We start from the raw sequence: 204,398 nt of genomic DNA on the forward strand, positions 1-204,398 counted from the left end.
ACAAAATCTGGTTATAATTACAAATTCCACTTAAATGAATTTGAATATTGTTTTATTTAACATGCAAGGTTGCACTGACTGCTTCATCTGACTTATTTTATGAGAGCGTGCACAGAGCCTGAAGAAGAAAGCCTGGGTTAACAGAGCAAGTTAATAACCACCTTCATGGTACACATCATCTCTGAGTACGGCTTTAAGGTTTGTCAAGCCAAATCAGGCAAAGAGAGCCTGGCTCTGTTGAACTGGCTTCATGGTACAGCCCTCAGGTGTTGACAGTGAGGTTAAGACAAGGTCAGATCTGTCAGCCTTTCACTGTCAAAGTTGGTTTTCAGTTTATACACAGGGCCATGTTTTAATTATTTGTGTTTGCCAGACAGACTCAACAGACAAAATGAAGAAAACTTTCACTGATCAAACTTTTTCTAAAAATGTATTGATTTATTAGTCTATTTTCAGCAGCAGCAGTTGCTGTTGTGAAAGAAACTCAAGAAACTAGTGGTGGACACCAGTGTTGGAGAAAGGCAGGTTCCTGGGCGATGCAGGTGAGTAAGTGGGCAGGAAAGGTGCGTTTATATGAAGTTATCACATCTGTGTGGCGATGCCCTGAAGAATTTTTGAAGGGCGTTTGAGTTGCGGCCATCTTCCTTCTTTTTTTCCTTCCTCTCTCTCTTCACTTCTTGCCTAGACTCTGCCCACTTCACTTCCTGTTCTGTTTCTGCAGTCTCCTTCTCCGCATTCCTGCCACCTGAAATTAACAGCATATAAAAGGTTAAGTCTGGAGTCCAGTTGTGCACCTGCACACCTCTGAACAGGAAAGAGTCAACAGGCTTCATTTGTATCATTTTGTCATGTTGTAACAGAGCACATGTTGGCCTGGTGCCACATCACAAAGTTAGACTAGTAGGGTGGAATGCCAGCTGACTTTCTTACCTCTCTGTAGGAGATGATGCTCCTGCTGATTGATTACTGTGACCTTGTCTTTCCAAGATTTGCGCCATGCAATTTGGACTCTTTTAAAGAGAACAAAAGTTCCCCAGTCCTCCTGGATCTCTCTCTCCCTCCACTCTTTTTCAATCCTGTCCTTCCTCTGTCTTTTTCTCTCTTTCCTCTCCTCCTTCCACACTCTTTTTATCTCCTTCTTCACCATCTTTAGCCTCTTTTTCTCCTCCTTCCTTTGTCTTTTTTTCTCCTGCTTGTCCATCTTCTCTCTCTCTTTCGCCTCCTCCCTCTGTCTTTTCCTCTTCATTTCCAACCTCTTCAAATGCTCTTTATCAGGCCCCCTTTCCCGTCTTTCTCTCTCCTCCTTCATCTGTCGTTCCATTCTTTCTCTCCTCAATTCATCTAATCTTGCCATCTCCCCCCACAGCTCATCTCTCGCCTTTGTCATCCTCTCCATCCTCTCCATCCTCTCTTTCTCCTCCTGCTCCTCTTGTTTTCTCTCCTCCTGCTCCTCTCGTTTTCTCTCCCTCCAGTTCCACAGCCAAACCAAGAAATCATAATCGATCCACTGGCTGGTGGAGTCTGCAGAAGACAAAGGGCACTCACACCTTTGTCGCTGCTGCCTCTGGGTGGTAGATGGCTCGTTGTGGTTGGGAGACGAGGGCTTGTTATATTCACAAGACGACGGACTCTCACCCCGTCGTTTGTGTTCCCTCCAGATAGTGAGAGGGTTGAAGTCTCCAGAAGATGAAGGGCTCTCACCCCTTCGTTCCTGCTGCCTCTGGGTGGTAGAAGGCTTTTTGTGGTCAGGAAACGAAGGGCTCTCACCCTTGCTTCCCTGCTGCCTCTGGGTGGTGGAGGACTTGTTATATTCACAAGACGAAGGACTCTCAACCCGTTGTTTGTGTTCCCTCCAGATGGTGAGGGGGTTGAAGTCTCCACGACTGAAGTCTCCAGAAGATGAAGGGCTCTCACCCTGTTGTCCCTGCTGCCTCTGGGTGGTGGATGACTTGTTGTTGTCAGAAGACGAAGGACTCTCACCCCTTCGTCCCTGCTGCCTCTGGGTGGTGGAGGACTTCTTGTTGTCAGAAGGTGACGGACTCTCACCCCTTTGTCCCTGCTGCCTCTGGGTGGTGGAGGACTTCTTGTTGTCAGAAGGTGATGGACTCTCACCCCTTCGTCCCTGCTGCCTCTGGGTAGTGGAGGACTGGCTGTCTTCAGAAGACGACGGACTCTCACCCCTTCGTCCCTGCTGCCTCTGGGTGGTGGAGGACTTCTTGTTGTCAGAAGGTGATGGACTCTCACCCCTTCGTCCCTGCTGCCTCTGGGTGGTGGATGACTTTTTGTTGTCAGAAGACGAAGGGCTCTCACCCCTTCGTCCCTGCTGCCTCTGGGTGGCGGAGAACTTATTATATTCGCAAGACGAAGGGCTCTCACCCCCTCGTTCTTGCTCCCTCCTGACGTTGAGAGGGTTGACGTCTCCACGAGATGAAGGTCTCTCACCTCTTCGTCCCTGCTTCCTCCAGGTCTCAGAAGCCTTGTTGTCACCAGACGAAGGGCTCTGACCCCTTGGTCCGTGCTCCTTCATGGCAGACGGTTTGGTGCCTCCATGAGACGAGGGTCTCTCACCCCCTCGTTCGTGCTCCCTCCAGATGGTGGGAGGGTTGAAGTCTTCAGAAGACGAAGGTCTCTCACCCCTTGGTTTATATGTATCTCCTGAAGACCGAGGTCTTGAAAAAATGGATCGTAGTATTCTCTCAATGATCATTTCTCACACTGACGTTGGAAAACTGCAGACACAAACACACACAACAATTATTTCACTTACGATCAGATTTTTTCAAGCAGCACAACGAGCAAATTCTCAACTGACTTTCTAACTCCACTAAATCTGAAGATAAGACTTAAAAACTAAAACTTTATTTATCCTGAGGGGAATTGTTTAACTGAACTAAAATTGAAATCGAGAAATATTTCTCAGGTCATTACACTGTGCCATAAGAAAAACAAGTAAAGGTTCATTTCTAAAAGCAGGTCTACCAAAACTATGATTACACTAAAATCTCACACTGAAAAGACTAAATACAGTACTGTTGTTTAAAATTAAAATCAAGTATTTCAGATGCATAACTGTAACTGACACGTTACACATCTAAAATCATTACATCCATTAACACAGTATTGTTGCAACTAATGCAGTTAATTCAACAAACGATACTGGACTCTAAAAAATGTGGTTACAGTAATATAATAATGATTATAACAGTAATATTGATAATATAGGTGTTACTACTTTGAAAATCAAAACAGAACATGAATGTCAGTGCTACAATGAAATAATTGTTTTCCACAAGAAGTTCAAGAAAAACTTTTTCTGTAACATGACAAAAAAACATTTTGTGATCCACATAGGGATAACAAAGGGAGGAGTCATTTTTAGTAAAATACCTATTAAATAATCTTGATTTTTCAGTTGACAAATTGAAATTGTGTTTCAAAAGACAACGTGCATTTTTATCTCCTGACTACAGCACATGTTACTGTGCTGATGTTCTGATTGTAACTAATGAAAACAACAATTTACTTAACAGAAAAATGTGTAGAAAGTAAATGTACTCATCTCCCATCACAACTGAACATAAAAAAAATCAAATGACAAACAGTTTTTTCTGGTAAAAAGTGTGTCTTACCTCTCCAAGGGTTTGTGCAGGAATGAGCTTGGAGCTCTGTGCCCACATGTATTTACAAACTTTAACGTGTTCCATGTTGCCCCAGAGACAGAACATAAGATCAGTGTTCTAGTTCCACTCTCAGTTACTGTTTTCATTTGAATTCCGAACAGTGGGCAAGTGTAACTAAGTATATTTTCTGAAGTACTGTACTTTAGTACAAATATGAGGTGTTGAGTATTTCCATTTTATGTTACTGTATTCCAATCCAGTGCACTTCTCAGAAATGAACCACATTCAGTGTGATGCATTTTCATGGCTTAAACTCCACAACAGTTTGTAAAGTAGTAAGATAAATGCATTAAATGGACCTGCACTTGTATAGTGCTTTTCTAGTCTAGTCAAAGCGCTTTTTATGCTACGAGTCACAGTCACCCATTCACACACACATTCGTACACTGGTGGCCGAGGCTACCATACAAGGTGTCACTGGCTACCCAGTTTTTAACACTTACACACACCAATGGAACAGCTATCAGGAGCAATTTGGGGTTCAGTATCGAGCCAGGGATCAAAGTGCTGATCTACCGATTAGTGGACAACCCACTCTAACTCCTGAGCCACAGTCGCCTGGATAAAAATCTGTAATATTAAATAGGTGACATGACAACAAAACACACTCAAAGCTGCAGAGCAAGTATTTGGTGCTTGGGCAGTGACTTGCAGTGTCAGAAACCAAGAAAAAAGGTGTCTTTCAACGTCAGCATGATACGTGGCCGGTTGCCGTTATAGTTTGATGGTGCCCAGCGGCGTCAGGGGGAAACTCAGTGGGACAAGTACAAAAGTTAAGGTTGTGTTACTGATACAGCAGCAAACATAACAAAAGCAATACAAATTTTGCAGTGGACCCACCACCCATGTCTTGCGCACACAATAAACCTGATGGTTAAAGATAGGCTGAGGGAAACCAACTGTGGACAAGGTGAAGGCTATTGTAGAGTTTTTCCACAAAAGCACGGTTGCTACAGAGAAGCTGAAGTCCACGCAACGCCAGATGGGGATGCCAGAGCTAAAGCCCAAACAGGTGTGCTACAAGGTGGAACTCAACATTTTATATGTTGAAACGTATCCTGGAGTCAAAAGATGGCATCATCTCCACCCTGGCTATCATCAACGCTCTTGATGATACTCTAAGTCAAGAGGAATGGGAGACAGTGAAAGAGGTCTGCTGGAGGTACTGGAGGTGAGGCTTCAGTCTACCCAGCCCTGGTTAAGGTAATGGCAGGAAGACTCTGCATCGTCGCCACATTGGTCCCCTCATAGAGTCTTCTCAAAAACAGGACAAATAATCACAGAGAAGAGAAATCCCATCAGCCCATCCAAGCTGGGGCATCTCTTTTTTTCTGAATGCCAACCTGCACTAAAGACTTTTATCGAAAGTGTCATAATGTTAAGACTTTGGCCTTTATTTATTTGATTTGTTTACTGTGGTTGCTGTGGTTTTGTGTTTAGTTGTTCATTTAAAGGTTTGATCAAAATGTTAAACAACAGTAAATGTGTATTTTTTTTTGTAAATGAAAAATTGCTCACCAACACACAAACCATTCATAATTGCTAAATTAGATTAAAATATAAGTCTCCGAGTGATACTTAATGAAGAGCCGTTTCGGAGCCGTAACAGCCGGCTCTTCTAAGGGAGCCGAGCCAAAAGAGCTTTGAAAAGACCCAGGGCATCATGGGAAACGCCTGGCTCTCACCTGGTCTAACAGCTAATTGGTTTAGATGTTGACTCAATAATATGACCTTTTAGATAAACTTTTCAATTTTGTTGAATTTCAGAAATTTTAATTTCATTTGTCTGATTTGAAGTTTTATTCTGTTCACAGAAAACATGTTATGTGACTGATGGTGAAGTTCAGTTGTTAGAGACTAAATACATTCATCATAAACTACACGTAGTCTATTGTATATTAACAACGGACTGTTTTAATTATTGAAGTGGCCTATTTAGCATCACAGAGACTTGTGGTCAGTGGGATGTGAGGATTCTTAAAATAACATCTGTACAGATGTGAAGCCCTGACTGTATCTGGCTGATCTTTAATGAAAGCTGTTGTCTTGTGTTTTTTCCTCTGATAATATGAACATTATAGTCAGACAGAATTTATTTAGCCTCTGTAGTTCGAGGGACAGGTCAAACTGATATGTTGTTGATTTACATGAGAGTTCATGTCGAATGGAGGTTGAACCATGGACACAAGTTACACATCGCCTGTAAAGCATTTTAATAAATCAATCTATCAAAATTAAAACAACTGGAGAGTGAGAACAAACTGATATGTGAGTCTGATAATATTTTTGATACATTTTTTTTCTTTATTGAACATTTTAAATGCACAAAACAGCAAGGTATGCAATAACAAGCAGCACAACTGATGAGAGTACAGAAAGAATATATCAAGTACTTCAGGGACAGTCATATACATTAAATAACAGTAAATCAGTAAAAAAGATGATTGAGGGAAAGAGAAAATAAATAGATAATACATAAATAAATCAAGGATAGAGTGCAAATAAAAAAATAAAACAAAAGTTCATCCAGGGGTTTCAGGGAAAAACTTTTCGTAATGACTCAGTAAGGTATTGCTTTTTTTTTTTTGTTATTTACCAAACTAAGAGATTTAAGCAGAGGGCTGAGTTCCAAGAGAAAAGGAGCGACCTCAGGTAGTGATTTGGCAAATTTTTGTTTGTGGATAAAAAAGTTCAACAGGTGTTCAAGAGCGTTATCTTCTGGATTAACATAGTAGCAAATAACATCTCTAAGAGTAAGAGAGTAGGTGGAGTCGGCAGCATCAAAAAGATGAGATTTAACCTCACTCCAAAACTTTTTAGATATATCGCAATAAAAAAACATATGTGAAATTGTTTCTGTATTATGATTACAAAAAGTACAGGAGTCATCAACGTTTATAAACTTAGCAATAACACTACTAACGGTATATATTATGCAAGAATTTAAAATGTATTTCTTTAGCCTTGTTCGATATGCAATATTTATGGGGTAAAAGCCAAGCTCTTCTCCAATTTATGTCCTCTATTTGAGACCTCCAATAAAACTTGCCTCTAGACACAACTCCATTCTTTCTTTGAAAACACTGGCGAATATGTTTATTATCACACTTTCTATCTGTTAGTTCAATTCCACCCAGCATCAGTACAGGCTGACTTGTTTTGTATTCACTGTAACTCAAGTGGTTTTTTATAAGTTGAATTACCGGTAAGCCTTTTGGGATAGCACGTGTTACAGAGATAAATTCTCTGGAGGGAACAGGAAAACTGTGTACAGACATAAACGTTCTTAAGACAGCATATTACCAGCATTATCAAAAGGATTGAGGATATGGATGATATCTCTTTGACACCATTTAGGGAAGAATAAGGATTTGTTTCTTGTACGAGTATTGCTGTTATTCCAGAGAAAAGTTTGATGGGATGAGACAGCTTCCATGCTAGAAGGGCTTGTTGATGAAATGTTGACAGTGTGATTGGTAATCTATTAGGTAAGAAGTTACATTTCAAAAGAAAAGAGACCTCCAATTTTATTAAAGATGTGGTTTGGGATGAAAAACCAGACAGAGTCAGGGTTTTTGAGACACCTTCTCAACCAAGGTATTGGCAGTGTCAAAATAATACTTGTGATAAATTGACATCTGCTCAGACCGGATGTGAATGTTTCTGCGACTTCCGGTACAGACTTAAGGATGCTGAAAACTGTCGGGAAACTGTTGTCACCGCCCCCTGCTGCAGCCGGCGTAGTTCATCTTCAACGAGCCATTTGATACAGTCTTGTCGACCTGTGGCTGACATATACTGTCTCTGAAAAGTCCACGGTTCACCTGCCAAGCCAATGTTTGAGCATAGAGTGGCGCAGCACATCCCACAGCCGTGTTATGGTTCACCAGACGTTTAGCTAAAGGCTACTGCCAGAGCATCTTCTCGTTCATTATCTATGTTAGGAGAAGGCCACCACAGCCGGACACGTCCTCACCACCATGGCCGTTTCAGTCGAAGAGGTGTCTTCGTCCGTTGTTCGGGAATATCTGAGTCGAAAGGTAAAGTATTCAACGCTATGTGGTTAACGGGCTGCGAACCGTTACCGGAGCTAGCTAACGTTAGCTAGCGCTAGCTCCTTTAGCTCATTCAGGTGATGTAAAGAAATCTGTGAATCGTCAGATTTTGTACCACAAACAAAAGTTCCTGCTGTCCCAACCGAGACGTTATGACCCCGTGTATAATGTTAGTATTCAGGAGGGGTGACAGCCACATGCTACTATCAATGATAAGTGATTTAACGTTAAACATGACTTTGTGAAAAACCTGCAGTGTCAGTGTTCTTTGATAGCAGACGTTATTACCGCTGTGTTAATGCGCAGGGACTCAAGAGGACGATTGCGTGTATGGATGAGGAGCATCCACGCACAGAGGCCAGCATCAACAACAGGTCACACCTGAGACAGGTTCTCAACATGGAGGGTCTCTATAGAAAGAATAAAGTAAGTCTTGCAGCTGGAGGTTGGCTTCTGTGCAAGTGGATGATGTAAAAAAAAAAAAAAAAAAGTCTGGTGCTGACTTCTGTGTCATCGCAGGCTGTGAGCTCCCCCCTGAAAACATTGCTGGAGATAATTGTAAAGTATCACATCGAGGGATTTAAGAATGACAAGATCACCTGCAGTGAAAGTGATGCCGTGTGGTCTGCTCGAACTGTCAGCTCGATTGCTAATTCTGCTGCGGCAACACCAGCAGTGATGAGTGATGTGAAAGCAGAGGTTGACACAACAGCTTTTGTTGTCAGCAAACACAACAAATTAAGGTATTTCACACGTGTTGTTTTTGATTTCATGACTTTGTGCTGCCTTGAATTTGTGAAATTATGGGATTTCTCTCTTCTGCAGGTCTGCAGTAGGAGAAGTCAGCCCTTCTCAGCCTATATATACATCATTATTGCCTGAGACAGACAGACTGTCTAGTCAAAATCAAACCGGTTTCTGGGCCCATGACTTGGAAGATGAAAAAGGCCAGACACTGATGGCTTCCCTCCAAGACAAGGAAAGCTTCATGAAAAGAGAACCAGAAAAAAAGACTTCCATCACTGAGAGCACCCAAAGGAGCAGAACTAATCGAATTAGACGTGGCATGATGGCTGGACCAATAGCCAGCACACCTCAGGTACTGGATGCAGTTCTTAAAAACAAATTGATCTCATATTCATCATATTACTCATATTCATCTCACCCTTTTCCGACACTGATTTTTTTCGTGGTAGGAATCAAACAAAAAAAGGCAGTATCGGAAGGTGGAAGTGTGCCAGCCACTGCTCAGAAAAGAAGAAGAAAGCAGGCAGTTTGAGGATGGACTTTTAACAACTGCCGTTCATCAAAAAAGCTCAGAAAGCAGCCAAACTGAAATCGGCCCAGCTGACTGCGTACGAAGGCAACAGGAGTTGTGGAGTGCACCAGACAGAAAGCAGAGGGAAAACAGCTTTGAAAAAGTGAAACAAGACACACAGATGACAACAAAGTAATTAGCTTTAAGCTGTGTTAGTGTGTGTGTGATAACTTCAGAGTGTTATACTGTTGACATCATTTTTGCTACCAAGTTTTGTTCATAAGTTTATGCACATTGTGTCTGTTTCTCAGATTAAAGTCTTTGATCAGGCCAAATGTGGCTGACTTGGATGTGTCTGAAATGGTTTTAGGTCAGTGCTCTGTGACCTCATCTATTGACTTTTTTGATTTGTTGCCTTGTATCTGTCAAAGCTGATGGTGTGTTAATTGATTTTCAGATGATATCGATGATGATGATCTGCGAGAATTCTCCAAAGTGTCCTTTCAAAGAACTGCTGAAGAGCACCGCTATGCAGGCCGTCCCATGGACCAACACGCTGCCATGGTTAGTGATTTACACCAGTGTTTCTGTAAATATGCTGGGGACAGTTTCTGCAGGTGTCTTTGATTTTCTGTTATTGTCTCTTCTCCAGGAACTGAAAGCAGTTCTTCTTGGTTCCAGCCTAAATTGTTTCAGCGTTGAGTGGAGGAATCAGGGTTTCACATTTTCAGAAACGCACGACCTGAGATACGGAATTGTGCAGAGAAAGGTTGTCTTAACTGAGCCATGCTGCTAATATTTAATAATCCAGAAAGCTGATTTTTATGTTGAATATTTGTTGGTGGTATTATGCTCTCTGTGTGCTTATTTTAAAGGGTGGTCCTTGTGGAGTTCTGGCATCAATCCAAGCCTTTGTTCTAAAGAAACTCCTGTTTGAAAACACTGAAACCAGTAATACAAGCCTTCAGTACGTTACCCTTCAATTCAGAGCTCTGACCCATAATGTTAACCTCTGTGTACGCCTCTGTAATCACTTGGATGCTTTTTACAGTCATTAATTCACATCAAGGCGTACTTTGTAGCCACTGTTAAGTATTGAACTCCGCATTTGGTATTAACTGTATTATTACTCCACACGACCTGCTTATCACTCAAATGCCACTTTGTTCTCAGAAGGTTAAGACCTTCCAACACCACGAGAAGAAAGTGTTTTGTTTTAGCAGCGGCTGAAGTACTGTGGAGGGCCGGCGAAGAAAAAAAAGCCATAATTGCAATGTAAGATCGTACTTTTATCCACTTAATCCTCTGCACCCAGACCAATACACAGAGCCTCATTACTGGTATTTAACCAGGTTGAATGCATGTGAATATCTGGCTTGTAGAGGGTCAGGGTGGGCTCACATCACCTCTAGAAGCCTAAAGTTCAATTCCCTTCAGACCCATTGATCTTAGAATTGACTGATAACGCTTCCATTTCAGGTGCAGCATTGATTAAAACAGTTTTTTTTAACTCTGTTTTTTTAACAGAAATTCAGGAAGAAATCATTTCACTCCAACTGGACACTACAAATCTGAAGGAGTGCTTGAAAAGGTGCAAAGACGTAGCTGCATACATGCTGCTCGCTTGTGGGTAGTACAGTAACACCTAAATTGACCAAATGAAACTACATCAGACACTGAGATTAATTTGTGGGATATTACTATGCCTAAAATGTTATTGAAGGAGATTTGTCGCCATATTTGGATTTGCAATAACGTATTTGAACATTGTACATCTCTTTATTTTGTGAATTCATTTAATAATAGTTTAATATATAGTGTAGCTGTGTTAATACTATCAATATGCCAAATAAACTTTTTACAAAAAAAACTCCTGAGGAGGTTTTATAACCATGTTATGTTTTAGATAACTTGTTTCACCGTGAATAACCTCAAGGACACACAGTTGCTTCTGGAGCAGCATATTGATCAGGTGAGAAACTCAGTATTGACTTCCTCAGTTTAATTTTGCTGGTCAGATGTACCTAAGATTGCCAACCTTTTGCTTTATTCTCTATTTTTCCACAGTTTGAGACTGGGCTGTTAGGATGCATACTGCTCACCATATCTGCTGTTCTCTCTCGATCCATTGAAAAGTAAGCTGTGCCTTGTGTAGCTCTATGACTGAACAAAATATGCAGCAAGCATACATAATCACTATGAAACATCACCCTTATTGTGCTTCTCTTTATTCTTTCCTCAGAGTAAGAGACGATATGGACGTGCCCACCACCACGCTCATCGGAGCCCATGGCTACTGCACTCAGGTTTGACATTAAACTAAAAACTGCAGACTAAAAGCTGAATTATTGTTGTATATGTAGTTGTTTAGAGCCTACGCAAGTGGCTCCAAAGTGCGAGTTGGCTGCAGGGTTTCTATACTACTAGGTAAAGTTTCTGTGGATTGCTGCAAAGTTTGATTGCTTTAACACCTAAACACACAAAAATCATGGCTTAATAGCAACAATATTAAACTAAAGTGCAAATTTAGGTTCTTCTATAATTCAAAGGGTTCACAGACAAAACGTTTGTCTTTTGTTAGACATGTTTTCCCCACAAGTTTCTTTACATTAGAGCATGTTATACAACAAAGGGGTCTCAGTGCAAGACACAAAACAAGACAGCATGTTTCTGCTGTATACACAAAATATATTCTGGTTACTGAAATTGCTGTTTTTTTTTTGGTATCTGTGTTCTCAGGAGCTGGTCAACCTGTTGCTCTGCGGCAGAGCAGTTTCTAACGTCTTTGACAATGACGTGGAGTTGGACTCAGGCAATGGCAACATTACTCTGCTCAAGGGAGTCAAAGGCCACTGTGATGTCGGACTGCTGTCCTTATTCGAACACTATAACATCTGCAAGGTGAGTGGGTGGCCGAGTCGCTGGTCACCTCTCCACTGAGAAATCAGAAAGTAGTCAGATTCAGTTGGAAACACAACACCTCGGGGGTGTGGGAGGTCACATCTGTGCTGCTGATGTGGCCATAATCACAGCAAAAAATGTTCCTTTGACTGTTACGGGATATATATCATAGTTAACACATACACTGCCTGAAAATGTTCAAAGTACGTCACACACAGGAGAACAGGATAACTAAAAAAAATGGGAAGTACCAGGCTCTCTGGTTATCAAGCTGTAGCATAGTAACAAATTATATTGCCTTGGTTATGTGAAATGTGATTAATAGGTCAATAAGAACATCGTGGACATATGGATGTGATTTGTTGAGGAACATAGTGTGATGACACTGATGGAAGATAATGGCTCCCAAGAAACTGTGATTAATAGCAGATTTTGCCCAGGCATTTCTAATTATGTAGCCTTTGAGGTTTCATTCAATTGGAATTGAGTCAATGGCCCAAATTTCAATTGAAGACCACAGTAAATCTTGCACTTACTCAAAGAAAACAGGTACTTGGCTGCATCTACCAGAACATGATGTAGAAAGGAAGTAGAGCCATGAACTTTAAACAAACTCTAATGATTGACCAGAAAAGAAATGCAAAATACCTTTCACATTTTCATGTTTTGCTGCACATAATTAACAAATACAGTAAATACCAATACATGTAAAAAACGTGTCCTACAAAAATCTTGTTACTTTTACACCCTGGAGACTTTGAGGTGTGCCAAGAGGCATAAACAAATACCACGACTTAGTTTTGGTTTTACATCTCTCCATCACTGGTAGCAGCAGGTTTTTGACAGCTCAAAATTGGTTTGCAAGGCCTTTTTAGCACCTTTTGATATGTTTAAAATAAGAAAATTGATGATGGCTGCAATCCATTTAGCTGCTGAGGTTACGGGGTTCTGGTCATTAATAGATTACTTTGCTCTGTCGTGTTTTACTTTCTTCTTTCTAAGGTAGGAGCTTACCTGAAGACTCCACGTTACCCCATTTGGGTGGTGTGCAGTGAAAGCCACTTCAGTGTGCTGTTTGGCCTGCAGAGGGAGCTGTTGACCAATCAGGACAAAGGCCTGGAGTTTGACCTCTACTATTATGACGGACTGGCCAATCAACAGGAGGAGATCCGCCTCACTGTCTGTATGTAACATCACTTGTTCTCAGTGTAGATGTCCTTTATGTTCTGGTTGTTATGTGTCTTATCATCCTCTCTCCTGCAGTGAATGGCCACTCAGAGATATGATGCATCAGGGCGTAATCTCTGATTAAGATGATGTAATCTCATCTAAATGATCTTGGTCCTTCTTGTGTTGATGCTTGAGTAGTTTTTAGTTATTTAGCTGCCTAATTGTGTGTTATAACTGAAAATGCTTATTGAGCTTTTGTTTTTTTTTTAAGCTGTTGGCAGATCGGCCCTGAGCTGCCAAGATGCTGACACTGATCTCATTCCTCCACTGGAGCACTGTATCCGAACCAGGTAAGGATCTATTGGCATTCAAACACACAGATGCACACCTACATGCACAGTAATGTCTGTCAACTCCTGACAACAACTATAAAAAGCTTTTCTTAAGATGTGCTGGTGTTCATAATTCGCTTTAAGTTGAGAAGGATCATGCTGTGTGTTCCTGTGTTGCTCTAAATGCCTTGAACTGTTTGTTTCAGGTGGAAAGACGCATCTGTCAACTGGAATGACACAGAGCCTATTCTCTGACTGATCACATGCACTGATGCTATTTTAACTCTGGAGCATTAAAAGACACCTAACATTTTGAGCATCAGTACAGATATTTTAATGTGTTATATGAAGTCTTATTCACATTATATTCTGTTTCATATTCCGCCATATATCTTAGCAGCACCATTCTTCCTCCTCATAGTGAGACACAGTGTTGCTCTGCCATTAGTTTTCATGATGTTATATCAAAATGTGTGTGTGCAGCTGAAAGGGTCTGGGCCCAAACTTGGATATATCATATCAGCCATAAAGTGTCATGCTGTTGCCTACAAAATGATATTTAAGAGAATGCAATTATTTTTAAAGTGTTAAGCAATATGCATAAAGTAACTTAAAATGTGCAGGTTTGGAGAGGAACTCGTACTTTTGTTGCTGGTGAAATGTAAATTAATGCAAGATGCAGTTGACCACAGTGGCCTTTTATCCTGTACCTGTAATTTTTCCATAAAATATGACAAATTGTTGTCCATATTTTACATGAAATCATTATTTATTTCCTGGTTATTTGAAATGAAATGAAAGTGATATTTTCATGAAGGAAGTTGCAGAAAAAAAATCTTAATTTTACATCATGTCTTAACTGATTTTTGTTTGTTACTGACTGTTTTAATTTGTATCACAGTTTGGTTTTTGAAATGGCCTAAAATCAAATTGCCTTTTTTTATGTGCACACCTTAAGTTAGTCCATCTGTTAGGTTGTAACATTATTTGAATTGCTTTGATAATAAGTCTGATGTGTTGTCAGGAGATTAGATTAAATAAATAAATATAGACGTGTGTGAGTGTTTGTCAGAGAGAGGAGTGCTTATAATTAAAATTGCCTTGATGAATTTTCACATGACAGACGTCGTGGAACAGAGAATAAAATCATTCAATACCTCAGCTGTCTCCACTTGGTGGTTGTTTCGTGTTCATTTTTATGTTCCCTTTTTTATGAGCTGCCTCTGTCAACCAGATACTACAAAAACACTGTTGCGTAACTTCAGTAAAATTACACTGAATATTGTTGAGAAAAGATCATGAAGTCCTCCACAAAAGAACACGTTCTGCCAAGTGTTTTCACTTTGCCAAAACTGAAATTGGATCTATTTAAAAGAAAAACAAATCCTCAATAAATGTTATTTATCTTCTTACTATGCTGGCATTACACACAATATGATGCATGATAGCAAATATGTTTTTAAAAGATGTTTAACTGTCTGTCAAATGTAAATGAAGTGTCAGTATTATCTGTTAATATATAAAGGATGAATTATTTAATGATGAAAACAGACTGTTGTATATATGATTGAAACATCACTGCTCAGTGCTACAGATGCCATTTGCTTTCACTTAAAAAAAGCACCTTTGTGCTTTTGAGACATTTATTTTTAACTCATTTGATAAATGAACATTTCTGTTGCCTTGTTCTTACACATTTTTCCAAATAAAGAAAACAAACATGAAGCTAATTGTGAATTAACTCTGAAATATGTCACATGCCAGGGTGAAAACATTAATTCATCTGAAAGATGCCTCACAGTTAATTGATGCTCTTAGTCGTTACGCCATGGCAGGCGTCAGAGCACACACAGTGTGTGGCATGCAGAGGGGGCGGCAGGAAGACCTGTGCCAACGCCTCCAGCACATGGGATCAAAGACGACGCAGCTGGCACACTGACAGAGCTGCAGCAACTTACTTCTTTGTGCAACATGGACCAGGGTCTACATAATATCTTGACATATAATATGTTGGGTCATCATGTATCCAAACTACTCGACAATAACACGCAACGAGACAATAGAAGCTGCTTTCTTTATTAAATCTGTCAAAGTCAATCGCATCCATGAAAGTTCCATTTTCGCGCGATGGAAATTCTGGCGAAGAGCTCAACGTGGCGATGACAAATCATCTTTCAACTGTCAAATTCCTAATGGAGGCTGTACTATCTGAACGTACATTATTGGTGACTCATGTAGGGATTTATGCACGCACAAAAGACATAGGAAGAGCATGAATTAATCATGAGACATGGAGCAAATCAATGAGCCCTCTACAACAATTTCACAGCCATCAAGGCTACTGCAATCACTTTGAATAAGGTGGCTTGCTGAGACGAGGCCCTGGGGTCCAAGAAATTGGATTAAAGTGTTTACTTTTGCCACAAAATTCTTCAGCGGATGGGGGGAGTTTGACATACGTCATAAGGAGCCATGTTTAGATTTTGGGTTATATACTAGTCTTAATCTTCCCTGAATAGTTTGCGTGTGAAATGTTTCTGTAAGTGCCAAAGGGCTTGTCAAATTACAAATGTGCGTATGATTGCATAATCAATTAAAGCAAGGAATCAGGACAATCCATTCACTTAGTGAGCTGTTTTTTTTAACTTAAAAAGATCCCAAGTCTCCTGCAAGACTGATGTTACTGTCAGTCCAAATCACAGCACCCTCACACAGAAACGGGGATAAAAAGCAAATCTGTAACTTGTTGTCTGTTTCAAAGAACAGAGCAGCTGGAGGTGATGAGCTCTTAGTTAAGACATCAAGGGGTTCTTCTCTCTGCTGCTGAGCTTTGGTGCATCCGGCCGCAGTCTGACAGGAAACAAATGGCCCGGCTTTGGTCTCTATTTACTATTTACTGCACCAGCTTTTCTCAGAGGCATCAGAGGAGGGATTTGGTGCTTGTGTGTAATTGTGTTAGAGCCCTCCCACATGCTGTCCCCAGTGCATCTTCTGTCTCCTCTCCTAATCTATGCTGTTTGTCTCTAGATAAGTGATATCCTCCTCAGATTAGGATCCGGTGTCCCTGCCCTGCCCAGCTGGAGGGAAAGGGATCCCCAGTGCATCCCTGTGGGGTGCAAGACGTATTTTTAGCCTCCTAATCCTTTTATAGCTCGAGCAGAAAACATAACCTGTTTCCATTAATTGTCCGAGGTGATCACGATACAATATGCCAGAGAGGAAGTGCTTGTTTTTGCAGGTTTGATCATATTCAGGAACTTGATGGATGGATGAAGATAGACTCTTCTGTTCCTGAGGAAGCTGTGATTTGTGGCCCTTTTATGGCCCTTCAGCACAAGGCCACCTCATATCGAGTTGGAAACGCTCCATGCATTGAGAGCTGCAGATCTAAAGCAAACATGTTTGTCAATGCAGTTTCAGGTCACAACCTTTTGAACCGGCTGCTTTCCTGAATTACTTTTTAATGGACTCACAACAAGCCAAGCATTGAATAATGCACGATTCAATGTAACAAATTGTTCCTGCTGAGTCTCTAGAGACGTGCTGGCGTGAGAACTGAGCTGTTGTAATCTTTGGCTTAGCGGATGTTTCCTTCAGAACCTAGTCTATCAGCGTGGCTCAATATTTATTTCACTACCCTAAAAACAATCACTGTAACTATTCCCCCGGCACATATCTCCACACAAGATGATACAACATGACAAGAAGAAGAATGTTGGATCCTGTTTATTTTGTCAGGACTTTATAGCACTCGGTGACGGCAAGGGTAGGTAATTTAAACTCCCTGCAAAAATACACAATGATCAAGCAGAGTTATGTTAAATGGCAGCTCTGATGCCTTTATCTACAATTGCGGAAACGACACATTTGTTTGTTTTAATCCCATACGTAGCGTTTGCTGACACTTTGCTTGTCTGGCACCGAGACAACTTGGACATTATGTTGCCACATATCAGATCTCAGGGAGTTAACACAAACATGCAACAACTGAGCTGGGGGTCTATTATGTCAGGCACACTTAATAAATTGGGTTGTGGTGATCTGGAACAGGCTGCCTTGAAATAGTTACACATCCCAAGCTGGATTTGTTAACCGCACAAGCAACTCTTTCGCCAAGTCTCTGAAGGATGCTCTCAAGTGGGAAGTAAAAGTTGGATTAGTCACTGTCATTGAAATAAAGCGACAAAATTCAATCTACCAATGTGTACAATGCCTTGCACATGTGATTACTAAAGGAGTTCCTTAAGCTTTTGCTGGTCTTATCCTAAGTCCTGTATATGTGGTCCTATTGAGGTTGAATTGCTCAACATCCTGTGGAGCCCAAGAGTCCAGGATGTCTGACAGCTATGACTTAGTGCCAGAACTTTTGCAACAAACTCCTGCAGAGAGGAGCAATGGAAACACCTGCTGAGGAGCAGGAGACGGAGAAGGCTGCATTTGTAAGTTACTGAAAAATAAAAGAGAAATATTACTCCCACTGCAGCCATTCGTAATGAAGTCAACCGTTTTAACACATTTAAACAACACTAAGCAGAGGACAAGACTGTAGGAGAGTCATGGGTCGTCATCAAAAGACCACACACACACCTACTCTGAGTCCTCTTCACATTTTCCCTCACTCCCCTCGTCTCCAATAATAGCAGAATATGCTGTGCTTCAATATTCTTTATTGTTCAACACTGCAGTGCATAATCACCACCGTCGTCATTCCATATGTTCTCATTGTCAGCAATCACTCAAGTGCCAAATAAAATGTAATGAAGACAACGAAGGAGCATGACAAATCTTTCAGAGCAGTTTCAGAACATGGTTTCAGCGTGACAGCGGAAAAGGAGTCATATACAAGGAACAAAAAGAAAAGCTTCCTCTCCATCAGATATGACTTGTATAACCAAAATCATCAGATTTTTAATGGTTGTGAAATTATTATATACACACCCTTTCAATAAATAGGTGTATTTAATATTAAATTAATGTTTCCTTACAAATACATGGTACATCAAAATAAAAAGCACATCCATTCAAAAACCAACAATGTTCCATCAGCATTTCAATAATGACAACAAGAACAACAAAAATAGAAACACTATAAACACAACAATGTTCATATGACTGCTGTGGATTTGAAGGCACTTCCTTGGCAACACATTGATCCCTCTTCTGTCATTTTGGGGCCTGAAATGAAATGAGCAGACGTAGAGTTAAACATCTTTAGTTTCTGATGCTTTAAAGCTGCATTTTAATAAAAAAGTCTTCTGTCCAGTATTGGCAAAGACACATCTTGACTTTTCAGCCTTTCTCAGAAAGTCGTGTTGTCAGCTTCTTAAGAGGGTCATTACTGGCCCGCTATTACTGGCATTCCTCGATGTTATCTCTAAGCTCATTCAGAAATTATCAGGATGACTAAATAATGAAATAATGAATCACTTAATTTGCCTTCAAAAGCCTAGTGATTGTGATATACATTTGTCAGATTTCTCAGAACGGTGCAGACAGGATCTCATTATCTGATTCACTTGAGAAACTGAATACCCGAGAATGTGTCAGCCTCCTCAGTTTTTATAATCACCAGAAGTCCTATACCACGAAAAACTCAAATTAACTGAAATGACCACTTGTGTGGATGAACTCTCTCGCAGCAATCACTCAGCAGATAGACCTAATTGCTTTCACTGAGAGCACATGCTTTTACCCCTGTTGGATTTAGGACTAGACAACAGTGAATGCATCAGACCTGCTGTCATCAAAGGTCACCTTCACAAAGACATGACTATGACTACGTCCAGAATTACAGCGCTGACGATCGTCTGAGTCCTACCTTTGTCTTGAGAGTTGCTATGTTTAGGTTTAGTGTATTAAATGTCAGCGTTAAGCATGAACATGTGTCTCTGGAAGTAACAAATGATTCATAAGAAATCCACACTGATCTGTTCCTGTTCATCTAGTTCTATATTTTTTTAGTTTGCCCTCAGATTGTGCATTAGGTTTGTTTTAAATCCACCTACAGATATGTGTAATGTTTATAAAAAGCTGTTGACCAAAAGATGGCATGGCTTTATTAGTGGCTTCTCACTTAAAAATATTCCAAATGCAGCAGCTCTGGAAAACACATTCACAGTTGAGACATAATGGCGATTTTTTTTTTCAGCCCAGTCACCAGAATAAAATGTTGGCATATCTGCAAACCACAGGTATGTTACTCTTGTACACTTCATATGTATCATATCAACATTTCTGAAGTGATGATGCTCAGACTGCATGTGAGTTGAGATTCTCATCAGGAGGTGGAGGGGATGGTGGAGGGTGTGAGACCGAGGCGAGATGGCCGCCAAGCAGCCGACAGCAGCAGACCACTGAAACCAATGAAAGGGGGAATTTTGCGACAGGAGTTTGGGCAAATTCCAGCCGTGTTTGTGGCAACAAAATTAGGTATTTTTTGACAACAGGTTGGGACAATTCCAGCTGTATTTGTAGCAACAAAACACACGTTCCACTGGTAGGAAGCCCCAGGGCAGACCCAGAACATGCTGGAGGGATTACATATCTTGTCTGGCCTGGGAACGCCCTGGGGTCCCCCAGGACGAGCTGAAAAGCGTTGCTGAGGAGAGCAACGTCTGGAATGCTTTGCTCGGCCTGCTGCCCCTGCGCCCCAGCTTCAGATAAGCAGTTGAAAATGGATGGATGGATGGATGGATGGATGGATGGATGGATCATTTCCAGCCATGTTTGTAGCAACAAAAAGTGGGTATCTTTTAATGACAATATATGTGTCAAAATTAGTTTTGGACATTTATGGTTGATGTTGGTAGCAGGTATTTTTACTGAGAGTTTGGGACATTTACAACCACTGCTGGTAGTGACAAAAGCTGGTATTTCTTAATGACAGTGTGGGGCATTTCCAGCCGTGTACGTAGCAACAAAAGCAGGTATTTTTTAACGTGAGTTTAGGACATTTCCGAACGTTGTTTTTAGCGACAAAAGTGGGTATTTCTTAATGAGACTTTAGGACATTTACAACCACTGTTGTTAGTGATAAAAGCAGGTATTTTTTAAAGACAGTGTAGGCCATTTCCAGCTGTGTTTGTAGCAACAAAAGTGGGTATATTTTCATGTGAGTTTCGGACATTTATGGATGTTGTTTGTACTGACAAAGCAGATATTTTTAATGAGAGTTTTGGACATTTACAAATGTTGATTTTAGTGACAAAAGTGGGTATTTTACAACGAGAGTTTTGGACATTCACAACCATTGTTGGTAGTGACAATACCAGGCATTTTTTAATGACAGTGTGGGCCATTTCCAGACATGATTGTAGTGACACAAGTAGGAATTTTTTAATGAGAGTTTGGGATATTTAAAACCACTGTTGGTCGTGACAAACGCAGGGTTTTTTGACAAGAGTTTGGGACATGTTTGTTGCAACCAAACCAGCCAAATCATGATGTTTTCTTCATCCTAACCAGGTGGTGATTGTGACTAAAACAAATCACACTAAATGAAGACTTAATTTAAAAAAGAAGTAACTCAGCCCTCTTGTGTTTGGTGTATCTGCTTGTTTGCTATTAATCGGATGTTTCCTGCCATCATATGCACCAAGTAATAAGGACTGACAGCTCTGTGCATGGGGCATGTGACTTTGAATGAGTTCATAAAACAAATAACATGTTAACCAAAAGAAATTGGTTTTAACATATTCGCTACATATGAAATGTATATACATCTGTGGTTTCCAGAAACAGTCAGTGCCAGCATTTATTCTGGTCATTGGGTTGATTTTATTTAAAAAAGCTGGAACAGTGGTTGCAAGACAACAATGGACCTTTCACAAATTATTAAATATTTATGTACTCGCAATATTTATATAAATAAACTATCAAGCATCTTGCATCTTTTTATTCGTGACTATCTGACTTCACATCTGGCCTTTTTTGTGGGTGGGTGGGGACGCTAAACATTCTCTGGTTCTCCATCCTGGGGACTTTCTGTTTTTCTCTGACTGTTATCATCACAAACAACAAATAAACCATAATCCACCCGTAATCAAAATAACCATTAGCTACAGCCCTATATGGTAACCATGGTTGCATTTTCAGGTACAGTAAGAGAGCAGATGACCATCACCAGTCACCACACAAACTACATTTCTCTCATGTTTTGTTTTGTTTTTTTTTTCAGAGGAACAGGATCAGCAGTTTGTAACTGAGCATACCAAGCATACAGTATTATACTACACATGTCATATAAATAATCCACAAATACATGAATTTTTGTGAGGGACTACTTCTTTCCCAGTTCATGCAGGGGGCACTGGATGTAGAATTTCTTTCCACATCAAATGCTCATTTCCCACCAAGATAAATGAAATGTTGTCATATTAGGTTTTGGGAATCATGAGTTAGGAGAAATGAATGCGTGTAATCTGTGTTTTTCCATCTCTCACTCTACATGTAATTTGTGTGTAACTTCAGAGAACTAGCATTAACCTTGAATAAAGGTTAAATTAAGATTGAATACATGACAGCCTCTTCCTGACAGTCAAGTGTTTCAGCATGTCCAACAGCAAGAAAATCTATATTCTTAAAGCATTCAAATGTTGAACAGATGCACTACAGACATGTTTCTGATTATGTCAACATCAGTTATTTTCAGCTGTACATCACAATACATTCTTTCACGTCTTGCTGCGAGACAATGATTTAAAAGTATACAAACAAAATTTAAATTTCAGCTTGACACATCAGAGGATGTTGCCAAGGAATCAGAGTGAACTCAACCCCACCCAAGAAGAGAAAAACACTTTTACTCACATGCAACATCTATGACTGCATGCACAGTGGACTCATTGCTAATCGTGTTAGCAATCTTGCACATCTTTTGTAATCTGAAAAAGAGAAGTGAGAAAAATATGTTAAAATCATCCCACCCTTGCAATTAAAGACCCAAAAGATTGCCTTTCTAAAAAACTGCATTCTTAAAAACTGACTTGAAACTTCTAAAGTTTCAAATTCGGCTATTTGTAATACATGTCAAGTCCTTTTAAATCTAATGTTTAGAGACAATGCAAAAGTCCCACAGTGTGTACTAAATAGTACTAAATACATAATACTGTCAATGACAGTGAGAGAGAAACAAATATGAATGACATCAGAGGTGATTCAGTATGCAATTAAAGTTGCAATCTTCCTTTAGCAGAGCAGAGCGCATGTTCTCTAATAGCATCATCAGTAACATTAGCATAAGAAATGAACCATCCATCCATCCAACAATACTCTGCGTCACCACAATCCAACACATGAATCCTAATTGTGACCACCATGTCTGCCTGTCTGGCTAAAACTAAACTTCCTATATCACAAGATCAACTGCTTTAACTCTCTTGATGCTTATTAGACTGCATCACAGATGGAAATTTCACTGTGTCCACAATAAAGCCAAGTCAAGCTAAACAGATCTGTGACATGAGAGCATTGTCTGCAATCCTTCGCCAATGTCTGCTTGATGCTATCCCCTTAATTTCCCAGATGTAAACATCCCAGAGAGAAGGATTGCTTCAACGGGTTACGAACTGTGGTTACAGCTCTGGGTGCTTCTACTTCAGCAGTTCTCAACTTGGGGTTGGGGACCTTCCACGGGGTCACAGGGTAAATCTAAGAGGTTGCAGGCTGAAAAAAGAATCTGCTACAGAAAATATGCTTATTTTTCTTAATGTTGCTTTTTATTTATTCATAATGAAATACTGAAGAGTTTTGCATTTTTATGATTCTAAAAACTATTTAGACTAAACAATTTGAGAAGGGATCCAAGGATTACTTTTTGGATTTACTGTTTGCACACCCAAGGGCATAGCTATATTTTTGAAAAATTGTGGGGATATAAGGGCTCAGATAAAAATAAAAATCCAATGGGGGGATGAGGTCAGAGTAGATAATTATGGCTGGTCAGGTAAAATATCATGCATCAAAACTTGGATGAATTGGATGAATTTTAAGATGATTATTTCCCGTGAAAATTGCATCAGGGAATAGTTTTTCTATTTGTTTATCTGTGCATCTTGGAAGAGGGAGCCCTCCTCAGTTGCTCTTCTTGCGGGTTTTGACCACTTTTTCCCCGTTAAATGCTTTCTTTCTTTTTCCTTATCTGCTGTAGGGGTCCAACCCGTTTTTTTTCAAAGTTGTCAAATACTCCTGCTCTGTCAGTGATTTCAGCGTCACACACGTGTCGCCAAAAGCCACCGCTCGTGGTGGGCTTTAGTTCACAATGCAGCTGGACAGCACCTGTTGTGGCCCTATGACACCGGAAGGCATCAGGCTGACATGCTGCCGGTGATGACGTTAAATAAGGAGCTGGAAAGTCCCTATAGGGAGGATGGGAGGCAGGTGGATGGGTCCAACAAACCCCAGACTTTCACCTGGGAGTCCGGTGTGAATGAATGTAGAGCCAAACCATTATGTTTTTTCTAAATCTAACCATGTGCTTTTGGTAATGTGCCGGTGTTGGTAGCGGGCGTCCTGTAACATTAACAGCAGATGCATAATGATACCTAGCGTGTAATATGTAGATGCAAAAGGCCACTGACAACACCGTGATAGATGCCAACTTGGGATGAGACTGTGTTGGAGGAGGGTCCAAAATTGAAATTGAAATTGAAATTGAATTGAAATTATTACTGGAACAGCCCTTTCAGGCATGCTTTGTGATTGGGCTACAGTGATCTTTGACTTGACCTGACTGATCTGAAAAGCACTTTGGGTTGCCTTTGGGTATGAAATGTGCTATATAAATACATTTGCCTTGCTTTGATTTTTATACAATTTTCAGTCTGTATTATGAATTTTTAACAATCATACATACATTTTTTGTTTTAGTTTTCTTCTCCCTGCCGCTTAACCATTGTTCTGTCCTCTCTTTGGTTGTTTGAACTGCATACTTCTCTAAGGGCCTGGTCACACATGCCCATGTTCATGAATGCAGGCCAGTGACCACCATCTGCTGTGGCAATATTGGTGCTGAATGTCGGCAGTGCCAGGTGTGAAGCACATGGAAAGGTAGCTTGCTAACTAATGTAGCTGGCTGGCTAATAAACACCATGAAATATGATGTTATTGGTACATTCATTTCATTTTCTTACATTCCATGTTTGCCTCCTGACTCACTGCCAGCCAGGTAGCATCTCTCATGTGGGGCAACGTGTACTTTTCATGGCCAATATCATACATTCTCTGGTGATAAGACATTTAGTTGAGGCTAGGCAATGTGAAGATCCAAGTTTGCTTTGTCACGGGAAGCAAATGTTTTTTTTGGCCTGTTGCTTACATTGAATAGAAGTAAACAGGAGGCAGATATTTGCCAATGTTAATTTCATGCATGAGTGACTGTGTCCTGCAGCAAGACCAGGCTGCCTAGCAGAGAGTGAAGGCTCTGGGAATACAGCTTGTGTTCAGGTGTTCATGGCGCCCTTATCCTGTAAGGTTTTTGTAAGTTTTGGTAAGGGTTCCAACCAGGGCCCTTCTGTGCAAATGTTCTGTGTCAGCGTGGGTTTTCTGCGAGTTCTCCAGCTTCCTCCCACAGTCCAAAGACATGCAGGTTAATTGGTGACTCTAAATTGTCTGTAGGTGTGAATGTGAGCTTGAATGGTTGTCTGTCTCTATGTGTCAGCCCTGTGATAGTCTGGTGACCTGTCCAGAGTGTACCCCACCTGCAGCAGTTTTGGATAGTAGATGGAAGAATGAATCTTAAATAGTAATCTAAACTTTTAAATAACATTTTCATTTAGTTAAAAGACACTGCTCTATATGTGCATTATTTTGTCACAGATCCACATCCATTAGGACCTGGGGTGTCAAACTCATTTTAGTTCATAGGCCACAAACAGCCCACTTTGATCTCAAGAGGGCCGGACCAGTAAAACCATTGCATAATAACCTGTAAATAACAAAGCCTTCAAATTTTCCTTCTCTTTTAGTCTAACAAAGTAATGCTACATGTAGCTTACATTCTGAAAATGTTCACAATTAATGAACAATCCATTAACAAAACAAATGACGAACAGCCTGAGATGAAGGCTGAAGGATGAATGAAAAATAAGTGCAGTTTCATTAACATGTCTGTTTTTCAGCTAACTCACCCCCAGAGTATGGCTTTGGTGCTGATGCTATTTTCTTAACAATAAGGTAGCTATAGCTTTTACAGCTGCAATGCTGATATCCTGGCTAAAAAACTAAAACCTGACTTATGTTTCCTCAAACCTGCTGACAATTAATTTATCTTCTCTGTCCTTAGTTGTCTTTGCAAGATGTTGCCCTTTCTGCCATGACAGTGGTGCTGAATAAAATATTCTTTGAGCACTGAAAGCATTCTAAGCACACTGGCAACCTATTTACCTCTGTAAAGAAATAGGAACTGGTTCATTTGGACAAATAGGAATAGCAATGCATTTAATTGAAAAAGTGGGATCAATAACTTCTCTGTTATTTTAGTATTTAGCAAAGTCACTGAGTGGGCCAGACTGGACTCTTTGGCAGGCGAGTTCTGGCCCACTGGCCCTATGTTTGACACTCCTGATTCAGACAAATTTATTACATGAAATTTTCAGCTTATCAAATCCTGCAAAGCATTTCACCAGGTGGTCAAAGCCACTAGAAGCCCAACACATTTTAGCATAGAACATTATTTGCAAATAAAAAAATACATTTTTTAGGATTATGTGGTATGCTGAAGAATCTAAACTTGATATTTACCTATACCCTTAAAAATTCATGACTAAATATGTGACAATCAAGGTCAACACATTCTCACTCGGACTTCGTCACATATTGACGTTTGGTCATGGACTTTCCTTGTCCACATATGACATGCAAGGTACCCTGGGTGCGTTGGTTTTTGACGTTCTGGGATGCTGTGTCAAGTTCTGCCTGTTACATGCATTGTCTTCTTTCAAAATACACTTCAGTTTTCACAGGAAATTTAAAGTTTAAATACAGTCTCTTTCAAAATAAATGCACTCGGTAGGTACAACACAGCAAACACACGTAGTTGGGTTTAGGCAACAAAACACGTGGTTAGGTTTAGGACAAAAGAACAGGGTTTGGCTTTGGAATCTTACGGGACGTGAACACCGCTCTCTTGGATGAAAGTCAGCATTTCCTGGATTTATCCGCCACCCCTCCCGTCCGCTCCAGTCGGACTTTTGCCGCCTTAACTTTCATCCTTGTCCTGCTGCGTTTCCCCCTGACGCTGCCAGGAGCCATTAAACTATAACGGCAACTGGACACATATCATACCGACATTAAAGGACGCCTTCTTCCGTTGGTTTCTGACGCCACAAGTCACTGCCCAAACAGCAAAATTCGATGACTCCAGCGTGACACTGGGCTCTCAAAGTTAATGTTTTATAAAAAACTAACTTATAATTTAGTATTTTAGCACTCAGCTAACCTCCTTTATCAGGACTGTGTGAATGTTTCATTAAACAACCCACTAACTGACTTTCGATTCAGATATTGCTAAATCCTGATTGCTGCACGGAAGCACGTGAGGTCAACTTTTTAAGCCCCGCCCACTTAAAAACCAGTAAGAAGAACACAAAAAAGAAGCTGAGAAACCCCAGATCAATTAAAATAATCCAACTCAAGCAAAATATTTTTTTCATGTGGGAACAGATTATTTAGCTGAATGAAAAAAAAAAGTTTTTTTGCCCTTTAAAGCATCATGATGACACTAAATGGCACAACAGACCTTGAGCACATTATGAGAAGAGCAACAGAGAGGAAAAAGGTATACATACATGCTGGTCTTGAGCAATCCCTTGTGTTGTGATAAAGTCTATGAAAGTGTGTTCTGCACTCCGACGAGAACTTGACTGGTCCTGCTTAATAGAAAAGGTCTTATCAGACATAGTGAAAGAGACTGCAAAGGGCTTTATTATATGTTATATCATATCTACTCTGCTAGTACAGTATAATCATGCCTAGTGATTTTGTGACTAATCACCAAAAAAACAGACAGATCACAAAGTGAAAGTGAACAGTGCACTATCACAGACGTGGTTAAGGAGTCAGGGTTCAACTGGACTTAGCGAACAGAGGACTTGAGTCTTCAATTATAATCACCTCGTAGAGTTTCGGCACTGACATGTAAACTTCAAGATTTTCACACCAATAATGAAGTCTACTCACAGGCCCTGAGACAAATAATCAGCTTAACCTTGCACTGCCTTCAACTTAATTCTGTCGGCTTTAGACCATGTGCTGTTTCTCTGCACTACTGCCCTGCAGCTAAGCCAGGCAACCCTCCTCTGAACCACAGGAGTGCCAGTGTTCATTACGCCTCCGAGACTTAAGCATACTGTATGTTGGCTTACAGGAATGATTTTCTCAAAGAGGGCAGAACTGAGAATTACCACTCAAAGGTTGCATAAGAAAAGTGCCAACTATGCTCTAAGAGGCGTTTGCCAGATAAAAACATTTTGCAATGTTTGGAAAGGGCATTAGGAAAACGCAGTCAAGGCTGAAATGTTGCACACACAATGTTGTCTTTGACTGTGATTTTCTTACCTGTGAAATGCTGAATGAATTTGCCTTTCATGTTTACATCTCTAGGAACAATTTCTGGAAAAGAAAACCACTGTTAGCACGTCAATCAACACTCATTTTTCAACCACTGAGAACTTGGCAAATGCTACACAATAACCATGATGAATATGTACAGTCATTGTCAGAGTTACCCTCTCCTGCATATATCACTGTGCCACAGGGAATTTCTCAACATCACCACTTTAAGGTCAACATATAGATCAGTTCAATATGTGGCCGCAGCATTATCATTCATGATAATATCCTTCAAATAATTTTACAGCACTCTAAAAGAACATTATTCATTGTGCATACTGTTCATCATTAAGTGCAGCATAAGTAGTATGATGGATATATACCTTTACATTATGTCACTGTTATTATCTGGTGTCACTGAAGGCATTTCATAAGGTCTAGATGGGGTAAGAGCATCCTCCCCTCCCACCCCCCGACCATTCTACTATGTGCATGCAGGCAACACACGGAGGTGTCTGATAACACACTGGCCACACTAACAGGCTAAAGAGATTATTGTATGGGAGTTAAATGCTCATCAGAGTAAGTCCATGCAAGTAGTTGCTGGGCTAACATTACATTAGCCCCCAGACTCAGGAACATGTAATGCTGCAACTGCAAGTGACTGCAGAACGAGGATGAAAGATAACACTTAAACCGATGTGAAACCAAGCATAAGAAGTCATTTTAAATACATTTAAACTGCAGATTTAGCAAACCAAATGAAAAGGATAGACATACTATATATTTTATTTTTCTAAAAAGTGGCACGGCCATGTAAAGAGCCAACTCAAGAGTGAAAATGGTGACCTGAATTACACAAAGCCAGCTAATTAATAAATGCATGTCAACAAGCACAAAACACAAAAGTCTAAAGCTGCCAATCTAAAGCTGATTTCTTGTGCCACATATACCAAAAGGGAAACTAGAACAGATAACACCAGTCCTTACATCATGTCTGTCTTATCATAGCCGTCATTCTGATGTCACAGCCATGGCTTCTGAGTAACACGCTACAGGGTGAACACATTGGTGGGTTTACAAATGTTTCTTCTTCCTCCCTTTTGTGTTCAAAACATCTATCCTTGCGTGACCATGGGTCTCTCGGTAGTGTCACACGCACCAGTTGCTAATATGCAGCTTTTAATATCCTCAAAAGATAAATTCCATCTAGTCAGTGGTCTGAGAGAGGTACTTTTCCAATTGCATAAGCTGGGGCTGAGACATTGAGCTTCAAGATGCCAGTGTAACATCTCTGAGACAAGATCTAATAGACAGCGATGGAGGAGAGAATCTGACACTGCAGATAATCAACACATCCTGTTCACTTGGCTCTTACTAAACTCTCATTGCACGTATTGGTGAGGCACGATCCTAAACCAGAACCTCAGATGATGTGGCATGTGTGTTGCAGCAACAATAACACTTTGCATAAAAGGATTTTCTGGATGCCTTTTCTGTTTTGCAGTCTGATTTGGGAAAACCTCCTGACTTGGATCCCAGATAACAGAACACTTTATTTAAGCCAATAAAGGCAGAGCTGCACCGAGCTCGTTCTTACTCGTCAGGGAGCTCAGATATGGCTCATTTATATGATAAATGATGAACATGGTCAATTTGTCTAGGTAATATCTAGAAGTGCAAATCAAGAATGTGGCCTGGACTGTTCTTAACTCTCCTTGTACAGTCTCATTCCATAACTTCAGTCAAAAGGAGTAACACTGACTTTGATAGAGTGCTGTAAATTACATGAGTGTGACTCAACATCAGCCAGTCTTGCGTCTCTGCTCTGCCTGAGTAGGGATGCTCGCTATTGGAGCTACTTTCTGAGACGTCACAGTGAGTTTGTGTGTGTGCGTGCAGGGTGGTCATCATCATTCATGTTTAAGATTCCACAGTGAATCACACTGAATGAATCATTCACAAGTTTGCCGTGACGATGCTCCTCCTACATGAGTTCCTAGTACCTATCCGTGCATCTGTCCGTCAGTCAATCACAGTTTGAATGAGGGAGCGATTTGTCCAAGACGAGCTGGAAAGGTGTCTCTTACAAATGAGAACACCACGTCTGTAAATGTGACATAGACCTTTTTCCTACACAGATTAAGCATGCCTTAATTACATGCATTATATATATATATGTATATATATATATACATATATATTAATTTTTTCCCCTTTAGTTTATTTAATAGCAGGCAAACCTTATTTTTTCCCCCGTATATCTTGAATTAACTAGCAAACACTGAGTTCCATTCATCCAAACTAAATCAGGCTCATAAATAAGGTGTACAGCACAGACCAGACCAATGACAGCTGTCTCCCACGGTAAAATGGGGATTATGCTTTCATCATCAGGACCTAAAAATAAATCTTATCAGCTTACCTATGAGTCTACTGTTATCCAGCCTAGGAACATAGAAAGGCTTTTCACGGGAGGAGAACTTCACGTCTTGGGCTGAGGTGAAGAGTCCACTGCTACAGCGCCTGGACACGGCTTTGTCCCGCTGCTGGCTGTCTCTGATAACCTGTAAGATTAGATCCAACAGGGTCCTTCTTTCTTTCTGCTTGACGTCCTTGCTGTCCATACACTGGCCCGAGGTGATGAGCAGAAAGAAGATAGTCAACAGTATGTGCCATTTCCTCTCCACCTGCATGACTTCACTGTCTGAAAACATAAGCAAATAAGTTTGGTTACATGTTTTTTTTTTACGTGTTTTATTCCAACATCCAAAAAAAGACAGCTGTACACTTTGCATCACACTTAACCCCAAGTATGCTTGCCATTTAAGATCCTTTACACTCCCAAAATTACTCTAAAAAAATCATGTCAGAGGTAACATGCATAGCCTCTAAAACTAGATCTGATCACCAGAAATAGTCTGGTGCAACCCACTTTACGCAGCAGTCGCATTTCGTCCAGTTTAATACAAGAGTGAAACAAATATAGTCAGTGAAACTTTAGACTTACTAGTTTAGGAGTAAAAGATGTTTATGTCCTGCAGAGTGGACACAGTTGTCTTACGCAAATTCTTCCAGGCGTTGTCTGTGGTCCAGATAGAGGAGCGAGAGTACAGCCGGCAGATTGTGCTCACCACCGTCTTTCTTGAAATAATGCGTCCCTATTTATACGAGGAGCCACCTTCTTGAAGGTAATACAATCGATTTCGTGTGGGTGGTAAAGCAATGTTGACATCTTTGGTGCAATTTCTTCCAGTGGCATTCGCTCACTTTGGCGTGCGCCCCTCCTTTACGCACCAAAACATCCCCGGTTGTAAGTTTACAGGACTATTCAGCTCCAAATAAAAATTATCCTCTCCAGACAGAGTAATGGTCTAACATCTAAAAAAGAGCCCCGCTGAAATTTCCATTGAAAAAAATAAGCGACAAAGACCGTAGCGCGGCGGCGCGCAGGAAAGTAGTTTTCCAAACGGACCAACTTGTTGGATGTTGGATGCAGAGAAGAGAAGAATCTGTGGGCCTGTAAGCTTCTAGCTGACCTGTCAGCGTGTCGGTGTTTTTGTTCACCGATGCCCAAGTCTTGTGACCGCCTAAGCGCTGCAGAGAATGCGCCTCCAGGAGCAGCCATCCGGCAGGTTTCACCCTTTGAACAGAAATCTGTGTTTGTGAAAATGCTTTTAAAAATTTGAAAATTCAAGGATGTGTTTAAAAATGCATTTGAAACGGAATCTAGAAAATTAAAGGACTGTTGGCTCAGTTTGAGTCATAAGTCTCCCCCATTAAAAACAATCAATCAGTGGCTCCAGCATAATGTAATTGAATCCAATGAGAAATAAATTCATGGTTCATGTTTTCTTTTGTAGTGGGGATTTATTACTGCTTCCTTTATCTATCTGCAGAGATGTGTTTTAGCACAGGCAGCTATTAAACGCATTTACACTTTATATGCAACCCATTACATTATTAGACGAAAAACTCATCTTTACCGGCAGACTTTGAACTGTCCATGAATCCAAAGGAAGAACGTCACCTAGTGGTTTCTCACTTGTTGCGCAAAGAGTTGATAGTTCAAAGAAGCTGGTCAGCCTATTTCTTATTTAAAAAAAGGTAAGTAGGAAAAACCGCAAAGGCAAATTATTATTATTATTATTTTATTAATTGTATTCTAAGTTCAATTTAGCATGGACATCACAACATATTCCCTCCAAAAAGGTACCTGAACGTTACTATTACAATGGAGCCAGTTCAGAGATTACAGTGAGTCCACAGCTGATAAAGGTAATGTTTCTGTGTATTCAATGAAAGGCTGCCAAATCTTTATACAGGTATGATATCTCTTTTTGGGGACACAGAGGCACGCAAATCATCATTACTGAGGTCTACTTTGATATAGGGGGGTAAAGTTCCTGGAAACAGCAAGAGCTATATTGATAAATTTCCTGGAGCTTTGATTTAGTTTCAAATTTGTGACATTTCTAAGGAGGAAAAAGTCCTGGGTGTAATGAAAGTCGTATGTCCATAATTTTAGGGAGTGTGTCACACAAATCATACAAAAATTTAACTTTCATGCAGTGCCATGTGCAGTGGAGCATCATGCCCTCTGCAATGCCACATCTGAAACAGATATTTGAAATTATAGAGTGTGACTTTTGAAGGGTTAGGTAACGTTGATGGTTGATGATATTAGTATTATTATTATTCAAATCAAATTTACTATATAGCACGTTTAAAAACAACCAGAGTTGACCAAATTGCTGTTCAACTTAAAAAAAAAAGTAAAATAACATAACATGGTACCAGGAAAACGTAGGAGAAACAATATAACAAACCCCAAAACATGCACAATTGTTGTTATTATTATTATTATTATTATTATTATTATTACTAGAATTATTATTATGATCATTATTATTAATAGTATTTCAGTTAAGTATACTTATTACATACCGGTTGTCCCATCATCAGTGACCGCCCCGGTTTTTCCTACAAAATAAAATTAAAGAAAAAAGAAAAAGAAGCGCAGGTGAGTTACTTCCGGTATGACTGTTACCATGGTAACGGGTCAACCACTGTGTGTAACTTGGGAAAGCTGACCTCATGTTTGCACCATAGCTAACGTTAGTGTCGTTTTACTCTCTGTAAGTAGTTTAGTTATGAGATAAGAAGCAGTGAAGTCATATTTTTCTCTCTCTGGAGGCAGACATGTCGCAAAGGTAAACTTCCCAGCAGCCACCGCGGTCATTCCTGTAGAGTCAGCGGCTACTGTAGTTTAACTTTAGCTAGTCGAGCTTAACTTAAGCTAACGTTAGCTAGCTGGCTTCAATGCTAACGACCCTAGCAGTGTTTAGTTGAGCAAAGTTGTACTGGCATGCTGTGTACAAAACGTAAAAAGTAACACATTCAAAATGGCTGCCCAATTTGTGACTTATAGTACATTTAAAATTAATAACGTTACCTTTCTAACTACTTACAGTTTTGACACTTAACCGTGCAATTTGGAAATGTTAAATTAGCCTAACCTAAGCTAAGCATCTAGCAGCACGACAAGCAATACATGTTATGAATAGAATAAGGTAGCAGTATTAAAAAGTATTTTTTTCCCACACCTCTTTCATGGTAGGAGAGTTGCTGCAGGTGTTAAATGGCAACAAACATATGTACACACAATAGTACACTAGAAAAAGGATTTAGTATGTCCTAATTATAGTGTGTCAACTGCAGTATGCCAAATATACCAGGATGTTTGACTACATCCGGTCCGATTTTGCAGTGGGCAAGCAAAGATACTGTCTTTGGTGCAAGCAAGCTATTCTGACCCACAGTCCTCTGCACAGTCACACCCACTGAGCTGCAAACAGATGACAGCTGACAGCTGTCAGAAGTCCAAATGATTAATGACAACGCAGTAAAGTAACTGATGACCAGTCAAATAGTAATAATAGGAATATTAATTGATTAAGTAAACAAAATAATCATAAATATTACAAACAATAGGACATAACTGTGAACATTACAGCAGAGAACTGCAGATGTCATTTCACTGTTGCATATATAATATGTGAGAATCTACAGTCTGTGTGGTTATAACCTTTAGATGAAACTACACACATTGCAAAGTAACAACAGCAGAGCTCTCTTTGTTGATCTCCATCCCTGCAGTAAGTGGCATTTGTTTATTTCCAAGGCAACCGAAATAAAAGCAAGAGGGTCAAAGTTCAGGGTGTAATGTTATGAGAAGGAAACATGTCCTGATTGTGTGCATACTGCATGCAACAGTACGGACCTTTTAAGGGCAGCTGCGGAACAAACTAAAAGTAAAAAGTATGCAATATGGAACACACCCATAGACTCTTGGGGTGATGTTTGACTCTTGATGTTAGCAAATGAGACTTCTGCTGGCTAAATAATAGAACACTTCACTGACTGCTGAGCAGTCTGGCCATTTTTTTTTTTTTTTTGCTGACGTCGTTGCCCTTTACATTCCCAGCTTTGTTACCCTCAGCATTTGTAATTTATAAAACAAAATTGCAAATACCACAGGAGGAACAAAAATCACATATTCAATCTTGTCTCTTTCTTATGTTTGGTTACTGTTCTATGACCAAGGTATGGCCTGCATAAATTATGATGTTCTTCTTCTTAATTCCAGGACATACAACCAGCTGTGGGCAGATGCTCAATTAGAGCTGAGCCGTCTTCTAATTGAGGAACTACCTGCTGAGCCCCCTCGCCCAGAAAAGGACAGAGTTGTGTTCTTCCAGCGTCTGGCCATGCTCTATGTGCGCTACATTCAAATCTTCAGACAGCTTGAGAAGGTCTATGATCAGTCGGTTCACCCTCAGAAGAGACGAGTAATTCGGGCGACTCTTGATAGCGTGATAGGGAGGGTGTTGGAGCTGAAGAATGAAATGGTGGAAAAAGAGTTTTCAGAGTACCACTACATGGATGATGTCCTTCATGATTTGAAGCTGACACCTGTGAGTTTCATTTAAAAGTATAAGTATAAGTATAATGTAATGGGATTGCTGAAATTCCCTGAACAAAATTATACTGACCTATTCACAGAAGGTGTTGGCTACATTCTTAAGTGATGACAGCCATTTTTTCTTCTCACTCTAGGCAGACCTTGAGATCCCTATCCCACGCTATTTCATAAGTGATCGCAGCAAAGAACTCCAAGAACGACAGACGATGCTGACAGATATCATGAAAATGATGGAGGTTACTGAAAGTCCACAAGTGAGTTTAAAAGTAGCCAAATCTTAGTTATCACCTGTACTTATAGGACTTGATCATATTTGGCTTTATTTGTTTGTTTAAATTTGTTACATACAAAAAACTCACCAGAATGAAAGTTTAACACATGTGGCCTATAACTGTGAAACAAAAATGATACTTTTAATTAATTACTAGTTAAATTTAATGACAAATATGAAAGTGTTTCAATTATTTGGCCCCACAGCCTCTAATTACCAAGGACATGAGTCAAGAGGAGGCCATTAAGATCATTCAAATGGCAGAGAGGGCCCGCCAAGGACGCCTGAGGGCCACGTTGAAAGAAGAGAGCAGAAATATGAACAGGATGTATGCTACCAAGGACCCTGGAGCAGCTGCCATTGAGCTGGCCGTCGTCTGCATTCAGAAGGTCCTCTGTTATCAACATAAACCCACATGCCTTTTTCTCTGCCTTTTGTCTTTGGCTTGCATCATCTTGCATGCTGAAAGATTTGAATGGATAAATGTGATTTGCAGGTGTGGAGGGGCTACGTACAGAGGAAGAGGACAAAGATTGCTCGGAATGACGAAATGATTTTTCTAGGAATGGTGAGTAAAATGGATCGTTAGTTTTGGTTATTGCTTAAAACTAAATAAAAAAATATATTTTTATAAAGCCACCAGTGCTCATAATGAATCTAGTCTGAAAGCTGAATGATATGTGTACTTTAAAGGGACAGTTTGGGTTTTGAAATGGGGCTCTATGAGATACTTATCTAGTCAGTGTATTACATACAGTGATCAAGGCTGGCACGCTCTCTGTTTGCATCCCAGAAACTCAGCAATGCTTTGCTGTGGATTAGGGTTAGCAGCTAAAGGTATTTTAGCCACTTAAAGAAAGGTCTACCTAAAAAAAAAAAAAATCAATATCATGCTAAACGGATGCTATATTAAAGTATTTTCACTGCTTTACTTTGCCATCAGTCAGCCCTTTCCTTTTGCGCTTCATTGTCTCAACCATATAATTTCTGTATTCCTACGCGTAAGTGTAGCTGTGCTGCTCACTGTGTTACGCCACAGGTCAGCTTTTTGGTCAGACCTTTAGCAGTTTATTGAAAAGACAACGAATACAAGATAATAAAAAAATGGAGTGATTGTTACAGTGGTGCGGCTTCTGCAGTGATGTGGGCGCTGTGCTGGACCGTCATAGTGAAGAGGGAAAGGCAAAGCGTCCGATTTACTGGTCCATATATGTCCCAACCCTCACCTATGGTCATGAGCTTTTGGTAGCCACCAAAAGAATGAGATCGCTGATACAAGCAACCGAATCGAGTTTCCTCAGTGGGATGGCTGGGCTCAGCCTTAGAGATAGGGTGAGGAGCTCAGACATCCGGAGGGAGCTCGGAGTAGAGCCGCTGCTCCTTTGTGTCGAAAGGGGTCACTTGAGGTGGTTTGGGCATCTGATCAGGTTGCCTCCTGGGCACCTCCTGTTTGAGGCATTCCAGGCACGTCCCACTGGTAGGAGGCCACGGGGCAGACCCAGAACACGCTGGAGGGATTACATATCTCATCTGGCCTGGGAACGCCTTGGGGTCCCCCAGGAGGAGCTGGAAAGTGTTGCTGCGGAGAGGTACGTCTGGGGTGCTTTGCTTGACCTGTTGCCCCCGCGACCCGGCCCTGGATAAGCGGATGAAAATGGATGGATGGATATTACAGTGATGATGAAACGCCGTTCACCATAAAGACAAAAGGATAACTTTGTGCACCATAGTACAGAGATGAAGGGGAAGACTGAATGGTCTGAAAAAGAGAGAGAGAGGGGTTAAAGTCTGTGGAAACCGGAGCCCCAGAGCGAGCAGAAGCTAACTATGAGTTGTAAATGCATGCTCATGGACCCAGAGAGCTGCTGCTGTCATGTGTCAGACTTGGTTACAACACAACTACAGGATCTCTCTGAATCAGAGGATGCCAGCACTTCACCCTTTATTGGTTATTTGGTAAGTCGATTTATTTATTTGTAGGTGTTAAGCGTAACTTTACCTGATGGGAGAGTACAGCAGTGTTCTTCAGCATGTGTCTCTGTGTTTATTTAGCAGTGGTTTTACATAATCCTCTTGAGAAATGTTCACTGCAAACACGGAGTTGTCTCAGTCTTGCAGGTGGAGTGTTGATGTCTATATTCAGTGAAACTACTCACAGCTGTTTTCAATTCTTTGTGTGAGCAGCTGAGTAACAGACAAGCACGCACCATCCTTGAAATCTTTAGAAAAGTGAAGTTTACAAAGCACCGTTGGCATTTTTGCGTAGGAATATGGCACACAGGGAGCATGCTGACTACCGTCTACTGTATGTAATACATTGATTTTAGATAGTATCTCAGACTTATCCCTTCAAGACCCTACATCATCCTTTAACCTATTTGAGATGAAGTTAAATCTGGTGTTATTTAGATTTTAGAATTGTTGAAAAGGAGCATATCATATCATCAAAGTTGTATTGCATTCTTTTTCCTGTTTTCAGTATGAATTAATATACCACTTTGTTTAAGTCATTTTTTTCCTTTCAACTTTTGACTAACAAAATACAGTAATTTCCTCTTCCGCTAGCAGGTTTTTAATGCATGAAGTATGTGTGGTCATCTTAATGTTAGATCATGGATCCGAAATACCAGGTGCCATGTCCTGCAGAAATCACGGCCCAGGCCAATGAAGCTTGCACACGCATTAAACAGGAGGAGCACGACAAAGACTATCAGAAGTCTGTAGTGGCTGTCACAAACCAGCTACGAGATGTAGAGGGTTCTGACATGAGCAACACCATGAAAACCCAAATCCGACAGTGGTTCATTGAATGCCGGTAAGGTGGCGCAGACGGGCTTGTTATGATGTTTTGTTGTCTCAGGTGAGCATTTCCACGTTAAATAAATCAAGTAGTGGTGTTCTCACTTTTTTACCCTTATGTTTGTCTTTTTTAATAGTAATGCTACAGGATCGTTTCCAGACTACCCAGATGAAGAGGACGGAGGCTCGGCCTTCATTTTTGCTGAAAAGAACCCTCAGCAGGTGAAATACGCCCTGAGTCAAAAGTAGAATATATTGCATATTTTATACAGTAGGTTGCAGAAGGAGAATGATGTTTGGTGTGCACATTTTTTTCAGTTAATGGAGGAAATGGCTGCAAAGGAAGAGGAGGAAGCCAACAACAAATCAAAAGGGAAGGAAGAGAAGAAGGAAAAGGGGAAAAAGGACAAGGGCAAGGGTGATGAGGAAGTAAGGGCTAAATTGATTTTTTACTGATTAATATTCAGTAAATTCTGGTGATAAGTGGGATTTCACTTATTCAGACCAATCCATGTTAACTGTTCCGCTCAGCGAAAAATGCTGCACATCCAGTGAATCAATGTAACTTTATTCTGAACCACAGGAGGAGGAGGCAGGGCTGAAGATGCTGCCATCGGCTTTTCTGTCAGACTTGGAAGTGCAAAACAAAAACTTCGCAGGTATGTTTAAATTTAAAAGAGGTCAGGATGATGTTGTAGATATTAGCCTATAATTATTTAAGTGTTGTCCCTTAAATAAATAAAAGTCAAGGCTTGTAACATCTTGAAATGCTAATAAAAGGGATTCCACATTCAGTTCAAAGCTAGGTTCGGTTTCAGAGTATGTTGTTTAGATACAGTAGGAACCTATAAAATGGGAATGGGTATGCAACACGCCATTAAGATTTTCCTGTCTTTTGGCCAATCGCCACCTGTCACTGTATGGCAATGTATAAGTTACTCATTCACATGAACAAAGCCTGAACTGATGTTTGTCATCCTCAGATTTTTGGCAAAACCGCGATGAATCCAGAAACTTCAACCAGAGACACGAGGTGGAGCTGATCAAGGAGGAAAAGAGGAAAGTCATTGAGGCAGAGATTCGACTACAGGTGATGCTGACTACAGAGAACAAAGCATTTTACAACACGTTAGGAATTTAACACCAAAACTGTAAAGAAATTTTGCGCCGTTGCTGTTTAACAGTTCAGTGTCTCAGTCACCGGTGTTTAAAACCAATAACAGCAGCACCTGTAGTTACGCTCCTTGCTTTGTTCTGCTTTTATCAGGTAGATGAGCAGATGAGACAAGAGCTGGCTGAATTGAAGCTCACTGTGGATAAAGACAAGGGTGGTAAAACTAAAGGAAATGCCAAGGTAATGAGTGAAAGAAAAATCCACACATTGTATATATGTGGGAGGTTTGGTCACAGTTTACATTGGCTTGAGCTGCACCCTGACGATTTGTATTTTCTCCACAGAAAAAGAAAGGATCAAAGAGTGGGAAGAAGAAAAAGAAGGAGAAAGATTTGACATCTGATAGGTGAGGTTACATATACGATGTACGATTTACATCACAGAATTATGTCAATAGTCAATACAATTGCTGGAGAAAACGATTGCATTGCTTTTTTTCCATGTCTACTAGAACTCTTGAGTCTCTGTGTCAGGAGCTGGTGGAGCAGGGCTTGTTGAAGCAGGCAAATGAAGTTAGGCTGCAGGATTTCCTGGGTAAGACTTTGTATATTATTTGTGTAAACTGGTGTGCCGTTTTTTAAATCTCTATTTGTGCTGTCATAATCATAATTGTATGTGAGCTTTAAATCTGATCACAATCCACGTATTGACACAATACAGAACTCTCACAATTGAGCAGTTTGTAACATTGACGGTAACTGGAAACCTTTGAGTGGTAATGTGCTGCCCTCTTCTGGTTTGTGATTGCCAAAACACTATGCTCACAATGAACAGTTTCTAAGTGGCACATTAATCTGTGTTGTACATACATTTTTAAGTCCTTTTTTTGTTTTTCCAATGATTCACAGCACAGTTTAATAACTGTTGGCTTGATACTGGTTCCTAGGTGACTACAGCTACCTCGGGACAACACTGAGGCAAAACGACATTGAGCCCATGCCATCATTGTCAGATGTGCGGCAGGTCTTATCTCTGTATGCAGTTTTACCATTAGGTATGACAGTTATTTGATTCATACTTTAAATAAATACAACTGAAAACGTTATTTCTGGTTTTAATATGAGATATGTGTGGTTGCAGGCTCTCAGGTGGTGCATGAGAAGGCTCCTCTGATAAAGGCCATCCTGCTGGCAGGGCCGGCAGGTGTAGGCAAGAAGATGTTGGTCCATGCAATCTGCCATGAGACGGGTGCCAACCTGTTTGATCTGTCTCCCCTGACCACAGCAGGAAAGTACCCAGGCAAGAGTGGCCTCGCCATGATGCTCCACATGGTATTTAAGGTAAAACACTGGTGTTTATAAGAATCCAGTGCCACTGTCAGTTATGTTTGTAATGGTAGCTGTTATACGACAGTTATTTTAATAACTGCTGTCAAACCATGTGAGCAAGTTTCTTCTTTGAAGTCAAACACCTCACCTACAAAACTGGAGCATAAACATAACAAGACCTACATAATATGTAATGCTTAATCTCATTAGAGATCTTATGCCTAAGCACTGAAGGTCAAATACCCCCAAAAATGCAAGCAGTGAATATTCTCCTGCTCTGGTATGTGTGGTATATGGGGCAGTATGTTGTCATGTCGTAACACTATTAGTTATGTTTAATATTTCATGGTGAATCTTTTGGAGCATGAAGAATTTTATGGAGGTGCCCTTTGCAGGTATTTACGTTTCAGCTCGGCCAGAAAGTAAGTATGCAGTTTTTACTTTCGCGTAGGTTGCAAGATTGCTGCAACCTTCGGTAATATGGATTGAAGACGCAGAAAAAATGTTCTACAAAAAAGTTCCCAAGGAAGAAAAAGAGGTATTTCTGAGCAGGATATAAGTTGAACAGCATTATCATGTTTTTAAATGTTTGAGTTAATGATTTGCACCATTTTGGTCACAGTTAGATCCCAAACGCTTGAAGAAAGACCTGCCCAAGTCTCTCAAGTTGATCAAAGGGGAGGATCGTGTTCTGATAATAGGAACAACTAAAGACCCACTAAGTGCCGACATCAAGTCACTGTGTAAAATGTACAGCAAAATCATCCTCATCCCAAGACCTGACTACGGCTCAAGATACAGTAAGACTACCAGTAGACACATTGGGGAACAATTTTGTTTTGTTTGTGGGTCTGAAAAATGACTTTTGACTCTGTTTGCATCCAGTTTTGTGGAAGCAACTGATCAACAAGCAGGGAGGTGATGTAACTAGGGCATTGGACCTCAGCTCTCTTGCAAAGATTTCTGATGGCTACACACCAGGTCACCTGGTCAGGGTCGTCCAGAGTGTTGTCACCAAGCGTCGCATCCTACTGCAGGCAAACAGACCACTGACTGCTGCTGAGTTTGTTGCTCCATTAGCCAAGATTGACCCCATCTTTCAGGAAGAAGAAGAGGCCCTTAAAGTACAGTGCATATGTCATTTAGTTTTCACTGCATTTTCGTGATTTTAACTGCATCTTAATGTTGTATATCCATTTTAATAACCTGACCATGTTTGTTTGATTTGATTTTGTGTTTTTCTTTCTTGTGTATTACCAGAACTGGTATGCAAAGACCCCCCTGGGAAAGAAGAGAATTAAAGCTGCCACAGGAAAAGATGAAGAAGTGGCACCGGTTAAAGGCAAAAGTGCGAAGGAAAAAAAGAAAAAATAAGCCTGTCGTCATGTTTTTATCACAACTGAATGTAGACATTTATTGAAGCGTGAATGTGAGTTGCCGCCTGATAACAAAATAAATAAAATTAAAAGCAGTCATTTTGTTGGTTTTTAATCAGGGCTGCTGGGTACATATTTGAGGGTGCAACATAAATGGTAAGCAGTGCATTGCTTCAAATAGGACTCCGTACAGTCCTATAAGGAAAGGTGCTAACTCCTGTCTTGTGACAATCATATTGAGCGTTATTCTGAGGAGGGCATGATGATCATTTTGTTCAAAAATAACATAAATAGTCACTCTATTTCTGCTCCTAGCGATAATCAAATTTCCACAGAGTGCTCCATTTCCATGTTTGCATTATGTTTACTTTATAATACCTAATTTTGCATGTGATTATATATAAATAACCTACCACAGGCACTTACATGCTGCCAAACAAAGTGAATGCTCTGTAGGAAGAGGATCTGAAAAACAAGCGCAGATTCGCAAAAGCACTGTGATAACGTACGCACATACATTGCCGTATTGCCCCTTCCTGCCAGTTGGCATGAACAGTTAATTAGCTGTCCTTTGGCTCATGGACTGTCTTTCCACAAAATCTTGCACAAGTATGTGAATCCATTTGGAAGTTATGTGCCTTTCTGCAATAGGCCACTCCCACTGCCATGCCCCCTTTAAGCCAATACAATAGGCATGAACGCCAACACACACCTACACACACACTTGGTTGCAGCCAAAAAAACTCAGTGGTCTCGAGTGGTCAGACTCCTATGGCTGTCCGACCCAAGGCCATGCCATAATCAGACATACCAATACTGTTAGTTGGATTTTCTTCAGTCAAGGGCATTTAATGTCTAATGGCTATGGTTGCATGGCTGTGATACATGACTTTGAATACTACATTTGGCATGTGACTGACAGAAATAACACAGAACGAACATCATAGCATTACACACGTCTGTAGCATGTAGCCTGGGCTCATGATCACATGACTACACGTTTGTGATTGAATATATGTGTCCAACATTTCTTTATTCCTCTATTATGACTGCAGTCAGGTGTAGAGAGTCTGGACCAGAGGAAATGTGACACACAGGAGGAGGGAGGGGGGTTTCCAAACAGGGATCCAGAGGCTTAGGTGGGGTGTTCAGCTGTTTTGTCGAGTTCTAAATTCACTCAACACATCCTCATATTGCCTTGGTTCCTTAAACATTGCTCTATTTTTAGACCATGTGCACCATCAATGGGATGCTACACACAAGAAGGCCCACGCTGGAAGATGTCAAGTCTATCTACCAGCCGTCCTCACTGTGGTTGGACATGATTTGGAGCCTTTTCTTAGATCAGTTTGAGTCCAGCTTGATCAAAAAGCCATAAAATGCCCCAAATTTCTACACTAAAATCGAATAAAACACGTTCTGCTTGGGATAAATAAGCGAAAATCCTTCAAGTGCGCTAAATAGACTCTTTATCCTTTCCCACTCAAATGTCAGAGAGAGCTGTTAAAAGCTTTGTGATGAAGGGGCTCCTGCAGATCTGTAAAATGAGACTGCTTTGCCTCTGCGAGCCATCGTTCACCCTCACAGTGACGACAAGTTGTTTTTTGTGCCCCGAGAGATTATCCTGTCGAGTTTCACTGGACTTAGGAGTGCTCAGTGGCACATGGGGCTGTCTGTCAAACTGAGGTGCACACAATGCTGGGTAGTGCTGGCTTTGTTCTGTCTGGATGAGGGAACCCCACAAACTTAAACCTTGTTGTTGTAATGCAAACAAACAATCCAACATATGTTGGAGTTGGAGAAGCTAGAGGAATTAACATCAGCATTGCATCGCTGCTGTGTTACTTTGAAGGTTGTCTGTTTTTTAGTATAGAGAGCTCTGCAATCAGCCACCCTATCACTTATTCTGATGTCAGAGAATGACCTCACATGGGAATGCCAATCAAGTGTGATTTTAATTTAATCCTTTGTGACCTTTCACTTGCAGCAGTGGGGGAAACTCCCTGTGGAGATCTATGGACTTTGATCTGTCTAACCTAAAGTTAAGGACACTGACAGATGTGGGTCAGTATAGTGAAGGGCACGTGATTAACCCACATCAGCCTTATAATGCACAGAATGCTCTACTTCTGTCTCGGACTAGTTGTTTTGATGCAAGGGATCTTAAATCTCTGTTCGAGCAACCTCATAGTGAATTTGATTATGTGTAAAATAACACGTTCATGGGCAGACAGTACACATCATGTATCACTTACATCCTCATGCTACATGAATTTAACCAAACTTCTACTTACTGAGCTGCTTTCAAGTCAGTTGCACAAAGCTCGTCTCTCACTCATTCATGCACACCAGAAAACCATCAAACACACTAAGCCCATTGTATACATTTCAATTGTTTGTGATAGTTCCATTGATGCTGGACATGAGTTGCCTCACACCATTAAAGCCAAAGCTATCCCTACCCTCATACTGACAGAAGGCTATTTTGGAGGTTAGTATGTGGGGAGAGATATGTCAGCTGTTCAGCACTACGCTCCATCAAAGCAAGAAAAAAAAAAAGAAAGCGCTATAGGCCGTCTGCTTTGGGGACAGGGACGCAGCTTGCAAACCTGGGCATGCTTTCCTTTGGCTAAATGTTTGTTGTTAATCTTAAAGGCTTTGTGTGACACAAGACAAGACTCAGAAAGGTCTGTTGCCATGGTGGATGTTTTTTCCAGCTCTTTTTTTCAGGTGAAGGGGTAGTTTTTTGTCATCCGTGCAACAAGAGGCCATGGACGGATTTATTCTTTCTAGAAAGCGCCTCAACTGAAGGTGGGTGCATCGCTGCAGAAGATCTGATGATCTTTTTCTAGTCCTTATTTCTTTGTTTACTTTGATAGAACCAAAGGAAAATCACTATTATATGTGGTGTCAATGGAAGGTTAGTTAGATCATATGCAGCACAGTTGCAGTCAGATATGTACGTTTCATGAGAGGTCAAAGTATTTTACTCTCTTTACATTAGCTCTTTTAACTTTGCTGAACTCATTTCGAAGATGTTTTTTATTTTGTATGATATTTATTCATCTTTATTGCTATGTTGGAAAAGATTTTAGTGGATATAGTAACTGATCAGGCCTCTAGAGGTAATCTAGATAATGGCTGGCAGATTCAGTGTCGCTGTGTGACGCATTATGAAATGTAATTATAGCTGATGAGAAACAGTGATCCTCCTCTTAGAGAGCCTCATAATGATAGTAGGAGGAGCCAGCCTTCGAAAAGTGTGTCACGATCTACATATCATATCAATCAGTTTGGTGATTGACGGGTCTCATTTGGCTTCTCGTTTGTTTTTTTAAAGCTTCCCCTTCTCCTCAGTTCAGTGCATGCAGCCTGATGGAGGTGGCATCACAGCTGAGTCTATATTGGTGGTGCTGAGCTCAGCCGAGTGAGGTGACAGAGATTACTCTGCTCCTTATTACTGAGGAGGACTGGCATGCCATCGCAGGGTTCGAACATATCAGAGTGATGCCATGTGTGTCCATTTTAATAGGTCAATGTTTCCATGTTAGAGGTGATGGTCTATATCATTATTAGCCTGAGAGGAATTTGTTTGCCATGTGAAATGAAGTCTTGTCCAAAACAAAGAGGGCATACAGTGCAACAGGTTATTGACAAACCAAGATGCTGAATGGCAGTAAGTGTGAATGAGATGGTGGAATATAATATTCTTTAAAACAACATTAAAACTGATGGTAAGTTATCTTCTGTGCCAGACTGTTAACTGATATGTGCATTTCTGTTGTAGTTGTAGCCCTTTTGTGATACCTCTGGCAAAAAGCAAGATTCCAAAATCACGCTGAGAGAAGAGCAGAAGACATGGGCGACAACATACCTGGAGGAATAGTAGCTGCTGCAAGTAAGTCCTCTCCTCACACAAAGTTGTACAGTTGTTCAGTGTGATAGCAAATGATGTTTTGAATCTCTAATGCTGCGTGTGTTTGTCTGCCAGAGAACCGTCTGCAGGTGGTGAAGGGTTTGGAGGATGTGCAGGTGTCTGAGTGTGAGAGCTGCTCCTTTGACGTAACCTTGAATCTGGCCTATATTGAGGGCGTGTGGACCAGAGATGGGCTGCGGCTCAAGTCCAAGCCCACCTGTCGCATCAGCACTCATGGGAAGAAACACTCCCTCATACTGAGCAGGGTGGCTTTGGGAGACGCAGGCCTGTTTTCTTTTCAGGCCCCCGGCATTCAGACGACAGCCAGACTCACTGTCACAGGTAAGGTGGTTAAACAGACGGTGCTATTTCCGTGGACACAGATTGTGTCCAAGTGACCAAGACAACAGTTGGGTCAAATGCAGGTCAAAGCCACGTGGCAACCTCTGGGGCTGAAAAATGAAACCAATGTGCGAGTGCCTAAAACTGCAGTTCCTTAAATGGCCACTTGAGACGGGCTCCAAAAGCAAGTCATTTCCGATAGACACCAATGGTAAAATGCCCAAATTTAAAAATATTTCAAATATGGTTTTGTCTTACTGCATAGTCTACATGCATCTATCAGAAAAAAAATGCCTAAATGTTGTTTAAGCCATGTTAATAGCGGAGTTCTAGAGATGGATTTGTCCAGTCCAGACTGATATAACTCAACAACTGATGGATGGATTGTCATGAAATCCTTCACAGACTTTCAGGGTTCTTCGAGGATGAATCCTTGTGACTTTTGTGATCCCCTGACTTTCCCTCTAGTCCCACCAGCATGTTAACATACTGGTTTGTATTGAAATATCTCAACTGTTGGCTGTGAATTTTGGTGCAAACATTCACAGTCCAGAGAGGATAAATTGTGATTACTTTGATTCTCTGACATTTCACCTCATCATCAATTCAACATTTCAGTTTGTCCAATGCATTAACTAAATCAACCTGCAAAACTAATGACATTCCCATAAGCCTCAGCTGTACTTTGTTAATGCTAAAATGCAAATGTTAGCATGCTAACGTGCTAAACTAAGATGGTGAACATGCTAACCATCAACAAGTTAGCATTGTCACTGTAAGCGTGTTAGCATGCTGATGTTAGCATTTAACTCAAAACACTGCTATGCCTCTCTAAGCACAGTCTCACAGAGCCACTAGCATGGCTATAGGCTTGTTTGAACCCTTTTTAACTTTTGATAGTTTTAAACAGCTACATCAGGGCCTCATCACCTTTATGAATGAAGAAACAACACTCACACTTCTTTTGTCTTGTGAAAAAGTTCTGTTAGGTTGCTTTAACTGAGTTTGCAGTCATGGTTTGGTTATCATCTGCCAGCTAGGGACATCCACATAGTGACAGAGCTGGAGGATGTTGACACGGTGGAGCGCCAACCTGTAAACTTCGTCTGTGAGGTCAACCAAGTGGATTTGGAGGGTCGGTGGTACAGAGATGACAGCCGAATTCGACCTGGGGACAACATCAAGATCAGACACCAGGGTGAGACACAAATGGCATTGGTTTCACAGAGACAAAAGCCTAAGCAGTAAAAATACTCCCAGTGTTTGCTTCAGAGTATACTTAACTTTGCTTAAGCTGTGTTTGAGTGGTCATAGTGGTTGCACTGGTTTCTAGGTGTGAAGATATAAAACCAAAAATATGAACCTGGTTAAATACAGCACATAAATATGATAAAACTTTTTGTTTTGATCTGATTGCAGGTAAAACTCACACCCTGTGCTTCAAGTCAGTCAGGCCAGAGCACGCTGGAGAGATCAGATTCACTGCAGAGCGTGTCTCATCTTATGCAACTCTCACAGTAAAAGGTGAGCCAACAGACTGTTGATGTTACAGTCTATAGAAACATGGATATATGAAGAGAAATTATTTAGCTGCTTAAGTTTTTTGAGCCTGTTTCTCCCTTCCTCAGAGCTCCCAGTCCAAATAGTGCGTCCTCTGAGGGTCAAAATAGCCATGTATCGCCACCGGGGTCTGCTGGAGTGCCAGGTGTCTCGACCTAATGCTCAGGTCACGTGGTACAAGAACAGGAAGGAGCTCGTGCCCAATAAGAAGTACCAGATGATCAGCCAAGATGTCTACAGGCAGCTGACCATCGATGACATCTGCTCCTCAGATGAGGACACCTATACCTGTGATGCAGGAGATGACAACACCTCCTGTCAGCTTTTGGTGGAGGGTGAGATGCCTGCTGTCATAATAATCACATTAGTCACAATGTAAAGTTCATGGCCTACAGTATGTTCTGCATTCATGTATCCCCACAAAATACTTGCCCATGTGCACACATCAAGAGCGTTTTTATTATGTTATGAGTCAGGAGTTGTGTCAGTGGTGGTAATGTGTATTATGGCTGTACATGCAGAGCAGGCTATCAGCATAGTGCGGGGGATGAGCTCAGTGGAGGTGACGGAGCCAGAGCCAGCGCTGTTTCAAGTGGAGACCAGCCTGAAATCAGGGAGGCCCCCCCGCTGGACCCTGAACGGTGAGGTGCTGGAGCCTTGCGCAGCAGTGAACATCGACAGGCAGGGCACCCTCCACAGCCTCTGCTTCACCTACACAGAAAGCTCCATGTCTGGCCCCGTGCTCTTTGTGGCTGGGAAGAGTCGTTCCACTGCTCAGCTTACTGTCAGAGGTGAGCTGGCTGAACCTTGTCTGATTGTGGAAGAGAGGTTGTGGATAAAGCAATTTAAAGTTGAAATAAGTTTGTTCTATGCCTTATGTATGCCATATGTACATTTTATATCCTTTATATGATCCTGAAAAGGATTAAGTGGGTTAAGTGAATGAATATATTATATATAGGAGTGTCTCATGAAGAAGGATTACATTTCTCCCTCTTAGAGCGGCCTCTTCAAGTTGCCCACCACTTGGAAAATGCAGAGGCGAAGGAGAACAGCTCTGTGACTCTGAGCTGTGCGTTTGTGCCCTCGCCCAGGGTGGTGAGGTGGTTTAAAGGTCGTACGGCTCTGAAGACCAACAACAAGTACAGCATGAAGAGAGAAGGGAAACGAGCACAGCTGACCATTCATGGTTTGTCAGCCATGGATGCAGGACAGTATCGCTGCATGGCCGGGGGTGCACAGAGCACAGCACATGTTAAGGTAGAAGGTAAGTTAAACACAGTTCGGTTTTCTTTATTTCAGTTCAGTTGATGCTTTGTCATAATCTATTTCCCCTTTTTATTATAGTGCGGACGCTGAAGTTGGTAAAACACTTAGAGCCAGTGGAAATTGAGGAGGATAGCATTGCCAGGTTCACATGTGAGCTCAACTACGTGGTTGCCAATGTGGAGTGGCTTCTCAACAATGTTCGCCTCTATTGCAATGCCATCAACAGGATCCAGCACATGGGCACTATGCACAGCCTCACAATTAAGAATCCGCGACCACAGGAGAGCAGGGTCACCTTCAAAGCCGGCCTTCTCTCTGAGACAACCATCTTAAAAGTCAAAGGTCAGCTAACTGAAGTGTATAATCAATAGCTTTTTTCGAAAACTTGCATTTCTATGTGTTAATTTCTGAGGAACATGCACACTTAAGATTGATAATCTTGGCTCCAGAGCATCCAGCAGTGTTCCTGAGGTCTCTGGAGGATGTAGTGGGAGAAGAGCAAGGGGAGGTCTGCCTGCAGTGTGAGATTTCCAAAGAGAAAGTGACCCCTGTTTGGAGGAAGGATGGCGAGATCCTGACCACTGATGATAAACATGAGTTACTCCAGTCTGGGAAGTCCATGGCACTGATCATCCATTCCCTGAGCAAAGATGATGCTGGACACTACACCTGTGACCTGGGCACCAGCCAGACCAAGGCTAAAGTTACTGTGCATGGTGAGTAGTAGTAATTGGAGAAGCTCGACACTCTGAAGATCAAGTGTTGTGCTCACATTAAGCTGTCTGCCATTTGACAAGAGTGCCACCAAATGATTGATAGAATGACAGAAGGAGCCTCAAATAACATTTGGCTTCATTCACCATCCATTCTTAAGAGGAAACGTCTTCTTAAAGGTGTACTAAGCAGTAATCAGTCACTGTTTGTAAACGGGCTCACCATTGAAAGTCAAAGCCAGATTTACTCTCGTTTGTTGTTTCACCTCCCTATATTTGCATTTTTTACCATGCTATGTCTTTGATGCCTGCTGCTTACAGTGCGCCACCTCATCATTATCTTTTTATAAAGCACCAACCTCAATTGTGCACTGTCGATACATGCTCATAAACATCCCGAACACAGTCGCGCACCCTTCTTTGTTCTTTGAACGAGTAATAGCATCTTATGCATTTTTTTTTGTTAATTTATATCCATTACTGTCCTGACTCACTAGATATGACAGCTCATTAGGCGTTCACGTCCTGCAGATGTACCTTCACTTCAAAACTACTGAAGTATTTCTATGTTTAGAGTCTGGTGCTTCACCCTTTTTAGACTTTCATTTGGGCAGTCTTGACTTAATCCTCCCAACATTTCTTTTCAGTTTCTGTGTGTGCACAGGGCCTGCAGTCTCATGCCCTTTTTATGTGGATTGGCAGAGGCTTAACCTATGGCAACTAGGATCAAGTGATATGCTCTTTCAATTTACAAGGACAAGGGGACTCATTATTTTAAGAGCACGGGTGCCGACAATTCTGCAGTTTAAGAATAGGCCATGAATCTGATGGATTTTTGTCTTCTCAATATCAAATGTAAGAAAAACTTAGGAAGATATAAGTGAATGAGACCCTTTTTTCTTAAAACAGACACTAAAGCAATCATGAAACAGGAATATAGAGACTTAAAAAATTCAGGTCAAGCTCTTTTCAAAGTATTAGTGGTGTTCCTCAGGGCTCTGTCTTTGGTCACCTTTTATTTATCATCTACTCTCTACCTCTTGGCCATATCTTTTGGAAATGTGGCATTCAGTTCCGTTGCTACATGGATGACCAAAGATGTTACATGTCTTTCTGTGGTGTTGCAGTTTCTTTCTATTTATCTGTAGAGATATGTTTTCTGTAATTAGGCTGTTCTGTTGCTATATTTGTCTACAGACTTACGCATCACTATTGTTCATCGTATAAAGATAACATCAGTCCAAGAAGGCGAATGCTGCACTTTTGATTGTCAACTCTCTCACGATCTCGATGACGAGCCTTCCTGGACCATCAATGGCCAGCTGGTTGTCACCAATAGCCGTATCCAGGTTATCAACAATGGCCGCCACTATAAGATGACCATTAGAGATGCTTTACTGACTGATGCTGGAGATGTGGTCTTCACAATTAAAGACCTAAGCTGTAGGACCATGCTCTTTGTTAAAGGTGAGTACCTGGTTGTCTCAGATAAATTGATCAGCTCTGTCTTGTTTGTGTACGTAGCAATACCTGTGTTTTACTTTGAACTACCATTTAGTAGATGCATTTATACAAATAATCCTGAATGAGTGAATGCATTTCCCCTCCATTAGAGAAGCCGGTGCACATCTTCAGGGAGCTGCTGAACACTAAGGTGGTGCCAGGTGAAGACGCAGAGCTGAGCTGTGAGATCACCAAACCAGAGGTCCTGATCCGTTGGCTGAAAAATGGCCGTTTGATCAGGCCAAGCCCCAAGTATGTGATGAGTGTAGAGAAGAACCTGGCGCGACTGGTGATCAAGAATTCCACCATCAGAGACTCTGGAGAGTACTGCTGTGAGGCCGATGGCATTGCCTCACGTGCCAAGCTGGAGATCAGAGGTAGGTGTGGGCTTTCAAAATAAATGTTAGTTGATGACTATTAACAATATAATGTCTTTACTGTAATGTTGCACAATGCTACTCTGTGCTATGTCCTGTTTTGCAATTTGGATCTGTGACTGGAAAAGTGTGAAGCTTGACCCTAAACTTAAAAAACCTAAAAATATCCTAAACTTCATTGTTCCTTTCAGAGCTCCAGCACACATTTGCGAGGGAGTTAAGGGACACGCGGGCAGAGGAAAAGGGTAAAGTGACCCTGGAGTGTGAGACCAGGCGGCCAGCCAAGCGAGTGACCTGGCTGAAGGGCATGGTGGAGCTGAGGTCCGGTAGGAAGTATGTCATCAGGCAGAAGGGTGTGGTGCTATCCCTGACCATCACCTGTCTGGACAAGTCGGACACAGATATTTACATTTGTGATGTAGGTACCATGCAGAGCCGGGCACAGCTGACGGTGCAGGGTGAGATCATAGTGAACATGTGCTTCTTGTACCTACTGTATATGATGTTCACAGGATTTTTGACTTTCCAACTTCTCCATGTTTCTCTCAGGTCAGAGAGTTTTGATCCTGGATGAATTAGAGGATGTCGAGTGTCTAGAGGGCGACACGGTCACATTCAGGTGTCGAATTTGTCCCAGTGACTACACTGGGGTAAAATGGTATCTGGACGAGACTCTGTTGTACACCAATGAGCTCAATGAGATCCAGATGGTGCCCGGAGGCTACCACACCCTCACATTTAGACAGCTCGCCCGCAAAGACACTGGCACTATCTCATTTTCAGCGGGGGACAAAAGATCGTACGCCTCACTGTTGGTTAGAGGTGAGGCTCTAATCTGCTGGAGAGTTTTACTGTGTACTTTCCTGTCACATTTCTTAATTTGGCTTCATCTCCTCGTGTTACCAGAGAGGCGTCCTACCATAATTAAAGCACTGGAAGACTGCGAGGCTATTGAAGGGGGTGGTTTGGTTTTGTCTTGCGTGGCCTCCAAGCCATGTCACATCCTGTGGTACAAAGATGGCTGCCTGATGTGGAACTCCTCGAGGTATTTTGCCAGTCGTTCCGGCTGTGAGGCCCGGCTGACGATTCGGGAGGTCAGCAACAACGATGCTGGAGTGTATGAGTGCAGTGCTGGATCTGTTACCACGAGGGCCGTTGTGACTGTCAGAGGTATGAACAGCATTTTGTATCGACCTGTTGTTGCAGGACTGCTATTGCTCACTATTGCCCAACATTAAATGCCAGAGGGATGTGGCATATTTTATCAGATTTTAAATGATTTTATTGGATTATTTTTCCTCTCTGTTGTCTTTTTAAGCCATCCCAGCAGAGTTCATCCAGGTTCTTAAGTCCTTGGAGGCCAAAGAGGGGGAGACCGTCACCCTGACCTGTGAATACTCTCTGCCTGGGGTCCAGTGCCACTGGAAGAGAGGTTTCGAGAGTATCAGGCCTGGAGACAGATACCTGATTAAACAGAGGAAGACGATCAATTCTCTGACCATCAAAGCTCTGAAGCCTCTTGACTCAGGAGAATATACCTGCCAGTGCAGAGATCACCACACTACAGCAAGCCTCAAAGTACACGGTATGTATATAGCTAACTTTGCCAAAAACCTACACAGTCAAATCAGACTTCTTTGTGATTTATTCTCAGATTTGCTGCCTTTCACCATTTTCACCTTGCTTCTAACTGAATTCAGTAAAAACGTCACCTCTTGTTTTCCAGCTATTCCCATAACATTTATACAGAAGTTAAAGAATATGCAAGCAGAGGAGGGAAGCAATGTCCTACTGCGCTGTGAGCTGTCCAAACCTGGAATTCCAGCTGAATGGAGGAAGGAACACGAGCTGTTGAAGAATGGAGTGAAATACCAGATAAGGAAAAGAGAGACCACTCTGGAGCTTCTGATCTGGAAGCCTGTTCCAGAGGACAGTGGGGTCTACAGCTGTGCCTGTGCTGATCAGATAACATCTGCCACTATCAAAATCACTGGTAAGACATGATTTACAAATAGGCTAATGGGTTTTAGTGATAGGTTTTAATTGATTTTGACAAACAATGCTCATTATCAACAATTATTTATCTCAATCTACAATCACCCATGACTCCTCAGCTCTCCCAGTCACCTTCAAGCAGAAGCTGAGGAATGTGCTCATTGAGGAAGGCAGCACTGCGGCTCTACGCTGCGAGCTGTCGAAGCCTGGGTACAGTGTGGAGTGGAGGAAGAGCGGGGATGAACTCATCAGGAATGGAGAGAAATATCACATACGACAAAGAGACGGGCTGATTGAACTGAGGATCCTTGATGTTACACCTGAGGACAGCGACATCTACACATGCATCTGTGGAGACATAGAGACCACTGCAACTCTGACTGTTAATGGTATTTATTTATTATTTAGTTGCGACTAGCAGCTCCATTGCTCACTCTGACTGGTTGGTTGTTCACTCTCCAAAACTTTCCCCACCCTTTTGCGGCCACAGTTTTCACACTTATAGCCTGAAATTTGGCATAGAGGTCAAGTGTGTGTGTGTGGGTGAAGGTGTGCATTTGTGCTCATGCCAATTGGCTAAAGGCAGTGTGGCAATGGAGGATGCGTATACATACGTGGCCGCAGATATTCAAATTCATTCTTGTTTCCCAGTATGTTTAATGACTTTTTTTTTATTGTAACATCACATTAAAAACACACAGTGACAGTTTGAGACCAGATATCTGTATATATTACACAGTGTTCATTAAATTTGGGTGGTTATTCTTTTTTTGATGACCTAACTTTATCTTTGCCTCTCAGCTCTTCCCATCACCTTCAAACAAAAGCTGAAGAACGTCCAAGTGGAGGAAGGACACAACATCACACTGTACTGTGAGATCTCTAAAGCGGGTGTCCCTGTGGAGTGGAGGCTTGGAGGAGATCTGCTGGAGAATGGAGAGAAATACCAGATTAAGCAAAGGGCCTCAGCCCTGGAGTTGATCATCAGAGATGCTGAACCAGACGACAGCGGGGTCTACACCTGTGTATGTAGAGAGCAGAAGACAAAGGCCACTGTTAAAGTTATCGGTATGTTCGGTGTGTGAGATGAGTGCACTGAAGCGTAGTCTCTTTTCCCATGTTTAGAAGTTTCATGAGCTCCCTGTAAAGTGGTTCTTCAATGATCTTACCTGTGTTCTGCTTCACATGTGTTAAACAGCATCTGTGTTTGGTTCAACAGCTGTTCCCACCACATTTAAAGTTAGCCTGAAGGGCCAGGAGGCTGAAGAAGGGAAGAGTGTGACTTTACGCTGTGAGCTGTCAAAGAAGGGAGTCCAGGTGCAGTGGCAGAGAGACGCTCAGGTGCTGTCTGAGTTTACGTACCGAGGGAAGTATCTGATCAAACTAGAAGGAAAGACAGCTGAGATGACCATTGTCAACGTCCAACCTGAGGATGCTGGGAGGTACAGCTGCATCACAGGAGATGAGAAAACCACAGCCGAAGTTAAAGTGAAACGTAAGTTTGAAGCCATCAAAAACCAATGAGAACACACATCATAACTGCTTCCCACATTAGCCACGGTATATTTATAATGATTATATGGTTATAACTCTATCATTTTGATCATAATATCTAAAAGGCTGTTATTATCGGTGTCACCCTTGGAAAGTCCAATTATATCTCTCACTTAAATTGTGCACTTGTGACTTAGTGATACGTAACTACAGCTTCCATTAGAATTTCAAATGTTTATATAGATTTGTAGATTGTATGTAAACAAACTGTTAGATTTCTCTTATGGCTTTGAGGAGAGGAAGAACAGACAAACAGAGGTGCCTGCTCCTTGTATTGCAACAAAAAAGTAAATGGAAATGGCAGGTTGCAAATCAATGCAATCACTGAACACTGTTTTTTTAAATATACCCACAACAGCACTTCCTGTGACATTCAAACGAGAGATCCAGCGCATGGTGGTGAAGGAAGGGGACAGTGGCGTTTTCAGCTGCGAGCTCTCCAAACCTGGAGCTCCTGTGGAGTGGAGGAAAGGCAGGACGATCCTGAAGCCTGGAAACAAATACGAGATGAAGCTGGAGGGACCTTTCGCTAAACTTGTCATCAATGACGTGGAGGAGAGTGATGGTGGCAAATATACCTGCAAGACCAAAGACAGCCAATCAACTGCTGAGCTCATTGTCCAAGGTAGGAGAAATTCAACTCCCCCACATATGTTGGATTTAATGCTTTGTGAATCACATTTCTTTCTCTTTTTTGAATTTTCCCACTGTATTCAACAGAATCACCTAAGCGCAGACGTCAAAGAGGTCAGCTCCAATATAGTACAGTGAAAACAAAGTAGACCTAGTGGCCATTAGCACTGTGTGAGCTCCATTATGTAGCTTCACTGAAGCTCAATGGAGCGATTATTGTTTCATATGTCACATTATAGTCTAAATGTCACAGTACTTGGTGTGTACTGTACATTACTTCTCATCACATCACTCCTACAACGTAACTTCCATGTAATATTATGTTCCTTGTCCTACCAAAGACAAGGAAGTGTTTTATTGAATCCAGTGAATTCAGCAGACATCTGCATGATCAGATAATTATTACCATGTTTTCTCTTTAGCTTTCTTTGATCCAAAAGACATTAACTTGGTAGTATTTATGTCTTCATTCTTCATCCATCTTTATTTGACCCTCTGTGATCAGTAATTCTAAGTGCACTATACACCTTTTCCTACTTTTATCCATATTATTTGCTTTTCAGTTTTATGTAAGATTTCTTGTGTAAGATTTGACTCTGATTGACAGATTTGCCAGCAAGTTTCAAGATGCCACTAGTTAACCAGGAGGCAACGGAGGGCAACAGTGTGGTTCTGCGCTGTGAGCTCAACAAACCTGCCCCTTCAGTTGAGTGGAGGAGAGGATCAGAGCTGCTGAAAAATGGAGACAAATACCAGATGAGGAAGAAGGACCTGCAGGTGGAGATGAAGATTACGGAGCTCAGTCTGGACGACACTGGAGATTATACCTGTATATGTGGAGAACACAGTACACAAGCTAGGATCACTGTGAATGGTAATAACTGCATACAGTACGATGAGTTGCACTGTTTATTTTAGTGCATGAATACACATATTAAAAGGTAAACTATAGACATGATAAATACAACTGAATCCACCAGTAAAGAGTAAACAACACAAGAATACATGCAAAACTGACAAAGTTGAAATATACATTGTGAAGTTATTGAAGTGGATTTCTATGTCGCAACTTGTTGTGTATGAGTATACATGCCCAAATTCATTGCATAAAGTTTTTGGGTCTGAGTTTGTGTTTTGTGCTGTCTCTTGTGTATTATTTGTTTAGTTTTATGTATTTTAAAGGCCCACTTGGGGACAGGCATTGCAAATTAGCTTGTGTGTTGCATCGTTTTATGCTACATACCTGTCTCTACTTAATAAAAAAAACAAAACTCCTCAATATGAAAATCATTTTGACATTTCTCCTGTGGTCTCCTCTAGAGCGGCCCATCAAATTCCTTCAAGAACTGAAGAATATTCAGGTCCAAGAAGGCAACGGAGTGACACTCTGCTGTGAGCTCTCCAAACCTGACACTCCAGTGCAGTGGAAGAAGGGAGACAAAGTGTTGACCAACGGAGAGAAATACCAGATGAAGCAGAGCGGCTCCAAGGTGGAGCTCCTCATCAGGAAAAGCCAGCCTGAGGACAGTGGCTCATACAGCTGTGTTTGTGAGGACGTAAAAACTACTGCCACCATCATCATCACTGGTGAGAGCAAGTACACATTATGTAAAAGAAAACATGATCGTGCTTTGGTATCTTGCTCGTCTTACACAGTATTTTGCGTTCACTCCTCAGGGATCCCAATAACTTTCAAGCAAAAGTTGAGGAACCAGGAAGCTGTGGAGGAAGGCAACGTGACGCTGCGCTGTGAGCTTTCTAAAGCAGGAGTCCCAGTGGAGTGGAGGAAAGATGCTCAACTTCTGATGGAGGGAGAAAAATATCAGATGAAGCAAGAAGGCAGGACAGCTGAGATGCTGATCAGAAATTTAACTCTTAAAGATTTGGGGGAGTACAGCTGTTTTGTTGGCACTGTTGTGACTTCCGCTGACATCAAAGTAAGAGGTACGTTTCACAACAGCTGTTACATAGAAAAACAGACCTAGTATTTCTGACAAAGTCAATTTGCAAGATGTATTCAGAAATCTAACAAGAAACAATACAGAATTGTTTCAAAACATGAGAGTGAACTATTTCCGCTTGGTTGTTTTTTTTGTCAGCACTTCCTGTTACATTTAAACAAGAGCTGGAGAAATTGGAGGTGAAGGAAGGGGACAGTGGAGTTTTCTCCTGCGAGCTCTCCAAACCTGGAGCTCCAGTGGACTGGAGGAAAGGAAGAGTCATCCTCAAACCTGGATACAAATATGAGATGAAACAGGAGGGACGTTTCACTAAACTGATCATCAACAACGTGGAGGAGAGTGATGCTGGGAAATACACCTGCAAGACGAATGACACCCAGTCAACTGCGGAGCTCATCGTCAAAGGTAAAGTAGAAATCCTATACTGAAAACATGACATCTGAGCCTTTGTATGATGATGTTATTTGATTTAATTGAAATTGAAAGCACTTATTAAAATAGGATGAAGAAAAACTATATAATCATAGTTCTTCTCCTTGCAGCTCCTCCCATCACTTTCAAGACAAAGTTAAGGAACCAGCAGGTGGAGGAGGAGAACAGCGTGACGTTGAACTGCGAGCTGTCTAAACCCGGCCTCCCTGTGGAGTGGAGGAAAGGACAAGAGCTGCTGAAGAGCAATTTCAAATACCAGATTAAAAATCGAAACAGCAGCATGGAGCTCACCATCAAGAACGCACAGCTGGAGGACAGCGGACTGTACAGCTGTATCTATGGTGACACCAAGACAACAGCCAACATCACCATTACACGTAAGGGAAGACTGTAGATGCAGGCATGCTTGTTTGTTTTTTCATTCAGTGCACAAATTAAAAAAGTGTTTTCCTTGTAAAAAGAAATGCAACCATAGACACACATGAACACAACATTACCTTGCTTTTTCCACAGCTATCCCCCTCACCTTTAAAATGGGTCTGAAGAACCAGGAGGCCCCTGAGGGAGGCAACGTGTCCCTTCGCTGCGAGCTGTCCAGGGCCGGGGTGCCTGTGCAGTGGTGGAGGGGGGAGGACCAGATCTATCAGGGGGGACGGTATCAGATGACGCTGAAGGGGAAAACAGCTGAGATGAACATAAGAAACATCCAGCCTGAGGATGTCGGGGAGTACAGCTGCATCGTGGGAGAGCAGAAGACGACGGCTGAGGTCAACGTCAGAGGTATTTGACACGCTGCCATTTTGAGTTTCTTACACTGAATTCTCAATTTAAAACTTATTATGATCCATATGTTGCTTCTGCAGCTCTGTGTTCTTTGGTAACATTGATATTTCACTGGATTTCTGTTGCTTTGACAAGAATGCAAATGAAGCCAAAGATAATTACGTTAGTATTTATTATTTTAAATGTGAGCCACCTTTTGTAACATCCTGTCTCCCCCTTTTTTTTTTATACCAGCGGCAGCATCTGTGTTCTTTGAGAAGGAACTGGAAAGCCAAGCGGTGATGGAGGGCAAATCTGTGCTGCTGTCCTGTGAAGTCTCCAGTGCTAATGTCCCTGTCACCTGGAAGAAGGACAACACTGTGATTGAAGAAGGAGGGCGATGCATTTTAAAGAAGAAAGGACCAACACACAGCCTGGAGATCAAGAAACTGCATCTGGAGGATGCTGGAGAGTACTGCTGTATCACCAGGGGCAAGAAGACCACGGCCAAGCTGATCGTGAGGGGTAGGTGGTGACTATAATAGACTTTCACACCTTATTTGATCTAGTTTTATTTGATTGATACTCTTTTACAGTACAAGGAATGTGGCATGAATAAAGCCAACTGGCTGCTCTCATCTAAGTTGTTGTAAATATTTTCCATTCCATCTCTAAAAAGCCAGCTGTATATAGCTTCCTCTTCCTCCACAGAGCGCGTGCGGATCGTTACAGAGCTGCAGGGTATAACGGTGACAGCGGGTGAGGACGCGGTGTTTGTGTGTGAGCTGAGCCACGCAGACGTGAGTGAGGGTGTCTGGTGGCTTGGCTCCAGCCCTCTGCAGAAGAATGAGATGAACCAGATGATGTGCCACGGTCGCGAACAGCGGCTGGTCCTCACTATGACAACACCTGAGGAGACCGGCATCGTGGCATTTGTGATTGGGGAGGAGAGGACCTCTGCACGTCTGCTAGTTGTTCCTAAGGCCAGAGGTGAGCAGAGAATAAGGGAGAGAGGGTGTAATTTCTAAAAAGATAGTGTCATTTCAGTAAAATGATTTCCTCTGACATTTTAAAGTGACACTTCATTTCAAATTCTAGTTTTATTTGAGGAGAAGCCTAAAGACGTTGTGATCATGGAAGGAGAGACAGCCACTCTGTCCTGCACAATCTCTGATTTTACCTCCCTGGTTACCTGGAGGCGTAACCACATCCCCCTCCGAAATGGTGATAAATATGAGATACGTAAGGAGGGAAAAGTCAACCTATTGCTAATACATGATGTGGATCCCTTGGATACTGGCACATACTGCTGTGATACAGGAGACGTGCAGAGCAGTGCCAAACTTACTGTAACAGGTAAAAATGGAAATAATGTAGCTTTAAGATAGCTGATTGATGTTACACACTTGGAATCAGAACTGTTATGTCTGAATAATACATTATTATGCCAAATGTCTCTTTCTTTCCTAATTTCCCAGAGCTCCCTCCATTCTTCCAAGAAGAACTGCAAAGCGTGGAAGTTGAGGAGGGAGGTTCAGCTGCTCTGTACTGTGAGCTGTCTAAACTTGGAGTGCCAATTCAATGGAAGAAGAAAGGGCTGCCACTAAGAGCCAGCCGAAAGTACGAGATCAGGCAAGATGGCTGTCTCCTCCAGCTGCACATCAAGGATCTCAAACTTGAGGACAGCGGCAGCTACTTGTGTCAAGCAGGGAGTGCAGAGACCACTGCTACTGTGACAGTGAAAGGTGTGTGAAATTGGCAGTGAACAATTATTCTGCGTTTGCTCTGCTTGCATTTAACCACACAACAAATGGGATGTACTGCAAATTTTACTACATCAGAATATTCTCTGATACAGAAAAGTCATGTATTTGTTGGTTGAGTTACTATGCTGTGATTATGTACAAAGCAATTCCCACAAAAATATTTTCAAGTGCAACTTAATCTCTACTACTACTTTATTGTCAGTGCTGAATGTTTCTAGTAAACCTCTGGCTTTGAAATGCAACTACTGCATGTACTATTATGCTAAACTAACATGCTAAAGTAGATGTATAATTGTATCCTTCCCAACAACTTCCCATCAGAGCTCCCACCATTCTTCAAGAAAGAGTTACGAAGTGTGGAGGCTGAAGAGGGAGGTACAGCCTCTCTGTGCTGTGAGCTGTCTAAAGCTGGAGTGTCAGTGCAATGGAAGAAGAACAGACTACCTCTCAAAGCCAGCAGAAAGTACGAGATAAAACAAGATGGCTGCCTCCTGCAGCTCCACATCAACGAGCTCAAACCTGAAGACAGGGGGAGCTACACATGTCAAGCAGGAAGTGCGGAGGCCACTGCAACTGTGTCAGTGAAAGGTGTGTATGGCAATGAAATTGTCAGTGTTAGCAATATCTAAATCATAGAAACTTTTTTTTTGTGATGATCAAACCTTCCTGAAAATCTGTATGATTTAATATGATATGAGGCAAACACCACTGATCTATCATGTCAGTAGTTGAATTTTACTTAATTGGTCTCTTACTCTCCTGTCTCCCCCCCCAGAGCTCCCACCATTTTTCAAAGAAGAACTGCAAAGCGTGAAGGTTAATGAAGGAGGTACAGCCTCCCTGTGTTGTGAGGTGTCTAAGCCTGGAGTGTCAGTGCAATGGAAGAAGAACAAGCTGCCACTTAGAGCCAGTAGGAAGTATGAGATGAAGCAAGATGGCTGCCTCCTCCAGCTGCACATCAAGGAGCTCCAACCTGAGGACAGTGGCAGCTACACATGTCAAGCAGGATGTGTAGAGACCACTGCTACTGTGACAGTGAAAGGTGTGTGCCATTGAAAATCTGCGTGCTAAATTTTACAGTATCAGCAAGCTCCAAGTCATGGAAAACTGTAATTACTGATTATTGTCTGAACTTGCTGAAACTCAATATTTTCCAGTGGAGCAAACAATCGTCTATCAAAAAAATAAAACATATTGTCTACATCCTGTTTAGCCTTAATTTGATAATGTCTTAAATGCCTTCTTAAAAAACATCCCACTGTGTTTCTCCCCACACATCCTACATTTCACAGAAGTCCCACCATTTTTCAAAGAAGAATTGCAGAATGTTAAGGTGGAGGAGGGAGCAACAACCTCCCTTTGCTGTGAGCTGTCTAAGCCTGGAGTGTCAGTACAATGGAAGAAGAACAGGCTGCCACTCAGAGCGAGCAGCAAGTATGAGATGAAACAAGATGGCTGCCTTCTCCAGCTGCACATCAAGGATCTCAAACCTGAGGATAGCGGCTGCTACTCGTGTCAGGCAGGAAGTGCAGAGACCACCGCTACTGTGACAGTGAAAGGTGTGTGCGTTTGTATAATTCTGACTTTCTTAGAACAGTCTCAGAATTGCATGCATTTTATTGTGCAATGCTTTCCTGCGTTTTTGTGTTCCATCTTGTAGTCATTATGTTATACTACATTATATGTTAAACCCACCCACTTAGCAAATAGCTTTTCTAAAATAACACAGGGAGGTTTCAACCACTGTTTCCATCACAAAATAAATGAGGAATTCTGTTTTGTTTTCATGCCTATTTTCCCAGAGCTTCCTCCATTCTTCAAGGAAGACTTGGAAAGTCTGGAGGTTGATGAGGGAGGTACAGCCACCCTTTGCTGTGAGCTGTCTAAGCCTGGACTGTCAGTTCAATGGAATAAGAACAAGCTGCCACTGAGAGCTAACAGGAAGTACATCATGAAGCAAGATGGCTGCCTCCTCCAGCTGCACATCAAGGATCTCAAACCAGAGGACAGCGGCATCTACTCGTGTGAAGCAGGAAGTGCGGAGACCACTGCTACAGTGACAGTGAAAGGTGTGTGCATTTGGCAGTCAACAATTTAGTGTTGCTCTGCATGCATTTAACCACACAACAAAATTCAATGTACTGTCTTGAATTTGTCTTAAGTTGCTGAAATGAGTACTGTCGAGATGCTGTTATTTCAGTTCCACCATCTGCATTATAAGTTGGTCAAAAAGTCTTGATGATGCCTGCATTACCCAATGCAATTCTCCTTTTTGTTAGGCTTCTGCAGTCTTCAGTTCCACTTAAGATGTGCAATTATGTTTTTCCGATCAACTTTTTGCAGAACTCGTACCATTCTTCAAGGAAGACTTAATAAGTGTGGAAGCTGAGGAGGGAGGTTCAGCCTCTCTGTGCTGTGAGCTGTCTAAGCCTGGACTGTCAGTTCAATGGAGTAAGAACAAACTGCCACTGAGAGCTAACAGGAAGTACATCATGAAGCAAGATGGCTGCCTCCTCCAGCTGCACATCAAGGAGCTCAAACCAGAGGACAGTGGCTGCTACTCGTGTGAAGCAGGAAGAGCAGAGACCACTGCAACTGTGACAGTGAAAGGTGTGTGCATGTGTCAGTCAGCAATTCACTTTTTTGTTCTGCATGCATTTAACCACATGACCAAAGATGCATATTTATGTTTATAATTCATAACCATTTTTTCAGAGCTTGCACCATTCTTCAAGGAAGACTTAGTAAGTGTGGAGGCTGAGGAGGGAGGCTCAGCCTCTCTGTGTTGTGAGCTGTCTAAAGCTGGAGTGTTCGTGCAATGGAGTAAGAACAAGCTGCCACTGAGAGCTAACAGGAAGTATGAGATGAAACAAGATGGCTGCCTCCTCCAGCTGCACATCAAGGATCTCAAACCTGAGGACAGCGGCAGCTACTCGTGTCAGGCAGGAAGTGCAGAGACCACTGCAGCTGTGACAGTGAAAGGTGTGTGCATGTGTCAGTCAGCAATTCACTTTTTTGTTCTGCATGCATTTAACCACATAACAAAAGATGCATATTTATGTTTTTATAATCCATATCCATTTTTTCAGAGCTTGCACCATTCTTCAAGGAGGACTTAGTAAGTGTGGAGGCTGAGGAGGGAGGTTCAGCCTCTTTGTGCTGTGAGGTGTCTAAAGCTGGAGTGTCAGTGCAATGGAGTAAGAACAAGCTACCACTGAGAGCTAACAGAAAGTATGAGATGAAACAAGATGGCTGCCTCCTCCAGCTGCACATCAAGGAGCTCAAACCTGAGGACAGCGGCAGCTACTCGTGTCAGGCAGGAAGTGCAGAGACCACTGCAGCTGTGACAGTGAAAGGTGTGTGCTTTTGACAGTGAGCAATTGTTCAGCTTTCATTTAACCACCCAACGAAATTCAACATACAAATGTTACCTTATTGAAATACTCTTAGTCGTAAAAAAGTAGCTTGATGGATCGCCTGAAGTTTCTAGAATGTTGATATCATTGTAATTCCACCAGCTACATTGTAAATTGGTTGAAAAGACTTGATGATGCTTGGTTCAGCTGATAGGTTTTATCCCATTTGTCAGGTCTCAGCATTCCTAGTTCCACTTAAGATGTATGGACTAATTATGTTTTCCTCAATCCATACCCATTTTTGCAGAGCTTGCACCATTCTTCAAGGAGGACTTAGTAAGTATGGAGGCTGAGGAGGGAGGTACAGCCTCTCTGTGCTGTGAGCTGTCTAAGCCTGGAGTGTCAGTGCAATGGAAGAAAAACAGGCTGCCACTTAGAGCCAGCAGCAAGTACGAGATAAAACAAGATGGCTGCCTCTTCCAGCTGCACATCAAGGATCTCCAGCCTGAGGACAGTGGCAGCTACACATGTCAAGCAAGATGTGTAGAGACCACTGCTACTGTGACAGTGAAAGGTGTGTAATTAGCAGTAAGAGAAGCTCAGGGTTAGCAATGCATTTATTCAACGACACACAAAAATCTGAAGTACTGATTGTCTAAATGTTCTGGTTTGTACTTAGTGCTATTATTTCACTCCCATCCATTAACATTTACATTTTTAGCAAGTTTGCTGACAAGTCCTTATTGTATGTGTCTTCAAAGACAATTTGGTCCCCTCCTGTTTAGGTTTCGAATGTTTTCCCCATTAGAGTTAAGTTTTTGTAATTCTAGCCTATCTTCTCAGAGCTCCCACCATATTTCATGGAAGACTTACAAAGTGTGGAGGCTGAGGAGGGAGCAACAACCTCCCTATGCTGTCAGCTGTCGAAGCCTGGAGTGTCAGTGCAATGGAAGAAGAACAGGCTGCCACTGAGAGCTAACAGGAAATATGAGATGAAACAAGATGGCTGCCTCCTCCAGCTGCACATCAAGGATCTCAAACCTGAGGACAGTGGCAGCTATTCGTGTCAAGCAGGAAGTGCAGAGACCACTGCAACTGTGACAGTGAAAGGTGTGTGTAATTCACAGTAAAAACCAATTCAGTGTGAACAATGCATGCATTTAACCTCACACCAAAATCTGAAGTACTGATGTATCATCGAAGACCATTTGTTCCCCTGCTGTTTAGATTTCGAGTATTTTCCCATTATACTAAAGTTTTTCCAATCCTTACCTTTTTTTTCAGAGCTCCCACCATTCTTCAAGGAAGGCTTACAAAGTGTGGAGGCTCAGGAGGGAGATACAGCCTCTCTGTGCTGTGAGCTGTCTAAGCCTGGAGTGTCAGTGCAATGGAAGAAGAACAAGCTGCCACTGAGAGCTAACAGGAAGTATGAGATTAAGCAAGATGGCTGCCTCCTCCAGCTGCACATAAAGGAGCTCAAACCTGAGGACAGCGGCAGCTACACATGTCAAGCAGGACGTATAGAGACCACGACAACTGTGGCAGTGAAAGGTGTGTATCTTTGCCAGTTTGCATATCAGCATACTTGCAAGCCACAGACAAATAATGTAACTGTCGGTTTGATACTGTTTTGTGATTGTCTGAACTGTCAGAGACCCTATAGCTATTCCCACCCTGCTACTGTGTCAGTGCATGTAGGTAGTCTAGATAAAAAACATTACATTTATTTACCAGTTGGGTCCATGTTGAGAATGTCTCTAGCACCATTTTCCCATTATACTAAAGTTTTTCCAATCCTTACCTTTTTTTTCAGAGCTCCCACCATTCTTCAAGAAAGACCTACTAAGTGTGGAGGCTGAGGAGGGAGCTACAGCCTCTCTGTGCTGTGAGCTTTCTAAAGCTGGAGTGTCAGTGCAATGGAAGAAGAACAAGCTGCCCCTGAGAGCTAACAGGAAGTATGAGATGAAGCAAGATGGCTGCCTCCTCCAGCTGCACATCAAGGATCTCAAACCTGAGGACAGTGGCAGCTACACATGTCATGCAGGAAGTGCAGAGACCACTGCAGCTGTGACAGTGAAAGGTGTGTATCTTTGTCAATTCGCATAGCAAAACAGTAGTTTCGTATGGTTGTCTAAAACTTGTAGGACTGTACATATTCTGTTGCTCATATTGCAAACCCACCTACATTAGAACTTGGCAGAAATATCTTGATATTGCCTCTATTAAAATACAGTATTTTCCTCTACTGACCTTCAATGTTATGCAGTTACACTGAAGATGTGTGATTTTTCCAATCTGCACCTGTTTCCAGAGCTTCCAGCATTCTTCAAGGAGGACTTAGAAAGTGTGGAGGTGAAAGAGGGAGGTACAGCCTCTCTGTGCTGTGAGCTGTCTAAGCCTGGATTGTCAGTGCAATGGAAGAAGAACGGGATTCCACTAAAAGCAGGCAACAAGTACGAGATAAAGCAGGGTGGCTGCCTGCTTCAGCTGTACATCAAGGATCTCAAAGTGGAGGACAGCGGCAGCTACACATGTCAGGCAGGAAGTGCAGAGACCACTGCTACTGTGACAGTGAAAGGTGTGTGCATCTCTACGTACTTGACAACTTTACATGAGCAAGATACATTTATTCATGTTTCTGTCAACCTCCACATCAAATAAATCAGTTGTCACAAAATATTTTTAATTCCCTTGTCTAGCACTAGAACCAGCTCCACCAAAGGCAGAGCCTCCCACAATTCTGCCTCGGGCAAAGGGCCCCGTCTCCAAACCAACTCCTGCGCCAGAAAGCCAGAAGCCTGGACTCCCAGAAGCCAAACCTGTTCCTCCAGAGCCCAAAAAGAGAGCTCACAGGAAAGCATCAATTGCAAGTTTAGAAAAAGATGTGGAGCCAATGTTTGACCTAAAACAGGGCATCCAACCTGCGAGATCTATGGAGAAAGACCTTGATGTTGCACAGAACATAATACAACTGGAAAGGCATGTGGAGAAAGATAATGAGTTGAACAAGAAAGTTGACAAGACAGTGAGACCACTGGAGAAAGATAATAGGGTTGACAGGGAGGTGGAAGAGCCAGCAAGACCTTTGGAAACAGAGAAAGATGTTCTCATGGAGAGGAGACAACCAGGAAGGAATACAGAGAAATTAGTCCAGGTTGACCATAATGCAAGTGAAACAGACAAAGTTGTTGGAGACACTGTGTTTGAACAAAAGAAAAGGAAGGATGAAGTTGAACAGAGATTAAAACAAGCAGTGAAACCTTCAGAGAGAACAAGTGAAGTTGAGAGGAATGAAAGCCATCCAGAAAAAGTCCAGTGGGAGAAGAGTGAGGATGAAAAACCGTCTGTGAAACCATTAGAAAAGTTTATCGGGAGTAAAACAATAAATGACCAAGAAGAGAAGTTTATAGTAAAGGAAGGCAAAGTAGAGGAAGAAGAACCTTTTAAACCACCAGTAAGATCTAAAGGAAAAGTAACAGGGACAAAGGAACCACCTCAGTATGTTCCAAAGAAAACTGAGGAGATCATTGTCCAAACAGTAAAGCCTACTGTAAATGAATTTGAAGAAGACAACAGACAGAGAGACCATGTGAAACAGCAGGTGTCCATGGAGGCAGAGAATGAGATAAAGCCACTGAAACCAGTCACCTCTGTAAATAAACTGGACAAACAACCTTTAGAAAAAGAGGCTGAATTTGCCCCTCCAAAACCACCTGCGAGGGTGAAAAGTAGAGCAAAGGGAGGAATGGAAAGGCAGTCATCAAGGGACACAGAGACAGATCAAGATGATCAACAGGTGACAAGAGTTGTGGTGAAAACAAAGGAGGATCAGCCAGTTAAACCGTCAATAACTTCTTTGGTAAAAGAGGTTGAAGAGAAGCCAAGGTCCGAGAGGAAACAATCAGTAACAACAGATTCTGAGACTGCTGAGAAAATAAGGCAACCTGTGAAAGCTGCAGAGAAGGATGCAATCGCCAAACAGCCGATCAAGCAACCAGTCAAACCCATGAGAAAAGAACCTGAAGTGGACCAGGAAATAAAACTGGCAGTCGAGCCAATGATAAGAGAAGAAGCACAAACAGTAAAGATGGCGGAAGACATTCCTCTCCTCTACATTTCTGAAGATGAAACTTTCTCAGAAGCTTTGACTGAGATACCACTGAACCACAACGATGTGCAGCCCCCTGGCTTTTTTGTGGAGGAGTCAACCCAACCTGCTGCTCTTCCTTCAGTTAATGTATCCCAGAAGGCACAACCACCAAATGAAGCTGCACCGGAGATTGATATTGACCTTGAAGATGAACCACAATTGCAAGAGGCTGCCATCAAGATCCAAGCTGCCTTCAAAGGCTACAAAACCCGCAAAGGCATGCGACCCGTCTTCAAAGAGGTGTTTAAGAACCAGAGTGCAGATCTTCATGGTACAATAACACTAGTGTGTGTTGTAGAAGGAAAACCCAGCTCAGTGCGCTGGCTGAAAAACGGCCAACAAATCACAAATGACTATCGATGCCGTATCGAGACTACAGAGAATGGCGTGTGCACACTGGTGATCAAAAACCTGACCACCAGTGACAGTGGAATCTATACCTGCGAGGTGGTGAATAAGTTTGGTGTTACCTCCTACAATGGAAACATAACAGTAGTACAGCCTCAGAAGCCTGCTCCAGTGGTCCAGAAGCCTATACACCCACCGCTTGCTGCCATTACTCCTCTGCAACTCGCCCCACAAAAGCCTGAGGAAGAAACACAGACCCAGGATCTGCCTCAGACTCAAACCCAGACACCTCCTTCAGCTGCAGATGCTGAGAACTACGTAGAAAATGTGAGTGTCTCTCTATGGGAGGCCTACAACCTGACGGAGCAGGACGCTCAGGCGAGGCTGCAAGAGAGGAGAGGGTCTTCACTCATTGCTGCCAGCTCCAGTGAGTCACACATTTATTCTCTCACTTCAGTCACAGCAAATATGGATTTAGTCGGCCATGTTTTTACAGTATGATTTTCTGCTGCCAACAGTGTCGAGTCCCTCGGATTATGAAACAGCTCCTGACATAATGGAACCTGTTGAGACTGGTCCAACTGTACCAAGGTGAGAGGGATTAGATTAGAGATCAGTTTTGTTATTTGAATTTTATTGCTAATCTTTTATATATTGTGCTCAAAAAGATAAACAAATCATTTCTGAATACTGTTACAGGGTAGAGACAAAAGCAGTGGACCAAGTTCCTCCAGAAGTTGAAGAACAACCTCCAGAGCCAACTAAGACACTACTGAAGGTCAAAGGTCAGGACTGTTGATCTCTTTCATTGCTGTTTTTAGTCATTTATCACCTCTCCACTAAGTTACCCATCAGGTATATTATAGGTATCTTTCTAATTTATAGCAGCTCATGAAGGTAGAATGAGGACACCATCTCCCAAGCACCACCGCGCTCACACACCCTTAACGAGTACCGTCTCTGGATCAGAGTCAGAGGGAGAGGAGGATAGACGAGAGGTACTTTTTCCTATTTTCTGCTGCTTTAGTAGCAACAATCCGAAAAAGTGCTTGTATCCATTTGACTGTTAAGCCTTAAATTATGTAATATATTTGCTATTTTCCACCTCAGACATTTGAAATGTATGTGGCTCGAGCTGATTGCAGTCCGGACAGCGGAAACAAGGACAGTTTTGTTCTGAAGGAGGGCCAGTTCGTAGAGGTCCTGGACTCGGTTCATCCTGACAAATGGCTGGTGAGGACCAAACCCACCAAAACCAACCCTGCTCGACAGGGATGGGTGTGTCCAGCCTATTTTGAGAAGAAGAGGAAGGTAGGGTGCATAGATCCAGATGTTAACTTCAATACTGTGTAAAAATGTTATATTCTGAAACATTAATCATTTACTGTACGATGGCAATAGTAGCAAGGAGTAAAGAGTAATGAAAAGGCTTTTAATAACTGTTTTCTGAACAGGAGACCTTCCCTCAACTGAGAGCACCTCAAGAGGATCTTGATGGCATTGGGTCCACGGGAGAAGAATACAGGAGAGCTCTGAGGTAATTATATGCTGACAGGTTAAATAAACTGGAATACATGTATTTGGATAATTATATTTATTGTAAAATTGTATGTATGTTTATTTGGTTTGGATGTTTTATGCACTTATTCCTGCAGTCTCTTTATAACTTGACTTTTGTGATGAAGGAGAATGAAATACTGCATTAACTTCCCTTTATCTTTAGCCAACTGATCCAAGGCATGATTGATGGAGAGGAGGAGTTTGTAAAGGAGATGAAGATGTTCACCTCTCACCAGCTGAATTATTTGGAGTCTAGCCGCCACGTCCCCATCAACATCCTCAACCAGAAGGAGATCATTTTCAGGAATATCAAGGACATTGTGTCGCTGCATGAGAGGTAATACATGCACAAGGGATGCATTGTACATTAAAAAAGTTCATTTAAATGTGTTTAGACAACATGTAAATGAATAATATGCAAGTATGACACCATGTTACCGAAAACATTACCTGTATGTGTCCATGCTCAGTCAGCAGAGGCTTCTCCTGTTCACCTTTTGTGCCTTTTCTTAATTTAGTTCTAAAAGAGTGTCCCATGTCCCTTTGCACTGTGTCCTTTTTGTCAAACTGGATCAGATGTTCACATTATTTTATGCATTCTCAGGTTGATCCTTCCCGGGCTGAAAGAGTGTGCAACAGACGACGATGTGGCTATGCATCTGATCAAGCACACTGAGGACTTTGAGAAGTATCTTCACTACTTGGTGGGACAAGCACAAGCAGAGGCCTGTGTCACTGACAAGGCTGTCCAGCAGTATTTCAAAGTATTCACAAAATCTGTTTGTATTTAAATATAAACATTTAACATGAACATTGTGGAAACTAATGTGACACTCATCTACACTGCTTTTTTGTTCATGGCTTTTCAGGAGTTACTAGAGTCTGGTAAATCTGATGCTCCTGCCATGGATGTCCTTACTTTCCTTCAGCGCCCAGTGGAGAGAATTCAAACCTACCAGGCTTTACTGAAGGTCAGCACATATTTTTATTTTGACAAATATGCGTGTGAAAAATTGATCAATACTGTCAGTGTGACTGTGGTAATGAAATACATACAACACCAAGCACTCAAGCTTGTTCTGCTGTTGCACAAATTGTAGCCTGTCCTTGAAAGGTGTGACTGAAAGTGAAATCAAAACGTTTTTGGCAGGAGTTCATCAAGAACAAAGCCAAAAGTGGACAGAGCTGCTGTCTTTTGGAGGATGCCTTCTCCATGGTGTCCTGTCTACCCTGGAGGTCTGACAATCTGCACCAGGTGTCCCTCATCGAGAATTATCCAGCTCCTCTGATTGCCCTGGGCGAACCCGTGCGACAGGTAACTACAGATAACTGACTGTCTTTAAACCATTAACCTGAGGTTACTGGGAGATTTTAGCAAAAAGGAATATAGCTAGTGGCAGTTTTTGGCTGTTAGTAAAAGCTGACTGAGTTGAGTTATAACAGTGAGTCTTACTATAACAGACTGTCACTTCTATGACTAAGTTGCAGCACCAATTAAACTGATAACATTGTCCCTCAACACCCAAATTACTTGAGGAGTCATGAGTCCTAAATGTGCACTCTGATAAAAAAAGACTTTATGATCCTCCCTTCCCATCTTCCCTTCAGGGAGTCTTCACAGTTTGGGAGGAATCGCCAGAAATTAAAACGGCCTCTAGAGGGCATCAGAGACAAGTCTTTCTCTTCAAGGAATGTATCGTACTGTGTAAACTGAAAAGAGACACCAATATGAACAGTGACACCTTCAGCTTCAAGAACAAAATGAAGGTAAGCTCCATCCTTCTTCTTTCTTACGGTCGGTGAAGCAACACCTAAAAGAAACTGTTTAACACCACAGTAGGCCACATGTGATGAAAATTTCATTCTCACTTTTCAATCCACCTAGCTGATGGATGTGGAAATAAAGGAGACTCTGGGTGGAGATGAGAAGTCTTGGGGGTTGTGGCATGAGCACAGGGGCTCAGTACGGAGGTACACACTGCAGGGACGCTCCACCCTGGTGAAACTGTCCTGGCTCAAGGATCTGAAGGAGCTACAGCAACGTTTTAGCCTGCCCACCAACAGTAAGTGTTTCTTTGGGAAGGGAAGTGAATTCCAGGTAATGTTTGATAAGACTGTCAAATCTATACTGTCTATTTTCTATCTATACTATCTAAACTCTTCTGCTGTCGTGTCAGGTCAACTAAAGGTTTAGTCTCTCATCTCTTGTCCTGTGTTTTTCTCCCAGTTGTTCAGGGTCAAACCTTTTTTATGGAATTGACAAGGCATAGCATTTTCATTAAGTGCTTGGTGAGTGATTTCTGTATTCCTGTTTGTGTCTATCAAAAGGCCCACCGGTGTTTGCGTCACTGTTGTGTGACTGCACAGCAAAGATTGGACAGACGATCAAACTGACCTGCAAGGTCACAGGATCACCAAAACCAACGATCAGCTGGCTCAAAGGTCAGAAACGCTACTACTCACTGTATTGTTTTTCACACTTTGAATACATGCATCATGTGTTTTGGTTACAATGATGGCTTCATAATGAAAATCTGATGTCCACTTCTTAGATGGCCTTCCTTTAGAAGACGATCCTCGTCACATCATCACAGAGGACCGGTCAGGCACCTGCTGTCTCATCCTAGACAGCCTCACTGCAGAGGACTCTGGACAGTATGCTTGTTACGCTACCAGCTGTATGGGCAGTGCTGGTACTCTGGCCAAGGTTGTGGTGCACGGTGAGTCTTTGAGTGCATCTCAACCAATTGAGTGTTGTGATACACCAGAGCAGTGTCTGTATTTTATGGTGAACGTTGTTTATTAATGCACTATTACAGAAACACAGGACATCTATACTGTTAAAAATACTTAATTATATTAGTACCATGACCGTCACTGAAATTACTTTTAATGTATTTCTTCTTCTCTCCAGCTTCACCCAGATTTGTGAGTCGGCTGGAGAGTGCCTGTCTGATAGAAGGCGAGGATATACAGTTCACCTGCTCCACACTTACTGCTCCTTTACCACGTATCAGGTATGGAGACGCAGAGCAAAGTACATGCAGTAGGTGCTACATATGTTGACGCGTTGGTCACTGTGTGAGTTGGGTTTACAGGTGGTTGAAAGATGGCAGAGAGCTGACTGACCAGCAGAAATACCTAATCCAAAATGATGCTCGGAGTGGCATCTTGTGTCTGACGGTCACCAGGGCAACAGAGGCAGATATTGGACAGTATGAGTGTGAGGTATAAAACCCATATCCATAAAGTCTAGAGTGTATGAATAAAGTATCATTGATTTTAGAGATCTCCCATTAAGATGTCAAATGTTTTGTTATATTTAGCTTTGGAATGAGTTTGGCTGCGTCAAGTGTAAGGCCGGGCTGTGCCCTGCTTACGTGCCACCAATCGAGGACGACCAACCGCAGGACTTACCTCCTAAAGGTAGGACAGCCAGAGCTACTGAAGGTAAATATCCTCCACACAGGGTAGAAACCCATGACAGGGTTTTCATGTGGATGCTCCAAATCTTTGCCAGTTCAGCCGTGTTTGAGAGAGCAATGAAGCACATGCCATTGTCCAGTTTTACTTCAGTTCACCTCACATCTGATCCTGTCATCCTCTCCTCACTTTCCAACAAACTGCAACAATTTCCACTTTCAACCACTACCATTCATCCATTCTATCCAGTGGATGCCATTTTGAGATTGTACTCACATTTTACTTTTTTCATTTCACACACACTCACATCATATGTAGTTCCAACTACCATACCAGCTGTCACTTGATCTCCAGGGGCTATGGCACGGACTGCATTGTTTATATTGTGGCATTCATGAGCTAAAAGCACCCCTATGCCATTTTTTTTCCATTTATCATTTTTCCATTTCACGTATTGCCATTTGAGTAAAGTGATTACTGGGTTACGTAAGGGCAGCATGTGATAACTAATTGATACAATTGTAAGTTCACTCTGCCTGTATCTCAGCTAAATGCAATTATCAGTGGCTAACCCAAACCACCACCATGACCAAGTTAAACCCATACCTACACATAACCATCTCTGACCTGATACCTATGCATTACCAATTTTAACCTTTTCTCTTTGGTCTTAAAGATGTTTCACCGCTCACTTCATCTGTGCCAAGCACTTTTACTTAAAAGGTGTGAAGGCTAATGTCACAGTCATGAAAAAAAACCTCATGCTTCATACCTAACAACTACATCAAATAACCTTCTACTGCCATAACCCTGCAGGATCAGGTGGCTACCATTCAACATAAACACCATACTGTACTTCTCAGCATCCTCACCCATGAAAAGACATCAATACATTTATTGTATGGAATGTTTTTGTGTTTTCCATCATGTTTTCACTTTCCACAGAGGGCATGGATTAGGACAGACTAGATCAGTACAATCAGGAGAGATGGGTAAATGTAGTAAATATAGTTGTTCAAGACAGATTAGAATTATGGGATGATGATTCGACAGAAAGACTTTGGTGCTTATACTTGACAGAGAAATTTTTTAAGTGAAAGTGCAGACGCTGGTGGTGGCTGTGGCTGCTGACTCTGCCGAGGCTGATGAAGCTAATGAAACTGTAAAGACTAGGCTGTGATGAGAAGATGGAGGATGCACACAACAGCAGCATGAATGTACTTAAGGCAGAGAGAAAACCATATTTTAAAAGACAGCAGCAAGATGATAGGCTGACGGTGAAGGTGTGTCGCTGTGCTGTTGCTTAAATGTGATCAGCTGAGCAAGCAATTGTGAGTGAGCATGCCTACAAGGAGTGAATGGCAGATGATATGAGAAACAAATTACAGGTCTAAGCATGCAAAAGTATAATCGTCCTGATTGAACTTTTACTAGAGCTTCATTTTTCGATAACAAGTACCACTATTGCTTTCCGATATTATGTAGAAATTTGTGTTAGCAAGTATTTATTTACCTCTGTTACAGTCATCAAAAATCAAAGTAGTATAATACAGTAAAATGGGATTCAGCCAACTTCAATAGAGTTATTAGATGTTGATGAAAATTCAGTTTGTTATACTGTAAGTTTGACTTACAATATTCTTTACATGGACTATAAAGTGATATTTTTCTGGATTTTTGTCACCACTTCATGTTTTCCCTTCCATTGTCAGTAACCTACATGTTTTTCCATCCTCCCTCTACTATTCCCAAAGAAGGACCTTCCTCACATGGACCGTTCCATGTAAGTCATCATTGTCATGATAACAAATAACCACTCAACATTCCCCTTTCTCCTCTTGCCAACGCATGCCCAGCTAACTCTTCACTCCTACGAACACAAGATGGTCATGTGCTGGGCAGGTGTTCCCTTTACCTCCATGCAGGAGTGGGCTCATGCTCATGTCCTGTTGAAGTGTTGGGTTAGTGGGGTTAAACCCTCACATACTGAGGTAAGAAATGCATAAATACTGTTCCTGGTGCGTAAGGTAATGTACTCTCACTTCTTTTTCCAATGATTCAGTATACATAAAGTACAGTCAAGAAAAAAATATAATTCCTTCAAATATATTTGAAGAATTATTGTAAGTGTTTTATGTTTAAATTCCTACTGAGTGGTATTTTGGTTTTCATAGATGCAGACTCAGAGGGCTGGTCCACTGCCTTTGTGAAGAAATGGCTACAGACTGATTTCAGCCCCACCTCTATTGCTAAGATGCTCTTCCCCCCTGAACACCCTGAACAGTAAGTTTAGTGACACCATTGTTGTTGTATTAACCCTCCCCTCCATCCTTTGAATTAAACAGGCATCAGCCTCAACCTCATATACTTTGTCTATGTTAGGTTGATTTAATAATTAGTTAGAACGGGGTGGTAAAAGAGTAAAAATGTAACATGTAGAATCCATAAAATGTTTCTGTCTCACACAGGTCCTATGGGTGAAACTCTTCTCTAGTCACAAGCACGCATTTGTCCATTGAAATTTGTGTAAAAGTAGCCGGCCAATCAGGACATACCTACCGGAATATTTGTGGGTCCCTTTAGTGAGCTCCACCCGCTGTACCCATAGAGTCCAGTAGATGGCTGATGATATTGTAACCCTAGTAATATTAGCACAGGCAGAGCCCTCTACCTAGGGGCTCTATCGCTCCTACACCTCTTGCTGAAGAGGTTGCGGGATTCCATCGTCATTATTCTGCTCCTATACGATGGGCTCTGCACATATTCGAATAGGCACATCCTGATTGGCCGGCTACATTTATGTAAATTTGAGTAGGCAAATGCATACTCGTGAATGGAGGAAAGTATTACCCATAGAGTCCAGTTGAGGGCTCAGCTGGTGTAAATAGAACTAGGGTTACAACACTGTAACCTCCCTTTGGTGAAGAGATAATTCTTTCCCCTGAACTTACCAGTAATATTTAGTACTGACCTTTCCATTCATCTTGCCTTTGTCTCCAGAGCTGTAGTGGGTGGTACTGAAGAAGCCGTTCCTGTCTCGACATCCATGGAGCAGGTGGCACAGCAGCCTCCGTGCTACCCAGAGGAAGAGGAGGAGATCTACATCTCAGAGCAAATGCAGGAAATTACAGATGGTATTATTGTCTCTTTAACATAAGAGTTTGACTTCTGTCAAACTTTGTGTGATTACTAACTTATCTTATCTCCTGTGCAGCTCCTCCATCCATCCAGGTACCTGCTGAGGACCTGTGTGTAGAGCCCGGCCAACGAGCTACATTTACCGCCATCATCACAGGACGACCTGCTCCCAACATACAGTGGTATAAGGTAGGAGCGCTGTAGACCAGAGGTTTTACCTAAAGGGTTGGTTGCATTAAAATCTTTGGGTTTTGAGTTGAGTTGTAACATGTTTTAGGGGAAAACTATATTTCTGCCATATAAGTTACCTTTATTTTTACTGTCTTTGTGGATCTATGTTTAACCAGGTAAACATACCGAAATTAATATTGTCACTCACTGCCCCCTCTGAGAATGGAGCATAAAAGATTTTGGGGGTTAAACCTCCACCCTTGATAGGTCACAGAGGTCACAGGATAGCATTACATTGTTTGAAGGGGTCACAAGATGAAAGTTTGACCAGAATTTGAAGACCTGGTAGCTTTCCCTATTAAAACTCTACTCGCTCTGTGATTGGAGGATGGAGAGGAGCTTGCAGCCAATGAGAATGTGGAGATTGCGCAGCATGGTGCCCGCTGTTCACTGACAATAGTGTGCCCAGAGGGTGAGGACAGCGGCATATACACCTGCTTAGCCTACAGTGACTCTGGCCATGACTCATGCCACGCTGAGCTGACAGTGGAGGAAGGTAAGACAGCAACACCGCTGTCGTGCATCATTATTATAGTTCAGTACAGTTCAGCAGTGTAGCTTCGATGTAAAGATTGTTGGTGGTGGATCTGTTTTATTTATGTTTTGTTTTCTACACAGGTCCTCTGGAGTGTCAGGAGAGAGAGGTGGAGCTGGGGAAGAGAAGGAAGTTATTCTCTGTCTATGATGTCCATGAGGAAATTGGAAGGTGAAACTGTACTTTATATTGTAGTATCCAGCTGGCCCATGAGCCCTGTTAAAATCGAATATGACCCCATCATCTCTCTGTGCTTCAGGGGAACCTTCGGGGTGGTGAAGCGTGTAATCCACAGACGAACAGGTGAAGTGTTTGCCGCCAAGTTTCTGCCTCTGCGGAGCAGCACTCGGACCAGGGCCTTCCAGGAGAGGGACCTGCTGTCCCGTCTGGCTCACCCCAGAGTAGCTTGTTTGCTGGACTTTTTTTGTACCAGACGCACTCTGGTGCTGATCACAGAGATGTATCCTTGCTGTTAAATGCTGCAGTATAATCACTCTTTATTCCACACAGTGGGTTGTTGAGTTTGAGTTCTTTAACACTTTTTCTAGCTGCTGTTGTCATGGACTTCTGGACCATTTATTACTGAAAGGATCCGTCCCAGAGAGAGAGGTACAAGCTTGCATTTCTCCGTGACAAAATTATTTTTATCTTGTAAATATTATGAACGGCTGTTGACTAATATTCTACATTTTATTTCAGGTTCAGTCATACATCCAGCAGATCCTTGAAGGAGTCGGTCACATTCACTGCATGAACATTCTGCATCTGGACATTAAAGTGAGATTTTCAGTCCAGTCAATACTGCATTGTTGACTGTCTTTTTTTATTTGCAGTTCCTAACTGCGTTTTTATTTATACTCCCTTCAGCCTGATAATATCCTGATGGTGTATCCACCCAGAGATGAGATCAAGATCTGTGACTTTGGCTTCTGCCAAGAAATAGACACATCTAGACACCAGTATAGCATGTTCGGTACACCAGAGTTTATTGCCCCTGAAATCGTTCACCAAGAACCAGTCACTGTGGCCACTGATATTTGGTGAGTTTAACTACTAATTTTGGTAACTGAGACTTGCATCAGAAGGAATTTACAGATGTTTTTTGTGTGTTTTTTTTATTATGTGTAATGTAATGTCCAGATCTGTCCCTCTAGTGTTACAAGGAGATTTAAATGAAAGCGAAAAATGACTGTGTACAAAAACTTAACATTAATATCTCTTATTCTCTCTGCTAGGTCTGTAGGTGTTATAGCCTATTTATGGTATGTATGACTGAACTTTTAATATTATTCCCAAACTCTCAAACAGTTTATCAATAAGCTGAGAATATCATCTGAGTTTCTGTTGATTATTTACATCATGGTTTATCTTTCTCTTGACAGTCTCATGTGTCGATGCCCTTTTGTGGGCGAGACGGACCGTGCTACACTGCTGAGGGTGGGAGAGGGGACCCTGAACTGGGATGCCCCTGATGTGATGCGCAGGAGCCCTGAGGCCCAGAACTTTCTCCACATGCTCCTGCAGCCAGATCCAGAGTAGGGAACTTGTTTTATTATTGCTCACACCGCCACATCAATCCAGTCTCTCAGAGTCATTGAGGTTATTTTCCAAACTTTGTTTAAATGAAACAAAGTCCCATTTAATGGGACAAATCAGCATAAAGAGACATCTTTGCCACAGTGATATCCTACTCCTACTACTGCTACTACTACTACTATTATCCTATGAATTTGCACCCCACAAATGATGTTACATCCTTAAGTTACAGAGGTTATTTAGGCAATAAAAGTTACTGTGGTTAGGTTTAGGAAAAGAAACACAATGAGGACTTACCTTAAAATGACTCCCAAGTTGACATGGGTCCAAACATGTGACTCCAGGAAAAGTCCCGGGCGAAAGTCTATTTTTTTGTGACCCATCCACTACTCCAAACTGCCTCTTTACAGGGCCTCAGGACTGCTTTCTTGTTTACTGCCACCAGCGCTTTAATCATGTGATTGCAGCCTTTCTAAATATATAAAAAACTTGTGAAAACAGCTAGGTGGTTTCATGGTGCAACATAACACATGTCTGACCACTACCAATTTACCTTTACCCCTCTAGGAAACGACCATCTGCCTTTGAGTGCTTGAGCCATGAATGGCTCCAGGTGAGAGGAAATACAGCACAATAAGTGTTTAAATCAAATATACTACTGTAACTTAAGAACACAACTTACCACCCAAATCTTTGTCTCCGTGTTCACAGGATGAACATGCAGGAGAAGATACTGATGAAATCAACACAAAGACTTTGAAAATGTTCATCTCGAAAAGGAAATGGCAGGTGAGTTACTTGTCTTCATTTAAACCACAACCGTTAGAGAAAAACTGAAGCTCTTACTGATTTCTTGTGATGCTGACAGTTTTGATGTTTAATATGATTACATATCAAAATCTGTCTTCACCAGTATCTTTCCCATCTCTTCCCAGCGCTCTTTGACCTGCATTGGGTCAGTCCTCACATTGAGGCATATCCCTGAGCTGCTGGACGCTCCTCTCAGAGAGACCGCAGTGACAGTGCCCCGCGAGCCTCAGGAACACAGCAGCACCTCTCCGAGCAGTGGCTCCTCGTCTGAGTATGACGAAGCTGACTCTTGGGACTTTTTCCAGCACTACAGCCCGACTGAGGAGGAGGAGGAGGAAACCGAGGAGGACTATGATCCTTTAATGGAGAGAGCGCAAATCCCTGACTCTTTCGCCAAACTCCACCTGGATGCAGAGGAGGAGGAGGAAGTAACATTAGGGGAGGAAGAGGATGGGGAGATGGTAGGAAGAAGGAGTGTACTAGAGCGGAGTGTGAGCAGGCAGTCAGTTGCGTCATCGGATGTGTCGTCCCAACAGACTCCTCAGAGGGAGCGAAGGTTCAGCAAGGACAGTAATCAATCTCTCTACCTGTCTGATGGGGACGAGGGTTCAGGGAGTGATGGAGGTCGTATTCCTCGTGGCAGCGTCATCCGAAGCACTTTCTACAGCACCTCCCATCAGCTTTCACCCATGTCTGCCAGACACATGACATTACGGGACAAATTCCAGGCCAAAAAGCAGGAGAGAGGCCGCAAACCACTCCGCAGAAGCTTTTCAGGACGTCTCAATGAGCCACTTATTGAATATGTGGAGGATGAGACGGAGACAAATCGTGGCCAGAGACGAGTATCTGTCCAGCCCACGATGCAGAAGTCCTGCTCCTTTGACAGTGGTGTTAGCCTCGCCCACACCAATGCCCCCCCTCACAGGAGGAGCAGGTCTCTTGATGAGTATTCTAGACGATCTCCCAGCTCACCCGAGCGCACAAAGTCAGGGGAAGAAGAAGGCTCTCAAAGTCTGAAGGAAGATTTCACAGACGATGAAGTGGCTGGAAGAAACTTGTTGGCTATCCCGAGCCCTCGGCGACCCACAAGAAGAGGAGGTTCCGTCTCTCCAACACTGCCGAGTGGATCTTCTGCTCCCACAAACGTCCTTGCTGGAGACAGAATGAGCCCCAGGCTGGATCAGGAGCAGGCAGCAGGTGACACCTTTGCTGGCTCCCAGGGGTCCCTGGCTGAGTCGTCTATTTTGGAGCATGAGGGTTCTGAGTCGTCAAGTCGACCTGGCTCCTACGAGGAGCTGAGTCATGGCCATCTCAGAGGGAGATACAGATCAGGAGAGAGTGAAGGGTATGATGATCAGGGAGAGCCTCTGATTTCAAAATCCCCATGTTCATTCCAAGAAGTCAAACCCAGAAGCTCATTTCCCCAAGCACCGCCGCGTAACCGCACCCGCTCCAACCCCAACCTGTCCACCAACAGCAGAGGTCAGCTGGGGACCCCACTAACAGCGAGCCCCTGTCCCAGCCTCTCCTCTCTGCAAGCTCCAGAGAGGCCTCCCAGAGCCAAGGACAAGAAAGGCGGTGGTGGCCTCCAGAGGCACGCATCAGCTCCAGCCCTCGAAGCTCGGCCACCCACAGGAAGGTCGCCCAAGCTGGGACTGCTGAGGATCTTCCGCAGGCAGTCCTGGACCGGCCACTCGTACTCCCAGCTGGACGAGGCAGAGTTAGGACCCACACTGGGGGAGATCATGAAGCCAGATACTCCCACCATGTCTCTGAGGAAGAAAATGAGAGCTTCAGCCTCCAGCCTGACCAAGCTGTTCTCAAAGTCTTTTAGTAAGGAGGACGTGAGTAAAGGAGGTGAGCTATTACAAATTACACTAATTTTTATTCTGTCAAGCAGCAGATTTGAGTGTCATTTAATCCAAGCTAATGCTTTTTTCCTTTTGGTGTTGTGTGTCTTTTATAACAGGGCCAATAGTAAAGGGAGCACCTCCCATCCCACCTGAAAGGCATCGCAGCAGTGGTCTAGAGAGCCCAAAAAAGAGGACGTCCAAACTGTTGCCTTCACTTAAGATACCTGCGTTCAGAAAGTCAAAAGGTAGTAAATACGCTACAGGGATCAGGAATACTCAACTTGCTTTGTCCCAGGGCCACTTTTGCAAAATGGCTGGAGGCCAGGGCCAGTTAATAAACAAACACTAATAATTAATATATACATAATTAGCCTGGACCTCTGTTGGTAGTCTGGGGGATTCTTCCCTGGCCATTTTTAGAAAATGGTCAGCCTGCCCCCCAGCACCTTGTCACTGGCTGTGTATGTTTGTTCTACTCCATGTATTTCCAGATCTGCTAGTTCGTCCCAACAAGGCTGAAGTTTTCCAGTTAGATGGAGGTGGAGTCCTACTGGTTTGGAAACCAGTCCAGTCCAGTGACCCTGTCACTTATTGTGTGCAGTATTGTACAGATGGTGAGTTCACAGAGGTGATACAGGAGCACAGGCATTCAATTGGAGCTTTCTTTGTGTTAAAAAGAAACCAAATTAGTTGTTTATGTTTGTCAAATTTGATTGTCCCTAATACTGAAACATAAAATGTAATCTATTTGGCCACATGGACAAAATGTAGACACAGTCTGATAGAACTCAAAATAGTGCATCGCCGATATTACTCCAAAGACAGATTAGATAAGATTTTCCCTGATATTATTCATATCCTGACAAATGTATTTAAATATAAACACACTTTTTCTTTTGCATCTTGCCAACTTACACTGACAACTCTTCAGTAAGTCTTTATTCAGTATTTATCTACTTTCAAACTGACCTTGACAATCATTTTATTTTCTACCGTGCAACATCACTAATATCACTGTTGCTTTAATCTACTGCCAGAGCGTTATAATGTGCAGAGGTTGTGGATTTCACAGTAAAACCCATGTGCCTCCTGTGCCTCCTCAGGTGGGGAGTGGACGGTCCTGTCAGAGGAGGTGACTGACAGCAGCTATGTGGTGAAGGACTTACCCAGAGGAGCTTCTTACGTGTTCAGGATCGGCAGCATCACTAAGACAGGAGCAGGACCTTTCAGTGATGCTTCAGCACCTGTTGCTATGGCTACTCAGCCTGAGGGTGAGAGAAATACTCGCAAACTCAATGCTGCATGTTTGCTGTTGTACATGTGTGATCTGATTTGTTTATTTTTCCACATTTTACAGTTTGTTTTTAATCTGAGGCCATTGTTTGCACATGTAGCAGGGATTTATCTCACTGGTTTGGTGTTTCAGTGTTTAACCTGTATTTACTCTGTTGTACAGAGACTCACATTCCTCTGATCCAGACTGAGTCACTGGGGTCAAAGGTCACTGGGTCAGAACAACAGACAGCTCATAAGAACTTCAGTTTCCTCTCTGAGATCAACAGGTGGGATTTTTGAGTAGAAGCTGCAATTTTTGAGCAAAACTATCTTGTAAAATGTAACTGTTTTGAATTTACTGTAGTATCTACTTTTGTTTGTTTGATTGCACACAGTGTTTGTTTAGGTTTTATTTTGAAATATAGGTGTGACTTTTCAAGTTTCTTGATTTTGATATTTCTGAAATAAACCTCATATTTTGTGCTGATATTAAATATTTTTAATTTTTGTCCTTTTATATGTATATTAAAAAAATCAAGTATTTTCCAACAGACTTAAATTGTTGAGGTTCGGATTAGAGTCTTTAAGGAAGACAAACACTTCTGTGGCATGTAGACCTTCATCCAGTATTTACCTGCTTATTCAGTGTCACAGGGGACTGGAACCAGCTCCAGGATGCATTAGTAAAAGCATAGTCTCATCATGTTCCTCCCACTTTCTCTTTCACAGCCTTGCTCTGTACCTTTTTTGTGTTGTTCTCTCTCAGGGGTCGTTTCAGCGTAATTACCCTGTGCAGGGATGTTGAGACCAGCCAGGTGTTTGCTGCCAAGATCACCCCTTACCAGGCAGAGCAGAGACAGTTGGTGCTGAGGGAATACCAGCTGCTGAAGAGGCTTCATCACACTCACCTGGTGCAGCTGCACGCTGCCTTTTTCACCCCCCGCTACCTGGTGTTGGTGGAGGAGCTCTGTCCCGGCAAGGAGCTGCTCCACAGTCTGGCAATGAGGTAAAGGAAGGCTTGAGAAATGTGAGCCAAATTATGAATGACCACAACAAGAAGAGGTCCCTGAGCATACTGTCATGGATATGCACAAAAGAAAATAGGCTGACGAGTTGAGTTTGCAAGTTTAGTTAAGCTGCAGACAGACCGATACACACACACAAGCACACATAATACTACATGGATGTTCCCCTCCAGGGCCTCTGTAAAAAAATCTGCTGCTCATTACCTTCTCCAGGGAGGTAATATAAATATAAATGCTATAAATATCTTCCCGTTTTCCATCAGACTATGTCAACGTGGTTATTTTGTGCAACCATTTGAGACAGTCCCTCACATACTGTAAATCTTCAGAAACCTGTTCTATTGTGTTCTCGCCCTTTCAGGGATCTGTACGCAGAGAGTCATGTTGGCGAGCTGCTGGTTCAGATTCTGAGCGCAGTTGACTACCTCCACAGCCGTCGAGTCATCCACCTGGACCTGAAGTCTGACAACATGCTGGTGGATGACTGTAACCACCTGAAGATAGTTGACTTGGGCTCGGCTCTGTCCTACACACCCGGTCAGCCTCTCATCGTTGAGCACATCCACGGCCTGTCGGAGAGCAAAGGTACCGATGTATTGCCAGTTTGATTTCAAAAGGCAAACTACAGCGTGAAAGATTTTGATGCTCGCATTGTTGTAGATTCTTCTAGTGTACTAAACCTTTGACTGTCATGGCCTCCAACAGACCGCCGCAGCAAAGGTACAAACTCTTTAAGGGAGGACGGATTGATGGATGGAAATAACTCAGCCTAACTTCATCCACCTCAGCTGATCCTAGCTACCATAGCCTAACAAACCCAAGTCCATTTTCTATCTTTTTTTAATCCATTTTTTTTCTGGTTTGAATCATTTTCTTGATTCAGAAAATGAAGCATGTGAGTGAATTTGGCACTGCCAGTAACAGCACAACTCTTTACGAACAATATCCTGTTTCTGTCTGTTTGTCAGTTTATATTGTCCTTCCTAAAGCTCCGGAAATCCTGGAAGGTCAAGGTGTCGGGCCTGAAACGGACATCTGGGCTATTGGAGTTCTGTCCTTTATCATGTAAGTATGGAGATACAGGTGGATACAGCGTTCCCAAATGGTTATATTGTTGATGCAGCTGCTGGAAATACAATCTTAACGACCAACGACACAGGAAACACTGCATTTTATTTTCCACAGTTACTTCTGGATTCTGTTAATCCACCATCCGCCATTTCTGCCACTGGGGTAGTAACCAGAAAGAACTTCCCATGATACTTTTTGTTAACTGGGCGTAAGCTACCAATAGCTACGGGGAAGCAGAAGCGCTATCCTCCTCCTCTTTGGGTCACGTAGTGGTTGATGCAGTTCCTTTGCGCTGTAAATTAAGCCCTCATTTTCCTGAAAGATCGTACCCTGTCGCAGACAGAATTGCATATTGAAAGCCAGGCTTATGGGAGATCAATCCAAACACAGGCAGTGTGATTGCTCTACTGCCATTTGTTATATACTGGCACTTAGTCCAGACGAAAGGAGGGAGAATACACAAAAAGACGATGGTCAAACATAAGGGAGGAAACACTTGTTTGTTTGATTTAAATCTTACTACTTTACAATTAAGATTATATATTTGTGATTTAATAAATGTGGCTCCCACTTCTGCACTGCCACTACCTTTTAGCTGCAGGCCTTGGATTTTGAATAACTGCAACTGTCTGACTCTTCTGTCGCTCTGAGATGCAGAATTATGAACTAATTTAATAATAAACACTGGTTGTGTTTTTGTGATTCTTTACTAGGTTGAGTGCCGACAGCCCGTTCCATGCAGAGCACAGCTGGGAGCAGGACAAAAACATCAAGAAAGGGAAGATCCAGTTTGGACGCTGTTACCCTGGTCTGTCAGAGGGAGCCTTGAACTTCATGAAGAGCAGCCTGAATAACAAATCCTGGTGCGTGTCTCTCTAAATGTAGATAGTAAATGGACTGCACTTGTATAGCACCTTTCTAGTCTTCCAATCACTCAAAGCACTATTTACAGTAATTCACATTCACCCACAGCCACTGGGAATAATTTGGTGTTCAGTATCTTGCCCAAGGATATTTTGGCATGTGGACTGGAGGAGCCAGGGATCAATCCACAGATCTTCCGATTAGCGGATGACCCACTCTACCTCTGAGCCACAGCTGCCCTGTAGTTTGCAATGAAGAGACTTGTCGTGTGAAATATTGTATGAGTGAATTTGTGTGTATTCTAATATGATAACAACACTCCGCAGGGGAAGACCCACTGCAGCCGAGTGTCTCCAGAACCCATGGCTGCGTGCCCATCGTGCCCCACACAAAGCCCGGCACTCCAAAGTGTGTTTCTCTACAGACAAGCTCAAAGATTACCTCAAACAGAAGGAGGAGAAACGAGACCAGGTCAGCACCAAGCTTCAGGGTCCCTTCTTCCAGTAAGGCAACACTGTGGCGTTTCTTTCACCGCTAGCTTTTCCTACAAGCTCTACAATCAGCTCTGGCTCTTTTCTGTTTTTTCTGGTTCCTTTGATTTTAAAAATGTGATGCGTCTTAATGAGTTTTCAAAGTGTTTCAAAGTGTATTTATCTATTAGCTTGTATATGTGAGTGTTCTGCATTTTTAAGGTTTAGTCTCTTTAGTGTGTGAGTTGTAAAATGTTGATTTTATGACATGCTCCTCAGTATCAGACAGATGCATGTGTTTGGCCTTAAAGTAAAACCAGTGTTTTGTGCTACTCTTCTTCATACAGACAGCAGATATTTTCCTGAGTGATATATTTTATTTAAAAATGTACACATGTTGCCTTAAAGTTATAATGTACAAATGGAAAATCAGTTAGATTTATATGTGTTATTGAATGCTTCATGATACTTAAATGTTGGGATAGCCACCTATCCGAATGAGCTGATGAATGAAAGAATAATTAAATGGCACAAACATGGTCAGTCATCATCCTCACATTCTTTATTCAGTCTCATTTGTACACAAACACACAAGCATACATGCAGATGTTTTACATATAATATATGCAGTGATTTTATCTCAGATGCACAAACTTCCTTTGTAATAAATAATATGCAGCATGTAATTATTTAAATAACATAATACTAGTTGTAATAGTCATACACTTAACTATGAGTAGATTTATTCCTACTGTATAAGAATTCAACAGAACAAATAAATGAAAGTATAACTACAATATTTTAACGGTGAGGTACTGGCTGTACTGACTGATGTGTACGTCACACTCATGGGTTGGCCAATGCCAAAGTTTGGTTTACAAAGTGAGCACTGTAGCATTGAATTTGGCAGTTGTACCTGCCAGCTGGCAGAGATGTGTGGGTTAGATGTTCACACCTAGATATCAACCACTGATTTTACTAAATCTAACACAACCCCCGGTCTCTCTCCGTCAACACAAACAGCCTTCACTTCAGAGTCCCTCTTTTCCTTCTGAGCATCAGCGAGCATCAAACTGTCCTTAAAGCAAACCTCCGACCATTTAACGTAGAGGCTAAAACAAAACTTCTCTCCAGATGAAAGTTTATTTTGAGTTGTGTTCGTAGTGTGTGCAGCAGAAAGACTGTTTGCTTCTTATGATTTGGCCTCCTGGATTTTTTGGATTTCCTGTTTAAAGACAGATGAGGGATACTCTTATTTTCTGTGAACTGAATGGTCTTATGCAACATCTGCAGACACTGGTAGCAACATATTTGTTAAATAAATAAGAATAAGGCTATTTAATGGTTTTACTCACAACATTTAGGATGTCTTTCAGCTCCTCGTAAGCCCTCTCTAAGTCATCATTGATGATAACAACATCAAACACTCCAGGCTCTTTACCTAGAAGAAGAGAATGGCGTCAGCTGCAAGAGTCGTCATCATTTCAGCTTCATGTCATGTAGAACTTCTGAGAAACTTACTGAGCTCCATGTCAATGCGTGCTGCCTCCAAGCGTTTCTGTAAACTCTCCTCTGTTTCTGTCTGTCTGTCCCTCAGACGTTTCTCCTGAGAAAGACGAGACACGAGAAATGACACGTTATCTTTGACCATAGTGGCGCTCCATGAAGTAATGAAACAGCTGTCATGTCTGACCAATTTGCCCCCCAACACCGAAAGAAAAAAATCAAACTAAATTTAATAAGGGGATCAATGCTTAAAAATTTATACAAAATAAATAAATAAATGTAAAAAAACAAAATAAAATAAAATAGAATAAAATAAATAAATTAAAATGAATTAAAACAAAATGAAATGATAAAATATAATAAAATAAAATTAGCATGTTTGTCACTCTTTCACATCCTACCTTTTACAGGCAATATATTACATTAATGCAAAAATATTAAGTTGGACATCTACCAGGATCTCCATGGAGGGAGGCTGGATGGAGACGTAGATGGGGTTTAGGTCAGTCTCTTTAATCCTCTTCACCCCCTGGATGTCCACATCTAGGATGCAGATTAGGTTCTTGGCCAGCACGTCTTCTATGGCAGCTTTACTAGAGAATTAAAGCATTGTTACATCATTAAATCATATAAAACAGGAGATTTTTTAAACATCCAGGACTATACATCTAAACATGGGCCGGCGGGACAATGTCCCACCAGGTATTATATAGAGTGTAATTGTGTGCTTCTCACACGACGTGACTAAGGTAAGAGGATAACTGCATTGATCCAAGCTGCTCAGACTCGTACCGTGGCGAGTGTGTGTTATCTTCAGAATAAGAGGAAGAGATTAAACGTGACACACGAGGTGCTGAGCTGCAGCGTTGCTCTTTTTGACCTGAGGGGGGTTAAAGCTCCACCATCTGCCACCGGGCTATTATATATCCTCTTGATCCCTGCGGCCGAGCCTGAGGGTCTCCTATATAAGACAGCAGTCTTAGTTTCTATTGAATTAAGTTTAACCACTATCAGTTACAGTGATAGTTAATTGTATTTTCACTCATATATGCTTCAGATTTTCATCCTGTGGGTGGAAAAGCTTCTGAAGCTGCATTTTAGACCACAAAAACCATGTAGATGAAGCTTCTTTTATTACAGGTGAGCAGTTTGCTAAGACATTTCTCCTTAAATGACTATTGAAACTGGGATGCCTTTGGACAAAAAGTAGAGATGTCAGCTATTATGCATCTAAATCAGACATTTTTTAAAGATCACTCTTGATTATGTGGTGAGAAATATTTACCTTGTTCCATACATGTTGCCGGAAAACTCAGCGTTCTCGATGAACTCTCCGTTGTCGATTGCCTCCTGCATGGCCTCTTTCGTCGTGAAGTGGTAGTCTGTAAGATGCAACATTAATAATGAATCTAGGTTTGCCATGAAAACTTGCACAGTGGAAAGAAACGACTGAAGAGAAGTGATGCAAATCAAATGAAACAGTTTTTAGTGGGGGATGAGTCCAGTTTCATCACAATGAACAGTGAACATCACAGCAATCACAGGCAGAACAGAAAATCCAGGCACAAAGGCTCAACTTGTTTACAGTTTATCTGATAGTGTATGTCTGTATGCTAACTCTGAGACTGTGTGTGTGTAGTACACAGTTGTTATCAAAGTTAAAAGCTTGCAGTGATAACAAATGTTATATTTCTATTAGTATAGAGAATATAGAGCACATTACATTGTCCATACCAGATCCATATGCCTAAATCTTCACAACATCAAAACCTTTGGGGATCTAAAACAGCAGAGTTTTAGAAATAAACACGTCACTACCTCTACCACTGATGGACACTGCAATGGCACACAGTCATTAGCATGAGAACAACAAGGAGTCTGCTCAGACTAAAGAAGAGGAAGTGGCAGTGCTGTAAACAAATGGATAGTAAGCCTGAAAACAAGGCAGAGTTACTTTTAAACTGTACTCGGGAGAGAAAAAATACGTGAGATATTTTTATGCAAGATCAAAACCTCAGTTGGGCCCAAAGTGAGCACTGACGTGGTCTGGACTTCAACAATTCAGTGTCCATTAATGTCAGTACTGATAAAAACATCAACAGCATCTTACAAAAAAGTATGTTTCAGGAGTTTTAGCACATTAAAGGGACATGTCAGCAGTGTTTGAATCGCTCAGATGGACCCTGTATATCCCCAAATAAATTCCCCTAATGAATCTTGCTCCTGTGATGCTAATGTATGGTTGCAAATCATCAGTGCTCCATCAGCCACAGAGGGAAATGGGACACATAACCTCACAGGACTGGAGATGGGAATCACTACTGAGGCGTCACAGGGGGCTATTTTCAAAAAGCTTTTTACTCCAAAGTGTAAACTGTCTGATCCTGATTCCTTAGATCATGAAACGTTTTTCATTTCTCTTTCTTTTTTTTATTTGTCACAAATCAAATGACAGCGTGCCAGAATGATGAAAGTAACCCCTCTGCCTTAACAAACTGTGATCAGAAATCACACCGAGGTCACCTTTATCTGTGGTTTCTGATTCGTTTGGACACGAAAATGAGGATGACTTTTCTAAGTCTTCAGAGGAGAAGACGTCTGCTACGGGCAGTAAAGTAGCCCCCAGAAGCATGGGGAGCTTGTTCAGGCCTATGGAGAAAGCAAAGAAGGCACAGAAAGAGGTTTATCCCTTTCAAAAAAGAACACTAAACAGGGGGGACAAAACTAATCGTGCAGTTCACTTTGGGAGTAAGAAGTGTTGTGGGTGTTACTTTAGATCGGGCAAGTGGAGGAGGTGGGGAAACATGGTGAAGAAACAAAAACAAAGAGGTGTAAAATATACTTTTATCACAGCTCCAGCTCCACCTTCAGGGAAGGAGTCAAAGGGTACAGATGACTCCGGGGGGGGGGGGGGCATTTAAAGGTTTATGACTGACTTTATATCACTGACAATAGGAATTATTTATATTTACAGGATACCCTTTCCACAGTAACAGCAGGGGTCAGATGTGCAGAACAGATGTGCTGCTAATGTAAAGACGTACAGCGAACTGCAGTCTGACTAGCAAAGTCAAAATGCACCACCAAAAATCCAGGGCTCAAAAAACAGGGTACAGAAAACAAAAAGAGCGGAGAGGCGATGGCCAAAAGAAGCGTGATAAAGCACCAGGTATGGCAGGTGAAGCTGAACGCGGCAAAGTAAAGCTAGAGTGAAGATACTGGCATCATATGAAACTAGACAACCTAAGGCATACATATGTACCAACCATGTCATACTATCTTATCTGGAAGGAGATAAATAATGCTACAAAACTAGGCTAAATTTTGGCGAGGTTTTTGCATACTGCCCATGTTGGTAAGGATGGTGGTGGCTCTGGAGTGGATTAAGGGTGATGCTTTTGTCTCCCTATCCTAATGGCTGGGCTCCTGTATGGTGAATCACATCACTACAGTGTGAAGGTGCTACAAACATCAACCCCACTTGTTACACTTGTGCAGATACTATAAAGTGTCACAAACATGTCTGTTTTGAGCCAGCACTACTGTACCTTTTCCATCTTCCTCTCCCGGTCGAGGGTTTCTCGTTGTGTCTGTGAGAAGAGGATTTCATCATTAAAAACCCACCCAGATAAAAAGGTAACGGATCATCAGTGATGTTGCTTGTAAAGTAACATTGCTGCAAGAAAAGATTTACTGATAACACACAACATCTATTGGCCGGTGCCGAATTAGACCAACAAGTCGAGACAGTGTGACTCCTGTCCCACTTCCTCCTCAGACAGGATATCTCAGTGGAAGCCAACAGCCAAGTTGGCACACAAACGTACGTGACACGCTGAATCCGAAGACGCCCTCGTGATCCTTCATCAGCCTCTTCATTAGAGTGCTCTTCCCTGCTCCGGAGGGGCCGCTCAGCACCAGGGGCCTGGGTCCTGACATTGTTCTGGGGCAGACGGGGAAAGACGAGCAGAGAAGGAGCTCAGGTTTGTGCAGAAAGCAGATTAAAAACTGTTAACGAATTGTTTTATTCAGAAGATAGTTCAATGAATTTTGATCTTTTGAAAGTATTTTAAAATCCTCTTCCACCTGAACATTACTACTGCAGCACTTGTAAAGCTCACTAACTCTCCTGTCGACTGGCTGAAGGTGCAGTAAGGATAATCCTTTGATCCAAGCTTCTCTCCACCACTATGCTCTCAGAAAGAACACGCACACTGAAGGTTAAAAGCAGACCTTTGCTCCGACGTTATTGTGGCTTTAGTCTCCGATCATAATTAAGCCACACTTAGGAAATTCCTATTTCCTTAATTGAAATATTCCAACACGTCCACGTCCTAATTGCTGACTTGTTAGACAGCCGCAGGCCCCGAGGTTAATGTTAAGAGTGCCTGTTAATGAAGTCATGGCAGGTCAGTCAGCAGGATTAATTGGATCTGGGCCAGGCGGCACAAAGGGTGCAGGACAGGTGACCCATTTACCTGCTGCGCTGAGAGAGGCTGATATTTCAGGCACACTGCTGAATCAATTCATTTAGACTTCCCATTAAGACAATTACTTAATAATACAGTCAGTTTTTCACAGTGGAAAAACATCCAACCTCTTCCTTCAACATTTTAGGGATAATTCACTTCACCTTCAGTTTTAGATAAGAACAGCTAATCCCAAACCAAGGAGCCAAACAACTATTTTAGCCTTTGAAAAGTGTCACCAACAATGCAGGATTTCCTCTGTCACATTTTCTCCACACAAATTCAGAGCATTTAAAATGTCTAAGCAGCAAACAGCCACTGTACAAGCATATATTATGGATGCAGCATGACAAGCTGTGGGTTTAGCTGTACAGTGCAATACAGTTATAATGCAGCTCTCCATTTAATTGAGGTTTACACCTGAACTGTTTATTGTGTAGTTCAAAAGTTGCACCTTACCTTTCCTCACACCGCTTGTCTCTTCTAAACGTCCAGTAGCAGATGATTCCTCAGCCAGGCTTCTTAATGGACTACAATCAGTTTGTGTGTTTGATTCACTGAAGCAGCTCACTGTCACTCTGAATTACCACCACCTCCCTTCAACTCACTGACCAATCACATGTGTGCACACTGGCTTGTTTTTATCCACACCGTCCATACAGGTCACATAAACACCGTGTGGGTGAGGTAGAAGGTTTCATAAACAAATGATCACTGCAGCAGAGGCTTTATGTAAATGTGTGAATTTGTTTCTGTTGTGTATCTGGAGACTTGATGCTTTGCAACAGATATGAGGTTGTGGCTTTGAAGGGGAAAGCCAGGTTGAAGTTAGGGAGGTAAATACACTGTAATTATTCGCAGTACTTTCTTTCTTTCTTCCCACAAAGTTGCTCTGCGAGAAGCTTTTTTTTTTTAACCTTCATTTATCCAGGATACTTTTCTGAATGCCTTGTTCACACTCAGAAGGTTACACATATTCATACATGTAAGTGCCCAGTGCAATCACAGTCTATTAAAGGAATACTTCACTGACAAAATGACCATTTGAATATCAGTTACTCACCCTGTGTTAATATGTGAAGAAAACTTTCTCACATGCTTCAACTGTGAATCCAAAAATGAGGAGAACATTCCTGATGAATTAAAGGGGGCCGCGTTTAACAACAGCAGAATTATATGAAAACGCCCCTTTACAAACTGCACACACAATTTTTGCAGTATAATCCAGGTCTCATTAATCCATTCATATGCTAAATACTTCCAAAACACATGCATTTTTGCTCAAACTAATATTTAAAACACTTTGGCATACATGTAGCACACCTGGGCAAGCGCATTGAAGAGAGTCCAAACAAACATGCTTGCCCAGGCATGCTACATGTATGCTCTATGAAATTTAAAAGCTACAACTGTACACGGGACAAGTTAAAAAGAACAAGTGACATCATTACATCACCAATAAATAAGAATAAATAATATGGAAATGTTTTAAATGGTAATATTTTAGCAAAAATACTCATTTCGGAAGTAGTGAGCATATGACTGTATAAATGAGATTGGGTTGTACCACATGAGTTTATAAATGTGTTTGATATGGTTTCACTGATGTTAAATGCGAATGGTTTCAACTGCAGTTCATCAAGGATTTTCTCTGGTTATGGATTCTTTGTTAACCATAGAGGCAACGTTTTCTTCACCAATTCAGCTTATCATGGGGTGAGGTATTGATATACAATCATTTTGTGAGTGAAGTATTCCTTTAAGCAGCTCTACAGGAGCATGCTGGAGTTCAGACTGGTGGGAAAGAGGGAAACATACGCTCTGCTTTTTCACTTTTCCTACTAGAATGGAATTATGTTTTGAAAACTGGCAAAAAATTCAACCATGTAGAAAAACTCCTGCTCAAGACCTACAACAGGCAAACTGTTAGTCTGATGTAGGTCTTGTTACCGAAACACTGCAGCATTAAAATCTTTATTTTTGCAAGTTAGTGTGCAGGAGCTTTTCTACAAGTTTTTACACCTGTTTGGAAATAGAGGTGCGAAGTATTCCTTTGTTCTGATAAAATTCAACCATAGACTTTTAAACAGCTGACTGCAGATGGACTTTAAATTGCATCATCCTGCTATTAGCTGTAATGAATTGAGGGTTGTTTTCCTTCTCTGTGATTGAACCTAGTGTCACTATAGTCCACTGTCCCTCACGCAGTAAAAGCTCAGAATAGCAGGGTTTAGCTTCCCTCGACTCTACGTGAGCTGCCATGGGCTCTGTGGGACTAATCCTGCACCGACCCACTTCTTAAAGGGCGAGTTCGCCACATAAGAGACACCAGAACAGGGCTGCTGTCAGGCCTGAACAACACGACATGCTTCCACACCAAAACCCACACATTCAACAGGTGAATACTGATGTCACCACCCACGGATAAAATTGTGTAACTTTTTTAGACACACGTTTTATTGTAGTAACATTGATAAAATTAAATTCAATGACCCTTTACAAAGAAACGTCATGACAAAGACAAAATGAGCCTGAATGTGATGAGATTACTGTGAATGTTTCCAACCTACAGGAGCTAAACAAATAATAAATGATCTAAGCAAAGACAAACTCTGTACAGTAGATACAGTCGGGCTGTTCTGCTAGTCAACATCATATACACACACACACACACACACACACACACACACCAGTCCAAACATACACAAAACTATGTACATGTGCTTCGCATGTGATTTAACTATTTTTTTTCTCCCTCGTAAAACAGAACAAAGAATTACAAAATTGATAAATATTGTCCCAAAGCATTTTTCTTCTCTTAGTATTTCAGTGCCTGAGCTCTCAGTTGGTTTTGGATGCTTCTTCCGGTCTGGTCGATGTTGCAGCAGGAACATGGATATTGTACAGGGCTGTGAAGGAAGGTCAAAGGTCACACTTGCTGTCCTGCAAATTGTCAGGGGTTAGAGGACACACTGATAAACAGGTAGGATCAGGAAGGTGTGAGGAGGAAGAGGAGGAGGAGGGTGGGAGTCTATGACAGGCCAGCTGCCCACAAGTCCACCCCTGATTGGTTAAAACAGAAGAAGCCCCCTTCTTCTCATTTTGTGAGTGGCTGCGTCACAGGTAGACCCGCCTCAGGTCTCCAGGTGAGGTGATGGTGTTGCACTGAGGACACAACTTCTTTGCTCCCTAAAGAAAAGAGAAAAAAAGTAAGACAAAAGTCAGACTATAATAATCTGATCATTTTACTTAATTTTCACATAAAAATCTGATGGGTTTTTTTTGTTTTTTTTACCAGCGTTCGAAGCCAACACTCCTCACAGTGAACATGCCAGCACTGGATAGAGGTGAGAGGGGTTGTGTACGTGTCCTGCAGAGACAAAACACAGGGGATGATTCCTAACATGTAGTACCTAAAGCTGCCACTAGATGTCCATGTGAAACTATAAGAGCATTAAATGACGCTCCATGTTAAATCAACTTACATTGACGCTCCTTTTAACAACATGAAGGTCCAGCTGGGGTGTTAAGTGATTTTTATTTCATTATTAAACTATAGTGTTTCCGTTTTATTTCATGTTAAAATACATATTGTTTTAGCGATTCTCCCCAGAAGCATAGATTAAGAACATATAACACATTGTGAACATTTGACACAATTTAAGACATTTCCAGCAAAAAGTGATGCAGAAAAAGCAAAAATTGATGCATAAAGATTCACCAGAATGCAGGAAACTGAGTGTTTGATGCTCAAAATGTCCCGTGGGAGGACCCTAACCCACAGTTTTACGTGTTCCCCCAAATGTTGAAACAAAACCTTCGCCATTGTCCATGAGTTCAAATCCAAATAAGCAAAGTCTATCATGCGAAAACTGTATCGATTTTCCTTCTTCTAAACAAAAGTATGAAATTAGCAACATTAGTGAATTCACAAGTACAGGAATCTGATCAGTGGTTGACCTGAACTTTGATTATATGATAATAATAATAATAATAATAATAATAATAATAATAATAATAATAATAATAATAAAATTGATTTGATATTGCACCTTTCACAGAAATGAAATTCACAAAGTGCTTCATAAAATACAATCGAGCAATCAAACAATAAAACATGCAATCCATAAAATCAAATAAAACAAAGCATCAAAAATAAAGTAAAACATAGAGCAAATACAGGCTACTAAGGCCTCACACAGAAACATACCAGGGAAACAAGATCTGGACAATTTAGGGTGGGACAAAAACCATTTTGAAAAGATGGGTCTTTGTTTTTTAAAGATTTCTAAAGAGACCGCAGACTGTAAACCTAGCCACGACTTTAAAGTTAATGTTAAGTTATATAAAGTTAGAGAGCTCATAGTTCAATAACTACAATCTAGATTTAGTTGTATAAAATAGATCTGTGACTAATAATTATTTTCATTTTAGATTAATATTGTTAAGAATATTTTTGTTCGGTCAACAGCCCAAAACCATGATATAAAACAGACACAAGCAGCAAACGCTCACATTTTAGAATCAATATGTGACTTGAATGTTTAATTGAACATTGAAATATTCCTGATTTATTTTTTTGTATGTGAACTGTTTGATTGACTGACTAATCATTACGGCCCTAGAGTGAAAAAGTGTAGAAAATATAAAATAAGTGACACTAAATCTATATTAATACAATACAGAATTGATTAAACAGTAAAATGTCCTGTCAACTAATCACACTGACAGTCTGCAAGGTAATTTAAGTGTGACGTCAAACCTGATTAACCTGGGATTTTCAAATATTACTTTAAGATTTACGCAATTTTAAAAAGCAAAAAAGACAAATACAAATCTGTCACAATAGATCAAAATATCATCACCACGTTTATATTCCTTTGAAAAAGCATGACTGATATCATTGACTTATTGGTCCCTGCAGGGGCATCAACACTTTCTGCATTACTGCGCTGTTCTCTCTATTTTGTGTGTCTGCTCTGTCGGTTTAATTTGCCTTCGTACTCACCATGCAGATGAGGCATTTAAATCTGTCTCCTTTAGACAACTGTTTCTCCAAATCCCGTATCCGAGCTTTAAGTGCATCCAGAGTTGTCAGCGTGGAATCCTCTGAGAGCCTGCACACACACACACATACATGCACACACACGGACGGACGGTAACAGGAGGGGAGATGGGAGGGTGCATGAGTTAGGCAGACACTGGAGAGTCATTTATAAATCGAAGACAGATTAAATTATTCGCTGGCCAACATGGACACTGAGCATGAAATTTAGCAGCAATCACATTGCCTGCATTCGCTGTCTCATTTATCATAGGCAGAGGGGTGTGTGTGTGTGTGTGTAAGGAGGGGGTGGGGGGGTTGAGGTGTCAGGGTCCTCACAGAAATAGACGTGTACACACACACACACACACACACACACAATTACAGGACAGACTATATGTGCAAACACACTGTACGGCGAGGCAGACAGGCTGCAACGCATTAAGTGTGATGAAATGTGTGTACACACATGTGCGTCGCCTGCTGTGACCTTGATTGATGATATCATCACATTGATATAGTATTGTGTATCAGGCTGGCGGGAGCAGGGGCAGGAAGTCTGAACTGATACGACACAAAGAGCCCGTCCGCCAAAATACACTTTACAGTATGGGACGGTTTCACTTCCTCAGCTCTGATTGGCTCATTCACACCTGATGTTACAGCTGGGACTCACTACCTGCCTCACTCCCAGCAGTATCAGCCAGGAATTTTTTTGATCGATTTCAGTTCTGGAGCACAAACTGTGTGAGTTTACACAAAATAAAAACTTCTATCAATTGCTATATATTGTAAGCTTTGAGTGACAAACTTACGTCTCTATCTCAGAGTTCTTGCAGGTTTTGGGGAGACCAGCTATGCTGCCGTCCACCTTCTCTCCACTGCTGGTGGATGGACTCCCTGAGTGAACAGACACACACACATAAAGCATGTAAAAAAATAAGACAAGCATCTACTTTGCATTGTGTTCTTCATTTTTGCCTTATTTAATCAATTCATTCATTCAGATATTTTTTTAACTCACCATCATTTGACCATTTGGAAAACTCTAAGCTTAACCTGGAGTCTGGCAACGAACTGCTGCTGCTGAAAAAAAAAAAAAAAAAGAACAGACATTTAAGGCAGCTGGTAACAACGCTTTTCCATACTGGCTGAAACTGTCACTGTATTCTCACAGCACTATATGAGACAGATAATCTGCGGGGGAAAAATCATATTCCTGTCCCTACTATATTGCCTTGTATCCTTTCTAATGGCCTTACTGCATGAGAATGAGAACAACCAATCAGAGTCGAGGAGTCTCTGACGCAGCTGTCAGTCATGTCAGTCACTAAACTGTCAAACTCAGCAGCACTGATCAAATATGAATCAAGATTCTGTTACTACATTGCCTTTATCTCACCTCAAATGTTTTCAACAACTGGAAATACAGTTATACTTGGCACTGATGGCTCCACTCTTAAGATGCTCCCTGGATCAGATAAACAGCATGCTAAACCAATACAGGGAGCATGTTGCAGAACCCCCCCCCCCTCTGCTAACACAGATTGATATCTATCTGAACATCCACTGTGAATGAGACCCCGTCAGGTGCCATACATACTTGATTGTTGTCTCCTTGGAGCTTTCTCCTGAGCAGGGGATTACATCTGTCTCTGTGTATCTGAGAGCACAGGTCAGGAAACACAGAACAACACAAGGATAACAACAGCTAACCTGTGAGATGCTGAAACAGTAAAGGAGTTTGAAAGGAAACCGAAACATAGACTTTATTTTTGAATCCACAATCTATTACTTTGTCACACTGTCTCCAAGTTGAAGCCATCTCTTTTAGTTCACTCAATGGATTCTTCTCACTCCACTATGAGCTTATATGCACAGAAACATTAAGTGTTGCTGCTGTGTTAAAGGATACTGCGCTCTGCCGTACTCCAGAGTATCATCTCCATCCACATCCAGGTCTGCGTCGCTGTCTCGACACTCCTTAGAAGTCGTGCTCACCAGCACTGCACCTGAGAAGACATTGTCACAACAACAATCAAAATTAATTTTGATTACAGTAACTGTGGGATAGAGTTGTTTGTAAAAGCAGAAAATACAGCGACAGAGTGAGCTGTACTTATTTCTAAGGACACATTAGGGTGAATTTTGACATTACAAAATGTTACATTGCCCGTCTGCTTGTTTCTGTCAGTCAGCGTGTAACTAGTCTGCAGGTCAGAGCTTCTTCTCGGGTAAAGGAAACCGTTACTTTTAAGCTAACCTCGGAGGCATCCGGCTCCTCTGTAATCTGGACTGAAAAGTTCAGTGGTTTTTCAACTGTCACTCAGTCACATTATTCACCCTCCACTGAGCGAGATCACACACATGGGTACCACAATGGCACGCACACACACACTTAAGACACACACGGACGTACGCTTACCTTTAAACCCTCCGACTATAGACGTCATCTGCATCCTTCTCCTCTCGTTCCACTCGTCCTGCAACGGCACCAAGTCTGCTGAACCCTCCTGAAACACACATGAACATACACAATGTCACTGTCTCGGTGAATGTGTCCGTATGCCTCCTGTAGCCTCCAGCTACGTATCTGCTTCTGTGTTTTCATAGCTGTGAACCAACGCCGGCGGTGTTTTCACATGGATACACAGTGAGCTGACAGTGATCCTGATGCTACGTGAACAAAAGCAGTCAGCAGTGTCACGGGGTCTCGACCACTGACATTCTCTCAACTCTACACGTTATATACATATATACTCTTCTCTGATTACAGTATAAATGTCAAGGAAACAAATATTTTCATCTGTCCTCTAGGAGAACAATGTAAAGCACACACCTGTCCGTCTTCTGGTTTCCTCCTCTTCAGCTTTCCGATCCTGACTGGGAACAGACAGAAGACAGAGATGAGATGATGATGATGATGATGATACCAATACTTTAAAGCAGGCTGCAGTGACTTCAGTCGACCCCTTTATGATTCTCAAACTTCACACAAACTTATTATTGTTTTATTCCTGACTGTAGACTGAAGAAGGGACCTGTTCCCTGGAGATTTTCTTGACATGTGGTCTGTGTCTTAAAATCCAAATATTTTCCATGTGATAGAGAGATGTGTAGTCCTCCCACAAACAGAAAACATTAGGGAGGTCAGAAACAGGAAGTAGTTTGTGAAGGAAGTCACACAGAAGAAAGTAACAGACTGTTGTATTTTTTTGTTTTGGCAGAAGGTTGTCTGACTTTTTTGGGGAAATCGGGAGAGACAATAATAACCCTAGGTGTAATGTTAAGTTTTTTACTTCCTAAAATGGAACCTGTTTATGTGATGAACATGAAAATGGTAGAAAAACATAATCTTCATGTTATTGTATGCTATAGTGTGATCTTCTGCTCAGAGTTAGAGATAATTTCTTTACTTTTAAGTTTCTAAATTTTCACAATATGACAATATACAACAGGGATTCCCAACGAGGGGTATTTCTGCAGTTGCTGGAAGGTATGTAAAAGACCGTGGAGTGGCTTTGCTAATTCAAAAAAAATAGAAATTTGTTTAAAAACCAATATATACTGGACTTTCGGATGAAAATAAACCTAATATATTGATAAAGTAAAATGGTTGAAATGTCCAGCTTCTAACAATATAACTGGAGCAGTCAATGGGAACTGTCAGGTTCCCCTGTGTAAATCCTCATTTGGACAGCTTTTTCTGTCCGTGTAATTAACATGGAATTCTTTATCTACAGAACTCAAACTGGATCCTGATTTCGATGACTTTAAACTCAAACTGAAACAGTTTTTGAAGAGGAATCAGTCATGCAGTCATGAATAATTTGGTGCTTAGTATTCTATGGTGCTAATTGTGTATCGCAGTTTGTGTCTTGTATTGTCCCATCTGTATTTTTATTGTTGTTTGTACCTTGCACTGTTACTTGTGTTCTTGTTGCTGAGTCTTTTCTATCTTAAGGCCCTGCTAGGGACAGGCATTGCAAATTAATGTAGCTTAGGCTATAAATGCTGTGGTGTGTGTCATTTATGTATGCTACATACTTGTCCCCATACAAATAAACATTAAATAAACCTGACAAAAGCTTTTGAAAAACAGAAAGTTAACACTTAACATTGATTATTGTGTCTTGTATGAGGAGAATATTGTTACAGTATGAAGTTTGACATGATTTTAGATGGTGTACTTGAGCTTATCTGATAGCAACAACATTCAAAAATACCAGCTTCTCTTGTTATTTGAGAAAAAAAAAAAAAAAAAAGTATATGTGGATCAGCCTGAAACACAATCACATGAGGTGACCACATTCCCACACAGACGCTGCAGTAAAACTAAGAGCCAGAAACTGCAGATATGAGCTTCATATAAACAACAACTGCCATTTTTTTTCAGCAGTGGATCCAAATTGTTCTTCCCATCCCCACCCTGTCACCCCCCCCCTCCTTCTCTGATATAAAAGTTAACATGGCAGAACACCAACTGCACCTCCTCTCCCACTGTGACCTGACTGACTGCAGATTGCATAAGGGGACATTAAGTTTTAGGGCCCTCTAATTCCCGCTGGATGACAGTGGCCCCCCGAGGTGGTGTGTGAGGGGCGGGGGACACAGACAGAGCTGGTGGCCGTGACCCGGGTGCCGCCATCGCAGCGAACATAATGAGGGTTAAAGAGACGGTCATAGATGAGGAAGAGCTCATCAAACAGAGAGAGGGAAAGCGAGAGAGAGGTTGATTAATCAACAGAGGAGCCCCCTCCTCGTCCTCCTCCTCCTCTTCGTCCTGCCTTCCTCTTTTTCCTCCCTGACATGTATTTAGAAGCTCATTATGCTGTGCTGTTATAAGGCCCAATAAAGGCTAACAGACCTCGACAGCACTGGCAGTTTGAAGAGTCAGCTAAGAGCCGGAGAATCTCAGCATTAATAATAACAGTAGTAAGATGTCTGTAGTGTCAGCCGCAGCTGTGAGGACACTCTGTGTGTCTACATGTCTGTATCAGTGCAGAGGATCCATTAGATTACTTTAGAGATGGTTGGAAAGAAAATAAACAGTTGAATTGTTGTCTTAATATTGTTTATTTATCCTTTTATGCTAGTATTAATCTTCTTTTGTAACACTTTGTTGTAAGTAATGGCTTTATTAATGACATTTAGATCATGATGGTGCTGATGTTCATCCCCTTTAACTTGAATGTTCTTTAGATCATCACTAAATAGATTAAGGTATCTAAAAGTCTGTACGAGCAAGTGTCATTGGACAGTGATAAATAATAAATTATCTTTTAATCACTGATAAAACCTTAACTTATAACATAATCCCTTTATTAAAGAGCTGTATCCTCTCTATAAATCAATAGACTTGAGGCAAACCTCAGCAGCTGCTCACTGTGGTGAAACGTGATGGTGACAAAAGGTGCTTCTCGGTGTGTCTTACCAGCTTGTGTGCAGTCTAGGTGGGCTCCTGCGCTGTGGGGGCGTAATGGGGCAGATTTGACGTAGCACCTGCACCAGCAGAGGTCATCGACTGTTAACATATCAAGAGGTCAAAGTTGAAAGGTTAATAGCTCCTCTGCTCGTGTGGGCGCTAGGCCAGTGTGAGATGGTGTGGGAAAAAGGGTGATATCTGAGCGGCGGGTGAGGGGTGAGGAGGTGGGAGGTGGGGGTGGGAGGGGGGTGTTGGACGAAACACATAACTGGTCGCATCAGTGTGAACAAAAGAAACTAGAATGGCTTTTTTTTTCTTTTTCTTTTTTTTTTTCAAGATTTATAGCCAGACACCTGACAGAGTCTACTGCTCGGAGCTTTCTCTTAATGACAAACTGAGTCAGCAGCAATGAAACACAACATTCAGTCAGCTCTGCGTGCGTCAACGTACCATTTAGTCTTGTGTGTCTGTTGGCCCGCACACGGAGAAACGTCTGCAACAAACAGAAAGAACGGCATCAGAAGGGTTTAATATTTTATCAAAATCTTTCATTCACATTTCTACTGGAATAAAAAAACAGCAGCACAGCAGATGGCAGTAAAATATTAACACACTGCATGTCTTCATATCTTTTGATTGTCGTGGTTAACACTTGTTACCATGGTCACCTTTATTACAGAGCAATGATGGCAAATTTAGCGGCTTTAAAAAGTGTTTTACTGACAACCTCCACCGACAGTTTCTTCATACACTTTTCCTCTTCAACTTCATTTTATATGTTTGTACTATATTTACTGATGTACTGATTTTTTTCTGATTTATTTGACCAGATTTAAAACATACATGACAGACTGATCACAATGACAGACTCCAAATAAGAAATTTTACATTTTTGAGGAATAAAATACACTTCAAACTTTAGGACTTCTCTCCAGTGTGGTCATCTAATGCAATACAAGATGGAAAGCATTAAACCAGAATGACATTAAACTTAAGAAACACAAACAGACAATACAATTTCAGGCATTTATATACCTACAAAGAATTTGAAAACCATTTTTTGAGATCTAATATCAATCTTCTCTGAACTGGGGTTTAGTGTAAGTGAGATATGCAGCTTATTCCTTTAACATGTCTGTATATAAAAAGTATTTTTCCCAAAACATGTTTTAAATCTCTTGGGAATAACATTTCTTGAGGCCTTTGCACACTGAGACCATTTTATTCGGATACATTTTTTAAACTGTTCATCCAAAAAAAAAAAATGTTACACATAGAAACCTTGCACACTAAGTCTGATGCATCTTTTTGTTCTATGCATTGCAAAAATTTGCAAGACAAGACAAATTGAAGACAAATTTCCTTCCTTGATTATTTATCTGTCACTGCTCTCTCTTCCTGTGTCTTGTATTTGTTACCAACTGTCCTCCGTCTCCACACTCTCTCTTTCTGTCTGTGTGTGGTCCATACACTCCTCCTCATCATCATCATCATCCACCTGAATATTACCATCTGACCTGTTGAACGTGAGCTATCTGAGTTATGAAAGGATACTGTGCTCCTCTGTCTTGTCACTGATGTGTCCCACCACCACATTCTCCTCACTGATTCTTAGTCAAACGTCTCTAAAGGCTTCGACGGATGTGAAAAACGCAGAAAATTGAACCTGTTCTGCAAAATGTAATGACAACGAGGACAAAAGTTTAGGACTCAGTGTGCAAATGTGACTGACACAACATGAGGTTGTATTTATTTTTAGATGTGCAACAATTTCAGCAGAAAAAAACTGACCTAGTGTGCAAAGGCCTTTAGATGGTCTGGTGTGTGTTAGAGGCTCATATTTTACTAGATTAAAATATTTGCATAATTTGCATAATATTTGTGCACAATCTTGTGGGAAATACAAATCTTAAATTTCCCTTTTATCCATGGGGAGAAGGTTTAATTTTTTTTTTTTTTTTTACAAAAAACTGGACTGAGATGTGTGCCGGGTTGACAACTTTAAAACAACTCTCATTAGCTTATTGCGTGCAGTCTGTAATTTGTTTTAAGAGATTGTGAGGAGCTACTCTATCAAAAGATACCAAACGGTAGCATAAGTGTCACAACTCCAATGCTCCAGGTGACGTTTTTAAGGTCAGTCTATCCAACGATTTGGTTTTTGCTTTGTTTGTAATTTTGTTGAGCGCTTTTAAAGCCATGTCTTCCGGTGGTAAAAAGTGATCCAGAACGCACCCCAGGTAATTTACAAAGGCTTTTGAAGAAATTGATGTTGGCCCAATCTTTACCATAAAATCAGATTAAACTCTCAATTTAATTTGTGATCCAAAGAGGAAAGCCTCCTTGTTTATTACGAGAAGAAAAAGTTTGTCATCCAAGAGCAGCTTTGAAACCCTTTGGAGCCTTTGTGCTTAAGGTATTTTCCACAATGACCTGCTGTTGTTGGATACTTGTGTTTTTAAGTATATAAATAAAAATAACTTGAATCCTGATGAACTTATTACTTTTAAGGGGTGTGTTGTATGTTGAGTACAGCATTTGATCAACCCTTAGACCATAAAACTGCTGAGTCACTGGCACCACAACAGACCATGGTTTTATGATGTTGCTAACTACAAGTTGTCCAGTGCTCTAATAGCGCACTAATACAAAGTGTCAGTACACAGAAGTGTAGATTCACTCAGTAATTACCTGCAGTATGAACCTGAAAAAGAAATGACTGTATTTTAATCCAAGTTTACAGTTTAACAAATGCACTGCTGTTCTGGGGCCGGTTACACAAAACACCTTTAGTTAAATTTTCCTTCAGTTTGGAGTTGAGGCTTTCTTTACATAAATTTGGTTGCACAAAACACTCTTATGTCTTCTATATAAGTCCTTAAAATTTTTACATAAGCATCTAAGGTTTTCTCCTTATCTTAGTCCCATACTTAAGGAATTTATATTAATCATCTTCTGTGGCGATCAGCAGTGATGTGGTGGTTCACTTTTACAGTTTGGCTTTAGCTTCTAACTATCTTTGTCTTTTTAACCTGTTGTTGCTGCTGAGTCAGTTTGACATCCTGGATATATCCTTCAAACACAGACTGTAGACCCCTCTGTCTGCTTCTCTCTGGAATCACTGTTTCATTTCTCCAAAAATATGATAATATTTCTTCAGGGAGTGCAGTTAGTTACAGTGTGGGCTCCATGCTTACTCCACCAGCTTGTTGGACCATCACAAAGGGGCGGGGCTTAGCGAAATTGATCTAAATGTAAACTGTAGAATTTAACTGCTCTTACTTCTTTTTCAATGCAGCAAATGCCTTAATGTTTTTCTTTAACTAAGGAACCTTTTTAAGGGATGCTTCCCAATACTGTCCCTCAGCCTTGAGTGTCATACTTAAGGAGAAAATGTAAGGTGTTTTGTGCTCTTAAATTTTGTCTCTAAGGTAAAAAAAGTGCATTAATCCATTTTAAGTCTACATCCGAGCCCCAGTGGAAACGCACACGTTTACCGTATCATGTTACTCAGTAAATCATATTCTTCTTATAGTATTCTCCTTAATTTCACCTGGTATCGGTCAGAGTGGGCGTCCTCTGATGTTCTAGGCGGTGAGGTGGGAGAGCCTCCTTCGCGCTTGATATGAAGCGAGAGTGAGAGAGACTGGACAGAAAAAGAAGAAAGAACAGAAAGTCAAATAAATAATTCAAGCTAGGTGTTGTCTTTAGACTCATGAGGATATTAACTATTTACCTTCGGCGTCCTTATGAGGTGGTTGTGCTGCACTGGAGTGACACTGTGGAGAAAAGAGGCAAACGATGCAGAATCCTGTACGTTAAACAAGCTCGGAAACAGTAGCCACACACACACAAATCAACTACACCGTGTCCCTATAAAATACACAAACACAATATTGTCTTTTAAATGTCATCCCGTAAATACCCTCTGCTTTTATCTTGTCTGAATTTGTGTCTCAGTCTGTGTGTAACCTCATTTTACTCTTCCTCACTTTGTGTCTATCACACGGATACTGTACACACACACACACACACACACACACACACAGTGTCCCCGCGGGCCAAGTTCAATTTGAAACCATTACTGTCCACGGAGCGGTCGTTAAGCAGATTTGGAGTGTAATGTCTTTATTGGAGGAATCATTCTTCTGTTCTAAGCAGCAGGTAATGTGTGTGTGTGTGTCTGTGTGTGTGTGTGCACCTTTGGTCCCCGTGTGTATGTTTTAGACTGTGAGTGTATGTAGGGCTCAAAGCAGCCATTAGCAGGACATTATCCACCCACTGTGTGATTGGTCGCCTCGAGGCCGTAGGCTGTAATATGAAATATGTAGGGAACAATGAGGCAGCTTGTAAACACTGCACGCAGGTGACAGAGGAGACGGGAGATACCACCTGAGGAAACAAAGCGGGGGAGAAGGGGGCGTCCCTCTAGCTACTAAAATCTGTCAACGTTAATTATCACCTGAAAGCTGAATGGAATAGAAATTCTGGGAGGAAAATGACAAATGGATAAGTGGAGGAAGTGGAACGCTGGAGGAAAATGGTTTGAGGGAGGAAGCGAAGACGTGATTCTCAACAAAGCTGTGAGGAGATATCTGGATGAAACCACTTGATGGTGTTAAATAAAAACAGTAAAAGAAGATTTACTTAGTTATAATGTCAAAGAAGTGAAATCAGATCTTGATACCTGATTTGTATCTGGGCAAGTTTGGTCAGCTCCTGCTCCATGTGCTCCTGCAGCTCCCCTGGTCGCAGGATCGCCTGGCAGACTGGACACACCGGGGCCTGAGCGTCATAGAGACCCTTCACTTTGCCTGGATAATAAGGAGAGTAAGAGGATTAAAAGAGGTGTTCACAGGCAAAATGTAGTGTGATTTTTCCACATTGGCTAAGTCTTTGAGGCCGTGAAAAGATGATCTGCACTACAGAGAATGAACTGTGGTGATGACATGGAGAGTTTTCTTTTATAGTAGGCTTTCATTCAGAGCCCATTATAACAGGCGTGATTGTTTCGCTTTCAACATATTGTGCTCTGCCTTGACTTTGGGTAATTCATGAAAAATGTGCATCAATGTCTTTTTTGTTTAAGTGACAAATGGGAACAATTTTTGAAGCTGGTCTAGTATTGAAAACGCTGCAGCTAGCAGTGGTGGAACAGGCTGGAATGTAACTACTCGGGGCATCTTTGCACCATCAGTCTATGTCCGCTAACGTGCTTGTTTTTGCCACTGTTTTTGCCCTGAAATTGCAGTTGCCAAACCCACCCGAGGAAGCAGGAAAAGGAAACAGTAATTTAGGCGCGTAGAGGGCCAGCATGTTTTCACATTAAACTTGGAGAATTGAGGGTTTATTTCAACCAAACTAGCGTTGGTGATTGTCGTAACAATTTCAAATCGAGATGGTTTTGGTGAGCTTTATCTTGTAACTGTACTGTTTTGAGAGCTAAAGTGAAAGTGAAAGCCAACCTCAGATTCACTTTTGTTTGGCGTTTCTTCTTGCTATTTTTGCTGGGTTTTTTTTTTTTTTTTACGCTGTTTCTTGGATGCCTGCTGCTTACGGTCTGGCACCTGGTCACTACCTTTTTATAAAGCCCTGACCTCACCTGAGTGCTGCTGTGGTACAGAAAATAAGAAAATACACGCAGAGCATGGGTGCAGATCCCGGGGGGACGGGGGGGACATGTCCCCCCCAAATTCTGAAAAACACAAATTGTCCCCCCCAATTCTAAATAGCTTAAAAGATTGAAATTGAACAAATGTATACAGTAGTCCTATATACTGGGAGAAAGGGAAGCTGATGAGGAGAAATCGGAATCCGTGAGAGGCAAGAGATGAGAACGTGAGTGGACATAACATGCCTGAGACCCTGAAACCAGAAGTAGCATTAACTAACAGCGAAGCAGTGAAAAGGAGGGTGATGGCTGGTTCCGTGTACTACTGGCTGTTTAAGAGAAATAAACAGTAAAGGTAAGCATATGATTCTCTTTGTAGTGCTTTTTGAATGACTTGGTGATGGTGATGAGCCTCTATGAAATCGTGAAATATGCTGGCAATCTCAAGCGCTCTGTGGGCATGATTTGCACGCGTGCAATTAAAAAAAAATCACAACTAATTGTGTCCCCCCCACACTTGTCATCAGATCTGCACCCATGACGCAGAGGGTGCATTTCCCCCCTTCTTTTTTTAGGAAAATCCTTAAGATGATAAAATTGCTGTTTATTTAAATGGAGTCTGGTGGGTTTGTCTACGGCAACTTCAGGGTTGTTTCTGGTAAAATAAAAAAGATCATACTCTTTAAGAAAAAGGTTTATCTCTGTAGGGATCCTTTCTATAAGTCTAAGACACTTGAAATAATAATCTGAACAGCAAAAACAAGACCTTTTAGTGGACACAAAGTAACGGTGCACAAAAGCCTCGACTGGTTATACTGTAGCCTGTTTCGTTGTTGTTGACTGCAGCGCTCTCGTTCATTACTAGAGCAATTTAAAAAACTGTTGTTCCCATTAGTCACAAAACAGGGTTCAAATACATTTACATTAAATCAAAAAACAAATTTAAGTACTTTTTTTATTCAATTGTGACTATTTTTCCTTTAATAGTGAGAAGTCAATATTTGACAAAAGCCTCAAGCTGGACTCAAACTGGGGATGTTGCCACTGGACCACCATGACACCTCCGCTCATTAAACTCATAGTTAGCGTAGAGTTTCTGTAGATGAAAACAGCCTTTACTATGTGTGTTTGTGTTTGTGTGTTCAGTAGACCTATCTGTACTATTGACAGACAGTGGCAATGAGAGTAAAATAAGGTTACACACACACATAAACACACAGGCGCACTGCTATGGCCCCCTGCTGTCAGTGTGTTGACATCATAGGCTGTCAATAGGAACATTACCCAGGAGGGCCACTCGGCCCATTGGGCCCCACTGATGGATTACTGCCATAAGCAGCCAGCTGGGAGCCTGAGGAGCTCTACTATATCAAGATTTTACCTAGAAGATGAGGTGATTTACTCCTGAAAGCCATCAATCACACACAGAGAGCTAGTAGGCAAGATGCACCTAATTTCCCATCTCTGCACAGTCAAGGGAAAACAAATGACAGCGCTGGCAATCACAATTTAACACTTTTAAATACAGAACATAACAAACAGATTAATATTTGTGACAGCTCTCCCTTAATGTGCAGCAGGCTGGACTGAACTTCCTCGAGGACCCTATTATCCAAACACCGGACTAACTTTTCCCCAGCTTCACTCCAAATGACCAGCGACGTGACAAGCTCAGACGCCGATGTCTGTCGGCAAGTGCCGTCCCCTGACATCAGTTGAGCTATGAGCCCCCATAATGAGGAACCAAATAGGACAAAATGGGCTCTAAATAAAACATGGGGTGGAAAATAGAAAGCGGAGTCAGGTGTCCTTGGGAGAGTGACAGCTCTCCTGGTTTCACCCCCCTCTCTCACACTCTCTCTCTCTCGCCTTTTTTGCATCCCCTCGCGGAAGCCTAAATGACTTTTCCCGACACGCATCGAACGTTCCCGGGCTTTCTGCGCTCTGCCGCCCGGAACATGCAGGCATCAGTAAACAATGAAATCTCTTGGCTGAAATTGAATTTATAACCACATTACCTGCACAGATAACGTCTCTGAATGGCGCCGCGATAAGAGCAATGGGATTTGATTTTCAGGTGTTTTATTGGTCCACTTTTTGGATAAGCCCCCCTCCTCCGACTATAGCCGCCCCCCCACCCTTCACCTCTGCTCCACACAAACATCAGATTTAATGGTGTGGCAGCGGGCATGTTTGGATGTATGGATGAGTGTGTGTGTGTGTATGTGTGTGTGTGTACATGCTTTTGCTGAAGCCTGACTCGGTGCTTGTGCTGCACTCTCATAAGTGACAGTTGTTGGTTCATGACCACCTTTTTTACACGTCTCCATCCCCCCACTGCCCTCCGCCCCCGCCCACATAAACCCTGTCAGTATCAGTCAGCCTCAGCCCCTCTTCAGCCTGGGGGGTCTCAGACACACAACAGGGGGCTGTAAAACCTGCCTGTGGGGCTTGTTAACTGTTCCCTCACTACGGCAACTGGCTCGGATGGATTGGCGCTCTCTCGTCGGGCTGTGTTGAGTTTGACTGGCTCATCTCCTAATGGATTCACTGTCTCTGTGTCTCTGATTGTTTCCTTTTTCTGTCTTTGTGTCTCGCCAGTTCAGGACCTCCTTTCCTGGATGTCTAGCCTTTGTCCAGCTGCCGTTTTGCTCTCTTCACTTGCTGTTCCCACTTGGGAGCATGCTGCTTTGGCTATATTCAAGTCTTGTTCCGATGAAACAAAATGAGAGAGGCATAATTCCATTTTTACATGTATTTTGCGGTTGTGGATTATCATGGAAAATGAATACATTTACACAGCATATTTTCAGAGAGGAATCACAAAGATGAGCATACCCAAACACGCCTAAACAACCTCTCATCTCCCCATGGATTTGAAGAGAACACACCTCTAGGGCAAATAACCCATCAGAGCGTCACGATATGTCTCTGCCCCGTCCCCATTATCAAGAGCATCATGAGATAGTAAAGTTCATGTTTGAAAGAAAACAAGATATCCCCATCCTCCTCAACCCCCTTTGCATGATTGATGGTCAAATCCACTTTCCGTTGCTCTGCATCAAGATGTGGACTGTGACTGTCCCACGCTCGGCGCTGGCCACTGCAACAGAGAGATCAGAATCCCGCTGACAAATCCTTAAAGCATCGAGTCCCCCTGAGGGCCTGGGTAATAGCCGATGCCAGCGCCCATATGACGGCTGCCAGTTCTGCTGATGCAGACGGAGCGGAGATGCCTAACGTGACCTTTAGTGAATGCCACATCACATCAGGCCTGGATGTCACCCGCTGACATTATGCTGGGGCATGAAAAGGCTGTTCTGCAGGGGAGACATGGTGACGAACGTCCCCCCGGTGACAAACCTGTGGACGTGGTCTAATTCTGATTGACGCGAGGAGGATCGGACGGCTTTGAATGGCAGGGGACGTACGTGCGAGCATCCAGGGGAGGATGTGGAGGATGTGGAGACTGCTTAGCGTTGGCTGGGTCTGTTTTTCTCTGTGTTCGCTGGCGATAAAGTGCTGAGACAACTCACTCCAACTGGCATCATTATCCCAATCATCAAACAATTCTCTAAGCACATCAGAAATCCCTCTATAAAGTCATAACAAGCACAGACTCTATATAACCAGTAGGCATGTAGAGATTGGCGGGGGGAGTGAAGTTAACGCTTGGCGGCTAACACTGCAGTGGTGGGTTGTGTAGGCAGGTCCTTGGCACACTTTCAGAGGAGATGGAGGGCTATAAAAGCCATTGGCTCCTGCCACACCTGTACCCCACCCTATCCCGCGGCCTGCTTCCTATTTAAAAGCATCACATGCAGGATATTAGTCAGGGTTTTTTGCCGTCTGTGAGGTAGAACTAACCTCTGAAGCAGAGGGGGGAGAGGGGAAAGTATGCAGGCCGCCGTTTGTTTTTTATTGGGGAAATAATGGCCTATTGAGAGGTTGGGTATTTAATGAGCAACATAATAGGCCCTGTAGTAACACATCTGCTATGAGCAGAGTCATTTCCTCAGCTTTCAAAGGCTGCTGCTCCAGCCTTTGAAACAGCAAGTTCAGTTGCCTTTGACTTAGTATGTCTAGATATCTGCTTTTTATTAATTGCAGAATTGCTACACCGGTAATACACAACATACAATACTGCCGCTCTGCTTCATGTTCAATCCTAACCACATTCAGCGGCCGATGGAGACACACTCCCTCTCCTGGCTTGACCTCAAATCTCTCACTGTCCAATCTAATTCCAGCATCCTTCAAAAATATCCCTCCTACTCTGCAATCAATTGTGTTTAATGTATTAAAGACACTCACCACAACCACCACAACCTTTGGCCCTTGCACAAATCAATGCCTCGTTAGACCACTAATGATCATTCATTGACTAATAAGATCTGTATCAACCTCTTGTAGAACATTGATTGGCCTTTGGCCTCTGTAGTGCTCTGTGCATTACGTGGACAGCGGCAGACGGCAGCTGTAAGTCCTGGGGAGTCAGATGATGAAAAAGCTCCTGGTGGGAATGGACAGGAATCCTAAACCTCAAATAGACCCATTCTGAAGCACCTCAGGCCAAAGCCCTTTTCCTCTGCCCTACAGATCAATGGACATAACCTCTCTGACCACAGGTCAATCAGCGCACAAACCCTCCCAATTTCTCTCCGTCCCCCTTTTGTTCTTCCTCTCTCTCATCTTCTCCATTAGTCACTACAATTGTTCCATCAGGTGCAGGCGTGGCTCAGCATGTATGTGTCCAATCATCTTGTTGATGGAGAGTGGACTGGGTAGCTGTGTGACTGTGTCCCTGTGACCATATTTCCCTTCTCAGGACCTGAGGGCAAAGATCGAACCCTGCCTCCGCCTCGCTCCAACCAATCAATCTGGCCCTCATTGAGATGCATGGCTCAATGATCTTTAATAGTGACTTACAGATTGGAGAGAGGGAGTGGAAGTCAGGGGGGAAAGTTAGGACTGTCCTTGGGTATTTGCGGTGATATGAGGCTACTTAGGAGCCACCTCATGGGAAAATATCTGCAGGTCTAAATGCTGTTCAAGTTCTTTTTCTGTTTCTTTTGCAACATTAATGAACACAAGAGGTCTTCACAGGACTACTTAGTCAACCCAAGATCTGAGTTGGATGGGGTCCACATTATATTTAGTGTAACTGGGTTTGGTAGGGTTTCACTTTATTGTTGTACGTTGCATAGGTCTGTTTTAATATGTCTACTACTTGAGTGGATCCAAGAAAAATTGCTAGCAGCAGAGTTGAAACAGTCGGTGTGGACTTTGGAAAAATGAGAAAAACGGCCGATGTGAGGACGAAGACAAGGAGGTTAATATCTTTTTCTGCAAATAATCGACAAAGATAACAAACAAGCTATTGGTCTCTCACTGCGTGGGTTTGTGCAGACCTTGTCTGGGCATCTTGGATCAGGTGCAATTATCCTCGTCTCTTTTTTGGATTGGTTCTGACTGTCTTCGGGCTTCTTTGGGATTGGGTCTCTATTGAATAAATTGATTGTAGGTACATTTTACACATTCTTTTTTAGTATCAGGTGCAAAATCATGGGCTCTACCTACCTTACCCCTACCTGGTGAGCCCGCTCTCACTCCAAAGTCGCCGAAATCCGACGCTTGGGCAGTGACTTGCAGCATCAGAATCCAACAAAATAAGGAGTCCTTTAACATCAGCAAAGTACACAGCCGGTTGCTGTTATAGTTTAACGGCACCCAATGGCATCGAGGGAAATGCGGTGGGACAAGGCAAAAGTTAAGGTGGTGAAAAACTGGATGGGTCCAACAAACGCCGACTTTCACCCGAGAGAGTAGTGTTCACGTCCCTTAAGATTCTAAAGCCAAACCCCGTTCTTTTTCCTTAAACCTAACCACGTGCTTCTGTTACCTAAAGCCAACCATGTTTGTATGTTTTTGAAGGAAAAAAATGTAAATTTGCGTTGTTGTACTGACATAGTGCGGTTATTTTGAAAGAGACTGTATTGAAATGGTACATATCCTATGAAAATGGAAAGTGTATTTCGAAAGAAGACAATGCATGTAACAGGCATAACTTGACATGGTGTCCCAGAATGTCAACAACCAACGTACCCAGGGTACCTTGCATGTCGTATGTGGACATGGAAAGTCCATGACCAAAATGTCAATATGTGACGGTTGGAGTGAGAATGTGTTGACCTGGTTTGAGTCCCACCAGGAACCTTTGTCTTTCCCCTTCCCTCTCCTCTAATTTACACTGTCATCTATCTACTGTCAGCAGTTATGATCCTCCAAAAGTTGAGATGTAATTGAGCTCATACGCTGGGTAGCAAATGCCAAATCCAGACATCCGTTTGCTGACTGCTTTCTGTCAAAGTCAGTGCAGTCGTGTTGGATCAAGAAGCCGCTGACAGCGGACAGCAATAGAGCTGTTCACCGGTGGCCTGTCACTCACTCTGATGCCATCAACCTGCACTCGCTAGACAGACGGAAATATACAGACATCCAGCTCTGTCACACTGTATCATACTGTCAGGACTTGAACCTCTCTCAACACACTCCAGGCAATCAATTGCCATAAACGGTTTAAATTTAACTAGAGAACATTTTTACCAACAGGGAGATTTCTTTTTGGGTGCTCCTCTGTTACATTTTACATTTTCATCCAGTTTTAGGGAGTGTGCAGTCTTTATGGGTTTAAAAATACCTATCACACTTTGTTAACACTTTGTAAACACGTTTAAACCAAATAGTGGTGATCAAGCTGAAGAAAAAAAAAAGGGTGCTCCTGTCAGCTCCTGAAGAGTTGACATTTTGCAGATAATGGCAGCATCAACGCCCTGCTTGTTAGCATTTTTAACAGCAATGAAACCAACTGGAACAAAAAAACTGCAACGTTTCTTGGCTCTTCAATGAGTGGTTTCCTCTGGGAGTAAGTAACTCATGAACACGTGTAAACCTGCTGTGAGGTTTTTACATTTTATGTACCAGCGTGATTTTCTTTTTTTTTTTTGGTATGTGCATGTGGGTGAAGCAAACAAGTTCAAATCTTTACATTACTCCTGTCGCAATCGTCTCAACCACTCTTTGTGTGCGTGCGTGAGAGAGAGAGAGAGAGAGAGAGAGAGAGGTAGACATCAAGAAGCTAACAGACAGATCACAATCCCTCATTAGAGGCTAATTAGATTGGCTCCAAAAATACAGATCACTATTACCCAGACCACTGATTAATACACATTAATACTCTCTCTCGCTCTTATTATTCCATCGTCTCCTCATCACTTCTCTCTCATTTTCTTTTCCCCTCTCGCTCTTTCTCTCAATTAGTGGTTAATAAGGAGAAAATGAGAGGATTGCTCTGTTGCTTGCATCGAGTACTCAACTTTTCTAAACAGACAAACAGTGTGTCACTGTGTGTTGAACTCACTGAAGAGTTTAATTATACCAGGACTCATCAGCGGCGCTACAACAACAACTGTACACACTATAAAAGTGAGCTCTCACTATATATGTGATCAGTTGGGACCGTTTTCCTACAGCAGTGTCCAAAAAAAGAGCGCTCTATTGTAGCATGCTGTTTAACTGCCTCTCCATCAGTAAGTGATTTTCTATATTTCCCAAAATGCCTTGAAAGTAACGCCTCCAGAGGTCACGCCTGAGCTTTTTGCATCAAGTAGGCGACTGTAGTGCCAACTCTGACACATTCAGCGTTATAGGCACATGCACCACAGGGCTCTGTCGCACACTCTTAAACTCCCTAAACAAACAGCATGCCACAGTTTTGGCAATTTTAAAACAACGAGCTTAAACAGGAGAAAAGTTAGTGCTTTGAACACATGCACTTACAGTCAATGCTTTTTTTTTTTTTTTTACCAAGGAAAAATAGTGGATTTACTGCGTTCTTACTGCTGCTATCAGGTGCATGAGCCACATACTGAAAATTCAGATGAGGTTCCCAGATGTGGCGAGTGGTTTAATGCACGGTTATTCATATAGTTACAGCATGTAACAAAAAAGATTTGAACATGAGTTCATTCATTATGACTCCAGCTGAGTGCGCTGTGAAAATAAAGGAGTAGAAAGAAAAGAAGACTTAAAAGAAACAGAGAGGAATGACGAATTTTACTACAGCACCAGAACCACCTTCAGTAAAGCAGGTTTGCTCTACAGGAAAATCTTAAAGCAAAAATTCAGTCCCCGTTGCTTCTCTCAGACTGACTCAGTCTTTAACAAAGAGCTCTTAGATAACTGGTCAAGAGCAAGCAATTTAGTTGCTGAACTTTTCTTTTGATTTGTTTTGTCAGGCAGTACACTCTTTACTGGGTTCACCATGTTCTAAGTTCTACTGACTGTTCTACTGTTCTTCTTTATTTCATGGAAAACTAACTGCACTAACACAGCAACAACAAAAATACACATTACAAAAACAAAGAAAGTGAAAGAGAAGAGAATGAAGGAAAGACAGAGAGCAGAGATGAGAAACCAGCAGAAGAAGAGCAGACAGCACAGTGAGGGAGCAACCCTGACTAAAAACAGCAAATACCAAATTGGGAAACTATTGTTTGTGCTGTTTTGATTCTGATGAATTGACAACAAAATTAGCGTTTTACTGTTTGAGATTATTTAAAGGTTTAAAGTGTGTAAGACTTAACGGCATCTAGAGCCCCTTTCCCACTGGACAAAATACCCACTAACATCTGGCTTTTGTATTTAATGGAAAAAATTACAAATGACTCTGTAGTAGTCACAGACATTTATTGGCTCCAGCTTCGATTGGCTTTAATCAGCTGTGATGGGAATACAACAACCAAGCGAAAGCTCTAATTTTAGCCCATTTGCTGGTGTGATGCAAAGATGGTCTGCCACAAAATACTATCTATCTCTATCCAAGCAGTGCTCAAACCATCCAAAATTTAGTTGCCATCAAGTTTGAGAGAGACTTAATTACTAAGAGGTATAAAAAAGAAGAAACCACTGCAACATTTTCACTGGCCTCCATGCTGCGTTCTACAGCTTACTATCCTGTTTCCAGCTTGTTCATGATGTTGAATGTGACACAACAGAAAAAAAATTACAAAAACACAAAGGCAAACTCATCTGCACACATGCGCTAATTTTGGTGGAAAACGGGTATTGCGGTAAGGTCGTAGATTTCAACTAACTTCTCCTGGGTGCCAAGGGTGTGGGAGAACTATGGTGGCTGACACAAAAGCACAGATGGCCCTATCTAGAGCCAGTGTCCATTTTTTGTCCATTCTGGGCTACTGTAGAAAAAAAATGGCAGACTCTGTGGAAGAGGACCCACTCCGTATGTATACATAAATGGCTCATTCCAAGGTAACAAAAACACAACGATTCCAACCCGGTCTCACTCCAAAGTTGTCGAAATCTGGCGCTTTGGCAGTGACTTGCGGCATCACACACTGACGAGAAAAGCTGTCTTTTAACATCGGCATAACACGCGGACTGTTGCCATTATAGTTTAACGGTGCTTGGCGGCGTCAGGGGGAACTGTGGCAGGACAACATCCTACACGGTAAAAGTCCAAAAAGGGTGAATGGATCCAACAAACACCAACTTTCACCCGGGGGAGCGGTGTTCATGTCCTGTAGGATTCTAAAGCCAAACCCTGTTCTTATTTTCCGAAGTCCAACATCTTGCGTTAGTTGTTGGAGGAAAAAAAAAACATTAATTTGCATTGTTATTGACGTAATGCTTTTATTTTGAAAGAGACAGTATGTAAACTGTAAATTTCCTGGGAAAATGAAAGTGTATTTTGAAAGAAGACAATGCATGCAACACACTCAGGGTACTTTTCACGTTGTATCTGGACGTTGAAGGTCCTTGACCAAATGTTGAAACGTGACAACGATGGAGTGAGAATGTGTTGACAATTCTTTGTTTAAGGTGATTATACACTAATGAAAACATAGTTATCATATCCCATTTCTGCCTCTAAATCATACATAATAAAACTATTAAAGTTTTCATTTCATTTGAGCAGTGCTCTTCAGTGTTTTACCAGTACGCTATAAGAATAAGAAACACACCACCACATGGCAGAAAAAGCAATGGCCTGTACATCAGTCGCTGCTTTTGTATAGTTAACATGTTTTGAACTCCATTCTATTTTTCAGCTGGTAATCTGGGGCAGCTGACACACTGTCCTGCTTTACCAAAGAACACACCCATCTGTTTTCCCCTCACACACCTGTCCCACATACACTTTGAGCAGCGCAGGTGAGCAGCGGAAGTTGTAGCCATTAGGGGCACACTAATACTCTTTGAACAAAATCAAAATGGTTGTGATACCCAAAAAAAAAAGCCCCGCATTGGCCCTCAATCACAGTGTCAGTAGGCCTCCAGTCAGAACTTTTCTGACACCACCCCACAGCGCCCCTCCCTGCAGCCTCATCAGCGGGCATCATCACAGATAAGCCATCTGCTCCCACCTCTGCTCCAGATAACATCTGATACTGTCAGAAACAGTGTTGACTGCTGCTGGTACGAAAGGACCACAAACACCTGGCACTCTGTGAGACACCTGTGTTTTGGTTAGTCACACTTCCTAAAGGATGTTATTGTGTCTGCCTGGATGAGCAAACAAGTACAGCAGATGACGATGGTTTTATCTTCAAATGGTGGAAAGATAGAGGTGATTGAGCTGCTTATCTCCAGTAACCAACACACAAAGACAAAGAAGAATCAGGGGCATTTAAGGGACTGAGCTTTGAGGATTGCTAAAGGTTAATAAAAATTGGAGGAAAGCACTTCTGTTAATGTAAATTATTCTCGTTATTCTCACAGATGTTCTCATTTGTCCGATTTACAGCATAAGGGCAACGTTAAACTGTATGATTCTTGTGGCTGCCGAAATTTTCTGTCATTTTCTGACAACTTCAGTAAACTAACTGCAAGAACTCATTTGTAAACTCTCTGTCATGTGATCCAGCGTGCAGTGTGACCAGCCCTGAGAGATGACATCAATATGTAGCATGAAATCACGGACATTAAATAAAACCAAATACAACACCAAGCCCAAACCTAAGCCTCCAAAAATGACATTAGAGTGGAACTAACTTGTGCCATCAACCAAAAAATTCCCATTATAAATTTAACAAAAATGTTTGCTGCAGGGCTGTCGTGTTGGACAAGAGAAAATGTGTCCCCTACATGTGATGAAGTACTTGAAATATTTGCATGGTTTGAGCATTACACTGCAAACAAAGGTGGGCAGTAAATAATGCTGTTACACTTGTTTTCCTTTGAGGATAAAGGGCACGGCGTCCCTGCATGCTGTGTGTGGTATCCCAGCACCAGGCTGACTCGACTCGACCCTGACGCCTTGTTAGGAGAAAGACAGACTGAGCTTTAATACAACATTTTAAGTGGACGGACGACCCTCCACATCAGACTGGAAATTACTGCTGCTGATAGTTTTATTGTGTGTGTGTGTGTGTGTGGTGTGTGTAGACAAACAGTGAAGTGCCACTAAGAGTGTGAATATGCACACACTGTAACAGCTCGTGTGTGAGAAAGAGGCTAGAAATGTGTGTATGTGCTCATGTATATATCATTTACACACCGCCTGTGTAGCCCCGGTGAGCGCAGCGCAGTGTGAGCCCTCGTCGATACGCCCCTCCGATCTCCCCCTGTCAGCAAACACAGGAGAACAAAGACGCCTGTGGCAGCGCCAGCGGGTATAGATCTTCTCCCCTGTGTTCTCGCTCAGCGGGGTCACACAGGAGCTGCTCACAGTTCAATCTCCTCTACTTGACTGATCAGGAGCTGTGAGCCGCTGCTAATGAGACTGGACCCTCTCCAGTCTCCGGCACCATGAACTGGCCCACCCAGAGTAAAACCACTGAGTCCAGGAGTTCACTCACACACAAGCAGCTACATCCAACTGTGATTCCACGTAAAACGAATTAAAGCAATTATTGGTTATAAGCATTGTAGTCAAAGCTTACTTAGTAGAGAGACACCTACTAAGTGTGTGTGATACAGGTTATACACTAAATATGTGTCTCAGAGGGAAGAGAGCTTGTAGGAATTTATTTTCAATATTAAAACAGTCATATTGACATGAAGAGCTTCTATGGATCACCATGACCCTTAAAGTGATACAATACAAACACATATATTTGACTAAAATTGCTTTTTTTAAGGCGGTAATATGAGTAATATTTTACAATAAGTACAATATACTTTATAGGTCATTAAAGAATCCTTTAAAACTCACATTATGATAAATAAATTTCAGTCGTATTTCTAATTATTTTTCTTGTGCATATTTAGATTCATAATTAAGAATCGGCATTAGCATCAGTTCAAGTCAAAGGCTTCAACACGACACCCAGTGCAGCATTTTGTGTCCTACAGGTTTTGAATAAAAGATCAATATCATCAAACTTGCTCGAACTTTGGTCTTCTACAATTAAAACAATGCTCAAATCCATTTTTTTTTTCCAAAATAAAGACTAAAAAAGATGTGACATTAAGGCAATGAGACACCTATTTCCAATAAAAACTCTCTGGAGTTCTATTAAAATTCTTGAAACAGGTGAAACTTCACTGGACACATTCTCAGCTTGCTCTGATCTTGGTGAATATTTTACTGTATGACTTTCCTCATGTGAAACTTGACAGCCTTGCGACTTGACGCGCCATAATGGTGTCATTTGCATTGAGACAATCCACAGCATGAATCCCATAATCATTCAGTGATTGATTTGTAATTGCACTAATAGGGTCACGACCGAGACAATAGGATGTGTAAAGCAGAGTCCCTGCTCTCACTCGGCCTCACAGACTCACAGCGGGCCTGCTGAGCGCTGCCTGTGTGGTCTGTGGGGACAATTAGCACAATCTCCATACTAATGGCAGCCTGTAATGGACACTGCTGAGCCTGCCAGCCACTGTGTGTGTGTGTATGTGTTTGCATATGCATCTGTGTGTGAGGGAATGTTTGCATACGCGCATATCCTTCAGTGTGAGTGTCTTCCTGTGTGGAGTTGAGAGCGTGCCTGCCTTCTGGGGTGTGTGTCTGTTTTAAGTGCACACTGACTTTCTGTGCTTATGTTTTTATGTGTGTATGTGTGTGTGCGCCTTACCAGTGTGTGTAAGTAAGTAGCCAGTAGCCTGTATTTTACTGAGGTGACCCCCCCCCCTCCATCACACCCCCTTTGCTCGCGGCTCTAACCCTGATCCACGGCCACTCATTAGCACCATAATAAAGAGTTGAGACGACACGTAAAAGGTTATATACTGCTGGACTGCTGTTTTCCTATCAATTATCAGGCCTGTGATTTATGGCCCCGACCCGATGCTATTCTCTGAGGAGAATTGGGGGAGTGTTTACACCCCTACACAGCGGGGTGAGGGGTCAATCCCGGCAAACTTTGACCTTTAAGGCAGGGGTGCACCGGCACTGATGAGAGTTTGCAAACAGCTAAGCAGCACTGGAAGTGACTGAATCGATCAGTGGGTATTTAAGGATACATGTGTAAGTAATCTGCGCTGTTTGAACTGTCACATGCACATGATTACGTAACACAGCAGAGGTAACTTTCTCCCTAAATGTCTGAATTGTTTATTTCTGCTGTCATTTTCAGCTCTAACTGTAGCGTTTAAAGACATGAAGTTAAACACGGTGGTCTGACCTGTCTGATGTTTCTGCTGTGCTTGTTTTCTGCACTGTGACTTTATGTACATGACGCAGGAGTTTTCTGCCCAAAAGTTAGTGCAAACAAACATCCAGTCTATAGAGTAAAGCACTGAGTGTGTACTGAGCTATATAGGGAGCAGAATGAGCAAATGAGGAAGTCTGTGCCTTCACACGGACACTTTGCAGCTCCCTCAAGATGTCTTCTTTTTATTCAAATTCCACAAACATTACAAAAAATGCACATTTGATCATCGACAATGGCTGCCAATCTTGCTCATGAAGCCACTGAATGATGTCGGGACGTCGTGTATTTGGGAAGTGAAGCTATCACGCCTGGCATGCCTTTGACGTATTGGCTTTTGTCAAGCTCCTCCACAGCTGGGAGACTTGCAACAAGCACCAAGTGACATGCTGTAATGAGGTTTGTGTGTGACACGAGGCAAACACACATATGTGACACGCACATATTATATATATGTGTATGTGTGTGTGTGTGTGTGTGTGTGAGTTCCTGGCTGCCATCCAGGCGTGTAGGATTGGTGTGGTCTTGCTGTCTGTCTGCGCTGCTCCTCTGCAGCATGTGTTTAACCCCAGCGTTTGGCCTCTCTGCCCTCTCTATCTGCCTGACTGATTTGTTAGGCTCCGGGGACAGGACGGAGGATGTGAGTTTGTGCGTGTGTGTGTGCCACCTCTTGAGAACATGCGTTTTACTCCGCCTTTACCCTGAGCCTTTCCTATACCCGCACACACATACACACACAAACCAGGTCTTTGATGTGAGATCAGAGGCAGCCCGTGATGCAAGTCGATCAGGTGCGTAGAGAGAAGAAGTAGAAAGAGGGAAAACGGAGAGATGGGAAAAAGGAACGATGGCCTCAGTTAAAACAAGGCTGTTGTTTTAACGACCTCTGGGCCTCGCACTCATTATGACCCTCTCTCTCTCTCTCTGCCTGTCTCTCTCTCTCTCTCTCTCTCTCTCTCTGTCAGCACACTCAGCCTCCCTGTCCTTTTACACAGAAGCAGTGCTGTTCGTGTGGGCCGATCACAGTGGGTGACAGAGGCAGATGCAGCGACTACAAGATGTGTTATGACTCATGTAGCGGCGGAACATTCTGTTGACCATCTAACAGGTGCTGATGGTCACCACAAAAAGCCCCCCCCCCCCCCACACACACACAGATTTCCCCACGCTACTGTAAAGTCCTTCTGCCAGACTTATAGAAATCCTGTCTGTCTCCGACAAGCCGTGTGGTCCACAGCCTGTTTGAAGATCCATCGGCCTGCATGGAGGCTGCAACACACACACATATACGCACACTGCATCCACAAATACACAATCGCGTATAAAACCACAAAGACAACATGTAAATCTAAATACACAAGGAAGAAAAAACTCCATGTTCCCTCTCTCCATCTCTCCAGCCCTTATAAGATGAAGGGAAAGGAGCTAAAAAGCCAAGAAGAGTTTCCCCTCCTGCCAGGATGAAAGCCTCTTTTACTTGGGAGAACATTAGGAGAACAAACTACCATCACAACAGGAGGGGGAACAGTCAACCGCGGCGTGCTCTCACATCAAACACAACCACCATTAATATTGTAATGCTTCCTCCCCGAGTGTTTGAAATCAAGAACAAGACTACCAGTGTGGTCAGTGAGAGAGCTGGGTGCAGATGTCACTTATTTGAGACAGCGTAGCTTTGAAAGCGGAATGAACGAGGCAGTGGCTGCTGTGTGCGATGATGTCGGGTAAAAATGATTAGTAGGAACCATGAGTTATGTATCTTGACTCTCACAGCTCGTCTTTTTGAGTTATCGAATGGTTTCTAAAAAGATTTATTAATGCGTGTTGATCCTAAACTTGATAAAAGATGAAAAAAACTCAGATCAAATGTTGTTTTTTTACATGAAAATAATATGTTCTCTATGTCTACATTCATTTTAGATGCTTGTTTGTGTCATTATTTCCTCCTGTCTTTCCATCAGCGAGCATGTTCAGTCGTGTTGTTCATGTTTACACCTCCTCAATACTGCAGTTTCCCTACTAAAGTTTGTTCGTGACAGATCACACCAACACAAAATCACACACACACAAAGAGAAAACAACTAGGCATAAGCATATGGTGAGTGTGACTGTTGATGCATGGAGTGCACATGCAAGTCCGCCTGATAAGGAGTATACACCCTGGGAATAATAGCGGGCAACGGATACTATATGTGTATGCATGAGAATCGAGTGCTTGCTATTGATCTCCTGTGGCCTGCCAGTGGGATGTAAACACTGTGTCTTTCAACAGGATGCTCCACTCAATACGAGCGGCTGTCAACGACTGCTACACAGAAAACACAGCGCACAGGCAGCCTCCCTGTTATCAAATCAGCACACACAGCTAGAGTATACTGCCTCGTGTGTGTGTGTGTGCTTGTGCTTGTGGGTGAGAAAAAGAAACGTCAATATAACATACAAACTTATGTGCACAAATACGTGCATAAGAAATATGCACAAACATGTTTTGCTGGTGTGTGAAAACTGTGTAACGGCATGATTTTGATTATTTCACTGATTTAATGAGTGAATGACCACAAGCTCTGAGTCACATTCGTCTATACGTGTGCACACAGGCATGCTCCCTCCTTCTAACACACACACACACACACACACACACACACACACACACAAAGCATGTAAGCTGTGTCCGGAACAAGCTCAAAGCCATCAAACTTCAGCACAGAGATAATCCACGTGCCAAATCTAAGATGAATCTATGTAATATTGATTCTGTTCAGGCGCCGCACTCGTCCGCTAACAACCCATGAATAACCGACCGTGGAGGACACTTACACTCTGAGCGCATCTGGTGGAGAATCCTCAACGTGTTTTACGCTAACATGTTTCCCCTCTATTAACTTCCTGCAGGGTTTCTTTTCTGCACAGGTGAAGATTTGGCGAGTCCCTCAGCGCCTCCTCATCCCGTTAGGAGAAGACTTCAGCGGCATGTGCAGGATTCAAAGGCCTGATGCACAGGTTTTGTTGTGGAGTTTTGCCCATGTTAAATACTTGTGGTCAGACTCATTCCTTGTCTGTGTAAGCTTTAATGTGAGCATAATCTTTAAATAAGAAATATTTTGAAATGTTATGTCAAGTGCTGATATAGGAAGACATTTCTTAAGTTAAAAGTCACAAACCAAAACCTAAAACTGACGGCTGTCCAATAACATATGACAGGAAATAACTAATCAATAGACTGACTTTCTAATAATAATAATAATTAAAAAACATGACAAATTGACATATAAGAAAAATGCCAGTGTCATTTCTGTGAGTGTGAATCTGTTCTTACTGGCCCAGTTATATGCTAGGAAACAAACTTGATGAAACATGAGAAAATTTTCTTTTTTGACTGCATATTTGCTGCGACCCATGCACAAGTATGCAAGAGATGTGCAAGCCACACTGAAATTTGCGAGCGGCAGTATTTGCAATCTACGTAAAAGCAGTGCTCACAGACTGCGTTTCTAAAACTGGCTCCAAGTCAGCCCAGTAGACAAAAAGGAGGACGTGAGAAAGCTGTACTGAAGTCACTGATACATTAGGCTGCCAGTTGGACAACAGCTGACTTGATCTGCGTTTGGTGGCCTTCGTGAATCTCTTTGTCTGCTCTGCAGGTGAAGGGTTTCACTTTCCTGACAGCCACAACCGGGAGTTTGGTGTGTAACAAGCATCACAACACAGGGGCTCTCAAACATCTGGCTCCAGTTATCACAGCTCTCACTCAGCTTTGCCACCACAGTATGATACACACACACACACACACACACACACACACACACACACACACACACACATGCACGCACACCACTCCGTCAGCGTCTGGCCTTGCTGTGTTTTGCCACTCCACTCCTCCGCTTTCCCAACTTGTGTTTCTGGTAAAGGGCCATTTTAGTTCCAGCTCAGGCCCGCGGCGGAAAGCATCTCCCTGAGGAAAATAAGCATGACTCGCTCCAGTGAAGACATCTGCCCTTTGAAAGCGAGCGTGGCTGTTTGAACAGCTGTCAGAGCACACCGTGCGTCTCAGACCTTCCCTGATAAAACAGAGGCAAGTCTGGGAGGCAAAATCGACAGAGGACAGACGCTAAACGGGCAGAGGGAGACGGCCACTGGCAGATGTGAAGAGGTGCTCTACCTGCATGGTGTGTAGACTGACCAGGAGCTGTGAGAGGAACGGCAGCACATGGTCACCTGTGCTCACACCTGGAGACTATACGTCATGGCCTCAAAACGTCAAATCTGTTTACTCTGAAAAGTTTTGACATAAGCACCATCATATCACTCCAGATTCAAATACACTTCAGCTGTTGGGAGGTATTTAGTTGAGCACTGGTGGCCAGTGTCCAGGGACTGACTCCAGTTTTAAGGGCAGCACCAGGCACATTCCTAATACCTGATATGGAGACCAAAGCACTTGGAGGAAGCCCTTACAGACACGGGGAGCACATGTGACCCTTCACAGGAGGTCGTTTCAATTATGAAGAAAGCTTAAAAAGTATAAAAGTAGGTTTTTATGGCTTAGTTTGCACTTCAGTGGGTATTTGCATCGCCAGCACTGCAGATGAATGCGAGCAGCAGACACACTCTCACAACCCAAGAAGATTTCAAGCTTAACAGTTAAGACTTTTGGTCCTGAAGTGACTGTCTGTTACCCAGTCAAGAGGAACAAGTGTATGTCAGACTTAGAAAAGTGCTGGGAGCTCAATTGCATTAAAGCTCTTAGTTTGCCTGAGCTCCAATCTAATTGGATAAAGCTGGAAAAGCAGCTTCCAATGTGCACGAATCCTTTTTTTTTTTCCCAAACTCATTTTTTTGGCGGAGAGATGCTCCCCGTGTTCTATTCCGCCCGTCTTTTGTCCTTGTCAACATTCCCCAAATGAGATTCCCAAAATCAGGAGGTGAGGGGAGCACGCATGCACGAGTGCACTGAGCAAACATTGTCAGACAGACACACCTCTCACACCAGCATGCTGGCTGGCATCTCTTTCCTTTCCCGTCCTTATTAAAATTCCATATTGAGATTCCTTCCTGCCACTCCGCCTCCCTGGCCCTGTCACTCAGCCACCAACCGGCGACAAAATCAGCAAGTTTCAACAAAGACACACACATATGCATAGAGACACACACGGCACACAATCCAAACTTTTCTTAAGACAACTCGTCCCTGCTCCCGCCCTTTATGTGTGGGATGAAAGTTTCCTTTAGGTGATATGTGTGAGAGCGTGTATCAGCGTCTCTCCCTCCTGCCTTCGCCCTTCTCCATCTCTGCCCCCCCCTCATTGTCATTATTTTCGATGGTGTCCCCCTCTGATCTGCTGAGCCTTTGGGTGCTCTCTCTCCTCTCTCTGTCTTTCTCTGGTCCCTTTCATCTGTCAGGCGCTCCCCTTGGCGACCGCCACTGAGGGGGTTTGATTTCCCATCATGCCTAGCATTGCCTCCCTGACTCCGGCTCCCTCTCTCCCCACCCCCTCTCCCTCTGAGGCGAGTGTTGTGCCCCCGCGTCGTTGGGCAATTATCCCCGGGAGTAATGAGGAGCGGCTCTCCCTCCGCGGCACACTGACTGACACCTCTCCCACTCATTTGTCAACAAATCAGACGGCTGGTGTGGGCGGCCATATTGAGCTGAGGGTTGTCGTTGGGAAGCTCAGGCTGAGGCGCATCGCCGCGTCTCTCTCTCTCTCTCTCTCTCTTTTTCTCTATCCTCCTCCATCCCTTCCTCTCTATCTCTGCCACCTCGTTATCTCTGACAGGGTGTCATTCGTTCCAACTCTCACTCCTCCTATGTCAACCCTCCACACGCTCCGATGTATTTGTGTTCCTCAGCCGCCAAGAAAAGTCTGACTTCCAATAGGCCTAATGGTCATATGTGGCTAATGATCACTAAGCTGAATAAGTGACACTATTCAATTTATTTGTGTCAAAGTCAGTCACAGCCAGTCGCTGTAAACACTTTGTCCAACTAGACGATAAAGGCTAGAGTGCAAAAGGGAAAATATTTCCAGATACGTCTTTGCTCACAAAGGCGCCTTTCAATTTGTCACCATTAGTGGATGCAGCTGTAGAGGATATGTAAATCTCATCTGCCGTGTCGTGTCAGGGTGAGCAAGGTCTTTGATGTGCCTCTGTATATTTCACTGCATACTTTAAAGATGAGAGATGAGGGACTGTGTGTGAGCTTTAGACGTGCCATGCATGTTTACATACCAAAACATGCATCAGCTGTGTGTCCCTGCGAGTCAAGTGTGTACTCACTGTGCTCTTTGCGCTCCTCGGGGCTCGATGAAGCCTCTCCGTCAGATAGCAGGCCGGACATGGAGAACAGCTTCCTCCCTGAGTCCTCCCCAGCTTTAAGGGAGCTTCCCGGGGAGCCGAAGTCAAACTCCTTCCCCTCCACTTCCGGGAAGCAGCTTTTCAGCCTCTTGGCAGGGGTGAAAGCCGACTGGTAAACCCCCGACTCCCTCTCCTCTTGCGGGGAGGAGAAAGGTCGGAAGGCGCCCACCCCGCTGTGGTTGAGCATGCTCAGGGTGGAGCAGTCCAGGTTCGGTGGGGTGAACTGGGGGTGCAGGTGGAGCAGGGAGGCTGGGAAGTCTCGGGAGGGGAAGGTGCCCGACATAGGGCCTTGGCGCTGGTACATAGAGGTGAAGGTGTAAGAGGCAGAGGGGAAGGGGAGGTGGAGGTCTTTCTCCACAGAGGCGGGGACACCGAAGGGCCTGGGCGCCTGGCAGGGGACGGAGGCATCTCGGCCGGCCTCGGCAGTGGAGGCGAGGACCATCAGGGCGGGGGAGGCCAGTGGAGCTGGCAGGTAGGAGGGGCTGTCCATCTTGAAGGGGCGGTGGAGGTCCATTCACCTCCCTGTTAGTGGTGCTGAGGAGAGGTAGAGAACACACAGAGCGTTGAGGTGAGGCGTGAAGAAGAAGGCATGAGACGAAATTACAAAGTGTTTCAGAGGAGGCTCTTTTTTATTTCAAACATGGTGCACAAAAAGTAATCATTTTCTTTGCTCTTTTATTGGATAATAATAATTAATTTAAGCAGACTTAATAAGAAATATACATTTTACTTAGTCTGAAAAAATACATAGAGCATATTTAGTTTTGTTAAGCTTAGAGTGATTTTTTCACAATCTCAAATTCCAAAAAACACACCCAGTTGCAACTCTAGAGGCATTTTTACGATTACAGTTTTGGACTAATTTCAATAGAAAAGGGTTGGAGGAGGCCTACTGTGCCTGTAAATAATTACGACGGAATAAACTGACAATAAAACACACACGTAGCCGAAGCCTGCAAGAGATAAATTTGATAGTGAAGTAAAAGCAATTGGATTTTGGAAAATCCTCCACACACGTTCAGAGAAAAAAGACAAATTCCTCCCTTTTCTTTTTTTTCTTTTTATAAGTCAGGAATTAATTGTCAGTAAATTGTAAATAATTGGGTCCAATAAAATAAAAATCGAGGTGGGAGTTGTAAAGCAGAATAAGCATTTTGGGAGGGAAGTTTCCCAACATGTATTTTCTGAAATATGTATCTTCACAAAAAAAGTTTAATTAATTGTAGCTTATTTAAAATATATGATAAATGTTTATGGGTCACGTATTAGAATCGGAAAAACAGCTTCGTCTAATTAGCTGGTTTCCTGCTATTTAAAGTGAATTTTGATAAAATAATTATATTGGCATTAGTTCTGAGAAAAGGCCGAAATAAGACAGGAAAGTTTGGGCCCTGTGATTCACCTTTCTTTAACTACATCAATCCCTTTTTACAGTTTATCAACTTAAACATCTGTGAAATTAACCAACTTTACGCACGTGACAGATTTAACTCAACTTCAAAACACTTCACCTGAACATGAAAATACATATCGCCTATTTTTTTGCAATTAAGTGACAATTAAGCGACAATTCACAGTCTTACAGCGCACAGGTCAAGCTTTCACCCTCTTATGTCGCAAGAATCCAAATTGTCTCCAAGTCTCCACATGGTTTCAAACATCACAACAGTTTTCCAGCAACAAAGTTCCCTCACTTCAGAAGAAAAAACTACCACAAAGCTCCACAGCCGACACAACACACGGCAATCAAATATCCAGTTAAAGCAATTAAAACAAATGAAGCTGTAATCACTTGTGTCATCATCAGCCGCCACTTACCGCGCGCACTCGAAGCGAGATTTGTTTCGCCGTCAACTCCTCTCCGTCTCTTTCAACTTATAATTTCAAGGACGCGGCACTTTTTCTCCCGATCGCGCAGGGAAAGAGAGAAAAGAAGAAGAAAAAGAAAAACGTGCAGCTGCAGACAGCGTCGGCTTTTCCAGTCCTGCTCCAGATGTTGCGAGTGTTGAGCAGCAGTGAGTCACCGCGGAGCTGTGCGGAGTTTGGAGGAGCTGGAGTCGGTCGCTTCTGGGGCTGGATCAGGGCATCAGTGAGTGGACTGGCTGCGGGTCGGTCTCTCCTTCATGCGCTCCGTGTGACAATCCCCCCACCTCCACCCCTCTCCCTCTTTCCCTGCCCTCTTTCTCTGTAGCCTCTACCCCCCCCCCACCCCCACCCCCACCCATCCCCTGCTCTCTCCCCCTGAGACGCGCTGCTTGCGATGGACACATTCAATTTCTTGCCCTCGCTGCATGTGTTAGAGTGAAATTGAGTCAAAAGGAAAATATTCAGTTTTGCCAAAGAGAGGAACAAGAGAACTTTGTGCCACAGAGGTGTCAGAGCATATAACTGAACATATAACTTCCTTTCTTATTATGATCACTATCTTATTGCACATCATAACTTTTACAGGAATTACCTGTAAACACAAGGATCACACCATCTACTAGAAAGGACTTGCATGCACTATTATATCCATTGCATTAGGTACACAAGTTAACCTACTCATCACTTTTACTGTGTGTGTTGGTGTCACTGCTTTGTTACTGGGAATGGCAGGTGATGGAGTTATCCTCTCCACGGTGGCTCACTGAAAAACCCTACAGTCTCCGGGCGTGTGATTGACACTTGGGAACATTCCCTTTTGATGAGACACAATGCAAACCAATGGCATTATTTGTCACAGATAATCTGCTTTCAACTCCAACACATTACACGTAGCGTAATATCTGCATTATTCATATCTGATTTCCAGCACATTGTCAGAAAGCACAGCTCAGAGCGCCACAAATCAGCCCAAATCACTCTTAATTTGTTTTTATCGGTATTGGTATTGCTTAAAGACTTTTTGAAATAATGTAATTGAAATAATTCCTTATTCCCCCGAGCCAATCCAGAGGCTTTACACTGCTAATCTAATGTGACACGCAATTTCCGTCTCTCAGACGATTGCTTCCCCTCAGGTCCCTGTCTTTAATGAACAGCCATTTGGCTGTGAGCCTGTGTGCGTGCATGTGAGTGTGTGTGTGTGTGTGTGTGTGTAATCAGAGAGCAAGGAAGAGTCCTGAGATAGGAAATGAGTGAATTGGGAATATCGCAGGCAAGAAGGAGACACGAGGAGGACGCTTGTGGGGAGACATATCTGGAAATCAGTGGGGTTCACCGTGCTAACTCAGGCTGAAAACATACATTACTACATTACCTATATAACACTGAGGAGAACCATGATTTACACAGGACACCTCATATACCTCTTACACCCATAAAGTGATTCCTGAGATGCAGCCTTCCATGTGAGCCTCCTCCTCTCACACCTAAAGACAGCCGGTCGGCGAGGAGGTGGAGGGCCAGACAGCAGATGCAGACCTTTAAACGGACACATAAACCAGAGTCCAGACTGACTCTGTAACAGTCTTTCCCTCGGACCAATGTGGGAGCGTGTAACACATGTCTTCCTTGTGACAAGGCAAGGTCATTACTCCGCTTAGGGAGCACCCTCTCCCTCACACATTGTTTTGGGGTTAGACAACCACATGCCATTGCACACAGTGTCAAACAGATAAACTCAGAGTCCAGGGTCAGATAAGACAACACGGGGGCTGAATTCCCAAATCAAATCTGCTCACAGCAAGGATACCCTTTGTTTCATTTCAAAATGATAATCAAAGGTAATCTGGATAAACAGTGTTCTCCTCCTTACGCGGAAATGCCAAAAATATCCTAACTTGCCAGCTGATCAGTAAACACACTCACTACAAGTGGCTCATTGACATTCTGATTATTATTTCTACCCTGTTCCTCCAATTTGCCCTGTGTGCTAGTGGCTGTGGGTGGTGTATAGTGGCTGATGATGGGTGTGTGTCCTGCAGGCCCAGTGAAGTGTTAATGATGTCCCCGCTGCCTCAGCCAGGTTATGGCACAGGGGCCGTTAGCCGCCCTGGGTAAACTGCATGGCTCCCAGAATAAATTGCCACCCGGAGCCACGCAGGCTGGTCAGCCAGCCAATTACAGGCCTGCCCGCTCAGCTGAGGATGATGGGATACGATGTTAATTGTATGTCTTCATTTTCTGGCAGGAGGTGAGTCACTTGGCTTGTCTTCTTCGCTGTCATACACACACATGCATATACAGAATGTAACATCTTAATATATGCTGTTCATACATCTTTGCTGATCAGCGTGGTCACATTCCATCTCCATCCCGTCTCACAGATGCAAGTTTTGAATCCTTTTCAAGCAACTGTAATATCATTTAAATTTTACAGCTTAGTTTATGTGGTCTTCCTTGTAATTCCCAACAAGTAAGAGATGAGCTGAGGCAAATGAAATCAACGTGATGAGAGTTCTCCACTTCTTTTATTACGATGCCAGCGGTCATCAGCGGAGTCTTTTAACTTTAGCAATGTGTAATTGGAGTGGTGAACAGTAAATAGTCACGTCTTTAGTTTTTTTTTTTTTTTTTACTCCACTCCTTTCATTCCCAGGTCTTGTTTTTGGGGCGTGGAGTAAACTAAGTTACTGCTGTAATCATTTCCACAGACCAATTAGTGATAATTACCTTTTGCTGTGAGACTCACAATCTCCAATTACAGCAGATTGCCTTCAAAATTCATACGATTTGCCCTAATCAAAAGCAGAGGAGCATGAAAATGAAAAAAAAAGATTTGTTTTTAAAGTGATTGTGCCTGCTGGAGAAGCTGAAGAGAGATGTGACTCAAAACAAGTGTACAGGACAACAGAATGCCCCAGCAGGAGCCTCGCAGTGGCAGCAGCAGCGGTAGAGATGAAGAGTGCTCAGTTCTCTGGAGTCAGTTGGGTAGTAGTTGTGTGGCGGAGTTCTACACTCTCCTCAGTATATCAACATAGAGACTGTCTGGTAGCAGTGCTATGGAGAGAGAGGTTAGCTACTATATTAACATAGGGAGAGACAGCGCCAGAGCAGAGCAGTCTGCCAAAGACTGAGCAGTGGAAGTGAGACAGAGAGAGAGGCCATCGACCAGACAGCTACAAGATGGAGTGGAAGGGAACGTGTGAGAGATGAGCTGTCGAACATGTGACAATGTGTGTGTGCGTATGAGGGAAAGTGGAAGTATGTGTGTGCTTGTATGTGTGTGTGTGTGTGTGTGTGTGTGTGTGTGTGTGACAGCTCCCCAAAGCAGCCAGCGAGCGTGAATGTGAGGAGGAATACAGAGAGGTGCATTATGGTCTCAATCATTGATCGCTTCCTCCCAAGGGGGCTGGTGACTGCCCCTCACCACACACACACACACACACACACACACACACACACACACACGCACACACTAGTATCCTGTATGTTTACACATTCACAGCACACCCGTGTCGGCGGGCCGATACTGTTTGCATGTACTCAACTTTGTCTCTTTGTGCTGAAGTTAAATTCCCTGAACTGAAAACAGTTTCACCAACACAGCAGTCTATAAACTATACATTTTTGTATGGTATTTTTCTATAGCTCACTGACCTTGACCTTTGACCTACGACCACCAAATGCAATCAATTCATATCCAAGTGATTGTTCTTAGTTTATCTGAATGTCTGAGTAAATAACATGTATATTAAGCCACAAAAGTAAACACCTGCATAGCTTGGAACTTGACATGAACATTTGCTATTTTTACAATCCAAAATGGCCACCATAGAGAGTTTTAAAAAAGCAGAAACCTTCGTTTTTATATTCCTCATGTTGTAACGATTTCAAAAATGTACAGTTTATAGACTCCCCAAGAATTCTGAACGAAAATACATTTGAAACTGGACTAATAGCTTAAAGCAACATTATTTTTTTTTTTACCTTATAACAACTTTAAAATCATTTTGAGGGCAAACTGACTTGTAACAGGGCGGAGGTACAGTGGTTAGCACTCTTACCTCACAGCAAGAGGGTTCCGGGGTCGAACCCGCCGGCCTGGCTGGGGCACTTCCGTGTGGAGTTTGCATGTTCTCCCTGTGTCAGTGTCGGCTTTCTCCAGCTTCTCTGGCCTCCACCTAGAGTCCATACACATGACAAAGACATGTTCTTGCATGTAATTTCAGTGAGTGGGTAATCAGGTTGTAAACCTATTAGAACAGGGATACTCAACTTGGAGGCCAGGGGCCAGCAGCCCCAAACAGGTATGGTGTACACAGGGGCTTAGCCTGGACCTCTGTTGGGTTATCCTGAGGTCCAACACTGGCATTTTTCTGATAAACAAGATCTATTTTAATGCTTAGTGCACTTTGGCACCTTATCTACTTCAAAAGTACAAAAAAACTTCCCAGTATGAATCCATCTATTATCATTGTAAATTAGAATATGGTCTGGGGCCACCTGGCATGCTACTGAGGGCCAGATTTGGCACACAGGCCATAAGTTGAGTATCACTGTATTAGCAGAAGCCAGCTTGGTATTCTCAGTACATTCTCAGACATTACGGCAGAGGGGAAACCTCATACACTGTTAGCAATGCATGAATTACATTATTGCTAACTATATACTTGTAATTGATCCCGCCAATGTCCAGTGTTTCCCATAAATTGATTTATTTGTGGTGGTCCACCACAACATCGACATTCCACCCAATCGCCTGAATAAATGTTGGCATTGTAAGTTTTCTTTAAACCACGGATATGTAACATATGTAAGTTACTATGGAGCAGATATTTAATGGTTAAGATGTAGTTATGTTTAGGCACAAAAAACTCTTGGTTATGGTTAGGAGCAGATCATGCTTTAACTTAATAAACCCAGGTTTGGTGCCACAATCCCTGCTGGAAATGCTGCAGTGTCCTGATTAAAATGAAAAACACAGGCTTTTGTTTTTGTTGGTCTGCCACTTGGGAGCCGTCTCGTCAGGTCTCATGCCATCCACCATCCCCTCAATCTCCCAATGACAAAGTCAGCATATACGTATGAAAAGTACATTTATAATGTAAAATATAACGTGAAACATGGATTGCGGAAACGTACACCGCCAACACTGTCTTCTGTGATTATGTTGCAACACTAACCGCCACATATTGGTTTCACTGATTAAACTGGGTAAAACATATTATATTGTAGAGGTGTGTGCAGAGCGTTGATTTGCTCAGTTCCTCCCTGCCCCGCTCTTGCTTCTCTGCGTCTCTCTGTCTCTCTCCATTGATTAGACCTCAAATGACACAAGAATAAGCTAGCTAGCACACCCTGTGGTCCCCCCGCCTCACTCCCCGCTGCTGGGAGACTATTTTCAGCTTTGTATTAAGACACATTTAACAGCATGTGAATATTTACGGACAATGAATGTGGGACTGACTCAAATATAGCGTCCATGTTCGTCATAATGAAGGAGCATGATATCCAGCACAACATATCATAGCTTCGGGACAACATGGAATTCTAGGACAATAGTTTTGTCTAGGGGGACAAAACTATTTCCAACTTGTGCCTTTAAGACAAATATTTTCAGGACAGAAACAGGAGTGAAAAGATGTAAGAAAAGTGTTCACTGTTTCCCTTTTCTTCTGCTCACCTTAATCTTTAGTCTTATGTAGCCACGAGGCCAAGAGTAAAGTGCAGTGACAGTCAGTGTCCTCAACCCACCCCCAACACTTCAGTCTACACACATATACACACATAAGCACAACACTGCCCACCACCAAACATCACACCCTTTCCCTCCCCTCCCTCCACGCCTCACCCATCCAGCCAGTCGGGGGCCCCCGCCCTCTCTCCTCTCTCACCGCCACGAGGCTGACACTAATGTGACACTCCGGAAAATAATTACCAACAAACGCACTGCTGACTGCAAACAGCTCGCTCCCCTCAGTGGACTGTCACTAGTCATTAGTCTGAACCCTGGGAGAGGACAGGACCACCGAGAGGGGGGGTGGATGATGAGGAGGGTCATACCATGTGGAGAAGAAGGAGGAAATAAAGAGGAAGGGAGATCTGACAGGTGAGATGGAAATAATCTGCTTTCAGGTTGTAAAACATGTAAAAGAGTGTTGTGAACTTACGCGTCTGGTTGAATTAGAGCCGAATCCTCTGGCCCAGTCCTCATCATTGGCCCCCTCTGGTGGTTTACATTATATTAACTGTGGGACGGCAGCAACACCTGGCCCACTTTGTCCAGGAGAGTCCTAACACACAGACTGTGTTAGCAGCACAGACTGTGTTAACACTCTTAGTATATTGGTTCCTAGTGCAGGCACTGTCCCTTTGATTTTCATCTGAAGCAGATGCGTTCGAGGGATTTAAAGGGGCAGGGTTGCTGGACGGGGACCTGAAGAAAAAAGGGAAATCCAACATTTGAGGGTTAGTGAGCTGAAAAATCTGTGGTCCAGGTAAGCAAACAAGTAAAATGAAGAAAGGGCGCTCAGCCTGAAAGCTGTTCAAAGGTGGCAGCAATTCCAACACAATTATCCAAATGCCACAGGGTACATCAATTCTTTGAACACCAACCCCCCCCTCCTCAAGACCGTTATTTGAGTTGCCTTGGGGGCCAGCCGTGCCACAGAGAGATTAAAATTTTTTAGAGCTCCCACAATGGCCAATATTAAAATGTCTCAATACATCTGCCTGGCTATTTTGATTGGTAACTTAACCCCTGACTCCTGAGCGAAAAAAGGCCCGTTCTCGGAGCTATTGTCAGCGGGCTGGAGTCTAATTCTTGTATGATTCAGGCTAATGAGCCGGTAATAGGTCCTGTGTGTGTGCGTGAATGAGGAGGATATTACAGTGTAGTGGGGAGAGGAGGAGGAGGACAGGGGTGGAGGGCTCTCATTGTTCAATAATCGGAGGGTATAAGGTTTAATCTGTGAGCAAGAAACAGTTTCCTCTCTTTAAAATACAGCAGGGGTTTTCATTGATTCCACAGTTTCCACATAAACAGGCGGATGTGATTGAAATAAGTTCTCATTCTGAAGTCAAGACAGTAACAGGGAGCGAGAGACAGGGAGTTAGAGGGAAAGTGAAAGTGTCTGTCTGTGTGTCATCCAGCCAATGGCTTTATCCAGCCTTATCCTGAACCATGAAACCATAGTGCATGACACCCTTCTATGCTCTGCACAGATATGGCTATTCACTGTTAGCACAGAGATTTGACAAGCCAGACTGCTCTCACTCAACAGCCTGGGTCAAATGGATGACTGTCACAATCTTTTTATCTTTCTCTCTCTCGCTCTTCCTCTCTATTCCACTCTGTGCACGCTCCTTTTGCTTCCCACTTGCCGCCAATCTCTCAACTTTGCCTGTTCAAATTGACAAATTCAACCAGCTACAAAGGAATAAATGAAAGAGAGAGAAGAGGCCTCTGAAGGGGATAATCTTTGCAAAGGGGAAAGATGTGGTTGACTGGGAGACAGGCAGGTGAGCACATTCATCTGTTATTCACAGTGTAAACATGCAGATGTAAATGTGTCTTTCCATGAAAACAGAGTCACAGTGAAGCATCGAGAAACTGTTTTAAAAAGAATTGTTATTCAAAGTTCTTGTTATTTGAAAATTCTACAGAGTAGTGGTCAGAGGAACGCACTATGAGACGATGAAGATTTGTCACCCTTATCCTGGCCAGAGGACAGCAGTGTAAGTGTGTGTTTGGTACATGCCAGAAATTTGACTTAGCTCAATTTCTGTTGAAGGCTCGTGCTCAATTTATGTTTGACGCATCCTTGATGGTCTCGAGTGTCTGCATGGCTAGCCATGGCTCTTAATGGTGGTCCTGTGGGATGGGTTTTCCTCGACATTTTCCTACTCCATGGACATGGATGGGCGTAGAACCAAGCTGTAGACGTAAGTCTTCGATACACTGCTGCCTACAGTTTGGGAGAATATTGATTTGTTGTTAGGAGAAACCGCAGCAGTATAAAAGATCCAAATGTGTCATTGCCCTGCAACCATCCATGCGGAAACCATAAGTGAGCCTTTACTATCAATGTATGGAAGAGTTAGTGGTGGAATAATTATTCAGATTCTTTGCTTAAAGGTACGATGTAGAGTTTTTGACCTCTGGTAGCACTGTAGAGCAAAGCTTTTATGAGTGGGTCCTCCTTTTCTTTGGATGGTTCACACATGCAAGCTTGCAGATGTTGTGATTATATCAATAAATACATAAATAAGTATCTGCTCAAGAACTGCAGGTGGTACACTGCAATCTGCTAAAATCTGGGCCATTTGTGTTTTTGCATTTTGGCGTTTCTGCATCAGCCACCATGGTTGGCAGCCTCTCAGCAACGAGCAAACACCAATTTGTAAAGTGAAACTGCTTTATTCAGTGTTTTCACCAGTATAAATCACCGGGTCTGTTTGTTTTGGAGAGGAGGAGACCTCTGTGGCTAATTCGGCTCCTGGTTAAAACCTCCTAAATATCTGGATCAGAAAAGAGTAAGCACACACTAAATTATCAGAGAAAAAAGGTGAGCACACATTGGCAGGTGCCTAGCTAGCGTCCTCTTCTCAAGCAGCATTGAAGAAATACTGATTCGTAACATGAAACTGCTTTATTCAGTGTTTTTACTGGCTCAAATCACTTGGTCTGTTGTTTTGGAGAGGAGGAGACCTCAGCACAAAATTTAGCTCCCGGTAAAAACCTTCTGCACAATGCACACTGAAGAAATTCTAACCAGTAGAATTTCCTGCTGGTTGCAATCTGCAAGTCTCACTGCTATATGCCACTAATTCCCCCTAAATCGACACACTGCTCCTTTAAATAAAAAATAAGATCCAGGAATTCTTCAATTGGTGCAGACAGACATGGAAATAAAAATCCCAAGGCACTCCTGCAGGATGGAAAATTCATGTACACTCAAAAATGTACTTGAGTGCAGTAAATGTACGTAGTTACTTTCCACTACTGGAAAATGATGTATGTTTAATAATGTTTTGCGCAAATGTTTGCCCCCTTTTTTGCTCACCTGTGCACATCATGCAAGAAGTGTCTTGTGTATAAGATTCAAATAAAAGTATGCATTTGGTATTTTGCCACAGCATCATTCAAATCTCCACCGTGTAAACCTTGTGTTATGTTTTCCTTGTCTCCGCCGTAGTGTTACCTTTGTGTATGTCTACCTACCTCTAAGCCCCAAGAGGCCTTTTCATGCAGGCCTGTGGTTTTGTGTGTGTCAAAATCCTAATCACCACACACTCCCCAGCCCCTCTACACACACACACATACACACACGCACAGTCTATCGGTGTTCAGTCAGGTAAAGGTCTCTCAGCCGTGCTCTGTGAGTGGCCTCTGCTCAAACAGATCAATAGACACTGGCACGTCTCTCCACCAACCAAGAGAAAACAATTAAAAGCCATCGATCCTGTGCCAGGCTTCTCCATGAATATGCATGTGTCCTTGACCTTCCCTTGCAGAGGAGAAGAGAGAGAGAGACAGACAGACAGACTGACAGACAGACAGGTGTAATAGTGCTCTTTCTTTCCCCCTCTGTTGTAATGTTAACTGCTTTGTGATGTTTTGTGTAGCCCTGCTGTTGCTCTTTTCTCTGTGAATCCGCTCACGTCAAATCTCAAACATGCCTCGCAAGCTTACACGAGGCAAATCGTCGCATTAAAGCCTGTGAAACCAGTTGCTCTTTTATAAGCCCGTCTTAGGCGCAGACTGCTCTTTCCTCAGCCGTGTCGGGAACAGAGATCAAGTGGTCCCACAACAACTGTCCCCTCCAGCCCTCCCGCTGCCTGCCTCTTTTCTAATTACAGATGTGTGACATGCACATGGGGACGTCTCCATGTTAGCACATCACTGTGCCTGTCCTGACACATCCTGTGGTCACAACAGCATGGGGCTGCAGGGGACAGCCCTGCCCTGTCCCCCGTCACTGGGGATTAGCATTAGCATGCTAACAGGACCCCCGGGGGAGCGCTGTGCTAAGGGTCAGGCTGACAACTGTCAACAGCCTGCTTTAATTAGCTGAGCCTGGTCATCAAGGAGCTATGCTGGGGCTGACTCTATATTCAAAGTCCTGTTTGCTAAAACCATATCCTGCACAGTTAGAAAAGCACCACACTGGTTTCTGACAGATGGTAACTGACGGATTCAAGCATGACAGGTGTTGCAGTTGTGTATAAAAATATGAGTGTTACCTCTGTATCTCCTCTAATCCATCATTCATCATCAATCCCCACTCACCCCGACCCAGCCTCCGTTTGCTTTAATATTGTACATCAGGAGTCAACTGTGTGAGTGCTCACATGTCACAATGGTTGGCTCCTAACCTGACAGTATCAAGATGGCGTTGTCATGGGCCCGGAGACGAGGTGAGAAGCAGAGTGTGAGAGAGGTAGAGTGTATCGTCAGTCAGACAGTGCATTATCCAGCTGTTCTGTGGCTGTCTACCTTTTTCTGTGGCGGGGTAATGGGAGTGTCACACACTAGCAGACAGTCGGAGTCTCACTATTCAGCTGAGAGGCCACATCCATATACACTGCCTGCTAACTGACTGCCAACACTGCTGAGGCTGTCCCGTCTGCCCCACAATGACTGTCAGCGGCAACCTGGGGGCTGGCTGGCGTGACTGTCAGCGACTGGTCACAAAGCATTTACCTGCTGACAGAATTGCAATTAGTCCGGGGAATGTTGTTACTGGGAGAAAGAAAAAGAGAGACGGAGGAGAGGCGTAGCGGGGGGGGGGGGGGGGGGGCAGGGGGGACAGGTATAGGAAGAGAGGGAGGGGAAGGGGTGGATAGATGGAGAGTGAGAGGTGGGTTGATAAAGAGGAGAGAGGGTGTGTTTGGGGGTGGTGGAGAAGAGATGTGGAGACAGCAGCAATGGAGAGTGAGAGGTGAGTAGATAGAGGAAGGTAAAAGAGGATTGTGAGGAGTGGACAGGTTTGATCTCCGAAGCACCCAGCATATGTGTGTGTGTGTCTGTGTGAAGAAGATTGGCTCGTAGCATCGTATCAGGGGAGTGTGTCTGTCTGTCAGTGTCCCAGGTCAACATACATTTACTTAGTGACACAAACCTAATGAATCTCCCCAGTCATATCATCCCATCACACAAACACACACACACACAGACAATGCCAATGACCTTCTGGAAAAACTGGTGTCTGGAAGGAAGAAAGGAAGGAAGGAAAAGAGGAAGGAAGGAAGCTTGTCATTTAATATGTAACCTCTTTTCAGCACCATGGACAGCTCTGTATCTCTTCTCTCTATCTGTCCCTCACATTTCGACACATCCACATTTTCCCAGCACAAAGATTTGCACTGAAGGAATCACTGGCAGCCAGTCCTCTGGAGTCACACAGCCACATAACACACTGCGACCTCGCACAAAGCCAGCGCCGCTCTGCTTTCTCTCAAACTCTGGAACTCATCACCATCCGCTAATGACCTCTCTCCCTTTCTCTGCAAGCTAGTAACGCTCCCCTCCCGCCTTTCACTCCCCATCTCTCTCCATCCCACACACTCTTTGTGTGTGTGCTCTCTGCCTGATAAGAGAGTGGCAGGGGCTCCTCCCTGGCCCCTAAGGGAGAGACGGAGCGTGACCGAAACTGTAGTCCCAAACCAAACACAAGTGGAAATTGGTCTATGGGCCAGGATCAATAGTGAATTAGCCAGTACGCTGGTTCTATGGGGGGCTGCTCAGCTCTGATCTGATGATCCATAGGAAAAGGCCACGAGTGGAGACTTGAGACAAGCGCAGAGGCAAAGAGGACCTCAGGGTTGTGACGGTGGCATCCACTATCCAGTGGTGACCTACTCCAACTGAAGTGTGTCCTTAGGAAACTTTGTATGTAGAGAACAACGATTGATCTACCAAGAGTGACAGCAACAGTCATTCCGGTAAATCTCCAGTAATGACATATATTTACATTCAAGTGACAAAGATCTCCAATGGCCACAGGACTACTGTCCACTGGAGGCAAAGGATGAATTAAATATAGAACCACAAAGTCCATGTGCAGAGAAGGTTGGGATGGATGGGTGAACAACACTTTGAACTTGAACACAGGGGATTGCTGTTGGGTCACCGCTGGTAAACACGCTCGCCAGTGAAAGTAAAAGCAAAGCCAACCTCATATTCACTCTCATTTAGTGTTTCACCTCGCTATATTTACATTTTTTCAGCCCTGCGTCTCCTGGATACCTGCTGCTTACTGTCTGGCACCTGGTCGCTGTGGGAGTACATGCTGATGAACAAACCAAGCACAGAAAATAAGGAGAAAATGAAAAAATACAAGCAGAGGACTCTGTAGATAAGTACACCGTCGAACACTTCTACTGGATAATGAGTGATGATTGATGGGGATTACTTTTGTATGAGTCTATATGTTGTTTTTAGGAAAGTCCTGCATAGTATGTCTTTAACCACAGCGTTGTCACATCATAAAACACATTTGCACAGTACTGTCAAAGAAATTTGTCCTACTGAAAACAGTCTCAGAAACCATTTATACATGTCATTAAGCAGAGCATGTACAAACAGCATTTCATTTGGAGGACTTGTTGGAATCTGCTTGATGTAAAAAGTACTGTATTTTTAAGCAGGAAGAAAGAACTTTTTGGGGGCATGTTATCCTGCTTAAAGTCTGACAATAAATGATAAGAGTGATTCAGTGATAAAGTGATTTAGTATTGAACTTCCACAACATTAGGCCACTCACACACATACAGTTGCATCTAAAAAAATAGAATATCATGGAAAAGTTAATTGAAAGATTGAGATATAAAACTTGAAACTTTCATATATTCTAGATTTGTTAAACATACAGCGAAATATTTCAAGCCTTTTTTTTGGTTTTGATTTTGATGATTACGGCGTACAGCTTATGAAAATCAAAAATCCAGTATCTCAAAATATGAGAATATTACATGAGAACAATCACAAAAAGGATTTATAAAACACAGGAATGTCGACCCTCTGAAAAGCATGTTCATTTTTGCACCTAATACTCGCACGGGACTCCTTTACCACGAATCACTGCATCAGTGAGGCATGGCATGGGGACAGTCAGCCTGTGGCACTGCTGAGGTGTTGTGGAAACCCAGATTGCTTTGATAGCAGCCTTCAGCTCATCTGTATTGTTGTGTCTGGTGTCTCTCATCTTCCTCTTGAAAATATCCCATAGATTCTTGATGGGGTTCAGGTCAGGTGAGTTGGCTGGCCAATCAAGCACAGTAACACCATGGTCAGCAAACCAGTTACTAGTAGTTTTGCCATCTCCATAAAGCTTGTCAGCAGACAGAAGCATGAAGTGCTCTAAAATCTCCTCAAAGATGGCCGTGTTGACTTTGGACTTGATAAAACACAGTAGACCAACACCAGCAGATGACATGACACCCCAAATCATCATTGGACTTCAATCAACTTGGATTCTGTCCTCATTGCTCTTCCTCCAGACCATGGGACCTTGATTTTTCAAATAAAATTCAAAATGTATTCTCATCTGAAAAGAGGACTAGAGACCACTCAGTCCACTGCAAACAGCCAGCCCTTTTAGCAGTGACATTCTGTGGGTTACCCTCCATGTGGACGGTGTCAGTGAGTGTCCTCTGTACAACTGTAAAGTCAGCAGTCTTCCCCATGATTGTTGCTGTATGTACTGAGCCAGATTCACAGATCAAAGGTTCAGGAAACCTTTGCAGGTGTTTGGAGTTATTTAGCTGAGCAGAGCTCTTCTCAAGACTGCGTGGGTCACTTTCTGAAATAACTGACAAGAAATACTGAACTGAGATGCACCTGTGTCCGCACTTTTAGTCCCTGGTATGGGTCAAGCTCAATAATGCACGATCCTACACTTCCCATAATGCAATTCTACAGCATCTTTTGTTAGAACATCCCTGCCTGCTCTTTCACACTCTCTTCCCCCAATTTTTCTTCGCAGGCTGCTCCTTGTGACCTGTCAAATCAGTGGAGTTTCCATTCAAAGACACAACAGAAGATTAAATTTTACATTAAAACTGAAACATTAGAAAAAAAATCTCTAATGTGCAGCATTTTGTCTCTGAAGGTTGTCTCCCATAAGCCCTCTGAGGCCACGGTCATGTCCGGGGACATGTTGTGTCGCCCAGTGCCGACATGCTCTTTGTGGTGCAGGTGTGAGTGCTCGACTAAACTAACCCTACTGTTCATCACTGCCTGCCCCGATCCCAAAGGTGTGTGTGTGTTTGTCTGTGTGTGTGTGCGCATGTGTGTCTGTCTGGTGATTAATGAGCGGCAGGGCCTGATGGATTGTCCTGATCACAGAAGGGACACCATGTTGAGGAGATACACACGCACTAAGTGGGGATATAGGCTGCTGTCCAGCACACACACATATGCAAATGTATGCAAACACACACACAAGCATGCATCCACATACATGTAAGCACGTATACAGTACATGCATTCACACATGCTGTCAACCCAGCCACACACACACACACACACACACACACACACACACACACACACACAGTTAACCTCTATCAGTCCATTACATCAGGAAGAGTCATCTCAAGCACATTTTTCCATCTGCTGCCTCACACACCTGCACACGCCCTCAAACACACTCTCACACATTCACCCTACTCAACCTCCTGCACCTGGTCCAGCTGACAGAGTGGAGAAGTTTCCAGAGGTGAATTTGTGACCCCAGTGGGCAGACACCATCATCATCTCATCTCTCTCTTGAAGCTTGTGATGTGATCATGAGATGAGAGGTATCTCTGCAGCTGCAGGTGAGACACACACACACACACACACACACACACACACGGACATACACACTAAATCAAGGTGGCTTCTTCCCTCAGGCTTAGCAGAGAACACATGTAACAATGCGCCTCATGTTGCCTCGTTGTTATGGGTGTTTCTTTGCCTGGCGAGGAGGGTTATTGTGATCTGAATCCACTTTGCGACGCTCACCGTTTGACTGAGTTCTTAAGGTGATTCACATCGATAGAGTGGAGCTTTCTGGGGTCCAATGAATCGCATTTGGAATATCCCATTTTGCAACACAAACACATGCAAAGGTGAGGCCGCGTACACACACATGCACATGCTCCCCCCAAGCAGTCTGATAAGGTTGTCTTATCAGAAAAGAAAGGGGGAGGGAGGAAGGGGGGGGGGGGGGGGGGGGGTAGCTGTGTGATAATGGCTTTCACCAAATCCCTCCTCTGTCACAGATTAAAATGCCTGCTTGGAGAGCATTAGCAATCTTTCTTTTCATCTGTCTCCTCTTTTTTTCCCCTCTGTCGGCGAGTGCCATCGGATTTCTGGGCCAATCTATTGTCACAGGCCTGCCACACATACAAGGAGAAGTCAACCTCAATCTGATAGGCCATTGTCTTATTCTCCCCATCGCTGATTCCTGCTCATGGTATCGATCGCAAAGCTGTCCCCCCTCACATCTCATCACATCGCTCTGTGTGAGCGAGTGTGTTTGTGTGTGTGTTTGTGTCAGCCAGTCTGATGGAAGATGTGGTCAGTGTCCCATTGGAAGGATCTTCCCATTGGGAGAAAATGCCCAAATTAGAAGTCTTTTTCTGTAATTACACAGATGTATAGGCAGCCGAATCGCATGCTGGAGCTATGTAGAATTGAGCCCAGTGGACTCCTACCTAATCCGGTCGCTCCAGGTATCAGGAGATCACAGAAGTGGGGAGAAGAAGCCACTCGAAACTAACTGTGACACTGCTCAGCCACCTTCCCAGTAACACCCCCCACCCCAACCTTCGCCTCCTCCTTCTCCTCACTCTTGCGCCTCCTCCACCATGCCTCACAGGCCCGTCTGTCACCCCTCTATAATTATGAGGAGTGAGAGTAATGTGTTGCAGTATGAATAGGATTGTCGGCCTGATTGTGATGTATAGGCTTTCATTACCATGTCCAGGCCTGTGCCCTTCGCCATGTAGGAAATCCTATTTAGGCCCTAATTTGGGAGCCTCCCCGACCGTCCCGCCTGATAGCAATCACACACAGTAATTGTGTGCTGGGGCAACTGACAAGAGTGGAGGCTCAGACATGGAGAGAGGGAAAGAAAGAAGGATAGGAGGAGGAGGGAGGAGGAGGTCCTGACAATGATATATCTGCATAGTTTGGTACATTATTCAAGTCATCCTCTGCAGAATATGTATGTTTTTGTGTATGTCAACTTATTTTAAGGTGGTTTGTTAGCATGGGAATAATTTAGAGGCACTTACGGTAAGACTGGGAATATTCACGTGCAGGATTTGATTTTTTAAAAACGGACAATTGGAGGGCTTCCCCCTTTCCCCTCTCTCATTCCACTTCAACAATGCTACATAGCTAATTGGGAGGAGAGATCACGCTAACTCAATAATTATGATTTATGAGACAATCTCTGGTGGATATCGCGTATTCTCCCCCTGATTTGATGACAACATGTAACCAGCCCTCTAGCAATCAATATTTGTACATTTTCTGTGTCTAAGTTGTTAACTTTTTTAATATTTCATTAGTTCCTTTTTAGAGGGGAGTGATTCTCTGCACCAACATTTATGCAGATCTGACTCCACTTATAGGCTTGTAGATAATGAATGTCTAATTGACTCATTTAAATACTGTTTGCCTGCAGGAGGGCCTTTGCATTAAATGTTTGATTGCCCTCATATTAACTGTCATTAATCCCCTCTGCTCTTAATAAGGACTTTATGAGGCTTTCTTAAAACTTCTCGCCTACCTCACTATTCCCTTTGCATAATTAAGTAGAATATTCAAAAATATGGAAATGAAGGAGCTCCCAGGATTTGACTGATGGTCTTTGTGCCACCGAACTCTAATTATAGGCAAACCTTTGCATTTTCTGTTCTGCATTGGGCCACGGTTCATTAGCTCGGGTCAATGTGGGTCGATACAGTTAACTCTTCTGTTTAATGTCCAACTTGAGTCCACTTTTCATGCCGCGCTCAGCATTTGATCAAACCCATGGAAGTCCTTATACCTGTTGTGCTTGCAGACACATTCAGGCACCGCGGTGTCCTTTAAAAGAAGATGTACGGCACAGAGCCAACTTTTGACAGCCATTACAAACTGTCACAGCGCCAGAGTGGGTGAGAGACACAAACTTGTGTCTGTGTTTATAGCTTAACTGATCCTCTTATTCCTGCTACTCCTCCAGTCTCTCTGCTCTGCCCTAATCTCTCCGGGGGTCTTACTGGCCCAGGATGACAAATGGGAAGGAGAGGCCAGCCAAGCGTGGGCTCTGTGGAGAGGCTCAGGCCGGGGGTCTCACTAAGCCCCCTCAGCTCCGCCCTGGATCATCTCTGACATGGCCTGCACTAACCCCAAGGATGTAGAGGCCACACATACCACACACACAAACCCAGGTATGTATACAGGACACCACACATATAGAGTTGTGAGCATACATGCAGGGAAACACAAGAGGAGATAAACCTCTGATCAGTACACTGCACCAGATTGATTTGTCTCACAGACACATCTAGCTGCTCCCTTATATCACATGTGCACCCACACACACACACACACACACACACACACACACACACACACACACACACACAGACCTCCTCAAAGTTGCTCCAACAATCCAGAGCAGGTATGTGAATGTCAGCTCCGTACTGGTGTCACCAGATAAAACCCAGCCGGCTCTATTTTAGTATACACAGTCCAGCTCAATAAGAGCATGTACTAAATGACTGCAATGTAATGAGTGGCTGTGCAGCTGTACTCAGAGCTGCGACTCTGACAGCGCATGAGAATGTAATGCGTTGAAGCCCCCTTCTCTTCCCCCCTTCTCTCTCTCTAGCTCCATGCTCCTCTGCGCCCCACTGCCTCTCAGCCACGGGATCAGCTGCAGGCGCTAATGAAACGTCAGTCAGGTAATTGAGGCTCTGGTGGTGGCGGGCCAGCCAGGCAAGCAGTCAGCCTGTGTGGGTGATGACACCGGGACGCTAGCAGCTACAGGATCTCAGCAACCCCCCTATGAAACATCACAGGAACTGCTCCAGGACCCAGCGGGGTGGAAAACATTGCATTTATGCTGACATTTCCCCATGTCTTCCTGTTTGTGTTGGGGAGAAATTTGAGCGATGAGCGGTAAGGTGTGTACCGCTAAGTTGAGTCGTCAGCTCAACTAGAGATTGTTAACCAGCTTGGTGAAAGCTGCTGTTGGTGAGGAGGGTGTTCTGCCAGTAGCTCCAGCGAAGGAGTCAGAGGTTAAAATCCTTTGTTATTGCACCCCAGAGTGATGTTACCATCCCTGCCGTCCGCTGACCTGCTCAGCACCCCCAGTGAGTTATGGGTAATGTTTAATTCCCCAGCCGTGACAGCTGTGGATCCGCATGGTAAATTGGATTTTTTTTTTCTTTGTTAGAATTGTGCTTGTGCAGGTAAAGAGAGGGACATTCGCTGGCACTGGTTTGCCGAGGTAACTCTGTCACATATTGTTCGGAGGCCTCTCTATCTCTCACTGACAAATCAAATCAAAGCGGTTTGTTTCTGAGCACTGATGGTAGAACAGAGTGGAGCTGATGTGTCCGAACTGCTCTCATTTATAGTCAGCATGCAATCACAGCTCTGACCTGGACAGGCCACACTCCGCTCACCCCTGTGTGCCCCGCTTTCTTCATCATGTTAGCCCGGACAGACGATAAAATAAAAGTACTAATACACAGATACACACAGAAGCTGAGGACCAAACTGGGACATGCATACAGCTACTGTACCCTGCATGGTTTTACAAGTTGTTGGGTTGTCCATTCCCTGGTTTGAAAATCTTTCTTAACACCTCGGAAAGCTGTGTATTTGCCGTATCAGCAGGACAGGGGTGCAGTGCTTAGAATTGTCGCCTTACAGCAAGAGTTCCTGGTTCGCACCTCGGGTGGGGAGCCCTTCTGTGCAGAGTTTGCATGTTCTCCCTGTGTCAGCATGGGTTTTCTCTGGGTACTCCGGCTTCCTCCCACAGTCCAAAGACATGCAGGTTAATTGGTGACTCTAAATTGCCTGTAGGTGTGAATGGTTGTCTGTCTCTATGTGTCAGCTCTGTGATGGTCTGCCTCTCGCCAATGTCAGCTGGGATAGGCTCCCACAACCCCCAGCAGGATACGCCGTTATGGAAATGAATGGATGGATGGTAGGTAAAAATTAATGTTTGTAAACAAGTAACAACTCTTCATCTAAACCCACTTGGTTTGAATTTTGTACCACACAAGGAGATCTCTCCACCTAAAACAACTTTTTCCATTTCATCACCACCCTACCTCCATCCTTGGGTAGGACACCTTGAAAGACAACAACACCTGACCGGAGATGTTCCCGAGAGCAGCACAGTACCAGAGAACAGGAAGTCTAGATTTAGTCCGCTCTACTCCACTCCACTCTCTTCTGCCTCCCCGGGGCTTTAATGTGGAGAGTGGACAGTGGGGTTAATGCCTAGCTGTAAGCACTGCTTAGTGCCAGTGATTGGGTTTGTGTTGCAGCAGGCCTTCCCCCACCAGCAAAGAATCCAGTGGAAATGACTTCCACTGTCCAGCCCTGTGGGCACTTGTGATTTTCCAACCTGCAGTTTCAACTCCCCTCCCCTTTGTTGCAGCTCAGTGTCCCAGAGGGCACAGGTGAATTTGATGTGGAACAATGATTAAAAGTTTTCTCCCTCAAGGTGACCTAAATAGGAGGAGGTGAAAGTCAAAGTGAGGGACATGGAGATGAGAGAGGGGCACGGAGGTGAAAGTCTGTTTTGGACATTTGTTATGGCCCATATAGTGAGTGCTCAATCCTCAGCTTTAGCAGGAAATTATCCAGACCCTGTCCTTACACTCCTATTGCACCGCTCCTGCCTCTTTCCCTTGTAGTAATCAGTGATTGTATGTGACATTATGGGTATAAAGCAGTGTGCCACAGCAAGGAGGCATCGACAATCTAATCATTGTCACATCAGTGATTACCTCAAGGCGTGATGTATTTGAACAGGGCTCTATCACATCTGCTATTACCTGCCTCTTCCTGCCTTATGTCCCTCAGTACACATCTTTTCTCTTAACTGTGTGTTCAATCACCACCACCAGCATTGCCTGCTGGTGCGGCCGAGCAACCCCTCGACAGTGACGTATGCCAGCGATTAGCCTGGATACAGTTCAATTATGATAAACAGCCAGCGCACCTCTTAGGCCGTGATTAAAGCCTCAGCCTGGCCTTGATAAAGAGATCCCATCTCAATGCCATCACAACCACATTATAAGACACTCCGCTGTGGTGTTCTGCCTCATGCTTTTCACATCAGTGTTGCAGAACGTACACTGTAGCCTGGATGGAGCTCATGGCAGATGGAGCAAGATGGGAGCTGCTGAGGGTCTTTATCATTCACACATGGCTGGTGATGCATTCTCTGCCCACCTATTTTCAATTTAGACTAGTATTTATTAATAACCTCCACTTTCCTGAAGCCTATCTTACACGATACCTGCCATATAACTTAGGATGGGTTTAGATATTGAGAGATAGAGAGGGAGAGAGGAGCCCCAGTTTTTGATAAATGGATGAGCAGTGATGAAAAGAAGATATCAGAGGAGCATGAAAGGAGAGAGGGGGAGAGAGCAGAGCATTAATCCAACAGCAGGCTGGTGGAGAGAGGGAGCCAGAATGAGAGACAGAGAGAAAAGGGGGGAGAGAGAGGGGAGGAGGAAGAAAAAGAAAGATAGCCTTTCGGCTGTGTTCTGTCAAGGGAGAAATTACACATTTACGGAGGTTTTTTCAAGCAACGACGGGTTCCATAGATCAAACCACTGGATTTATGAGCCAATTTTCAACATGAAATATAGACACAGAGAATCCATTTTACCCATGTTTACTTGCCTTCTCTTACTCTTTTCCTCTCTCTCTCTCAATCAAACGGCCTACAGTGCGGATGGGCTTAGAGAGCTTATTAGAGCTGTAAATGAAGGTGTTTTTATTGTGGTGGTGAAGCAGCATTTGGTGGATTGGTGTAGTGTTTTCACCTATAAGTTAAAAAGGGAGGCTTCTGAAGTTAGAGAGGATCATTACTTTAACAAAGATAGTTTAAATTCATGCTATTTTCTTTTGCCAAATCAACAAAATTCCACTTTGATTTTAAGGTAAAATGATACGTTTTACCTTCATCTGCAAGTGACCATTGAATTGTTTTTGGTTTTAGACCAAGATATGTGATAAGAAACTGCAATTTAAATAATTTAGTGTTTGTATGCAAATTGCAGTGCCTGAAACACTGGAATTTTTGCAAAGTATACATCTTTATAGACATATAAATACACACAGAATATGCCTAGATCACACTACTCTCCTCTTCTGGGCAAACGTTTTCAGAATTTGCATAGAAATTAATGTCTAAGTAGGCTAAACGGCATAATTGACATGCAATTAGCAATATTATGGGGAGGGAACCTAATGAAGTTTCAGTGGCCGTGCCAACCAAAGAATGATCACTGCTTAATTATCATATTAATGAAGTCATTAGTTGTCACTTAACTTAGATGACAGGTAAGGTAAGAATGTCGTGATCCTACAATTTCCCCGGCAAATGTGTGTATTCAACACTAATTACCTCCATGATCTCATCTGAGAAGGAGTGTCGGACGTTTGAGATGTGAGAGGTAGGCCGACGTTGCATAAACATGCATAGCATGAAGGAAAGAAAAAAAAACAATGGGGTTTATTGAATCATTGACGAAAGCATCTTCAAGGTCACCTGAGGACAAACAACACAAATGAGCCCCGCTAGCTTAACATAAAGCACGGGCAGCAGATGGAAGTAGAGCGAGACGCACTCCAGGTCGAGAGGGAGCTGCAGAGGGGAGGGAGGGGGTTACTAAAGGCTAACACAAAAACACATTTCCAGTAAACACTATGGCATGATTAGGCACCAAAAAAACCTCAGATGGGTCAAATGAGCATTGCGGCTCGAGGTCCTCCCACTCCCAGAGTCTCTTCTTTCATTCCAATTCATTTCAATTACCCAGTCATTCCCACCTTCTTCCCCATGTCCCGATTAGCTCTGCCTGGCAATTTACAGTTGATCTTGCCTCATCTAAGGCTGAGCAATGGTGGAGGCAGGGAGACGAGCAGTAATGGAATGAAATGTCACTCAGTTGTTGCCTTTGTCACAAAGATGCTCGGCAGGCCAGATGGGGAGAGCTCGGAGAGGTCTCCGTTGGTAGGTGAAAAGTTGTGTGTGTGTGTGTGTGTGTGTAGTCGTAGGTGCTTCTGACAGCAATGTGGTGTCCTGCTCCCCCAGTGTCCCTGTTGTCCAACCATAAAACCTGTGGGTGTCTTCACTGTGACCAGAGTAACTCGAACAGTCCCTTGTCCTCCACCGTGTACCAGCTGGTGCTCTCGTTCTCATCAAGGCTTCTTCACCTTTTTCACTGAAGACGAGCTGGATGCCGACTCTCTCCGTTTGCGCTACAATGTGACAGACACAACAATCACATCAGGGTCTAACAAGGATCTCCTCCTCTTTCTGCATTCCTAATAGTCATGAGGGTATTTTACCAGTTTAGAATCAATAGCCATTTCTAAAACATGTCTGCCAAACTGCACAGCAAGCTGGAAATAAATAGTGACTGCTGTTTAATAAATGACGGGATCACCATGTTCTAAAATGGCCTACTGAAGCAGGCAACAGACTTGCTTAAAAGGTGCAGCAAATTCTGTTTTCAATTTCAATTTTTTCTTATTTCAGTTTGAAATCATCAGTTCTCGATGCCCTGCTGTTCTTGACACTGCTGGCAGTCGTGTCTCCAACCAATACAAGTTGTTTTTACTTGCACGGATCTTGATAATGAGAACATACTCTGAGCATACGCACACAAACCATCTTCTCAGATCTCGCCTATTTTCATACAGGAACCCAAGCCAATCTCAAGCCCCTCAAACACTGCCAGTTGAAGGTGGGAATGTCGTGCCATTACTCTGCCTCGCTGTTCTGTATGAAAGGTACAACCACAGGATGGTGGGACAGAGTTGTCTTGCCTTTAAGCCAGCAACAGAGGTGGTAACAGTGTTAAATCAACGTTTATGTAAAAGGGACAGCCAGCAGGATAGGACCGGAATGACGTTTTTGATGACATGTTATTTGTATCGCTGGGAGATTTAAAAAACAACCTACAGCAGTTAGTAGCTAACTCAAAGATGAAAAACAGCAACTGAAAATGCCCACAAATTGGGAGAAACAATGAGGTTCAGGAACTCCTTAGCCTTCAACCAGAAGACCAGATCACCCGCCATGTAACAGTGATGGTACATGATTGTTATTGCTATGTTATGCCATGGTTGTTGTATAGAAAGCACTAAGTGACATTTATGTAATCATAATAGAGGCTGACGCTGTTTTAGCTACACGTTTCTTTTGCTTCCGGAGTTGGCATGCTATTTAAAATCACACACTAGGGCAGCATTATGCCAACATTGTTTGGTTCTGTATAAAAAAAGCAAAGCTGAAATAATGAAGGGACTTTGTTGCAGCCTTACTGCAGGATCTCTGTGTAAAAGGACTGCAAAGACTGGATCTCTCCCTGGGTTCCCACTCATTAACACTGCCAAGTGATGACTGAATGATAGGAAGACAACATCTGCTGTCGGCTCCAGGCTTAAGTTGGCCAACATCACCAAAATGAGTGATTTTATATTACTCATCATCATTCAAATTTTTTTTTTTAAGATAGAAAAATATAGATAAAAGTCACGTCTCACAAACTTGAAACTTGCCCTGTTACAACTTTTGACTGGGACTTGGTCCAAAAGACTTAAAAACAGCTTAGTTGAAAGATATCTTCACCAAATTCTCAGTGATGGTTTTAAAGAGTTTGAGTCTACGCTGTGCAGACTTACTGAGTTGGGGGTAAGTGGTGCTCCTACAACATCAATGATTTGCTCCTTGGCTTCCACCTTGATGTCGTCTGCACTGGGCCAGGACGGAGCTTCACCCCCTGGGGTGGATGCTGTAGTGCTGTTGGTGGCATTGAGCTCTCCACCCTGTGTTGCGGCGGCTGGTCCGGCCCCTGTAATTCCACTCAGCCCGCCTCCGCTGCCGGCCTTCAGTAGGGCCTCGTAACGATGACGCAGCATCTGTTGTTCGTATTCACAATTGCTGTGGGCCTGTTTCAGCTCGTACAGCAGCACCAGGTCACTGCGCAGCTCATTGAACATCTGAACGATCTCCTCTGTGGGCATGGGGTTAAGATCTGGATCCACAAACAGAGGTAAAGGCAAAGATGAATGAAAATAAAATAAAAGACCTACTACATAAAAAAATAAACACCACAAAACTTTTTTACAACTGTGAGGTCATCATGGTAAGTGGAAGATGATGGTGTAACCGATGTGTGCATTTGTCCCACAGTGTTTGGTACAGGGCTTTTGATTCAGTATGCAACTTAGACAGCGTATAGTTGAAGCCTTCCTAGTCTGTCCAGTCCAGCAGGAAAGGTAGTATCTTTGATCTAATTTAGGATCCTTATATTGTAAGTCTGTTGCTGAAAAGAGTTCAAAACGGAAAACTTTACAATGTTAGCAGATTTTAAATACTGATCTATATCTTCACTTACCCACTCCTTGTTCCAGCAGGATCTGCTCAATGGCCTTGATCTTCTTCTGGCCTACTGAGCTTGGCAGTTTCATCTGAATCACACACACAAACACACAGAGACACACACACACACACTGGGGGTATTAGGATAAACTGCTCCACCTTGGGGCTTTTAATTCGTATGAAATGCACTTCAGCGGGCCAGATCAAAATGTCTTTATCCACTGAACTCTGTCTGACTGATTAGCTAGAGGGGTACTACACTTCTTTAGCCGTGCTAATGCATTTTCCATAGAGAGCGGCAGCTCCTCATCAGTCTTGAAGATGAATAAGAGTCCCCTTGCTAGGTCTTACAGATATTAGGGAGTCACTAACAGGATTAATCATCATGGTGCTAATGAGAGATAGCTTGCTCAAGTCAGACACACTGGTTTCTCACATACATCAACTGCAGGGTCAAGCTTCAATAAAATAGTTTACATATTAGTGGCTCAAACTAAACTAAAGTGATGAATAAATGTCAGCACAGTGCGGCAATATCCAAGATCTTAATACAGAGCTAGGGGATCATTTCTTACTACTGTGGTTTCAGGTTTCTTCTTTGATTCAGATCGTGTTTTAAGGCCCTCACTGGTATTCGAGAGCCAAGTTAAGTTTTAGATGAACATTTGCTTTAGAATACCCTTTTTGTAGTTTTAATACCTCAACAGGATCCAGCTATACTCACCCTCTGACTGCGCAGTGTGACTCCCGCTGATTTGAAGTCAGGGAACTTGATGCCTGCTGTCTCTGGAACAGCCTGAACAAAAGGAAATCACTGATAAGAGACAAGATATGACACTCCCTCTAAACATTGGACATATTATTCATATTATTATTATGGGATAAATCAGGCCTTAATTTCACAAACTGAGTGCCTTCAGTTTCTTTAGGAAAAAGCTGTTCCATCAAAATAATATAAGATGTTTAACACAAAATATTGAGACTGAGCCAAATCTTCATTACTTCAGTGTACTACTGCTTTGAATAGGCACTATAATGAGGTTGACAGCTGTGCCATCTCAATAATAAAAGGACGCTCCAATTTACTGGTGAACATTTCTCAAGCACAAACGATTGGCTTGTGCTTTACTTCGCTCTTTTTGTATGAGTGCACATCATACCGGTTTTTCTGTCTCTCTTTTTTGTGGGAGCTTCTTCTTGGAAACTCTCTTTTCAGCTCGTCTTAACTCTGTGGTTGTGTCAGCTGCTTTAATGAGTTTCTGCAGATCCTGAGTCTTCTTCTCCCGCTCCTTCTTTCTCGTCTCAATCTTCCTTAGCTCCTGAATAAGATATTCCTCTTCTGCCACCTGCAGGAAACACAAGAGAAGTGCGATCTTAATATTTAAAGGACAGGCATCTCACAAGCTTTGGCAATATCTTTTTGTTGTTGATATTACTGCATTAATATCTGCAATATTTCAGTAATGAAAGCTTAACAACAGCACAAGAGTCAAAATCAATCTAAAAAATGATGCACTTGTTCAGGTGTGCGATTGAAGAGCTTGTCCAGTTGCTCTTTACGACGTCTTTCATGGCCGGCATCAAAGATGTAGATCTTGGGTTCCGTCCCTGTAGCTGCGCGGACTTTGGTCAGCTTACCACAAATACTATAATACCGTTCTTTCAGGTCCTCCACAGAACGTTTCTGAAAAGCATAAATGGGAGAATGTCATCCCAAATATGTTCCTTACCTTATAGCCTTAAGATTTTTGCAAATACCCTCAGTGAAAGGGAATGTGAATACTGTAGATGAGTGACTGAGTAATTACTCTGTATTGCTGGTGGTCGTAACGGTCATGGACGACAACAAAGCGCAGGTCAAAGCGCTTGCACAGGTCAAACAGGTGATCTGTCTCTGCTTTAGTCCAGCCATCGTCATGGAGATGTATCTGATACTCCTGCTCAGAGTACACTGGTACCTGCACTGTCTATAAAGGGAGGCAGAACAGAGAGAATACAGTGAATCAGGATGAGTGACTGAAAGAGTAATTCAGCTATGTATACATGTGGTATATATTTGAAAGTGGGGGAGATGACAGAAGATTGGTAGCCGTGAAAAACAGTCCTTTTAAGTTTGTATTTAATAAGTGGTCAGACTAAAGAGGAGAATGCAGTGGTCCCTACTTTGTTGAAGCGAGCAAAAGGGTAGTCCTTGCCCTCCTCTGCCACACGTCTCCAATGGTGGAATATAGCCCCATCCCTGCGAGCTGGGTTGGTGAAGGGCATCCACTTCCAGGGACGCACCTTTTTACAGCCCAGCTTGGCTTTGACTGTCCTGTAGCCCTGAGTAGTATCGCTAGGCAGCAAAGGGGGTGCATCTCTGGGAATTCACAGGGAAAACAAGCCTTGTTAAAGCAAAATATGTGAAAATCTCCTTTATCAATTTTGTTACCTAACCAGCTCAATTTGGATATCCAGCACATGCAGATACAGGACAAAAATACATAAATAAGCATGTTTGCAGTATGACAAGTGTGTCAGGGAGCCCAAAACAGGGCTACACAATATAAAGCAGGTTGTTAACTTTGAACATTCCTAGGAGAAGCATTGTACAAAAGAAGCTGAAACATAATGGCAAGTAGTATCATTTTTTCTCTATCTTTTCTGAATTTATGTTGAACACTTAATCTACACAGATGAAGAAGCCATTACCACATCTCCCTTTACTCGTTAATCTTACCAGCTGCATGAATAAGTAAAGCAGTTACAACACACAGGACTTGAGTCAAACCCTTAAGGGTAATTCAGCACATGTTTTTAACAGAAAATCAAAAACAGCCCATACTTTTTATCTGAATAGAGCAGAGCATAGACCTCTCGGTGCATCCCCTCTGGTCTCTTGAAGGTCAGCGTTTCTGTTGTCTTCTTGCTTTTTTTCTGAAACAGGTGATGGAGAAATTATGTACCTCGAGAATACTAATAATTCTCGCAGACACATGATGGCAACACAAATTAAATTTCAGTTTTGTGTAATTGAGTCCCACAGCCTGTGTCATATTGGAAAATAACACGGGTGACTTGTGAATACAGGGACAGGAATCATTATGAGTATCTTATTTTTGTCCCTCACCTTGTCTGAGTTGATGAGGTCTTTCTTGCTGATGGGACCGTCATTTTCTCCTCCGGCCAGCTCCAGAATATCCCTGACATCAGCACCAGTAGCCATGACTTTATATGGTGTAAATTAACGCTTGTAACAGCCTGTCAGACGTAAATACTGTTCATTCATTCACAGGCGCTCGTTCAGTGAAGCGGTAACGTTATCTCACGAATACGCTCCTAGCTAAAGGCTAACGCTAACGTTGTCATGTCTACGCTACGTTAACTTTACATAGAACCGCAAACATTCAAGTAACGACTGTGTAAGATTTGTTTTCGTAATATTATCCTATACGTTTCTGTTATACATGAAAGTTACACAGACAGTTAGTAAGAATATTCACAAGCCATTGTTAAGGCTAGGTGAGTGGCAAGAGTGGCTAACGGCTAAACCAATGCTACTTCCGCCCGGGCTGAAGTCGCTGTCATCTAATCTGTAATCGACTGTCGCCCCCGTGAGGTCTGGCGGTGCATTGCAGCTTCTTCTTCTTCTTCTTCTTCTTCTTCTTCATGACCACATTAATAGCTTTCTGTGTCAGTCCTTTAAGTGTTTTAAATTACAGTTTGATTTCTATGGTGGAAATGGTGGATATTGGGTTTCCTTTCAGACCATTTACATTTATGGATGAAAAACTAACTATATATCATGAGATGGTTTAAAATAAAGACATAACTTCTGTCCATGTCATTTTTCCATAATAAAAAAATAACATATCCTTCTTCAAAAGAATACTTTTTTTAATGAGACTAAAAACACCAGCGTGTTTCATAAAATCATAAAACTTTAACAATCACTCTAAAAACCTTTAAATGATAAATCACGAGTCTTGTTTTACCTTCTTCATTATAAAACATAGAATAAGCATAGAAAATTAAATTGGTGCAAGTCCAGTTTGATATAAATCTTCAAATTATGTTTCAGTTACAGGAACCGAGTAACACATTTTGATATGTAGTACAGTGTCATACTAGTCTATGAAGAGTAGTGCTATTCATATCAAGGAAGTTTATGGGAGACATATTTAGGTTAAAGCTAAAGGAACGTGACAAAGAGAGAAGAGACAAAGTATTCATATCAGTTTGTCCATATGATATAAAACAGTCAAAAATGTTCTTTCTTTTAACATGTTTTTTTTTTGTTGTTAATTGTTAAGATTCTTTTTGGTTGTTTGTTTTAGAGAATTGAAGAAAAGCAAAATAACATCAAGGTGTATGTAAGACCTTTTTTTTTAGCCAGTCAGCATCATCATTACAGGTAAATCATCCTACTTTTTCTCAATATCTAAACTGACAGGTGACAGAGAAAGATAAGTGACACCCCTGTTCAAGCAGTATGCATTATTTAGGTGCAGTAAAGCACTGTTCTCCAGAGACTGCTATGTAAAAATCAAAATATGCACAGAATAGGTGCTAAAAGTTGAGAATCAAAAGGGTTAATTGGGTTATTGTTTTCCATATTACACTGGGGTTGTTTTCCCAACTAAAATATGACTATTTTGACCCAGTATTTCAAACAATAAGCGCCAAGTTTTACCTTGAAAATGTCACATATATTCATCTAGTTCTACAAAACAACATGCACATGAGCTTCAAAATAGCAAAAAGGAGACACATGACAATGACTGTCAGTGAATTGTGACATTTACACCATTTACAGCACTTAAAAAAAACACAACCTCAATACACAATGCATTTTTTATTTGATACAAATTTTAAAAGGAACCTACAGTCATTTTTAAAACCCATACACATTATTCCTATGATCTCAGACAGTTCATAAATATTAGAAAAAAACAACCCTTCCCCAAATCCAGGAACTAGAGTGCTAAAACTCAAATGTGTGATGTTGTAAGTCATAAAGTCTGGAGCTGCATCACAGATAATGAAGTGGGAAAGATGTTATATGACACTGGGAGCACCCAGGGGAATGTTTTGAGTATACGGGTATTTTCTGCTTGAGAACTGGACCACAATAGAATAAAGCTCATTTTGAGATTTATATATACCTCCCAATCAGCTCCACACTTTATGACATCACAAGCTGAAACTTACTTCTCTGTTTTCTAGCTTTGAGAGAGAGAGAGTAGCTCATGTTAGCTCATGAAATAACATATTGGAATTCTTAATATTGTTGTTATTCCCCTTTAATCTTCTAGTATTTATCTGTCTGCATTCCGGGCACTTTTAATTTGAAAATCCTCTTTGTGCCGTGACCACTTTTACTTTTAAAGGACACACCGGAAGTCATCCTTAGATTTAAAATTCCCAGCATTCGTTGCTCGTGCTCACACTGGTTCTCTCTCCGCCATTTTCGGTAGCTGGTGTCGCAGAGGTGGTCAGCGCTGTCATTTTTTTTAACCAAGAAGATTCGCTTGTTAATATCAACGAAGATAGTCTAATATAACAGTTTGATTAAGCAAGATAATAACTGCGCAACAAGATGTCTACCGAGCAGGCCGAAAATACGAACGTGACCGAGAAAGCAGGCCAGCAGGCGCCTCCGCCGCAGCAGCAGCAGACGGGGTAAGTCCATTCATCGAGGTTCCTTTGTTGGCGCTTGCAACATAGCTAATCACAGAGTTAGCCGCAATTATTTATATCCATGAATGTCGTTCTTCGACCAGTCTCTCGTGAAAATGTTATATTAGTTGCATTCTTATGAGGCAATCATAGATGAAGGCCCAATGTGCATTTAAAGTTTGTTATAAAGCTGTGCGGTTATCCTCTGTTGGAGGTGTGTGTTTGGGACCCGTCTATTTACCGGAAGAACCCACCCATTTTACCGAACATAGAGTAGCTTAAGTTCAGAAGGCTACTTTTTAAATGTAAAATAAGTGTTTTATTTTCCATTTGATGGCATATATATATCTAAATTTAAAAGTATTATAACGTTATGTCAGTAACGTAACTGTAATTCAGGCCCACTACGTCCAAAGAGCGGCCTGGTCATGCGGCTTTAGTGCGAGTGTGTCGATGGCTAACAGTTGCAGACTTCCATTACAGCTTAGTGCATTGAAATTGTTTCTGCATAATACCTTTTTAAACATGTTTTGGTAGGATCAGTAGGTGTAATACTGAGTTGTAACTCAAGTATTTAATTTTTTTTTTTTTTTTTTTTTTTTTGAAAAAAAGTTAATGAAAAGCTTTGGCCCTTCTGAAGAACAATGAATGAGCGGAAGTCCAAATGGCGCGGCCTGTGTTATGGTATTAAGTATTTTACCTTGTAACAAATAGCAGCCAGGTACCACTAAATGTGCCTGCAGTAAAATTACTTATAGTTAAATGTCCCCAGAAGCTGTTTTTCTAGCTTTTGATTTCACGCCTGGCAATCTAATCATGCTTAATTCTTTGCATATGTGGGCTCGACTATAAAAGCATTTGATTTAATCATTATTAATTGATCTCTTTATACAGAGAAGTGAATGGGAAAGCCAAGCATGAGCCCAGTTCCAGCAGGAAGGAGAGGCCCCAGAAGAGAGGTGGAGGCGGTCGCTATGAACCCTATGGAAACGTGAACAAACGATACCGCGTGTTTGTCAGCAACATACCATACGATGTCAAATGGCAAGCTCTCAAAGACCTGATGAAAGAAAAAGGTAAGGTTTATGGATAAGGGATAGACTCAGTCAACTTTGGACATGATTAAATAAAGATGCAGCATCCAGGGTCATTTTGTTGACCTCTGCTGCTCTGAAGGGCTTCTGGGAATTTGTGCAGACCCTTAAGTTGTACAATGTTGCTTGATCTCATGGGAGATATCTGGAACAAAGGTTTTGGACGAGGTCCCTCTCATTTGTCTGTCAACAAAGGAGTTGCTGCAGACTTGCACAAGTGCTTTGAACCTGGATGTTATACTGAACATTTATTCTCCATCGAGATTACTAAAACCTATTGTGGTTTTGTGAAGTGCGGGTTGTACATGTTTAAAGCCGTCCATTACTGTGAAAACCCAATGGCTTGGTATCATGAGTGGCATATTGAGATGCTTTTCCCTGAAAAATGATGAAAAACGTACAGTACATTGCCGCAATGTAATGACTTTGCCCAGAAACAAGGGACGAGTTGCTCTCAGTTGTAACATCTAAGTAATGGTAAAAACCTGAGCTCTCATGATTTATAAATAATTAAAAATTTTGGAGACCTGTCAAACGATATCATTTGTGATGCAGCAACCTTCAGCAGGGATTAGCCTTAAGTTATCTTAAATGTGCAATATGGGTTTACATGTGCTGTTACTCATGTGAAAGTACTTGTAGTTATGGGGTATTGGAAAGTGTTTGATGTATTAAGTAATGCATCTCATTGGCATTTTCTTGAAGTTAAAGCATGTGTTAAGAAAGGTACAATCCTTTTTCAGAAGGAGAGCCTGGTATTCGTTGTATTACAACTGACTGGAGTTAAATTGCATTTTCTCTTTTAGGTGTGACCTTGACAAGCAAATGTTTTCTCAGCAGATCTCCATGTTGTGCCAAACACGGCTATGCGTTGGGGATTTCTTTGGGGTACAGGTCTACAAAATGAAGCAACTTCTTATGCACTGTCCTTGTTTCTAGAGGTTTGGTCACTGATGTCCATTCGTTGAACAGACACGTGATCTGGAACGCAGGCGTGGCTGTGGTCGACGCTGAATCAAAATTCTGATTGTGCGCTTAAGGAACAGGTCCTCTTTAAGAACAGGATTGCAGTTAGATAAGTTTCTCTCACCTAAGAGCTTGCATTCATTAGGATTATGGTTAGTTTTCAAGCTGTAGGTGTCCTCATAGGCTCAGTTGATGGGCGAGTGAATGGATGCATCGGCCTGATGTTTAAAATGGCGACATTTCACAAAGTATGCACAGGTTTGCAATGAAATGGACTGAGGTATTGAATGGGTTTTGCCTACTAGAAATTTTTGGGTTAATTTTCTTAAGGTAGAAGGTGGTGTTCACGGCATTATATACAAATAGGCAGGCTGATGGCCATCTCAACAGTTGTTGTCCTCAGTCTATTGCTTCTGGTGCTTCGGGAATTCCAACAAGGACAGGCTAAGAAGTCTTACTTTTTTTTAAAAGACCCAAGCTTGCTTTTTGTAGACCTGTACCATATTGTGCTGCTGCTGAGGTGCTGGGGGAAGGCGCAGGACTGGCAGTCTGAGCTCACTGTCACCGGCCACCCTACTTTTGTGTCTGCTCTAAACCCCCATTGTTCTCTCGGCTTCTCTCCCCTTGGTGTGTGTCGTCTCTGGAATCTGATTTGTAGTGGGTGAGGTAACGTACGTGGAACACTTAATGGACGCAGAAGGCAAATCGAGGGTAAGTGCAAATACATACAAATAAAACATGAATAATCCTAGACAAACCTGTGTTTGTCAGCTTTGGTGTCTTTATTTTCATTGTTGGGAATTGTTAAGCTTCAGAAACCTGGTGGGGTGTGTGAGATGTTGACATGCCGGAGGTGTGTTTATCTGGTGTCGTTTGTGGCACTGGCTTGAGGTCATCCCGAGGGTTGATGCCCTTTCAAAAGGACTTCAGCTTTGTAGCCAATCCTGTGGGATTGCAGTATCTGACAATGTCCCTTTGGTTGCTGGATTTGCTCCTTGTGAACTAAAGGGGTCTAGTCTGCAAGAGGTTGTTACAAGGCTGTTAGATGGTCGTAAAATATAACTCATTCCGTAGAACTGCTTCACTGGAAATGTTACCTCCAATATCTTAGTTGCGGGGAATCCTATCTCCCTGGATTTTCTGCCTTTTGGATGTTGGGGAAAAATACGCCGTAATATTCACCAGACTTGTCTGCATTGTGGTAGTGACTGAGAAAAAAAATGAGATGTCAAAATTGTAATTTTATTTGGAAGCACAGAGTTGTGGCCAAGGCTGTAGGCTTGTGTGATGAATTTTTGATTGTGCATGAAATTTTTTTTATTTTACTTGCATTTTGTGTCAATTTCAGCTTATATTATAACCATTGCTTTTACTAATTTGAATTACTGTTTACTCCTTTTGGTGCGGCCTGTTCTGATGTCTTCAATCAACAAAGGGTTGTGCGTAAGTAGTCTCTATTTATCTATTATAATTTTCAATTGTTTGTGTCAGTGCTTCTCAGATTAACCAAATAGAAATGTTGCTATCCTGTTCACGTTAACCAAGCGAAAACACATGCACCGGTGTCCATGTTAAAGACAGATGTTTGGAGGGGGTAGTAGTTAAAAATCTGAGTTTGTTTATTTAGCTCACTCACAGGATATACTGTATATCTCTGTCAGTGTTGTTGAGTTTAGGACCGAAGAGCTAATGAGGAAAGCAGTGGAGAAGGTCAACAAGCACAACCTCAATGGACGACCACTAAAAGTGAAAGAGGTAGGCCACAGCAAAAATGAACAGAAAGACAAAGACCATAAAATGTGAGTTGCTGGTTTTCCTGAGTCATGTGTTCATGCTTTTTTGCCCAGGACCCTGATGGTGTGATTGCTCAAAGAGAAATGAACAAGGGTCAAGGTGGAGGCCCTCCAGGAGGCCACGGCGGGATGGGAGGAATGGATCGCATGAACATGGATCGAATGGGCCCTGGACCAACTGGACCCATGGTCAATATTCCTCCTAGCCTGATGAACAACCCCAACATCCCCAATGAGATCATCCATGGTCTCCAGGCTGGCAGGATTGGCAGCACTGTCTTTGTGGCTAATGTGAGACTTCCAGAGTTTTCCCACTGATTGTTTTAACTTTGCAAAAAAAGTATGTAGAAAGTATAGAATTAAGTCATATGAAGAGAGGCAGAAAATAGATTTTAGAAATTGCAGCTACTAAAGAAGTGGTGGTTTATTTGATTAAAATAACATTCCTGAATAATGGCTTCAACATTCTGCTGTAAATTTAATCAGTATTATTGTTTGCAAGAAACCTTAGTTACGTGTCTTTTTGCCTTAACCTGTAGATGGAACAAGTAACCAACCACCCCTAAAATTGTGTCTTGTGCCTACAGCTTGACTACAAGGTTGGCTGGAAGAAGCTGAAAGAGGTATTCAGCATGGCGGGCATGGTAGTGAGGGCCGACATTCTGGAGGACAAGGATGGGAAAAGCAGAGGCATGGGCACAGTGACATTTGATATGCCTATTGAAGCAGTCCAGGCTGTCTGTATCCTTTTCAAAGTGTTTGATTGGGAATCCCTTTGTGTTTTGTGTCCACAGAATGTTAATTCAGTAGAATCTCATTGATTCAAAATGTCTCTGGTACACTTTCCTTAATGATTTCACAGCTATGTTCAATGGGCAGCTGTTGTTCAACAGAGTCATGCACGTCAAACTGGTAAGTTGATTGATCCTCACTGTACATTGGATCACACAGTGATTGCAGTGCATTGTCTAAATGTATTTTTGGCTTTTCTTCAGGATGAGAAATCCCTGCCCAAAGATTTTGGACCACCTGACAACAGATCTGCTGCTCTTCCCCGTAAGTATACATGTAGTTTTTTTTTTTTTTTTTCCCTTCACTGGGGTAAAAAAAAAAATAAAAATAACAAATGCCCTATGAGTATAAAATCAATTAAATTACTTAAGGAAAGGTCAGTGTTATAATCTCAGTATTCTTGCAAGTAAATGTAGTTCCTTCAGTTTGGTGCAGAACTACATCAGTTATTTGTTTTGGGTGGAGAGTAAAAACACCCAGGTAGCAACAGTGACACCATTTGCCACTCATAATAAAGTAAATACCTGCAGTATTGATACCGTAGGTATGAGTTTTTTGTTTGTTTGTTTTTTAAAGACATTTCCTATGTAGACTATTTTCATACTGTAACCATTTTCTTTTGCTCAGGTGGCCTGAGTGGTATTGGTTTGGGACTTGGACCTGGTGGTCAGCCCATTGATGCTACCCAGCTCAACAGAGGAGGTGGTGGTGGTGGAGGAATGGGCAACATGGGCCCTGGAGGTAACCAGCTCAAATGTTGTTTTGTTTAACTCTTCAATAAAAGACACCTGTAAAAAATCTGGGGCTTATACATTACTCTTCTTACTTGTAGGAATGGATGGCATGGGCTTTGGCAACATGGGAGGTCGTATGGGAGGCGGTGGCGGCAGCGGAGGAGGTATGTTCTGAAGGTCTTAAGTAGCTTGGTTGGTTAAGTATTTACCCCAACTTCTGCAATTACTGTTAAAGCCAAAAAACACTTCGTGTAGCTGTATCATTTGAGACACTTTCCACGGTTCATAGTATAATTCAAGTACCTGAAACTGTTACTGGGAAACATTTGCGACAAGTTTTTAACTTGGTTACAAATGGCCTAACAGTCGGAGTGCAGCAAAAATTCTATTTGTATAAATAATAAATTATATTTTACAACCCAGATCCTGCATCATAAAGGCCTGAGATATCCATACCCAGCCTGTCCATCTAGCTCTGTTTGTGCCCTCATTAAGACTTTTCTTTTTGTTCTAGGAATGGACAACTTTGGAGGAATGAACAACATGGATCGTTTTGGCTCTTCAGGAATGGGCAGAATGAACGGTAAGGAGAGATTTTAAGATGTATTAAACACTCCAAAGCAAGCGTGGAACAATCTCACGTTTGCCGGCTATTTCTAATGGTTTCATCTCTTGCATTGTCAGAGATGGACCGTGGGATTGGTGGTGCTTTTGACAGGGAGTTTGGGCGAAATGAAATGGGAATGTCTCGCAATAGTTTTGGAGAGTCCTTTGAAAGAGGAATGGGTTAGTATTTTAAGGATTTTGTTGGAAATCCCTGTGATAGGCCTCATCTGTTGTAATGCTCACTTTTTCTAAGACAGTTGCTGCAACCTTTTTATTTATTGTTTCTTTTATTAATTTGCTTGTATAGGAAACTCCATGGGTATGGACCGCATGAGCTCTGGAATGGACCGCCTGGGAGCCAGCATTGACCGCATGGGTGGGATGGATCGGATGGGCATGGACAGGATGGACCGCGGGTCTGACCTGGACAGGCTGGGTTCTGGGTTCGACCGGATGGGCTCAGGGATGGACCGGCTGGGGCCCAGTATGGACAGGCTTGGACCTGGCCTGGACCGTATGAGCTCCAGCATGGACCGCCTTGGCCCAGCTGGGTTTGACCGCTTAGGCCCGTCTGGTTTGGATCGCATGGGTTCTGGCCTGGACTTTGGCTCCCCGATGGGTATGGATCGCATGGGCAACACCGGGCTTGACAGAATGGCCAGCAGCTTCGACCGCATGGGCTCTGCCGCAGGACTTGACCGCTTCTCCGCCGGTGGCCTTGACCGCATGAGCTCTGGCATGGATCGGATGGGATCTGGAGGTGTTGGTGGCCAGTTTGATCGCTCTGCTGACATGGATCGTGGATTTGGTGGTAATTCCTTTGGCGGAGCTGGAGGGGCTGGAACTGGAGGAGGCAACATCAGGAAGGGATGTCAGATCTTTGTCAGAAATGTAAGTATTTATCTGCAGCGTAGTAACTTTAATTAATTTGAGTGTCTTTTCTCTCATGATTCTAATTAATTTTGAATCATTTTTGTTTTTCAGCTGCCATTTGACTTCAACTGGAAGATGCTTAAGGACACCTTCAACACATGCGGTAAAAGCATCCATAGTTTGTTCATAAAAGATAAATTATTGTATGCATTTTTACATTTAAATGACTGAACATTAATACTCTTCCCTCTGCAGGCATGGTTCAGTATGCTGATATTAAGATGGAGAACGGCAAGTCCAAGGGCTGCGGCGTGGTTCGCTTCGACAGCCCTGAAACTGCTGAGCGCGTCTGCCGGACCATGAATGGCTACCGGCTGAATGGAAGAGAAATTGACGTTAGGATTGATAGGAATGCATAAATTATGAGTCTGGGGGCACACATATCACGTTTCATTTAGTCCCCGATGTCCAAACGCTCTGTATCATCTGACTTGCTCTTCAGCATATTCATATTATATGAATAGGTTTGGTAGATATTTGTCACAGTGAAAATGTTATTTTAGTTAGTAATTTGTCCCAGTGAACGTGTTTTAGTTTTTGCTTTAAATTTTACTTTATTTTTTAGAGACCAAATTTTTAATTTTTTTCCCCTGTCATGCTTCACCTGTCATTGCCTTTATTCTATAAGGTGTTTTGATAAATAAACCTCAGTATTTGAAATGCTTTGTTGGTTTTTTTTGTGTGTTACTGCATTGCCTCTCAAGTAGGCTTGTCAATGAACAGTTAAGGTCATCAACTAAAATCTTTAACGTGCTTAACACACCTACGCCAGAGTAGTCACGTGTTCTTAACATTTAATGACCCTGTAGTAATGATCAGGATGATGCTAGTGTAAAGGTACAGAGCACTGCACGTGATTGAATAATGCATTTTTTTTTTAAACGAAATATGTAAAATACGCAGGGTAAAAACATGTAGAGGTAATGAATGAGCTCGCGAGCCCTCCTCCCCTCGAGGATATGGAAGGTCACCACCGGAAGAAGGTCATAGCAATACATTCAAGATGGCGACCCCCTTGTGTCAGTGTTACCAGGTGAGTGTTTGGGAGCTTTCGTGTTAAATAAAAGCATTTAAACACCACCAATCGACCAGGGGAGAACTTAAAATGTATTTTTGAACTACCAGTGTCATCAGTGATGGGTAGTGTTTGACTATTTATTTCCGTGACGAGAATGCTAACAGCGTTAGCTAGCTAAGTTAGCTCTTTGAATGTGCAGCTGTAGCGTTAGAGCCGGTGTTTGAACTCTGAAGCGCAGGTCGAAATCTTTTTCCAAGTGAAATATCATTTTGGGCATCTAGCTGCATGTTCACACTTCCTCCATGCCTTGTACTGAACAAAGCATATGTCTATAAATCATAAACGCGCTTACTTTATTGGCTTTTGTTACTAACTGCTTTTCTTTCAACACTAATGACAGGCCAGTCTCATTTTACATTTGACATTTCAGTTAAATATTACAAGGTTTTGTACAGGAAGTGGTTTGTTAATGACATGACCAACTGTAAAGGGTTTGTCCTAAGCGTGGTTACAGAGCAGTCCACTAAAGTTTTGAGGGTGACTTCGTGTGTCTGTCTCCAGATGTGTGTAAGAAGAGGCTTGGTGAGATTCCCTTCCTCTTACATGCTACTTCACAACAGACCCAACGTCTACAGGATACATGGGGTCCTATCCTGCTCTCCACAGGTACCAACACCTGACATATGCTGAGTTACTTCCATATCTCCATCTGGATATTCTGTTCTTTGCAGGCCATGTGTCACTATCTGCCATTGTGGAGGAGTTTCCTGATGTGAGGTTGGGTTACACTCTCAGCCCCAAAAGTTTTTATGACTTTTGGTTTTGGATAGTGTTGTTGTAACCTAGCAGAATAATCAGAGTCAGTTGCCAGCATTGGGTTCACTTGGGTAGTACTAATGCAGTCTACTACAACTGTCATGTAATAAATCCTTCCTTCATGAAGTACAGTCTTTGTTAAAATTATTTTTAAAGAGGTGTTAATTTGACTATGGAGAGGTTTTTCTATTATTTGGCCTACCCTTAAAGTTATTAAAGAAACAGAAACACCTGCCATTTAGTGTTGTCAAAAATATAGATTAATTGGTACACTTTCTGCAGCATCAGCACACCAGTACCTGCTGCACTTTCCTGCTTTCTCTTAAAGGAGATTGCCAACAAAATAAAGAATTCCAATATGTTATTTCCATCCTGCTGTTTTCTGCCACTAACCAACAAAATAAGTGATTGTTGTCATGTCTTTGCATTATTATAATTCTCTTTTGATAAATATTTTAACTTGTATGCCCTCAATGGCAGTTTTTCCCTGTGGTATCGAAAATAGTGGAAAGCAGGATTTATTGCAGGATTCGTGTATTAGACTGCATTAATTTGTTAAAAAAAAATATAGAGCACTTTCAAATGACAGAAATAGACTTTATTCCATGAGCTGGCATCTGCATTGACATTTTTAGAGCTCTGAAGGAAGCACACATTAGCAGAAACATCAGCTCTTGGCATGAACCGTGCTATAGTGCATATCTATCATGTGCTGCTGCTGGCTTTGCAAGCTATTATGCTTGTTTCATACTGTAATTTTATCAAGATATCTTGAGTAGTAGGGCACACCTCCCCTGCGAGTCATACGTTTAGGTTTAATTGAACTGTTCCAGACATGCTTGGAGTAAATTAACAGCATGTTTTTTTTCTTATTCATACCAACAAGGTGCTTCAGTCACCCCTTCTGCAGGTACGGCACTTGTCAGGGGAGAGAGGCGGAGGCAGAAAAGGTTTCATGGGGGAGCTTTTGGACAACATCAAGCAGGAGCTGAACAAGAACAAGGAGATGAAAGAAAACATCAAGAAGTTCCGAGAAGAGGCCAAAAAACTGGAGGAGTCAGATGCATTAAAACAAGCTCGAAGGAAATATGTGAGTACTTGGCCACACGCACAAAAACACAGCTTCTATCCATTTTGTAATGAAAAACTAGCATTAGGTTTACCAATACGCTATCTATTTCCCAGAAAACTATAGAGTCTGAAACAGTGAAGACCTCCGATGTTCTCAGGAAGAAGTTGGGACACCTTTCTGAGACAGTTAAAGAGGTAAATGTGCTCAGTATCTCAATCAGATGTCATATAATAGATGTCCAATCTATTTGGATCCATCCACTATAACAACGGGTCACTCTGTGTGTGTACAGGGCCTAGAGGAGGTCAGTCGTTCAGAAATTGGGAAGAAAATCAAGGATGGAATGGAGGAAGCAGCCAAAACAGCAAAGACCTCAGCAGAGTCCGTCTCTAAAGGTGGAGAGATGCTTGGGAAGACGGGTGCGTTCAGAGCAATATCACAGGTATGAAGTCACTGTGGTTATGGTGGTTATGGTGCAGATATATTTCCTCGTTTACTGAAAGTCAACCTGCAGTTACTGGTTTATGTGTCTCTTGAATAATGAAAATGCATGATCATTGAAACCTAATCCTTTCTTCTGTTTTCAGGGCATGGAGAGTGTGAAGAAAGAGATCGGTGACCTGGGTCACACTGGCCCTTATCGGCCTCCTGCCACACTCAGGAAGAGGAGTGAGTTCTCCTCCAAGGGGCCAGGGGATGGCAGCAAGGTCTTCGAAGCCAACGAGTACGTGAGTGCCCTCTGCTTTGCCCCGATACTGAGATGGGGAAGCCTCTTGGGTTCAGAGAGACAGCTGATGACACTTATATGGCTCCATACATTATTATTAAAAATGCAGGAAGTGAAACCAACTTAAAGCTGAAAAGCTTAGAATCACATCTGGTCAGGTACCAAGACACTCTCTTTCTGTACTACTATTAGGAACACTATTGGGCCCTGACACACCGTCAGTCGAGGTCGAGCTGTCAGTGAGCGTCTGTTTCCCTAGTTTTTGCTGTGTGTCCCACACCATTGGCACTAGTTTGCCTTGTCTGCTTTTTCCGGACGATTTAGCATGTTAAATGTGCCTTCGAGACGGTATCACTCTGACTGGCAGTTCAGCTCAGTTCAGAGAAGAGAAACAAAAGTGAGGAGAGCAAACAAACAACTAAAGTCAAGTGAGCATGAGATTGAAACAGTCTTGTTATATTATGTAAGATTATTCTTTTAGCCATTGAGCTCTAGCAGAAACGGTAGTAATTGTTCATGTCATTGGTTGCTGGCGTGCAGTAAATATCATTTGTTCTTTCAACATCAGGTTGTGTTGTTGATTTGCCATCTAGCTAATAAGTGTCTACAATCCATCCTGTTGGTCTTTCTTTTTTGAATGACAAATGCTGCAATGAAGAGTTATTTCCTCTCATGCAGGTGCAGAACATATGGGCTAGTTGGCCATTGGCTGTAATCTTTGTGGTGTGTTCAAGTGCAATTTTTTGGCTGAAACACAGGCGACATGAGGCGGCGCAACAGTCAGCCTTTGTTGCCACTAGCTCTTTGATGCTGGTGTGTTGTGTCTGGGTCTTAGTTACAATTCTCAAGGCTGAATTTTGAGAGTGTTCCTATACTGTTCTTGCTATGAATACAGCAATGTCTTCCTCTCTTGGTCAATATGGTTAAATGTGATGGTCAGAATGAGTGCAGCAACACAGACACCTGTTTCCCTCGGCCCACTGTTTGAAGCTTTATTGTGTGTGTTCTTCAGGGAAGCTATGGGTGTGGTGCTCCACAAAGACTCAAAATGGTACCAGCAGTGGAAGGACTTCAAAGACAACAATATGGTCTTCAACAGTAAGGACCTCTTTTTCTTTCTGTCTCTTTCTACATCATTGTCTGTTTACTCATACTCAGCATTTAACGAGTGTACCAGCAGTTTTGTGTTGCATGCGCAGTCAGTGATATGATAAATATACAATTCTATGTGGGAAAAGAGTCATAAATGAAATGGGGAACCTCCACTCTACTTGATTTGCAGAGTAATGTTTAAGTTAAACAACAATGTGGGTAATCAGTTTGCAAGAATTTTTGGGTATGCTCATCATTCAGGTCGTCCTGCATGTGATGCTGCTATTGTTGTAAGTGTTACACAGCTCTGGTTAGATAAATGAATCTATAGCAAAGTTGTCCAAGTGCTAAAACTCATGTAAGATATATTTGTGCCTGAGCCTGGACGTCGTGGAACACTTTATTAACCTTTAAGCTCACGAGGCTCACTAATCAGCATGTGCTGAAAGTGCCTGTTTAAAGAAGGTGCTGCTATTGGATCCGGTGGAGAGTGTGTAACACAGGGGTGTTAAAAAATGAACATCACTGTGCTGATTTAATCGACATTATGCACATTAGTAGGGGAAACAGCACTGATGATTAATTATGTGTGGACAGGTGAAAAAAGTTACCGGGGTTACAGTGAGGACATTGTGCAGAGTCAGCAGGTCTGCAGCTATGTGGATTTCCATAGATGCTGTTGCAGCATCAACACTTTTTTCTCTCCTAAATACTGTGAAGTACTGTGACCCAGAACATCAGGATTCAGTAACAGGATAAATCTACAGCAGATCTGCTTTTTGGGCTGATTTAAGCCTGCAAAATAATTGCTCCTCTGTATCTTCAGTGGAAGTGGTAATATGGGATTTCATATGACTGCACAATATCTTACACAGCATAAATAAACCCACCCACAGCACTCACATGGTATAAGTTCTGTTTAAAAGCTTTGGTGTCTAGTGGGAAAGTTTTGCACCATAGCCCAACCGTGCTAGATAGGCTACATGGTGTGTGTGTGTGTGTGTGTGTGTGTGTGTTTCTCTGTGAGTGCACTGAATCAATGTGAGTGTGTGTTTATGTTTATCTATCAGGATATGTATTGGAACCACACCATAATTCATCAATCACCCAGCAGCGATGCACAACAGCTTTTTGCTGAGCCTCAATTTTTCCGCCTTTTCATTCCTCACATTGTCTAACCAGCAGGCCCTGTGGGATTTCATATTTTTGACACCAAGAATTACGTTTATCTCTCTGTATGAACTTACTATGGATTTTGAAGGATATGCTGATCTAAGACTTGTGTGTGTATGTGTGTGTGTGAAGGAGATTGAAGCCTTTGTTTTCAACTTTAAACCTCTCCTTCTTGCGTTCACTGCAGGGTTCTTTGAGATGAAGATGAAGTATGATGAGAGTGACAACATCCTCATTAGAGCATCTCGTGCTGTCACCGACAAGATGACTGACATCATAGGTGAGAGACCTCTGGTGGGATGTAGTCTGCATTAATCACACTGAGAGGTTGAATCATTGTTTAACAGAAAACATGCAAAGTTGTGTGTACTTGAGGGTATCTACAGGTACATATAAATTCTGAAAAGATTACGTTCTACCGCTCAAAGATATTTCTTTTCATTTTTACATAAAGACAGATTTAAAGTGATTTAAACTTTAGTGATCAGCACAGAATGTAAAGCCGTAGTAAGACATGTTACGAGTCCAGCAGTAGATCATTGGACATCAGCAAATACACAATGCATTTGTTGTAAGTGAAACACAAAACTACTTAGCTGCAGTCTGCCCACCTGCTCATTATCTGATTGTTAAATGCCGTGTGTTTCCTGTCAATGTTCATGTGTGTCCAGGTGGGCTGTTTTCAAAGACGGAGATGTCTGAAGTACTAACAGAGATTTTGAAAGTGGATCCAACCTTTGACAAAGATTCTTTCCTTAAGCAGTGTGAACGAGATATCATCCCCAATATACTGGAGGTATGTTACAGTGCAAACGATGCTGGAACCAGTGACTGTGTAACTGAATTGTTTTATCCATTTGAGAAATGTTGTATATGAATCAAGTTGGGACAAACGGCAGACGATGTTTCTGACAAGAGATGTTTTATTTTTATGCGACATTGAATTACAGTAGATGAAATTATGATTTTTGGATCAAGATGTACAAATAAAAGTCAGTGTTGCAAAGAATAATTGTACCTTTAAGTCACTTTTGCACAGCTGAAATATAATGGATAATTATGAATTATAAATGCTGATGAGTGAATTAAGTCCCAGTGCACGTCTGTTGACTCAGTGTCTGACACTCAGTGGGAAGAGTTGTACGGTTTGATGGCCATGGGCAGGAATGACTTCATGTGGCGCACTGTGGTGCATCCTGGGGGAATGACTCTTGTTCTTTATATGCTGATGTTTGCTCTGTCTCCATGCAGGCGATGATCAGAGGGGAGCTGGAGGTACTGAAGGACTGGTGTTATGAAGCGGTACGACCTTTCTCACACAGGAGCTGAAACACAGATACCATAGGCCTCTTTTTTTACTGATATGTAAAGACAGCAGTCAGACTGCCCACAGAGCACTGTGGTGAAACTGGTACACACATTGGGTGGGTAGCTGTTTATGAAATGTCTTATGTTATCTTTTTTCTCCACATTGCGTGTGCAGACATACAGCCAGCTGGCACACCCGATTCAGCAAGCCAAGGCCATGGGACTGCAGTTCCACTCTCAGATCCTGGACATCGACAATATTGATGTAAGTTTATCCAGAATACACTACACAAGATGAATAATGAAGCCTTGAGTATTGACAGTGCACAACACTTCCAGGTTTTACTAAATCTCAGTTAACACAGTCTGCAATTAATACAGGTGTACTGGTAGGCACTGAAATGTCTAGAGTTTTGGCCTCCTGTCAGTAGCTGCTGGTCTAAATGACAGTTGCTGGTTGGAATATTTTTACAAACCAAATAAAGTAAAATACATTTTCATAAACAAATGAAACAGGTTGTGGTTATCAGTTTAAGGCCTCGATCACAGAAAGCATTTTAGCAGCTGGAGGCAGCTTTTTGGAATTGTTTTAATGAGAATTAAGCTTTTTGCTCGCAGTTTTTTGCGTTATGACGCACCTCACAATTAAATTGAATTAAAAATTAAATGAAAGGTAGATTGCTCAAACGGCAGGGTTAGTGTAAGAATGTGATGGGGTGGTCACCTGGCAGCAATAAAATGGCGCAGCATGTGTTTTGTTTTGTTTTCCACCTGTGGCCTTCAATGTTTAAAAAGAAATTGTCTTATCCGTGTCTTTTTTATTGGCTTTGCACCGCTTTGTTTTCCTACATGAGAATAACAACACTAACAGTCAGATTTAAGCCATTTTAATGCACAATTGTGTCACTTTGACTTGAAGAGCTTGTGGTTACTATGTATATGGTGATCTGCAGGGACAGACAAAAGTTTGCAAATATGCTAAATTAAAGCATGCAACCAAGTCAGGCAAATATCAGTGTTGTCAAATGTATGGAAAAGTTATGAGCAAGTGTTACTGGTCTTTAAAAATGTTCTGTATTTTGTGTTTGAGTGGAACCATTTTAGCCCTTGCAGAAACTCTATCAACCATAATTCCTGTATTTTTAGGTCTATCTTGAGCCACATCAGCACTTCAGTGCTATCTAAAGATAATGCTTTTTGGTTCAGTGAAGTGAATATGTAATTCTCTTCTCCAGCTGGCCATGGGGAAGATGATGGATCAGGGTCCAGTGCTGATTATCACCTTCCAGGCTCAGTTGGTCATGGTGATCCGAAACACCAAAGGAGAGGTGGTGGAAGGAGACCCTGTGAGTCACACATACACAGATAGATACAGAACACAAACACATCAATCTGATTTTCAAGAGTCTGCTGTGTGATAAAGTTAAAGAGCATCTATAACACAACAAATGTAAATGTAATTGCATTTGTGGCATGTAATGTTGTAGAAATAACACAAAGCTTTAGCTGGCATTTTGTCATAATCACAAATGTGCACCAACAGAATGTTAGGAGACAATTAAGCCACTTTTTATTTGGGCATGGCTTTTATTTATTAAGACCCAGGACCCAGGACTAAAGCTTTATTGGTTATAAATCAGCTGTGTGGTCCACTCAGGGCTCCTCGGGGACACCTGTGATTGGTAAAGAGGTCAAGGTATCCACTCAGTACCATGCAGCTGGCATCTGCCCAGTGCTTAGATTAAAAGACTATTGCAAGAGGATTAATGGTGGATGTTCTGTTTTATCAGCTGAATCCAGACTCTGTCCTTACGGACTACAGTATTAAGTGTCTCTTCCTCTCATCCTCTCACTGGTATTCCTCATCTGGTCGCAGACTTTTAAATCTTTTTCTGCTTTCAAACTTTTTTGGTTGTAGAGACAAATGGGCCAGCGAGGTATTGACTGGGCACAGCTAACTCAAACATAGTCTGAGTCATCACTCTTGGTAGCTAAATCATTTTCACGAGTACATTGACTTGTATATATAACCCATACTGACATTACATTAGGCTAACATAATCACAGAATAGCTTTGATTTGTCTAAAATCCCATTTGAAGTGTGTCTGTCTTTCGTCTCTTACAGTAATGATGCAGAGCTGAACAGTTAAGAATAAGTGCACCCATCTGTTTCTCCCTTCAGGAAAAAGTGATCAGGATGATGTACGTGTGGGCTCTGTGTCGAGACCAGGAGGAGCTCAACCCTCATGCTGCCTGGAGACTACTTGACATCTCTGCCTCTAGCACCGAACAGATCCTCTAAGACTCTTTGATACGCCCAAGACACTCAGAGAGAGAGAACATACTGTACCCGAGCAGGCCCTGGAGCTGGCTGGGAAAAAGGGGAGGGGGACGTGGACAGACACCTGGGACATGGGCTCATTTCACAACGGAAATATTGTGGAGTAGTGCTGCTAAACGCTAGGTGCTTCACTGCTCCTTTTTTAAGTATGCTGGCTTTGGGTTCAGTCACTGCAATCCCTGGGATCTCTGAATGCCTCTAACTATTCCTGTGGCTCACACTAGGGGGCAGTAGACTACCAACAACACTCATTACTTTATGCAATGCCTTTCAATGTATTGAAGCTGCATGGTGCAGGGCAACTGTTAGCATTAAGGAGTACATGAATTCATCTAACCTGGGTTCTTTTATTATGAATAGGAGAAAAATGTGGGAATCAAGGGAGCTCCTTGATGTCAGTATGTCAAAAATGATTTTCCTCTGTCCACCAGTCCCTCACACTCTCTCTCTTCCTCTCCGAGGCGTCGTCATCATGGTAGTGGGTGGTGGTGTGGTGGCCAATCAGTGCTCTCCTTGACCCTTGTTTGTATGATAATCGTCCACTGTAATTATTCAGATGTGAGAAAGTCTATATTTATTATGAAAAATAAAGAATGACCCCTGTTTTTCACACTAACAGACATTTTTGAAAATAAATTTCTATCAAGTATTTTGTACCCTCTGTACCCTGCATGTGGTTAAGCTTCTCTTCTGATCCACAGGATGTCATGTGATTGCTTCTGGGGCAGTTGCTAATTATTTTTTGTAAAATTAATTCCTCAAGTGGGATTTCAGTGTTCGCTATATTTCCTTTGGGAAAAATGCTGTTTCGGAGTGAGTTTTTACAGTTGTATTTCCAGAGCACGGCTAGAGCACTCATTTGCTTTGAGTGGAATTTAGCTTCCTTTGTAAAGCGGATCGTAGTGAATGACTCATGAAAATTTGGCAGCCACAGTCCTGACTTTAACACTAGTGCCATCATACAGTTGTGTTCAAATTCACGCTCTGACCTTCAGTGTTGTGTAGAGTTATAAGTCACTGCTACATGTGTTCAATGTGCCATGTCGTTGCTCTGCACACCAGAGCCACATGGCCTCCAATCATCAACCCAACCTCTCTTAGATGAATGAAACGATGGAGGCTGCGAAGGCTAGATGGCACCCATTTCACCAAATCTCACCAACAGTCTCTCAGCCTTGTCAGATGTGCCGTCACACAGCTCCGTACAGATGGTGGGATGCAGAGCAGCATGCAGCGTTGCCTGCTCTCACGCAGCAGGATTGATTACAGCAGCCTTGGTTGAGACAGTGGGGGGGTTGCTTATAAACTTGCATGTTGTGTACACCTGCACTGTACTATATGTCTGTCTGTACATGTAGACCAGCAGCTCCACTGTTCCAAGGCTGTCCTGGATGATGGATCCTCTCTGTTGCTGGGTTGTGCTGAGATTGCAGCTCCCCAGTGTAGCGCTCATCGCTCAGGGTGCACCCCCACAACTCCCTCACACACACAGCTGTCAACACAGGTATCCAGAGGAGCCACCCTGGAGAGCTTACTGCTGGGGACACATGGTCAGCTGGATCCTCTCAGACCACCTACTGACCAGGAGATCTGACTCATGTTTGTGAGTTTGCACCACAGCGTTTTACACTGAGCTGACCTTAGAGTGATTTACATACCTCCCCAGCAGTGTGATAATCAGCTCACAGCGTTGTTAAGTTTGCTCACTGATGATGATCCATCACACTAAATATTTAGTCCCCTTTAGTTTTTGTGAAAACTACTGTTTATTATTCCAGCGGGAGCTCTTTTGAAAAGTGTTTGTTGTTGTTGGTGCATTCAAACATTTACCACCTGAGGCAGAAGGAGCTGGGTAGCGCTGGGTGTTGCACATGGATATGTTATCAGAAAATTAAACCCTGAAGACACATGTAACTAAACCTGTTTATTGTGAAAAAGAATAATCTATTTGGTATTAGCTTGCCTTTAAAAAGTCAAGAAAAATAATCGAGCTTGCAACAGTGTTACGACGTAATAAAAATGTCATTTGGCAAAAATGTATAGAATCCTCGACCTGGGAAATGGTTTGCAGTATGTAAAGTATATCAGAATTAGATAAAATATGTACACAAACAAAGCTTGTATTCACTGGGGCTGTACAGTTAATAAAAACACATCAAAATACGTCAAAATGCATCAAGTAAGATGTGCCACAACAGTCCATTATGAATAAAACATTGTGGTGCAACAGAGATGCTCCAGCCTAAAAATCATATACCAGACGTAATGTAACATGCTTGTTTGGTACAGGCCCCAGCAAAAATCACATTGTCACCATTGTTATATTTTTCCAGTGAAAATGAAATGCATGAACTACCATTTTCACTAAAATTGTGACTCATGTTTCAATCTCAATATCTGTCAAAATGATCACAATATGATTTTTTTGCCTATCGTTCAGCCTCCCAAATAATCACCAGATCTAAACCGTACCTTAACCTCAAAGGAAACTTTGGTATTTTGATCCTGGATGCTATTTTCCCATGTTTTTGTGTCTAAGTGACTAATGGAGACAACAACTTTTAAAATTGGTGCAGTATTGAGAAAGAGTGACGCAGCTGCAGCCCCGAAACAGACTGCAGTGTGATCCCTACGGGCTATTGCGCACTGTCAATTTAAGCCAATTAAAAGTGCTTGTTTTGCCTCTGACAGGCTCAGATTGTTACTATAAGTGTCTGACAACATAAATGAAATGACCCCAGGGAAGAATTAAACAATTCTTTCTTACCTTACACCGATTTTGTCTGTTTGATACTGTTTCACTCCAGAAGAAGTCTTATTCTCCTCCAATGTGGCATAGAAAAGTTTTTAATGTTTTCCACATGAAAAAAACAAACTCGTGGAAACATGTCATGGGTCATCTTCCTGCTGAAACTTATAATACATTAATGAAAGGACAATGTTTTCTAGAATATAACCCTCTGAGACATGACGGACTGATGATGGGACTGAAGTCTTCTAATACAGTTATATATAGTAATGAGGATGGACTCTACTGAACAATGTTGTCTTGTATTATTTTGTGCTGTCTTGTGCTAGTTTACAGGGTTTATGTTGGTGTTATGGAAAGTAATTAAATTATTATTAAAAAAGAGGAAGAAGAGGACTTGTTCTGAATCTTACAGACATTTCCATATTGTCAAAGTTAGCTAAATATTCAGCCATCACATTGAGAATCTCTTAGATAAAACTAAGCTAAGCTCTCTCCTTGAGCGAGACTTGGACACAAGACCAGGAACATTTCTCTGTAGGGTCTTCTTCCTTATGTCACTTAAAATAACAACGCGAGCCTGTCAGTGGCAAAAAGAATTCAGTGGTGCACAGTTGCCCATTGGAATTACATTGCAGTCTGTTTTGCTGATTCGGCTGTAGAGGTCTCTCTCAACACTGGACCAGTTTTAAAACACTGCTGTCTCCATTAGACACAAAAGCATAAGAAAATAGGGTCCAGGTTGAAAAATACCCAAGTTTTCCTTTAAAGCCAACTCTAATGCCAAACCTTGATGCTAGAAATAGCTTACCTACTCTAGTCTAAACTAACCCTAGAAATAACCCCTACTTACACAAATAATCCTCCCTTTAAAGGATGACCTCATCTTACTATGTCATTTGGTCCTGGGACAAGAGTGCATTCTCACAAACATTTGTTCACACTGTACCTTAATGCTGAATGCACAAGATGCCAGGACACACACATATACACATGTGTAGTCTACAGTTTTCTGAAGTGAGCTCAGCGGGGACACTTTGCTCTGACTCACACATACGCAGAGTACAAACGTCACTGTCTGAAGAGCTAAGAAGGTAACAGCTATGCAGCTGGCCAACCGGGGGCTACTCTCACATGTACGTCTTTCCCCCAGACACACACACACACACACACACATACACACACTGAAGTGTTGCTCGGTCATGTCCCAAGGAAGTAGGGCAGAAGTGTCACACAGACTCTCTCACTTGACGGCTGAATGCTGACATCCCGCTGTGGCCTGGGATCCAGGTTGGCAGCTGCAGCAGGTCTAACAAGCAGAGTGACAACTTGAGCAAAAAAAAATAAAAAAAAAATTGCACGTCACAAAGCAGGGTGCAAGAATTTAACACACGCTTTACAGTCTGTTTAATGGTGTTAAAGCATTCACAGGTGACCTTTATGATAAATTCAGAAACAAAATGTCAGTGAACAAAAACACTAAAAGAAACAAAAGATCATGAGAGAAAATATCACAGACTGTGAAAGCTTTCAGAGTGATGCCATCACAGTAAGTGACTGCGGCGTTCAGCACCACTTACGGTTACGATTCATCTTTGTATCACAAATGGAAATTTTCCAACACATGTCACGTGTCTCTCGCCTGTCAGTCGTCCTTTTATCTAACATCCGCCCCATTTCCTTTCTTCCCTGTCATCTGTCTGATGCCCCATTAACTATGCTGTCCTTGAGCTCCCTTGGCACACAGTCTCCTTAAGGCCGATTTAACCAGCATCGTCCTATCTCTAGTCCTCCTTCCATCTAATTATAGCAAAACTATACAGGTTAACTTCATCCTTTCCTGTATCTGATTAAATCAGGTAGGAGAAGCGATATAGTGGCAGGCAACAATTACCATCTGACTCCTCTGAGCAGCAAAGAAAATACAATTTTATGCATCAGATATTTTCAGATGGGCTTAATGCAACATGACATTGTTCTTGATCTCGAGTTGAGCGTCGGCTGCTGCAACAACTCTCCAATGTGCCCGATGCGTGGTAAGCCTTTTGGAAAGAGCTCAAATGAAGGTCACTAAAGTGTGTGTGTGTGTGTGTGTGTGTGTATGTGCATGTATGGGTGCTCACTCTGACCCAGATTCACCAGTGCAGTGGGGTACTGTGCCAACATGTCAATTCATAGGCACGTAGGAAAAAGCACAGTCACATTCATGCAGGAGGTCAGACCACAGAGCAGGGAAAGGTCAGGAGGGTGTCCCGGTGAGAGAGGGATTATGCAGGACGGTTGTGTGTGTGTCATGGAGCTCACTGGAGCGCTGTTTAAACAGAGGACAGGTGGAACCTTTCACCTCTCGTATAGAGCATGGACTGTGTAAAAATAATGGAGCTAGCCACTGTGACACCACCCACTGGTTTTTGGACTCCTGTTTTGAAGCCTTAAGTTTGGCATTTTGGCCATTGCCATCTAGAGAGTGCATAACTTTAAGCCTTCATACCATTTAAACAGATGAGTTGTATATAGCTGTCATGATTGTTTTTGTATGAGGCTGTAAACACTTCTTTGTCTACGAGGATTGACTCGCTTCTGCAGCCAGCGTCAAGTGGCCATTTGAGGAACTGCAGTTTTTGTCACCTCCACATTGGCTTCATTTTCCAGCCCCTGAGGTTGTTGCCGGGCATAAACTGGAAACTTAGGCCTTGTGGGGTTAATTTTTGTTAATAAAAACATTCTGTTTTCTGCATGAGTCATGTGTGTTATTATTCCTTTGTAATCTTCTCGTATATCTGTGTGTCCCCAAACCAGGTAGGCTACAACATCAGTGCCCAGGCAAGCTGTCAACCCCCACAGGATTTCAGCGCTGTTGTGTTCCTGTCGGGGCTTGTAACACTTTCACAATAACATCTCACTGGATGCTGCTGCCCTCCACACTCCTCCTGTTATAGAAAAATCATTCATCAGTACATGTAGACTATATAAACTATTATATTTGAGACAATTTCTCCACTAATATTACGTAAACTATATTCTGTTACTTGTGTAACAGGTCTCAGACTGAGATCCCAAAAACAGATAGATTCCTGTAATAACAGGAGAAAGAATGAGACAGGCTACAGGTGCTTCTGTTCAGTGCAGCTTCACTCAGCAGAATTTATTTACCAATATGCAAAATACCTAGGCTTCTTACAATCTCTGTATTGCTTTAAAATAAAACACATTGTCCATTATCATTTAAGTCATTCTGAGCTCAATCAGAGTGCTACTGCATTCATGGGCTATCCCAGCTACTGCATTCATGGGCTATCCCAGCTGACATTGGGCGAGAGGTGACAACCATTCACAACTGTACCATTCACACCTGTGGGAGGAAACTGAAGTACCCAGAGAAAACCCACGCTGACACAGAGAGAACATGCAAACTCCACACAGAAGGGCTCCCACACCCGGGATCGAACCAGGAACCCTCTTGCTGTGAGGCGACAGTGCTAACCACCACATCACCATGCTGCCCTAGTTCGCAACAGACTTAAAGAAAACATTACTATGATTTCTAGTTTCTCATATTCCCTTATGTAACTTCATTACTAGTGCAAATAAAACAGCTAGCACATTACTAGTGGCGGTGGGAATCACCAGAGGATCCACAATAAAATATCATTGCTATTTTAAATTTATTGCAATATTCTGAGTATTGTGGTAAAAAAATATTGCGATACATCATGAGTTACTACCTTTTTTTCAACTGTAAATTATATCCTCTAAGGAAAACTTTATCTTATTAGATAGTCTGTTCATCTCACTTTAGCCATTTTCTGCAGTAGCAAAATGTATCTAGTAGACTGAGAAAGCAATTTATTGTATTATTCTAGCAGGCTATCTAAAGTTTCATTTGTATTTGTAATATTAATAATTTCCATGATAAAAAAATCATTGATACAAAAGACAATACAATCTTGACACAAAAATATCACAATACTATGCTGTATCGATTTTATTGCCCCTTTCACAGTTCAGTAATGCACGAGCCGAAGACCTACAGAAATCTAACCTTTCAAAGTGCTTGAAATGTCCAAAAATGTACACATTAAATTATAACACCAATAATATATCCACTTGGAACAGCTATTGTAGCAAGAAAAATAGTATTTAATGCCAAATTGAAATGTACTGGAGCCATCCTTTTTGGCAATGATAGAATATTTACATGCTTACTCCTGGTCATGGGTTAATGTTTTCAATGTCTTTTTTTTGTGCATTTCCCTCTCCCTCCATTTTATTGGGGTGGAGGCCAAAATTTCAGATAGACAAACAAAAGCCATCTGCACGATACCACCACAGCAAAGTGAGAAAATATTCTTTGTATTTTGGATGAACCAACCCAAATAATCTGTGCTGTGACTGAACCCAGTAATTCAATGTTTTCCTGAACGTTACAATTTCTTGGTATTTCTCCAGCATAATATGATAAAAAGGTGGAGTAACTTATGTACCCTTGGCCGAGGATGGTTCAGTAATACATCTTTGAGGCTTTTGTTTGGGGATATTGCCTCACATTAAAATTACATTTTTCTTTTAAAGGTTATCCTCTTGATCTTTTCATAAAGCTACCCTTGTTATTGCACCTCTAACAGCGTTCAGGATCTAATATCGAGGGGCTTTTGTATCTTGCTATAAAAGTCAGCGGTCAATATATCCTTATCTCATTTTCATATATCGCTCCAGTCCAATAAGATAAGGCAGTGATATAAAACAGAGAGCAGGAGCCAAATTTGGACATGTGTAATGAAAAAATCACTTTACCTTTAATAACAACAGGAGAAAAGGAGACAGAGGAGTGCGGTCAGTGAGGAGGAGAGACACAGAGAGGCAGCTGAGGTAGAAGGACAGACAGGCAGACAGACATTACTTGTTTAGCATTGGAAATGAGTAGCAAAGCAGGCGGCAAATTTATGTAGGGTCAGGTGTGCCTGTTCAGCAGTAAATGGCAGTGAGAGTGCTCTACCCAGTCCCCCGTCACACCCAAACATGCACGTCCAGAGTCCAGCAGGACATGGTGAACGTGCTGGAAATCTCAGGCCCGACATTACAGCAGAAACGTGGGACGATCGCTGTGTCAGGCACAGCTGTGTGTGTCTGCATGCGTTGGTGCTGATAAATACTCAATCAGGATGGATCAAACTCAGCGTAGCAAAGTCTGTTTATAGCTCTTGGGAAGTAGTACTACTACATATGTAAAAAAAAGAAAGTTGTACAAAGCCTTTAGTAGCTCCAGACAGAGCTGCAAAAAGTCTGATAAACTGCCTCAAGTGATGTCAGTGGAACACAAGGGCGAGGGCTGAACACAAGAAGTTAGAAAATGAAAGAAATAAAATCTGGAGGTCCTAAGTGATGGCAGTGTTGGCTGCCATTGGGGCATCATTCATCCTGAGTCTCAGATGAGTCCGGCAGCGGGATGCAGCCTGACTTACTTCCTCTGGTGTGCCAGGTTTGGGCCCATGCTGGGCTGGGTCATTTTCAATATTGGCTTAGTAATGGCAGTGTCAGTAGCTGGAATCAGGCCAGTTTATTTGACCCAATGCTGGGGCATTACGTATCTCGAGTCTCAGCAGAGATGGGCCGCTTGTTTTGTGAACAGACGTATTTCTCTAGGCGTGCTGAATTTGGATCAGTGCTGGGCCAGATCATTTTGATTGCTTGGATGTAAAGCCCACTCCACATCTCTACTTGAGGCGAGCAGCTCAAGGCTCCATTAGCCACTATTAGAATCTCCAGCAGAACTTTCAACAGCCGAGGGGCACTGTTGGTTATTCATTCATTCATTCATTCATTTTCCATCCATCCATCCATCCATCCATCCATTTTCATCTGCTTATCCGGGGCCAGGTCGCGGGGGCAGCAAGCCAAGCAAAGCACCCCAGACATTCCTCTCTCCGGCAACACTTTCCAGCTCCTCCTGGGGGACCCCAAGGCGTTCCCAGGCCAGACGAGATATGTAATCCCTCCAGCATGTTCTGGGTCGGCCTCCTACAAGTGGGACATGCCCGGAACACCTCCAGCGGGAGGCGCCCAGGAGTCATCCTGATCAGATGCCCAACTGTACCCTTTCAACACGAAGGAGCAGCGGCTCTACTTCGAGCTCCCTCTGGATGTCCGAGCTCTTCACCCTATCTCTAAAGCTGAGCCCAGCCACCCCACGGAGGAAACTCATTTCCTCAGCCATCACATCATTCATTTTCCGTAACCACTTATCCTGTTGGGCGTCACAGGGGGGCTGGAGCCTATACTGGCTGACACTGGGCGAGAGGAGGGGTACACCCTGGACAGGTCACCAGACTATCACAGGGCTGACACATAGAGGCAGACATCCATTCACACTCACATTCACACCTACATGTCTTTGGATTGTGGGAGGAAGCCGGAGTACTGAGTGAAAAGCCACACTGGCAACATGCAAACTCCACACACAGGGGCTACGCCCGACCCCAGGTTCAAACTAGGAACCCTTTTGACATGAGGCGACAATGCCAACCACTCTACTACCATGCCGCCCAATATTGGTGATGTAGATGCCAAAAGAATGCAGGAAATAAAGAAAACATCTGTGCTTCTGCTAGACCAGTTTTTAGACTCTTTTGGCCCGTCATGAGTCTGACTATGTCATAGGAGTGCAATGCGTAATGGGTGGTGTAGCCCTCTGAATTCAAGTCTGCTGTATTTATATGGCAGATTGCTAAACTACTTCAAATTATTCAGAGAAGTAAATCACCGTCTCTCTCCTGCTCAATAAAAATCCAAGTCTTGGCATGAAAATATACCGAAGAAATGCAGCTTACTTCATTAAGGCAGATCACTTCTTGGCTCCAGTCCTTTCGTATATTTAAAATGCGACTAAACTCAAATCAAGTGAAGTTAAAACTACCGTTCCCCTGCTAATCACTAATCAGCATGTTCTGTAACCCAGTTAAGTGCATGTGTAGTGCACTGCATGCTGTTTCTGATGCCATCTGAACATCACTTTTCCCACAACCACCGGTATCATGACCCCTGTCAGATTAAGCAGCAGAGTAGAAATGTGTGTGTAGAGAGAGATGCCATTGTATACACTTCATAGCCTTTACTGTACCTACAATACAATACAAATGCAAAAATATCAATGTCAGTATTTACATTTCCTCTGTCTGAGGTAAGTTACTATTCAAAGATTGGTGCTTCTTTCGCAGTACACATTTTTCCACCCACTAACACCTGACTCTTTCTATTCGGATCATTTTTCATGCCTTTTCCCTCCTTTTGAATCTCATGCATTAGCCAGTTTCTAACCGCTTCAATTCCATTATCACCTCTCCCTCCCTCCCCCTCACCCTCTTTTTCTAAATCTAATCCCCTGTCCACCCAAGACACCATCAGCAAGCCCACCCTAATTGCAGGCAGCAGATTCTTTATGAGAATGGCGATTCTGCTGAGAGGAGGAAAAACAATGGAAGCAAATGCTGTTTCTATTGATCAGCCGGTGTCTCTGTCCTCCCCGCAGCCGGCTGTGTTTACTGTTCCCGTTCAGAGGTCTGATATGTCATAAGATTTAGTGGCCCGGGTGCACATATTAGCCTCTGCAGGAAGAAATTTCAGTAGATGAGCAGAGGAAAGCATGGCTGTAAATACAGGCTGCTCTCCTCGCCAGACACACACGGTTTCATAAGTCGTCTGGACGAGCGTCAAACATGGCCATTAACTTCTGGCCCGCAGACAGCAGTGCCGACAACACAGAGGGCAAGTCTGAAGAAATTTATCACTCTCCTCCAAACATGGAGAACGAGCAGCTTGGGTGCTGGACCTCTGAGGGTGATACCGCAGTATATCATATCATAGGACTCAAATTAAAGTGTGTGGTGACAAAGGACAGATCAACAAGTGGAGGAGAGGAGAGGAGAGGAGAGGAGTGGAGAGGAGAGGAGGAGAGGAGAGTTCACAAAGCATAATAAAATGACTCATTTTCAGTGAGTATTCAATGACTCATGTATGTTTTCCTTTCTACCCGCTCTTTTTCATGGGCCCTGTGTGCAGGCGCTGTGATGGATCGCCGCACCTCTAGTGACAGTTAATCTATAGAAGTAAATCAGACTGGGGCCGAGGCCAAAGGACAGCCGGAGTGGGCTACAGGTACACTGCCCTGCTGGTCTGCTAGCCCTCGCTGCTCTCCACAGCCTATCAATAACTCTAATGATGATGGACGACCAGTTAGATTAACTTTCCACACTGTTACCATGTCCTATCAGTCACGGAGGCCAGTGGACCGGGGGAAACGAATGTTAGCTTGTCACAGCGTTTGCATTTGCATGGGACAAATTACAGACTGCTAATCGCCAAATAAGAGGATCTTCTGGATGTCCTTAGCAATCAGAGGTCAATCCAGCACACGCAGCCTTTAACCCCTGGGAGTAAAGGTAGAGGTTATAGGTGGGAGAGAGCAGTGTTGGTTGGGATTGGCTATCGACATGAATTAACCTTCCATTAGTCACAGACTATTTGAACAGTAATGAATACAATGTGATCCTTGAACATATGCAGGTGTCTGCTAATATGCTAATAGTTTAAGAATGTTTTTAGAGCCTAACCTGAATGTAAAAGGCACAATTTTGTAAAATGTATAAGAAGTGCATTCTCCCATTGACTGCTGGAACAGCTGGGATACTAAAAAAAATAAAAATTAAAATTAGAAATTAAAAAAAGAAAAATTGCTGTCTTAATTTGAACATCTTATAGTTACTATTTTACTTGTTCATTTTTTTTGAGAAAAGGAAAACATTTGTAAAATTATACATAAATTGTCTGTCTTCTCAGTATTCATTTCAGTGGCAGCTATCAGCTAAATGTGGTTACTATAAGCTACATGTAGCCTAGTCTGACTCACCTGATGAAAGCTGCAGCTATAAGCCTGCATTGGACCGCTGATTTTGGCCACCATTTTCTCCTCCTTCCACTGTCTGTGTATTACAGTTTCCAAGCCCTCTTCGCTACGGGAAACAACCTCTGAGCTTACAACCTACACACCGAAATGAGAGGTTTTGAGGAAGATTTGGATTGTGTAGTAAGGCAGGCCTGCTATTTTCTTTCTGAAAATTGTTGTTAAGATGTACGATGAATTAAACAACTTGTGAACGCACCTTGGAAAAGCCCAGACTCCATCTTTCCAGGACTCTCATGTCTGATGTTGATCCGTTTTCTGGCACGGCCAGTCCAAGTTGCCACATCTTTTAACTTTGGCAGCGACATGCTCCAGATACCTTGACCTCACATGAGCTTCTGTGACATTGTCATAATAATGTTCTGCCAAATACAGCCAGCAATTCGTCTGGGGTTTTAACGGGTCTTGTGAGTTCCTTTCAGAGCTAGAGTATAGTCACACTTCACCTCTAGGGCACCAATTATCAAATTATGTTTGTCTTTTTAATCACTAAAATTTTAAATATGCACTGACATACATTTTTTTTCCTGCAGGGCCATTTTAATGACAGTGCTCACCTCCCCATATGCAAATATTCCATAATCCAATATAAGTTCATCTGGACAGTATTTTGCCAGGCTTTGTCACTGTATCCGGCATCATTGCATGTAGTTGTACTAAAACTGATTCCACTACTACAACCGACAGCACAACAACATGATGCTCCAAATGTGAGCCCTCCTCGGCTGCAGACGCTGGCTGTAGCGCTACATTAACTAAACAACCAAAACTGGATTTTAAACAAGGCTACAAAGACGTAATGATGCTTGCGGCTGGATATGTTGTGGATGAAATGCTGCTCCACAAGTGAGTAATAGTGAGAAGGTCTCCAGTTTGGGGCTGAAAGTAAAGAGGGTGTGGCTGAGAATGAGCTTGGGGAATGATGTAGGTGGAGCTGCTGTCTCACATGGTAAAAAGGCACTGTTGGAACTGTCCCCCTGTCCCAATCAAACCTCCTCTTCCCTAATGTCTAATGTGTGTGTGTATCCGCACACTATGGTTGGTTTGCTTTCTCTCTCTCTGTCAGCATGACAGGCAGATGAGGTTGTGAATAAAGAGTTCCATCGTCTCATCAATAGTTATCAAGGTCAGGGTCAGAGAGACGGACAGGTAAGGTGATTTATTATTGGAGGCAGAAGGTGAAGCAAAGTTGGGAAAGGTGAGGGCCTACGACAAGGAGGAATGAAAAGCCTGGAGAGGAACATTGGGGATCAAACAAAGCGACTGACCCAAGGACGAAAATGCAGAGACACCTGTACATGACGCAGTGCACTGGGAAGCTGGAAGTCAGATGTTTACACACACACACACACACACACACACACACACACACACACACATACACACACAGAGGTCACTTGGGTGATTTTAAGTCCACTAATCAAACATGTTCGACATGTCCAACTTGCACAAATTATCAGCAATGCTTTAACAGCCTCATTAAGGATTAGTGATGTTAGATAACGCGAGGATTTGGGACTTGGATGACCTGTGATAAATCATAGTTCAGCTCTGCCAATTAGCCCAAAGTTCTTCTTCTTCTTTTTCACATGGCTCTCTTTATTGCATGACTGTGTGTGATTAAGTTTAATCACTCAATTTATTAGTTGAAGATTTATAGTGCAGAACCCCGCAACATAAGTCACATTAATATACTGTAACTTGTGTGTTCCTCGGCTTGCAGTGTTTCCTTGCAATCCCCTGTCAAATTACACAAGTGTCAGGCTGACATAGTTAATCCACCGCACTGTTCTCATGAGAATCCTGCAGGCTAATCGTGCTTCAAAGAATAATTGCAGTCATTTAACAGCAATGCGTGAATGGTGTTTGATAATATGAGTTCATTTTCCCCACAGACTCCTATTTCCCTGTGATACTCCACACCCTACTTTTTGCCAGGGGCAAGGACTCTGCTGTGGGGTCCGCTGATTGCTTGTGAATGTTTATACTACTATGTGATTGGGGTCCTTAGTGTCACATGTGTATGGAGACCCCTGTGTGTTTCAACTTCCTTTAGGCACCAGTAGGAAATATTGGTAGTAAGTGTATTTTTACTCTAGCATCATATTTCCAGAAGCATTGATAGCTTGAGAAATTTCAGGTTGAGAGAGTTATGTCTGTCTCTGTGTGTGTCTGTGGTCGTGGCAACTCCCTCACTCTCCTGGGTTCCTGATTACATTCATTCAACTCACCTGCTCTCTGCTGCTCACCTGAGAACCATCCAGTAATCAACCCTGCAGCATGAAACACCAGCTCGCCCTCTCCACTCCTCTTCAGATCGTGGAGTCTACCACAGTAGTCATGCTTCAGGCTGTTTTTGAGTTGTGCGTTCAACCTAGATTTGTGCTTGTGTACCTTTTTTCGTGGATACTTACCATGTGTTTTCAACCTAGTCTACTTCCCTGCCATCAACCCTCTCTCCTCAGCCTTAAAACGCCTGGATTTTCCCCCCGCATTCATTATCCTGGCAATAAAACCCCCTTTTTACCACTTTCTTGTGTTCTGCGTTTGGAGTTCACCTTGTTAATTGAAACAGTTAAATTTGTATTTGCAATATTAATAATTTATGTGATTAAAAAAAACCCATTACAATACTTGGTGTCCATGTTTTGATACAATATTGCCACATAAAATATGTAATACCATGCTGTATATATTTTTCCCTCATGCTTAACATTTCCCATTTTCACCAATGTTAGTGTAATGTGTTAGCATGCTAATATCTGCCAATTTGCCTTTATTTTTCTTCTTTTATTGGTTTTAACTCATGTGTCTAATTATTTTTAATTGGTCAAATGTCAGTGAAAACAATTAAATTCAATTAAATTTAATCTAATTTAATCTTATTTAATTTAATTTAATTTTATTCTATTTTATTTTATTTTATTTTATTTTATACTTATTTGATGGTTTTAATGTCTTATATTCTTGCTGGTCAGTTGTTGATTTTTTTTAATGACTTAAAATTTCAATCCAGCCAAATGTTGCTGAGGTATTTTATTCTGGATCAATGATGTGGATTTAGACATTGTCATTCCAAAAGGCATGCTGCTGTTGCATCAGTTTTTGTTTTTCCTCATCTTCCTCCTCCATCTTGGATGCTCCCTAAGCATCTCACTCCTCTTTTTCACATCCATGCATAATTTCTTCTCTCTCTGCATCCATCCACCCATCCATCCATCCATCCGTACAAAGGCCAATCAGGTGACTAGAGAGATGTTTACTAAGGAGCAGCATAAAAGGCATGACACAGAGTCAGTGTGGTGGGGCCTGGAGTGACGGATAGTACCGGGGCTGCCTGGCGGAATAAATAGAGGCATTAGCAGATCTACAGATGGCCCATGCCACTGCTGGCTTACTGGCCTATGAAATGTGTAGCATGGCAGTGTCCAGGCCCTCACCACACTGTGATGAATGACTTATATTCCTCCGTGAAGCATATTAAAGTCAGATCGCATGATGGATAGCAGGCAGAAGACAGCGGGAAAGGAGGGGAGGAAGGTAGGAGAGGGAGGATTAAGGAAATGGGGGAGAGGGTTTTTGATAAAATATGTAAAGGGAGGAAATTAAATCCCAGACAAAAATATCAAAACTGCCCCCCACCCTCCACCCCCACCTTCAACCTTCCATTTCTAGTGACTGATGAGGAGAGCAGAGGCAATTTTGAATTTTTAATGAGTCTCCTTTAGGCCCCGGCACCATGTCTGGTCTTTGTATGTCCCTTAGTCTCAGCAGAAAGGTTCTTGTGCACTTGCTTCACTTCACACAGTTCAGGTGTGCACCCAGAGGCAATTTCAGATTTTACCCATGACCCATAAATCTCATTCACAGCTTTCCTCAGGTACCCATGCACCGCTTAGCTCTTTAATAGAATTAAATTCAACTAAACTGCAGTGCTGCCAAAATGTTTCTGATCTATTGAAACTAAAATCAACCAAAAAAATAAGTTATTATCTTTCTGTCTAAGAAAAAAGCAGCTTTTACATAGCAGTCTTTGCATGTTTTTTAGGTTCCTTCAACTTTACTAGAGATGGACCATAAGAATGATCCTCTTAGTTTCTCCTCTCTAAAACTTTTCAAATTTCTAAGTTAGCACTGTAGAGTTTTGTCCACTCTTAAAGGGAAACTTCAATAATTTTGAACCTGGACCCTTTATTCCATGTTTTTGTGTTTAAAGCGGGATGTGTCAGCTCTATGTAGAGCCTGCGCTGTAGCCTACACCCATGGCCTACGTTGTTGTGAGCGTTTGTGTGGTGTTGGTGTGTCTGTGTCACTCTGCAGCTACACCTCCAAAAGACTAGTCAGTGGCGGGGGTTACTGTGAAGTGCTGTAAAGTTTAGTTGATTAAAAACACACATTAAACATGGCTTAATAAAGACTATTTCAAACACAAATACACAAATCAGCTTCACTATAACACATTCACAAACATTTGTTTTTATCTGGACACATTTTCCCCACAAATACAACATGCTAATGTTTTTAGCACAAGCCTATGGTGTTTTACATTGTATAAATTAGCCTAGCGTGGAGCGCGAAGATTTCCTCTACTCATATGAAACCAGGTACAACAATATGATACAAAATGGTCTCAGCTTACAATAATAGACAGTAGGTCTGCGTCGCTGTAACGTGTAGTTACTTTTCTGGGGAGGTGCACATCAGGGTATGATGTGGGTTATGGCATGGGCTTTATGTCTACGCAAAGCCTATTTTTAAATGTCAAACAACATTGACTTTATTACATTTTGCAGATGCTGGATTTCGTTGTTTTTATGTCAAGATGACTTTGGCATGAGACATTTGGAAGACGTTGAATTTTGATTACTTAACAACACAACTTAATTACAACATATCAACGTCCACTGTTGTCAGTATTTTCTATTAAGTGACGTTGGCATTAGACATTGAATTTTGGTCACACAACCTATATTCAACCAAAATCAACTTCTAATGCGATTGTGTCAGGCTGATCTTTTGTCAATACTGGACCAATTTAAAAAAATGTTGTCTCCATAAGTCACAAGCCAAAAAAACATGGGGAAAAAGGCTCTGTGATGAAACATACTGGAGTTTCCCTTTAACACTGAGTTATTGAAGAAGGTTGCGGTGCTTTTGTCTTTTGTCTTGCAGTAAATCACTAGAGTATTTCATACTGGAGCTAAATACCACTGGGAGCCAACCAGACCTTTTCAACACTAAGTACGGGCTTTCCTCACCATGTGTTAACACGGTGTTCCCTCCTGACGTGAATCATTACAAGTACAAATGAGTCAGACACAAACACAGAGGTAAACACTTGGAAAGTTCTCTGGGAAGTTCTCTCCAACTCCAAGTCTTAAATAAAACAGGACTGAGTTAAAAAATATTTGTGATTTAAGATTATTATGAATTTATTAATGATATGAAAGAACCATAAATGAATGAATATGGCGATTTCAGAATCAAGAGAAAATTATAAATTCATTATTTTGTCATCATTCATGTCCACCATCACTTCATTTTTTAAAATGCTCATAATTACATGCAAAATTTCCATTTTCATTAGTCAGCTGTCATCACAAGCTCGGTCCAGTAATTGCTTTTTCACTGTGCTGATGTGAAGTCAGTGTGATGAGTGCACATGCTGTTTAATGCAGGCTGGATGCAGAGCAGCACTGACGGTGAAGCGATGCCGGCTCACACATGTAATTTCCTGTCTCGCTGTCTGTGTAGCTCGGGAGTACTGCACTCGTCTCCTCTCCAGTGTCAGTCGGCCTCCATCAGCCGATTGGCGGAAGTCAGTCACTCAGCTGATCGAAACCTGATATCTTCACTGGTGTAGGAGAAACTCTGCGTGGCATTTTACCTTCAATATTTTAAGGTGTTACATGGATTAGAAGAGATTGATCCCTGACCTGGTGTGTTTAATCACTGGTGTAGGTTGGTATTGACTTATTGGACTTGAAGTAAAGAAGTGAAGGGTTAAACAGGCCACACAGACTCATCGACCGAGTGAGTCCCCATGAGAAAGTACAGTAAGTGTTAAAAGGAGTCATAAGTACGTGTGTGTGCGTGTGTGATACCGTGGAGCAGCATATCTTGTAAAAAATGCAAATGACAAATTTGAAAGTGATGCATTGCAGCACCATGGCTGGTTGCCTTTCTGGCAAGGCTTATCCCTCATTTGTTATTAATATATTTACTATTTGTTTCATTAATTTATAGGAATGATCAATCACTTTAAATGTAGCCAGAATTAATCCTCTGGCGATGCTAATCGTGTGGAGAAAATTTGAAACGGTGCATCATCAGTCAACTGGCTCCATCAGACTCTGTTATCTGAACCAAGTGTCCTCTCATTTTAATTTAATTCAGTCTCCCCCCCACCCCCACCCCCACCCTCCCAGCCACTCCCTCTCTCTCACTTGCTCTCTCTTGTTCTCCTAGAAGGAAAATTACACAGTGAGTAGCAGTACAAAATGATTTTGGCAGCCCAGTCTGACAAACTCCTCCAATCACTGTCTACTTCTGCAGCTCGATCAGACCTTTACAGCTTTACACTTAATTTCCAAAGCTCATATCAAACGGTCATCAATCATTTTGCTTTAAGTTTGGGAATAATAAATACCCCCGGGCTCAGAATCACACCACGCACAGAAAAAGGGGAACTTGTTTTCTCACTCCACTCAAGGACTGTTTACTACTGTTGAACATCCATGCATAATTAAAGCTCTTATGAATAACTAAGCGTCATGCATTTAACCACACCACGCTCCTGCTGGGGACAGAAAATAAATCCTCAGAATGCTCTCGCCAAGGTCAGGGGTTGAGCTAATGTCTCATTAAAAACTCATTTTCCCACCATGCTGTTGAGGGTGAATGGGGAGTGATGGACAGCCTCAAGGTATTGATCTGCAGTTTTTGCACTGAGAGGGGAACTCCGCCCACATTGTACACCAAAGTTTGTTTACAGGTCTTCTGGAGTCTACTACAGCAGATAAAGGGGAAAAAGTAGTTTGAAGCCTTTTGTGGCTCCACAGGGAGCTGCGGAAAAACAGTGAACAACTGGGGCATTTCTGAGGCTGAAGGCTAACAGTTTGAAAATGAGAAAAATCTGGAGGTGTAGAGTTGAAAAGAAGTGAGCTTACCAGACCTCTGTAGCCTGCTCCTCATCTTTACTCGAAGCTACACACCTGAAATTACCACCGAGGGACTCCCTAAAAACTTGGTATTCCACCTGAATGGGCGTGATTTTGCAGGACACAGCAATGAGCACTTTAGTAAGCTCTGTGACCATCTCAGCCGCTCATACTTAACAAGATAATTTGCGTGCACCTTTGTTAACATGCAGATACTGCTTTTAATGTATGTTTTTACATATATTTATTGATCCTGGGTGGGGGAGCCCTTCTGTGCAGAGTTTGCATGTTCTCCCTGTGTCAGCGTGGGTTTTCTCCGGGTACTCCAGCTTCCTCCCACAGTCCAAAGACATGCAGGTTAATATGTGTACATTGTCCATAGGTATGAATGTGAGTGTGAATGGTTGTCTGTCTCTATGTGTCAGCCCTGTGATAGTCTGGTGACCTGTCCAGGGTGTACCCTGCCTCTCGCCTGATGTCAGCTGGGATAGGCTCCAGCCGCCCCTGCGACCCTCAAAAGGATAAGTGGTTAGAAAATGCATGGATGGATGGATATTTATTGATATGGATGATTGTGTACATGTATGTGTTGTGTATTTTATATTTCAAGCATGGCATAGCAAAGTTTGTTGTACTTTTTGTGCAATGACAATAAAGTCTGTTTTATTCTATTCAGAACACAAATCCTGAATTATTTCAGTTTGATGAAAATAAGAAGTTGGACTGAGTGGACTAGTTTTATTTTTAAAGTCTGGAAAATAAGGCAAAAAAAAAAAAATAAGGCAAAAAAAGCCGTCCAACAAACACTGACTTTGACCCAGGAGAGCAGTGTTCACAGCCCGTAAGATTATTAAGCCAAACGCTGTTCTTTTTTTCCTAAATCTAACCACATGCTTTTGTTGCCTAAACCTGACCTTGTGCGTTAGTTGCTGGAGGAAAAAAATATCAATTTGTGTTGTACTGACATAGTGCCTTTATTTTGAAAGAGACTGTATGTAAAATTTCCTGTAAAAACAGAAGTGTATTTTGAAAGAAGACAACAGGCAGAACTTGACAACTACTACCTGAGAATGGACATAAGGCAAATATATTGATACATATAAACATATATGAAATATATTTTTAGGGAGTCCCCTACAACCAAAATGTCAGCAGCCAAGTTGCATTGTGGGTAATATAGGCACCAGGTTTTGGACAGAGACAGAATAACTCTGTTTCTTCTGCATCGATTTCGTTGCAGTCTGTTCATTGCAAGTGCTACAGTGTAATAGGAGTGCAATGTTAAATTGGTGGAGCATGCTTGAAATATGAAGGAGAAAATGAACATCAGTGAAGATCAAGAACACACACTGTATTATATTACCTCATAGTGATGGTGGGTTTGTTTGCCACAATAATTGTACAATCAAAGTGCCATGTTTACATCTGAGTTGCTTAGTTATTCTGAGCCACACATACACACACACACACACACACACACACACACACACCAAGCTAAGACCTTGGATCAACCCGTCCAGACATTTTACAGAGTAATTAAACAAAAATAGAATATCAAATTGACCGTGAAGTGTGGAACAGCGAAGAGGAGCTGGTCGGGGACTGATAGGTGAAGGTGTGTGTGTGTATGTGTGTGTGTGCGTCAGGGACTGGGACGTGGTGTGCGAGCTTGCACAGTGGTGGCACTGGGACAATTCAGGGTGAGGCTGTGAAAGTGCATGATGAATGTTGCTCCATAGCCATGACTGAGGGGGAACGATTAAACCCTTTCCACCGATCACCTCCCCTGCAGCCTGCGGGAAACCACCGGGGACACGTAGCCTCTGCTACTCTGCTCTCTGCCGCCCCGACAGCAGAGGACACACAAAGACACACACATACACACACACACACACACACACACACACATATTCAAACAGTAATTTTTCCAGCTGCTGATCTTTCTTGGTTTAACATCAAACATTTACAAATATCAGCAAAGTTGAATCACTCTTGGAAAAGTGTTTGAAATTCTGAGTTCATAGCTACATGTAATTAGACATCTAATCCTCCTCTGGTTCAGAATACGTGTCAATGCATGGTGGAAAATGTGCTGATCGAGCACTGTATTTCAGCCAGGGAAGCATTTTTTGCTGAATTTCATTTATATTTGCGCGTTTAGTCTATGTTTTTATTCAACAGCTCACAATGGATGAGTTAAATATTGTGCTCAGGAGCGCTTTGGTACCACACATGGTCTGCTGGTGCACCCACAGTGTTCCTTTTCAGGGACCAGACTTGTGTCCTTCTGGTGTCAGGACAGTTTCTCTACACTCAATTTAGCAAGGTTCCTCTGTACTACTCAATCAGCCAAACCCCTACAGTAAAGTGCACACACACACACACACACACACACACACACACACACACACACACACACACACACACTTATACACACTAACACACCACTGGGGAACTGACATGGCTCTGAAGGTCACTGGCTACAAAACAGCGCTGATTCCCAGAGGTTTTAATGACTTTCAGACACCCTGTTGACTTTTCCACTTTCACTTTGAAAACAGCGGCCACTGATTTTTCTGCATATTATTGTGATAATCCATGTGCTGGTGTTCGACATGGGAGGGATTACTGCCATGAGGGAAAGCTGACTTGAGGGAGGAGGAGAAAATTGTCACGCTTGGCATGAAAACCCCCCCTCACACATACTCTGTCATCACAGCTGCACAGTTTGCTCACAAAAAAGTCTGCATATGGTGTAATGCCTAATTGGGTTTCTACTGTAAATATGAGCATGATTAGATTGTGTACGGTTTATTCTGGTGGTGAGAATGCTCAAATTGTTGTGGGATATTTTCAGAAAGTAATTTCCACTGCTGTCAGTCACACAATGCCACACAGTGCTCTGAGGTTTGACTGTCAGCACCACGGAAACCACTTTATTTGGTAACGTTAACAGATAGTGTATTAGAGCGGATTTTGTGCTCCAGACTGATGATTAAGTAAACGATGCTGAAATCTCATCACAGACTTCTTTACTGTAACGCTTTATAAGTTGAAGAAAATCTCAGCCTTATGTAAAACCCCCAATCTGCTGCTGAAACACAACACAGAACCGGACGGATTAACTTTTAGAGAAATCACAACTATATATTCTGATGAGAGAAAAGGGGTTTATTATTTGCTTACATGTCGAGAAAAGTAAATGGCGTCTGGTTGGTGTTGTGTTGGCTCGAAAGGTTAATGAGGTGCGTGTTTGCTCGGAGGAGAGGAGACAACGACGCTCTTTACGGAAGAGGAGGCGTTGTACGCCTGAGGGGCCACCATAATGACACCCCTCAGATCTCATTATCAGGCTTATTGATTGGTCATGGCCACCTGCCCCTCCACCCACACACACACACACACACACACACACACACACACACACAGACTCAGACGCACATAATCACACCCACAGAAACGGAAAAGATGAATTTTTCACTTGTGTACAGGAGCATTACGCACGCACAGACAAAATCATACACGTATCCCTTTCAGGTTAACAAGCCGGCAGATTTTAATCAACATGCCAGATATGGGCTCTCCACCTCCATTCACACGCTCTTAAACACACCCACACATTTGGACAAACACACCTGGGAAAGTGACACACTCCACATTCGTAATGTACTTGCGCACACCCACACATCCACTCCACAGAGGATGAACACACACTTATGCACACTTTAAAATACATGGACATTTTCAGCCCCTGATGTGAAGCTGCCATTTTGTTCCAAGAGAAAATTGCTTTAATTAGAATTAGCGCAGTGATAATAGGTGTACGTCCAGCTGGGTTGTCAAAGGTTTGAACACTCCGCAGTGTCAGTAACATTGTTCAGTAACATGTCCTTCCCGCAAACTGTTGGCTTCCACTCAGAAACTAGTGAGATTAAACAGAGGAAATGTACAGACAGGTGACCAATTAAAAGAAAAACCAACATAAAGTGTTTTAGTAAGCTGCTGGGCTGCTACCTGATGCCAGAACAACTTCAGAATGCCTTGGCATTGAGTCTACAAATCTCTGGAACTTTACCTCAGGGATGAAAACCATTCTTCCAAAAGTTATACTGTTATTTGGTGTTTTGATGATGGTGGTTGAGAGTGCTGGGTGCTTTCAGACCTAGAGTTGTCTCCTTTGGTCTGAATCAGGGACTAATTTTGTTACAAAGTTGCATATTTGCCTAGAGTTAGTTTGTGTTTTCACAGCAGCATTTACAAGTGGACCAGATAAAATGCCTTGCTTTAGAAAGCTGCTCTTGACTGGTCAGAATTTCCATGCAGGAAAATCCAGGAAGTAAACAAAACGTTGAAGAAGAGTACACTTGCAGGATAAATGTGACACTTTCTGATATCACAATGGAGGGACAACTACGCAGGTTGATTTTAGCGCTGGTCATCGTGGACTATATTGCTGTCATTGTTCATTTTAGTCACACCATACAGTTTGAAAACGAGGCGCGGCTCCAACTAGAAAACAATGTTTTGATGCATTGGATGTGCTGAATGTGCATATTAAGGCAGTACAGGAGGAGGTGCACATTAATAATCCTCCAGGACTGTAACATGCTCATGTTTAACCCAAACAATGTGTCATGTGACTGCAGTTGGTTCAGATTGAGGTTGGAACACATTCTCACCACAAATGAACTGCACCAGAGATTATTTGTAACCAGACCGAGACCACCTCTTCAAGAAGGTCTCAGCCTAGTTGCTTAAGTGCGTGTGATTGCTGTTTTCACACCTGCCCAAATGAACTGCACTTAGGAGGCAAACGAACTTGAGTTCGATTGAACCACACCAAACATAGCAGGGAGAAAGCACCTCAAGGGCGCAGACACACCAAGCCGACAGTTGGCTGTCGGTCAATGTCGGGCTGTTAGTGAGCATCTATGACCCTATAGTTTTGGTCTTGTGACAAGTTGAATCGGCATTGGAGATGATGGAGCCCGTCAGTAAATGACATAACTTAGATTGGCAGTTCAGCTCAGCACACGAGAAGAAGAATGGAAGCAAATAAATGACTGTCAAGTCAAGTGGCAGTGAGATTGAAACATTTATTTTAGGTAAGATTATATTTTTATAGCCATTGAGTCCTTTTGCAAGAAGGGTTATTAATTGTTTGTGTTATTGTTCACTTGCTCACGGTAAATATCCATTGTTCTTTCAACACTGGGTTGTGTTGTTAATGTGCTAACTGGCAAACTAGCGTCTTGAATCTGTCCTAGTCTTCCAGTTTTCCTTTTTTGAATGACGAATACAGACTACCACTGCTTGTTGGTATGGAGAATTATTTCCTCTCATAGGCGCAAAATCTACATGCTAGTTGGCCGTCAGCTGTAGTCTTTGCAATGTGTTCAAGTGCAACTTTTTGGCAGAGACACATATGACATGGGGCGACGCAACAGTCGGCCTTCATCACAGCTGGTTCTTTTGATGTGTCTGGGCCTTAAAATGTGGTCCAAAATCTCTGTCCAGAATCTCCCATAGATGTTCAATTGGATTACATTTGGCCACAAACCATTTTTATACACACTACAGAGCATGACTGGGTGTTAATTGCTTAATTTTACCGTGAAGTGACTCTGTGTGGAAGCATCTGTTTTTGTTGTTTCTCCTAATTTCTCTGGTTTACCTTTAATTTATGACCCATCTGTATATTGGAGGAAACAAAACTCTTAACACCTCAGTTTGGGTTGGTTTGCCTCTTTTGTTTCCAACTGGACACGTTACACATTTTCAAATTCTGTCCCTCTGCCACTTGCTGATGAACCACAGTAGAGAAAAACCACATTAGAGTCCTACAGTAGGTGCAGTGGTTTGGTAATATTTCCAAATGGAGCATCAGTGAGCTCTTATTTCTTGGCAAAATAATGTTCCAGGAAGCAGTTTGGCAAAAGTCCATTATCAATTACATAACTACTGTAGAGGTGAGTCTGTCAGGACCAAAAGAATTACAGCAATAAATCTGATTAAAGTCTCTCCACACGTACGCAACGTCTGCCGCTGCTTTCTTGCTCCCGTTTCCCACCTGCCCCGACACTCAGGCCCTGACCCACTCTACTGGGAACACGGACGAGGAGCCAGTAGCACCTGGCAGTGGGGTGGAGGGCTGGCAGCAGGTGGCAACAGACTGCACAGATGCCACTGGTTCCCCCACATGGACGCCACATGGACTGGAAGAGCAGGAAGAGGGCGGAACATGTCAGGTAGAGTTTAAGGAATGGAGGGAGGAAGGGATGAGGTGAGGAGGGGAATGAAGAGATGGTGTGGATCAGCGTGGTGGAGTAACTGAGAGGACAAGGAGTGCTTTTTGCTTTGTGCTTCAAGACTTTCAAGGTTGTTGTTTTTTGCAGAGTGGTTCAAAATGGAGGTGTGAGCTCACTTGAAACTCCATGGCAACACTTTTAAGGTGCCTCTTTCAATGGAGGCACTTTGAAAGAAGTGGAATAGGAGGATGGGACTTAAGCTGCTTTCAAGAACAAAATGGTTTGAGACAAGAGGAGAAATGTGGATGAGCCATTTGTATGACGTCACATTAACTGTGAGACGCGCTCAGGTGTTGGACTGTCTCTACATCACAAGCTTTGTGTAACAGAACCGCATAAAAAAGCTTGTTTACTATTATATTTATGTCATATATTATGTATTATTTCACAGAGACACAGATAGATGTTCATCATATTCCTGCACCACAGGCACATTAAAGGCCTGCAGTGTTTTGATGTTACAGTCTAGTCTGGGCTGTGCAGTAGACAGTTAAAACAAAGACACAAAGTCATTAATTGTCAGTTAATGGCACCCCAGGGAGCACCCACTCATTGTGTGTCTGTGAAGCACAATATTGAGTTTATCCATGCAGAGCACAGTATGTAATATTGCTGTAACTGTACTTAGTGTACACATTATATATTTGGATTATTTTAATCATGTCACCATACTATTTTTTGATGTTACAGAATACTGTGGAAAGATGTATATTTAGCAAGAGTAACTTGCATAATTAAGTTGTATTATTACATAGGCTACAGTAATTATTCCATTACAATTTATGGCTCTTGTGCTGTTATGTTATTTATAATTTTTTGTGTGTACATTTCAGTTGCTATTTCATGTCCTCTTAGCCTCAAGTAAGAGAAGGAGTGACTACTTCCTACCTGCCATTGTTTTGTGGGGGACAGTTGGGTTAAAGAGAGAAGCTGTATGTAAGCTGTCTTGCCATATATTGGTGTGAATTAAAGAAGATAAGGGACTGCTCGTTATTTATGAGAAGGGAGGGGGTAGTGCAAAATGGTAGCCTGGAAATCCAGACTCAGATCTAGAAAGAATTTGAGTCTGGCCCTCACCGATACACCCTTCCTACCTAAGTCGCAGCACTAACTGAGGCATATTAAATTCCGCCGCATGCAGTTGGATAGCACGATGGCCAATCAGAGCAAAAAACAAGGTGACGTATTCATTGCACTAAGCCCCATTTGTTTGCCGACCAGCGAGGCTAACTGATATATTATGCTTTTGCCGTATCCCATCAGCAAAACAGCAAAAACGTCCTTCCTGGTAACGAAGGCTTCTAGGGCAGTCTTCTGTTCCTCTCCCAAGGAAAAAGATAGGTGTTGTTGGCTTAGCGTTTCTCCCAAAGCTAAATTGAATGGACGCGCTTCTTCAGCAGCTGCCATCTTGGCTGTTTACTTTTCGACTCCTACGGCGCAGCACTGTCATCATCATGTTACGCCCGTCCAGTGCCCGCTTCTGCCAGATAGACTGATCTGATTGGTCCGATGGCGATTCAGCAGGCTCTGCTCGTCGGGGCCAGATCCCCGTGCAGAGCAAATTTGAATTTGCTAGGGGCGGGGCATCTGGATATCCAGGTTAGCAAAATGGGGGATGCACTTCAAAAGAGGACTTTGTCGATTTTCAACCAGCTTTGTTAACAATGTTGGTAGTAAATGAACTGTGGTAAACTTCCCTCCATCTAACCAGGGCCTGGATATTCCTCACCATGATGGCTACTCCCAGCAGGATAACGTGCCATGTCACAAAGCTCAAATCATCTTAAACTGGAGAACTGAATGAGGGCAGCATGGTGGTGCAGTGGTTAGCATTGTTGCCTCACAGCAAGAGGGTTCCTGGTTTGGACCCAGGGTGGGGGGTTCAAACCCATGGTGGGGGAGCCCTTCTGTGCAGAGTTTACATGCTCATCCTATGTCAGTGTGGGTTTTTTCTGGGTACTCCGGCTTCCTCCCACAATCCAGAGACATGCAGGTTAGGTTAATTGGTGTGAATGTGAGCGTGAATGGTTGTCTGTCTCTATATGTATTGCTATCTATTGATAGTCTGGCGACCTGTCCAGGGTGTACCCTGCCTCTTGCCCAGTGTTAGCTGGGATAGGCTCCAGGCCCTCACGACCCTCAACAGGATAAACGGTTATGGAAAATAAAGGAATGAATGAATGGTTTTTTGAACATGAATGAGTTCACTGTACTCCAATGGCCTGCACAGTCACCAGATCGCAATCCAATAGAGCACCTTTGGGA

General features: G+C 42.5%; 9 protein-coding genes across 17 annotated transcripts; 5 read left to right on the plus strand and 4 right to left on the minus strand.

Moving 5' to 3' along the window:
• The first annotated feature begins 7,361 nt into the window (after positions 1-7,361).
• Positions 7,362-14,551, plus strand: mindy4 (MINDY lysine 48 deubiquitinase 4). Of its 3 annotated transcripts, none has more exons than XM_049588640.1 (18): positions 7,362-7,720; positions 8,042-8,161; positions 8,255-8,478; positions 8,561-8,834; positions 8,932-9,185; positions 9,305-9,363; positions 9,451-9,557; positions 9,646-9,762; positions 9,869-9,960; positions 10,167-10,268; positions 10,521-10,584; positions 10,900-10,965; positions 11,061-11,128; positions 11,236-11,299; positions 11,733-11,894; positions 12,897-13,077; positions 13,336-13,414; positions 13,603-14,551. In XM_049588640.1, exons 1-18 carry the CDS (start codon positions 7,661-7,663, stop codon positions 13,649-13,651), a joined length of 2,142 nt encoding a protein of 713 aa, XP_049444597.1. In that variant the 5' UTR covers positions 7,362-7,660; the 3' UTR covers positions 13,652-14,551. The 3 variants fall into 3 exon arrangements, with proteins under 3 accessions (XP_049444597.1, XP_049444598.1, XP_049444599.1); XM_049588641.1 differs by having other exon boundaries at positions 10,170-10,268; XM_049588642.1 differs by lacking the exons at positions 13,336-13,414; positions 13,603-14,551 and having other exon boundaries at positions 12,901-13,042.
• A 3,505-nt stretch (positions 14,552-18,056) lies between these two features.
• On the minus strand, positions 18,057-32,914 carry alkal1 (ALK and LTK ligand 1). Of its 3 annotated transcripts, none has more exons than XM_049587853.1 (7): positions 32,891-32,914; positions 31,511-31,586; positions 30,369-30,650; positions 27,950-28,003; positions 27,181-27,261; positions 22,205-22,278; positions 18,057-18,571 (listed from the first exon to the last, which is right to left on the minus strand). In XM_049587853.1, the coding sequence occupies exons 1-6, from the start codon at positions 32,903-32,905 to the stop codon at positions 22,214-22,216; spliced, it is 573 nt and encodes a 190-aa protein (XP_049443810.1). In that variant the 5' UTR covers positions 32,906-32,914; the 3' UTR covers positions 18,057-18,571; positions 22,205-22,213. The 3 variants fall into 3 exon arrangements, with proteins under 3 accessions (XP_049443810.1, XP_049443808.1, XP_049443811.1); XM_049587851.1 differs by having other exon boundaries at positions 27,181-27,264; XM_049587854.1 differs by lacking the exon at positions 32,891-32,914 and having other exon boundaries at positions 27,181-27,264; positions 30,954-31,572.
• An 86-nt stretch (positions 32,915-33,000) lies between these two features.
• On the plus strand, positions 33,001-41,912 carry zgc:153738 (uncharacterized protein LOC558115 homolog). Its single transcript, XM_049587729.1, has 19 exons — positions 33,001-33,156; positions 34,593-34,920; positions 35,063-35,182; positions 35,406-35,588; positions 35,696-35,767; positions 37,809-38,014; positions 38,136-38,220; positions 38,317-38,427; positions 38,582-38,657; positions 38,982-39,088; positions 39,266-39,352; positions 39,457-39,518; positions 39,624-39,706; positions 40,059-40,166; positions 40,253-40,452; positions 40,892-40,978; positions 41,063-41,240; positions 41,326-41,564; positions 41,701-41,912. Exons 1-19 carry the CDS (start codon positions 33,146-33,148, stop codon positions 41,812-41,814), a joined length of 2,457 nt encoding a protein of 818 aa, XP_049443686.1. The 5' UTR covers positions 33,001-33,145; the 3' UTR covers positions 41,815-41,912.
• A 2,438-nt stretch (positions 41,913-44,350) lies between these two features.
• Positions 44,351-86,786, plus strand: obscna (obscurin, cytoskeletal calmodulin and titin-interacting RhoGEF a). The gene is made up of 84 exons (XM_049588654.1): positions 44,351-44,627; positions 45,604-45,714; positions 45,808-46,074; positions 47,111-47,272; positions 47,494-47,598; positions 47,703-47,969; positions 48,156-48,425; positions 48,635-48,901; positions 48,982-49,245; positions 49,353-49,619; positions 50,814-51,083; positions 51,230-51,496; positions 51,688-51,954; positions 52,046-52,318; positions 52,403-52,666; positions 52,815-53,081; positions 53,223-53,489; positions 53,611-53,880; positions 54,293-54,559; positions 54,711-54,986; positions 55,404-55,670; positions 56,286-56,552; positions 56,999-57,265; positions 57,356-57,622; positions 57,778-58,044; positions 58,182-58,448; positions 58,585-58,851; positions 59,089-59,358; positions 59,545-59,823; positions 59,932-60,189; positions 60,312-60,578; positions 60,921-61,187; positions 61,375-61,641; positions 61,892-62,158; positions 62,402-62,668; positions 62,943-63,209; positions 63,315-63,581; positions 63,689-63,955; positions 64,263-64,529; positions 64,799-65,065; positions 65,240-65,506; positions 65,769-66,035; positions 66,267-66,533; positions 66,655-68,880; positions 68,972-69,044; positions 69,153-69,238; positions 69,339-69,451; positions 69,564-69,764; positions 69,908-69,990; positions 70,177-70,350; positions 70,618-70,777; positions 70,883-70,984; positions 71,164-71,328; positions 71,622-71,780; positions 71,899-72,076; positions 72,342-72,455; positions 72,566-72,733; positions 72,928-73,030; positions 73,112-73,241; positions 73,340-73,780; positions 75,538-75,719; positions 76,437-76,570; positions 76,651-76,763; positions 77,133-77,301; positions 77,424-77,511; positions 77,600-77,800; positions 77,889-77,949; positions 78,040-78,117; positions 78,208-78,380; positions 78,576-78,602; positions 78,723-78,875; positions 79,444-79,489; positions 79,588-79,665; positions 79,812-81,546; positions 81,659-81,787; positions 82,034-82,156; positions 82,646-82,813; positions 82,999-83,104; positions 83,584-83,823; positions 84,204-84,427; positions 84,548-84,562; positions 84,811-84,907; positions 85,627-85,776; positions 86,104-86,786. The coding sequence occupies exons 2-84, from the start codon at positions 45,675-45,677 to the stop codon at positions 86,282-86,284; spliced, it is 20,091 nt and encodes a 6,696-aa protein (XP_049444611.1). The 5' UTR covers positions 44,351-44,627; positions 45,604-45,674; the 3' UTR covers positions 86,285-86,786.
• Positions 86,787-87,289: 503 nt separating this feature from the next.
• guk1b (guanylate kinase 1b) lies at positions 87,290-92,738 on the minus strand. 3 transcript variants are annotated; one of them, XM_049587350.1, is made up of 9 exons: positions 92,682-92,738; positions 91,581-91,696; positions 91,302-91,343; positions 90,277-90,402; positions 89,039-89,135; positions 88,208-88,346; positions 87,769-87,853; positions 87,603-87,688; positions 87,290-87,472 (listed from the first exon to the last, which is right to left on the minus strand). In XM_049587350.1, the coding sequence occupies exons 2-9, from the start codon at positions 91,690-91,692 to the stop codon at positions 87,440-87,442; spliced, it is 720 nt and encodes a 239-aa protein (XP_049443307.1). In that variant the 5' UTR covers positions 91,693-91,696; positions 92,682-92,738; the 3' UTR covers positions 87,290-87,439. The 3 variants fall into 3 exon arrangements, with proteins under 3 accessions (XP_049443307.1, XP_049443308.1, XP_049443309.1); XM_049587351.1 differs by lacking the exon at positions 90,277-90,402; XM_049587352.1 differs by lacking the exons at positions 91,302-91,343; positions 91,581-91,696; positions 92,682-92,738 and having other exon boundaries at positions 90,277-90,458.
• Positions 92,739-94,931: 2,193 nt separating this feature from the next.
• On the minus strand, positions 94,932-134,377 carry rnf220b (ring finger protein 220b). 3 transcript variants are annotated; one of them, XM_049587829.1, is made up of 16 exons: positions 134,269-134,377; positions 128,261-128,872; positions 107,379-107,505; positions 106,428-106,470; positions 106,245-106,337; positions 103,142-103,184; positions 102,701-102,790; positions 100,106-100,149; positions 99,692-99,779; positions 99,182-99,278; positions 98,870-98,929; positions 98,291-98,352; positions 98,082-98,166; positions 97,231-97,339; positions 95,518-95,592; positions 94,932-95,411 (listed from the first exon to the last, which is right to left on the minus strand). In XM_049587829.1, exons 2-16 carry the CDS (start codon positions 128,850-128,852, stop codon positions 95,340-95,342), a joined length of 1,680 nt encoding a protein of 559 aa, XP_049443786.1. In that variant the 5' UTR covers positions 128,853-128,872; positions 134,269-134,377; the 3' UTR covers positions 94,932-95,339. The 3 variants fall into 3 exon arrangements, with proteins under 3 accessions (XP_049443786.1, XP_049443787.1, XP_049443788.1); XM_049587830.1 differs by lacking the exon at positions 134,269-134,377 and adding an exon at positions 130,157-130,230; XM_049587831.1 differs by lacking the exon at positions 134,269-134,377 and adding an exon at positions 129,922-130,023.
• A 17,559-nt stretch (positions 134,378-151,936) lies between these two features.
• On the minus strand, positions 151,937-158,379 carry dmap1 (DNA methyltransferase 1 associated protein 1). Its single transcript, XM_049588786.1, has 10 exons — positions 157,946-158,379; positions 157,661-157,752; positions 157,000-157,195; positions 156,645-156,803; positions 156,353-156,520; positions 155,997-156,182; positions 155,561-155,632; positions 154,853-154,925; positions 154,137-154,489; positions 151,937-152,708 (listed from the first exon to the last, which is right to left on the minus strand). Exons 1-10 carry the CDS (start codon positions 158,039-158,041, stop codon positions 152,649-152,651), a joined length of 1,455 nt encoding a protein of 484 aa, XP_049444743.1. The 5' UTR covers positions 158,042-158,379; the 3' UTR covers positions 151,937-152,648.
• A 1,839-nt stretch (positions 158,380-160,218) lies between these two features.
• hnrnpm (heterogeneous nuclear ribonucleoprotein M) lies at positions 160,219-168,072 on the plus strand. The gene is made up of 16 exons (XM_049587503.1): positions 160,219-160,497; positions 161,389-161,570; positions 163,213-163,265; positions 163,990-163,997; positions 164,216-164,309; positions 164,402-164,638; positions 164,935-165,088; positions 165,210-165,259; positions 165,343-165,403; positions 165,767-165,880; positions 165,972-166,037; positions 166,388-166,456; positions 166,558-166,659; positions 166,787-167,370; positions 167,464-167,515; positions 167,608-168,072. Exons 1-16 carry the CDS (start codon positions 160,415-160,417, stop codon positions 167,769-167,771), a joined length of 2,073 nt encoding a protein of 690 aa, XP_049443460.1. The 5' UTR covers positions 160,219-160,414; the 3' UTR covers positions 167,772-168,072.
• A 284-nt stretch (positions 168,073-168,356) lies between these two features.
• timm44 (translocase of inner mitochondrial membrane 44 homolog (yeast)) lies at positions 168,357-177,610 on the plus strand. Its single transcript, XM_049587502.1, is given in 14 exon segments — positions 168,357-168,402; positions 168,405-168,445; positions 168,992-169,096; positions 170,133-170,336; positions 170,432-170,512; positions 170,611-170,760; positions 170,906-171,042; positions 172,058-172,143; positions 173,498-173,590; positions 173,982-174,106; positions 174,562-174,612; positions 174,794-174,883; positions 175,854-175,964; positions 176,802-177,610. Coding segments are annotated over 14 exon segments (1,425 nt in total). The 5' UTR covers positions 168,357-168,371; the 3' UTR covers positions 176,922-177,610.
• The last annotated feature ends 26,788 nt before the right edge of the window (positions 177,611-204,398 follow it).

The sequence above is a fragment of the Epinephelus fuscoguttatus genome, linkage group LG10 (genome assembly GCF_011397635.1).
Source record: "Epinephelus fuscoguttatus linkage group LG10, E.fuscoguttatus.final_Chr_v1".
Classification (NCBI taxonomy): domain Eukaryota; kingdom Metazoa; phylum Chordata; class Actinopteri; order Perciformes; family Serranidae; genus Epinephelus; species Epinephelus fuscoguttatus.

Bases quoted from the DNA above. Each gene is read 5' to 3' on its own strand.
- dmap1 (XM_049588786.1), bottom strand. From the start codon at position 158,041: ATGGCTACTGGTGCTGATGTCAGGGATATTCTGGAGCTGGCCGGAGGA. The intron at 157,196-157,660 runs GTATGGGCTGTT...GTGAATTCCCAG, and splicing joins CTGCTCTATTCAGATAAAAA to AGATGCACCCCCTTTGCTGC. The intron at 156,183-156,352 runs GTGCATCATTTT...TGTTTCCTGCAG, and splicing joins TCAATCGCACACCTGAACAA to GTGGCAGAAGAGGAATATCT.
- hnrnpm (XM_049587503.1), top strand. From the start codon at position 160,415: ATGTCTACCGAGCAGGCCGAAAATACGAACGTGACCGAGAAAGCAGGC. The intron at 161,571-163,212 runs GTAAGGTTTATG...TCTGATTTGTAG, and splicing joins AGACCTGATGAAAGAAAAAG to TGGGTGAGGTAACGTACGTG. The intron at 166,660-166,786 runs GTTAGTATTTTA...TTGCTTGTATAG, and splicing joins GTCCTTTGAAAGAGGAATGG to GAAACTCCATGGGTATGGAC.
- rnf220b (XM_049587829.1), bottom strand. From the start codon at position 128,852: ATGGACCTCCACCGCCCCTTCAAGATGGACAGCCCCTCCTACCTGCCA. The intron at 106,471-107,378 runs GTATCAAGATCT...TTTTCTCCACAG, and splicing joins CTTGCCCAGATACAAATCAG to TGTCACTCCAGTGCAGCACA. The intron at 99,780-100,105 runs GTGTGTGCTTTA...TGTGTGTTTCAG, and splicing joins GGAAACCAGAAGACGGACAG to GAGGGTTCAGCAGACTTGGT.
- obscna (XM_049588654.1), top strand. From the start codon at position 45,675: ATGGGCGACAACATACCTGGAGGAATAGTAGCTGCTGCAA. The intron at 53,490-53,610 runs GTAAGACATGAT...ATGACTCCTCAG, and splicing joins TGCCACTATCAAAATCACTG to CTCTCCCAGTCACCTTCAAG. The intron at 57,623-57,777 runs GTACGTTTCACA...TTTTTTTGTCAG, and splicing joins CGCTGACATCAAAGTAAGAG to CACTTCCTGTTACATTTAAA.
- guk1b (XM_049587350.1), bottom strand. From the start codon at position 91,692: ATGTCAGGACCCAGGCCCCTGGTGCTGAGCGGCCCCTCCGGAGCAGGG. The intron at 88,347-89,038 runs GTAAATATTTCT...TTAATTCTCTAG, and splicing joins GGCAACATGTATGGAACAAG to TAAAGCTGCCATAGAAGACG. The intron at 87,689-87,768 runs GTAAGTTTCTCA...CTCTTCTTCTAG, and splicing joins ACGCATTGACATGGAGCTCA to GTAAAGAGCCTGGAGTGTTT.
- mindy4 (XM_049588640.1), top strand. From the start codon at position 7,661: ATGGCCGTTTCAGTCGAAGAGGTGTCTTCGTCCGTTGTTCGGGAATAT. The intron at 8,479-8,560 runs GTATTTCACACG...TCTCTTCTGCAG, and splicing joins AGCAAACACAACAAATTAAG to GTCTGCAGTAGGAGAAGTCA. The intron at 11,300-11,732 runs GTTTGACATTAA...CTGTGTTCTCAG, and splicing joins CCCATGGCTACTGCACTCAG to GAGCTGGTCAACCTGTTGCT.
- zgc:153738 (XM_049587729.1), top strand. The intron at 35,768-37,808 runs GTGAGTAAAATG...TCTTAATGTTAG, and splicing joins AAATGATTTTTCTAGGAATG to ATCATGGATCCGAAATACCA. The intron at 41,565-41,700 runs GTACAGTGCATA...GTGTATTACCAG, and splicing joins AAGAAGAAGAGGCCCTTAAA to AACTGGTATGCAAAGACCCC.
- alkal1 (XM_049587851.1), bottom strand. The intron at 30,651-31,510 runs GTGAACAAAAAC...TTATGTTTTCAG, and splicing joins GTCACAAGACTTGGGCATCG to ACAGTGAAGTCATGCAGGTG. The intron at 27,265-27,949 runs GTAAGAAAATCA...TTTTCTATTAAG, and splicing joins ATTCATTCAGCATTTCACAG to CAGGACCAGTCAAGTTCTCG.